At 38.1% G+C, this 273498-nt stretch overlaps 9 protein-coding genes and 3 pseudogenes across 11 annotated transcripts; 5 read left to right on the forward strand and 7 right to left on the reverse strand.

The window, feature by feature from the left end:
• Window positions 1–18204: 18204 nt before the first annotated feature.
• LOC118805368 lies at window positions 18205–22519 on the reverse strand. 2 transcript variants are annotated; one of them, XM_036566119.1, is made up of 2 exons: window positions 22403–22519; window positions 18205–20651 (listed from the first exon to the last, which is right to left on the reverse strand). In XM_036566119.1, exon 2 carries the CDS (start codon window positions 20636–20638, stop codon window positions 18569–18571), a length of 2070 nt encoding a protein of 689 aa, XP_036422012.1. In that variant the 5' UTR covers window positions 20639–20651; window positions 22403–22519; the 3' UTR covers window positions 18205–18568. The 2 variants fall into 2 exon arrangements, with proteins under 2 accessions (XP_036422012.1, XP_036422011.1); XM_036566118.1 differs by having other exon boundaries at window positions 18205–20654.
• A 59712-nt stretch (window positions 22520–82231) lies between these two features.
• On the forward strand, window positions 82232–89271 carry LOC118805369. The gene is made up of 4 exons (XM_036566120.1): window positions 82232–82329; window positions 86743–86771; window positions 87001–87485; window positions 87583–89271. The coding sequence occupies exons 2-4, from the start codon at window positions 86749–86751 to the stop codon at window positions 88113–88115; spliced, it is 1041 nt and encodes a 346-aa protein (XP_036422013.1). The 5' UTR covers window positions 82232–82329; window positions 86743–86748; the 3' UTR covers window positions 88116–89271.
• Window positions 89272–101501: 12230 nt separating this feature from the next.
• LOC118804876 lies at window positions 101502–103632 on the reverse strand (annotated as a pseudogene).
• Window positions 103633–117071: 13439 nt separating this feature from the next.
• Window positions 117072–123578, reverse strand: LOC118804877 (testis-expressed protein 33). Its single transcript, XM_036565492.1, has 4 exons — window positions 123344–123578; window positions 119585–119717; window positions 118267–118377; window positions 117072–117154 (listed from the first exon to the last, which is right to left on the reverse strand). The coding sequence occupies exons 1-4, from the start codon at window positions 123389–123391 to the stop codon at window positions 117072–117074; spliced, it is 375 nt and encodes a 124-aa protein (XP_036421385.1). The 5' UTR covers window positions 123392–123578.
• A 1314-nt stretch (window positions 123579–124892) lies between these two features.
• On the reverse strand, window positions 124893–132729 carry LOC118805371 (SUMO-conjugating enzyme UBC9-like). The gene is made up of 7 exons (XM_036566122.1): window positions 132080–132729; window positions 131774–131854; window positions 131238–131321; window positions 130455–130527; window positions 128935–129044; window positions 127912–127991; window positions 124893–125547 (listed from the first exon to the last, which is right to left on the reverse strand). Exons 2-7 carry the CDS (start codon window positions 131837–131839, stop codon window positions 125484–125486), a joined length of 477 nt encoding a protein of 158 aa, XP_036422015.1. The 5' UTR covers window positions 131840–131854; window positions 132080–132729; the 3' UTR covers window positions 124893–125483.
• A 1422-nt stretch (window positions 132730–134151) lies between these two features.
• Window positions 134152–139582, reverse strand: zgc:162544 (3-mercaptopyruvate sulfurtransferase). The gene is made up of 2 exons (XM_036566121.1): window positions 138945–139582; window positions 134152–136434 (listed from the first exon to the last, which is right to left on the reverse strand). The coding sequence occupies exons 1-2, from the start codon at window positions 139531–139533 to the stop codon at window positions 136136–136138; spliced, it is 888 nt and encodes a 295-aa protein (XP_036422014.1). The 5' UTR covers window positions 139534–139582; the 3' UTR covers window positions 134152–136135.
• Window positions 139583–142470: 2888 nt separating this feature from the next.
• Window positions 142471–152220, reverse strand: LOC118804878. The gene is made up of 4 exons (XM_036565493.1): window positions 152127–152220; window positions 148685–149132; window positions 147104–147502; window positions 142471–146765 (listed from the first exon to the last, which is right to left on the reverse strand). The coding sequence occupies exons 2-4, from the start codon at window positions 149129–149131 to the stop codon at window positions 142875–142877; spliced, it is 4737 nt and encodes a 1578-aa protein (XP_036421386.1). The 5' UTR covers window position 149132; window positions 152127–152220; the 3' UTR covers window positions 142471–142874.
• A 2590-nt stretch (window positions 152221–154810) lies between these two features.
• On the forward strand, window positions 154811–164581 carry mief1 (mitochondrial elongation factor 1). Of its 2 annotated transcripts, XM_036566124.1 has the most exons (6): window positions 154811–154904; window positions 157675–157997; window positions 159319–159480; window positions 159764–159944; window positions 160766–161025; window positions 161153–164581. In XM_036566124.1, exons 3-6 carry the CDS (start codon window positions 159334–159336, stop codon window positions 161969–161971), a joined length of 1407 nt encoding a protein of 468 aa, XP_036422017.1. In that variant the 5' UTR covers window positions 154811–154904; window positions 157675–157997; window positions 159319–159333; the 3' UTR covers window positions 161972–164581. The 2 variants fall into 2 exon arrangements, with proteins under 2 accessions (XP_036422017.1, XP_036422016.1); XM_036566123.1 differs by lacking the exons at window positions 154811–154904; window positions 157675–157997 and adding an exon at window positions 159054–159058.
• A 3402-nt stretch (window positions 164582–167983) lies between these two features.
• napsa (napsin A aspartic peptidase) lies at window positions 167984–178142 on the reverse strand. The gene is made up of 9 exons (XM_036566126.1): window positions 177937–178142; window positions 177336–177570; window positions 176203–176326; window positions 175662–175780; window positions 174028–174227; window positions 170580–170702; window positions 170067–170211; window positions 168983–169081; window positions 167984–168654 (listed from the first exon to the last, which is right to left on the reverse strand). Exons 1-9 carry the CDS (start codon window positions 178002–178004, stop codon window positions 168493–168495), a joined length of 1275 nt encoding a protein of 424 aa, XP_036422019.1. The 5' UTR covers window positions 178005–178142; the 3' UTR covers window positions 167984–168492.
• A 7565-nt stretch (window positions 178143–185707) lies between these two features.
• On the forward strand, window positions 185708–219033 carry LOC118805379 (NACHT, LRR and PYD domains-containing protein 12-like). The gene is made up of 13 exons (XM_036566134.1): window positions 185708–185832; window positions 192617–192729; window positions 193932–194048; window positions 195440–195556; window positions 198316–198432; window positions 203175–204971; window positions 206649–206822; window positions 210380–210553; window positions 210968–211141; window positions 213544–213717; window positions 214132–214305; window positions 217307–217480; window positions 217641–219033. Exons 2-13 carry the CDS (start codon window positions 192617–192619, stop codon window positions 217645–217647), a joined length of 3312 nt encoding a protein of 1103 aa, XP_036422027.1. The 5' UTR covers window positions 185708–185832; the 3' UTR covers window positions 217648–219033.
• Window positions 219034–230372: 11339 nt separating this feature from the next.
• LOC118804879 lies at window positions 230373–240820 on the forward strand (annotated as a pseudogene).
• Window positions 240821–249957: 9137 nt separating this feature from the next.
• Window positions 249958–273498, forward strand: part of LOC118805378 — a 26234-nt pseudogene continuing 2693 nt past the window's right edge.

Genomic DNA, 273498 nt, shown 5'->3' on the forward strand with positions numbered 1-273498 from the left:
TGCCATAGATGATGAAATCCCAAAGTTCTTTGCTATTTTACATTTAGAATCTTCATTCTTCAATTGTTGCATTATTTTCCCATTCAGTCTTTCAGAGAGTGGTGAACTCCTCATATTCTTTTCTTCTGAAAGACTCTTTCTGGGATGATCTTTTTTTTATACCCACTCATGTTGCCAATAAACCTAATTGTTGAGAGATGTTCCACTAGAGGCTTTTTAAAACATTTCACAAGTTTTCCAATCTTTTGTTGCCCTGTCCCAACTTTTCAAATTTCCAAATTCAAAATGGGCATATATTTTTCAAAAAATTATAAACTTTCTCAGTTTCCCCATATGTTGTATCTGTACTATTTTTTGATTAAATATAGGGTTTAAATTATTTGCACATCATTGCATTTAGTTTTTTATTTACATTGTGCATAGCATCCCAACTTTCTTGGTAACAGGTTTGTATGTTTGCAGGGATGACTAGCATGTTGATCTACATGACAAACAGATCACAGATCAGAGCAAAATCAAAGAAAACATCAGAAAAGAAGCTTTAATCAGCTGTTTTATCAGTTATTCAAATGCAGCTCTGGTTAATCAGCACATAGTAAGCATCACATGTGCGGTCAGACATAAAGCATAATTTATAGATCTAATCGCATGGATTTAATGGAATAAAATGATCAGTATAAATGATCATTTAGTGAATTTATCATGTTTGTAACAATTAACTAACTCTTCCCAAATGCGTCATGGAGAAAATAGTTCAATGAGAAATTAATAATAATAATAATAATAATAATAATAATAATATATAAAACAAAAAGTCCTTTCACTCATCAGTTACAGTTGTTGACCCAAAAAGACATGAAGAGAGACGGTTTCTTTACAACCAGAGAAAGACAGTACATCTGGTAGAGAAACCCATTATTATTTTTACGAAAACTGATTCTTGTACATTACTGTTTCCCCAAAATTATTAGTGTGTAGCACTTGTTGAAAGGGGGAATCTCATTTTAAACCAAAGGCATTTTACCATATACAACACTCCTGCTGTATTGTGCAGCTTATAGGCCTATAAACCAGGAGCATTATCAGGGCATGTAAAGATCCGGAGCTCAGCCCAGTTCACTGTAGAATCATTTTGGGATGTTATCTCCCAGAATTGGAGATCATTCTTCTACGGTAAACCCAGTGATGGACCATCAAGAATTACAATAATTCCTTTAGATTTTCAGGGCTAATGTCTTAGCCATGTGCCCATCTTTAAAACATTTGTTTGAATGTGAGATGCTATATAAAAATAATTAGATTAACTGATTTTCTGTTTTATCTGCTCTAACACACATAATTTATCTTGAATATTAATTGATGAGACCCAAAGTGATCATTTCTTATGAGGTTGAACTATTATTGTGATTACTGTGCATTAGAACAACAGAAATGGATGGAGTTAGCATGGAATTGACATTTGTAGAAATTTTCATAGACTTATAATTTTGGCATTATGAGGTTTTGCTTGTCTGTGACAAGCACTTGTCTATTAATTTTAAAGACTATATTGTATTGTAAATACATCAGGCATTCTGAATCCTGTCACATAAGCTGTGGCTGAACAGTGCAGAAGTGAAGCTGGAGATCTGATTTCCTAGAAACCAAAACGCTCTTGAATATCGCTGGAATTGTATCCATGGCAAATTGCTCCCTGCTCTCTACTGCTTCCTTTGCTCTCCATTAATTCCAGCTTAATGTTATTTAATTTCAGAACTCTTCTGAAGATATACAACTTGGATCCTTTAGTACTGTGTAACTTTAGACCAAAGGGGGCTCCACACCTTCCAGTGTTTTGAGGAAAACTGTTTAAAAAAAAGTCATACGCAAAATTTGGCGTGAAGCTAGTGTCATGACATCTCACAGTCTGTTTACAGCTTGCTGTGGTGCTCAAATGTTACACCATAAAGCAACAGTACAGATGACCTTTCCACATCCTGTGATGTGACCTTGCCGCTCATGCTACCAAGGCTGCAAACTCTCACGCATTGGTTGTGAGAATCACACATCTAGGTCTAATTTTATGCTTATGCCATTTAGAAGGCAGCATAAGGCAGTTGTCTTCTAACGTTCTTTATTTTGACCAAATCTGAAGTCAGCATCACATATAGCGAATATCAGCAAAGGCAATCCAATAATACTGTTTTCTGTCTTTTATTGTTTTGAATGACTTTCTTACTCGTGTAACATGTTTAACATATTCATGTTAGTAGATTGCTCTAAATCGGTCCTGTGGTTAAACTTAGGTAGTTCGCTTGTCTAACAAGACCCAACACTCATTAGATGAAGCTAACAGAAACTAAGGGATTATTCTTCGTCAACCAAAGTAATCCAAATATTGTTGAAAATTCAGAGGAGTCTAACATAGAAAAACTAATTGAATGAAGAGCACTAGTGTTCATTTTAACTGGCTTGGTGAAGTGATAAACGACTCCCTCTCCAACTGGGTCCCAATCCACTGCAGCCAATTTCAGTGTTGTCTTCAAGGGCTCCACTGGAATCTGCAACTGGCAAATCATCTGGGCATGGATGAAGTTCCCCTCGGGTCTGGAGTCAATCAAGGTGGGAAACACAGAAGCAGAACTGAGGCAGTACAGGGTCACAGGCAAAAGTAAATACTTCAAAATCAACCTCTTAGTGGGAATACTCACCACATCAGCTGACCACATTAGATATGCCCATTTTGAATTTGATGCGAACAACACATTCCTAAAAGTTGGGATGGGGCTACAAAAGGCTGGTAAAGTTGTGTAATGCCAAAAAAACACCTGGTGTTTGATTGGCAACAGGTCAGTAACATGATTGGGAATAAAAAAGCATCGCAGAGAGGCTGAGTGTTTCAGAAGTAAAGATGAGGAGGGGTTCACCACTCTCTGAAAGACTGCACAATAAATAGTGCAACAATTCAAGAATAACGTTTCAGTATTTGCTGGCCATGATCTTTGGGCCCTCAGTGGCACTGCATTAAAAACAGACATGATTCTGTAGAGGAAATCACTGCATGGCCTCAGAAACACTTCTGAAAACCACTATCTGTGAACACAGTTTGCCGCTGCACCCACAAATGCAAGTTAAAACTGTAAAACACAAAGAAGAAACCACATATAAACAGGATCCAGAAACACAGCTGCCTTCTCTGGGCCTGAGCTCATTTAAAATGACTGTGCAGAAGTGGAAAAGTGTCCTGTGGTCTGACAAATCAACACTTGAAATTCTTTTTGGAAATCATGGACTCTGTGTCCTCTTGGCTAAAGACCGCTCAGCTTGTTATCAGTGCACAGTTCAAAAGTCAGTGCTCATGATGTTATAGGGGTGCATTAGTGCACATGGTATGGGTGATGTGCACATCTGTGAAGGCACCATTAATGCTGAATGATATATACAGGTTTTGGCAAGATGTGTTGCCATTCAGATGACGTCTTTTTCAGGGAAGGCTTTGATTATTTCAGCAGGACAATGACAAACCACATTCTGCATGTATTACAACATAGCATTGCTCTGCATTAAAAGAGTCCTAATGCTAAACTGGCCTGCCTGCAGTCCAGACCTGTCACCGCTGAAAACATTTGGCTCATTACGAAATGAAAAATATGACAAAGGAGACCTGAACTGTTGAGCAGCTGAAATCCTATATCAAACAAGAATGGAACTTTTCACTTTCAAAACTACACCAATTCTCCTCAGTTCCCAATCACTTACAGTGACTACAAAAGAAGAGGTGATGAAACACAGTGATAAACATGCCCCCGTTTTTTTGGAACGTGTTGTTGGCATCAAATTCAAAAAGGGTATATAAAAAACAATAAAATTTCTCAGTTTCAACATTTGATATGTTGTCTTTGTAGTACTTTCCTTTAAACATTTACATGATTTGCATATCATTGCATTCTATTTTGCTTTATATTCTGCAAAGCGTCCCAACTTTTTGGGAATGGGAGTTGGACAAAAAAACGATAATGGCTTTGGCTAGAGTTCATGGGAAACAAAAATGGCAGAGGGGTCTGCAACTTTTGAGGAGTGGAGATGCACATTACTTCAAATTTCTTGTGCAAACTGTGTCCAGGCCAGAAACAACTACTCACCCCTGTGAACACAGCATCTCTGGAAGCATCTTCAAAGGCAACATGCTAACACAAAGCTAGTAGCGAAAAAACCAAGGGCCAGAGTGATGCTCAAGCTGTAAGTATGCAGAGCCAAACCAAGCAGCTCGATGTTCAACAAATAAGAAGAGCAGAGATGAATCTGCTCTCCTGGATGACAAAAGGTCTGCCTGATGCCATAGTGCAGGTAGACCTGTAGCTTCATTTGAAATCTTAAAGCCTAATACATGGTTTTTAATGCATTTTTTTAACCGCAGATTTGAATCACAATCCTTCACTACCTCACATGAACTTCGCGCTAATTAATTAGTCTACTAGCATCGCATTTGGTATTTGGTAGAAGCACTATCTCAACATTCTAAAGTTCACCTCACTGAAGTCATTGAATATTTGAAGTCCAGCTCAGAGATGGAGATCCCAAACCATTTCCATACAATAAAGACTATATTCATGAAATTCAACACAGTGACACCATCTAGTGCGCCCATAGCTGGTTCAGCTTGGGGAGTGTTGTGATGATTCCAAGCAGGAACAGGTCTGTTTCTGTCTGACCAATAATTTGAGAGACTCCTCCTCATGAGATATAATCAGAGGTGTAAGTACCGAATTACCTTTACTCTCGTTACTGTAATTGAGTACAGTTTTACCCTGTAATGGTCCTTTTTTGAGTAGAATTAAATCATAGCACTTTTACTCTTACTTGAGGTCTTTTTTAATGAAAAAGTTTTACTTCGCTACTTTAATTTTCATAATGTTACAGAGTAAAAATAAATGATAAGCGTATCAGCTCAGAAATCAATACGAACAACGCATAATCAAATCAAAATCAAAAAACAGCAGCTCCAGCAGGAAAAAAACTACAGAGATGTCCAGCACACATGAGGAACAGACTGCATCCAAATGGTCATCTGTATTTATTTTCACACAAATTCAAGAAAATGGCATTAATATCAGTGGCCAAATGGAAAACCTGCTGAGATCTCTACTTTAACAACTTGACTCCAGCTTGAGGCAGCATTAGCCAAGCTAGTTGATCAGAACTAAACAGGTTTTTCGTCTTTTATAAAGCTTCTGTTTATTAAATCTAAAATCTGCTGTGTATATTTTATTACAAGTGCCTGTCAGCTGCTTTAGTTAACAGGTGTCACCCACAGCCTGCAGTTTACCCCTTTATGCAGCCTAGTTTAGCTGCTGTTGTGGAGATAAATGGTCATGAACGGCTGAGATAGAAATTTAGTCTAATACAGGCTTTTCACCAACTCTTGACAGTGATTCTTCCACGCTGTCAACTCTGCCTGATCTGATCCTTCCCCACCTCCCCACCCTCTTTCCCTCTCTCTCTCTTCCTCTCTCTCTCTCTTTTCCTCCTTTCTCTCTCTCGCTCACTCTCTGTCTCTCTCTCTCTCTCTGTCTCGCTCTCTCTCTCTTTGCCTTGGCTAATTTTTTAGTGGGACAAGCTAAGTTATCAGTGTGGAAGTCCTTCAGGTTGATGTCTGAAGGGCAGGAGGTGGATGTTTTGAAACTGTTTCGAGCTCTTGTGGAATCACGCATTAGAGTTGAATTTGTCTTTTATCAAAGTACTCAGAACATTTCCTGTTTTGAGAAAAAGTGGTGCGCTGGTGAAAGTATTGTATCTGTCCGCGATCTGGGTGTGAGATCATTTCGGTGAATCTTTGTGGATGGGTGGATTTTCTTTGGGGATCCTCATTATTATTAATATAACTAGTAGCTCTAGTAGGATGTAACATCATTTAATTATTAATGCTTCAATAAAAGGGGGTTAAAAGTCTCTTTGCCTTGGTGTTTGTCTTTTACTGTGAGAGGCTGTGTATCTGTTTAACTGTGAAAGCTCTCAGACCTTTAGCTTTAGTGTGTTTCTGTAGAGATTATTTCCAGTGACGTAGCCAAATCAGCTCAGAAATATGTTCAGATTGTGACAGCGGAAATACAAAAAAAGTAACTCGGTACTTAAGTATTTTTTTTTTTAATGAACTACTCATTTACTGTTCCTTGAGTAATTTTATTTACTAATACTTTTACTTGTACTTTAAATTATCACTACAGTAACAGTACTTGTACTTGAGTAGGGATTTTCAGTACTCTTTACACCCCTGGGTATAATCTCTGCTTTAGTGATAAAAATGTCAAATAAGATAGATTAGTTTACTAAATCAATAGTTTGGTGAGTAAGCAACTCAAGTGAGTTTGTTTAAGTGTGTTTGGCCCATTAAATGCAGTTCATATGCCATTTAAACCTGTTTTTTTAGGTCTGACATCATTTAATGATGTTAGGAAGGCCAGTCTACTATATTACTTTATTGGTATATTAATTTGAGGCATTTATATTGTTTTTTATATTGATATAACTTTGTTTTGAAGCATAGAGCCTACTGCCAGGGCCGGTTTGATTGGCCTGCTTGAGTGTTTCAGCGTTATGTGGACATGCAATTGAACCTTTTTCCTCAGTTTTTTTCTGTGAAGTGCTGTTTTAGCTGATTTTCAGCAACTTTGCTGCTGACTTTGTATTACTTTATTAAAGAGCATAAAAGAAAGAACTTGTGTGCGTCCTCCTTCTTTTGGTAGGGATTTGTGCTGATATGTGGGCATATGTAAGTTTTACTGTTAAAAGCTTTGTTAGCTGGCAATTACACGACAATGCATCTCAGGTAATGTTGCAGAGTAACGCTAAAGTACTGTAGCGAGTGCTGTTACAAATTACTTTCCACAAGGAGTAAATAAGTAAGGTAAAGCATTACTTTTTAAAAAGTAATTACTTTTTTGGAGGAAAAATCCAAATACAGCTGATTTCCAAGTCATATGCAAAAGCTTGGTGCGAAGCTGGTGGCAACAGTCTGTTTACAGCCTGTTATGGTGCTCAAGTGTTACCACACATAGCAGCAGTGTACATGGCCCCTCACATCCTGTGAAAATAAGAGTGACCTTGAAAAGTCACTTTCTCATGCTCTCTCATGCTACCAGGGCTGCCAACTCTCATGCAATGGTCATGAGACCCACACTTTTAGGTCTAATTTTGCGCTCTCACACCACAAATATCTCACACATTTTTACTCTTCTCCTCAAAACAACCTACTGATTAACCTTAACACTCAAAGTTTACTAACTACTCCAGCTTTATTGACTATAAACTCTCGGGACCGGCAACAGGAGTTTATTTGAATTAAAAAGAGGCAGAGTAGGCTAGCTAAGTCACTACTGGTCCGCATGTGCTTTAGTTCAGTGGGGGTGAGATTGGTACCCTGGTATCCGTAGCAACAGTAAATCAATGACAGATGACTGTGTGTAAGACGGATCACTACTGCAATGTGCAAATATAACCTAATGCATTTGTGTGTTAGAGACACTGAATGCATGACAAATGGCCCCAACTAGTAAGAACTGAAGGAGAATTAAGGGATAAATAACTAAATATGATCAATAATAACAGTTCTTAAATAAAATGTCTAAGGCAGCATTCATGACTACACATTGCAGCACAGCTTATGCTGCACAATGATTGTGGTTCTGTCTTACAAGCTAACATTTTACAAGCTAAACAGTTTAAGTTGAACTATCTCACAAGCAAAACAATTTTAGCTAAACAACTAGAAGCAGGCTATTCTTACCCATTTTCACTGTGTAGCTGTTAGCTTTGAAATTGCAGCTAACGTTAGTGCTCATGTACATTCTTGACATAAATGAGCATGAACAGGCAATGAACTATTCACTTTTAACTTACATATTGATAATCCATTAGAATTCATTAGACTTCTAGAGACATTTGACTTGAAGCAGCACATTGGCAGCCCTACCCACAAGCTAGGTCACATCTTGTACCTGGAAATCACTAAAAGTTTTAAACACAAATGTGTCCCTTATCGCTGATATTTTCATATCAGATCACTTCTGTACCAATTTAGAAGTAAGGAAGAAAGTGCCTGAAATGTAAATAAAAACAATGCAATTATTTGCAAATTTCATAGACCCATATTTTATTCACAATAGAACATAGAACCCATATCAGATGTTGAAAGTGGGACATTTTACCATTTCAAGAAAAATACTAACTTATTTAGATCTTGATGACAGCAACGCGTTTCAAAAAGTTGGGACAGGGCCGTGTCTGCCTTTTCTTTTAACAACAGTCTGTAAATGTCTGGGAAGTGAGGAGACCAATTGCTGTAGTTTTAGGAGAGGAATATTGTCCCATTCTTTTCTGAAGTAGAATTCTAGCTGCTCAAAAGTCTTGGGTCATGACGCACCAAATGTTTTCTGTTGGTGAAACGTCTGGACTGCAGACAGGCCAGTTCAGCACCCAGACTCTTCTTCTGTGAATTCATGCTGTTGTGATGGATGCGGTATGTGATTTAGCATTGTCTTGCTGAAATATGCAAGACTTTCCAACAACCTGAATGGTCCCTCTCCTCTCCTCCAAGTCCACAGGACATGGTGTCTGTGGTTTCTTAAAGGAATTTCAAATTTTGATTCATCTGATCACAGAACAGTTTTCCATTTTGCCTCAGTCCATTTTAAATGAGGTCTGGCCCAGAGAAGATGGCAGTGCTTCTGGATCGTGTTGACATATGGCTTCTTCTTTGCATGATACAGCTTTATTTATGTATTGCATAGCAAACTGTGTTCACAGACAATACTTTCTGGTAGTGTTCCTGAGCCATGCAGTGATTTCCAGTACAGAATCATGCCTGTTTTTAATGCAGTGCCACCATCCAATATTGACCGTCGGCCTTGTCCCTTGCGTACAGGGAGTCTTTTGATGATATTATGTACTGCAGATGGTGGGATATCCAAAGTCTTAGCAATTTTACATTGAGGAACCTTTTTCTAAAATTGTTCCACAATTTTTAGACGCAGTTTTTTGCAGATTGTTGAACCTCTGCCCATCTTTGCTTCTTCAGCTGTTTTTATTAGTATCACTTACTTTTCCAGCCTTTTGTTGCCCCGGCCCAACTTTTTTGAGGTACGTTGCTGCCATCAAGTTCTAAATGAGTTGATGTTAATGAAACAAGCTTCCATAACCTTCCTGATAAGCTACCTACATCAGTAATGACATTTTTCTCTGCTTTCAATTATTGGGAGCTTACAACTGTTATACACACATCTCGACCCTGTTCCTACTTCTGTCCTTAATATGGCTTTTGATTATGTTCGAAGTGGTGTTTTAACTGTTTTGAATTGCATTTTCAGACACTTTTTAAAACTGTGCAGGTGAAGCCAAAAAAAGAGCAGCATGGATCCTTTCATATTAAATCACACACACACACACACACACACACACACACACACACATTTTTTAAACCGCTTATCCTTCTGGGTCCTTAGCATGTCCAGTTGGCCTAACTTCATGTCTGTGGGCGGAAACCGAAGCACCTGGAGGAAACCCATGCAGACAAGGGAGAACACACTCAACACAGAAAGGAAACCAGACATTTTTAAAAGTAAAGTCTGAGAAAAAATTATTTTCAAACAATTACATGCATGTCTAATATCAAACAAGTTAGATGAAAAGTTTCAGTCAGGTATTTGTTCTGGCCATAGTACTAATACAGCACTGGTCTGCGTTGTGAATGACCTCAGCCTCAGCGCTTATCCACAAAATCCTTTTAATCTGGTGTTATTAGATCTTAGCACACCTTCTTGAACACTGGGTAGGCCTCTCAGGAACAGAGAATGGTTTAAATCAGTTCATGACTGTACTGATCCTGAATAAACAGTTAATCCAGCTCATGAGTGTATTAAACTTGGATTATCAACTGAATCTGTTCATGTTGTGATCCTGGGCAGTCAACTGAACTGTTTCCTGTTCCTATCCTACATAGTTAAATAATCTGTTTCTTGATTTCGTTGATCCAATGACTGCGGTGATCTTGGACAGACCGACTGTTTCAATCTTGAATCTTGATCAGTTTGTCCTCTTCATGACTTCTGTTGATCCTAGATAGTCATCCTTTTTCATGTATTGATCCTGCATAGACAGTTAATCTTCCAGTCTTATTTATAACTGTACTGGCTCTGTATTACCATTTATTCCACTTCAAATCTGACCTCTTTACTTCTTAATGACAAATTAATTCTGATAGTAAATGTTCATAGTTACACTAGCTGTAGATAACTAGTTAATTTAATTAATAACTGTACATATTATGCATGGTCATGGTCAGTGGAAGCTTAATACTCCCATTGATCAAGCATAATCAGTTCAACTTAAGGATGAAAATTTGGAAGAGGTCCTATTTTAAAAGTGGTATATACAGTCTACATAAATTAACATATAAATTCAGGGCCATAAATATTTGGATTTTGACGGTTATTGTTATTTTACCTGCACCACAGCATATTGGAGTTAAAATTAAATATTGAGGTGCTCAAAGGATTTGCAACCAAGCATGAAAAATCAAAGCCCTTTAAAATGGGGGGCAGGACTATGTATAGATATAGTAATAAGATTGTAATTCATACCCTGTGCTTCTGATTTGGATGTAAATATCCTCAAATTAGAATTGAAAGTCTGCACTTTGATACATAATATCCATTATGTAATTTCAGCTTCAATGTGTTGTGGTTACAACAAATATAATAATAACTTTACAGACATCCAAACATGTATAGACCTGACACTATATCATATTGGAAACATACGTAAGTTTAATAGCTCTTTGATTTCAAAAAGGACAATGCTGTGCATTTGCCAGATTAAAAACCGTTAAATGTTAAATTACCATTAAAATTGTTATTAAATAAAGTATCTGTAGATCATCTATAAGGGATTATCAAAATAAACTGTGACCAAATTATTTTGGAGCTCTACTAAGAGCTTGTCCTGGAAATACTTACCACGAGTCATTGATAGGAATTTATATACTTATTATACATCATTTTATTCAAAACACTTACCTTGTACTTGCACTTACTGTCTCCTTCACCTACTTTATAGGCCCACCATATAGGTGTACACTTACATACATAGCCCACATGCTGTCATAAACAGTTTATCAGATGCCCTTAACCCGTCATCATTGATCAGTGACTAAAACTGCTGTTGACCAGATCATGGTGGATCAGTACAGTAGTGACACTTGCATTGTAGTGATATTAATTTAGTTAATAATTTGCACTTACACATCAGAACCATTGCTGGGTCAGGAATGGTCCACCAAACAATGTTTAAATTTTACTTAAACTGACCAGTTATATAAAGCTGGAGCATTTATGCATTCCATTTTGCATTGACAGGATATAATCTCTGAGGATAAACCAGTTGAGTGGCAATACCTCACACTGAGGAGAACAAACCAGGATCCTTTTAAAGTCTTAAAGCAAACGAACACAGGTGTGTCGTGTTAGTAATCAGGTTACTGTGAACGGGGCAGAGGTCTGTGATTGGCAGAAGGGGTGACGTCCTGATGATAGGCATTCTTCGAAATGGAGTCCTGGAGTGTGTCAGGCAAGGGAGAACCCAGAAGTGTGACATTATAATAACTATTCATTGACTGCTTGTGCTAATTTTATAACTAATCTCAATGGTTCAGTACTGTAAATGAATCTGTAACTACTATGAATTATTTTGTGATCTAAATGATCTAAAATTTTATTTCTTGTCACTAATCTCTGAAATATATTTCTCTTCCTCATATTGATTCTTCAGAATATGGATATCAATCTTTATGCCCTTTTCTCTCCTCTCCTCACTAGCAACAGCTTTTTCAAAAATAAATTCCTCCATTTCCTACTACTTGGGACAGAATTTCTAAAAATATAATAAAATTTATAAAGCATCATGTACAGAGCCAACTGTAGAAGTGCTGGGACAGTGGGTAAAATGCAAATAAAAACAGAAAGCAGTGATTTGTAAACCTACTTTGAGTTGTATCTGAACTAAAACAGTACAAAGACAAGACATGCAATGCTTTACCTCATTCACATTCTCTATTTTTGTTAACATACATTTATTCTGAAATTGATTCCCACAACACATTCCAAAAAGTTGAGTCAGGGCAGTTTAAGACTATGAACATTGTAAAATGTTCAAAACATAGTAAACAGGTGATGATGTCTTAATGCTTGAACATAAAATCAGCATCCAGAAAAGGCTTAGTCCTTTATGAGCCAGGATGGGTTAAGGCTTTGCCAAAAGCTAGTAGCTGTGGTGTCTACAATTTTTTGTGTAGCTATAGCAAAGATTTTCGCTACAATTTTGCTACAGGCTTCAGGTAATCCACGCAAAATTCGGTCATTAACTGGGCTGGTGGTGACTGTGCAATCCTGACTAAGCCGCGGACAGCTCGAGCAAACGGTCACACGTGCTTCCCACGCACTGTTCACCCCTTACCAGTAGGCTTAGATCAGGGGTCGCAACCGAAATGTTAAGAAGAGCCAATTTGTCCTTTCAGCAAAAATCAAACCACCTTGGGAGCCACAGCATTTTATGTGTTTACCATCTTTTACCCTGCAAGTATATCTCAGCATGTGCTGATAGTACAGGCTAAAAATATAATATAAAGAAAAGCACAGACTTACTTTGCTCTGCTTTTACTTTAGCTCAGCTATAGTTGCTTTTCTCGCATCTCAGGAAACTTCTCATCCTCCAGCTTCTCGTTCGAATTGTCCCGTTCCTCCTTAAATCTACTGATGCGCTATTTAAGGTAGAACGGGAAAATTCGAACGAGAAGATGGAGAATGAGAAGCGACTTCAGCTTCGCGAGTTGCTGCAGATTAAACATATGAGGAAACCTACTGAGTGATTATAAACATAAATAAGTCCATCCATCTCCAAATTATCGATGTTCGTCTCAAATCTCTCTCTTTGCTGTTTTGTTATCTGCATTGCTGTGTGACCAGCAGTCTGTGCGTTAGTCTTTAGCGTTAAAGATTGGTGAATTAGCAGTTCTACATAAACTCCAGCATTTAAGACCATTTATTGTGAAAATGGTGTTAGAACTGGGCGTTAGAACGATTTTACAGCAATGGAGGATTATTATTTTACCTAAAAATCTAGTTCTGCTGTGAAGCCGCAACAGCAACAGTGGAGAGTAGGTGTGGGAATCTTTAGGCACCTCACGATTTGATTCGATTACGATTCAGGGGGCTGTGATGCGATTATAAAAGGTACAGGATTTCTCTTTTCTCACTGTGTGAGGACTCGGTTTTAAAGCAAAGTATTTGTAATGATCCATAATGAATTTACTTCCATTATCTTTTATTAATCATTAATTACTCAAATGTTAGTGATCTAGAAGGCTCTCATTCACTGCTCTTGTTTGAGACGCTGCTGCCACTCATCTGCGATAAAATGCACTGTTAGGGTGAAATAAGATCCAGTGGTAGTGAATGTCCACGCAGCACATGTTACAGCCGTCCTACCCGTTTAATTCAGTTATTTTATAACTTCGGTTTTGGTCTCGTTGTAGAGAGTGTGGCGGGGGGGGGGACCCCCATGGACCCTCACAGAGCAGGTACTATTTGGATGGTGGATCATTCTCAGCACTGCAGTAACACTGTACAGTGCAACAGAATAAAAGGGGGCTAACAAAGTATGCAGAGAAACAGATGGACTACAGTCTGTAATTATAGTGCACCTATATAGTAAGTGGAGCTGATAAAATGGACAATGATTGTAGAAACAAGGAGGTGGTCATAATGTTATGCCTGATCGGTGTATCTTGCTGAAATGTTTAAATTGGAGCAGTTTTATTTCAACAGTTGAGAATGCTTTGCACAAAATTCTCTGGTTTGTATTTGGTTATTTTTGTTGATTTTTGTTAGGAAAAAGCTGGAATGATTGACTTTGCCTTTAGTCTAAATACTTGTTGGATATCATGCCTTTGGTTGTGTAAGATTGATTGTTGGTTACACTTAAACTCACTTTTTGGTGATATTTTTGTACATTTGCAGCTTTTCAATAGTATGTTTCTTTCTGGTGCATGATTAAATGCAGTATCTTGTTCACATTGTCAGTTGGGCTTGTTTGGTGTGACAGGTGGAGAATCACAAACATTCTGACAATCGTGCTCTTAAAGTAGCTAAAAAGTAGTGCAGTACTTTTCAAAAAGTAGCTAAAAAGAAGCCACTACTCTTTCTTGAAAAGTAGCTAAATTGTAGATAGCTACAAATTTTATGAAAGTAGCTACAAAGTAGCTAACTACTAATTTTTCAGTAGTTATCCCAATCCTAATAAAGGGCAAGGCCAAAAATCATAACTGACCATCAAACCCCCCGATGGCACTACATTAAAAACCAGCATGTTTCTGTAATGAATATCACCACAGGGGCTCAGGGAAGTAATAAGAAGTGAAGAAAAATAATTCACTAATAAAATGTAGAATTAAACTGTTTAATTAAACAGTTAATTATAGTATGAATTATGGTGTGATTATAATATAAAGAATGATAATTAAGTAATAATCATCCTCAACATACTTTCACCTTGAGAAGAAAAGTAAAAATGTGTGAAAAATGTAGTGTTTAAATATGAGAATGTAAAATTATACCTTAGCAGGATGGTAAGCAGAGACAATGTCACAGGATGTAAAAAGACCGTCTGTGCTGCTGGTTTCTGGTTTAACACTTGGGCGCCACAGCAAGCTGTAAACAGACTGTGAGAAATCAGGCTACCAGCCTTGCACGCACATTCTATATGCTCTATAGACTATATTTTTTTAGTTAGACTCTTCGTGGTGTAGTTGTCGTGTCAGTCACTCAGCCACAGTTCCACTAACACAGCTTTTTTTTTGTTTTGTTTTGTTCTCAAAACTTTTGGTAAGACTTTATAGTAAGGCTACATGATCAGACAGTAGGGCACTGATGAATAAATGCATGAATAATTAATCAGAAAATAATTTATCAGGAACAAATGATTGAGTTCTATATTACTCAGCATTAACTAATGCATATGCCAATATATGAAGATGAATTTACTCGCTTATCATCCAATATATGAATAAAGTCTTTCTTCAACATCTGAATTTATCAGTAATTAATGTGTTAATTAAGCACAAAAAGCAAGTTAATACACATCACCATACTTCTGGAAGTGTCATTCATTCTGTTCACGCAATGTATTCTATCCTACAAATCTTACTGCAGCGTCATACTGTGACCTATGTAGACTACGCAACATCACAACTGTGAATTGCTTATTTAGTTTATTTACTGAAATTATTTACTTTCTTTTCTGTGGGACCCATTTTCAATGTTTAGCAAAAGAAAAAATGATGCGATTTATTATTCTTTCAACCCCAGATTCCTTGGGTTTTGCTTATTTTCTGTGAAGAACATATAAAATAACACATTTTCAATGACTTCACACTGTACACCCCTACACATTTATATTACATATGTAGTGTTGGGGTGAACCTGTGGGGAATAAAAGTGTGGAGGTGCTGTGTCACTCTGCTCTCCTCCTACATGGCCTGCTGTTACTGTGTGTGTGTCTGTGTGTATGTGTTTGTATATGTGTGTGTGTGAGGGTGGACAACATGCAAAGGCTGCTGACTAGCTACAGCTGCTAAAGAAGAGCCCTATGATGGCCACTTGTGACATTTTAAACATCATTTTAAAAAACAATAATGCGATGGGTCCACCAGACCACTGAGTGACAAAAACAACAACAAAAGTGAATTGCCTTAATATGTACCATCTTTACTATGAATATATGCCACCTTTATTAAATAAATAATATATCCAAAATTAATATCCTTATTAATGGATACTCAGCATGTTGGAATAAAACTGTTTCCTCATCAGAAAATTACAGCTATTTTTCTACATCAGTAAGTGGCAGTAATTCTGGTAGTGCTTAAATGTCAAGAAGCCACAGAGATTTGAGTGGATATCGCCATGAAATCAATCAAGACAGGCAAATAATAGGCAATTAAAAAAAAAAAAAACATCGCTCTTACTTTTACTGGTGAGCTGAAGAAAATCATACATACGTGCACTGGATTGGACACACATTTTGCATCGCAGATCTAATGCTTACTTGTGGTATTGTCTAGTTGTCTGAGTGTTGTGAATGGTATGCTAGCGTTTATTTTTGGGCCTCAGGTCTTCTCAGAGTAACATGTAAAACATGCAGTTGTAGTCGTGGCAAAACAATGTTATTCAGAGGCTGTTATCTCTGAAATCATTGTAAAGTTTGGTTTGGCGCTTACTTATTTGTAGTAAAGGATTTTAGTTTTAAGAGTTTAAAGAGATGTTGTGGCGCTTCACATGTCTTGGTGGAAGTATGTGCTAGTCTTCACACTCCCAGCTCCCCTCCCACCCTCTTAGTGTGATGGCGAGACCTATTATTTAAAGGTGTCCTTTTTGACGCCACATATGCTGCTGTGCAAAACCTGCGTAAAACTTAAAATTGTCCTGGAGGGCAAGCAGTTTGGTTGCACCCATAATGAAAAAGTCTGATCATACTTGCACCTGAACTTTTTTGCCTGCTTTCATTTTATGGCATGTTTAAAACAAGCAGTAATATTAGCCTAAGTTTCACACCGTGGAAGACTGTGAAGTACATCACTCTTACTTGGAAAAAAATCATATGTCATAATGAAATGTTCACATTACAGAAGCAGTGTAGTTAGTAAAGGGTAAAAGGGTAGTAAAGGGATTTTAGAGTCTACATTAATTTGAAAAACAAGAAAGCTTCATGGCATTGTAACTTAGTGTCATATCCAAGTTTGACCAACATTGTTTGAGCTACCTGAATTTCTGCCTGGGTGTGTCAGAAACACACTTACCTCTGCCGTGACACAAGGCTGAAGTTGGTTTCAGCTTAAATGGTGCAGCAGTTATGATTCAGTGCCTGTACAGATGTCAGTTAACTACTGCACAAATGAATGTGAAAAAGAGTATGAACTATGCCAGAAAATAAATCCTTAAGAAATGTAAAGAAAACAGAAAAAGTTCGCTGGTGTGGGTTGTTGATGTTACCATGGTTACAATCACCAGGTGGCCTGAAATGATCACCAGACTGGCCTTTCACAAGCCAGCTGCAAAAAACAGACATAAATGTAACAAGGTAGAATGCATAGTTTTCTGTTTTATAATAACAATAACAACATCACACACACAAACACACATTTTCTAAGCCGCTTATCCTTCTGGGTTGTGGTGGGAGCTGGAGCCTATCCCAGCAGTCAGTGGGTGGAAAGCAGGAAACACCCTGGACAGGTCACCAGTCCATTGCAGGGCAACAACAACAACAATTTAGTAACAACAACAACAACAACAACAACAATAATAATAATAATAATAATAATAATAATAATAATAATAGTAATAATTAATTATAATAATAATAATAATTATTATTATTATTAGTAGTAGTAGTAGTATAACACAAGTGAAATATGATTATTGGTTAAATAAATTGTTCAAAAATTACATTGTAATTGTGTTTATTCAAAAGGACATTTTTTAGTATTTGGTCTGTTCTTATTATTGCAACAAGAAATACTGACTTGAATCTGCATTAAGTTTGTATAATTAAAATCACATTCTCATTCCTCTCATTTCATTGAGAATCACAGTGTAAAACATAATGCAAATTGTTGAAATAATTAAATTCATAAGTTGATAAGATTGGCAAATTCTAATTTCTTTTTAATATATGTTTAGTATCATTAAAACCCAACATACATATTAAAACAAGCTGCTATTTTTTATATGTTTGTTTGCATTTAAATCAGTTTTATGAACTGGTTCTGGAAAGTGATGTTACTGATGTCATTGTAGAGGTATGTTATGCTGCCATCTGGTGGATCTTCATTTCTTGTACACTATGCGCAGCCTGCCTTCTGCCCAGTGACTGCTGGGATGAGCTCCATCTCCCCCCGCAACCCAGAAAGATAAGTGGCTTAGAAAATGTGTATATGTGTGTGTGTGTGTGTGTGTGTATGCACAGCCTTCTGTGTGATATTTGCAGTAGTGGTAAAAAAAGTGAAGCCCAACCAATCAAGGCGCATAAAGAGTAAAATGCTTCTATTGATGGCAAAGATACATAAATGCATTCTCAAAATCTCAAAGTCATAACACTGGAATAAAGACAAGTTAAATCTCATTTGATCATATTACAAGAGTTTATTAATCATAATAAAATATTTACAGACTGATTCATTTGAATTCATAAAATCCACACATAATGTAAAGGGCAACAGGCACTTTCAAATTATGTCAAAAAATGAAAAGCAACAAAAATGGAGATACGAGGTTTTGTTCCAACAGCAGTGTTATAAATAACAATGGCATAACTCACACGTTCTATAAAGGAAAGAACCAAAATTCTGACATGCCAGGAGTGTACAAGTAGCACCTGTTTAACCCTTTAAACATAATTAACATGGGGAAAATCAAGGTGAATTAGTAATTACCATCAACATCAATGTAATTTTCAGATTAAATGAGAACAAGTTTTGGAAATACACTCAGAAGTATAACGCCTCCTCATCTTCTGTGAATCCACTTTCAACAGCTGCTTGAATGCTCTTCATCTCTTCTGGAGCAGCAGAGGGAAGAATGGCCAGCAACTCTTTATCAATCTTCTCCAGTCTTGAATCAGTCTTCCTTTCAAACTCATCCTTATTCTTGAGGACAAGGCGTAAAATGCCTTTCTGAGCTTCATCACAGGACTTCTGTAGCTTCAGACGCTCATTTAGAAACTCTGGTCTTGTCTTGTCCATGGCCATAAGTTTCCCCAGTGAACTGACACGATCCATGAGATACTTGTTAGACACATCAGTGTAGGTTGCTGAGATCATGTGGACGAGGCTGGCAATGTTAGTGGCCTGAAAAGCTTGACTGTAGAGCAGATCTTTGGAGAAGAGCTTTGAGTTGTAGGAAAGTGACTGAGTCTTTTCAGACGTGGAGACAAAATCTTTGAGAGTTCTGTTCAGGCTGGTTTTCACAATGTTGGACACCATCTGAAAGAAGCGCACCATCTTCTCCCACTGCTCCTTCACTCTCCCCATGGCATCCATCCCTTTGACCAGCATCTGTATGGTGGTGTTAAAGTCGATCTCTTTTAATTCACAATTTTGCAGGGAGATCAATATTTCAGTCAGTTCCTTTTGGTTTTTCTCCATGTTCTCAACACTCTTGTCATAGGTCTCTCTGGTGTTCTTCAGTTGAGCTCGGCTCTGCTCTATGCGGAACCTGGCGTTCTCTGATGCCCTTTCTGAAGCACTTTTCCTCTCTGATTTACTTTCTTCTTTTGACAACATAGGTGGTTTTGGAATCAAGGAAGGAGTTTTTGTGACGTCTTTGCTTTTGCAGTCAAAAGTGCGGGCAGAATCAATCAGTTCTCTGATTTTCTCAATCAACTCCTTTTTTTTCTCTTCCTCACATTTCCCTTCTGGTGCATATTTTGCCAGGTTTATACAGATGTTAACTGCCTCTTTGCATAATTTCTGAGCCTTCTTCTTTGGTTTGCATTCTGGGAATTTTTCTAAGCTGCAATTAATTCTTTGGAATTGATCTTTCACAAAATCTGTTTTTGTAGATTTGTTCTTCTGATCATACAGATTCTTCCAGTCAATGTCATTGTTCTGGACATACTGCTGAATAAGCTCTGTCCACGTCAGGATTTCTGTAGACTTGCTGTAGATGTTCATTTCATCAAATCCATCTGCAGAAGAGGTCATACCTTTTACATCTTTCACTGTCTCTGCAATTTTCTTTGAAGCATTACACATTTGGGCCACTGGCTGGGTCACTACAGCAGTCAGTCCAGTGACTAGAACTGTGACGCTGTCAGATATCATTCCAACAAGATCCATAGCCACCATGTTCCATCCACTGGGAAGAGAATCCATTGCATTTTTATAGGTGTCATTTGCTTCCTTCAGTTCTTTTTCCAAGATTTTAACTGCCTTCTCAGAGCGTTTAGCAGCTTCTTCTGATGACTGTTTCCTCATTTTATTCTCCTCCAGTTTCTTCTTGATTTCTTCCAGCTCTTCTCCATAAAAGTGCTCAGCATTTACACAGGCTTCCAGCAGCTCTTGGATAATATTGATGACTTCACTAAACCGCATTTCTGTTGATTTGGACAGAGCAAGACAGTCATCTGCAATAACACGAATGTTCTCCAGCTGGTCAGGAAGGTGAGCTTGAACAACTTCATCATTATCTTGGAACAGAATCTTCACTGCAGTCTTCATATAGTCTGGAACAGCCATGGTGTGAAGCCGAATCTGATCCATGTTCTTGTGGGCGTCATTGAAAGCCCACCAGCCAGAGTTACACACTTGCATGAGACAGGCACGGAATGAATCTGGGTATTTGATGTACTTGTAGCCGTCCTTTGGTGGGTTTTTGTTGATGGAGAAATCAGTTTTGGAAGAGATGAAGACCAGCTCTCCCAGGATGGCTATGGAAAGTGGTGCAGGAGTCAGGTACTCCTCCCAGTTGGCATAAGGCTGCATCACAAGCTTGGTTTGGTTTCTCATCTCCTCAGCTGAGGTGAGCTTTTGAAAAGTCTTAGCAATTTGGGACTCCATTGCCGGTTTTCTCCTGCTAAAATAAATAGTAAGAAGAAACATGTTTGTATAAAAGGAAATTATTATAGCTTTTAGTGTGTGTATCTATACAAGATTGACAAGTCTGTGTGCCCTTTAGTTTGCTGCCATTTGAACTTGTACTATTGTACTTGTACTATTTCAAGGAATAATTCTTGAAATAAATAAAATTAAAAATAGCAAGTAAAAATGCCTAGAAATGTTTAAAAAGTTCAATAATCTTTAAATCTCATAATGAGAAATATTAGGTATTGACTACATTTAAAAAATGTTTTACTTGCTAATATACATTTTTTTTTTTGCAATGAAGGGCTAGCTGTTCTTCTACAGTGTACTGTACAGACTATAATACATCATACATTAAACATTATTTCTATGCATGTCTGTTGATCTTGTGTTAGGAGGTTCTCCTGCTGAAATCGCTTTCTCTGGTAATTATTTAAATATATCTATATATATAGCAAACCAAAAGCAGAGTAATCACATTACAGAATTTTAATATAGTAATCCTTTGGATAATGCTAAAAATGACGTTTTATCAGGTAAACAGTAATCATGACCAAAAAATCATTATTAAATTAGGTCTCCAAACCTTTTTTATAGGTAACTTTTGTAAGTATCATACAGGGTCAGAAAACACATAAGGAAGTCTCTTTGTGATGATTGCAGCTTGTACAATGCAGCATGGTGAAGAAAAGCTTCCACTCGCTTATAGTAGCTACATTAGCAAACTTAAAAAAAAACATGTTTTTATTGAAGAAATATATTGGGGGACAAGGGGAAAATTTGAAAACTATTCCTTTAAGAAGAAGGTACATGGAAGTCATTCTTTTGTAGAAAAAAAGCATACTGTGCCTCGATTTACTAAATCAACAACTGCAGAAAACTGTATTTCTCTCACATCTTACTGGTTACTGCCAAACTGAATATATTTTGGAAACATCAAAGAAGACCTGATCAAAGAATAGATCTGAAAAACACAGTTTAATATCAATAAACAGTTTAATATTCAGATTCTATCAAGCCCTGTCTGAAGACTGACTTTAATGAAGAATGAAGACAGTTTAGAATGTAGATTATTCAGAACATTCATATTCCTAAACTGATTTAAATAAACATGTTTGGCAGACGGCTCACAACTCTAAATTAACATCAATTGTATTACAGTCAAAAATGAAATGAAAACCTTAGGCGTCAGGATATGCATTAGTCTGCTTCACCTGTCTCCACTTAAAGCAAAGAACAATCACACTGACAGCCAAGCCAGTATGATTTTAGAAAGATAACAAAGGACTACACACAGTTCACTGAACTCGTCTGAATGACCCTAAGCTACAGTAATGACCTATTTAAACTATCCCTTCATGCTTTTCCAAAACCTTTAACTAGGCTGCTTGACAATACTAGCTATACTTTCCCAAAAAAGGGGACTATCCCGGTGAGTCTTAGTCACCCCACAGTAGAAAATAAACAGAAATAATGGAAATTTTGAGTAAAAAACAGGGTGTATGGAGTCAATGCATCTATAACTGCAACAGAATGTGATACAATTATGTTCCTTAAAGGTGCTGAAGATGCACCCTTTTACCCCAGTGACAGTGTTTGGACCCCAAAAAGTACTTTTTTCTTGAGAGTGTACAGCAGCTAACAGTCCTGTGTCTGTCCAGTAAACTAGAATTTATATGAATGATAATAAAAAAAGGCATCCAGTAAATAATAATCTTTGGTTTAAGTCAGCTGCCTTACCTTGATAGTTTTTACTGAAGGTGTTGATGAAGTTCTTTCAGCTCTGCTGACCTGAACGGAAGAGAAGGAATGAAAAAATGAGAGAAAGTTAGAACTTGTAGTCCATGGGATCAAACAACCCAGCCCTCCCTCTGAGCTACGTTACTGAGCTTTAAGGAGGGGCTCAGTCTCATGTGGGCTGGTACTCTTGTGCTGAGCAATGAGATCAACTGCACAAGGTCTAACTGAATGAGTACATAAGCACAACACATTCTCATGTTTTGAGCTACGTGATTGTTACCTAGATTTTTTGTTTGTGCTCCTTTGTTGAGTTCTTTGTTGATGCTTGAAAATGGGGTCCAATGTGATGAAATTTTATTAAATTTTATTAAAGAAGTACAAATACCCCTTATTTTATTGTGATGCTCAGTTTAATTCTACTTTCTTGCTTTGTTGCTTTTGTAAGTGAAAACATAAAAAATGAAAACTTTAATATGGCATATATTTCTATTTATTTATTGAGTTTATATATATATTTGCGATGGATTGGCGACCTGTCCAGGGTGTATCCTGCCTTCTGCCCACCGTGATGTTGGATGGGAAGGCTCACAATCAATGTTTCCAAAGACGTTTAAGGGCTTTGTGCGCAGGAGCACAATCATGCTGCAACAGGAAAAGGGCCTTCCTCAAACTGCTCCCACAGAGTTGGAAGCATATTATTGTCTAAAATGTCTTTGTATGATGTAGCATCAACATCATTCTTCACTGGAACAAAGGGGTCTAGCCTAAACACTTAAAAACAACCGATGACCACCAACTGCGTGACCAGAGGCAAAAATGGAGCAGACCCAGAGCTGCTGTGGTGCTGGACTGAAGGGGTCCTCCCATGACGACGACCAGGATGGAAACTGGTAATGACCCTCCTGGGGGACCTCTGGGGCATGGAGCAGGCTTGTCTGGATGTCAGGTGTGGAAGTCTGTGATTAATCCTGGGTCCAGGACATCAAACACTGACACCCAACACTGTTCCTCCAGCCCGTACCTCTCCCAGTGCACCAGGTATTGAAGTTGACCTCCACGTCTTCAGGAGTTCAGCAACTGCCGAACAGCATAGACTGGGACTCCATCTACCACCTCTGGTAGGGAAGCGGTGTCATCATGTAGACCAAACTAAGGAGATGGTTGTTGACTTCCAGAGAGTGTGAGGTGACCACCGCCCACTTAACATCACTGGCTCTGCTGTGGAAATCATCAGGAGCACCAAGTTCCTTGGTATCCACATCACAGAGAACCTCACATCATCCTTACCATGCTCTACAGGGGGACTGTGGAGAGTGTCTTGAGCAGCTGCATCATCGCCTGGTTTAGGAATTGCACCACCTCTGACCGCAAGACCCTACAGCGTATAGTGAGGACAGCTTTGTTCCTCAAGCAATCAGGTTTTTAAACTCACAAGGACTGAACTAAACCCCCTAGACCATTATACTTGGGATTACATTTTTTCAATACCTGTGTCTCCTCCCAGACTCTTTCGCTGTGCTGCATCCAACCATCTACAGCAGAAACATCTAAGGAGATCAAAGGAGAACACATTGGAGTCCAGTAGTAAAGCTTAGAAAGGAGTCACTAACTTTTCCATCATGGGGTGATCGAATACAGTATGAAACTCCTTTACAAATTGTTCATACAATAAGGACTGTAACTTGAGCCAGATCGCGGTAGCCCACTCCAAAGCCCTATCAGCCAGCCGAGAAACAAGAAAAGAAATCTTGGTCAAATCTGAACTTGGTGGTGAGTTGTTAAAATAAAACAGGTTGGCATCAAACTTGTCAGGTTTGCTCACAGAAAAATTGGAACAGAGAACCTGTGGTTCACAGGGTTAGCGGTACTAGAAGGTCTATATATTCAGCCTTAAAGTCGGGGAGTATATTTTTGGCAGTTTTCATACATTGCAAAAACATATGTGACACATTTGTAATATTTTTTTTCCCTTATGGGAAATGAAATAGTTTGAAGGTTCTCTGGAGTTGGCCAGAAAAATATAAATTCAACAATAGACACACTTTAGAGAAAGAGAGGAAACATATTGCTAGTATTATGAGTGGTGTAGAAATGGGATTGTTTGCTTTGTCAGTGTTTGTTTTGGATTTCTGATAAGAATCACACGCAAATGTACCAAAGCTGAAGTTTTTACCAAGCTTAGATCTCATATCTGAGGTTTAATTTTAATTATGTAATTTATTTCTCCTGTTGTGCTGGGTGGATGATTGTTTGTGGAGTATAAATAACCAGAGACACTGATACAGCAGTGCGTGGTGCTGGTATGAGTGTATGAGGTGCAGCAGTGTTGCTGGTCTTTTCATACACTGTGTATCTCCCTGGCCACTTCATAAGAAATCCCTACATTGTAGCTCCACCTTGCTGGTGTAGAGTTGGAGACTGTAGCTCATTTGTTGATGCATAGTTTGTATTAATCATCATCAAGGCCTTAATCAGCGGTCAGCTTCTGACCACAGAGCCACTGTTGGCTGGATGGTTTTGATTCAAAACCAGGCACTGATCATTGTTTGTGGAGTATGAATAACCAGAGACACTGACATGGCAGTGTGTGGTGCTGGTATGAGTGTATGAGGTGCAGCGGTGTTGCTGGTCCTTTTATACACTGTGTGTCTCCCTGACCACTTCATAAGAAATCCCTACATTGTAGCTCCACCTTGCTGGTGTAGAGTTGGAGACTGTAGCTCATTTGTTGATGCATAGTTTGTTAGTCATTGTCTAGGCCTTCTTCAGCGGTCCATTTCTGACCACAGAGCCGCTGTTGGCTGGATGGTTTTGATTTAAAACCTAGCAGTGACACTGAGGTGTTTAAACACTTCATCAACACTGCTCTATCTGATGCTTGCATTTAACATACTTCAGACTGAAGGTGGTCTGCCACTCATTTAATATCTGCTCAGTGGTGGTCCCAGGGGTCTTTCTGGAATGCTGATTGTACTGGGGCCCACACACAGAATTAAGGGGAGCACAGGCCAGCCTCTTTACACAGAACGACCTGCATGAAAAACAGAAAACTGCATCTTTTTAAAATGAATACTCAAACCAGCAAAAGAAATGATATGCCAGTTCTATGAATTTGTTTTTGCATCATCAATTTAAACTAGATAGAAAATTCATGCTTATAAAATAAGCAGTTATAAACTTCATAATATAATTTCATGAAATTATTATTTAGCAGTCTAATAAGTATGTTTGCTACAATTGGTTTGTGTGAACATTAATGTTAGTATTACTTTGGCTGCTCTGTCATTGACTTGCTGTTTAATACTTTGCATGTATATGCTGACCTGTGTCGAGATCAGTATTGAAATTTGTTGTTGTACAGTCTAAATTTAAAAGAAAGTGTTGAGAACAGAGCAGACATCTAAGAAAAGCTCACTGAAAATGTCTGAAGATGCTCTGGAGCAGTCCAGAAGACATCTGAATTCTACAAGAGACACACTTCAGATACAGAAAGAGAGGAAATGTAATGCTGAGATTGTGACAGGTGTAGAAGCAGTGTGTCTTTATACCAGTTGCCGGATGGATTGCTGGTGAGAACTACACTTGTATTATAACCAGGGGTTGTGAACATTCCATGTGGGAATTGAAGGTGCTGAAGGGGCTGCAGCACCCCTAGATTTTAGGTTTCAATAGCAACTGCTAAAAAAAAAGTAAAAAATTCTAATTAAAAATAATTTTTCAATAATGAAATCATGAAAAAAACCCAGGTGTGCTTGTGGAGTTTATATTATTATTTTGTGTTATATTTATGTATTTATCAGAATCTGCTGTATGCTACTGAAGTAAACACTGTATTTTTATCACAGTGAGTCAAATCGCTTTAATTCTTTTCCCTTGTCAACTGTTTGCCACATTGAATGTAAATATATGCAGAGGGTTGTAGGCTAGTTCTGTGCAAAAAAGCAGCCAAAGCACAAAGCAAAGCAACATAGCAGCCTAATATGTTATTCTTTAAAATGAAAAATTACTGTCCAGTATTGTGAATATATTAGCTGTTATTTCAACTGTTTTGTCTCCAGCTCAATGGGCATTTGATTGTTAAACATCAGTACATGGCTACAAGTAACACAATCAGTTACCACACCACATAACAACTTGATCTGGTGTTGCCCAGCTCATTTGCATAATATGCTTTACATATTTGATGTAAACTATCAAAAAAATATCTAATATAAAAATGCATCATTTTGCATTGCAACACTTTAAATGTCATATTGTCATATGTTCCTTTTCTGTGGAGGTCTTGGCATGATGATTGGTGGTGGAGTAGAAATACATCAAACTTCACAAGCTGTAAGAGTAGCTGAAGAAGAGGTGAAAAATACAAAAATTAAAGATTTCCCAGACCAAGCGTGAAATCAAGCAGAAACATGATAAGGTAGAGCGAGATCCAGAAGGTGAAGGAGCAGAGAGAGGCTATAGCTGAAACAGAAAACTGGCAGCCATCTGTGTCTCAGCCAACAGTGCTTAAGATACAATGTTACACTCCGCTGTAAATGCACTGGGTGTTGTGCGTCTCTCTCTCTCTCTCTCTCTCTCTCTCTCTCTCTGCTGCACCAGAGACACAGTTTGCTTGTGTGTCCTGTGTTTGATTGTGTTACTCTGTTATTGCTGTTCCGTGTTTCGACCTTTGCTTCTACTCTGACTCTGAGATCAGTTTGCCCTTGTACAGTTTAAAGTTAGCTGTACAAAAGTACACCTTCTGTAATTACACACGTGTATCTATTTTAGTTTTGCCTCTGGTAATTACGCGAGTGTGTCTTGATAGTTGTAACATCAAATTATCTCTCATGTAATTACACATGGGTAATAACATAAGTGTAATTCATAATCATTCATAATCAGACTGGAACAGTGTTTTTTTTTTCTGGTCTTTTCCAGCACTGAAAGGAAGTATGTGATAACTTACATTAAGACATTACTTACACTGGATTTAGTTAATATTTATGTTGCTAATGCTGTGACATTGTAACCAGATTCAGCTTTAAACCATTCTATAATGTGACAGTACAGCAGATATCCACTTACCCTGACATGTAACTTTTAAAACATTAATTAAATGTGTTGCATTGGCAAGCAACTTCTATATTATCACTCCATTATTACACAGTACTTGCATAACACAGGAACTGTCCACTTATTTTAAAGTTTAACTTTTACATAAGTACCCCCGCAACAGCGACAGGATGGTTCACTGCAAAGCACTCTTGGGTTTTGAACGAAGAGCAGCGGAGATTCAGATGCAGCTTGAGAACAGCTGCAGTAGTTGTTTCGAGTGTGTCTGAGGGATGGATATTTCCTCAAGTATTATGTGGCACTACAAAAAAATAAGAGTGTAGCATAAGCTGTGTAATCTGATTAGCCATTTGTTTTGTCAAAAACAGTTGGGGTTAGTGTGTTACGCTCAGAATAATGCCACAAACGTGTCACAAAATGGTAAGAAGTACCAAGAAACAAACAACCCCTGGACCAGTGGAAATCAAGGACACAGGTAAATTATATATTTAGTAATACATAAGGCACTGACTTGTGCTGCATTCTTGTCAACTAGTAACTAGGATGTTTTTAACTCAGAGCTTCCTAGTTCCCACCGTTCACACCACCTCAACTGAAGTCAAAAAAATTTAATGATTTTAATAATGATTTTTTTAATTCTTTTACTGCATTACTTATTTAGAAAGTGGATATAGCTTATGACAATTCACCATTTATGTAGGACCAAAAATGACATGATAGCACCCAGTTCCCTGCTGAAAAAACAGCACAGACCAGCATAAATCTTGCAGAGAATGATTTTACATTTAGGTTCTACGAGTGTCCCTTTGTGTTTAGAACAGAGCCCCGCCAGTGACATTCCTTCATAATGAAAACAATGCATGGCTACAACAACATACGTAAGGTATGATGGCCACTACTTAACCTTTACAACTTCTACATGTGAAATTTTCCTTTATTGGGAAACTTAGAGCCTGTTTACACCTTACCTTAACATGTGCTCCATGTCTAGATCATTTCTGAATAAACTTTGGCTGGTTTCTGTTTGCATATGCAAAGTGTTGTAAGGCAAAAGTACCCAAAGACTGCCTCGTTTTATACTTTACTAAGTTCTGACCATGCAATATTTTTTATTAAAAAGTCATGTCAATAGCAGAGCTACTAAACATTGTGTATACTTCCAAAAATGACATATATCATATTTTTTAGAGAGAACTCTAAAGTAGTGATTCACCTATCTTGACACGAGTAGTTCTATATGATGGCAATTAAAATTTGTTTACAGCAAAATGTTCTCATATAAAACCTAATGCTATGTGCTATGTAAAATGCTTTTCAATAGAAATGTCTAATGAAGAGCCAGACAAGGACATGTATGTGGAACCTGGTAAGGTTAACAGTTAGAAAAAAAATGCAGCATTCACAGTTAATCTGTGAAGATCTCAACTTGTAAAAAGATCTCATGCACACTTCTTCCTCATGATTATGAATTAATTTTACTGGAGTGTGGTGCACAGTTTTGTTTATTGTGCTTGGACAGACCTATTTAAGAAATAGATTAATTTACATACTTTATACATTACTTTAATGGGTATATAATTAATACATATACTTATTTCAGTATTTGGATATCATGTGCACTTTTTATCTTAACTTTATCATCGACCATCCACTTCTGCATTAACTTACTGTTACTATTTTCTCTTTTAGTAAGGAAAAAAACATGAGCAATTGTAACGCTGAACAAGCACAGAAAGATGCTCGCGGATCTTTAAAAACAACAGTTGGTTTAATGGGAGAACCAAGTCAGGGCAAATCCAAAAACAGTATCCAAAAACAGGCAAAAGTCAAAACCAGAAAATGCAAAAACACAGGCAACCAGAGCAGAAAGGGCAAATCCAAAAGAGAAACAATCGAGAAACAATCAAGAAACAGGCAATGGGTTCGGTACACAAGTCATGAAAATAGAATACAACCGCTCAGTAAGCAGTAGTGTGGCAATACCTCGCAAAGAGGAGAACAAAGCAGGATCCTTTTAAAGTCTAAGGCAAACAGATACAGGTGTGTCGAATCAGTACTCAGGTGATTGAGAACGAGGCAGAGGCCTGTGATTGGTGCAAGGGGCGATGTCATGATGATTGGGATTCTGGGAAATGGAGTCCTGGAGCGTGTTAGGCAAAGGAGGAGAACCCGGAAGTGTGACAGCAATCAAATTAATTTTTCCTTTTTTATGTATCAAACACTGAATTATTGGGCATGCATTAAAATAATAATAAAAGTCAAGATAACTTAAAATCACAGGCCAGTTTGCTTAGTTTAATCAAAAGCTCCCCTTTACTAATTTTAGTACATTTGCATTTAGGTATTTGGCAGACCCTTTAATAGTAAGAGTGGCTTTCCATTTAATCATATTACGGAGGTAAGCAAATGTAGCGTTAGGACTTTTATGTAAAGTTCAAGGTATTTTTAGAATCTTTTTAACTTAGGGTGTGTTCAGACTTGGCAGGTTTGGTTGGATTAAAATGAACCCTGGTGCAATAGCTCTGTTACTGTGTTTCCTTAGAGCAAGTGAGAACACTGCCATCAGAACTCAAACCAAGACAATGGAACTATAAACGCACCAGTATAAGTATAAACTCACCCTTAAAAAAACAGTGAGCTGTGGTTGCCTCTTGATTCGCTAAAATTACTTAATTGGTCATTACCGTTTCCCACAGACTCAGGATTTGCAATCACCAGGATCCTAAAGCCTTCTCTTGATGTTGGACTGGTTAGATAGTGGCACTACTGACATGCCCCTGAAATTACTTACATCTCTATGTCTATCAAAGAATTAGCTCATTTTAAAATGTTTAAAAAGTTAAAAACTTTGAAAAATAGTTTTTCACTGTGTATATTTATTTAAGCACAGTTAACTTTTTTTATGTAAACATACTTATGTCTCAGGTAAATTTACAGTACATTTATCTATTCATTCTTTCTTGGACACAGAAATGTAAACTGACTGCTTACAAAATTCTGGGAAGTGACACCTCCTTTAATTACTGTTGCTTAATTTGTCAAACTTTAAGCTAAGGTCATCTGGTAGCATCTGTGTAGTATCTGAAAAGGAAATAATATAGACAAGTACCTTTGAAACATTTTTACTTTTAAGATGGCTTTAGATGACTTTTCAGCAACACACAAAAATGTGTAGAAGTGCTAAGAGTTAGATAAGAATCGCTAGCTTAGCTAATTGATCTTAACTATGTTCTACAACTTATTGGTAAACATTATATTTAAGTAAGTGTTCATTTGTTCTTTGCTTGACTGAAGAACTTGCATTAGAAACAATTATGCTTGGCTGATTATTTTGCAAATAATCAGGGTCACAAGTGGCATATGGTCTAAATACCCCATGATCAGGACGTTGCAAGTTAAAATCCCATTCCACAGCTAAGAGGAGAAAGCACTCAGCTCTCACCCTCTTAGTCTGGTGATATAATGCGTTATGAACATCCCAGTCTGTGGGTGTGGTTGGCAATCACTTTTAACAATTAAAATGATGTTATCAATAAGATGATTTGGGAAAACCAGGCAGCCCAGCTCTTTAACAACTGCTGACTGTTTGCAACGGTGAGATAAAGCAGTGAGAGCATTTAAATGTGCATGGCAGTGTTTCTCCTATAGTCCTGCAAGTGTCTCTAACATTGGTGGTTGTGACAGCAACAAGGTCTTCTAGTCAGTCAAGAATCACCTCCACACAAAACGCTAGCTTGTTAACAACGGTTGATTATTTCTAGTGGGTGTGTTAAGGCAAGGAAAGCATGAAATGTGCATGGCAGTGTTAATCCAGTACCAGTGTTCCTCCGACAGTCCTGTGAGCCTCTTCCCGTAGCCGGTCACAGTGTCACTAAGGTTGGTGCTTGTGCAGCCATGAACTCAAGTCAAGAATCACTTCCACATGAAAATTACTTTGGACAGAGTTAACCACGGCCTGGTTAGCAAGTATTAAAATGTCACTAGCAGCGGTTGCTAATGATCAGTGCCATCAAATTTCAGAAATTTTAGTTCTTCTCAAAACACGCCTGCATTAAAAAGCCCCTCCCAACACCGTGCCCATGGCTTGACTGTCAGGAAGCCTCGTTGACAGTGAAAGCGCAATTGCAAACAGGGCTGCAAATACATTTTAATTTTGGCAGAACTGGAACGCAACAATGAAGAAATGCAATTGCAAATGGCGGATTGTTATTCCATTTACTAAGTTTTACTCAGACCATTCAGACAATGAAAATAAATGTCAAAAACATTTTGCCTTTCCATATTAACATTTTCCAGCCATTATACACAGAAATCCAAATGCACATTTTGAATTTGAATTATGTCTTAAATAATGCACAGTCACATGGGAAATGCAATTGTAAATGCACAACTTACTTACTTACTTACTATATGGACACAAGTATTGGGACACACCTCTTAATCATTGAATTTAGGGGTTTCATTCAATCCCATTACTAGAGTGTATATTATCAAGCAACTAGCCATGCAGTCTGCCTTTACAAACATTTGTGAAAGAATGAGTCGTTTTAAAGAGCTCACTGAATTCAAGCGTGATTCTGTAATAGGATGCCACCATTCCAACAAGTCAGTTCTTCTCTCCTAAATATCACACGATCACCTGTGAGTGGTATTATTGAAAAGTGGTAGCGTTTAGGAACCACAGCAACTGAGACACAAAGTGTCAGTCCAGGCAAAATGTCAGAGCGGGTTGCCTAGTGCTGAGGCGCACTCTGCTCAAGTATCAAGCACAATGTCAATCGTTGGATTGAGTGGTGTAAAGCACGCTACCACTGGACTCTGGAGCAGTGGAAATGTATTGGTGACAAATCATCTTCTCTATATGGCAGTCTGATAGACGGGTCTGGGTTTGGTGAATGCCAGGGGAACATTACCTGCCTGACAGCATTGTGCCAACTGTAAAGTTTGGTGGAGGAGGGATCATGCTATGGGGTTGTTTTTCAGGGGTTGGCCTAGGCCCCTCAGTTCCAGTGAAGGGAAATCCTAATGCTTCAGCAATTTTGGACAACTGTATGCTTCCATCTTGTGGGAACAGTTTGGGGAAAGCCCTTTTCTTTTCCAGCATGACTGTGTCTCAATGGACAAAACAATATCCATAATGGCATGGCTGGGTGAGTTTGGTGCGGAAGAACTTGACTGGCCTGCACAGAGCCCTGACCTCAACCCCATCAAACACCTTTGGGATATAATAGAACAGAGATTGTGAGCCAGGCCCTTTTGTCCAACATCAGTGTCTGACCTCACAAATGCTCTTCTGGATGAATGGACAAAATTTCCCATAAACACTCTCCAAAATCTTGTAGAAAGCTTCCCAGAAGAGTGGAATAGAGTGGTGTTATAACTGCAAAGAGGGGCAACACCATATTAGTGCTTATGGATTGAGAAAGGGATGTCATAAAAGCTCATGTGGGGTAATGTGTAGGTGTCCCAATACGTTTGTAATTTTTTGTATTTTCCATTACTGTAATTAAGTGAATCTACATACATTTCTCAAAGCAATAACAACTAAACAATTGTTTACCTTTGTGATAGCAGCACAGGCTGAGCTAGTAAACTTGAGCATGAAACACCATTACGGTTAAAGCAAACACCTGTAAAACTCATAAACCTACCCTTTTACACAAAGAGAACATGTTATAACCCAAAATTAGCTTATAAAAATGTTTTAAAAAATAAGAGCTAATTAATATAAACAGAACCAGAATATCAGAACCACTAGATCCATCCTCATGCTAAACACCTGGCAAAGCATTCTTTTCATCAAAAGTTCCTCCTTTTTTCTTTAAAAATAGCTTTAGTGACTGTGGCCAGATGAACTAAAAAAATTACCTTTCTACAGGTCCTTTCCTGTCATATGGGTTTTTGCTTTGCCTTTCTGACCAGGACACGAGTAGTTCTATTTGAGTTTTGTTGGTCTTCCGGATCTTGTCTTGACTTCCACAGTTCTTCTTAACTGCCATTCCCTAATAACATTTCATACAGAGGAAATTGCAAGATTGGAATTGCTATGATTTTTTTATAGCCTTTCCTGCTTTTAAGGCATAAATTAACCTAGGTCACAGTTTTTAAGTGCCATTCATGACAATTCCTTCTTTTCATTTAAAAAAATCAACAAAGTATATCATTTGACCAGGCAGGTCCAAACCTTTGCATACAACTGTATATTGGCCACGTTTTAAGCTTTTTTACTTAATCCAATTAATGAATTTACAGTTTATGATTGATTATGATGTATGCCTAAAGAAACTAAATTGTTTACATAAATATAAATTAATAAGAAATCTAAATATAAATGAATTAGAAATTTCACTGTTGAGAACTGTTTGTTTATGGTTAATTACTGTAAAAAAATAGCACATATAGCAGCATATATAGCATCTGTATACAGCAAATTACATTAAAAACAACAGATCTACACTGTAAAAAATGTGTGAAATTTATGGTAAAATACCAGCAGCTGCAGTTGCCAGAATTTCAGCGTAAAAAATAAAGTGACGATGTATAAGACATTACAGTATGTTTTTTTGGCAACCATAAATTTCACTGTTGAGAGCTGTTTGTTTATGGTTAATTACTGTGAAAAATATTTTATATATAGCATATTTTGTAAATCTGTATACAGTAAATTCCATTAAAAACAACAGATATACTGTTAACATAATTGCAGTCTATCAGTGATAAACACAGTACAACCGTACGCCACATTACAGCATTTTATTGCAAAATTCAACTTTACAGTAAATTACCAGCAGCTGTGGTTGCCAGAATTTCACTGCAAAATATACAGTGCAACACATAAGGAATTATAATTAGTGGGCATAGATTTAAAAGGCAATAACTGCTAATGATAAATTACAAAGGAAACAACAAATAACACAAATTATATATAAATAACAAAGTTACAGACTGTTTTGACAAACCTTAAGAAAGTTTTCTTGCATGATCCAATAACTTGCCCAGGATTCTCATAAAGCAGTGTTGAGATGTTGAGAAAACAGCATGTGTCCATATATATACAGTACAATCCATGGAGGAATGAATAAACATAAAATAAATAAACATAAAAAAATAGCCACTTGCCCTGGTTGCTCAAGAATAACGAGTCCACACTTGACCGAAGAGGGGGCTCAACATGGGATAGAGTCTCACACGGACATGATGTTGGATTGGGACTTAAAGCGTGCACTGTCGCCAGTTCTGCATGAGGACTCACATGTTGACCATCAGGTGTTCACTACGGCCCGGCATGACCCTCTCTGTAGTCAGAAAACAGAAACAAAGCAAAAGTTAGACTGATGCAGTGCTGGAGCATGATACTTGCATATAAACACACAGATAAACACAAGGCCTTCTGTTGTAAAACTGAGCTCCAAAGTATATACAGGAGAAACTGGAATTCTGGAATACAGTGTTGTCGGTCACGTTTATAATTGATAAAGTTTGGGTGTGAAAGGTAGAAAAGGACGCATTTCAACACTAAGCCATCATCAGCATTTGTTTCACCTCTATCGACTTGTAGCTTAAATGTGCAGATGCCTCCAGTTGATCAGACACCTTAATAACCAACTAATCCACTCGAATGACCACCTGGCACTATCTGGTAACCATCTAGTTCACCATAGCAACAACCTAGAAACACCCCAGCAGCCCAATGTTACATCTTAGTATACATATATAGATTTCTCTTGTTCGCTCAACGTGCCCTACGATGGACTGGTGACCTGTCCAGGGTGTCTCCTGCCCTTTACCCAATGACTGCTGGGATAGGCTCCAGCTCCCCCCACAACCCACAAGGATAAGCGGCTTAGAAGATGTGTGTGTGAGTGTGTGTTCGCTCACAGGTAAGCATAAATGAATTGATCACACCACAAATCCTTAAGAAGCAATTGCATTAACTGCCTAAACAAAGTATGTAAATCTTGCGCACAATTCAGACAAATTGAGTGGAATAGCAGGCACTTCTGTAAATAAACAGCATCTACAAGGTGGACCAACAAAGTTGGAGTGTCTAATAGAGTGGACAGTAAGTGAACACAGTGTTTAAAAACTCCAGCAGCATTGCTGTGTCTGATCCACTCATACCAGCACAACACACACTACCACACCACCACCATGTCAGTGTTACAGCAGTGCTGAGAATGATCCATTAATAATACCTGCTCTGTGGTGGCCCTGCGGTAAAAAAGGGAAACAATATATACAGAGAGACAGATGGACTACAGTCTGTAAGTTAGGAGCACCGCAAAAATGACCAGTAAGCATATATGTACAGTATGTATGGAAAGGGAGAGAGAGCAAGTAAATGAACATTTGAATCCTACCTGCTAAATATACTCAGCTCTTAACAGATGTGGACTCTGGTCAATGTCTTTGTCACTTGCAGTTTGTGAAGATGGATTCCTCATGACTGCATCTAAAATGAAGAAATAAGTGAGCAAAATTAGTAACAAACACTCACCATACAAAACAGAATGCTAAAGAATCCTGAATAAATAGTAAATTGTATCAAAATAAATCTACAAAATGAAAAGAAAAAGCAAAGGAATATGCAAAACAGCACAAGAAAGAGCAGGTTATTGTGAATAACCATGTCTTTCACAATAGCACACAACCTTCAAAGTCCTATTGCTTTCATACAACATCCCATTGTAGTATCATACAAAGATACTATAAATTAAAGTACCTGGGACAATTCCTGATCAGTCAAGAACCATAAGCAACAGATGGACGACTGTAAAATGATAAACATTTGGTCAAGGTTTAAAAGACCAGCTTCAACAACTGAAATAGATACAAGCACATTAATGTTGACTTACTGCATTTGTATAAGCACTCAAGCCGCCTCTCAAATCTAGTAAACAGGTTACTTTCATACCTTAGAGATATTTTTTCTGGCTTCTTCTGGAGTAGGAGGTCAGCGAGGAGCAGGGTGGACAAAGTACACAACTTCTTAGCTGCTGTGTAATACAGGTGTTAGTAACTTGAATAAAAGAAGAAATGCTCTGGGTTGAATACAACTTCTGTAAAAGTATTCAGTCAACATTTGCACTTGAGTTGAGTACAGTATCAGAAGTATAAGCACTGTTAGCTACCATAGAAAATATGTCATTTTGATAAATTCTTTCTGTTAAGGAGACTCATGTGGCTACAGACATGAACAGTTAACGCTAATGTCTGACGACACACAGGACTCCTTTACAGAAAGTGTTCACCAAAATTATATAACTGCAATAACACTCTGTACTACTTTTACTTATGATACTTTGATAAAGTACATTTAAAGTCAACCTGAAATCAAAGTGGAACTTAGCCTTTGTTAATTCATGTTTATCTTTTTCACTTTGCTAGTTTATCTTGCTAATGTCCACAATTTCTTTTTGTGTGTATATGAGACAAAATTCACAAATAAATAACAAATTATTTTGCCACAATCTTGAAGTATAATGACTTTTGTAATTAAATAATAAAAAAATTAACCAATAGTATTGTTTTGATGCATTACAATTTCTGATTAAAGTTTCCTTTAAAAGCAAGAAGTTTTGTAAGTAAAGACAAATAGAATACTTTCATTTTTATACTTTTATATTTAATAAAGTAAATTTCTACTTTTCCTTAAGTCCAGAATTTTGTACTTTGTTTATTCCTGGTGAAAAGGCTCTTGAAGCTGCAAATGTGGGGAGTGGGTAGGGGGCCTAGAAGTAGAAGAAAAAGAGACCCTAAAATAGGACTTTTTTGTATTAAAAAAATAAGTTTGTTTGTATACAATGGAAGCAGATACATAAAAGTTGCTCCCATACCTGAGAAATGCTGGTGGTAGATGTAGGGAACGTGTAAGTATCTGCACGAAGAAACGATATGGTTAAGCCTGAAAATAGTGACATAAGAAGAAGAAAGAACAGATTTCACAATCTATAGCCTAATATAGGATAGTTAATTAGCAAGTAAAATCACTTGAGAGCTAGTTACCAGTTGACCTTATTAACCTAACGTGACTGCTTTAACTGTAGTAGTCACTCGACGTCTCTCCCTCCGATTGCTGCTTTTATTCTCCAAACTCCTGTGAGAGAAGCATTAAATCTGCTCTATGGTGTGTGAGCCCTTTAGCCTGCTGGCCACCAAGCTAACAGCCCCACACATTACAGAGCGTAGTTAGCTTCAGTCACTCCAACTCCAGTAACTCGACGTCTCCCGTTAAGATTTGAGCCCGTATTCATCATGGTCAGCACAGGTTAGCCGGAGTGAACCGGTCGCCCAGCAGAGATATTAACTTAGCCTAAGCTCGCACGTACGTAGCTATGCTAGGCTACTTAGCTAGCTAGCTAGCTAGCAACTCTAGCTAACAAGTGTACACACCAATTTATTACACCAGAAATTCGACACTGTCCCACTTTAAAATTGTAATTCAAAAAACGCACTTTTCTCAAATGTTTGAGAGAGCAAACAGTCATCTAAAAGAGGCTACCAACATTTTATATGATGGCTGGCTAGCATTAAGTTAGCTAACAATATCTAACTTAACTGTTAGCAAGTGGTGTTTATATTCGTTTTGACATATGGAAAGTTCAGCATTCACAAATTCTAGGTTTAGGTTTGAATAAATATCCGATTGAAAAACTACAGCTTCGTCAAATAAAACAATAATTTACTCACCAAACACGTTTTGAATCCTTCCGAGGTTTCCAGAAGCGGCTCTAGGCAGTTCCCGCCTCCGCGATGAAACGTTGGTGACGGCTGGGACCTCAATGCTGGTGTAATCTGCTCTCCTGAATACAGGTGGAATCTGCTCTCATCAATACGGGTGTAATCTCTCTCCTGATTACAGGCGGAAATTCCTGATTTTTTTGCCGACACATTAATTACAGAGCCCGTATCTGTACCCGCCTCGAGCTCGAGCCGTCATGTAGCGCCGTTTTATTAGAGAATCAGTTGCGCAAATGAGTTTGCCCAACAACAGCTGCCCCGCCCAAGTACTTGAGCGCGCATGCGTTTTATCGGCTTTAAATAGTTCAGGCATTTGCCTGCAATAAGATGGCATTAACACAGTAAAGGTTGATGAGTGAATTAAATCATCATGTTTTCCATTGCACATAGCACATTAAGTGTCAGATTTACAGGACATTGCATAAAACAACAGTAAATTATGGTATATTTAAACATATGTTTTTCCTTGAAATAAACATTATTTAACAAACATATACCATACCTTTAACATCTTGTTTCTGTAGAAATGACGGTATGATTTTGCTGAATAGTGAAAGGTTTTATACTGTAAATGTAAAAACAAATTCTGTAATTTAAACACAATTACAGCATCAATTTTAAGGTAATTACTTGCTTATGACATTATGGTATTTTCCTATTAATTTTACCAAAAAAAATTATTTTCATGGTTAAATTGTGTATTTTCTACACAATACAGCAATAAAAGTTAAAGTTATTTACCGTTTCTTGATTTAGGGTAATTCAATGTATCTATTACAGTGAAATACAATTTTGGATTTTATAGTCTTTTGCTGTTGCTATTTCATGTTTTTTTTACCGTACTTTCTACAAAAAAAATTTACAGTGTAACACACTGAGTGCAACACACACAGAAGTTATTTTGCTCAGTGTTACATGATATCATTTAATATGTAACTTTCCATGGTAAGTTCTAACCAAGCATATAGGCTGTAGGTCCAGCAATATCAAAAATTATTTAGACACATTTTCTTGGTAAAAAGTCTGTGGATTCACTCTGGAATTCAGCTATTAGGAGCATGTGGGAAACCATGAAATATTATATTTTCATCATTTTACAACTTTTCTGAACTATCAGGACTCTTCAGCTGTGCAGAAAATGCTGAATGCTGAGAATCTTCCTCAGACTGTATGTTGCGGTATGGGAAACCCCTAGCAGAGACAGTGGAAAATTTACTCTACTGTAGTTTAACACCTTATTAACACCCCTTAACAATCTAGTGTTTTAACAATGAAATGTAATAGGATATTACATGTACATATTATATAATATTAGTCAGCAAGCAGGTTACTGGCATTTCTCAGCAGTTTTTGTACCATCTGAAAGTGTCATGTCAGTAATTCTTCTGGACTGTCCGGCCCTGCATCAGGAAAAATTCTAGAACCTTTTTTAATCCTGTGCGAATTGACATAGTAGTAAATAAGCTACTATATTCTGTGGAAAATGAATTTCTTAAGTATGGAGGCTTGAAGAATCATTTGCTTGTGTGCTCTGTGGCTAAAGTCAAGCTGAAATATACTGTCCTCCTCAAACTCAGAACATTAAAGCATAAAAAAGTTAGATTATGTGGTGATGTTGACTACTGTGAGTTCCCAAACTAATGACAATGTTAACAACAATGCTAGTGACAGTGTATTCATTTAAGTTTTGGGTACAGAAAAACCCAGGTGAACTATATGATCAAAAGTATGTAGACACCCTTTATAATTAGTGGGTTTGACTGGACCCCTTAGCTCCATTGAGAGTAAATATAAATGCTACAGCATTTACAGAAGTATAGAGAACTGTGTGCTTTATGGAGTTGAGGGGAGGACCTCTTACTGTTTCAGCATGACAGTACCCCATGCACAATGTGTGGTCCATTAAGAAGTGGTTTGGTGACTTTGCTGTGGAGGCACATTACATTCACTTTGAATCGTATTGTAGAACCATTTTAACCTTTATTTTTAATTTATAGATAAAAGGGTCTCCAGTAAAGAGGTATGTCTGGAAGACACAGAGTCAAAATCTACAGATAGTGATGACTAACCATCTTCTTCCTCTACCTCATCTTCATCTGATGATGGCCATCCACAAAAAAGGAAGCATAGAAAAAGAAGAAAGAAAAGCCAGTTTCCAAAGAAAAGCCAGTTTCCAGAGAAAAGCCAGTTTCCAAAGAAAAGCCAGTTTCCAGAGAAAAGCGACTCCGGGTCCAGTCAGGAATACATGGTAATGGCTTCTATTTGCAAAATTGTCAGCAGGCCCTGGCTTCTGACTATTAGAAGATTCCAATATGTTAATTGTAGGTTATCCTATAATTGACTGTTCTAAGAAAGTCCTGCCTCCTTTAGAAAACAAAAAATGCATGTAGACCAAAAAAAGGACAACCAGAGAAATTGTTCAGTCGCTCAACGTAAAAGCAGCAGGCATTCATGTTTAATAAGGAGGAGATTTCAGTGAGGGAAGCTGCCCCTTCAGATGAGCCAATGACAAAGCTAACATTGTAGCTAGTAAAAGCAGCACCAGATACAAAAACTTGTGGTCTTGTACACAAAAGCAAGCTTTATTAAAATAATACAAAGAATGGCATGTGTACAAGTGAATCAATATATATCTTTAAACATAATGTTTTAATTACTAATATGAGTGTTGTACAGTTCTGTTTCATCTGATTTACTTATCAAGCTGTCAGCAGCTAGGTTAAGAAACTAGCCAGCTAATTGATCTGAACATTTTTTGTCATGTTATTTTTAGCAAGTACAGTAACTCAGATGAAGTTTATTTGACCAATTTAATTTGTGTTAGTATAATTCTGTCTGTTAACAGTTTTGACTCTAAGCTTTGAATATAGTCTTTCACACAGTTATTTGCCAAAATATATTTTATTTCTTTCTGTTTAGGAAGAACTCCAGAGGATGTCCTAAAATGGTACACGATGACTCTTAAAGCCTTCAAGAAGGAGGGGAGTATGAGGGGCCTTCAAGAAAGTTGGTGTCGACAAAACAGCTAAAGATGGTGGATTCAAAACTTTTCAAATCTATCCCTAAATTTTCACCTAGTGAGAAGCTGATTGATTTTAGTGGAAGATGTCAGGAAGCACTTACAGCGGATGTCCAGTCTGCCATACATGCACAAAAGAGTGCAGGTTTGTTGCTCCCAATTACTTACAAATTGAAATAAATCAATCATACTGGCCATTGTCAGTTTTTTTGTTTGTTTGGTTGTTTTTTTTTCCTTTGGATTGTTATCTGTGGATGGCTCCTTGCTTTGTTTTTTGCTTTGTATGTATTTATTAATTAATTAATTTATTTATTTATTTATTTTAAGGACAATAAAATATAAATGTAAAAAAAATTCTAGATGGGTTTTTAGTCAAGTCGGCTCCACCAAATTTTATAAATATTTCACGTGCCGGCAAGAAAGGTCAAGATACAGCTGCTCTATTTGATGATTCCTTACAGGTATCATTTGGTGACTTTACAGCCACTGAATGTCTCTGTGCATTTATGAAATACTAGTAATACTAGTACATGTACAAGGCTAATTTTATTGGTGAATTTACAGACATGTACAGGTATGTACCCTGTTTTTTAGTGGTTGGCGCCCTCACGGGACGACCACTCATTCTCAGCACTGCAGTGACACTGACAAGCCGGTGGTGTGTAAGAGCTCATAAAAGTGGATCAGATACAGCAGTGCTGTTGGAGTTTTTAAATGAGCATACCAGTGTTCCTCCTCAATCCTGATATTTGATGTATTGCATTCTTGCTTTAAAAACAAAGGTAAATGAACAATAAGAGGTGAGTGAAAACTGTGAGTTTGAGTCATTTGTCAGGTTGAGTCACACAACATGCTTTGCAAAGTGTCAGGGAATCGGGCTGAGTGGCATATCAACATCATATAGAGCAAAGGAGTGCAAAATACAGAAGACCTGACAGTGAAAAGATGAGCATTGGATGTTTCTGCATCTTTGCTGTACAAAATCTAAAATGAAAATGAACAGTGAAGCTCAAAATAAACACTATTGAAACAGAATTGTTTTTTCACCAGAGGAGGTTCTTTAACATTTATAAGTAATCCAACTGCCAAATTTGTACAGGATATTGCAACTCAGATGCTTATGGGTAAAAAGAGAATGAGAGGCTTTACTGTTGTAATCTCAATCCAGACTTGTCAGAAAACAGGCATAGATCAAATCCAAGAACACAAAACACAAGCATAACCAGGCAAACAATCCAAAAGGGGTCAGGCAAAAAGGCAAAGTCAAAAAACAGGAAGACAGCCCCATAGACCATGAGGAAGGAAGCTGGGAGGCCCTTTCCGTGGACGACCCCTTTATCAGGATGTTGACTGTGAAAGTCAGTAATTAAACCAGGATCCAGGACATCCCAACACTGCTCCTCGGGGCCGTATCCCTCCCAGTCCATGAGATTCTGGTGTGACAAAAGTGAAAATGTCCTGAGTGTTCTCTAGCACCCTTTTGATTTCTTCGTCTATCTCCCAACAGATAGAAGACACTGTCACGTTACAGTTTTGACTTGGTGCATTAGGGACAGGGCATCTGCTTTAGTGTTTCTAGAGAAAGGACGATACATAATACTAAACTTAAACCTCTAAAAGGACAGAGACCATGTCGAGCATTAAGGCAGGGTCAGGAGTCTTGTGAGTCCCGTGATCCCCTAGAGAGTTCTGGCAAATGGAGTCCAAGGAGACCGCAGTGCCAAAGGAAGAAGTACCTGAGTACAACCCCATTCCCAAAAAACTTGGGAATTTAATTAAAAACAAAAAGCAATGGTGTGAAAATTTATTAAAACCTTATATTTAATTGAAAATAGTACAAAGACAACATATCAAATGTTGAAACTGAGAAATTTTATTGCTTTTTGAAAATTATATGCCCATTTTGAATCTGATGCCATCAACACGTTCCAAAAAAATTTAAACGGGGGCAACAAAAGGCTGGTAAAGTTGTGTAATGCTAAAAAAAAACAAAACACCTGGTGGTTGATTGGCAACAGGTCAGTAACATAATTGGGTATTAAAACAGCATCCTAGAGAGGCTGAGTCTTTCAGATGTAAAGATAGGGACACCACTCTGTGAAAGACTGCGCAAGCAAATAGTGCAACAATTCAAGAATAACATTTCTCCATTTTAAATAGCAAAGAACTTTTGCTTTTCATCATCTGCAAGGGACAAGGCCAAAAACCAGTATTTGCTGACCATGATCTTTGGGCCCTCAGGGAGTACTGCATCAAAAACAGACATGATTCAGTAGTGGAAATCACTGCATGGGCCCAGGAACACTTCTGAAAACCACTGTCTGTGAAAACAGCTTGTCACTGCATCCACAAATGCAAGTTAAAACTCTAAAACGCAAAGAAGAAACCATATACAAACAGGATCCAGAAACGCTGCCACCTTCTCTGGGCCCAAGCTCATTTAAAATGGACTGGGGGGAAGTGGAAAAGTGTCCTGTGGTCCGACGAATCAACATTTGAAATTATTTTTTTAAATCGTGGACATCATCATTGTGATGAAACAAAGTGGTAAACATGCCCCCGTCCCAACTTTTTTGGAATGTGTTGTTGGCATTGTTGTTTATTAAATAGCGATGATGTGAAGATGATGGAGTTTCCGCTGACACCGTCTTGCTTGTATAAGATGTTTATTACAAAGTAAAACAGTATCATATCAAGCACTATAAAGTACCTGAGAGAGGATCCGTGCCAATTCTAAAGTGCCCCCTCTAGAACAGAATAATCCAGCTGCTTATATATGGTACTTGTTGAAAAAGGAGACAGAACATATGGTCCTTTTCAAAATGATCTCATCTATTTGGAACTAAGAGAGGCCCATTCCCTATGGGGGCCTTTGGACCAGGGGCCCCCTCACTTAAACATTCCAAACCTGCAAAAACAGAATACATGGAACTTCAGACATCAACTTATACTGAAAGTTAAGAGTGTTGTTGCCTTCTCCTATAAAGCCACCATTTTAAATATACCTCAGCATCAAATTCAAAATGGGCATATCATATCCATTTTCAAAAAGCAATACTGAAATACTAGTAATACTAGTACATGTACAAGGCTAATTTTATTGGTGAATTTACAGACATGTACAGGTATGTACCCTGCTTTTTAGTGGTTGGCGCCCTCACGGGACGACCACTCATTCTCAGCACTGCAGTGACACTGACAAGCCGGTGGTGTGTAAGAGCTCATAAAAGTGGATCAGATACAGCAGTGCTGTTGGAGTTTTTAAATGAGCATTGGATGTTTCTGCATCTTTGCTGTACAAAATCTAAAATGAAAATGAACAGTGAAGCTCAAAATAAACACTATTGAAACAGAATTGTTTTTTCACCAGAGGAGGTTCTTTAACATTTATAAGTAATCCAACTGCCAAATTTGTACAGGATATTGTAACTCAGATGCTTATGGGTAAAAAGAGAATGAGAGGCTTTACTGTTGTAATCTCAATCCAGACTTGTCAGAAAACAGGCATAGATCAAATCCAAGAACACAAAACACAAGCATAACCAGGCAAACAATCCAAAAGGGGTCAGGCAAAAAGGCAAAGTCAAAAAACAGGAAGACAGCCCCATAGACCATGAGGAAGGAAGCTGGGAGGCCCTTTCCGTGGACGACCCCTTTATCAGGATGTTGACTGTGAAAGTCAGTAATTAAACCAGGATCCAGGACATCCCAACACTGCTCCTCGGGGCCGTATCCCTCCCAGTCCATGAGATTCTGGTGTGACAAAAGTGAAAATGTCCTGAGTGTTCTCTAGCACCCTTTTGATTTCTTCGTCTATCTCCCAACAGATAGAAGACACTGTCACGTTACAGTTTTGACTTGGTGCATTAGGGACAGGGCATCTGCTTTAGTGTTTCTAGAGAAAGGACGATACATAATACTAAACTTAAACCTCTAAAAGGACAGAGACCATGTCGAGCATTAAGGCAGGGTCAGGAGTCTTGTGAGTCCCGTGATCCCCTAGAGAGTTCTGGGAAATGGAGTCCAAGGAGACCGCAGTGCCAAAGGAAGAAGTACCTGAGTACAACCCCATTCCCAAAAAACTTGGGAATTTAATTAAAAACAAAAAGCAATGGTGTGAAAATTTATTAAAACCTTATATTTAATTGAAAATAGTACAAAGACAACATATCAAATGTTGAAACTGAGAAATTTTATTGCTTTTTGAAAATTATATGCCCATTTTGAATCTGATGCCATCAACACGTTCCAAAAAAATTTAAACGGGGGCAACAAAAGGCTGGTAAAGTTGTGTAATGCTAAAAAAAAACAAAACACCTGGTGGTTGATTGGCAACAGGTCAGTAACATAATTGGGTATTAAAACAGCATCCTAGAGAGGCTGAGTCTTTCAGATGTAAAGATAGGGACACCACTCTGTGAAAGACTGCGCAAGCAAATAGTGCAACAATTCAAGAATAACATTTCTCCATTTTAAATAGCAAAGAACTTTTGCTTTTCATCATCTGCAAGGGACAAGGCCAAAAACCAGTATTTGCTGACCATGATCTTTGGGCCCTCAGGGAGTACTGCATCAAAAACAGACATGATTCAGTAGTGGAAATCACTGCATGGGCCCAGGAACACTTCTGAAAACCACTGTCTGTGAAAACAGCTTGTCACTGCATCCACAAATGCAAGTTAAAACTCTAAAACGCAAAGAAGAAACCATATACAAACAGGATCCAGAAATGCTGCCACCTTCTCTGGGCCCAAGCTCATTTAAAATGGACTGAGGGGAAGTGGAAAAGTGTCCTGTGGTCCGACGAATCAACGTTTGAAATTTTTTTTTGAAATCACGGACATCATCATTGTGATGAAACAAAGTGGTAAACATGCCCCCGTCCCAACTTTTTTGGAATGTGTTGTTGGCATTGTTGTTTATTAAATAGCGATGATGTGAAGATGATGGAGTTTCCGCTGACACCGTCTTGCTTGTATAAGATGTTTATTACAAAGTAAAACAGTATCATATCAAGCACTATAAAGTACCTGAGAGAGGATCCGTGCCAATTCTAAAGTGCCCCCTCTAGAACAGAATAATCCAGCTGCTTATATATGGTACTTGTTGAAAAAGGAGACAGAACATATGGTCCTTTTCAAAATGATCTCATCTATTTGGAACTAAGAGAGGCCCACTCCCTGTGGGGGCCTTTGGACCAGGGGCCCCCTCACTTAAACATTCCAAACCTGCAAAAACAGAATACATGGAACTTCAGACATCAACTTATACTGAAAGTTAAGAGTATTGTTGCCTTCTCCTATAAAGCCACCATTTTAAATATACCTCAGCATCAAATTCAAAATGGGCATATCATATCCATTTTCAAAAAGCAATACTGAAATACTAGTAATACTAGTACATGTACAAGGCTAATTTTATTGGTGAATTTACAGACATGTACAGGTATGTACCCTGTTTTTTAGTGGTTGGCGCCCTCACGGGACGACCACTCATTCTCAGCACTGCAGTGACACTGACAAGCCGGTGGTGTGTAAGAGCTCATAAAAGTGGATCAGATACAGCAGTGCTGTTGGAGTTTTTAAATGAGCATTGGATGTTTCTGCATCTTTGCTGTACAAAATCTAAAATGAAAATGAACAGTGAAGCTCAAAATAAACACTATTGAAACAGAATTGTTTTTTCACCAGAGGAGGTTCTTTAACATTTATAAGTAATCCAACTGCCAAATTTGTACAGGATATTGCAACTCAGATGCTTATGGGTAAAAAGAGAATGAGAGGCTTTACTGTTGTAATCTCAATCCAGACTTGTCAGAAAACAGGCATAGATCAAATCCAAGAACACAAAACACAAGCATAACCAGGCAAACAATCCAAAAGGGGTCAGGCAAAAAGGCAAAGTCAAAAAACAGGAAGACAGCCCCATAGACCATGAGGAAGGAAGCTGGGAGGCCCTTTCCGTGGACGACCCCTTTATCAGGATGTTGACTGTGAAAGTCAGTAATTAAACCAGGATCCAGGACATCCCAACACTGCTCCTCGGGGCCGTATCCCTCCCAGTCCATGAGATTCTGGTGTGACAAAAGTGTAAATGTCCTGAGTGTTCTCTAGCACCCTTTTGATTTCTTTGTCTATCTCCCAACAGATAGAAGACACTGTCACGTTACAGTTTTGACTTGGTGCATTAGGGACAGGGCATCTGCTTTAGTGTTTCTAGAGAAAGGACGATACATAATACTAAACTTAAACCTCTAAAAGGACAGAGACCATGTCGAGCATTAAGGCAGGGTCAGGAGTCTTGTGAGTCCCGTGATCCCCTAGAGAGTTCTGGGAAATGGAGTCCAAGGAGACCGCAGTGCCAAAGGAAGAAGTACCTGAGTACAACCCCATTCCCAAAAAACTTGGGAATTTAATTAAAAACAAAAAGCAATGGTGTGAAAATTTATTAAAACCTTATATTTAATTGAAAATAGTACAAAGACAACATATCAAATGTTGAAACTGAGAAATTTTATTGCTTTTTGAAAATTATATGCCCATTTTGAATCTGATGCCATCAACACGTTCCAAAAAAATTTAAACGGGGGCAACAAAAGGCTGAAAAGGCTGATAAAGCCCAAAAACCAGTATTTGCTGACCATGATCTTTGGGCCCTCAGGGAGTACTGCATCAAAAACAGGCATGATTCAGTAGTGGAAATCACTGCATGGGCCCAGGAACACTTCTGAAAACCACTGTCTGTGAAAACAGCTTGTCACTGCATCCACAAATTCAAGTTAAAACTCTAAAACGCAAAGAAGAAACCATATACAAACAGGATCCAGAAATGCTGCCACCTTCTCTGGGCCCAAGCTCATTTAAAATGGACTGAGGGGAAGTGGAAAAGTGTCCTGTGGTCCGACGAATCAACGTTTGAAATTTTTTTTTGAAATCACGGACATCATCATTGTGATGAAACAAAGTGGTAAACATGCCCCCGTCCCAACTTTTTTGGAATGTGTTGTTGGCATTGTTGTTTATTAAATAGCGATGATGTGAAGATGATGGAGTTTCCGCTGACACCGTCTTGCTTGTATAAGATGTTTATTACAAAGTAAAACAGTATCATATCAAGCACTATAAAGTACCTGAGAGAGGATCCGTGCCAATTCTAAAGTGCCCCCTCTAGAACAGAATAATCCAGCTGCTTATATATGGTACTTGTTGAAAAAGGAGACAGAACATATGGTCCTTTTCAAAATGATCTCATCTATTTGGAACTAAGAGAGGCCCACTCCCTGTGGGGGCCTTTGGACCAGGGGCCCCCTCACTTAAACATTCCAAACCTGCAAAAACAGAATACATGGAACTTCAGACATCAACTTATACTGAAAGTTAAGAGTGTTGTTGCCTTCTCCTATAAAGCCACCATTTTAAATATACCTCAGCATCAAATTCAAAATGGGCATATCATATCCATTTTCAAAAAGCAATACAATTTCTCAGTTTCAACATTTGATATGTTGTCTTTATATTATTTTCCTTTAAAATTATGGTTTAAATGATTTGCATATCATTGCATCCTATTTTTATTTAAATTCTGCACAGCGTCCCAACCTTTTTGGAAATGGGGTTGTAAATTCCCCAAATTCTCCCAGATACTTTTGGTAGTGATTGTTTTGGTCGTGACAATCTTAACTAATTTCGCACATAAATCAAAAACACTAGCCAGTGCATGACTAGCAGACACAGCTTTGAACAGTTTTACATGCAATAAATCATTATATTTTTATTAAAACACAATAAAGCTTACTTAACAGCAGAACATATGTGTTTTACTAGAGCTAATTCCTTAATGTTATACACTGATTGGGACACATTTACTTTAAAACAATGGAAAAATAAGGCTGCACCTGGACTAAATCCCTTTAGGTTTTGGTAGTGAAATGAAAACCTTTTTCTGAATAAATGTTTCATCTTTTTTTAAAAAAAAATGCCCTCATTACAAATCTAAATCTTTTAACTTGACTTTGAAAGAAATAAAAAGGACCCTTTCAAAAACAACATTGAAAGATATGTGAAAAAAAGAGTATTATTTTAAACCTCATATTTGGGATTAGGGTGGGAACCATTTTTGTCCATATATATGCCTACACACATTCACACACAAGCTGTAAGGCTGAGTTATGGCAGGACAGAGGTTTAGTAAACATTAGTCCTGATAAGATCAGAGGCAATTAGGCTATGCTGATTAGGGTGTGTCTCTCTCCCTTGCTTTTTCTCTCTCTCTCTCTATCTCTTCTGGAGCCACAGCAGCTTCTTTGGCTACATGCCATCAGCACAGGACATAAAGCTTGGGTTCAATCAGCATTGAGGAGGGAAAACATTCTTCCTGTGGTGCAGTGTTTAAAAGAGATGTGCAATAAAAGGCTGTGCAACATCTGCTTTACAAACACATGCTTCAAAATTATTAAAAACTTCATTCTTCACTCTAAAAAATAAGGCTAAGGTGAAAACAACTCATCCTGGGTTATTTGGCAACTCAGCACTGAGTAAATATTGGACAGAACACGCACTGGTTATTTTAATCCAACTGTTTGGTTTAAGCAATTTAAGAGAGTTGTTTTGTAACTGCTGAGTTGTTAAAATTACTCTGAAATCTTTAAGATTTGAAATAGACATAAACTGCCTTGAGGAGGGTCTGCTGTTCCAAAGCTGGCCTAGTCACAGCAACAAAATACTGACAACTCACAGTTCCAAGCTCCAAGACAAAGAAGAAGGTCTTTTTCTCTTCCTCTAAACACAGATACTACACCTTACTGTTCCCATACCAATGAAGAAAACAAAAATTGGGAACTTCTATTATACTATAGCTAAATATTGCAGAACAGCAAATAATCCGTACTGTTAGACACTGAGGTTCAGTTCAAAATGAAGAAGAAAAGTATTTCATACCCAGCCATTACCATGTCTTGGGATGTCTTAAGACATGTCTAAAGACACATTATAAAGACGTCTTAGGACATCTTGAGGCATGTCTTAAGAAATGAAGACGTGTCTTTAAGACATGTTTATAGACACGGATCTTAAGATGTCTTGGCAATAATAACATCCCAAGATGTCTCAAGATGTAGGATGCATAATACGTATTTTTAAATTTTACCTACATTTTTTTTTAAAATAAATCTTTTACTTTTAAATATTTTTAAGGGAATTTTAAAATGTAACATTATTTATAGCAAAAATTCTAGTAATTAATTTTTTTCATTATTTAATTTTTTTGTTCTATGTAGGATGCATAATGGTATCACTTATTTTAATATATTTATATTGTATATTACTTTATAAACATACAAACATTACATACATTAGTACATACTACATTTATACATTTCAGAACAAATTTAACAACAAAAGTAATAATAATAATAATAATAATAATAATAATAGGCACATGGTTCCCAGTCTGTAACTTTGTCTACAATAAGCCATTTTATATGACACCAGTAAATGACTTTGTTTACATCGCAATGACAGAATCAAGTGTACAAAAATGTGGAATTCGCCTTTAAATGTTTCTGTTGCATTAGAAAAGCTTATGGAATCAGTGATAATTTATTTGTGAGTTGAGACCATGCCTTCAACATGGTGGTAGTATGAGGGAAGACTCTTATGCAACTATTTTGTAATACAGTGTTGCTGCAAAATTTTAAACTCTAATTCAGTTCTTTTAAATAACTTTTTATAGTAATTAACCCTTGATGTTTTTAAAATGTGTTAAAAATATTTTTTTTTACAATTACTTTTTTACAGTTGCTTCATTTTTTAATGAAGGTATAATTTTATCAACTTTTAAAATAATAAGAAGGAGAACAAAGAACAATAATAAGTATGCATAAATTACAGTAATGTAATTTAAAGGGGTATGGAAAAATCACTATTTTACAGTTTTGTATTTCCTTGTTAATCTGTTAAATTAATTAATTAATTAATTCCTAATACTTCTACATTCAAATAATTTACTCTGCAATCCAAAGCATAGCCCATGAAAAAGCACCCACATAGCTTTCAAAAAATATAGATTACAGTTATTGTTTATTGTTTTTACAACTGTGTATATGCATAGTACAACAGCGTCATCACACTTGATATGTTCTACAGACGGAGAAAAACAAGTTAACTGACTTTGTGTAGAAATTTGAAATATACTGCAATAAATACACAGTTCCGACCAATGAATCTGATTTTAAGGTCTGCTGTTACTCCGTATATAAGTTATGCTAAAGTTATTAGCAATATAGTACTATGAACAATTATAAATGATGGGAAACAATTTTAAGTCAAATTCATATGGACTAAAAAGAAAAACTGACCAACATAATAGAGAGGTCTGAACCCCAGCAGCACTCATAACATACCTGAGCCAGATAATGATCAGCTGTCAAACAATTAATACCAGACTCAGATGTGCTGGGAGCTGGAATAGAGCCAAGCTGTGGACATTTTATGTGGACATATGTGGACACAGGAAACAGGACACAGATAACTCGATGTGCATATGTCCATGCCATAATGCCTGAACACTAACATTACTGATATCACACTGCTAATGCTGTTACCGATCTCTCCTTTTAGAGTTAAATCCGTGATGAGTGAGAGAACTGTCAGATTCACAGCCCATCGCTTCTTCCTCTGTTTTTTCTCAGTGTTGGTCTTCTTTGTCAGAGATATGAGGAAAATGCATCTGTTAAAAAATCAATTTTAAGACAATAAATTTGAAATTACTTCTGGATCTGCATACACAAGCAGGCTGAATTTAAAGGGGACCTATTATGCTAATTTCCAATGTTCATAAATTTATTTTTGGGGTCTACTATAATACATTTACATGCTTCAGTGTTCCAGAAACACATTATTTTTCTCATACTGTAAATCTTTACTCACCCTCTGTCTGAAACGCTCTGTTAGAGCTCCCGTGTCTTTAAGCCCCTCCTTCCTGATGAGCCCAGTATTCTCAGATTAGTTAGCTCGCTCATTTGGCTCTTGACTAATCAAGCGCCAGAGCGGTTCCGCCAATACACGGCCTCCGGTAGATGCGTTGCGTTGTGTGAGGGCGTGCCAAGCTTGCTGGTAGGTGGGCAATAAGGAATGTGTTATGGGATTACATCATCTTGTAACAAAGGAAAAGGGCTGGGGAACCCCAACCCTCAGGCAGCTGAGAAAAGTGGTTTCTGTGGGAGAAAGTTTCTCCCTCTGGCATATACTTTCAGCTTTGTATCTTACACGCACAAAAAGCTACATAACACACTAAATGAAAGGGAAAGCATTATATATTCCCTTTATAAGTAGAATATAATGTACAGTATACATAATTTTACTCATCTTAAATCAACTCAGGCATTTAGTACACACAGAAATGTGACAAGGCTTTAAATAATACCTATGCATCCAGCGTGGCACCCAGCTCACACGCATAGCTGATGTTCAGACAATAATGTTCAGTGTAATGAAAGAAGCATCAGGATGAGGCCACTTGGGTAAGAGCACAGTTGAGTGTTGAGAATGGTATGGACTGCCACCATACTGGATGAGGCCCAAAGAGAGGATGTTCCTTTGGAAGGATTGAAAGCAACAAAGTTGATTAGATAATTCACAATTCTATTGTTTTCATCCTCTAACATGCCAAAGTCAACACGTAACAGAAATGATCATTTGCAGCTGAGGCAGGTGTGAGCTTAGTACTGATATCTGTATCTGTTAAAAGCTGTGTCACAGGAGAATTACACAATTTTTAAGCACAATTTCATCATTAAGATGCAAAAAAGTAGTTTGATACAAAATGTTCCATTGTGGAAAAACTTACAGAGTCAGAGTTGTTCATAGTGGCAGTGACAAGAACCAGACGTTTGAAGAGTTCAATGCCTCTAATCTCTCTCACAGAGAATTATTACATGATATGATTATTAATAAGAGCTAAACTCTATTAGAGCATGTTTACCACATGCTGTATGCTATATATTGTAGCGCTCTGAGACTTGCAGTATTACACATTAAAGCACGGTGAAGAAGTAAATTCATAAATATTGATACAGTGTTGGCGATATTGCCATATCAATATTTTGAACACAGCTGTAGTGGCAAATAACATATTAATAAATTGAATGAACAAAGTGCAGATATTTAAATACTGTAACCCAGCTTTACCTAAACATTCTGCTCTTCTGTATTACAATAAATACTTCATGAAATATATTTGTTTGAAATACCCACCAAATCTTAACGTCTGTCTGACATTCATATAGTTTTATTTAAAAAATTAAAACTTGAGTCTCACCAGTTGCTCAGCTTCAAATGATTTCTGATGAGAAACATCTGAAACAAAACAGACACATGAGGTAAATGCGGCAAAACAATAACAGCAAAGCATAACAATGAAAAACACAAAACAAACTGGTCATTATATATTACTAATAAATGTAGCCGAGTAAAACATAGATTATTAATATAAAGCACAAATAATACATTTTAAAATACTCTAGAAAGTACAAATCCACCAAGACGTTACTAGAGTAAATGTAACTGAGCAAATTAAGATTATTACTACCCTCTCTGAGCTACACAGACTGACGGACTATGTTCAGTTTCATTGTTGTATTTTTCAGTGTGCTAACCCTCGCTGCACTGTGATCAATCTTAGATTTAATTCTGAGGCAGCCTTTCATTTGTTCCAGCTACCTAAATGCTTCAACTGACTGATTCTGCTGCACACTAGCATCTCACCTGTCTATACTCCAAACCTTATGAGCCTCTATGACTGCACTGCTGGGTGAGACAGCTGTACAGAGCTGAAGCTGGGCGGTATGTTTACAGTGCGCTGCTGGGAGCGGGTGCTAAGCGACATCTGACTAGCTACATAAGCTAACCTAACGCTGGTGTCTTCACTCGGCAGATCCACCCAGAAATATAGAAAAAAATGTTTAACGTTACTTCAGCTGACTGTTAGTGAGGCTGCTTATCTCATTTTGTCACTACTCACCTTTTAAAAGCAGACTCTGACCGCTGCAGCCGTAACTCCAGTCGCCACTCCACTCGATCCAGTCAGCTGGTTGGCTAACTACGCAGCTGAAAATCCTCGTTTGTGGAGCTGAAAGCGTCACCCGGCAGGCGGCGCTGTCTTAGTAAGGAGTGTAAGAGACTGTCTTATCCAGGTTTAACACTCGCTAAACAAACTCGATAAAACTGCCCGCGTTAGCGACGTGAGAGACTCGCTCACTGTAAACGGCTGTAACGGGCGCGCTTGGCTTTAAAAGGAGGAACGGCGGAGAGCGCTCGCGCTTCAAAACCGAACGTCCAAGCGGCGGAGTCTCGCGCTCTGATTGGTCTGAAACTCCCGCCAGTCTTTTGTTTGTCCTCCCATAGAGCTTTTTTTCCGGTTCGCGCCTCTCCGCTCTACTGAATGAACTGTGCTGTTTTATTTTTGTTTTTGTTTGTTTGTTTGTTTGTTTGTTTGTTTTAATCTAGACACAGAGTAGAAAACTGCAGACCCTTGAAATGCATAAGACTGCTGTACAGGATTATTTTACAAAGCATCACTGGAGGCCATGTCTTAAAATATTAAAGTCAAAGTATGAAGTTGGACATTTAAACAAAAATCTGTTTATTATGTAATTTTATGTGGTGAAACAATACAGGTCTTTATATTACTACTCAAATACATTTGTTTATTATTGTTCGTGTTTTTCAAATACCTGGAGATAATAATTTTGAAAGTTATACACAGTATATATATAAAAAAAAAATGTTTTCTTTTTCTGTTGGGCCAAATTAAAAGTCCTAATGGTCTAACTTTGGGCAGACCTGATCTGCTAAAGAAAATAAACAGAAGTGTAGATGTTGAAGAGAGTGAACCAAGTGCTTTTTCTGCATTAAGTTTTGGTGGTATGTGATCTCTAAAGTACCCAGGTTAGCTGTTAAGTACATTTACTTCCTATTAGTTCAAAGTTGTTTTATCTTGGTTCCTAGCTTGTTGTCTCTGGTTACAATTGTACATTTGAAAATAGATCAATGTTGTTTTAATCATAGCATGTTTTCTGCAAATGAGCAAAAGGCTGTGACTGACTGTGATTATCTCCATTGGTAAATGTTACAAATTAAAAGTTATTCTACCATGAACGTCAATGATATAAGGAAATGAGTTTAAACATTTTAAGGTAAGGTAAATGGTTTAAGGATTTTGTTGTTGTTGTTGTTGTTGTTTTGTTACTGTAAACACATTTCTGCAATAATCAAAAAAACAAAACATACAAAAAAAAAGAATCACAAAAGTACAGCAAGTAAAACCTTAGTGAATGTTCTTTTACTAAAATCACACAAAAACCATAAGATTACAGCAGGCTGTTTCTTGAGGACATACTTGTTATATTCTCGTTATATTTTACATTAGGCAGTGCTGTGGTAATCCTGGTAATCCTCTGTTGTAATTTTCAGTTTGGCAGTACCACAGGAATACCACATTCATACCACAGGACTTTTTGTAATGGACTACTCTTTGGACTCAACTGAACTGTCTTAAGACGCAACATCTCTATGTCTGAAGACAAAGTGATGTCTTAAGTCATGCCTCATCTTCAAGACATACAAAATAATTACTTCTTTGTCTTAAGACGTTAACTTTCATGTCTCAAGACAAAGATCATGTCTTAACTCATATGTCCTAAGACGTTCTTGAGATGACTTGGCATAAGAAAATGTCTCAAGAAATCTTATAAATACTGTCAAGACATCTTAAGACACAGTGACAGCTGGGTATGTTGGCCTACTTTGCTCTGCAGAGCTGCTTTAAATCACTCACACTGGACTTTCTAGCATGAACTGCCAATTTCAGGTCCAGCCACAGCAACCTAAAGGTTTCTAAGTCACTGCAAAACTTCACTTTTGTTTCTTTTGAGCCTTTTACAGGTGGACTTGCAGATTGAGGTCAAAGTATTAAGGCTATTAGAGAATGTCCATGTGAACAACCCCTCCAAATGTCTGTTAAAAGCTTATTGGTCAATGGCGACCATATTGTCCAATGACTGAGTTGCTCTTATCACCTTGCTTATACAGTAGCCCAAAGATACAGCATCTAAAGTTCTAGCTCAATTGGCCAAGCTGTTGCTGAGAAACAGAATTTTGGTTATTATAGCAACCCCTATTGAATAATTGGTGTCAAACTTTGTGTGCTTTCTCAAAGTTGTATGGGGTATAAGTCTCATGTCTCAAGTCTCATAAGTTTCATGAGAATTGGTAAAAACAATCCTGATCTGTAAGCATTTTTGTGATTTAAGCTCTACCAAGAAAGGTTTAGTTGGCACGTGGCAACCATTATTTATAAGTGTCAGTATTTTTAGATAAGTATTTAGGGTTATGATCTTGAAGATAATTTAACATCAGATTCATGAGGACAAGGTGAAAAAAGTAGGACAAGTTCACAAAAATAAGGTGTTTCAAAAAATGTAAAATATCTCAAAATCTTTCCAGGGCAGGGTCCCATTTTGAGTTTTTGATAAAGTTTGGTTTAGTATGAGTCAAGAAATCAGCATTATCAAGATTTATGTCTGTACCCGTCTTGGTTTACGAGTTACAGACGAAATCTTAAAACAGTATGCTGTAGCACCCACTTTAGGTCAGTCGGTCTCATTTCATGTGCTTGAGTAGCAGGAGGGCGTTGTAGACGATGGAGATGTATGCAAATTTTGTCACAAGCAGAGACGAGAAGGAATTTATTTTTATGCAAGACAAAATTAATAGGACTTATCCTTGTTTTTGTTGTTAATACTACAGTAATAAAGTAGTACAACAATACAACATGCAAAGTTTCAGCTCATATGATCAAGTGGTTACTGAGAAACAGTTTTTAGAAGTTATAGCGCCCCTTATTGAAGAATTAATGTCAATCTTGGTGGATTTCCTTAAATCAAGTCAATATTAGACTTCTATGTTTCACAAGAATTGGCCAAAGCAGTTGCGATCTGTAGCAGTTTTTGAATTAAAGTCCCAAAATTTTAAGGTTTTGGGTTAAATTCCAAAAGGTTTATTTGGCACATGGCAGCCATATTGTTTATAAATATAAAATTTTTTATTTAATAATTCTTGACCTGAAGACTTGAACCCTTGAAACCGTGAATAATTTGAGACAAATATAGTGTAGATATCTTGAAAAACCTCAGACTAGTCAAAAAATGTGGATGACACATATTTTGCCAATTAAGATGGAAAAAACATGGGTGAAGCCAAATAGAACAAGTGGAATAAACCAAGGATTATGTAGAAGCAAGAATTTTCAGGAGATATCGGATAAACATAAAATTAGCACTAAAAGCCTCCATTAACATCTTGGGTTTTTGATTATTATAATTAACATTCAGTGTCTTACAAAGCAATGTATATGTCTGTCTGTCTGCCCTGCGATGGACTGGCGACCTGTCCAGGGTGTCCTGCCTTCCGCCCAATAACAGCTGGGATAGGCTCCAGCACCCCACCGAGGATAAGCGGTTTGGATTATGTGTGTATGTGTGTGTGTCTTACAAAGCTCTTAAGATACAAATTCCTATTGTTTTAAGTTGACCTTTGCTTTGTCAAGGAAAGCTTAGTCAGGATTTGAATTGAGCACCTGCTGATTGAAAATGAGATGTTTTCATGGTGACACTGCATTTTTTGAGACAATTTATTGGTAGGGAGCAATATGGAACCAAGCACCATTTTAGAAGTTAGATCCCAACTTTCAATTATTAAGATTATTGAGTAATATAAAATCAATTTGCAATACACTCTCTGTTTGTCATTTTATACACATCTTTCAAATTCAGTTATAATCAGACAACTGCTTATGTATTTGTAGCATTTTGAGATAGAATAAGCCAGGTCACATTGATTTGTTCAGAAATTGCTGCCATTCTCTGGATCAAAGCTATGATGTTTTTAATAATTATTTATCTATAATTATTAATCCTAAGGCACTTCGAAGTTAAGTCTCATTAAGTCTCTTTTGGCAGATAGATATCTGCTGAAGCCAGCCATTAAGCTCCAAAATGACTATGCAGTAGTAGTATCCTCCCTCTGTGACTGATGAAGGATTGTGTATGTTCATGTTTGCTTCTAGAATAGTCTTAAAATGACAAGTGCTCAGCTTTTTTACAGTTAATTCCAAATGTCAACATCATCTGTAAAGATGAAGAGCATTTACTTATCCACAGTCCAATGCTCTGTGTACAAACCACTATTGTACCTTTGAGGGTACATTTACATTGTTTGTACCTTGATGAATGAAAAATGTACTTGCACAGTACCTTTATTTCTAACAGTGTAGGAGAATGTAGTGTTAGCCATTTTGCTCAGGTGAGGCCTGGATGGGGAATCAAGCCTTGGTCTCGCATGTGGTCGAAGGTGTTATCTAATACACTAGCCAATGCCAGCTCTGCCTAATAAGTGACATAAGGAGCTGCTTAGGGGCCCACAGGGGTTATTCCTGTACCAATTTACTGTCTAAGTTGCTTGAATGATAAAAATAAATAAAAAAAATTGTTAATCATGTCATTAAAAAGAATGAACACACATTTATCCTAGACAGGGTAAATTTCAGGTTTACAAAAACAAGAGGGGCCACAGTTAACCTGGTTTATGACAGTGGTTTTCAGCACAACCTGATAACAGGTTTAAGTACACTGTGATTAATCTTAATGTGTGTGCACATAAAAGTTTTATGAAACATTTGTGATGAACAACCAATCACATGAAAAATGAGGACTCAAAAAAGGAAAAACATTAACTAAATGTCTAAAAAAGCAAAGCATTTACTTGTGTAGAAGGTAAAATCTTAACATCACATATGTGAGTATTTAAATCATGTTACTTTTAGTGCTGATGTAAAGGTGCATATCATCAGCATTAAAAACGAAAGCCCAAACCATATAATATGCCCAAGAAGTAACATATAATAACTAAACAATAATGGCCTAAGGATTGAACCCTGTGGGACACCCTGACAGACTTACACTGAACAGGTATAACATTATGACCACCTCCTTGTTTCTACGCTCATTGTCCATTTTATCAGCTCCACTTACTATATAGATGTAGTTTTACAATTACAGACTGTAGTCTATCTGTTTCTCTGCATACTTTATTAGCCCACTTTTACCCTGTTCTTCAGTGTTCAGGACCCCCATGGACCCTCACAGAGCAGATACTTTTTGGGTGGTGGATAATTCTCAGCACTGCAGTAACACTGATGTGTGTTGTGCTGGTCTGAGTGGATCAGACCCAGCAGTGCTGCTTGAGTGTTTAAACACTGTGTACACTCCCTGTCCACTCTATTAGACACTCCTACCTTGTCAGTCCACTTTGTAGATGTAAAGTCAGAGATGATAGCTCATCTCTTCTGCACAGTTTGTGTTGGTCATCCTCTAGTCTTTCATCAGTGGTCACAGGACGCTGCCCACAGGACGCTGTTGGCTGGATATTTTTGGTTGGTGGACTATTCTCAGTCCAGCAGTGACACTGAGGTGTTTAAAAACTCCATTCTCTGCTGAGAATGATCCACCACCCAAATAGTACCTGCTCTGTGAGGCTCCATGGGGGTCCTGACCACTGAAGACCAGGGTAAAAGGGGGCTAACACAGTACGCAGAGAAACAGATGAACTACAGTCTATAATTGTAGAACTACAAAGTGCACCTATATAGTAAGTTGAGCTGATAAAATGAACAATGACCATAGAAACAAGGAGGTGGTCATAATGTTATGCCTAATCGGTGTATACTGATCGGTGTATATTGTATATAGAGGGCACAATTTCAGCAACAGGTTATCTCCTAATCAGAGAGCATGAAGACATAGATCTAACACACCGAACAACCATGATGCTACCAAAGACGATCAGCAGCAAATTCAGCATGAACAACAAGAGGAACAAGGACTCACACCATGCTCTTAGTCACTCATTTAATGTGTATAACCAACTAAAACATTCTGTTTCTCTTTCTGTCTGGCGTATCACACCAGAGAACATAATTCTCTTCTAATGAGAGATGTTGACAATCTGACTCTTGACCAGCTCATAGAACTTTTCCCGATTTGTCACCAAATAAAATCTTGGCAGTGCATACAATTTAACTCATGTGAAGGAGGGCGACGAATGGAAAATGGCATTCATCACTACTATTTGCCAATTTCTACAGAAGGCTCATCCGTAACTTCAGCTCAATCACCCTAATAAGCTTTATGTACCCAATCAATTTTGTGATCTTCCTGGGCTGACTCATCTCTTAGCTCCACTCATCCTGGTGAGTTCCGTACACAGCAATTACTGTCAAAAACAGTCTCTCAAAGACTCTCAAACAAGACGTACACGGATTTGTTTCCACTTGCTCAGTTTGTGCACAAAGTAAAACACCCAAGGCTCTTCCTGCTGGTACCCTCTACCCGTGCCAGAACGCCCTTGGTCCCATATGGCTCTCGATTTCGTCACAGATTTACCACCTTCTGAAGGATTCACTACATTACTCATAGTTTTTAGAGGTGTAAAATTCATCCCATTCAAATCACTTTCCAATGCTTTTGACACAGCCCTACCCTTGTATGAACATGTTTTCCGCAATCTTGGCATTCCAGAGGATATAATTTCAGATAGAGGGTCACAATTTACATCCAGAGTCTGGTCCATTTTTGTGAACATTTAGGAATCAATGTTAGCCTCACTTCTGGGTATCACCAAAAGTCTAATGGACAATGTGAGAGGGTAAATCAAGAATTAGGCAAGTTCCTTCGTGCATTCTGTAGCGGTAACCCCACAAACAGGTCTGATGGTTGGTATAGTGTACTGGTTAACACCTCTGCCTTCTATGCTGTAGAATAGGGTTCAATCCCCCACTTGGGCAAACACCCTACACTATACCAATAAGATTCCTTGGGCAAGACTCCTAACACTACATTTGCCTACCTGTGTAAAATGATCAAATTGTAAGTCACTCTGAATAAGAGTGTCTGCCAAAGGTAAATGTCTAAATATCTTACTTGGCCCAAAGTAGCTCAGAACTCTCTAGTTTGTTCTGCCACTCGTATGACGCCTTTCCAGTGTGTCTTAGGTTATCAACCTCCGCTCGCCCCCTGGACTGCTATTCCTTCAGATATCCCAACTGTAGATGACTGGATGAAGTGCAGTGAGAAGGTCTGGGAACAGATGCACTGTGGTCCCAGCACTGCTGAAGGTGGGGGGCACTTTGTCTACGCTGTCCATTGGTGGTGGTCGTCGTGGGCGCCCTCGTGCCTCAGCCGTCCCGAACTCCTGGGGGGGGCCTGGCGGAGACTACTGTTAACGGGGGCCGCCCAGGATTCCAATTCCCAGAACTCCTTGCTGCATCACATGACTATGGACTCACCAATCCACCTATCAGCGCTCCTTATCTCCGGACTTCTGATTACACTCACACCTGTTCCTTATTTTCTTTGTCAGTTTAGTCTGGGCCTTTAGGAAAGGTCCTTTGCGGAGTATCATCACCTATGTGCATACCGAGCGTTTCTCCAGTGTTTCTGACTGCCTTCCTGTTTATGACCCGTTTACTGTTCTTGACCTTGATTCTTGCTGTACCCTTTTGTTCTGTGTTGGTGTTGTGTTTTTTAACTTTCTGCTTTAGTTTATGGACTGTGATTGTGGACAACCCCTTTGGCATTAAAGATCTTAACTCAAGCCTCTGCTGTGAGCGTCTGGTTCCGTCTACCACTGTTACATAAATAAGGAATGAATGATGCAAAAACCCTCACGTTACTATAATTAACAGCTTTATTAACTCCAGTACACATGGAATACAAAAACAAATAATCAGCTGCTAGTACGGCTATATGGCACAGAAAATCTTAAGACAAGTGGAAGCAAATGATTTTGTAATGCTAGCTCACGAGCTAATTACTACTAGAATGGTAGCTAGCTATCTCTGTTATTGCTAGATTATTTGCATGTGAGAAGAAAGAGAGTTAAAAAAGAGATTACTATACCTATATGTGCATTAACTGTTGCCCAGGTAGCTATTGTTAGAATTCTGTGTGTGAATTTAATATATATATATATATATATATATATATATATATATATATATATATATATATATAGTTTATCGTTATCAGAAGCAACTGAATGTAATACCAATCTAAAAGAAAATGTGTAATAAAACACTTCTGAATTGTTAGAAGAAGATCTTTCTGATAGGAAGATCTACAGAGCTACAGATTTTAACATCAGTTGTTCAGAGGATTTTAAAATCATTTATATTTCAGTTTTTAGTTTCAGAGATAAGAAGAACTGCTTCATTAAGAACCCAGTACAACCGCCTGCTAAAGCTCAAGCCGAGTGGGAGTGGTGAGACAACTTTAACATCAAAGCAGAATTGGATCTTGAAGAATTTGGAGATTTTAAACACCATACCATGCCAGATGAAGACTAGTGTAAGTTTCCTCTTCAAGTTTGTCAGATAGCAAGACCAAAATAATAATGAATTGCTTTAAAAGCTACATTCACTACTCATAGTTGGTTTGCTTGTGAGGCACTAATCATGTTCATGGTGACTCATGATGTACAGTCCTTCTCCCACTCCACCAGCGCCATCAAAAAACAAAAGCAGTCTGATGATGCCGAAGCTTACAGTGGTAAAACAAATGTCTGCTTTTGTCCAAAGTGCAGGTGTCAAGCCATCTGAAGAAGCCACATTTGGGCAACAGGTGCCCATTGAAGTAACATAAAAGACCATAAGAACAAGGGTAAAGAGGAAAATTATGAACACTGTTTATGAGGCCCAGGAGTCTGAGTAGTATGTTCCAGCACCTTTTCCATCAAACCCACAATTCTCATATCCACCACCCTCAACATATCAACCTCCTTTTCAGCCATCAGCTGTCTTTGTATCTCACCCTCCTTCACCACGACCTCCACTTGTACATCCACCACCATCCCTGCAGCCGTACCAAGCACAACTTGACCATGCTCAGCCACAGTCCTTTACAAAAATGCTCCAAGACTTTGAGGACTAATACCCGTTCAGGATCTTAACCATTTCTATGTAATATAGGTGAGCGGTGTGTCACCTTATAGCATAAGCATCTTGTTGTTAAGATACACCTAAGAATACCTTTCTTAACATTCAGACCTTTTGAAATGGCTATTACAGTAAAGACATGTATTTAATGTTTGTATTGTTAAGTTGCTGAGCGTATTGTTACTTTTTTTTTTACTGGATAAGATTGCTCTTTGTTTTCATTTTCAGAAAACAGAATGAAGACATATTTGTGTTTTTACATATTTTAGATACTTGAAAACTTTAGTAGTCAGTTATATAACCTTTGTAGTAGTTTAACTGTATTACACAGTCTATGTTTTATTTTTGAAACAGTTACTATAAGTCACGTTTTTTGAGGGTTGATTTATTGTTCCTATTTTAGAAATCTTGAAAGGGCACCCAGTGTTTCTCTTAATTTGCACTTGAATAAATACCTGAAATACTTGAAAGGCATTGAATCTTTAATCTGAATACTTGGGTCAAGTTTGACTGAGCTGATATTTAGAACAGCATTCAAAAACAGCTAACACTTAAAATAGTGATTGACCTTAACCACTGTTTTAAAGCCTCAAGTCTGGTAGCACATTAGTTAAGCAACAACATAATCCAAAAGATCACAGACTATATGCTTTTAAACATCAGCTTCCTGCCATAGCACAAGACCAGCAGGGGTGTCTCAAAGCTGCCTGGCTTGAAGACTGAAGTTTCGGGCTCTTCCTCCTTGCCACGATTGCAGTGCTCCTCCACTCTCCCTCCACAAGCCTGTGGTCATCATCCTCTTTGTCTGCTAATCCTGGTGGCACGTATGCCTTGGACTGGCGCTCACAAAGAAAATTGTGCTGGCAGACTGCAGCCATAGTGATCTTTGATAACTTGTCTGGGTGAAGACAGATTGTGGAATGAAACACCCTCTACCTGTTGGCTAGGATGCCAAAAGCATTTTCGACAATTCTGCATTCTTGTGACAAACAGTAATTAATGATCCTTTGCTGGTTATCCATTTGTGTGTGGGAGTAGAGGTTCATCAGGCCAGTGCAGAGTGGGTAAGCGTCATCTCCTACAAATAGGAAGGGTACCTCAGCATCTGAGTTTAGTAGGTGCTGTGGAGGTGGGATGTGCCGCAGTTCCCTCTCCAGTGTTCTTTTAAAATCTGAATGAGCAAAAAGGTCTGCGTCTGAGGCCCTGCCCTGTGTGCCTACACTAATATAAAGAAATTTATAAGAGGCATCTACAACTGCCATCATGAGAATGGAAAATCACACACATATATCATCTAAACCACTTATCCTTAGGGGTCGCGGTGGGGTGCTGGAGCCTATCCCAGCTGTAGAATGGAAAATCTTGATTTATAATTATGGAATGTGTTCCCGCTATGTCCCGGTGTTTGAATATAAATGTGTTTCCTATCTAGTGTGCCCAAGGCAGATGAGGGTGTTACGACCTGTCTAGGGGTTTGTGATGATCATAACATAAAGAAGGACAAAAGAGAGCCATATGACGTTTAAACAGATCAAGTTGTGTTATTTTCTTTTTATGCTGCTCTTTTGTATACACGACACAGGGCAGTGTCAGCATGGGCATGCACCAAAACAATAAACATAACCAGCCTAGCTAGAGATTTTAGAGAACTAACTTACCTATATAAACATAAAGAAACAAAAATATAGTCAGTCTTTCCTAACTCCCTAACTATACCAAAAACAGGAGAAAACAAGGTCAAAAGAAATGGCACCCACTCCTACAACCTGGTTGGCATAAGAATGAAGATTTACAGAGACAGATCATGAGCTTACAGTTTAACTGTAGAGATAACAGGGTAGGGAACAAGAGGTAAAGCTAAGCTATTTCATTTGGGAGGAGAATAGACAATACGCTAGCAATAAAACGAACAAGCTGAGCTGCGGTTCAAACCTAAAGACATCTAAAATCGCCCCAAGCCGCCATGGAGGAAAGCCTCGATGACATCCGGCGCAGCTGTCGAAGATATACTCCACACAATTTCAGCGAGCCAATCAGATGCAATTTCGTTACGGGACTCCAGCCAATCACACGCACAAGTGGGCGGGTTCCTAATAAGCGAGAGTATGAGAGAGAGTGAGAGAGAGAGAGAGAGAGAGAAAGAAAGAGAAGCAAGCAAGAGGGAACTGCCACTTTTGCTGAAATTCATTGGCAATTGCAATTCATTCTACCTCTATTTTTGGTGTCTACAATTAGCTGAAAAAAAAATTAAAAATAGTTATCTGTAAGTCATGCTGTACTATGGCAAACAAACTTGAATGTCTTGCTGCCTAGTTTCATTTGAAATATTCGTAATGGACCCAATGAGCAAACCATGTGTGTTTCCTAGATTGATGACATTCAGTACTCCCAGCCCATCCCACACTCATCAGCACTGGTGATTTAATAACTTTATTGTCAGTAGGACATACTGGTTGCATATCAGGTTAAAGAGAGCTCAGGAAAGACATCCATCCAGTGTGCAGGCTTTCTGCAAATGGCTGATTGGGATTTAAAACATAGTTGCTGTGTAATATCCTAACCTACCTTCAAAAAGTCATCTTTAAGCACCTGATACGAGGCCTCACAAATCTTAGACACTCTTGAAAATGGTACATGCACCCATTCTATATTGAAAGCTCAAGGACTTGTAGGTTTCACCTTTACGATAGAATAAAACCTGTCAGAAAACAAATATTCAGCTAAAAAAACAGTGAAAAAGCACCATTTCAATAAAGAACAATATAACTTAGCAGCTATAGACGTGTTGCCAAAAATCAAAGGGTCAAAGACAACCTCTCCCATGCAGTGATGGCCAGTCTCATCTTGGTGTGTTGTCTGGTGATCAGAGCTTCAACCTTACTGAGGAGGATATCGAATTCAGGCATCTGCCTGAAACTAGCTCTGTCTTCTGTCTATCAGCATTACACAACAAAACAGTCAAAACATGGATAACTACAAAACATTACATAGTGCTAGATGCACAAGTACCTAATGACCAGCATTATCTGCAGTCTGTAAAAGAAACAACATATTGGACCATATAACAAGCCAGTACAGCCTGGCTTGTTATATGTTATATATATAGTTTGTTATATATGTAGTTGAACAACAAACTGGGTCACCAGTGACTTAAAGTCTCTGCTGAACCAGAAGAAAAGAGCATTTATGGCAGGAGACAGGGAGGAAATGAAACCTCAATTAAGAAGGCCAAAAATGAGTACAAGTCCAAGCTGGAAAACAAACTTGAGCTGAATAACACTCGTGATGTCTGGTGAAAGACAAAAAGACATCACTGGCTAAAAAGACTGAAAGACATCACTGGCTTCAACAACGCAGCCCTATTCCAGCAGAGGGAAAGCGTGAATGGACAAATGAGTTAAACCAGTTCTTTGTGCGGTTTGACAACGGCTCCTCATCATCAGTAAGACTAAGGAGATGGTGCTGGACTTTAGGAAGTCCAAACCTGCCTTGTCACCAGTCACTATTGATGGAGTTGATGTGGAGGTGGTTGGGACCTACAAATATCTGGGTGTGCACTCGGACAACAAGCTGGACTGGAGCTGTAACACTCTCGTGGTGTACAAGAGAGGCTAAAGCCATCTCTACTTCCTGAGGAGGCTGAGGCCTTTTGGACCTCAGTCTGTTGTAGCTATTCTACGCTGTTGTGTGCTGGGGCAGCAGCTTTAACAAAAGTGCTCTGAACAAAATTACAAAGTTAAAATTAGGAAGGCTGGCTCTGTTGTAGGAGTCAAGCAGGACTCTTTGGGGGCTGTGGCAGAACAGAGCTCAACAAGCTGTTAGCCATCTTGGACAACACCTCACACCCTCTGCATGCTACACTGGATAAACAGAGAAGCACATTCAGTGGCCGTCTGTTACAGCTGCGCTGTGTTAAAGAGCGTCGTGTGAGATCTTTCTTACTCACTGCTATAAGGCTCTACAACCAGTCTCCTTAATGCAGAGATGGTACTGATCTCCTGCTGTCTGAACTGAGCTGAACCACATCACTGTATCACCTCTTTGATTAATACACACTGTGCAATATATCACAACTATTACTGTAATGACACTTTCACTATGAACTTTACACTGTAATATTGATGCAACTCAGAGTTAGTTATGTCTATAATATGTGCTTTTAGTTTACTTCATGCCACTCAGTGCCTGTATACTTATATACTTTTATTGTATTTCTCTTGTCCTTTAACATATGTCTAGATTTATTTGTATTTTCTATTTTTCTGCATAGTATATGTAAGTTTATGTGTAATTATAGGTGTTGCTACTGAAACACTGCAATTTCCCTCCGGGATCAATATAGATCAATAAAGATCTATCTATCTATCTATCTATCTATCTATCTATCTATCTATCTATCTATCGCTACTGTACAAACATCCCTGCTAGTAAAAAGACATAGAAGCCATTCAAATTTTCTGTTGGTTCCTGATGGTGTCCAATAGTCTCTAAATGTATTTTGTGTTTTCCTGATGGGTTGATTTCACTGTGCAAAGGATTCTGATGTTTTAACAGCCGTTCTGATTCCAGATGCATTTGATGGTTTCCTAATGGAATCTACAGGTGTCCGACAGGAAACTAGTGTTTTCTAATGGTAACCACTAAGCCAATTACCATTAAAAAGCAAAACCATCAGGTTTCAATCATAATAGTTCTAATAGACAGTATTCTGAAGGGACAGTTAATGTTAGATAAATAGCAAGCCAGCTTAAAACTTTTTAAACTGCCACTTTGCATACAAAGCTAAAGTTGGCTTCTTTTTAGCCATTATCTTTTTTTTCATTTTCCCTTCCACCTTAAATGATGCAGCTGCTGCACTCTGGCACTAGTGCATGTCCGATACTGCTGCACCATGTAAGGTGGAAAGGAAATTTGTATAAGAAGCCAACATTTGCCCCGTACATAGGGTGACTTCCAATATGTGCTATGGTACTCACCTCCAACTCCCTCTGCAGTCTGTACAGACCATGCTGACCATGTCTTCCCACCCATGACCTCACCCAAAGGTGTTTTTTCATGTTTCTGTTTGCTCAGCACGAATGGTGGCACAAACAATGACAGCAGCAAGCTGTTGCACTTCCCTGTATAACCTTGGTGTCCTTGGTAACGCGAGACAGGCATGTTCAGGGGCCTGTTCGGTTCAGTTCAGCAACAGGTTGAAGTTGTGTAGTGTGGGGAAGTGTGTGATCTTTTTATAATATGACACAACTTTAAAAGTAGTGTAGTGTGGCCAAGGCTTTAGCAGATTGACTACATCTCGGTTAAGGGGAAAATTGTGTATATTTGGTTCCTGGTTCCTATGAACCCAAAATCAGAATGCCTGTTAACTGTAAAATGAATGTGTGCAAACCCATCTGTCATCAAATCACATACATATACAGAAACACATATAGATACAATGCAAATATATACAGAAAATGTCTTTGTTTTTGTGTTTTACTGCATTTATTTATTTATTTATTTATTTATTTATTTATTGTGTAATCAGCATTTAGTTGTACTTAAAAGTACAATAGTACTTCTTTGTCTCTGATTTGTTTTTTACTGGTCTTGTAGTATTTTCACCTTCTAATTCCTGAATGACATGATTGAGTGTCTGGATCTTCAAGCATTTGTCACAATTAAAATCAACTGAGTGTAAGTCCACATAAAGAGCAGGATCCACTAAAGAAACATTTTACAAGCTGCACGCTTAGGCCAGTGTAACTGTTTTCCCTTTCCTGTTTACTTGCAGTTTGCATGGTCACAAATCTGTTTATTGAATTTATTATGTTTTCACACGCATCTGGTGAGCATTTTATGTGTTAACGTTTTTTTTTTTTACATTCTAGTACTGGTTGTGTTACAATTGCTTGTACATCATGGCATGAATTCTAGGTGACATATCTGTGTATTTATCTGTGTATAATGTCCATCTCTCATTTTATGCTATTTTAATAATTCCTTTCTGTTTACAACTTTTGTTTTTTATATTTTGTTGATTTAATGTGATTTACTGCAATGGCTGAGGTTGGATCCTACCCTTAGTAAGTAGCAGGAAATGTGCAAGCGCCTGTCTGGCACTGGCTTGTACGTCATCGACAAAGCAAAATAAACCCAAAAGATGTAGATTAGTAAGACATTAGCAACAGTGACATTTTTCCCATGCAGTTATGCAGATAAGCACACAGCCCTTGATTTTAATCATAGCTATTTGCCACAGTAATAATCAAACAATTTGGTTACCAAAGATGAAAGAAACAGCTTAAACAAACTTGCTAAAGTGGCAATGAAGTATTGAGAATGCTATAAATTATAATGCATTAATGGTGAATTAAAGTTGGCTTTAACAAAAAATGGTGTGTGCAGTCATTACTAGTGGTATAAAGTAACTTCATGAAGAAAATGCAACAGAATCTTTCAGGTTTATGCAAAATACAGTTAGTAAGTACTGTTCAGCAGACTTGTTTGTGGCACCAAAGTGTTCCTCCTACAAATTGTATTTATTTAATTTTATGGATAACATCAAGCATCAGAAGTACATGGAGTGCATCTAATAATAAGCATGTGTTATATGCTAAAAATGAATTTAATGAAATTAATATTAAGGTACTTCAAAGTCTCTTTAAGTCTCTTTTGGTAGAAAGTTACTGTCTTCCCTCTTTGACTGAAGAAGGCCTGTGTATGTTCACGTTTGCTTCCAAAATATCTTCTATAGGATATATGACAACCACATGACAAGATATGCGACAACCACATGAGAGTTTTTTTTACAGTTGATTCCAAATGTCATCATCAGATGTAAAGATGAAGAATGTTTACTTTTATAACCCACACCTGGTGATTTAAGCAAAGTCAAAACCTTATATATATTCATCTCAAATGGACACTGAGTACTGCAAAATGTAATAAACACATACTCTAGCGTAATTTGTTGCAGAGTGAGAATAAGAAATGAGACAAGAAGTAAAGGCTGTCTGCAAATCAGGGACGTTCGCTGGGCATGCCAAGATCTGGGGCTCAGCCTAATTCACTGTAGAATTGTTTTGTTTTTTCTATTTCAAAAAACACAGTGATTCAGAAATGTGGATCGGTATGTCTTATGAACAAAACCATGAAACAAGACAAAAGAAGCGAGAAAACATTGTTTGTAACAGAAAAACTGTAATATTTCCCCAGTAATGCCACTGTTAAAGTCCTCTGCACATTTCTTCCCATATCAATCATCTCTTCTACACTTATACTCTCAAATGTCCTGATAACACCCAAACATTTTATCTATAATTTTTATATTGTAGGGTCACGCTACTGGCAGCACCTGAGGCTCTCAGGAGCACCACGCTCATGGTAGGAGAGACTTTATGTTGTAAATAAGTTGTTGTTCTTAGTCTAAAGTGTGTGTATGTGTTTTTTGTGCTTTAGGGTTTTGGGCTGTGGGGCAATTAGTGTTGGTCTTAGTGTCTCCCATGGAGTGACAGTATATATGGTTAGAGGTGACTCAGCAGCAGCGCTTGAGTGATGGTTCTTGTTGCCTCTTCAGAAAAAGAGCATTGGCCGTTAAGGCAAAATATTTCCCATGTCTTATTCTACACCATAATATATCTTAAAATGCTGAATATTAGGTAAAACTCTCCTTGAGTACCTTTATGGAAAAAAAAATATTCCAAATGTACTTATCAAATATATTTTTGCAATGTATGAAAAGGGTCAAAAAATATATATTTTAAATATATATTTAATTGACTTATTTGTATTTGTTATTAGATTATTTCAATTGTATGCAGAGATAACAAAGGTTTCAGATATCACTAAATATACATGAACTGAATGAATGATACTGACTGTGTTTTGTATTCTACATTGCAGTAACCATGTACATATGCAATAAGACAGTGTTCACATGAAATATATTTCAAATAAATAAGACATCAAACTGCATTTTGACAGTGTATCAATACCTAAATAACTTGCTTTTGCCATATTAAAAGGTTCATTTGCTGATACTAAAAATTAAGATACTGGAATTCAAATTCATTTCAAAAGATACTCCAAACAGTAAAGTGCATTAGACAAGTATTTTAGCTATTTTAATATATTTTCAAATGGGTTTTTGATAAATACATTTACATTTAGATTTATTTTTGTAGGATACATCTTTATGTGTAATATTTCTGCATCCATTTTAAAATAAATGTATTTTAAAATATATTTGATTAATATGGCAATTTATTCTGAAATACATTTTAGCGTAACATAGCCGTCCCAGACACTTGTGGTAAAAAGTGAAAAATGAGGCTTTATTATAAAGGGGTTTGGCAAACTCAGTGTTGTTGAACAGGCAAGGGTCAAATCCAGAAAGGCCAAAAAACACAGAAAGACAAACATAACAAAACCAGGCAACCAAATCCAAAGGGCAAAAGGTGAAAAGCAAACAAAACACTCAGTAGCTCTTAGAAGCAATAGAAGCAATACCTTGCAAAGTACCTAAAAAATAGCCCAGGCTTTATACCAACTCTGATAGATCACATGACAAGGGAAACAGGTGAAATAGATTGATATTCAGGTGACTGTAAGTGATGAGTGGAGCACAGTGGGGTGTCAGTCATATGATCTCCCAGAGGATTCTAGGAGATGGAGTTCCTGCATGCTTCAGAGCTGGAGGGATGCATGACACCCCCCCCCACACACACTTACAAGGAGTCCGGGAGGGCCCACAGGATGAGGCCCACCACGACGACCACCAACCACGCAACCAAAGGCATGACGGTGCTCTACGATGACTATCAGGCAGTTAACTGGGAAGGACCCTCCTTGGGCAGCCTCTGGGACAAGGAGCAGGTTTATCTGGATGCCAAGTGTGAAAATCAGCAATCAACCCTGGGTCCTAGATTTCTCCAGCCAGGACCCAGCACTGCTCCTCCAGGCTGGTAGGAGGACCACAATGACGTCAGCCTGTTGTTTGCAGCACCTCCGAACTGCTTCTATCAAGACACACATTTTTTTTTTTTTACCATTTAATGCATGCTAGGGTATAGTACAATACAGCACATCAGCGTATGAGAGAAAAAAGCATAGATTGATGTGAAGCAGCAAGGCAATAAAGCTAGCGTGATTTGGTCTACATGGTCTGACATGGTCTAGACAAATCTCCAACTGGCGTGACAAAGCTAATGAAGATACCTACAAAACTACACGAGCAAAAGAGAGTACAAAGCTTATGTGTCTGCATCTATAACAACGAAGACCAGGAGCACACTAAACAGCTTGGAGCACAAGGAGAATGCAGGCCTCTAAACTATCTTTGCCGGGCTGCTTTTAAAGTTCAGGTCCCTCCTCCAGTACCAGAACTCTGCATGATGATAGGTCATCGAATGGTAGATGTCAAGCCTCTCATGATGACTGACACCACAACCAACCTATAGCAAACGAGGGAGGAGATATACAGGACAAACAGAGGGAAAGAGAGAGAATGAGCAAGCATGAGAGAGAGAGAGAGAGAGAGAGAGAAATACCGGCCAGACACCCCTTTATCCAGCCCAGACATGTAACAGGACACATTGGAAAGGGATGATTCCTGTCACTGAGCTGGCCAATGAATTATATCTCTGCCCATATTAAGTAATGTGACCAGTTGCTTGGGTTGTTATGGCAGAATAATCTAAGAAATTTACACAGTTCTTGATTAGCTCGCTCACACTGACCATTCGACTGGGGGTGGTAGCCTGACGTTAGACTAATAGAAACCCCAGTATGCTCAAAAAAGGCAGACCACACTTGAGAGGTAAATTGAGGGCCTCTGTCAGATAAAATGTCCTCAGGGATACCAAAATAATGAAAAACCTCATTTACTAACATCTGAGTCTGAAAAGTGGTGGGCAATGAAGGAAAAGGAATTAATCTAACACTCCGTGAAAATCTGTCAACCATAGTAAGTATGGTAGAAAATTGGGATATAGGAAGATCTGTGACAAAGTCAAGAGCTATATGGGACCAGGGTCTGCTGGGGACTGGTAATGGCATGAGTGTGCCAGCAGGGAGTGTCTAAGGTGTCTTACATTGAGAACACAAAGAACAAGATGATACGAAGGTGTGAATGTCACCATGCATAGTCTCCCACCAGTATCTCCTGGCTATTAACTGCTGAGTTCTAGTTTCACCTGGGAGGCCTGAAGTAAGCAAAGAGTGAGCCCAGGTGTTAAGATGATCTCTGAATTGAGATGGTACATATAGCTTGTCAACAGGGCACTGATCAAGGACATCTTAACCTTCTAATGCCTTCTCTATTTCCTCTTCTATTTTCCATCAAATGGAGGAAATTGTAACATGTGATGGCAGAATGTTTTCGAGTTCTTGAGAGCTATCTAGCTCCTCCTGGATCTGGTAAACTCGAGACGATGCATCGGCTTTAGTATTACGTGAGCCAGAGCGATAGGATATTTGAAAATTTACATTTAAAGCATATAGCAGACGTTCTTATCCAGAGCGACTTACAAAAAGTGCTTTGCTGTCTACCAAGAGAAAGTATTTTTGCTAGTTACAAATAGCTTGGAGAGAAGGCTGATCCTGAGCTCTGATATTGCTAGAAACAAAAGCCCATGTTGATACCTAGAGAAAGAGGAACAGAAGTAAACACAGTGCAGTGCAATACATTTCAATAAGTGTGCAGTACAATACATATCAATAAATACTTAACTCAGTGCTCTCTTAAGTGCTCTAAAAAGATATGTGTCTTCAGTCTGCGTTTGAAGACCACAAGAGAGTCAGATAGCCAGTGGGAGTTCATTCCACCACCTGGGTGCCAGGACAGAGAAAAGTCTTGATGCTTGTCTTCCATGAATCTTGAAGGATGGCGAGTCAAGCTGAGCTGTACTCGAAGCTCAAAGAGCTTTGCCATTAGGTAGGGAGGGGCTGGTCCGTTTTTGGTTTTGTAGGCAAGCATCAGGGTCTTAAATCTGATGTGTGCAGCTACAGGAAGCCAGTGAAGGGAGCGAAGTAGTGGAGTGACATGACTGAACTTAGGAAGATTGAAGACAAGCCGTGCTGCTGCATTCTGGATGAGTTGCAGAGGCTTGATGGCCTGCATAGGAAGACCAGCCAAGGCCAAGTTGCAGTAGTCAAGCCTTGAGATAACAAGAGACTGTACTAGCACCTGGGTGGCCTCTTCAGCCGACCCAGTCAGACGCGGTAAAAAGTGAAAAATGAGGCGTAATTATAAAGGGGTTTGGCAAAACTCACATTGAACAGGCAAGGGTCAAATCCAGAAAGGCCAAAAAAACACAGAAAGACAAACATAACAAAACCAGGCAACCAGATCCAAAGGGCAAAAGGCAAAAAGCAAAGTCAAAGTGTCCAAGGCAAATTGTAACAGACAAAGGGCAATCAGACAAAATGCTCAGTAGCTCTCACAAGTAGAAGCAATACCTCACAAAGTACCTAAGCTAAAAGCCCAGGCTTTATACTAACTATGATAGATCACGTGACAAGAGAAACAGGTGAAAGAAATTAATATTCAGGTGATGATGAGGGATGATTGGAGCACTGTGGAGTGTCATCACTCAGGGAGTTCCCAGATGCTTCAGAGCTGAAGGGATACAAGACAGTTTGAAATGTATTTTGGCAATGTATTTAAAAGTGTATTTCAAATACATAAAAATATATGTCAGTAAATGTTTTCCCATATGGGTGAAACCAAACAAGAAAGAATATTCTAAATATAAAAGATCATGCTAAAATAAAGCATTCCTCCTGGGTAACTGACTTTCTTCTTCGCCGAGTTGAACAGCTGCCCATCCTGTGCGTTCTGATGCTGCTGCCTTTTCTGCCTCGATCAGGTGCCACTGCTCGCCAGCCCTCTGGAACGGCTTACCAACATTGAGCCTCCTGCTGTACAACGCCGTGCAAACCTCACCCTCACAGCCTGACCCCACTGATGCTGCTGCTGCTGCTGCATGAACTGAACTATTCAAATTAATTGTTTCCTTCACCTTTACCCTGTTTTTGTACTATAATACTTTATACTAACAATGTTTTACTATCCGGTGTCGACCAGAGGAGGATGGGTTCCCCTTCTGAGTCCTGGTTCCTCTCAAGGTTTCTTCCTGTTTCTCTTAGGGAGTTTTTCCTTGCCACTGTCGCCATTGGCTTGCTCATGGGGGCTTGGACCCGGATTTCTTTTTGTAATGCTCATTTCCTTGTAAAGCTGCTTTGTGACAACACCTGTTGTAAAAAGTGCTATATAAATAAACTTTACTTACTTACTTACTTACTAACTTTGTGAGTGTCCAGATAAGCATTGTCTGCAACTGAAAGGCCCTAAAAAAACCTGGAAGCCCAGACCAGTCGACGCCTCTGCTGCAAATCATGGTAAATATGAATTACATTGAATTACTTTGTTTACCTGTCTACAATTTAAATATGCAGATATTTTGAAAAAAAAAGTGCAGTTAATAGTACCTTATTGTGTATTTCCAGTTTCTTAACTCCCAATGTTACAAACGTGTTTGGAACCAATTCCTTTGTTCTTGCGCTTTATGCTGCTTTCAAGCAGTTTCAGTTGCATTGCAAGAGAAGAATCCCCGCAAGAGACACTACATGAGTCAGATTTTGTACATTGGGGTGGGGTACATTGAAATTTTCAATGCATCCCGAATTGAAGTGGTTGTGACATTAACACCAAGCAGTCCATCAACGGGAAGTAATAAATAATGATGAAAAAGAAATAATAATGAATGTTTCTTAGAATTAACCTTCATTTTATTTCTGTTCAAAAACACCCATAAATAAGCCTAAAACTGATAGATGCTCGCTGTTTGCTAGCAAATAAACTACAACAAACCTGAATCACATGAATACAATCAAGTTGGAAGAACCACTTCCTCTTCAGAGAAAACTACCACCCAATTTATACCTGAAAGCAGCATTTTCCCTGCATCTTCTTGCATTCCTTGTGTCCTCAGATGGAGGAGTGATGAGATGTAAAAAAAGAAGAAGAATGAACTTATGTAACGTCATATTGCATGGCTTATATTATAAGAGTAGGAACATAGATCAAATTTGGTACACGGTCTGGGCGCGCAAAACATACCGATCAACATTGTAGTTTGTATATCATAGAAATCATGATGTAGGAAATAAATTTAGCTGAGTAAGACTCAGTGTAACTGACTGAATCAAGGCCCAACTGTACTCTTCATCTCAATGTAAAACATCCAACGTCTGAGCAGATCCATTCTACTAGTTTTACAAGAGGGCGATCAAAGGCCATACTCCACTGTACTTGTTTAATGAGAACCCCTCTGTTTAGCAGGAGCTTCCAAGGACAGCTCACGCTATGATTTCTGCTGTAAATGCACAAATCACCCGAGCCAAGTACAACACACCCTCCTATCTCTCTGTCTCTCTTTTTTCCCTCTCTCATATTCACACATGTATTTTAGCAGTACTCCCTTTGTGATAACAAAGATAACCTGAGGTTTCCTGCATGTGACTGGCTGTAGGATATACACGTATACATGTAGCCCAGCTAGCGTCAATAGTCAACATACTGTAGCATTCACCACTATTAAAAGAGACACAGCTTTCGCCACAAGCCATGGTGCTTCATTAAACAGCTGCTGTTGTTTAGAGTTTCACTCTGAGCCCAAGCTATGCCTTATTCTCTTAGATGTCAGCTTTTGACTGACTCTCAGTTCTTCCTGGCCAGGTGTGGCTCTAGACAGTAGACACGGATAGGCCCCCTAGTGCACATTTTGGAATTAGTGAGACAACTGTCACTGAAAAAAATTTATCTTGGCAAGTGAATTCATCTTAAATCCAGTGTTTATATCTAATATTCCTCAATAAGAGATTCCTGTAAGAATACTATAAGATTACAATTATAGTAATTATAATTATATAATTATAATTACTTTGTTTCTAAACATTTATTCATATTAGGCAAAATTATCTTACTATATTGGCTCATCACTTTGCTTGTTTTAAGAAATCTTCATGAAACAAGCAAAAGTATCCACGAGTATAGTGAAATAATTTGGTACAGAGTAAGAAGTGAAGTCACAAGTAATGAGACTAATTACTTTTTACTGGAAGTAATAAGTACGGAGCCCTGGAGGGGACAGAAAATAAGAAATTAATTCAGGTGAACATTTTGCAGTTAGTACACACGTTTTCTTTAATTTGTCATCACGATTTCTTAATTAGTTCAAACAATTAACAATTTGTGCTCTTGTTTTCTTTTAATTGTGCGCACATTTTCTTTAATTTGTGGGTACGTTTTTTCAATTCATGATCACAATTTCTCAATTCATGCTCTTGTTTTCTTTTAATCATGCTCATGTTTTCTTTTTAATTGTGTGCATGTTTTCTTTATTCGTGCGTAAACAAAATGAATGTAGCTTACAGAGGCCAAGTTATTTGTTATGTGCACAAGTAGCTGACAGCTCCCTGAGACTGTCTGATGGGTTTTGATGTGTTAGATTGATTTGATGATGGACAGAGATGCTCATCAGGTCTGATTTGGGGCCACTGTAGCTTCTCTTCACAGCGGAGCTTCAGAATCATCTGAATCAGCAAGCAGCCGCAGATTCATCAGTGCAGCTGCAGTTTGATGGAGAAATGAAGGAAGACAATAAACCACAACCACAATCACTAAACTGCACTTTCTAATGATTATATTTAACAGAGATATAGAAGCAGCACGGCCGCTTAGCACTGTTTCTCCAGCTGAACTGCAGTGTTAGAGAGCATCACACAATTACATCAAGAAATGTGTCAACATTTCAACAAACTCACATTAAACACACAGAGAATCATTCATGTGGCTCACATTATTAATTTTAGCCATTTTCATGGTTTTATTTCCAGTTTTCATTACTATAGTTACACACTCTACTCTTTACAGCATATATGGTTAAATGACACATAATAATGTTCATTTAAACTTCATCATCATGGTGTCAAATCTTCTTGGAAATACACATTTAAATATTATTCCTTCCTTCTTTCTGTCATTTTTGAATATTTATTTTATATAAAAAAATAATAGAATAAATCTATAAACTCTCATTTTTTAGACCTCATAATTTCAAACCAACTTAGAAATACAGTTATTTATTCTCTATATACTACAAGACTTATTTTGATAAATAATGTGTATATTATATGATAATGATTTTAATAGTCCAATAAATCTATTAAACTCTCTCACCATTAGACCTCAAGCCACATAAATGATTACGTGTGTGTTTAATGTGTGTTTGTTGAAACATTGACGCTAGAATATAAATTGATACGTATAGCAACTGAATATTATATTGCATATTACATCTAACCAAAAGGAAAGCTGCTGGTACTATATTACAGTATATTATTCTATTACAGTGTGGTGGGGGTCCTGTAATGGACCTGATTCTCATGATTTTCCTACAGATACATTATGAGAGTTTGTAAACACTGTAAATATCCAAACAACGACTCTCCTGATTTTCCTACCGACACATTTTCAGAGTTTATAAACACTGTAATTATCCAAAAACTGTACAAGTGATAAGTTCCCCAGAGAGCCTGTAATGTTCTGTGGTACTAATTATCCTCTGATAGGGACCTGCATAAGGGAGCTTGTCTGCTCCAAGAAATTACAGTGTAAATGAAAATTAGTTCTTATATGGAAAAAATATATAAAAAATATATAACATATATTTTAATATGAAATACAATTAAAATGCATTGTAGTCCATGCAGAAATACACTCCAAATGCTAAAATATATTTCAGAATGTATTTTAAAATATATTTATTTTAAAATGTATGGAGAAATATTACATATAGAAATGTACTGTACAAAAATAAATGTATGTAAATATATTTATCAGATACATTTGAAAACGTATAAAAATAGGCAAAATACTTGTCTACTGCACTGTTTAGAACACCTTTTTTATTTCAGTATCTTTATTTTGATTATTAGCAAATGAACCTTCAACATGGCAGAAGCAAGTGTTGTAGGTATGGATACACTGTGAAATGCAATTTGATGATCAAATATCTTGTTTATTTGACATACAAAATCTCTTCGAAACAGGACAATATATCTCGCCTCCAAAGTGTGCAACACAGCGCAAAAGCCCTGGTTCTCAAAGACTGAGTACAGATGCAAATCCTTGGCAATAAAAGTTGCGATAGAGTTTGTAATTCACTTCATCCTTTCCGAGTTGTTTGGAAGTTTGACATTGCTTGATCAATGGTCCTCTGGTTGGCAGCAACTACAACCAGGTGGAAAATGGGTGGAAACATGAAATATGGTTTTCCCCCTCAACTCCATAGAAGCTAAATTGCTTCCATATGCTAGCTCAAGGGTCGGCAACCCGTGGCTCTTTTACTGGCCTGTTGTTGCTCCACACCAGAATTAGGTTTGTAGGTAAAAAAATAATCATCCTTTGCAGTAAAATAAAACTCTGCCAATCATTCAAACACAGTTTTAACAATAAATGATCTTAAACATTGGAATTGATGTAGCCTATAACTGCTAGTTCACCTAGCTAGTACCTAACAAAAAGGCAAAGAGAAAAATTTAAGACAAGCTTCAATAATTTGGAGATTAATGGACTTATTTGCATTTATAATCACTCAAGCTGGTTTCCTGATGCATTTATTTTGCAACAAGAAATTGTCAAACATTAAAAAAACACATGAAACTGAAGTCAGTTTCTCGTTCTCCAGCTTCATTTGAATTTTCCTGTTCCACAGACTGTCCATGCACTGCACTTCCACAAAGTTCCGCCTTTGGCATTATGTGAACATTACGTTACTAATTAAAACAAAGTGGAAGTGATTGGGAATGACAGCAACTCAGCCACGAAGTGGTAGGCCACCTCAAATGACAGTGCAGGGTCAGCGGATGCTGAGGCGCATAGTGCGCAGAGGTCGCCAACTTTCTGCAGAGTCAATCGCTACAGACCACCAAACTTCATGTAGCCTTCAGGTTAGCTCAAGAACAGCGTAGAGAGCTTCATGGAATGGGTTTCCATGGCCGAGCAGCTGCATCCAATCCTTACATCACCAAGCGCAATGCAAAGCGTTGAATGCAGTGGTGTAAAGTGCCGCCACTGGACTCTAGAGCAGTGGAGACGTGTTCTCTGGAGTGACCAATCACGCTTCTCCGTCAGACGAGTTTGGGTTTTGCGGTTGCCAGGGCAACGGTACTTCTCTGACTGCATTGTGCCAAGTGTAAAGTTCGGTGGAGGGGGGATTATGGTGTGGGGTTGTTTTTCAGGAGTTGGGCTCGGCCCCTTAGTTCCAGTGAAAGGAGCTCTTAATGCTTCAGCATACCATGAGATTTTGGTGCTCCCAAATTTGTGGAAACAGTTTGGGGACGGCCCCTTCCTGCGTACCAGTGCACAAAGCAAGGTCCATAAAGACATGGATGAGCGATTTTGGTGTGGAAGGACTTGACTGGCCTGCACAACCTCAACCTGACAGAACACCTTTGGGATGAATTAGAGCAGAGACTGCGAGCCAGGCCTTCTCGTCCAACATCAGTGTCTGAACTCACAAATGCGCTTCTGGAAAAATGGTCAAAAATTCCCAGAAGAGTTGAAGTTGTTACAGCTGCAAAGGGTGGGCCAACATCATATTAAACCCTATGGATTATGTGTGTGTGTGTTTCTATGTATTTTAATATATTTTAATTTTAAATATGTAATTAATGCCTATGACAGTGTGTGGTGCTGTTATGAGTGTATGAGGTGCAGCAGTGTTACTTGTTATATATATTGTGTACTGTGTATCTCCCTGGCCACTTTACAAGAAATACCTACATTGTAGCTCCACCTTGCTGGTGTAGAGTTGGAGACTGTAGCTCTTTTGTTGATAGTTTTAGAGTTTTTGTTGCACTGACAGGGCACACAGATTTAAGGGGAGCACAGGCCAGCCTCTTTGCACGCCAGTAATAAGTGACAGAACAACCTGCATGAAAAACGGAAAACTGTATTTTTTTAAATAAATCCTCAAACCAACAAAAGAAACTATATGCTAGTTCTATCGTTTTGTTTTTCATCATCAATTTAAACTAAATATAAAATTCATGCTTATAAAATGAGCAGTTATAAACTGCATCATGCCCCACTTTTTTAATGAAATTATATTTTCTTGTATCAAATTTAATTACACTTCATAACAGCAGATGCTATCTTTCTTTCTTATATTTAGCAGTCTAATACACATGTTTGCTAGGCTGCATGTAAAGCTACAAGTGGTTTATGTTAACATAAATGTTAGCATTACTTTGGCTGCTGTTTGACTTGCTTTTTAATACTTTGCATGTCCATGCTGACCTGCTTCTAGATCTGTATTGAAATTGTTTTAAAAAAAAAAAACCTGAAAAAGGTTATACTGTCTAATTTCATGGGAACTGAAAGCGTTTGAAGGAAATTTGATGGGAGACAGTGGGAAATGTAATACGTGTAGTGAAGTTGCATGGTCATAATGTTTGTGTTGTATTTAGGTTAAAATGGAAAACTTTATGGTTTACATATCGACATTTTCCAGTCATTCAATGGGGAACAGTGACATTTTACAGTTACATGTGCCTCAGTAAATTGTGTGTAGTGATGCTCCTTGGAGGTCCTGTGGTGGTCTCTTTGCTTTAATAAATGAGGTAGAGGGAGACTGATAAACAGAACAGCAAAACTCTGTAATTGTAATCTATAAAGTGCACCTATATCAGTAACATACATTTTTGCTGGCAGGAAGTCAATATGGCAAACATTCCTGTGTCTGTTTATTAAGCTGGCTTTTGTACTAATGAAAGGAAATGTTAAAATGCGTGCAGTAAATAAAAATCTTAGGTTTAAACCAGATGCCTGACTTTGATATCTCAATAATTGTCCATGAATGTGTTGAAGTTCTCTCAATTCCACTGACCTCGACTCAAAAAGCCCACCCCTTCAGCAGAGCTATAAGTCTCACTTTAAAAGGAGGAACTCTTTCAGTTTCATATAGACTAACCTTCTTTGGTGAGCTGAGATCAAGAATAGGTCTGAAAGGACTTACTGGAGGTAAGATTTCTTTTTTATACTGGTTGTCTGCAATCACAAAAACATTATACTGAAGCCAACAATAGCTTAATGTTAACATGTTAAATGACTATAACATTATTGATTGAGCATATGAACTTTAATGGGTTTTCTTAATTATTGCTTGTGACTAAAGATGTCTTCTGTTTGCTTGAAAATGCGGTTCAATGTGATGAAATGCAGTAGTTGGCAGTAGGCTTGGCTGGAGGCACTGTTTAGATACATAAACATGAATGCACACTTTATTTGGTATCATTAAAGTGAATTATAACATTTAAGAATTTGGACAGGTGAATGACCACCTTAACACAATGGATCAATGAATTTTCACATAGTTAGTCCTATGAAATGTTTGAGTAAATCATTTTGCCATTTGACAGCACCACTCAGAGGGGCTTTCCAGAGAAGAATGCATCAGTGCCTCAAGCCTGGCCTAATACAAACTGTATGATGAGAGTAGAAATTAGGAAAAAAGTAGGAAAAGATTGTCTCTCATCTGCCTGTTTGCTCTCAGTTTATGTTATGCTTCAAAACAAAACAAAAAAGCAGTAACATTAGCTTAAATTTCACAATGCACTAGAATGTGAGGTATGTCCATCCTATTTGGCAAAAAATGTCATAATGAAATGTTCACAACGTATGTTATGCTGCCATCTGGTGGATCTTATTTATTTCTATTCATTATTGATTTTGTTTCTTTTTTGTTTGTTTGTTTGTTTTCTTGGGGTATATAAATACATAAATATACCCTTCAAACTCAAGCCTTTCAACAGACTTTGACCAGAGAGCTGCTTTGGTCTTGAAATTCTCTTAATTTCTGACAAAAATCCTCTGAATGATTCTGTACTGAGTTAACTGATCCCCAGGAAAAAGATAAATAATAGTAAATAAACTAATAATAATTTTTAGCTCTTATCTTTCAATTTACAGTGATTTGAAGTTTAAGAAAAAAGTTACAAGGCCTGTCTTTCTGGCTATCAGAGTGTTAGCTTTCAGCATGGTTTCAAGAGGACAGAAAATCAATAAAATATGGATGTCTTAATAAATGCCAATTATTTATTTGTAGTCAGTAATAAGTAATAGAATAAATCACTATAAAATTCTTCAATCTTTAGATCACAGACCAAAATCCTTAAATACTATAGTGTTGAAGCCAGAAAAAAAGTTATGTAATGCAAAAGTTTGGGTGTTAACACATCCTCTACACACTTCTGCACATTTCTATTTATTGTTTATTTGCTGAATTTAACATTTTGGAACATTTCATCTGTTATATTTTATTTTTTCCAATATTTCAAACTGAGCAAAAAAGTATAAATACACTAGAATTTGCTGAAAAATGTCATAATGAAGCTTGTTCACTGTAGATGACGTGTAGTTTCACTTAGAACATCAACAAAGCAATGCACTTGTTTAAACTTTAGTAGATGGTGTGGCCTCAGAATTTGTTTAGAACAGTAAAATTATTTTTTCTAATTGATTGATATTCATCTGTATGCTGCTTAGGGCCCTGCAGCCACTAGGAGGCCCCAAAACAACTTCTGAGTTGTTATTGTACCATTATGTTGTCTGAGATGCTCGACTGAGGGGGAAAAGTAACTAGTTAATCATGACTCAAAAAAGAAAGTACACATCTGGAGTCGAAACACGGAGAAGAAAGAGAAGATGCGGAGAAAATGCTTAAAGATAAAGGGATGTTTTGTTTTGTTATGTTTTGTGTTCATGTTATGCCATTTGTTTTGATCAACAAGAAGTGATCAATTTAGGTGTGTCTAAGACGGGTTCAGCTTAGATAGGATTTCTGATCATGTTCCAGCTTCACAAAACCAAACAAACACAGACACGGTAAACACGGTGGATTTTGCTGCTAATCCAGGTTTAGATACTCAGACTTTGAGTAAATCTTGTGAACATGCACGTGACAAAATGCCATTTATGACAAACAGCCAATCATGTGAAACATAAGGAAGAGTCACCAAAGAAGGACAAAGAAATTATACTGCCTAAAAATGTTGAAATTAAGGCATTTACAAAAAATTATAAAAAAGCTACACTGTCACCACTCCCAACAGGGTGAGCTTAAAGTAAACTGTTTAAGCACAAAAAATACAAGAATGCTGATAAGGGTACCTGTAACAACTTATTAAAACCCCAAACGAGCATCTAATCATCAGTAACAAACAAATAATGGCCAGTTATAAATTTACATAGTTTAGGCAGTTTGTGCTAGTCATGTGGTAGATGAGGGGACCCCAAAAAATCCTGCTTAGGGCCCTCAAAAGACTAGAGCTGGCACCTGTCTACATGTTTTAGTTTTTTTTTTGCAAAATTGGAAAAGTGCCTAATCTAGTTAATAGACAGAGATGAATGAATCCATAAAGGACTGCAAAATATTAAAAAATAAAAAGGCATGCAGTCAATAATATATTTAATTCAGCTGTCCTACCTTGATATCTGAATAATTTTCATTGAAGGTATGGATGAAATTCTCTGAAAAATCAGATGTTGAAAGTGAGACATTTTACCATTTCATGAATAATATTAACTCATTTAGAACTTGATGGCAGCAACGCATCTCAAAAGAGTTGGGACAGGGCCACGTCTACCTTTGTGTAGCATTCCCTCTTCTTTTAACAACAGTCTGTAAACATCTGGGAGGTGAGGAGGCCAGTAGCTGGAGTTTTGGGAGAGGAATGTTGTTCCATTCTTATCTGAAGTAGAATTCTAGCTGCTCAGCAGTCCTGGGTCTTCTTTGCCAGATTTTTCATTTCATGATGCGTCAAATGTTTTCTGTTGGTGAAAGGTCTGGACTGCAGAAGGGCAAGTTCAGCACCCAGACTCTTCTTCTGCGAAGCCATGCTGTTGTGATGGATGCAGTATGTGGTTTAGCAATCCAAGATGGCGCCGAGCATGGCTGCCGTGTTGTGAGCTCCCTTAACTTGTTCGTTTTTTGTTAATTTTGTTTTTATTTGTAACTACTTTTGCATTAAATGTTGCCAGCACCTTTGTTTACGACAGAAAAACACGTTTGGAAATCAGATCGACGATCACTCACCAAAAACCAGACTTTGAGTTCCTGAACGCAGATCCATTGTTTGGGAACCTCAAAGAGGCCCCATTCATCGGGGCCGACCAGCCGAGGAAATGCCGCAGATGCCGGAAAAGGGGCAGGAGAGCCGGCGTTCTGGTCAGGCTGAGATGGCGTGCTAATCGCCCCCCACTCCCCAGCATACTACTAGCAAACGTGCAGTCACTGGACAACAATATCAGCAAACTCAGGGCACGAATCTCTTTCCAGCAGGAAACACTGGACCGCTGTATAATCTTCCTCACAGAGACCTGGCTATCAGCGAAGATTCCCAATGAGGCCATTGAGCCCACGGGCTTCTCTGTGCACCGCGCGGACAGAACAAAAGACCTCTCCGGGAAAAGCAAAGGGGGAAGTGTATGTTTTATGATCAACAATGCTTGGTGTGATCAGAGGAATGTACACTTCATCAAGTCTTTCTGCTCCCCGGACTTGGAATATCTAATCATCTTGTGCAGACCGATGTGGCTGCTAAGAGAGATATCAGGGCTCACTGTCACCGCCGCCGTTCCATTTTGCCTCATTTCATTCTATATGAGCTTCGACCCAGAGAAGACAGCAGTGTTTCTGGATCGTGTCAACATATGGCTTCTTCTTCGCATGATGCAGTTTTAACCTGCATTTATGGATTGCACAGCAAACTGTGTTCACAATGATTTTTGAAAGTGTTCCTGAGCTCATGCAGTGATTTCCAGAACAGCATCATGCTGTCCCAACTTTTTTGAGATGCATTGCTGCCAACAAGTTCTAAATAGGTTAATGTTTTCCATGACATGGTAAAATGTCTCATTTTCAACATTTGATATGTGTTCTATGTTCTATTGAGAATAACATACGGGTCTGTGAGATTTGCAAATCAGTGCATTCTGTTTTTATTTACATTTATTTTGATTTTATGCAGCATCCAGATTTTTTTGGAATTGGGATTATAATTTAATAATGTTGTATTTTATAATATATTTTGTAAATTATAACAAATAAAATATAGCATAAAAATTCCAGTTTTCAGTTTCCAGTTACTTCAGATGGAGACTTTGCACTCAGCTAGTCTTGAGAAGAATTTCCGAGTTTACCTTACCCCGAGACCAGACTCGAGCAGTGAAACACTAAAGAATGTATTATTTATGTCAAATTAGTTCTAGCTTTTGTTAGTTTTTTGTTTGTCAGTTTCCAAAAACATGTTATTAATCTAAATATAACAGAAATGTTACATTTTATAATGAGTATATCTTACTGTGGCCTCCAGACGGGCTCATTGTCTCTCTTTTTGATAACACATTTACTTTCTGTTCCTCTTTCTCTGTCAGATCAACATGATCAAACGCCGTTCTGCTAAGTAAGTTAAATAATAACATCCACACATACAAAGTAACAGAACATTAAATTAAACATTTTACGTTAAATAAATTATTAAATTATTTAATTAACATTAATTAGTTAATTTTTTAGAGTGACTTGCAAATGCAAATATATATAATTCTTTGATTTTACAGGAAATTGGTGTCACAAATGAAATTGCTCATATGTTTATGAGATTTTAGTTTTTCTGCTCTTTGTTTCTACAGTGTTGTGGTGAAGAACTCAAATGCAGCATTTATTGAGCCTCTAAAAGAAGGCCTCCACTCCATCAAGAAAGTCTGTGAGGCCCTCACTGAAGCAGATGTAGATCCCATTAGTGGGCAGAGCTCCAACTACAACTACATTAGAGAGCAGATTGTGCAGGCCAAGCAGAGCCTGGAGCAGTCAGAACAGGCAGCTGCAACAGTGCTGAGGAATCTAGATGAAAAAATTGAGATCCTTACATGTGATGAGGGAAAACTTGAACAAGAGATGACTGCTACAAAAGAAACCTTAGAAAACCTGAAAATACAACAGACATCTAATGAAAAATTGCTGAGCGAGTCTAAAGGTGCTCTGGAGCTGGCCAGAACAAACCTAAACACAGCACGAGAAGCGCTTCAGGCATTGGAAGAAAGGAGAGACAATGCTACGAGTGTGAGAGATGCTGGGTGGGGAGTGACATTAATACCAATTATCGGATGGATTGCCGGTGAGAATCTTGTTACTGATACAATTAAACAATCACTGAACTTGACCCGTTTTACATACAGCTTATTTAAAATTTTGTTTATTCTCTCTCCATGCAGGTCCCATTATGATAGCTGTTGGAGAAGCAGAAATAGCCCAAGCTACAGAAGCTATTGAAGTAGCTGAAACGGAAGTGACAGCATCAAAGAAAGAAAAGAAAAAATACAAAAGAAAAGTGTCAGACTACAAGTCTGAGATTTCTAAGACTGAGCGCAACATCAAACAGAAACGTGATAGGGCAGACCGGATCCATGAAGAGATTGGAAAAGTGAATCAGCAGAGAGACGCCATCGCTGAGTTCCAGGAGAAATTGAGAAGTGCCGTCCACATCCTGAGTGAAATGAGTGGGACATCCAGAGTGGCTGAGATTCAGACTCGCAGATTCGTCCTCCAGGAGCCAGTGATGAAGGTGATGGAGGATCTGGTAAAGGCAGCTGAAAGAATCACAGGGAACCTTCTTTGCTTAACTGACTGTGAAGATGAAAAGACGAACGCAGGCAGGGTCCGTGTACCTTTCTTGAATTGGCTTTTTCATTTATTTTCCCGCAATAAAAGAAAGAGGAGAACAACCCTATTTTCCAATTTTAAATGATGATATTATTTAATTACAGAAAGCAAGTTGTCTTCTACAACTAAACAAAATATGAAAAATGAATATGAACAAATACCAATTAAAATTTTTCCTTCCCCATTGTAACTAATTATGGATTGAAATGCAGATTTTTGCAAGAATCTGACATTTTTAACATGGTTATTGCCACACCACCATACATTTTCAAACAGAGGAAAGTAGTTAGTATTGCTAGGAGAGGAGTGCTAATATAATAGAGACATAGATTGGACAGCCACTTCCAGAGTCACCACAGTTGTGCCATTATGGAGACAAGTCTTTGGTGCCAGAAGGGTTCGCTAAAGCAGAATTTAGATAGATCTGACAGGATTTATTTCTGCAACCAAAAAAAATATTAATTTTCTGTAGATGGAAGAGCCCACAGAAACCAGAGGTCACAGAGTGGTACTATAAATGAAACAGTCTCAGTGGAAAGTATGATGGCTAATCTGAATAATTCTCGAAGACAATTTAACCAGATTCGGGATAAAAAATTTTTATGTATGTTAGAGGTTTAAATTAGGGAAAAGTGTAATTTTTCTGTTTGACAGGGAAGGCGTGGTGGGGTTTCTTGGGGTGCTGTGGTTTGTTTGTATGTTTTATCTCTCTCTTTTATTATTCCATCCTCTATATATTGTTTAAGGCCCTTTTTAGTGTGAAGGCTGGAAATAAGCTATTATAACATGGGAATACTGCATATGTCTATGTGTATGACTGATAACTAATAAAGTATCCTTGACCCACTTCATGAGTTAATTATAACTTTGGTCGAGGACGGGGAAACGTGCTGAGATTTCTATGCACACTGGGTCGCATTCTACTGAAGCTAATATAAGGAAGTTATAGGTTATGGCTCGAGAAGTCACAGGTTATGGCTAGAGAAAAAACATACAATGGCCAGCAATTTGGAGCTTGCCGTGGCCAATGCAATATGCCAAGTATTGTCAGCCAACTTCATAAAAAAAAATACTGTTGCTCTATTTAGCCTATACTTATGATTTTATGGAGTAATTTTAACCTTTAATCTAAGATCAATGCAGATAATCTGTTAATGTTTGTGTATGGAATTGTGATGTGAGTCTGTCCTAATTTGTCATGATTTCTGTTTCACTGCAATAAAGTTGGTTTTATATTGGCATATTCAGATTTCTTTCTTCAATAGCTTTCAAATGGTGCATGCAAAAGGGCTAATACTAATATAACAAATTATCATTGCTGACACTGCTGTGAGAGCTAAGGGACTGTCTACAAATTACATTACAGTAAAGACACACATGACCATAAGTGGAGTCCAAGCACTCCGCAATTTATTCTATTAAAATTGAGCCTTATGAGCCACAGTAGGTCTTTTAGCAGATCATAAATGATGAAACCAGAGGTTTTAGAAGTTTATTTATAATTATTGTTTTGTTAAAAAAAAATTAAAAATAAATAAATTAATGTTAATTTTTTAAAAACAGATTTAAACATAAACTTATGTTAACATTGTGAATAAAAATACATACTACATGACTGATAACTGAATTCTATTGCCATTTTTTTATTAAATAATTTCAATAGCTTTGTTGCCCCAAAACAAGTTTAATCTCAATAGCTTTTGAATGGTTGACCATGTTGCCCCAAAACAAGTTGTTCTTAATCAAGTGTGACCCACATGACATACCACACTTCTTTTATTAGTAAATATAACTTCTGCTGACATGTAGTAAAAGGGTTTTTGTGAATTAATTACAGTAACTTTTGCATGGTTGACCATATTGCACCAAAAATGGTATGTAATGAAGTGCTACATGTAAATACCGCACCTCTTATATTTGGGAACTTTCTGGTGATAGGTATTTTGTGAATTAATTTTAATAGGTTTGAATAGATTTAAATTTCTCCAACCCACGTGACATACTACACCTCTTATATTCGCAACTTGAACATGCATCAAATTGTGATTTTGTGAATTAATTTCAATAGCTTTTTAACAATAGAACAGAATGTTCAAGAACACAATGAACACTGGTGACAGGTTTGTATGGATTAATTTTAATAGGTTTTAAATGGTTGGCAATGTGGTTTTAAAACATGTTGTACTTAATCAAATGCAACCATGTGACACTATGCATGTAGTTTTGGCGAATTTAATCAGCTGGGGATAATTTTCAATTTTATTTCTTTTTTAAGTTAAAACTACATTTTGTAGATTGTGATCTTACTAATGTAGTGTGCATGTATGTAATTACTAAAAAGTAATCAGCCAATTATTAGGTGCTAATAATAAAAGTAGTTCAAAAGACTCTACTAAAGCTACTGAAATTACCCCAGCAGAATTCAACTGGTTTAATTTGCCAATACCATAGGCATAGCGTCATGTGGTTGCTGATTAAGTACTACAATTTGTTTTGGAGCAGTATGCTCACCCGCTCCTTCTTCTCCATTTCATACAGACAGTTATTCCTCAGTTCAAATAGCTCTTAAGGATCACGAAGATCTTAAAGGACTGAGTCACACTTGTGAGCCAGTTCAGTTGAATAGAAATCCGGTTTGTCCATTTTATCAAACTTAAGCAATTATATTCCCCCAGTTAAAGTTGTGGCCGACTAGCCTAAACATGCAAACAGTTCCAATGAGCTGATTTAATTAAAAAAAAAAGGTTTTGTTTTAGGTTTGTTCAGCCCGCTGCCCCATAGATGCCACATTGGGTTCAGCCTGACACATCAAAGCTGCTGCTGGAATAGGAATATAGGAATATATAACGAAGAGAACACAGCAATGTGTATGAGTAAATATGACAGTGTCATTGGTGAAGCCCAAAGAACTCTTAGAGTGATTGTTTTCCTCTGGCTTTATATGACATTTATTTCATTTAATAGCCTATACAGAGAATCTTAACTGATGTAGTAGTTATATTTATTTATTTATTTCTTAATGCTGAGTAAACGTTGTAGGCAACGTACAGCATTATTTAATCCATATAGAAATTCACATTAGCACCTTCTAAGCCTCATTCTTATTATTGTGTTTTGGGGAGTTTATTTCATATTTATGTGCATGAAGATTAGAAGTGATTTACACATGGATGGATTTGCTGATTGTGTGTGAGATTGTGTTTCTACCGGAGGTCACGATACATTCGGTTTTTTACGCCAGTTGCAGAATGAATACTGCCCTGCTGCTCCGGGCAGCTAGCCAGCACAATCACAGTTATTAAACAGAAATAAAAGCTACCGAGAGCAGTCTGTGCAGCCTAGATTAATCTGTGTCTGAGGATTATAACAAAACAAATTTGGTGAACATCAGTTGAGTAGTAAGGAATTATGGTTGATAAATCATGAAAAGTCATCATCTCTCAGTATATGTGCATTGGTTAACAAGTGGATCCTGACCGCTCCAACATGACGGACGCGCAAACGCATCGCCTTAGATTGAGAACAACAGACAAAGTAGCATCAGCGTGTATATATCTATGCACCACCCAGTCTTTCAGCAAAGGCTGCAGCTGTTGCACTGGGAGATGGGGGCAGGGCGATGCAATTAACACCAGATTTAAAGGGGAACTCCACCAATTTCTCCAAAATTCTGCATAATCAAACGGTTAAGATGGTAAGTCAGAGTGGTTTGGTTTTGAATGGTCTGTTCAAGAAATATTACTGAGTCAGAATTGTTCACAGTAGTGGTGATCAGAAATAGACGTCCACTTCTAAAAGCCCCCTCACAGAAAATTACATCATATAAGTACATAATTACATGATAAGTTTATGAATACACTTCCTGATATATGAGACATTGTCTTATAATAGTTTTATGATAAAGGTTTTGGTCTAAAACACATTTTAATCAAATTATTTTAATCCATTCATAGTGAAAAGACAAAAAGGTGTTCTAATGCAAAATAGACCCCAAAGAAAACTTATTGTTTCAGATTTTCCAGTATTTTACCATAATTAACATTATACAGAAATATTGAAAAATTGGTGGAATTCCCCTTTAGGCAGACAGGAGCTGAACCCCTTTTCATCAATGTTTTTGTAGTTTAGTGAATCAGTTTGTAGTGAACTACAATACTTCTGTTATGAGCTGTGATTCTGGCAGCCCATGTATACAAGAATGAACCAAATTCTGTCAAAATTAAAGTCTCTTTAATAAATAAATACAATTATTTTTTGACTCTGTGACTTAAAATGATAAACTTGTTTAAGAGAACAGAGCATTTAAAACACTTTAAAATGTAATTAAAACGGACACATTTTCATTTGAATAATTACGAACTGATGAAAAACTTAGTAATCAACAGAAAGGAGCATATTGTTCTTGACGTACTGTTGGTAGAAAATACAGTTTTGCACTGACACTTTATTAATGATTAATCTTACTCAGGGCACACAAATCTTCTAGAAAAGTAGCATTATGAAGGAAAATATAGGTCTTGATTTTGACTGAAATACCTTTATGAAAGCCAGTACTGCTGAGAAACAGTTTTGCACTGATATAATCTTACTCATGAATCTTTTAGAAGAGTAGCATTATTACTAATCTTTCTGGGGAATACAATTTTCTCCTAGCACTTTATGGATATAATCTTATTCAGAACAAATGAAGCTTTATGAAAAGTCAATTTTGATGTTAAATATAGGTCTTTGAACCACTGGCACAATATTTTATACAAGGTGAATAGACACTGCCTATATGGCAGTGCCATGGGAGATGTGGGAGATGGCGGGGAGGCCCTTGGTGGCATAGGCCCCTGTGGCAGAAACTGGCTCTTGGTATGTGGAATGAAACCTCACTGGGGAAGAACTGAGGTACCAACTAGATATAGCTCACCTCCACCCACAATGTCATCTCTGGAACTAAACTCCTGGATAGGGATCCCTCCCCTACTCAGGAGTTGCACAGGGTGAGAGGTGCCGGCCGGGTGTGGGGATACTCACGTGTCCCCGGCTGGCGGCCATGCAGTTGGAGTTTGTCCCGGTGGATGAGAGGGTCGCCTCAATGCGAATTAAAATAGAGAGAGGAAAACTGACTGTTGTGTGTGCTTATGCACCAAACAACAGGTCGGAGTATTCGGCCTTCTTGGAGCGAGTGGGCGGGGTTCTGGAAAGGGCCCCGCCTACAGACTCCACAGTCTCACTGGAAGACTTCAATGCTCATGTTGACAATGACTGGGAGACCTGGAGAGGCATGATTGGGAAGAACAGCCTGCCCGATCTAAATCCAAATGGTGAATTGTTATTGTGCCAGACATGGATTGTCCATAACAAACACCAAGTTCAAACACAAGGATGTTCCTAAGTGTACATGGTACCAGAGCTCCTTGGGTCAAAGGTCAATGATCGACTTTGTTGTCATTTCATCTGACTTGGGACCACATGTTGTGGACACTCCGGTGAAGAGAGGTGCTGAGCGATAAACTGATCGACATCTGGTGGTGAGTTGGATCAGATGGCAAGGAAGACTGATGGTCATACCCGGTAGGCTCAAGCAAATAGTGAGGGTGTGCTGGGAACGACTGTCAAAGGCCCCTGTTCTGAATGATTTTAATTCCCACCTCCGGGAGAGCTTTTCTCATGTCTCAGAGGAGGTAGGGGTCATGAATGGACTCTGTTCAAAACCTTGATTGTTGAAGCTGCCAGGCATAACTGTGGCCAAAAGCTTATGGGTGCCTGTCAGGGCAGTGATCCAAGAACCCCCTGGTGGACACCGGTGGTGAGGGAGGCCGTCAAGCCGAAGAAAGAGGCCTTTAGGGATTGGATGGCCTGGAGGACTCCCGACTCAGCAGATAGGTACCGACAGGCAAAAAAGGTGGCAGCGGCAACGGTGGTGAAAGCAAAATCCAGGGCGTGGGAGGAGTTTGGTGAAGCCATAGAAAAAGACTTTCGGTCGGCCTTGAGGAGGTTCTGGACAACTGTCCGGCAACTCAGAAGCAGTCGGGGTGGCTTTGCCCAAGCTGTATTCAGCAGGGGTGGAGAAACTCTGACTTCAAATGAAGATATTGTCGGTCAGTGGAAGGAGCACTTTGAGGAACTCCTTTATCTGGGAGACATGCCTCCCTCACAGGAGTCAGGGCCAGAGGCTTCTGTCATGTCAAGCTCCATTTCCCTGGTGGAGGTCACTGACGTGGTTGGCAAGCTCCTCAGTGGCAAGGCACAGGGGGTGGATGATCCAGAGGTATCCTACATAATGGTCCGGAGATGCTTAAGGCTCTGGATATTGTGAGGCTGTCGTGGCTGACGTACCTCTGCAATATTGCATGGAACATGAGAACAGTACCCTTGGACTGGCACACTGGGATGGTGGTCCCTATTTTTAAGAAAGGGAACTGGAGGGTGTGTGCTAAGTACTGGGGTATTACACTGCTCAGCCTCCCTGGGAAAGTCTAGGCCAAGGTGCTGGAAAGGAGACTTCGACCGATAGCTGAACCTCAGATTGAGGAGGAACATGCAGATTCCGTCCTGGCTGTGGAACAATGGACCAGCTTTTCACCCTCTCACAGATTGTTGAAGGGTGGCGTCTCTGCTATTCGCAGACCATGTTGTTCTTTTGGCTGGATCACATGGAGCGGTTTGCAGCTGAGTGTGAAGTGGTTGTTATGTGGATCAGCATCACCAAGTCTGAGTCCATGGTCCTAGCCCAGAAAAGAATGGCATGCCCACTCCAGGTAAGGGGAAAGGACTTGCCCCAAAATTTTGCTCCTAAAGAACAAGGCTTTTCCTGGGTGCTCTTTTTTTAAATCATCATTACAATCACCTGTTGGCATCACCTATTTCAAATCACACCATTATTTAATTATTTTACCTCATTACTAGCCCTAAATTGCCAATTCCTTTGGAATGTGTTGCAGGCCTGAATCACTGGAATAGATATTTATTTACAAATGAAATTAGGTTGACCACACAAAACATAAAATATCTTGTGTTAATACAGTCTGCATAGAAATTTTTTGCTTTGTTGCTTTGTTGCCGGCTTTGTTTTTGGCAGCATGGTGGTGCAGTGGGTAGCGCTGTCACCTCACAGCAAGAAGGGCCTGGGTTTGATTCCTGGCCGGGCGACCAGGGTCCTTTCTGTGTGGAGTTTGCATGTTCTCCCTGTGTCCGCGTGGGTTTCCTCCCACAGTCAAAAGACATGCAGCCAGGCTGATTGGACATGCTAAATTGCCTATAGGTGTGAATGTGTGTATGAATGTATATGTCTGCCCTGCGATGGACTGGCGACCTGTCCAGGGTGTATCCTGCCTTCTGCCCAATGACAGCTGGGATAGGCTCCAGCATCCCTCCGCGACCCAGAAGGGTAAGCGGTTTAGATGGTGTGTGTGCTTTCTTTTTTTATTTAGCATAACATCCCAACTTTTTCTGATTTAGGATTCTATTACTCTTGTGCAAAATATGGTGCCAGTTGTTGAAAACATTTCTTCAGAATTCCACTTTTCTTAAAGATTCATATGGGCCTGGAATAAGATCCTATATTCATAAAATCACAAATAAAAACTGCACTTTAGTCTTTGTCCAGTCTCTTTTTTATTGTTTGTAGTGAATGCCATAGTGATAAGTCTGATTGACTAAGCATGTGGTAAGCTGTATTTCTATTTGGTTCTGTTTTTTTATTGATTGTTGTTTTATTTCGCAAAGCATTGTAAGTGCTTCACAAATGGTAACCAGACTCCATTTTGTATGTGGTCTTCATGCTAAAATGGACCTATGCAAATACTCATTTGAATGTAAAAAGTTTTGAGTTGTTCAGAGACAGAAAATAACACTGTAGAGAGAATCTCTAGTTTTGCATTTTTGATATTTAACTGACATGTATATGTGCATATGTTGAAATGTGAATGCAACTAAACACCTCTCACTTTTGAGTGGTCCAAATGTGCATCTTGATACTATAAGCAAGTGAATTTTCAGAGAATCAGTGGATAGATAACTTACTCTTTGTTGATTGTCAAGAGAAATGCAATGTACACCATGTTGAGAGTCAACTGATCTGTGGATGATAATAAAAAAACAATGCTGCACTGTTAAGGTTGACTGTCCGTGTTGTGTATGTGACTGTCCAAATGACAATTAAAATGCACTTAAAAGTAGGGGGGGGGGTTGGATTCTTAGATGCATCGTGATGCAGATGTGGACAATTCTGAATCAATTCACAAATGTCAAAAATCGATTTTCTAAATTTTAATCAATAATAATATTCACGGAACGCAAAAGGCGGAACTTTGCAAAGTGCAGAAGTGCAGTGCCAGGACAGTCTATGGCGTGCATGCTACATTAAAAGCTAGTGCAGGGGTCGCAACCCAAATGTTAATAACATTTTGTACTTTTGGAGCCACAACATTTTGAGTCCATTTTACCATCTTGGCTCTACATGAGTCTCAGTATGTGCTAATGTTCTAGTATAGGCTAAAAATATTTGCTCTGTTTTAAGCTTTAGCTCATGACTTTACTTGCATCGCCAGCAGGAAACTTTTCCACAAAAGTAGAACAGTTTCTTGTAAAATGTCTCTCAATGTTCTACTTTTTACGAGGGTGAAGTCCATTCTTGTGCTCCAGCTTCTTGTTTGAATTTTCCCATTCCACCTTAAATGGTGCCTGAGGCACCAGAATGTAACTGCTGCACCATTTAAGGTGGAATGGGAAAATTCGAACAGGAAGCTGCAGAATGAGAAACTGACTTAGGCTTCATGTTTTTTAGTGTTTAATAGTTTCTCACTGCAGATTAAACATATCAGGAAACCAGTTGGAGCGATTATTCGTCTCCAAATTATCAATGTTCGTCTCAAATCTTTCTCTTTGCTTTTTCATTAGCTACTAGCTAGCTAGGTGAACTAGCAGTTATAGGCTACATTGATTCAATTTATTTTATTGCAAAAGAGGATTATTTTATTTTTACCTAGAAATCTAACTCTGATGTGGAGCCAAGGGTTGCTGACCCTTAAGCTAGCGTATGGAAGCACTTTGGCTTCTAAACAGTTGAGGGGGAAAACCATATTACGTGTTTCCACCCATTTTCCGCTCAGTTGTAGTTGCTGGCAACCAGAGGATCATCGATTAAACTATGTCAAAGCTTCCACCCAACTCAGAAAGAATGAAGCGAATTACAAACTCTATCGCAACTTTTATTGCCAAGGATTTGCATCTGTACTCAGTCTTTGAGAACCAGGGCTTTTGTGCTATGTTGCAAACTTTGGAGGCGAGATACAGGATCCTGACTCGAAGATATTTTTCTGACACAGCGACCCCCCCCCCACACACTCTCTACAACAAGACCATAACCGAAGTTATAAAATCACTGAAGAAAATGGGTGGTATGGCTGAAACATGTGCTGCGTGGACACCCATTACCACAGGATCTTTTTTCACCATGACTGCGCATTTTATCACAGATGAGTGGCAGCAGCTTCTCATGTGCTCCAAACAAGAGCAGTGAATGAGAGCCTTCCAGTTCACTTGCCACATCACTTCCGTTTGTTGTATTAATAAAAGATATTGGAAGTAAATTCATTACGGATCATTACAAATACATTACTTTAAAAGTTCGAAGTTGTCACACAGTGAAAAAAAAGAAATCCTGTATAGAAAAAAAGATGCATCAAAATGCATCGAATTGTGATGTGCGCAGAGATTCCCAGCCCTACTTAAAAGATGATCTTTTGAGTGTCAAAAAGCATGAGATATAGTGGAGATACATAAAGTTGAGAGTCAACTGACACGCAGGTGATCATATCAATTTTATGCCTCTAAATATTGTATGGAGGTTTAAAAGAAATATATAGATGTCTTATTACACTTAGTTAATAATCAATAGATAGAATGTTGCTATATGTAGCTGAGAACGTATTGATATACAGCTCACTTGCTATAGAAAAGATGTTGAGAGGTAGATGACAGTCATCTTACTGTCTGTATATTACAAATTGTTAACATTTAAGGCAGTATAAACTGATGGTTATAGAATAGCTCTTGACTTGATAGTTAATATACAGTCAGTTTAGGGTCAAAAATGGACCGTCCAAATAAAGTGTTACCCAAATTTGTCCAGAATGACAAAGCTGTAGATTGTAGACTTAATTTACATAATATCTTGAACAAAATTAATTAACTGAATTAATATTCAGAATGCCTGGTGTGTCAAGAGCAGTGGTCAAATCCCAACACAGTAAAATTTCTGAAAATAATTTTAAATAGATAATTTCACTAAACTGTTTACTTCTTATTGTTTCCTAATTTATTTAAACACTGAGTAAAACATCTGTTAATACACTTTGATGACTAATATGTGATATTTAAATCTACATTTTATCAGTTATTGTCTCCATACAGTCCTTACTCACCTGGATCAGAAAAATACATATGTAAGAATGCTGTTTGTGAATTTCAGCTCAGCTTTTAATACAGTTATCCCCCACAAACTAAGCAACCTGGACTTTACCTGGAGTTCACCGTGCATACAGATACTGGACTTCCTGAGCAACCGACTCCAGAATGTCAAGATGGGAGATTACCCACTCTCATCCTGCATAATGGCACACCACAGGGGTGTGTCCTCAGCCCCTCCTCTGCTTCTTCTTCACTTATGACTGCTCCCCTATTCACTCTACCAACACCATTGTCACATTTACAGATGATATCACCATAGTAGAACTGATATCGGACAATGATGAGGCAGCCTACATGGAGGAGGTTCAGCATCTGACAGAATGGTGCTGTTACAATAACCGAGACTTAAACCACAAAAATCAGGGAAATGATGGTGGATTTCTGTAATCAAAGTGCACTCTGCCCTCTGCATACATGGGCAGGAGGTGGAGAGGGTAAAGAGCTTTAAGTACCTTGGTGTGCGCATCTCAGCTGACCATAGCTGGACCACACACACCTCCCATCAGGTGGGGAAAGCCCAAAAGAGGCTTTACTTTCTCAGGAAGTTAAGGTGCATGCCTCCCTAATGACCTGCTGACCAACTTCTAATAGAGAGCCTTTTGACCAGCTGCACAGGAGAGAACAGAAAGGTCCTGCAGCAGCTGATGAGGGCGGCAAAGCGTGCCATTGATATGACACAACCCCACCTCAGAGACGTTTACAGTGGCCGACTCCAAAAGAAAGCCGGCAATATTTCAAAGGACCCAACCCACCCTGGATATAATCTGTTTCTCCCCTGCCCTCGGGAAAGAGATTCAGACCAATCAGAGCAAAAACAGATTAAAATAACAGCTTCTTCCCACAGGCAGTTAGATAAGACCCTCCTCCCCTCCCTAAGAAAAAGATATTTTCGTCTTGCACTGTATATCATTTTATTTTGCACTTGTATGTCTGTATATATTAAATCATTGTGTTTATCTTTACATCTTTTGCCTTATTTATCATTACTTCTTTTTCTATTTAGGTCCTTGCTGTCAATTGACAATAAAGTATTCCATTTTATATGGCTTCCCAACCTTTGAATGGTAGTTCATGGCTCTGTAGGTTTTTTGGTGTGATTATCATGAAAGCATTAAAGATTTCCCAATTATTGTTTAACCTGATCAAAAGTGACTGAATCATTTAGAGTTATTATTTGTGCTTTTGGGAGTGAAACATTTATTTCTAATGGGAAAATTCACACATCATGTGGAGTGTTCAAACACTGTGACAACTGGATTACCAAGCACATGTAGGTAAATATAATGCCCTATAATACCATATATTTAAAAAAATAAAAATAACAGACTGTGTGTTATTTCAACAAGAACTCTTTCAGTTTAGCACTATTCACATATCCACCAGCACAACTACACAGTTTGAGATCTCCTCTACAGACTCCTGCAGAGGTGGTTTAAAATGTGCTGCCCAACATGTTTTACATATATATTACATATTGAGTATTGTGTTCAACTGTGTTTAAGCAGATTAATCTTAATACATAAAAATGTCTTGAAACCCAACAGCAGGTGGTGTTCGGCATAGACGCTAAACAGTCTCAAACTAAATCAAAATTACTATATATTCAGCCGTGAGCGCGGCGTTTAATATGTTTTAATGTCAGCAGTTCCTTCTGCCAAATTATAGTTCCTTAACAAGCAGTTTGTTGCTAAGTCAGAGTAACGAGCTCCGCCCACTCGCTCCACAGCTGGCAGTTCATTCTCCAGCTCCACACAGACCAACTGACAGTTTGTTAATTTAGTGTAGTCTTATCTTCAGAGACTGACCAGCTGATCAGCTGTCGGTCAAATGTGATCTTAAAAGTGTCCATTTTCTGTTTGTGCAAAGTAAGAAGTGAAAACGTTCAAATGGCTTGAGCGTCTCCTACAGCTGTCAAAGTCACTGCTTAGTCTCAGCGGAGTGATACAGTGTTTGTGAAAAACCTGTGACGTTATGGCGAAATAACAGCACGGTTAGAACGCTTCTCAACCAATCAGCTTGCATGGCTGGAAGTAACTGTTGTATAAAATGAAATGTCCACATTACAGAAGCAATGTAGTGTGATACCATAATATCACCATGACACTCTTTTAGAGTCTAGGTATAAAACAACAAAGCTTCGTGCATTTTTAGTTAGTGTTATATCCAAGTTTGAACAACACTTTCCTGTTTGAGCTGCCTGAATTCTTACCTGGGTTAGTCAGAAACACACTTACCTCTGCCGTGACACAAGGCTACAGTTGTCTTCCTATTCACAAGTTTCTTATTTGAATTTTCCGTTACACATTAAAGGGCGCAGCTGTTACATTCTGGTGCCAGTACAGGTGCTACCTAATTACTGCATGCATTAGGATCAGAGGTGGAACAATAATAATAATAATAATACAAGTGAAATATGTTTATTGGTTAAATAAATTGTTCAATTTTTAAACAAATTGTTCAAATATTATGTGCATTACGTTTGTATAGTAAAATCATATTCTCATTCCATTGTGAATCACAATGTAAAGCATAATGCAATTTGTTAAAATATTTGTTTCAAAGGTATATAAGCTTGGCAAATTATAATTTCTTTTTAATATATGTTTAGTAGCATTAAAACCAATATCACAACATAATATTAAAACAAGATGCTATTTTTATATTTTTGTTCAAATCAGTTTTATGAAATGGTGCAGGAAAGTGATTCTACTGAAGTCATTGTACAGGTATATGTTCTGCCATCTGGTGGATCCATTTCTTGTAGACTATGCACAGCCCTGTTTCATACTGGCAAAGTAGTGAAAACATTGATTAGATGAAGCCCAACCAATCAAGGAGAATAAAGAGTAAGATGATTCTGTTCGTGGCAAAGATGAATAAAAAAGATAACTAGAATATAGAAATGTGCAAGGACATTTAGTTTAGTAGGAGACAATCAAGGTACATTAGTAGTTACTATTAACATCAATGTAATTTTGGGATCGAATGAGAACAACTTTTGCAAATACACTCAGAAGTATAACGCCTCCTCCTCCTCTGTGAATCCACTTTCGACAGCTGCTTGAATGCTCTTCATCTCTTCTGGAGCAGCAGAGGGAAGAATGGCCAGCAACTCTTTGTCAATCTTTTCCAGTCTTGAATCAGTCTTCCTTTCAAACTCAGCCTTGTTCTTGAGGACAAGGCGTAAAATACCTTTCTGAACTTCATCACAGTAGCTCTGTAACTGCAGACGCTCCTGTTCAAACTCTGGTTTTTCCTTGTCCATGGCCATAAGTTTCCCCAGTGAGCTGACACGATCCATGAGATACTTGTCAGACACTTCAGTGTAGGTCACTGAGATCATGTGGATTAGGCTGGCGATGTTAGTGGCCTGAAAAGCTTGACTGTAGAGCAGATCTTTAGAGAAGAGCTTTGAGTTGTAGGAAAGTGACTGAGTCTTCTCAGACGTGGAGACAAAATCTTTGAGAGTTCTTTTCAGGCTGATTTTCACAATGTTGGACACCATCTGAAAGAAGCGCACCATCTTCTCCCACTGCTCCTTCACTCTCCCCATGGCATCCATCCCTTTGACCAGCATTTGTATGGTGGTGTTAAAGTCGATCTCTTTTAATTCACAATTTTGCAGGGAGATCAATATTTCAGTCAGTTCCTTTTGGTTTTTCTCCATGTTCTCCACACTCTTCTCATAGATCTCTCTAGTGTTCTTCAGTTGAGCTCAGCTCTGCTCTATGCGGAACCTGGCATTCTCTGTTGCCCTTTCTGAAGCACTTTTCCTCTCTGATTTACTTTCTTCCTTAGACATCATCTTCACATAGATCTTGAGCCTGCTTCTTTGGTTTACATTCTGGGAAATTTTTCTAAGGTGCAATTGATTCTTTGGAATTGTTCTTTCACGAAATCTGTTTTTGTAGATTTGTTCTTCTGATCATACAGATTCTTCCAATCAATGTCATTGTTTTGGACATACTGCTGAAAATGCCCTGCACACATAAAGATTTCGGGAGACTTGCTGTAGATGTTCATTTCATCAACTCCATCTGCAGAAGATGTTTTACCTGTTACATCTTTCACTGTCCTTGCAATTTTCTTTGAAACATTACACATTTGAGCCACTGACTGAGTCACTATAGCCGTCAGTACATTGACTAGAACTGTGATACTCTCAGCTATTGTTCCAACAAGATCCATAGCCACCATGTTCCATCCACTGGGAAGGGAATCCATTGCTTCTTTGTAGGCATCATGTGCTGTTCCAAGGTTTTAACTGCCTTCTCAGAGCGTTTAGCAGCTTCTTCTGGTGACTGTTTCCTAATTTTATTCTCCTCCAGTTTCTTCTTGATTTCTTCCAGCTCTTCTCCATAAAAGTGGTCAGCATTTACACAGGCTTCCAGCAGCTCTTGGATAATATTGATGACATCAGTGAATTTATTTTCTGTTGATTTGGCCAGTTCAGTTGATTTGTTCCCTAGCTGGTCAGGAAGGTGAGCTTCAACAATCTACCTTGGAACAGAATCTTCACTGCAGTCTTCATGTAGTCTGGAACAGCCATGGTGTGAAGCCAAATCTGATCCATGTTCTTGTGGGCCTCATTGAAAGCCCACCAGCCAGAGTTACACACTTGCATGAGACAGGCACGAAATGAATCTGGGTATTTAATGTACTTGTAGCCGTCCTTTGGTGGGTTTTTGTTGATGGAGAAATCTGTTTTGGAAGAGATGAAGACCAGCTCTCCCAGGATGGCTATGGAGAGCGGTGCAGGAGTCAGATATTCCTCCCAGTTGGCAAAAGGCTGCATCACAAGCTTGGTTTGGTTTCTCATCTCCTCAGCTGTGGTGAGGCTTTGGCAGGCCTTAGTTCCTACTAAAACAAATATTAGGGAAGAGACTTGTATGAGTAAGTAGTTAAAATATATATATATATATATATATATGTATATATATATATATATATATATATATATATATATATATATATATATATATATAAGAATAACAACAGGTGCTTAATCCTAATTGGCTAGATGCTTTGCCAATAACCATGGCATTTGTATCTTTTTTGTTCTAAGCCCTTCAAAAAGCCTGACAGCTGTCGTTCAGCTCCTCTGAGATGTGAGAATGGTAAAAGACATCATAGTTTAACATTTTCACTTTGTAGCTGCCGAAATACATCAGCAGTTCCATTTGTTGCTAATAAACTACATCTCAAGATGTAGAATATTTATAGTTGCTATAGTAATTCACAGGGACACCTAGGGCCTGTCTTACAAACCACATTCAATTAGTTTCAATTAGCTTCACAAAACATAACAAATGCTGCCCTGTTAGCTTGTTTTATGATTGCATTGAACAACTCGTAACCCAGGTTAACTAAACTAGATTTTGTGCACATGCACATGAAAGCATTTTTATGACGACTTGCCATAAGTGAAACATGGAGTTTTGCTTCTTTTTTTTTTAAATATTTTATGTGATTTGATTTGGTTCTCCACTGAAAACCAGTAAGTGGTTGTTGTAGCAACTCCAGAGCAGGGTAGGTGCAGCATAAGTTGCCATGGAGATGTAACATCGTAAAGACGATCTACTAATGTGCTACAGAAAATCTAGGAGTAGACTGGCCTAACTTTAAAGTTGACTAAGTAAAATTCCTGCTTTGTAAAACAGTCTCCTGATTGAAAGACACACCACAACACTACATTTAACATCAGATTAACAGCAACATATCTACAGGTAGAATATCAGTGGTGTTCCACTTAATCTTTTCCAAAACCTTTAAATAATTTGGTGTTAAAGCCAAAATAAATGTTATACCAGGGGTCTTTATTTAAAATTCAATAAGGTCTAGTTAAAGAAAATTTCCTCAAGCAAGAGTCCAGAACATCATAATGCAACATTATTTGGTGCCAGATACTGTTTACTGAAGTAGCCTAGTAGGTATATCAACATCTTATACTTTCAACAACTGAATATCAAATCAAATAAAATACAATTCAGTAATATTTCAAGAACATTTATTGTCAGTTTTCTCTTTTCAGGTCCGCATAGGACAGTGTCCGGGTCCGGACTCGGACTGCAGTCTGCCTATTAGTGACCTCTGTGTTATACAGTCATATACAAAGGTTTGGGCCCCCTGGTTAAATTAGTTTTGTTAATTGAAAATAAGTTAACACATCCTCTACAGAGAGCACACTTCAGCACATTTTAATGCACAATTACTGTTTATTTGCTGAATTTAACATTTTGAAGAAAAAACAAAGTATAAAAGACATAAAGTCATCACATAAATAAAAAATTATGCACTACAATTAGCAGAAAATGCCATATTTGAGTTTGTTTCTGGTAGAGAACTTGTTTTCACGCATAAAATCATTTGACCAGGTGTGTTCAAACTTTTGCATGTGATGTGTAGCAATCTCAGCATTTGTCTAGCACAGTAAAAGTCTTTCTTCTAAATGATTAATAATTACCTGCATGCAGTGTCAACTCTAATATACAACATAACTTCTCTTTAGGGCCCTACAGCCACCAGTGGGCCCCCTAGCAACTTCTGGGTTATTACTATACTGCTAATCTAGTTAATGGGCAGAGATGAATGAGTCAATAAAAGTGCTGCAAAATGTGACAAAGTAAAAAAGCATCCAGTAAATACTAATCTTAGATTTAGATCAGCTGTCCTACCTTGATATCTGAATAGCTTTCAGTGAAGGTGTGGAAAAGGTTCTCTCAGCTCTACTGATATGAAGGGAAGAGACAGAATGAAGGAATAAATTAATGTCACTGAGTATTTATTACCTGTAGGATGTAAAAGCCCAGCCCACCAACAGAGCTGCTGCACTTTAAAAGGAGGGACTTATTCAGTCTCAGAGAAACATCTTGGGTGAGCGAGATCAATAAACAGTCTAAAAGGACTAATTGGAGGTAAGATTTCATTCTTTAAACTGACTCTTTGTGATAAAATGTGATAAGGCAATCACATAACTTAACATAACTGAAATTTAAATCTTTATAATGATGCGTGTATAGTAATTTTTGCCTGAAATGTTTGTATGCCATGTTGAACAGCATCCTTGATTTAGTGAAAGTATAAAATAACCATAAAGTTGAGAGCAGATTAATTTTGATACATTTCTTCCTTGAACATCCATCTAATTAGAAGAAAAGTCTTTGTTACTCTAAAACTCTAAAATCACCACCTAGAGTTAACTGAATATAAACCACATAAAAGGTGTCCTGTATTTTTTTTTCAAGTGTGAATTTTAATTACACTTATTTAAGTGCGTCTTTGTCAGTGCTTATTAGAAAGTCTTCTTCACCACAAACCACTACTACTACTGTTATTATTATTATTATTATTATTATTATAGTAGTAGTAGTAGTATAAATATATATAGAGAGTCTAATAAACATTTTCACATTCATTTGAATCGGACTCTTTGCACTCAGTTAGTCAAAGATTGAGAAAAGACAGAGATTGATAATGTACTGTCTTGACCAGACTTATTTACTGAGACTGGACTTCAGTATTACAGCACTAAAGAATGTGTAATGTATTTGTTTTTGTTAATCTACGTTTAACACCAATGTAATATTTTATAAAAAATTATGTCTTAATGTGACCTCTTGATGGGCTCATTGTCTCTCTTTTTGATAAAACATTTACTTTCTTTTCCTCTTTTTCTGTCAGATTAACATGAGCCAACTCTGTTCTTCTCGGTAAGTTGAATAATAACATCAACACATTAAAAGTAACACAACATAAAAATAAACATTTTACATCGTTTTAACGTTTCACCGATACCACATGCTAAGAGAAAATGTGTCAGGGAGGTGGAGTGTTGGAGAGTTGTTTCGTTGATCATGGATAGAAACTTGTTGTCAATGACCCTATGCCTTATTCATCTATTGTTCTTAAGAAGGAATTTCTTCTCAAAATCCGCTTACACAGTTTTTACAAAGATTCTGATATTCACCAATGTTTTTGGATTTGTTCTTAGGTAAGAACAGAATCTACGCACACTCAAGAGCACAAAACTGTGAACAGTTCTACGGTTTAGCTGATACAGTTTGTTGTCTTCTGTTAAGAGGCTATTGTATCTGGTTACTGGGCTGCCCACATCTATATTTGTTTTTCTTTTGTACAGTATTTTGTTTTCTCCTGCTTATTTGTCTACATTGTTCCCACTCATTGACTTTTAAGCACTTTGGTACTCGATCAGGAGAGTATATGAGGCCCTCATTGATGAAGATGTAGATCCCATTAGTGGGCAGAGCTCCAACTACAGCTACATCAGAGAGCAGATTGTGCAGGCCAAGAAGAACCTGGAGCGGTCAGAACAGGTGGCTAGAACAGGGCTGAAACATCTGGATAACAACATTGAGATCCTGACACGAGATGCAGGAAAACTTGAACAAGAGATGAGCAACACAAAACAAACCTTAGACAATCTGAAAACAAAACAGATGTCTAATAAAAAATTACTGAGTGATTCTGAAGGTGCTCTGAGGCAGGCCAGAACAAATCTGAGCTCAACAAGAGACACACTTCAGAGACAGGAAGAAAGGAAAGACAGCGCAGAGATTGTGAGGAATGTTGGACTGGGAGTGACATTAATACCCATTGTCGGATGGGTTGCTGGTGAGAATCACATTACTCACACAACTAATTTGAACCATTTTACAGACACTTTATTTGGGAAGGTAAATTTGAACATTTTGTTTTCTCTCTCCATGCAGGTCCTGTCATGATGATTGCTGGAGCACTAGAAATGTCCCAACCTTCAGGTGCTATCAGAGTGGCTGAAACAGAAGTGAGAGCATTTGAGAATGAAGTGAAAAACTACAAATGTAAAGTGTCAGACTACGAGGCCAAGATTTTCCAGACTGAGAGTGACATCAAGCAAAAACGTGATAAGGCAGAGCAGATCCATGAAGAGATCCGGAAGGTGAAGCAACAGAGAGAGGCTGTAGCTGAGCTCCAGATGAAAATGAGAAGAGCTGTCTGTATCCTGAGTGGTCTGAGTCGAAAAGCCAGAGTGGCTGAGAATCAGACTCGCAAATTCATCCTCCAGGAACCAGTAAAGAAGATGATGGAGGATCTTATGAAGGCAGCAGAAGAAATCACAGGGAAGCAGCTTAGCTTTAATGCATGCAGACCAAGACGGATTCATGCAAATAAGGAAAATCAAGAGCAGGATGCAGTGCTATCTGTTTGTTTTTTTGTTTTTTTAATGTGGATTATATATTATTTTTTTGCAGTAGTAGTAGTAGTATTCAATATATAGTAGTATTCATAGTATCATAATAATAATAATAATAACAATAATAATAATAATAATAATAATAATAATACCAGTCTGCCCACATATCTGCTCTGCAATAACTAACAGTCTTTGATGACAGTTGTTGTTTCTCTCCAACAACTGTCATCAAAGATAGTAATATCTATATATCTATATATCTGTGGTATATTTTAAATATGGCAATTTTTTTTCCACATTGTCACTGTTCAAAAACATGTACCTCCAAAACAGTAACTTTACAGGAGAAGGTAAAAACGTTTTTAACTTTTAATGTAAGATGACATAAAAAGGTTTTATTTCAGGTGATGTTGGAGCATTTCTATTGATCCATTCTTCAGGTAATTTTCACATAATGTGAAGGACATCTGTTGAATAAAGTGCTGTTTAAATTATATAAATGAATCTCTATTTTATTATTATTTTGATTGTAAGACACACCAATCAAAATTGCTGAATTCCTGCATGATTTGTTGATGTGTAAATTCTCATACTAAATTAAAAAGTAACAACCGCAGTTTATTTATTCTGGGTGATAATATCCTAAAACAGTTCTACAATTATTTTGGGCTGAGCCCTGGATCTTTACATGCCCAGCCAATGTCCCTAGTTTATAGGCCTATAAACTGCACAATGCAGCAGGAATGTTGTATATTGTTTCAAACCTCTGGTTGACAATGAGCCCCACCTCCTTCAGAAAGTGCAGTCCACCAACATTTTTTGGGAAAACACTGTCCAAGAGTCATTTTCAGTAAAAACAATAACTCTTACAGCATGTACTTTCTTTCTTTGTTTTTGTAAGAATAGCCACCCTTCATTTCAGTAATGACCCCAGTCTTGGCTACATCATTTTGATAAGGACTGTTTTCAGCGTTTTCTTCTTGGGTGTTATCTCACTCTGGCTCAAAACAAAATGCTGAACAACACAGATGTGTTTAGCTAACAAGCACTCGCTTAGTGGTCAACAGTGAAGGGTGGATTGCAGTGCAACCACTTGACATTATTACCCAGGGCATAAGAACAATTTATTTATTCACTTATGAGTAGCAGATTATTTTCATTTTTATAATAACTACAATATTTTTATATATTTTAATATGTTAAGGTATTTATGCTATATTCATTTCATATTGTCTACAAGCTGATGTTTACAAGGGGGTTTTCCACATGTTCCATCAAGATGCTAGCATGAGAGCCAATGTTCACTCTTCAAAGTTACTTTCACTTTAGAAAAGCATTAGAACAGTCCACATTTAGCTTTTATTAGTCAAGTCAAGTCAAATTTATTTATATGGCGCCTTTTACAACAGATGTTGTCACAAAGCAGCTTTACAAAGAATCCGGGTCCACGCCCCCAGTGTGCAAGCCTTGGCAACAGTGGCAAGGAAAAACTCCCTCAACAGGAGGAAGAAACCTTGAGAGGAACCAGACTCAAAAGGGGAACCCATCCTCCTCTGGTCAACACCGGGTAACAGCACAGACACAAATTACAGTTTTTTATTACAGTTTCCATTCTTTTCATACTTGCTTCAGTTTTTTTACAGAAATCCACAGCAATATTATTCCATTTTTCTGCTTCTCGTGATCCAAGTAATGCCTTTAGTAATAACTTTTGGGTTACTGTTGTGAATCAGTTGCTGAGGTATTTTGTTTACCCAGCATTTGGGTTATTGCACCCTGTTGCCACGGGTTACCTTTCGATGATGAGGAGTCAATTCCAAAACAATTCTTCAATACGTCTGGGAGTTGGAGTTAACTCTTGGCAAATGACTCTAAGAGTTGAAATGCTTGGAGTAACTAGCCAAGGGCAACAATAAAATAAATTAGATATACTGTTTGTGTTAATGTTACTCAACCTACTGTGAAATACATACACATAATGAAAATAGCTTTTCTCCTGATTGTAGCAGTTCTTTTTAGTCATTTCAATGCAGCTCCACCTCACGGTCATGGTTGTAATGGACTATCCCATATTGATGTTGACAGAATGGTATGAAAGAGACAATTAAGCAACAGTCTACATTATGGAGAGGCAGTCTTCGAGAAACGCAAAAAAGGTAAAAAGTAAAAAGTTTATCACTGCACTCACAAAGTTAACTAGCAGACTGTACATAAGGCTAGAATTAATGTTAGCATAGATATATCTGTGCTATTACAAGCCCAAAAAGTTGGGATGCTGTGCAGAATGTAAATAAAAACAGAATGCAATGATATGCAAATCATGTAAACCATTTTTATAGGAAAATACTACAAAGACAACATATCAAATGTTGAAACCGAGAAATTTTGTTGTTTTTTGAAAAATACATGCCAATTTTGAATTTGATGCCAACAACACATTCCAAAAAAGTTGGGACAGGGGCATGTTTACCACTTTGTTTCATCATCTCTTCTTTTAACAACTCTGTAAGCAGAAACTTTCTCAAGACCATGACATTTTTTCAAGACCATGCCACAGTTTTTTGTGATATTATATCCCTTTCCTTTGGTTTGGATGGTGAACTGCAAGGACTAAAGTGAACTAAATTACACACGTGGTTGTTTTGCAGCGATGCAGACACTGTGTTATTCTCACGTTCACCACCATGAAAACATCAAAACAGTGACAATTATCATGTTTGTGAATACCAATTTGAATTTAACCAATCAGGTCATGGATGCTTCACCAAAAATTGCTTTACGATGCATAGTCAAACGCATATTATTATTTTATGTTATTTTATTGCTTGTCTGTTGTTTTTCCAGCAGCTTAAAATGCAGGGACAAGATGAACGTTTGTAAAGAGTGAAATGTTAAGGCAGTGCAGACAGTGCAGCGAAAAAGTGCATTAAAAACATGCTCTGGTGTTGAATCCCCTTGTGAATTAGCATGGTTCAGTTGTTTGGTGCAGGCCTGAATATGGGCAGAGTGTTTAGGTGTCAAAACTGAACTAAAGAAAAAGTTTGACAGTCAGGATAACAGTGCTCTTTAGGTCCAAATGTGTACCTCAAATAATTTTTTTTTTTTCAAAGGAAATGTATGTATTTGTATATGTTGTAAAACAGGCCAATAAAATAGAAACCCTGGAGTCACAGCATGTATAGCATTATTTACTAGAATTTAGAAAAAAATAATTACAATAAAATATGTTAAAGTAGGTTCTGAGGACATAGCATTGAGGGCACCTCCCCAATGACAGTTTAGTATAGTCTAGGGCAGAGGTGCCCAATCTACCACCCTGGAGAGTTCACATTCAACATACCTGGCCTAACACACCTGGCATTTCAATTTTCTTTCAATGCACAATCAGAAACAAGAACTGTCCCAAAAAAAGAAGCAAAGCAATGTACAGTTGTGAATCTTATTCCTTTTGCACCTGTTTTAGAGGCAACTGGAGACCTCACTTTAAAATGTGTAAATTTGTTCATTAGCTATCTTGCTTGCATGTTACCTTATTGGGTGGCTTATAAAAAAATACTGTTCTGCACTCACACACTCGCAAAAATATCTTTGTCTACACAGACTCGTGTAGAGCCAAGCAAAACTTCTTTTTGAAGAGCACATTTAGTTCAACTGAGATGGTCTAAGCCTCTCATGCCCTCTGTTTTTTCTTTGTATTGGGTCCTTTCATTTTTCTAAATGTGTTTGTTTTTTTGGGGTGAGAGTTAACAAAATGTATGAAAAATAGCTGTATATTACTTGATTTATTTTTTATTTATTATTTAGTGGTGTTTTTTATTTTTTTTTATCTAACATATTATTTCTTGTTTTCTAGATTCTAGCACTAGTTTAATAATTAGTTTTCCATTCTTGTCATCATTCATATGATTGGGAGTGGACCATTTCTTGCATGTCAGAGTGACATCTGATATTTCATCTGATATTTCATTGGCTAAAAGTTTCTGCATTCATATTTTTATAGCTGGTATGAACAACAGACATCTTTGTGATTTTATAACTGTATATTTGATGAAATTCAAGTTTTAACACATCAAACGTCCTAAAACAGTTGTAACATTATTGATGGTACTACTTTTATCCTCCTTGGGACAATTGGAAAGTGTTAGTCTGGAGCCTTACTGAACTGTTCCCTCAGGATGGCAGTAATTTTACCCAACATTACTGAAACATTTGTCATTTCTGAGACATGTACTGCTTTCCAACATGTAGCCTGATATTACATCTACTGGGCTGTGCGTCATCCCCATGCTGCTGCAAAATGCCTCTCTTGCAGGTCTTGTTTTTATCTCCACTTGTGCCGCCGTCGCTTAAAGTTCTGTCTGTACCACAAACAGTTTCTTCCAATGATGCAATGAAATGACTCATTTGTTTAAAGTATTTAGAAAACTCTCTGAATGAACATTAATGCTTTTTAACTTAATGCATGTCTCCACTCCTGTTTGTGATATTCATGGACAGGGTTTTAAGGCATAGCCGTGGTCAGGAGGGCATTATGTGTAGAGGCCGAAGGGTGGCATCTCTGCTATTTGCAGATGATGTTGTTCTTTTGGCTGGATCACATGGATGCCTCCAGCGCGCACTGGAGCAGTTTGCAGCTGAATGTGAAGCGGTTGGTATGCGGATCAACACCTCCAAGTCTGAGTCCATGGTCTTAGCCCGGAAAAGGATGGCATGCCCACTCCAGGTAAGGGGAAAGGACTTGCCCCAGGTGGAGGAGTTTAAGTATCTCGGGGTCTTGTTCAGGAGTGATGGGAAGAGGGATCGTGAGATCGACCACAGGCTGGGACAGGCGGCAGCAGTAATGCAGTCAGTGTACCAGTGTAGTGGTGTAGTCTACATCCCGACCCTCACCTATGGTCATGAGCTATGGGTAATGACCGTAAGAATGAGATCACGAATACAAGCGGCGGAAATGAGCTTTCTTCGCAGGGTGGCGGGCTACACTCTATTTGATAGGGTGAGGAGCTCGGCCATCCGGGAGGAGCTCGAAGTAGAGCCGCTACTCCTCCGCATCGAGAGGAGCCAGCTGAGGTGGTTCGGGCATCTGATCCGGATGCCCCCTGGACGCCTCCCGGTGGGGGTGTACCAGGCACGGCCTACCGGGACAAGACCCCGGGGTCGTCCTAGGACGTGCTGGAGGGATTATATCTCCAGGTTGGCCTGGGAGCGGCTTGGGGTCCCCGGGAATGAGCTGGAGGAAGGTGCGGGGGACAGGGTCGTCTGGGATTCTCTGCTCTCCCAACTGCTACTGCGACTGGGCTAAGCGGTTAACGACGATGATGATGATGAACTTAATGCATCAACAATAAAAAATTAAACTCAACATTTTTTATAATTGATGTAGCCAACTATTTGTTACAGCCTAAATTGCATTAGCAAGAATCCTACCTTGCCAAAAACTGTCAAAAAGCAAACTGAAAGAGTGGCACAAAACATTGGGACGGAAACAAAATGTCAATTGCCACATGGGGTGCTGTAGAGTAACGTGAAATCTGTATCCTACACTGTTAATGTTATACTGAGGACTACACAAGAGAGATCACTAAAATATCTACTCAAACCTTTTGCTTTTCTTTGTCATATATTCTGTGTGTAAATGCTTTGACAGCAGCCTATACGTGAAGACATTTTTAGCAAATTTTCATCATCATCAGTGAGAGCTATAGTGGCAGCAAATCCTCCTTGACTGTAGCCTCTCACTCTCATACTTCTACATTACATTTTGTTTAAAAAAAAATGGAGTTTTCCACTTTACTACTGCTGCTGGTTTATCCACACTTCTCCTCTGGGAACATCTCTAACCAGAGCTACTGCGATATTTCAGTATGTTCTGAGATGTGATTCTTTGACCGCAGTTTTGGAAACCGCAGTTTTTTCACTTCTTTTATTTGAGTATTTATTTTCCTTTTTGTGAATTAAAGTGAATTATCTTCTTTCTAACCTGCTCAGAAATGTCTTCAGACATTTTTGTAAATGAGAAAGAAATGTGTGAGGCAATATGTATTTGGGTAATTGCTTGTGTGAATGTTAGTGTCTCTTTGAAAGGGAACATAATGTCAGCGAGTGTTAATGTCAGCAAATGTTAAGACAGGATGGATGTAGGAGTTAAAGGAGCAGTAGGTGCTCAAATGTAAAGACAAATTACACTTAGTGTTGGAGGCTATTGTGTAAATTTCTGTTAAAGATGTTTCCTGCTTCTCTCTGACACTGAAAATTGAAAACTTTTACTCAATGGCCGTTTTGACTTGAGATTGAATAAACGAGTGGTCTCCGACTTTAACACAGTACCGTAGGTCAAGATGACAGATTGCCATTACATTGTTAATGCCAAAACTGTAATGACACTTTACCTCTGTAGTATCCAGCAAGTTCAAAACACCTCAATCTTATTCAAGATATTTTAGGTTTTAAAGCGGAACAATGCCATCACATACTTCTTTTCTAACATTAAATTGGAAAATAGCATTATAAAGACATGATTTTGATGTCATCTTCAATGGATCTATGTTAACTAGTGCTCTTCTTGAGTGAAAAAAATGCTCTTATATTGGTGACATGCCCAACACTGCAGTTAGTGTAGTGTCATTGTGGTGCCTTGTGTAACCTGCTGTGAAATCATAAAAAATTCACTGACCAGGTTGTGGTCCACCAAATATTTGTGCCAAAGTTGCTGATCACTTGATGATTTTGTACCTGCCTAGGCCTGCCATCTCTGAGATATACACTTAGCAAAAATGGTTCTTTGGCATGTAATAACAGTGGAACCCTTTTCAGTAAAATACAGCACATTCTCCACCAATCTGAAGAAACATTTCATGATGCAAAGAACGCTTAATTCATGCAAAGGGTTCTTTGAGTGATCATGGCACCATTTTTTGACTAAAAAAACCGTTGAAGAACCATTTTTTTAAAAGTGTAGTTAAGGCCGGAAGTTTACATACATCTATGCTAAAGACATTCAACCTAAGTTTGTCACATTTCATTTTAAAACAACTGATTAGAGACACATTTATTTCTGCTTTAATTGACTATATCAAAAGTTTACATACACCAAATTTAATGTATCTTAAAGCAGTCAAGAAGTTTCCATAAATCGATGTAAGGACTTTAAGAAGCTTCTGATTGGCCAGATGTCATAATTCATAGTTGGGAGTGCCCACACCTTTAGAGCCAGTGCCTCTTTCCCCTTGATACCATGGGAAAATTGAAGCAACTCAGGTAAGACCCCAGGAAAAAACTTAGGACCTACAGAAGTCTAGTTCCTCATTAGGAGGACAAGTAAGAAGCCCCTAATCCAGCTTTAGAGGGGCTAATTGGAAGAGATGGGAAAATTTGTGGTGGTTGTTTTGCGCCTGTTACCTTTTTTGCACTAATATATAAAGCTGTATATATATATATATATATATATATATATATAATATATATATATATAAAACCTTTGCTAGATTTTGATTTATAATGAATATTGGACCACTAGGTTTTTTCTGACTAGAAATGACATAAGCGAGTGACAAAAGACTGTAAGACATTGTGTTAGAGATTTAAATGAAAAAGTAACTATTTCTGTTTATTTCTACATTTGTAAAAATTTGTTTCAAATTTTTGAACCCTTTCTTCATAATCAATGGCAAATCCTTTATTTGCCATCACACCAAACAAACAGATCTTATAATCACTAGCAAGGTCTTTGCATCCACTGGGATTTTGGATTGTTCATCTTTTGTTAAAATCTCCAGGTCTTTGAGATTGGAAGGCTTCCTTGCCATCACTCTAGTCTCTAGTTACCTCTACAGGTTTCTCGATGGGATTCAGGTCTGTTCTCTGGCTGGGCCACTCCAAAATGCTGCTAATGTTTTCTCTTAACAATTTCTTGATCACTTTGGCTACATGTTTAAGATCACAATCTTGTGGGAAGATCCAGTGCTGCCAAAGGCCAAGATTTTCTGCAGACTGCCTGATGTTTTCCTCCAGAATCATAATGTCGTCCTCTTTTCTCTTGATGCTGTTTACTTTGACAAGGCTGCCTGGTCCATTGACTGAAAAACACCCCCCAAAGCATTACATTCCTGCCACCATACTTGATCATGGGGATGGCATTCTTGGGGTTAAATGCCTCTCCTTTAATCCACCAAATGAAAGCCTGTTTGACATGCCTGTTTCCAAACAACGCATCCAACCACAGAATTGATAACCAAAAGCTTTAGTCTTTGTACAGGTGAGCTTTTCTGTGCCCGTCTTGGAGAAGTGGAGTCCTCCTTGGTCGGCGTCCATGGACCAGCTTTGTGAAGTGTCTGCTGGAGTGTCTGCCTTGAGATATTGGTACCAGAATTGTTCTGATTAATCAGGATGGCCTTGGTGGTGATCCTTGGATTCTTCTTGGTCTCTTGCACTACCATTCTTGCCAGTGGAGGTATCACTTTTGGCTTTCTACAACACCCTTTCATATTTTTCCCAATGTGGAACTCTTTGTACTTTTTGATCATGCTTTGCACTGTGGGACAACTGGAATCATCATAACCACTTTAAATTGTCTAATTTGGCTAATCAGCTATGTTGCTTGCATGTTAGCTTACTGGGTGATGTGAAACAATCCTGTTCTGCATTCATACACTCACTAAAATATCTATGCTTTACAGACTCATGTGCAGAGCTAAGCTAAGCTCTCGTAAGAGTATGAACTGATGCATAAGCTATGATGCTTACTATAGATGAACACCAACAATTAGTTTTTCTGACAGAAAATAATATTTTACACTTTTTGTACACTCACCACATGTCCATTGCAGAGAATCATGTGTAGATTTAAACAAAGCTTATATTTTTCCTCTGGTGAGTGAGAAAATATTTGCACAAACATTAATTCCTAACAAGTTTAAAACTGTGTCTGTGATAATCAATCTGTTAGTATGTGCAAGCAGGATCAGGTTAGGGTTTCAAATTTAGCAGCACGAGTTGTTCCTGGTTGGGTTGGGTAAGGGTGAGTTTCAGGCTTGAATTTCATGCCCGTGCTGACCGCCAGGCTACTCCACTGTATCAGACATAAGACAGGCAAAATGCTTTTCAGTCAATCCAACACAATACATCATTAAACAGGCATTAGTATTTATTACTGCACCCTTTGCTTTTGATTGGAGGACAGCAAGTGGACAGTGAGAGGTCAAATTGAGAGTGTGATTGCATAGTGGGAAGAGACTGCACAACTGACAAGCATGTGTACAAGCATATACTGTATAAACCAAAGCATGTTGCGTATTGTATCCATGTGTAGAAATGTAGTGTGAGAGATGTGTGTGTGTGTGTGTGTGTGTGTGTGTGTGTTGAACATGTAAAAGTGCAATAATGGCTGGGTCATTTAGGCATGTTCTTCTGCTCCATTTCCCTCAGAGCCTTTTGCAGCTTCTGGTTTATTATATTCCTCTCAGTCCATCTCACTGTAGAGGAAACAAGGAAAGAGGACAGTGAGGGCTTGTGTTCTTTAAATATCTGGTTATTCTTCTTCAAAGATGTGTTGCGTGAGGAACAAAATATAGTTACTCTAAGCATTCAAAACAAATAAGCAGCAGACAAAAGACAAACTATTCAAATACTATAGCAAAACAGTTCTAGACAATACACTATAGTTATGTAAATATCAAGCAAGGTACAGCAGAGACCAAAGAGTGGACAATGGAGTGGTCAGTCCATAGTAGGTATAGCAGCATGTATTATTATCAGCCTGCTGATAATTAGTAATAGTAATAGTCTTTACCACAATGAAACACATGATTTTGTGTAGTTATTCATGATTAATCACATTTGCCTTAGTTGCTTATATTTGTTTAAAAAAAAGTTTTTTTTAACTTTAAAAAGCACTACATTTTGCTATGAGTGGACCAAATCAGTTTTATCAGAATGTACTGCTTTCTATAATTCAATGACATTACTTCACATGAACCAGAACATGTAAATCATGTGAACAGAGGGCTAACAGGGTGAAAACAGGATGAGCACAGTTTCCAATTTTCATCACCATCCAGTGAGAGCTACAGGGGCAGTAAATCCTCCACAACTGTAGCCTCTCATTCTCATACCACTATATTACATTTTGCTTAGAAACGTATTACTTTTCCACTTTACAATTGCTGCTGGTTGATTTATCCATAGTTGCACCATGGGCACTGTCCACTGTAGCCTGCTAAAGCTATTCTTCAGTGCTAACATTAATGCATCAGCACTGCGTTTTGCTTATTTGCTTTGGTGTTATCAAGAGAGCCAACATTGGAACTTGCTATTTAAACACTGTATTTGAATGAGAGGGCTGCTTTTGGGTAGTCATAGCAACAAATCATGAGCAGCTGGGTTTCAGAGCAGAGCTATGGATTCTTCAAGGTGTCAAACCAGGAAAATGTGTTAATGGCATGAAACATAAATAAGGGCATTAATAATGTCAAAGTGCTATTATAGCATTAAAGTGTTAGTAATAACGTGTTAACGTTGAAACTGCAAACTTACATTTAAACACAAAAAACTGAGCTAGTGTTAGGTGAAAGTGTCGCTCACTCACTCATATCATCAGTTCTGCGGCCATACCAGCATTGTGGATCAGGGGGCGGAGACTGCAGAGAATAATTGATGTAAGAGTCTTTAATCAGGGAGGACCACGCTATAGGGGCTCCTACAATAGAGAAAATATAAGAGAAACTATTTTGTGCTGATTGGTGCCATTTTTAGATAAGATAAGATAGTCCTTTATTAGTCCCATAACATAGATATTTTAAGTGCTACAGCAGCAACTGGATAGCAAGACACTCAAAAAAAGAAGTAACAAGAACAGAATTAGAGAATTCTTTGTTAAGAAAGAGTCAAGAGTCACTGGAGAGTCATAAAATATCTCCGCTGTGCAGAAAGTGTAAAAACAAGTGCTTCAGTAAAGGAAGACATTATAATGCACTTAACAAACCAGTAGCTGATCATTAATTAGCTGTTTATTACTATATTATTAAGGAACAACTAGGGTGAATTAAGCATTTTCCAGAGCACTTATATAAAGCTCTGAATGAACCTCATGAGGTAAGGAGTTATGATGCCTATTTTGTAGTTTCTCATCATTTGCTTTGAAAAAAGCACAGTTGAACTAAGAGGTTGAAAAGCTAATATTATTTATAATTTTCTTAATATTCATTTTATTATGATATCTAGCATGAAAAACACATGAATTAAACTACAACAGAATTTGAAATCTTTATTTTAATTGATCTTGACTTGGTCTCACTCATTCCTGGTCTTGGTCTTGACTCTCAGTAATGCTTAATAAGAGCAGTACAAGTGCTCTGAAAAATACCTAAAGCTGCACTGTGTAGGATTGAAGGATTTGGAGGCCTCTTTGTTGGAAATGTGTAACTGCATGCAACGTGCTGAAGAACATTTTGTAACATCAGTTGTGGGCCTAGCAAATGAATCTGATCTTTACAAGGGCATTGAGAGAGTATCGAAAAAGATCTCTGCCTAAATGTAATGAAGGACATGTCTTCTGAGGACGCAAGTGAATTATCTACTATTGTTATTATATCTTAAATCAGTATAATGCTGATTTTACACTTTAGACCTAAACATCAAGCCGGACCTCCTATCTGAGTCTCTGCGTGTAACGTTAATGCATAAAGATTTTTGTGACAAAACTCCTGCGAAATCTGACACAATGCCTCTGACTTCTAAATAATTATTTCAGGCTTTATGAGGCTTTATGACAAGTACATGTGTCCCCTATATTTTAGCGTGTTTTTTTTCCTCTTGACTCTGTAATGCTAAGGCTAAATTAGAGAGATATATTAACATTATCACACTAATGCTTGGTATTTGGTGAAAATGTGCATTTATCTCACCAGGGAAGATGTCGGTGCGCAAGCAGTGGCCCAGCATGTGATAGTTTCTATGCTTATCAGTGAAGACTGAACTGGAGTCAGAGTAATGGGGAACACACAGCGGAGGAACCAGCGGAGCTTCCAACTTCTGCACCTTCATACACACACACACACATGCACACACACACACACACACACACACACACACACACAAACACACAGCAGAGCCATTTCATGAGATCGGTGCCAAATGGGCATTTTTTTTCATGTCAGGAATTAAAGTTTATACTCCATAGTTTAATTATATATTGCTCTACCCAAAAACAGATTTTTTCATTTTAGTAACCAATTTTATATTTTTGTGCAAAATAATAATGAGCATTATATCCCCATCACTGAACTCTGAAAGAGGGAACGTGACAGGATGGAACATTTCAGGCTAAACTAGCTACCATGCTAGCTGTTGTGTAACATCAGTTTTTCAACAGTTAATTACATGACTTTTCTGTGAATACTACAGAAAGCCATAAAAATATACTGCTTTCTCTGTTTTTTGTGTGATGAGGCAAACGTTATGCTTGATAGGAAAACAGTAATCAACAATAATTATAAATAGAGGCCATTCTAAAAGCTCTGACTGACCATGATTTGTGTTCTGTCAGACAGAAAGCCTAAATCTGCTCATAAAGCTTTATATTGTTGTGCCACGATTGGACATTGACGATCGCTGTTTGTGATCTTATTTGTAGATGCCCCCGGAGCTCTCCACGGTTTCAGCAGTCCTTTGAGTTTTAAAAGAAAGGTGCGAAATGCAGGTTGTCAGACATCCCTAACTCACCTCTTGGACCCTCTCTAAATGTCTCAAAAACCTGGGGAGAAGAATAGACTTAAATAGACTAAAAATAGACTCAAATACAAATCCAGGGAGAGGTCATTGTTTAACCTGCTTCATCCACAATCAATAAGCTTCTGTCATTAATATTCTTAACTAACTAGAGCTGCAGCACTGGTCTGATTCAGAGTGGTGATGTAGCAAACTGGTTCAGCCAGTTGGAACTTCATATCCTAGTAGCTGTAACTATGACCGGGATACCTCTGAAAACTTTACAATATGTCATAGAATATTTGCAAATCTAAATAATTGCCCAATTTTCCCAAAAGTCTGGTGAAACGAATTAACGGTTACTCATTTCTTAAACTGAATTTAATGTGTGGAGGAGAATATTATTAAACGAGAAAAGAGTATTTCCAAAAGAAGGACTGTTAAGTCATACATTTTGTTGCCATTTAAGCTGGCATTTGAGTACACAGCCAATATGGGACCACTCCAAATACTAGGGGGTATTTTGCACAATGTTTAAAAGGCATTCGTTGCACATTATTTCATGTGAAAACTAGGTGGAAGCTGATTGTTTTATTTACCTACAATCAGGGTTGGGAGGGTTACATTAAAAATGCATTCCATTATAGATTACTGATTACCTGTTAAAAAATGTAACTGTAACCTAATCCAAATGGTTACCATATTAAAGTTATGTAATCTGATTACTTTATTTTTGGATTACTTCACTTTTTTAAATTGTATAGTTAAATAAAGACAAGAGAAAATCATTAAACCTAATTTTAACAAATGTTGTGCCTCACACCGGTCAATGATCTCATGTCAAGTGAAATGGTCAAATCTATGTGGAGAAATATATGGAAATATTTCAAATATAAGGATAAAACATTTGTTCATGTACACTAATAAGCAGTGAAAAAGGCGCAAAGTTCAGAAATCAAGGCAAAAACTGAGTGACAAGAAAATGAAGGAAGACTAAAAGGGAACACAACAAGTAATCACTGAAGAATGATCCAGTTCATTGAGTTCAACATACAAATGCAATACAGTTAAAAACTATATTGATCCCCTAAAGATTTACCTTATTTGTTAAAAATCTGTTGTTTATCATGCCAAAGTCAAAAGATCAGTCTGGTAAATCTTTGTTTGAGACTCCTCATCAACAATAATTATAAATACAGACAATGTGTTCTGTCTCTTTAAAGACCTGCAATGTCTCATAAGGTTTACTGTTCATGCGCTGTGCTGTAGTTTAATGCATTCATTTTACAGGAAAGCGGAAGCTGATCATCTTAGTTACAAATAATTACAATTTATACATATTAACATTTTGCACCCATTATTCAAAACCTACCAGAGAAATACACTGTTAATGTGAAAACAAAATAAAGTTCACAGATCAGGAGACTTCACTCTCTTTTCATATTTTGGAACTGTTGGTTAATGTTAGATCACTTCAGCATTAAAATCTAGCAGGTTAGCATTCACAAAAGCTCAATTTATAACTAGTCAAACTGTAGAATTTCATGGAGAATAAAATAGTTTACTCCCACATCAGATTAGTTTGCTGATGCAGAATCAGGTGATATGTAATATATATAGGAAAATGCTGAAGATCTTAGTTCCGACACTAAAAATAAAATACTTGCTAAAAGTTCTGCTGACCAGCTGAACAAAAGACATTAACTACTGCTGGGGAAGAGGATTCTTCAGAAATCTCTACTGGCAGCAGAGGCCTACTCCCCTCCTCTCCTCTTCCCCCAGTTAAAAAACTCTTCAAATCTACACAGTTCACAGGACACATTTATCATTAAAATGGCAAATTTCGACAAAAGGCGATAAGTCTGCATGTATGTCGTAAGAATGCCTTTACATGTATTCTGCGACTACCCAACCCTGCCTATAATGATCATTTACACATACTAGAAGTTTTGTACCCATCGTTCTCAAACTGCTGAAGAAAGAAATGCATAACTAAAACCGATAACTACACCGCTCATGAGACTCCTTTCCAGTTTTGTGGCTCTGTTCCATTTTATTCTTCTTAGCTCACGTTAGCTAACTTTAGGATATTAGCAAAGGTTTAATTTATAGCTACTCAAAACTATAATAGCAACAAACAAGAATAAATGACTTTGCTGCTATAAAATCAGGTGTTGTGTAAAAAAAAGGTTTTTATAGATTGGTAGAAGAAAATACCAGTAACTAGTGCTTCTAAGGGAAATTTTTCTTCAGAATTACCTTACCAAAATGAAAAACTCTTCAAATCTCACTTTCAAATGTGACGTTTATCATTTAAAATGGCAAATTTCAACAAAAGGCAACAAGTTTGTGTGATTTCAATGTAGTCCTTCTAGTAATCACCCTGTTTTTATAATGTACCTGTACTCTAATAACTGTCTTTTTTGCTGTATTGTTACAGTTACAATTGAGTTTTTATATGCTGATTACATAATTTATTTCGTTACTACCCAACCCTACATCTCACGTCAAACCACAGCATCTGCTGCCCAGCCCTGAATAGTAAGATATTAACAAAATGCTGTGTGCATATGGTAATATAATTGATCATTATGGTCATTTTATGGTAATGACTTCTAGCTGACTACTTTGGATGACTAGTGGACTAGCAAAAAGTTTAGTTGTGCAATCTTTAGACTGAACTGATCTGAAACATTAACTTTGTAAAAATACAATGCCAAGAATAATATTTCACTTTTTTTATCAACTGTTTTCATGTTAATCAATGTCAATCACTGGCTCAAAGTACATCCTCACAGGATGTACTTCCTTTTAGAATGCAACTTTCGACCCTATATTTTTTTAAACTCTGTATTACCTTCAAACAAAAATAAGGACATTTATATCTAGCATTTTGTAATTTTTCACATAAACTACTTAGACTTGGATTATCAGAGTTCCAGGTTTAAAGAAGTTACCAAAGCCTCCTTTTGTGTCACAGGCTCTGGTTCATCAGTAGATGTCATCCTGATGCAGCTGAACTCCAACCCTTTAGTTCAGATTTTCCGCAGATTCTCTAGTGGGAGGGCTGAATCCGCTGTGGTGGGTCTACATTGGGTATACCTTGAAATTGAGCAGCATCATGTTATATGACAGTTAATAAAGCTCCCTCTTGAGGCAACACAGCACACCTACACCGCACGACTCCTCACAACTCAGTCTGAAACCATGAAATCAAAACAAGCAACACAAAAGTATAAAACTTTCTCAAATTATAAATTCTGTAGCTAGCAGTAGACTAGCTGTTCCAGAGAGGAGTTCAAAACCAACATTTCTGCACAAAAAAGAATTCACAGATCCACCAAGCAATAGCCAGCAATATCCTTTATTTTTCTTCATTAGAAAGTTTAAAATCAAGTTTGGGGCAGTGGAATTGTGGTTACATTCTGCAACGTTTTGCTCAAAATTCACCTCTTAATGCAAACTTGCTATTAAAAATTCTCAGGGCTGCGACCCCATAGCCAGGGCCTAGCCATGCCCCTGATTATGAGTTGAACTGCAAGAAAACATAGCTAAAAAAAGTTTAATCTGAAACCGAATATATAAACAAATAACTTAAGAAGGAATTACTCACCCCAGTGTCTAGAGAGCTGGCAGCAGTTTGTGTTTGTCTGCTGAAACTTTACCTGCAGATGAGCTCCACATGAATAAATGATAGGATTTCTAAAGAGGACCCCACAAACAATCAGCGCCTAAAGCACGCTCACGTTGAGTGATGTCCTAATGGCAGAACAATGTAATAATAGATAGTGTACAGGTACACAGAATGATGTCACAATAGGTGGATGATGACTTTTTGTTCTTTAAACTCACAATGGATTGCAATGTTTTACAAGTCAATATGTTTATCATATTTATTCAGGTCACACAATTTATATTTATGGCACAAATTATATTCATGGCAAACACACTTTAAAATTAAAACATTAAAAATAAATACATTTAGTGTTTTGAGATCAAAAAAGCTCAAAACAATGCATTTATTATGTCTAGGGTTGATTTGCCAGACCCAGATTAAGCCTAAACCAGGATTAAATGAGATTTTAGTGATAAAACTAGGGCTGAACGATTTGGGGTAAACATCTGACTACAGTCTTTCTGACTAATATTGTGAGAGCAATTAAACATGCAATTATTTTTCTACAAATGAAGGTACAGGCTTGTTTTTTTTGCCAAGAGGTCCAGCAAGTCACACGCTCACAGATCACAAGCTCAGTATTTTTAAGTACAATTTCCCCAACTGTAACTTGTCAAGGCAACACTGATGATAATGTATGCTACAATGAAGATTGCACTCTTTTTAAATTGTGATTTCAACATAAAGACAATTAATATTTCACACCCCAGATGATGCCATTGACATCACAGTTTAATCCAAGACTAGGCTTAATCCATGACCACAAAATCAGCATCATTCATTGATACTGTTTCCCTTTAAAAGAAGATTTCAATACATTTTACAACTCATACATTTGTCATATTTATTGTGGTCACACATAATGTATATTCATGTCATTTAATATATCTTTAGAGTAAACAAATCTCAATATTTATATATTTACACACGAACTCCTCCTATGATATCTCTTCCGCTGGTGGCCCACTGACAGCTGATCTCAAACCTCTCTGAAATTAAATCCTGATGTCAACCATCAAATAAAAAAACCATAGCAATTATATACAAGACCAGCTGCCTACAGCAACTCCTTCCACGTTTGTTGGTGTTATCCATTCAAGATATGATCCACTGGCAACTTTACTAGTGGCTGTTGAACAAAATAATAAAACCGTTGCTGCCCACGTTGTAGGAGACACTGCTTATTTAAACAGCTTCAAAGTCTGTATTGTGTACTGACTTCAGTTCATATTCAGGCTTGTCCTCAAGCCAGACTGAAGAAATCCAAATGCAACTCAGAATGTAAAACCAGATCATAAATTTAAGAAGTTCTCAAACCTTTTGTGAACAGAATGGGGATTGATGCTCCAATTCTATAAGCAGAACACAGATTTGCTGCATCTTACTGCAGAGTCCAAGTTGTACCCCGTGGATGCAAAGCTCTATGTTGGGGCAAATCTTTTGGCTTGAGCCCTCACTCGCTTCTCATAGTCCATCCTATTCTGACTGTTAGGCAAAAAGAGAGAAAAAAAAGACATTAAGCAAATAGCTGTCCAGCTCAGAACACAGCACATAACCATTTATGCCATTGATGTACAAAGACATGGACACAATTCAATGAAATTACCAGAAAACCTCCAAAACAGGTGGTTTTCATGCAAAATCTGGCTCCTACCACCATCTACAAAGCACAAAGACTGTTGTTTACATAAGGACAAAATAGTGAAAAAACCCGACGCCAGACTATCTCATGTCCTGTTATTCCGTCCTCCCTTTGGCAAACATTTCCGAAGCATAACAGCGTGCACCACCCACCTCAGGAAATAGCTTCTTCTCCCTGGCCATCAGAGCTCTGAAAAGCTAAAAACTGACCGACTCTGTCTCCCAATTTATATTGTATATTTTGCACCCTGCAAAACCTTTTACTACTGCACTAGTACATATCGTAGCATAGTCTAGCTACCTAGTAAATTGTATATGTTGTGCCATACTCTAGTGAATCGTAAATATTACAGCATTACACTGTACTATTAAATAGTTTACTGTATACCATTTATTGTTATTACTGCCTACCTCATTACTTACTGCCACTCAGCTGTACTGTTGGTGCCATTTCTTTATTTGTTACTGGCGTACTTGTCTAGTATGTGCAATGCCTACCTCCCTGTTGTAATACATGAAGAATGTGGTTTGACACTGTCTTGCTGAAATAAGCAAGGCCTTCCCTGAAAAAGACTGTATAGTCTATATGGCAGCATATGTTGCCAAAACATGTATATATCGTTCAGCATTAATGGTGCCTTCACAGATGCACCAGTCACCCATGCCATGTGCACTAATGCACCCCTATACCATCATGAATACCGACTTTTGAACTGTGCACTGATAACAAGCTGAGTGGTCTTTAACCTGGAGGACAGAGTGTCCATGATTTCCAAAAAGAATTCCAAATGTTGATTTGTTGGACCACAGAGTAGTTTTCCACTTCCCCTCAGTCCATTTTAAATGAGCTCAGGCCCAGAGAAGGTGGCAGCATTCTTGGATCCTGTTTATGTAGTTTCTTCTTAGCATTTTAGAGTTTTAACTTGCATTTGTGGATGCAGCAACAAACTGTTTTCACAGACAGTGGTTTTCAGAAGTGTTTCTGAGCCCATGCAGTGATTTCCACTAGAGAATCATGTCTGTTTTTAATGCAGTACCGCCTGAGGGCCCAAAGATCACGGCCTGCAAATACTGGTTTTTGGCCTTGTTCCTTGCATACAGAGATTTCTCCAGATTCTCAGAATCTTTTAATGTTACTATGTACCGTGGATGATGAAAAGGAAAAGTTCTTTGCTATTTTATGATGAGAAATGTTATTCTTGAATTGTTGCACTATTTGCTCATGCAGTCTTTCACAGAGTGGTGAACCCCTCCTCATCTTTACTTCTGAAAAGCCTCTCTGGGATGCTTTTTTAATACCCAATAATATTATTGACCTGTTGTCAGTCAACCACCAGGTGTTTTTTTTTTTAACCAAGACGCAACTTTACCAGCCTTTTGTTGCCCCCATCCCAACTTTTTTGGAACATGTTGTTGGCATCAAATTTCTCAGTTTCAACATTTGATATGTTGTCTTTGTACAGTTTCAATTAAATATAGGGTTTAAATGATTTGCACATCATTGCATTTTGTTTTTATTCACACTTTGCACAGCGTCCCAACTTTTTTGGAAATGGGGTTGTAGGTCGGAGCTTAAGAATTTCATTGTATTTTGCCCTGTATTCTTAATACATATGACAATAAACCATTCTCTCTTAAAGCTCAGGCTCACTTGAAGCTGCTCCATAACATCCCATTCTATTGGTGACAGCATTTCTATGGAGATTATACAAGCTGGGTATACAGAACTAACAACTTGCGTCAGCATTTGGTGCATGTTAAAATAGCAATACTCACTTATTACAACAGCTGTCTGGATATTTTTGGAAATATAGTGTTTATGGCATGATCGGGGCTAGCTTGACACTCATATGTACAGTTTAAACAACAATCAACATGAAGTCAATAACCTGCAGCTTTTAAGCTTTTTTTGTGTTATAGCACTAGCTGTTAGGTAATAAACACATTCACAGGCTATAACTTAAGGCTACACTTAACAGAAGTAACATGAAAACTCAGTTGTGGCCTACCTTGCAATCTATTCAAATACCAATCGTTTATTGGAAATTGAATGAACTTTTTAACTGACAGCAATGGTTGAACATTTATGTCATTAACATCTTTAGTACTCAGCCAACTCTACTTTTTCTGCATATATGCAAGAAGGCTTGTGTAATGTGTTCCTGTTATCTCGCCTTCAGACAGTGTAAATGAACAGAATCTTCTCACCAGTAGATGGTGTAAGCTTCAGCCTGTGCTGGGTCCTGTATGTTGGGTTCATTCAGCAGCTCCTGGATGCCCAGCAAAATCTGCCAAAACAAACACATACAGATACTGAGCTGTTCTGCACAAACTGATAATGTTATTGTATAAACCATTTATTAAAAATAAAAAACAGTATCATCTACAGTTTCATCCAATTAAAAGGGGAATTCCAAAATTTCCCCACTTGTTTTGCATTATTCTAAATAAATAAATAAAGCCATTCACAGTGATTTGATGTGAAATGATGTTGAAACCAGATGTCTGAAGAGTTTAATGCCTCTAAAATCTACACTACATAAAGTTATTACATGAAATGGGTACGAATACACTGCCTGATGCCTTAGATGATAGTTCATGATGATTTAGTGATTTAGTAGAAAAAAAAAAGAATTAATGCATTCAAACCGAAATGGTACATACAAGGCATAAAAGGCAAAATAGCAATTTTTGGTCAAAAAATTTTAAGAAAAATAACAGAAAAAAAGAAATATAGTCAGCACACCGCAATTTTTCAAATGTTGACATCAATAATCTTTGAAGTATTTATACAGCCTTTAAAAAAAAAGAAAAATAATGCAATAACTGCTAATGGTGATTTTTTTTGTTGTTGTTTATGAGGCTATAGATACATTTTAATCTATGGCTCTTCAATTAATATAATCAAGCAGAACATAATTCAATGGACATGAGAGACCCATAAGTCATGCCATCTGCCAATAAATATCAACTGTGTTTTCAAGTAGTATAGATTACCAGCAAAAATCTAGCTGAAGCAGCTAGTGTTTTAGGAGAATAGTGATGTCATATTTGTATCAACGATCATTCATTTTGACAGCTTAAATAGGAAAAAACATTATGCTTTTCAATTGGCTTAAAATGAAAAGGAACAATAAAACTCATTTTAGCTCTAATCTCTAGAGAATGCAGTTCACCTCCTGCTCTTCCCAAACACAAGAACTGAATGAGAGAATGTGTATTTGCTCTTGCCTGTTTGATGGTGATGGCTGGTCTCCAGTCCTTCTCCTCCTCCAGTATGGACAGACAGACTGTGCCTGATGGGTAGACATTCGGATGGAAAATCGGAGGCTCAAACTTACCTGAAGGAAAAAAAGACATGAGCTTATATGAATTCTGAAACACTATTGTCACATATCAGCTGAGAAAATAATTTTGAATAGCAGTCCTAACAGTGTCAGTGCCTTAGGAACAACACAAAATTTGGGGAAACTCAAACCTGATATGTACGGATGTACTATAATATTGGAATCATTCCATTCAGCAGATAATTGCTTTTAACAAAGGAATTATCAGCATCAGACAGATGTGTAGATTTGACGGATATTTCAAACTGCCATTTGATTATTGCACTCTGGAAGAGCAGCATTTTACACTATTCTATGCTAAAATGTCTGCATTTTATTCATCTTACTGCATTTGTAACCCTCTACAAATAAATGATGTTTCTTAGCAATGCTAATCTAGATAAACGTTCTCTCAATTTCTACATTTTTATAAACATTTATGCTTCAAAAATAGTAGACAGGTACATGAAAATAAGTCGATATCAGCATTGGCCCGCAATTTCTATATCATAAATATTAGCCTGCACTTTTGACTAAATGACCACAAGGCCAGTCACGATTATGAAATTTTAGCTTATAATTAATAGCCATAAAAAATAACTGCAATTTACAACAGTTCTTTTTTGTTTACTGTACGTAAGTATTAAATTACAAGCCAAAAGCATCCAAATTGGCTGATTAGTTGTCTGGCTTCCACACTGTTGATACTTAGGAGCTCCCAACTGTCAGAAACACTTAAGCTCCAATAAATTAACATTATTCATTGCTGCCATAAGATATATACAGCACTTTTGTTGTTGTTATATGACACTTTGGTTTCGGTTATTCATATGCATTATCTTCAGCTCAACTGATCATAAGAGAAGCACCTAAATCACATTCTGCCTGTTGCAACATACAATCCCATTCAACATGAAATGATTTTTCGTTGAAGTGATAATAAGTACACATCGTCTACAGAGTGCACATTTTAATGCACAATTACTGGATTTTTTTTAACACACTGGAAAAAAGCATGTGATGTGGCCTGTGTAAAAGTTATGAAACATTTTATTTTTACCAATATATTAAGCAAATAAACAGAAACTGCACATCAAAATTTGCCATTAAATGCCATAGCCATGTTCTCTGTTCACGATGTGAACACTTATTTTCAATTCGAAAACCGAATAACCATGTCATTTGACTGGGGTGTTCAAAATTTTGCATATGATTGTGAAAAACAGGCCTAACACTGGTCAGCTCAAATAATAGTGATCAAGCAACTACGTAATAATTGTGAGAGGCCAGATTACTGCTTTAACACAGACACTGTCAGAAATCAGATTTTTTTTCACATACAAATGTAGGCATCAGACAACATGGTTTACATCTGGAGAACTTCTTACAGCATGTGCAAAGTGTATTCTGAATGTACACACTTACATTTAGGAGGGGATGATGGGTAGTCATCCTTGAAGAGCATTCTCAGTTTGTACAAGCCTCCTTCCCAAAGGGTCTACAACAAAAATACAGTGCCGTGATATATGTGGAACAAATAACCAAATCATTAAATTTAGCTCAATTTTATACAGAGCATTTAAAATGATTTTTCCATGTGAATTTTGAATATGCATGTGTACTGACTCCATACATACACATTATCTGGCTACATTCACATTACCAGGTTGAAGTGGCGCAAATCTGATCTTTTCAAATCTGACAAGAGCCACTTTCATATGTGGTCCTAGATCGGCTATGTATCCGATTCACGGTCGTGCAACCTTATTGTGAACGCTCATATCAGAAGTCATGTGCTTTTTTTCCCCCCACTGTGTGTGCGTCATCATTCAGCGTTACCATCGCGGCAGCGCCGAACAGAAGTTAAAGCACGTGAACAGTGAAAAGCAGCACATTTCACTCTTTTCGCCTTTGTCTTGCTCTAATAATGTACAGCTGAGAGCTGTTCAGAGTTATCTTAGCAGCTAAGGCTTATTCTGCTCGTTGGTGTGTTTGCTGTTCATAAGGCTGGTTCAATCACATTAATGACAGATTTAAGTCACTTACCTAAATGAGTATGAACCATCATGTCAAAGAGATAGGATCTGAGCAATGAGGCTTGTAACGTGACCTGTATGTGCCTTGTAATGTGTAACGTAGCCCTAGTGTTGTGATGTAACTGCCTTTACCAGAGAGCAGACATGTTGTTCTCACTGCTTCACTGCTTACCCCTTTCTTTCCCGGGATGGCACACTCCCAGTTCATCAGATTCATAGTGCCATCTGGGTTCTTGGTTGGTACAGCAACAAAGCCCTATGGAAATGAATAATCACACTTGGAAACAACATACATTCAATTCATACCGAGTCTAAACAAACAGATAAATGAGTCGATAAATTAATGTGAAATTTTTAAATTATTAATATTACTATATTATTACAGATATGGATTTTTTTTGAAATATGGAAAATAAATATACGTGAAATGTATTTATCAAACACATTCGAAAATGTGTGAAAATGGGCTTTTTTTGCTCAGTGCACTTCAGTGCTTGGGATAAAATTTCAATGAAAATGTTTTTAAAATATATTTCAAATAAAAAATACATGCCTATAGTACAGTACATGAGTTTACAGCTACAGTCTTAATATAATAGTGATGATGCAAAAGTAACCAAAAAAACTTGTTTCGGAGTCATATACTACCACAAAACCTCTACACTTTTTCAACATTTAATTAATAATCTGATATTAAATGTGTCTCACAAACGGGTGATCTTTCCTCCAGGCTTTGCGCTCCTGAGACAGCCTACTCAGAGCAATGCCGGACATGACTCATTGGCGCCTCTATGTGGACACACAAAGAAATACAACAACAACCATCATCAAAGACGCACATCTGAAACGCAGACATATTACAGGCGGTAAAAACAGTTTTATCAGTTTAATGAGGAACCCATAACTACACGTCTGTACTATTACAACCATCTCCTAGATAAAATGATGTAGATTAGTTAGCTATCTAGCTGTATAACATGGTGAGTCTTCATTACAGGCGTTGGCTTAACTTACCTAGTAACAGCAAATGGACTACAAAAATGACTCCCACCAGCCAGCTGATAACAAACTGCTTCGTTTTTTTAAATCACCAGCAAATTAAAATGACTTTAAATGCCCGGAGAATACACAAGAACATCTGTAGCTGCGACTGGATAGCAGTTATAGCAGTTAGCTTTAGCCAGGAAGAAAGCGTCTGCCTCAAACCGCGTGGATGTTCACAATCTTCTGATTGAGGCAGTCGAAGATTTTAAAGCTGGACGAATATGTTTAAATCGCTGTATTTTAAATAACTTGAGAGAATATATAACTGCTCGTTTGATGAGGAAGCCAGGAGAGCGCTGCCTGCCCGTCGGTTTCAGGGCCTTCAGGCATAATATGGGACAACTAACTAACACCGTCCACCGTATTCTGCCATTAAAAGTGTGGCAAACTCACTCACAGCCTCACCGTGTTAAAGGGGAATTCCACCAATCGCCAACTTCTCAAAATTTTGGCATAATTTGTCGTTCAGACATAAATATATTGACTCAGAGTGGTTTGGAATGGTGCACTGTGAAGAAACTGACCAATTCAGATTTTATTTACTGTGGTAATGGTAGGAACCAGGGGTCCCAGGTGATCTTATTTACTATGCAAACGACCCGTAAACCTGCACGTCTTCTGAGTTTTCACTGGGGACAATTTTTTCTCACAATGCTCTGATTGTACATCTCCTCCATGAAGGCCTATACTTCAGGCCTTAAGCTTACTTTAAAACTATTGTAAAACATCACACATTTTTATGTCATGGGAAAGCAGAATTTCCCCTCACTTTTTCTTAACAAAGAAGTTCAAAGTAATAAGTAAAAAAAAACAGCTTGTTTTGAACTCATTGATTCTGTGATGTCATAAGAACCAACTCATTTACATATGTCCACCTATTTAGCCTATAGCAGTTTAGCTCTAGCCATCCATACTGAAGTTCTAAGGAGTGTTCTAAGGAGATGTTTCAGCTCTGAGTGCTTTTTGAACAAGTCACAATGCAGGTCAACCAATTAAAAGAGAGCTTATTTACATATATACATCTCAAAAAATGGCTTGTTTAGTTCTAAGTGATATGGAAAGGTTGAAAAATGGTAATCTAAAAATAAATTCTAAAAGAATAAAACAATAATTAAAACAATTTTGGTGCAATATTATAGCTGGACCTCAACAGTCAATTAAAACACAAGAAAAGGATAAAATATTGTCCCTTTAAATATATTGGACATCTGGTTTCTATCATTACCTCTGAAAAATTCAGGCTTGTAAGTTTCTAGAGAACAAAGCATTTGACATCAAACCACTCTGAATGCATTTGTTTATACCTAGATGATTTAATTATGCAAATTGATGGAATTCCCCTTTAATCGTGTTTCCTGCAGAAGTGAATTTACTTTGCTACTCCACTTAGATTTTTCCTCAATTAAATTTCTAAGAAAAATAAAATACTTTTTTTTCTTTCATTTAGGTCTTTAAAGGGCTCATTACAAATCTCAAAGAGTAGAGGATTTTCTCTTGCCGGTCATTTGAGTTCTCATTCATTGTTTCAGTTATAACCATTATAAATGTAAAATGAAACTTTTTTTCTAAATTTTCCTTGTGTGAGGACTACTACTACCCATTAGTCACCAAACTACACACCAAAGATTTTCAGAAAGTACTCCTTCTACCACTTAACTATGCTAATAACGCTGTACTTTTTCCAACTCTGATAAAAACAAGGCAAACATGAACCTGTATAGTGCAGGTGACCTTGTGCACAGGACTTGGGAAAGTTAACATTGCTTTGAAAAAACCTAATGCAGATTATGAATTTCTTTTTTCTGCTAGGTTTTATCATCAGTGAAAGAATTTAAAGTTGCCAGTCCTCCCTGAAATACAAAAAATCAAATCCTGAAGTTTTAATTCATTTGATTAAGTTTTAAGAAGAGCAAAATCTATGTATGTAGTGGCAGTAAAGCTCCCCAACCCCCACAAAAATCTCCCAGATTGCTGTTATATGGAGTTGGCAAACCTAGTCAAGATGCAAAACCTCTAATTTTGAACACAAAGACGACACTACAATTTTTGTGTGCCACTTATAATTTATTTAAATGAATATGAATGAAGTAAACAGCAACATCAGATCTTTCTGATGATTTAAACCGTTAACACTGCAGACAGCGACAAATGCTATAATGGTACTCTAACCGTTTAATGTGCAGAAGATTATGAAAGGCACTTAGCAAAACAAGTTAATCTTCCATACATTATAATCTATTCTTTGAAAAGCTCTTTTAATACCTTGCTCATATCACTTCTGATACCTGCAGTGGTCATAAACATCACTGAGAAGTACATACAATACAAGTGAGGTGAGTTAGCCTGGACACTACTATAATGTAGCAGACTGCTGTTACTTTCATACATACAAAATACTAGAGAACATAACCGCTATGCAATAAGTAACCATTCATCTTTCAATATTGTTTCAAGTGACAGTGACTGAGGTCCCGTTGATCACTGTTGACCCCTGGGGTCAAACAGGTGATGACTCTTGCACCCTTATTATGGTCTTATTGTCTTTTTTAATGATCATAAATGGACATGTAAAAGTAAAATGAGAAGCACCTTTATAACCATTTAGAACACAGCCTTCAGAATCTGAATGTAGCACAATCACGCATCACTTTTTCCCCTTAGCGCAGTTTTCAGGACTAGTTCCTCTGAGGCAGGGTTGGGCAACATCCACTTGTTTCACACCTTCAGACCGTCTTCAAATATTACCGTAGTATACAGTGTTACCAGTGGGGTAATATGTCTTGTCCTGCACTCTTTCAAAATTGAAAAGAATTAAAACGTTTAGTTTGCTTACAGGGTAAACACGTGTGTGATTTTCAAGCCATCATTCAATAAACATCAAGCCATCTATCAAACAATTACCAAATGTTAAACAGTGCTGCTAACTAGGAGAGAGGAGCTAGTTAGCATTAGCTTAGCTAGTATGACAACAACTCTGCTCCCCACAGAACATGCTGGAATCTGTGGTGAGCAGAGTGGTTAGCATTAGCTTAGTTGGTATTATAACAACTCTGCTCCCCATAGAACATACTGGATTCTCTGGCAAGCAGAGTGGTTAGCATTAGCTAAACTCAATATGATAAGAACTCTGCTCACCACAGAACATGTTGGATTCTGTGGCAAGCAGAATGGTTAGCATTAGCTTAGCTGGTATTATAACAACTCTGCTCACCACAGAACTGATTCTGGCTAACTAAAGCACCTACACAAAATTAGATGATAATGATTCAAATCTGAGGGAGTGAAGCCTCGAGCAACTGGAGCTGAATGGACAGAAAGGTGAAAAATGAACTTGTCAGGTGTTGTTTAAATCTGTAGCCTGATTGGCTAATTTAAAGTTCGCTTACTGACCAGGCCAAACAGGGCCACATACCACAGTACTGAGTTGATTCTGACTAACTGGTGTCAGAGAGAGCAAATGTCAAGTGACTGATGTTGGAGTGACAGAAAACCAAACCTGTTCCATGATGTTTGGGACTGCAGTGTTTTGGCTAAGCTAACAATAGCTTAGTTAGCAGGCCAAACGTGTTACACGCCATAGCACAGGTTTGGATCCAGCTAACTGATGCTAAAATTACACCCGTTTAGAAGACATCCGAGAGCACGAAGTCGAGTAACCGGTGTTAAAGTAAAGCCGAAATCGAACGTGTTCTGTGGTGTGTGAAGCTCTTGGCTGTCGCTGATCTACTATCATGCTCAGTCTTTTCTGAGGTTTTCCTGGCTCTAATATTTCTCCTCTTTCTATCACCACTACCTATCAGTGAGCTTCCACAACACCAATCAATGAGCCTCTATAAAAACATATAAGGGTGGAATATTTGGCCGTTCAGACGCGGAACAGAAATTTGACATCATAATTTTTAAAAGTCTATAGTATCGTTATACATCATTATTGTTATACTGCCTAACCCTACTCAAATTATTTTAAAAGTAATCCTTTAACTGTCAAAGCCTAGAAGAAGCTGTTTCCATCCAAAACAGGCACTCTCACACCTGTTTGCCTTTACCCTCAGAGATAACATGTTCAGGTGCAGCCTTGGCAAACCACTCGGACCACGACCCATCATACAGACAGACATCTTGGTGCCCACAAAGGTAGGCCGCAAGGGTGATGTGGCAGGCGGTCACACCTGAGCCACAGGTGACCCAGAAGGGTTTCTGCAGGTCAACTCCTGCCTGCTTGAACAGCTTGGTTAGCTCCTCTACTGGTAGTTCAAGTCCAGACGAGTCCATGAAGGAGGGGAACGGCATGTTAATGGCACCAGGAATATGACCAGGTTCAGTATCTGAGAGGGAGAATGAAGGGAAGGTTAAGAATTCCTTTAACATCATATTATACTCTTAATATCAAAATTGCAATTTGAGTATAACTTTCAAATTGTTGAAAGTTAAAAAAACAGGCCTGGAGCTTAATATACAGAAAATAATCACATCTAATCACAACTGTTGGTCACAAAAATCGCAATTAGCTATATTCCACAAATCGTTTAGCCCTACTGATAAAATTCAATATTTTTCCAATATATTACAGTATCATGTGATAGAAGTTTGCACTAATAAATTCATAAATCACTCTATTGTTCCTGAGTATTGCTATTCTATGCTAAAAGAATTAAACCTCTGAAATGGTGTTCTCAAAATTTACCTATGTTATGCTTTGTGTAAACAAGGTTCTAAAGTCAAATCATTTTATCCTAAATACATTTTTCCTCCAAATATCACTGGTTCCCCTGAATTATGAAGTCATTAAGCAGTCAAAATATGAATATTGCTGCAGGCAAGCTAACACAGCCGCTCTAATACTCCATGTAAACAAGTAAGGTTAGCCAAATGTTGTAGTTTTACCAAATGTGGCAGTAGCAGGTTACTGTGAGTATCAAGTGTTATTCTATAATAGAGTTGAAACACAGTATTATTGTACATTAAAGACAGAGGTGAGCCATACAACTAGGGAGTATCACAACTGTTGTTTAGCAACAGTGAGTAACAGACTTACTGATACAGTGATACTTAACATTCACAGTAAGTAAGCCTGTGCTAATCACTTTGCATAATTGCGATAGTTCAGTAGAACAGGTTGTGTATGTAAGTGCAAAGATCACTGGAAATAGGTTACATTAGGCCAATGTTTCCCTCTTCTGTTCCTGGAGCCACCCTGCACTGGACAATTAGTCTTTTCCCTAGTGTAGCACGCCCTGTGCACTGAAACACACACAAAACTTGTCTACAGAGAAAAATGAGGGCCTGATGATAATGATCCATGAACTTCAGACTGTATAGATTATTCTATAGAGTCAATCAATTCAGGTTGTTCAATGTAAAAACATTTTCGGCACGCAAAAGTTCAATGTCCCCCATGTTCATTCACCTTCCCTGCTCTACACCACACAAAACACATACATATGCGGTACAGAGGGTATTTCACAATTTTACAAAGCTGGATTTTGCAGGTAACTAAAGTTGAGTATGTGTCAGTAGGAATGGCTCTGAGCTTGTTTCCTATTGGACAGGCTTGCAGCGTCTTCCAAATGTCAACACAATTTAATCGGTGAGATGTTAACAAAGTCATTCAGTGTTAAATGTGAAACCAAGGACTGTGCTATGTACTACGCAAATATGGCCATTTTATTTGCCATCTAAAGTGACCAATGAACCTTCATGTGTCTTCTGAACCTTCACATATAATGTTCATGATGGTAAAATAGTGGTAAATCAGTAAAGACAGTTAAGCTTATAGGGTACTATTTTGCATGTATATTTCCACCATATTTTAAGAAAGATGTTTTTATCTCAAATCTATCATAAAACTGTCTCGGGCATCGGCTCTTGATACCAAATTGACACTTCTGGTAACATACTAAATTAAATGTTTTCACCAAAAATGACTGAATATTAGAGTTGACTTTTAAGAAACAGGGTTGAACAGATCATATTCACCCATTAAGCTGATATTAATATAAAAAAATGTTTTAAAAAGGTATACAACATTGAGCAGAAGGGAAAGCTGAAACATATTTTTAATCAAAACCTTTTCATTACAGTCTTCTGTTTCAAGCCATTTTCATTTCATTTTCATTTAAAATAACTGAAGATTAAAAACAGGTAACAGGGTTTAAAGTAACAGGGCTGTGCACTTAGCCTAAAATAAGCAGCATTCGGAGGTGGTGAGTCTGACAGGCCGCATATGATGCACGCAAACTACAAATAACCATACAGTTTACATGAATTAAAAAAACATAAGTGTGTATATATATATATTATTTTTGGTAATTTTTTGGGCTTTTAAATGCCATTTGCACATCTAGCAAATGCTAATTTGAATCCTTTTATTTTAAGTTAAAGTACAGATCCCTTCACGTTTTACAAAAATAATAAAAAAAACAGTCACTTCATTGCTTTAAAAAATGGTAATGGGACATAAACTGAGCTCTATTAGTGGAAAGTGCCAAATGCTTTAGATGCTTTACATGTTTGGTTCCTATCACCTGCAATATCTGCAACAGAGAATGGAATTATACTGACATTTAGGATAATCTTATTCCAGTTTAAGTTATGTGGCTAACTTTGTGAAAAATACCCAACATGTGAACTAACGGGTCAGATAACCTACTGAACTGTCGACTATCAAAAATGTCTGCACTGAAAACATGAACTCCTGAATTAGTTGACAGTCCGTTAAAATAAAAAAAAACGTTGTTTTGCAGTCGGTGTTCGTAGCTAAGAGGTTACGGCGCTGTGATTTGTTCTACAGATAAACCGTTTTTGGAATCTGCTGTAAGTTACTTCACTTATTTACCTTCTCTCGGTTCCGGTTCGAGCCCGCGAAAACGCCCCTCAACTCTGGCGTCCACGAGCTGAACCTTCTTGCTAGTCATGTTCTCCAGAACGTCTTCATATGTTTTCACCCAGGAGGAGTTTATCTCTGCCTTAAACTCGCTCCTCTCCGGTTTGGTGTACCGGTCGGCGGTGGGGTGACCCTCCCGCAGCCAGGTTTTGAGCCCACCGTTCAAGACGGATACGGAGTTATGACCGAACAGCCTGAACATCCACCAGACCCGGGGCGCCGCGAACGAGCCGAAGTCGCTGCCATCGTAAACTACGACGTGAGTCTGGTTCCCGATCCCCAGATCCCCTACATAGTCCGCGAACTCGCTCGCGGTGGGCAGCATGTGGTCAAACGGAGACGATTTATCGCAGCACTCGTCGATGTCGAAGAACGAGGCTCCGGGAATGTGGAGGTGCTTGAACTCTTCTTGTGCATTGCGGTTCAGTTTAGGCAGGTACCAGGAGGCGTCCAGAATCCGCAGGCTTGGCCCTACTTTGTTGTTTTTGACTGCTTCGGCTAACCACTTCGCAGCTACAAGAGCCTTAACTTGTCCAGCCATGACAGCAGCTGATCTGAGGGTACAGCTGTCTGCACCGGACGCCCTCTAACGGAGGACTCAGTGTACTGCAAGCTTTCTCACTAACAGTTTGTATGGAAGCCTCTTTCAGCGATTTGAAAAAAAAAAAGCCACATAGTATGGCATGACAATGACTTAGGATCTCATAATAAAGAGAACATTGCTCATATTTATTACTTAATATCTAATAAAAATAACTTACTATCTCATAATAATGTTTTCTCATAAGTATGAGGTAGTAAGTCATTATTATAAGTCATAATTATGCGACACTCAGTCATAATTATAGGCTCTTAAAGGGGAATTCCACTGATTTTTCAAAATGTCTGCCTAATTAGGTGGTTGAGATGTAAACAGAGTAATTTAGAGTGGTTTGATCAAAAATGCCTCATTTGTAGAGAAACTTTTAGACTCAGATTTCTTTACAGTGGTGGTGATGGGAACCAGGGGTCACCATGTCTAAAACACAAATATAGCCTGTTTATTTACCGCTTAAAACCAACAGTGAACATACATGTGTCTTCCGAATTTTTATATGTAATGTTGATGATGGTAAAATAGTGGTTAGCCTCAAAAATAAGATGTCTTTGGGAAAAATTTTGCCTTCAGTAAGCCTCAGTAAGTTTCTCTGAAATGAAGCATTTCACATCAAACCACTCTGAATGGCTTTGTTTACATCTTAACCATTACATTATATAGAAATCTTGAAAAAAAAACTGGAGTTATCCTTTATGAGATACTACATCATAATTATGAGAAAGTAAGTCATCATTATGATGTAGTCATTATCATGAGATTCTAAGTCATAATTATGAGACACAAAGTTATTAACTATGAGACAGAAGTCATAATTATGTCATAATTATAAAAAAATGTAATAAATATGGGATAGCGAGTCATAATTTGAATATAGTAAGTCATAATTATGAGATACTGAGTCAATACCTCACCAATCTTGACAAGATCTTAGCTGAAGAATCAACTCTTATTCACTTCAGGAAGTTTGTGAACAAATCTTCAGCAAACCAAGACCTTTTCAGCAAGTGGTCTCAGGTTATTATCAGCGGGTTTATAATTATGCAATGATAAGTCATAATTATGAGAAACTATGTTGTGGTGTGCGATAAACTGATAAACTGATAGGGCACTGTAGCTCTCACAGGGGCACCACAGGAAATTAATCTGGCCCTGAATATAGTAATGTGTTTTTCTTCTCATAAAAGCTTTATAAAATTATGAGGAGCCTGATCTGCTTTTTGTAATCAACACATCATATTAAGCAGGGCATTGCTTTATTTACCTGTTGCAATGGTACACATATACAATATCTCCCTTGTAAGTTTGAAGATTTAAGTTAATTTTATGTATTCAGTGGATTTGCATTACTTTCTTTGACATAGATGGGAGCAACAGACCAGTGAAATAGAGATATCACTGTTCCTTGTAGAGAAAGAAATAGACCAAACACACCACAAATTACCATTTGATAAGCATTTAGATGTATGAGGAACATGTTAGCTGTTGTCTTTTTAATCACCCTTCATAAAGAGTTTGCAAAGGAGGATTTTGTTCCCAAAATCTATTCATTGAGCTTTGAATACAAAACCCAATGACAAGAATATAATAATGCATATAACAATGCACAATGTCTGGAAAGAAACCAACTAAATGAAAGCAGAGAGTAAAAGATTAAAAGTAAAACTTACACCAATAAATAAAGTCAGTCCAATGTATAATTACACATTACAGTACTCAGTGTGCTAGTGTATATATTAGTAGATAGTAGATAGCGGGGTGGAAAATACTTGAGTAATTATACTAATTTTATTTTTGGTAAATTTACACAAGTATTATTGAAATTGAATACTTCCACTTTTGTTTCAGTAACATCGACCCAGTACCATACTTTCATACAGCTTCTCTGTACTTTCTATAACCCTGGTAGATAGCAAATAGCCCATCAAAGAAGTTTTAGGGAGGACAATTTTCTGCGTTTGTAAAGAAATGCTCTTTGTGTTATCATAGATATTAAAGACTTTAGTGTGATGCGAGCAATGTCTTACACTGCAGCAGACCATGCTTAGCACACACAGAAGATTTATGCACTCTCTCAAGTACGCATCCCAAAGTACTTCTCCTCTCCTAGTGCTGGGCAGCTCTTGAACTGAGGTGAAACAGAGTGATGAAGTCTGTTTTCTCACCAACCTGCTTTATCCTTCTGCCAGCTTGTGAGTGATTTCTGCTACATTGTCACGAGGTTTCGTTCTGTGTCGTGGTCATGTGAACATGATAAGGCCACTTTGAAACTCTGTGTTAATGTTGTCTGTGTGCCTTATTTAAGTCTGGACATCAGCAATTAATCACAAGGGACCTGATGCCTCTTTGTGTTTTTATAAGGTGGATTAAACTGATGATGTTCTTTTTCATATTATCTGTGACGCCAGTTCCAGTCTATCAAAGACTTTTAAATAACTTTTAAGATAATAATGAAGGCAAATAAAACCTATTCTTGTACTGCTAAAACCTTCTGGCAAACTAAAAATCTCTAATGCTCTTTGCCTTTTAGACTCTTTTTAAATGGCTTTTTGAGTACAATCCACTATCCTGTGCCTGGTTTGATGAGTGGCCACTACTTTGAGTGACTCTGATTAGAGCCGCACCCATGTAATTGCTACCACCAAGTCCTAATTTGCACTGAATTCTTACATAAAAGAGAGAGAAACACATTTTAAGGTTACAATATGTAGTTTTTATTGTAGCCTTTATTTTCCATTATTCAAAGAATGGATATTAGAAAAAAAATGAAAAGGTCAAGCAGAAAAAAACTTGCCAAGAAATAAGTATATGTATATATGAAATTTGCATAATATCAGAAATGTTCATACATCTGTCAGCCGATTTACTTATGAAAACCCAGGCTACAGACAAAATGCCACATTGTCTTATTTGTTGATCAGAGTATAAGATGACATGCAGTATATTTATAGAAGGGTAACAGAAAACAATTTATTAATGCTTAAGAAACAAGAAAACAAGTATGTCATGATTTGGTAGACAACTGCATTATAAGTCTAAAATATATTCCATGTTCTCATAATTTCCGCTTATCTGAATATTACTGTATTGAATCAAGTCAGTAAAACCCTTTCAGTAAGATTTAATGTAAAAACAATCATAATCAAGATCATAATCATAATTTACTGAATCATAAGTTTAAAACGTGATCCTCAGAATGTTTTATATTCCCCCTAATGTTGCCTTTGGCTTTCAAGACAGTCTCAAGTTTTCAAAACTCATAAGTTGCTTTGATTAAAGTCTGTATTTTAAGGCATGTATTTCTTTGCCTTCAACCTGGGAATGATCTGCATATCTCTGACATCATTGTGCTGTAGCAGCCAGCATAGGTATCTTTCTGTGCCCATACCCCATCCACTTGTAGACAGAGGTATGATTTGCCTCATGTTCATGTACCATTTGTATGACTCTTCTGGTACAGCATGGTGTCGTAAGGCCTCTTGTACCATCTCAGGGGTAGAGTGTCTTTCCCCGAGCCCCACCGTCTCCCCCAACCCCAAGAGCAGATCAGCTGCCTTTGCTTTCTTTCTGCCAGAGCCTTCAACATAAGCTTGGTAGAAGGGCACGCCAAGGTGATCCATTTCAGTCAACCAAACAGCGCCACCATACTTTTCAATCAGAACTCTTTCTCCTTTACGGGTTAGCTTTCTTCCAAACTGTGGCTGCCCCTCTTGTACCCATTCAAGACAGTCAGCAGAGGGCAACATTGTAATGGCTTGGTCCAGAGTAACTCTCGGAAGTGGTTCCTCCAGCTGCTTCAGCATGGCTTGTACATGGAACAGTGTTCCTGCTGAACTCTCGATGATCTTGGAGTGGTTCCTTAACATTGCCTGAGTCAAGTGAGCCACAAAACCTTCTGCTATATTGATAGCATCATCCATATCACCAAGTAGCTCACACTCAATATGGTAGAACTGATTCAGATGAGTAGCATCAGGATCCTCTCCTCGGAAACTGGGAGACACATAGTATGTCCCTGGAAGTCCTTCCTGGAAACGCAAGAAATATTCCAGCACAAATTGCATGGAGTCTGCCAAGTACACATCTTGACCTAGCATATTAACGAACACAGGCTCTGAGTCTGACCCCAGGCCCATTGGTGATGAAATGGTATCAGTTGTGATGGGCGTAAGAGCATATGCATACTTGCATTTGTTACTAAAGTACTCAACTGTGCTGTGGAACAGTGTATTTTGGATCTGAAAGAGATTGCGGTACCACTGGCTCTTGATGGCTAATGTGGAGTGGCTTTGGGGTTGTTCCCAGGTGCGAGGCGGTGTGGTCTTTGTGATCTTGGTGTGAATGTCTTTCAGAACCTCTGCAGATGCTGGAGGACCATCTGCTGAAGTTACATATCCAGGGTAGGTGGGACAGAACTCAAGAGGCACTGCAGGCAGCATTTCTCCAGGCTTTGTGACAAGTGGAATCAGCTTGGCATGGGCATAGTCAATTTCAAACCCCTCAGATATTAGAGCCACTCCTCGAGCACCCATCCCTTCTTGTAGAAGTTGAGCCACCTTCTGTGTTGCCAAGACCAGTGCTGTGTAATCACTCCTGGCTAGACGGAAGATGTCACTTGTTAGTGGCCTTCGTGGCACCAAAACTGTAAGGCCAGGTGTATTAGGGAAGGGGGTCAGAAAAGCTACATGTTCATTGTCTTCCCACACACGCCACTGTTGCTCCTCCCCTCTTACAATGCGTGAAAAAAGGCCATGATTTGATGGATCTCCATAGAAATCATAGCAGGATGGAGCATTGGGTGTTGGGAGGCAAGCCCTTATCTTTGACTGGACCTGGTCGAGGTATGCATCCTCACAGCGTGGGCCACTCTTGGAACTGCAGTAACCAGGATCATGTATGTGGAATTCCTCTTCCTCAGCAAGATGAGGCTTCCAGTTGGGTTCTAGTCCATGGATAGGCAAGATTTTAATATGAGCAGGTTTGTCTGGCTTGGGCATGGACACAAGGGCACAGCGGTACACACGAAGTTTCTCACAAAGCAAATTAGCAACTGTTTGCGCCCCTAGTAACATTGCCATATAGTCAGGCATCGGTAACTGAAAGATGCTATTTGGTCCATTTAAAGCCTTTCGAGTGAGAATTGTGGTTCCTGGAGTCCAGGGTTCAGGATGCAAGTGTGCTATTAATTCATCAGTTTCCCAGATCACATACGCAAAGCTCATAACAGGTCTGAAGACTTCAGCTCGAGCAACCCCATCGACCATGGAAGCAACAAACATCACTCCAGCATTAGTTTCGACTGCAGCTTCACCTTTATGGTCAACTGCAATGATTCCAGCACATTTTGCCCCTACATCCTCATAAATCACTTCGCGACAGGCCTGTGCTAGAGTGTAGCCTTTGAGGTTGTATAGACTTGCCACTTTATGAGCAACTGTCTCACGTAAGAATGCATCGCCATCTCCTGAGCATGTCACAGCAAGTTTCTTGTCAGCATATATTCCAGCTCCAACAATTGCAGTGTCACCAACTCTTCCTTTCCACTTGCCTACTAACCCCCCAGTTGATGTGGCTGCTGCTAGTTTGCCCCAGCTGTCCAGAGCAACTGCACCTACAGTTTGAGGATGGTTGTTTTTACTGCCGCTTAGTTTCATAGCAAGCTCCTTGTATCTGATATCAGTGTGAAAGTACTCTGCTGTCATTGTTTTTTCTCTTTCCTGGAGACTCTCTAGAAACTCCTCAGCTCCATCTCCTGTCAGTAATGAGTGTACACTTTTTTCCATCACATGTCGAGCTGCTTTGACTGGGTTTTTCACACAATGCACGCAAGCCACTGATCCAGAATTCTTTCCATGTCCATCGACAATGGTGGCCTCCATCTCGTGTTGGCCATTTCGGTTGTATACAGATCCCTTTCCTGCATTGAATAAGAAACAATCTTCCAAGGCAGACACACTTCTCTGTACAGCATCCAGACTGCTGCCTCCATGGCTTAGCACTTGTGCTCCCAGAGTTAGTGCTGTTTGAAGGGCAAATTCAATGACCTCAACCACCTTATGACTCAGCATCATTTCCTCACCAGCTCCACCGTGAATTACTAAGGTGAAAGATGGCTTTTCTGCAGGCTCAGACTCCAAGCATCCTTTTTGCTTGACATTCTTTCCTCCTTTTGGATCTACATCTTTGGTGTCCACTGCAGTGTTATTGATTGATCTTTCCTCTTCTTGCAAGAGGCACTCAATGGCTCCCATCTGCCCTGCAATTGCATACCTTACTGCCAGAAGCATCACCAGCTTAAGGTTTAGTTCAAGACTCTTTGCAAGTTTTCCTAAGATGCTGGCAAAGGTACCCTTTCCATTCAGCACAAGACGGACCTTGTCCTTCTTTCCCAGGTAAGTGACAGCTAGCTGGTTAGTAGCATACACATTACCCACAGCACACTCCACACCTTCCATTAGATCTGAGCCAGTGAGGTAGATGGATGGGCATCCAAAAAGATCCAGATATTTCTTGAGTGGGTTGTCTTGAGACATACTCCTGCGCAAGACAGCTAAATGAGGTCCTACACCATGACCACTTTTTGTCATTTTGATAAGATTTTTGTGCTCCAGGAATGCCAGGTGGAACTGGCGGAAGAGCTCCTTGGTGTACCGAGGAACATTGTCTGGCCCAACGCAGGATTCCAAGGCTGTTACAAGTTTACGAGACTGCATCGTGACAGAATAAGTTGGATCACAGCGGCCATGTTTGTAGTGTCGCATATGAGTGGGAGTCACCATGATGTGGCTGGCAGCTGTTTCTCCAAAGATTTGCTTTAGAGAGAGCTGCAGAGTGAAATTGATCCATGCATCATACAAACCTCTGTGACCCCTTAGGGTGGTGAAAACATCTGGAAAAGATGAAACCTCAAATGTGATGACAGGGTTACTCACTTGTAGATGGCTATTAAGCCATCTTGGCATGTTTACACCATCTAGCGGAAATTTTAGAGCTTTTGGATGTGAGGATGCAACATCTGACCCATTTATCAGTGTCTGAGTTTTCATATGCTCTATGTTTTGGGACTCTGAAAGGTGCCACATTCTTTCGACTACAAGGCCAGCCACCATGCCATCCAGGGCACTGTGTTCAAACACCATGCCAGCGATGCTGTCTTTGAACACCACCATGTTTACCACCTGTGGAGTGAAAAATTGTAGTAATAGTTTAGTATCTGGGTATCAATGAATTTGAACAATTCAAAGGCTCTGAACATAAGAGACTGACGCTTGTGCTTTAGAACCAGTAAGGTAGCCTTATAGGTGCATTGAGCGATATTTCAGAATTTTATTTGCAAAATTGGCAAAAGTGCTTCAGTATACATGTAAGAACAAACTTGTACATGTAAGAACAAACTAGGGGGATTTAGTAAACAACTTAAGAAGACATCCTTTCTGAAATAAGTCAATAAATGTTTACATTTCGTTCTACACTAATCCCATATCCTAGTTAATTACCAAGTCTTTTTTTAACATACCTTGTCATAGTACCTCAGGCATTGTCCGTCATCCCCTCCCAAACGGACAGCATTAAGAATATCAGCCAGATTGGTTGGTGCAGGGCAGTCTTCCAGTGAAAGAGCCAGAATGGCACTCTCTATCACTTCTAGAGATTCTGCTGCCTCACCGCCACCGTTCAGTATCTCCTTTCTGATAGCATGCCAAGTTTGGCGATGGAGAGCAGATAATCCACAGATCGTGGATGGATCCTGCATAGCTTGTGCAGCTGGCAGACACATCACATGAGCTAGCTGGGTGTAGATATCAAGAAGGGGCAAGGCGGTTACTGCGCCTTCTGCACCTGGGCTCCTTAAGATTTCAATGGGAAATATACCTCCTTTGCAGGTCACAATGGCATGGAGGCTTTCTGGATACACCTGAAAAAAAAAACAGACAAGCTAGAGGAAACAATGAAACCCATGCTAGCAGGCTAACATTAATGACCAATAGTGAAAGCCAGAGGCCAGCTCTATGTGGAACATCATGCTATTTGTTGCCTAATAAATTTGCTTCTTATTAGCCATCTTAGCATTTTTTGGAATTGCTTTTTCAGGAGTAAAATGAATACAGTTGTATGCAAAAGTTTGAACACTCCCTGTCAAATGACATATTTTGTTGATTTTCTAAGTGAAAATAAGCTAAGACATCCTCTACACTGAACAAATTTAAATATGCCATTTTTTCTTAAAGTTTTCTTGCACAAAGTTTTTCTTTGCTAATTGTAACATAATGGAACAAAAATATTAAATAACATTTGCACAAGCCAAATTTGATGTTTTCCAGTCTGTTTTCAGATTGGAATTCAGCAAACAAACAGGAATTGTGCATTAAAATGTGCAGATCTGTGTTCTCTGTAGAGAACATGTTAACTCATTTTTTACTTAGAAAATCAACAGAACATTATTTGGCCAGGGGCTTCCAACCTTTTGCACATGGCTGTACTTAAAGGGGAATTACAGTCATTAGGTTATTCAGAGTGGACTGATGTGAAATGCAGCCTTCTAAAGAAACTGACCAAGTCAGAATTGCTCACAGACATCTAAAGAGTTTAATGCCTCTTAAAGCTACTTTACACAAAATTATTACATGAAATGATTAGGAATATGCAGCCCAATCTCTGAAACATTGTTTTATGATTATTTTGAGAGGGTTTGGTCTGAAACTATATTCATGTAGTTTTGTAAACTAGCAGGGCATTCAAAGGCAAAATAGTCTCTAAAAGAAAACTTTTTCAGATTTATTACTATTTTATTATTATCAGCATTACATACAAACTCAGAAGACCTGTCTATGCTACTTGTAGTTTTAAATTGTAAATAAAATGCCTACATTTTTGTTGTTGATGTTACAAGCCCTGGTTCCTTTCACCACCACTGTACAGAAATCTGTAAGTTTCTTTAAAGTTGACCATTTCATACAAAACCATTCTGAATGACTTTACATTTTGAAGACTGAATCATGCATTTTGAAATCATGCAATTTTGAAAAGATGGTGGAATTCTCCTTTAAGGTACATATTTAAACACTGTGGGTGTATGTTTGCGAAGTCTCTGACGTACTTTTAATTGATCCTGGTTCTCTCCTGGTAGGCGACTGGAAGCAAAGACCTCTGACTGTTGTGTGCGCTCTGTTGGTACATCACCCTCAATAAGCCAGGGCTCACTATACAGCTTGGCTGCAGCCCATAGCAGAGCTGAAGCCCTCTCTAGCTGTGCACTCTCTCCCTTGGCCTTGGATGGAGGCAAGACAGAGGGGATGGCTGTAGAGGTGGGCAGAGGGTCACAGCAGGAGAGGAGTCGCTTTTTGAACTGCTCGGTCACCCAGTTCTCCTTGCCGCTGGCGCTGGCTTTCAGCTTCTCCTGGGCCTCCTGAAGTGCCTCTGTCTGCTGGGAGAGGGCATGTTTATACTGGACATACTCCTCAGGGCACAGAATGAGCTGAAGCACACGGCTTGCTTCTTTTATGGTGGTGTCCAACTCTGGAATGGGGTAATCGAGTAGTGCCATCCTGAAGAGGAGATAAGAATTTGATTTATCGCCCACACATGGGATTTTCTAAGGAGGCTCATTATCACCAGGCACATAGTAAAACATAGTAATTTCACTAACTTCATTTTTTTTGGTTTACTTTACTGTTTTGTTAAAATTACTATTGCTATGTTAAATGTGAAGTTTGGATGCATTTTACATTCTGTTGTTATTCTCACCATGATCGTGTTTTGTGTTTAGGTTTACCAGTTCAGGCTATCACTATAAATGCTTACAGAATGGTAAATATGCATTAAGCTGTCAGAGTCCCCAGAAATGAGTGACTCTAGTCTTATTTCAGCCATTTATTTATCACTGTACAAAACAGTCCATTTAATATAACAAAGTTGTTTTAACTGATGGTAATACGTAATACAAAGAAGAATACCAATTCAAGATGATCTAGCTAATTAAAGGATAAGCAGAACTTGTTAAGTTATTTATGTTTTTTTTTTTTGAGGCAAAAAGTTTGCATGATTTTTAAAGTCAATGTAAGAGTAATAAAAAAATGATTGTTTTCTCAAAATTTTGATCTATGTTCGAATAATGACTTATTAGCTCCAACTAATTAATTGAATTAGTATTTTAAAGTTATTTAAAGTACTTTTTTTCTTAAAATTGTGACTTTATATCCTGAAATAATGACTTATTTTCTCTAAATATTGATTATCTCAAAATAATGACTTATTTTCTCTAAATATTGACTTAGTATCTTGATATAATGACATATCGACAGTAAATTCAATATTTGAGAACAAAGTACTTTAAATAACTTTAAAATATTAATTCATTAATTAATTAGTTGGACATAATAAGTAAAAATAATGCAAACTTATTGCCTCAAAAAAAAAACATAAATAACTTAAATAAATAATAAGTAATAAACATAAATAAATAAGTTCTGCTTATCCTTGAATTAGCTAGATCATCTTGAATCAGTATTCCTCTTTGTGTTATGTATTACCATCAGTTAAAACAACTTTGTTATATTAAATGGACTGTTTTGTACAGTGATTATTTCAAGATATAAAGTCACAATTTTAAGAGAATAAGTCTTTAGTTTAAGATATTAAATCAATATTTTAAGAAAATAAGTCATTATTTCAAGACACTGAGTCAAACTTTGACATACTGCTGCCAGAAACAAAGAAGCCCTAGTGGTAATGGGCCGCCATCGTTCTCTATGTCCTACCAGAATCTATTTTTCTGTCAATTCAAATACAGCATACACATTAAAAGAGAAAAAGAGCTTAAAAGTCAAAAATACAAAGAACATCAAATAAGATGCACCTAATAAATGTTAGTTTGTGACATCCATTAATTCACCATCCTTTCTATACGTATATGTATTTGTCAGAATGTAATACAGTGAAAAGGTCATGTGCTACAACTGACAACAGCAGAAAATGACTATGTACTGTAGGTTAATCGAGGTTGAACATACTGTGTAATGGAGGAAAATGTGACTGAATTATAAAGCATGTGTAAATTATTAGAGCTGTATTTTCAGAGCACATGTGACCTGCTGCGTCTTCATTGTTCAGGCTGTAATTCAATCAGTTCATTACTGTCTCCAAAGCAGTTACCTTGTTTTCCCAACAAAAGGATCATTTTAAGACAGGAATGCACCCTGAATTTTGCAAAGTGGGATAGAATACCTCTGTGGTCACTAACTATAAAGATAGTCTATGGCTGTTCTCCTCACGTGCTTAGAAAGAGGCTCTAAATTTTCCTAACTTTTTTTCTTTTTAAAGCAATTCATTATAATGAATTTAACATGGTGTTTGTGTTGCCAGTTGTCATGGGAACAGGTCTCATGCTTCATGACCCAAGTAGTGTAATGTGATTTTGTCTGATTGACTGTAACAGCCCTCTGTATGATACTTATAGTGATACCTTCCACCCCCCCCCCATTATTTTAGCTATGCATTCAAAAGTTCATAAGCAAGTTCAGCCTAGGTTATGACTGTAATCAGGTGAGGTTAGTGATTGTTACTGAATATAATCTTCATTGTGTTCTTAGCCTTACCTCAATTTCTCACAGCATACCATTTTGTTAAGAAACACCATTTGAAACTAACTCCATTTAAAATTAATAGCAAAGTTTTCAAAGAAATAACCAAGAAATCTCTCAGACTTCTGGAGCTGTCAATGCAATTTCTCTGATTTAATCAAATGTACTTTATAGCATAAAAGAACATTCTCGCATATCACAATGTATGTTGTTGCTGTCGGAACAACACCGTGTGTCTCTGGTAACTTTTCAGGAGGAGGATTTAACATTATTTAATGTACATTGATAAAAAACAATAAAAAAATATAATGCACACAAATGCAGCTAGAGTAATTTTGTACTCTTTCTATTTGCTTATTAGTTGTGAAATTTTCACGCATTGTAAAATACAGCTGGGACTTTCAAATGATGAAAAAAAGTGCAAAAAATTAAGATAAAAGATTTTATTCCAAAAGCGACAATATAATAAATTACGTCTTAATACATATTGTTTCATTTTTAAACCATTTTACAATAATAAACTTCAGTTTTGTGGCTGTTGAAGAGACCAAACTCACATATACCTATGCAGTGAGTAGACAGTACTGAACTTTAAGCTTCCAAAACATGCAGTAAGTACACATTTTTTTTAACATAACCCAAATTTGACAGTATTTCTTCAGCATGAACCTTTACTATCATAGACAGCACTCTTTAACCCATGCTACCGTTCACTGTCACAAACTATTATTAATATTGCTCAATTACTGATGGATTTCATACAGTGCAAAACTACATACAGTTGTGGTTCCCATATCCTACATACATTTTAATCTTTATTCACTGATTTCCCATGTTACAACAGAAAAAGATCACTTTAACCAACAATGCGGTCATATTGTTGATAAGTATGGGTAGAAGGAATATTGAAATATCACTTATGCAGCATTATACAGCATTAAAGTGTAAATTTCCACTCACCTCAGATCAGAAGCGACTCGCAGAAGCGTATGGTGTGCTGAAAGAAACTCAGTGCGCGACAAGTTTTCTTGTGGCGAACAAACAAGAAGAGGGCTGTAATACAGAACCAGTGATTCCAATCAAGGAATTCAATTTCCCTTCTCCTGATAGAGGCTCGCTGTGTCATTGGCCAGGCTGTCACACTGGCATTCTTCTCTCCTACCAGAAGCTACTTTAGAGAACAAGTCTGGAATTTAGTAAAGCAAAGCTGGGCTCACTAGTTACTAACATTCACAGTTCTATCTGCACTACATTGTTTTATCAGTGCATCTCTAATGGAAACCTTAGATGAACCTCTATAAGAGTGAAACACTAAGCTGGAACATATCCAGGCAGAATTATTTCATAATTGATGTGGTCCAGTGTTATTAATAAAGAATGAATATTACTTCATACTTCCTGTAACGTATGTTTTGTTTTTGTCAGTACAATACAGGCTATGATGCTTTGAAGCCATGAGCTGTGGATCTGAACCTCATTATTCATACATTAGGAAATCCTCTAGGTCATCTCAATTTTAGCCTAACAATTTAATGCAATATAGGCTATTTGCCCTTTTTGGTGCACTCTGTAATCAGGTTTCCGGTAAAGTTCGCTTAAGTATCATTATTCCACTAAACGTGTAAGCTGTTAGAAGCCAGAATTTGTTGGGGAGCTATGAAAACCTCATGTGACTAACTGCAGGGCTGTTAGTCTGCTCTTTCACTGTCATCATGTGATCCAGTGCCTGGGAACTGGCTACGGTTTTCCATGACTGACTCAAGATTCAGCCTCCTTGTATCTTATATTGTAGTGGCAGTTGGCTTGTAGCCTGCTGTGCGAGGCCTAGATGTACTTCTGACTCTTTGTGTGAGGCTATTCTGACTTTTCTATGCTGTAAATTAAGATGCAAGATAGTAACTATTTAGTTGGCTGGATTTGGTTTGTGTAAGGAAAGGTGTAGATGGTTTTGGATGGACTGTTAATTTAATTTCTCTATTTAGTATTTACTCCCAATAGCCTTACTTTATGATAACCTTACGTATTATGTGATTGTAAAGCTGTATATATGATCTGTTTTCGTAGAACTCGCCACCACTTGATACGCTCAGAATGTATACCCCTCTAGTTAACTCGTTTGGCATGGTGACCTTAGGCACATGTGCAGCTGCTCTAGAGCCTCCCATTCTATTGGCAGCACTTTCATTATTATTATTTTTTTTCATTTCTGACCTTGTTAGTTCATGTCACGATCCATGTTAGGCACAATTTATCATATCATACCAATTGAACAACATAAATAACTGAAGTGACTTTTCCTGCCTCAAAAACATATTCACAGTTTAAGTTTCATCACTGTCCAGGCACACAGCTGGAACTATGCTCCACAGCTATAGGCCTCCCAGGCAGAGAGGGATTTTACCCTCTCATTCCTGGCTTCCTGGGCCAGCCGCTTGAGCTGTGCTACACCACAGAAACGTGGCTGCCTGGGCTGGCTGCCTGTGTGACACTACACTGTAGTTACAAGGCCTCCCAGCCAGAAAAGGACATTCGCCTCTTTCTGGACCAGCTAAGTGACTGTGTACTGTGGTCTGAGGAGTCAGCAGGGGAAATGTGTGTGTTGTGGGTTGTTTTGTTTACAGTTGGTTGTGCATTTTGTTACTATTGTAAAGCATCTTTGGGTTTGATAAAGATATAGATATATATATTGCTATATAAATTAAACATATTATTATTATTATTATTATTATTATTATTATTATCATCAAATGAAAATTGCTCAGGTAGCTTAAAGACCCTTCCTGATATTGTGATTCACTTGGAAATAAGCCCTGGATAAGAAGGAAAATGTGTTATACTTTATGATTCTCAATGACTAACCAGCAATGGCTTTGTAGCCTGACTGTGTGGCCAGGATATGCAGCCAAATGACTTCTGGTATTAGACTATTTTGATTTTTCTAGATCATAAATGTAGGAACATTAAAATGATAAGTGCTACTTTTATATGGAAAGGTGTAAATTCATTCCATGAAAAGAGCAAAAGAGCAAAGAGGCATTTGTACATGTCTTTATAGACATCCACTTTACATCAAACATTTGCTGTAGTGAGGGGAAACATTTATTCAGACACTTTTGTTTTTTCTTATTTATCCTAATATTCTTCCAGTCCATATATCCCCTTAAAACTGACATACATAATGTCCATCCATCCATCCATCCATCATCTAAACCGCTTATCCTTCTGGGTCGCGGTTGGGTGCTGGAGCCTATCCCAGCTGTACATAATGTCTAATGATAAAACTTTATTCATGTTGGGTATCTTATTCTGTTATTATTATTATTATTATTATTATTATCATCATCATCATCATCACCTGCACTTATACCAGTAATAGTCTGTTTTTATAATCAATGCTTAAAAGTCTCCTAAGCCCAATCTCAATTGACTCCCTGCTCCCTACGTAGTGCACTAAATACCGACTTCTACACTCAAATAGTGCATTATTTATCTACAGAAAGCCTTTTGGGATTCAACCATAAGCTTCTCCTCGTTTAAGCTTTAGTGCACTAGTTTAGTGTAGAAGCCATAGTTAATGACGTACCTAGTGCACTACGTAGGGAGTAAGGTGCCATCTGTACGCCCCGGAAGTAAATATCTGTTTCCGACGAGAAGGCGTTCACGTTCCTGTGTGCTCAGTAACGACCCCGCGGCTAAAGCGGTGAAAGTCGCTGCTTTAAAAACACCGATTTATCAAACGTAAGTTTTCAGACAACATTATTTAAAACGCGTACGTTTCCTACATTTATAATGTAGCTGCGGTTTGTTAAACGCCCCGGCTTCTTTACGCGTTAGAGGTCATTTGAACGCGCTGCTGTCTGGTTAGCCGGTTAGCGGTTTGAGGCATGATCAAGCTGCAGTGGGTTTATAAAGACTCAGTGTGATTAGAGGGTTAAGTAGATGTTTTATTGTATAAATAATTAGTCGGAAAGCTACTTTATGTAGATCCGTTAGTGTAGGTTAAGATAAGTCCTCTTTGTGGAGGGTTTTTGCTTTGTAGAAAACAAAACCCTTTAGCAGAGGTGAATGCATGTTCATGAGCTTTTTAAGGAGATGAATTCGTGCCAGATTGAACAGCCATCTCTACAGTGGAAAACGTGAAATGCAGAGCACACATGATGCTTTTCCACAGTGACACTGTTTTCACGTAGTTTGAACTCTTGCCTTTAAAAAACTGCATGATGATTTGCATATTGAAACAAAATGCTAAATTCTTGTCTGATTCGTATACAGTCGACTTCACAAATGTAATAAAGCCATGACTATATTACTTTTCACGTTAGGCACGTTTTCCGCATGTTACTCTTGTGCATTGCATTTCACTATTTTGGTGCATTTAAATTCTGTAACTTATGTAAACATTTGAAGTACTAAAAAGAGGCCAGGCTGTGTGAAAACAGTGTGGTAGAGGTTTTGCTTTTCAGTTTGGCACGAATTCCGCTCCGTAGCTGTCGTGTATCATCGGATATTTTTATTCTTCTTATAAATATTATGAGATATGTAGTGTGAAGATTTCAGTGTTCCTTTACTAACATGTAATTTAGTTGTGTTGACTGCTGTTCATCTGCACATTGTCATGAATAAATCATGAGAGAAGAGGTTTGTTGAGTTGTGAGGACTGGAACACGGTTAACTATCTGGTGAATTTCAGTGGGTCTAAATACAGGATCTGATCAAATATAAAATCTTTCAAGCAACTTTCACTTGCGCCCTGAACAGCTTAGCTGTCCATAAACCTAAAAGTGAGGTGTTGCTAATGCTGCTGCTGAGTAAGAGCCTTAAAGGAACCAGAGGTTGTGTTGTCTACAACACAAGCATAGCCATTTTATATGTAATGTTGATAAACAGTGGTGAATCTGAAATAATGTTTTTTGGGTACTATTTTGGTTTCCCTGCATGTATGCCATGCGTTCTAAAGTGGCAGTATATGCATGTTTAGTACACTAAAGGGCCAAAAGTATGTGGACACACTCATAATTCATGTGTATATGTATAAAGGTACTGTACATGTGTGTGTATATATAATGGTATGAACTTCATGCCTAGCTGTATGGATTGTCATTCAGATTTATTCATTACATGGCTCTGATATGTATGTGAATGGCAAAGAAGATCCATTCTACTAAGTGAAAGGACTAAGTGTAAATCCAGCTTCATGTTGTTAGAGACTTTGATGCTTTCTATCTGGTACTTTTAGGGCTGGCCTGAATAATACTTGAGTATTTGTCCAGTATGTTGGTGTTTATGTTAGCTTTGTCTTGAGTTCTGAGTATTGAGAAGGATTATTCAAGTGCTTTTTCAGAAATGTATAGTATTCAAAGACCGTAAAATGCTGTTGGACCATTGGACTGCATTCGGTCAAACAGAGGCCATCTTAACACTGACATTTTCATTAAAGGGGTAAAAATATCCAGTCACTGATAAATATAAATGTATAGGCATAGTCTGAATCATAATCTGCATCCGTATGAAGAAATGTTTAGTGTGAATATACAATAAAAAGTATAAGAGAGAAATTTTTGAAAATCTCTGTAAACAAGACCATTGGTAACCCCATTACTTTGTTATGTAACCTTTGGATTTCTTGATGCGGTTGAACTTTAAACTGTCTACACATTTGAAGGGCCCATAGTCTATATTTAAGAAAGAGGTTATTAATACCAGTCCTGCCAGCCCCATGCTGTGTACATTTTATTATGTTTTCGCTACTCTATGTACCTGACCCAGCTAATGAGGATCTTAGATAATGTGTTGAATCAGGTGTGGCAGATCCAGACTGAGACCACCTGTTTTGGTCCTTTGGTCTGGACTGTGGTCCGAGGCACCTTATATGCCTGCTATTTTGGTTCGGACCAAACAAGGCAGGTGTGAATGTAAACCAAGTCAGTTAAAGTGGCTTGATGTGAGACAAATGTTCTTTACTAGAGAAAATTCCAGAGTCAGAATTGTTCACAGTGGTGGTGATAAGAACCAGAAAGGTTTCTCGTAAAACATTTTTTTTAAGTGAATGGTGGAGAGGTAAATGCATGGCATTGTATGGAAAAATAATACCCAAAAAAAACTGAATTTACTGCTACTTTACTACATTTGAATTTCTAGTTTTTTCAGTTGTAGAGAAAATGCATGACTTTGTTTACTCTCAGTGATTGGATTATACAGAACTTAGTAAAATCCCAGTGTGAATGGGCTGGGCTAGACTTATGTCATCTGAGAAGACGTATATTTGTAAATCTGTTGGTTTTTGAGACAGCACAAAAATGATAAATTCAAAATGGGCTGTTTGTGTGCAAAGTGGTTATAGAATGGTTTTGAAACATTAGCAATGGTTACATACTATATCACAACTCTTATTAAAAAAAGTGAAAAATGCAGTTTGTTGCGATATGAGCCCTTTAACTTCTCTCAGCAACACTATACTAAATTCACATGCTTCATTTTTCTGATCCGTACTGTGTCATAAATCCTACAGGTGTGTGAGTGAGACGCTTGTCTCTGCCCTGTGTGAGCTCTCCCTGATGGGCGGCTGGTCTCGCAGTGCCGTGCTGGAGCTGTACAGAGCGCTGCTCCGTGCAGGGCGCCACCTACAGTACACTGACCGCAACTACTACCAGCGTGCTGTGACCCAGGAGTTCAGGCGCTGCCAGGCCCTCAGCGCTCCGGGAGAGAAGGAGGACGCCCTGAAGAGAGGCCAGTTCTTTCTCAGCAGTCGCCTGGGGGGGCTGGTGTAGCAGTGGAGGGAGGAACACAAAACCCAGCCAGCACCACCATACTCCAGTGTCTAAACAGCAGAAGGTATGCTGGATTATACTGTAAAGCTCTTGTCCATGAAACGTGGACATGAACCAAATATGCCCCCTGAGGCAATGTTGGGTGATATTTATTCTCCCAAGAGGTCTTTAAATAACTTGGTAGACAATATTATCTTTTACACAAGTAAAAAATAAGACACTCTCTACAAAGAATCTAGTGATTGCTTTTTTTTTTTCATTTCTGACATTTGTAGGCTCTTTGGATCTTTCGATAGTGGCTGTTGGTATCTAAACATGTTCATAGTTGTACGGCAGCAAAGGTTTCTGATGGCGTAAAAATAAGGGCTTTGGTCAAGACTGGTGACATTTGTGGTGATATTATCAAGTTGCTCAAGCCTACCCTTGAACTTAAAATTTCTCTGTAGAGTAGTAACTACACTGACAAGCCAGAACATAATGACCACCTGCCTAATGTGCTGTTGGTCCTCCACGACCTGCTTAGGCATGAACTCTGTAAGATCTCTGAAGGTGCCCTGTGGTATCTGGCATCAAGACATTAGCTGTGGAGCCACCGCTGATCAGAGCTGTTCCAGCACATCCCACCAATGCTCGATTGAATTGAGTTCTGGGGAATTTGGAAGCCAACAAATTGAGCTCTTTGTCATGTTCCTCAAACCATTCCCAAACAATGAGTGCGTATACATGCACTTAGTAATCCAGTCATAATTGGATTTCTGCAGTTATCCGATTATTCAAATTGTCATGTAAACACCATACTCCGATCTAGAAATCCGATTAAGAAATCCGATAAAGAGAGCTGGATTTTAGCTCAATAATCAGACTTCTTAATGCATGTATACTCATACTTCGATTTCGCGGTCTGTGCATGCGCGAGAACAGACGGTGGATGTCGTGAGACATTAATCTTCTAGATTTTTCATTTTTTCAAGTAGTCATGTAATGCTGATGTGGGGAAAAAAAACACCTGACAAAGTATGTTATTGTTTATTGTGATCATGCCATCATCTCACTTTCATTTCAGCTTCAGCTTGTACAGTGTAAAAAGTGGAACGGAGCAGAAGTTGATTTGAAGTCTTCGAAATGGTAAATATTAGTTTTGTTCATGTGAAATAAAAAATTGGAATTGCAATGTTTCAAAGTATTTGAGTTGAATAAGTCTAGATAAATTGCTTGTTCATGCAGGAAGCTTTTTTTAAGGTTGAACAGACAACCCATGTTTTTGTCACTTTTTTTTGTCACAAAATAAAATCATGTTATGCACGTGCAGGACAATGGCATAAATATCTGACAATATCAGTCACATTTATGGGAGGGGAAAAATTTTAGTTCTTTCATTTTTTCAGAAAGGTGTGAATAGGATGGCTGGAGTCAATGGGGATCGGAAGGGGAAGAAAGACGACAATGGCATCGGCTCGGCCATCGATTTTGTGCTGTCCAATGCTAAGCTAGTGCTGGGGGTTGGAGGAGCAGCCATGCTGGGCATTGCCACACTGGCAGTTAAGAGAGTGAGTAACTCACATTAGCCTTGTTTTATCACCAATGCTACTTGTTGATGTTTACTTTTTTTACTCTTGTTCCGAAATTACATGTAAAGTACTGTTAATGAATGGGCCTAATGTTAATTTATAATAGGCAATATATACTTTTGTCATTTATGACTGTTAAGCCTTCTATTTACCAACGGGCTGAGAACTACTGTACCACAGGTAAATAGTATGTCCAGTATGCTCACTCTTGTGTTTGAATTCCTCTCATGTGGTTTCCTTTTTTTTTTATCATTTCTCTCAGATGTACGATCGAGCCCTCAGTGCTCCCTCCAGCCCCACTAAAGCCACACAGTCGGGTAAGAGGAGCTGGGAGGAGCCAAGCTGGCTGGGGTCGTCACCACGGACACTAAACCGCGACATGAAACAGAATGTCAGCCGCTCTCTCCAAACACTCCCCACCTCCTCCAACTCGTTTAAGCCAGGTAACCATTCTACCTACATGATGATGTATTTGAAGCTGCTGTTTAAGTGTGAGAATTATGCTATGAAACAGAACTATTTGATTAGTGAACTAGCTTGAGATTTGATCTAAGGTGGATACCATTGCAGTGCCAAATTAGTGACAATAGATTCTCCTTCTAGCATCTTGCGTGACGTGAATGGCATGGTTTTGTCAGTGTTATGTAGCAGCGTTCAAGTAAAGTGTTGCAGATGCTTCTAATGTATGTCTATATTTACTGCTAGGTTTGAAAACAATGGAATGGCTGTTCTTCATTTACAGTGGGTATTTAAACCCATATGTTGTTTGGTTTATAGTATAGCACTCTGTAGCCACCCTGTATCAGTCACTAAAAGGCTTTTGTGTTTTTGTGCATCGTGGTAGTCATTTTGTGAGTTTTGTCTATATTTAGATGGTTGAACTGACTTCCCTGATTTTGCCCTGGTTGCATAGTTTTTATGTTGGTACAAAACACTACTTTTTCATCTTTCTAATTACTGTAGTTATACTGTATATAGGTTTAGCAAGTTATACCTTCAATACGTGTGATTTATCGTCTATGCTTAAGTATAATAGTATGTTCTGCACAATTTTGCTGGTTTCTACAGCTCTAAAATGCTTGATTCTGCCTTTTGCTACCTTGCTTATGAGCTAAATTAGGCATATTTAATAAGCGAAAGCACAGATTACAGGTTTAAAATGAGAACCACTGGGATAGAAATTCTCTAGCTGTTTAAACTTGTGCTGCAGACCTCATATTTCAAGCACAGTCTATGTGTCATGCTGTGTGTATTGTATCCTCAGATTATTTGCGGCGGGCTGTCGGTCGTGAAGGCAGCACCAGTAAAGCTGACCTGCAGAGGGCGCGATTGCGCCTGTCATTGCAGGAGCACCTCTGGGCCTTTTTTCATGAACGCGTGGCCATTCCTGCTGAGGAGCAGGCAATGGCCAAACGGGCCGCCCTGGACATTTGTGCTGAGCTCCGTGTCTTCCTCCACGCCAAGCTTCCTGACATGCCCCTCCGGGAGATGTACCTCAGTGGCAGCCTGTATGATGACCTACAGGTGAGGAAGGGAGAAGACAAACTTTTTTTTGGTCGTTTTGGTTGTTATTATTATTATTATTATTATTATTATTATTATTATGGTAATCTGTGTTAGCATATATAATGGGCCACTTGTTCCTTTGTAGGTGGTAACAGCGGATCATGCTCAGCTCATGGTTCCCATGATCCTGGAAAAGAACCTGTGGTCATCCATCCCTGGCGAAGACACTATCATGAATATTCCTGGTTTCTGGCTCGTCCGCCGGGAAAACCTGGAGTACTTCCCCCGGGGCAGCAGCTACTGGGATCGTTGCATGGTGGGTGGGTACCTTTCCCCCAAAAGTGTTTTGGAGGTCTTTGAGAAACTTGTTGCTGGTTCCATTAATTGGCCAGCTATCGGCAGTGTTCTGGATTACATCATTCGACCCGTGGTTCCCTCAGAAACACTAACGCTGGAAGTGCAGTATGAGACGGACCGGCGGTTGTACGTGGACTTCCTTCCGTTGCTTGTCATGGAGGACGGTGTTTCGTTGATTGCCAAACCACACCGGCTGGCTGCTGAGCGGCACGAAAACCTGTGGCGGCAGAGTTTTCGTGTGGCAGAAACAGCAAAGCTTCGCGCTCTCGATCAGGAGGACAGTGGGTGTCGCTCTGCATGTCTGAAAGTCGTTAAAGCCGTTTGTAAGCTAAATCCAGCACTAACACGGCTGAACGCCAGTCAGCTTACCAACGCAATCCTCCTCCTCAGTGAGCGAGAGGGTGACTGGACTCAGGAAGCACTGGCAGATCGTTTTACACAGCTGCTGCGTACGCTAGTGGGACACCTAGAGGCTGGAACGCTGCCCTCTGCCCTCAACCAAAAAGTGAACCTGTTCTGTGAGCTAACCCCACATGAAATAGACGAACTCGGATACACGCTCTACTGTGCTCTTTCAGACCCGGAGAGCTTGCTGAGCACTGTATAACATGCACTCACACGTTACTTTAGCCCCTCACTGCTAAAGTAAGATGCTGCTTGCCTCATCAGTGTTGAACAGCTTTGCACATTCATTGTTTCTTGTTTTTCTGTATAAACATGGCTGTTCATAAACCAGTGGAAACAATAGACCAGGGTTGCCCAGTTCTGATTTTGGAAGGCCAGTGTTTAGCACATTTTGGTGATTGCCCTCCTCAAGTGTGTACTAAGGCTCAAAACTACCTGCTTAGTTGAATCAGATATGGAGGAGCAGGGAAATCAGCAAGCTGTGCCAGAACTGGAACTGGACTCCCCTGCCATAAACACTTACCTCGTCTGTGGTAGCATGTCTGTCAGGTCTGCTTAAAGGAATTGTTTGGCGAAAAATCAAATTTACTATTTACTATTTAATTTTTTTCCACTTACTCCAGATGTAGTTGATCGGCCAAGTTTTGTGTCTGAAGCTTGCTTGATTAGTTTAGTGCTGGATCTACAACGCTAATATTGTTAATAATCACCCAAATTCTATAAGTCACCCAAATCTTTTCTGTAATTAAATCCTCAAAACCTCTCTCACCCCACCCAAACTGCTTTAAAGTAGCCTTTTCTGTGTGGTCTAAGACTTACAGTAAGCAATGAAAATGAACAAAACTTGACAATGTAGCCAAATGCTGTAGTCAGCCATTTTAGATAACTGAGTGCATTTACAATTTCTGTTGTTTCTTTATAAAAAAAAATCCATTCATCTTTAAGTTTCTAACGGAACATAAGTTTATAAATAGAAACATCAGATGACAACAAACGTGTGTGTGTGTGGGTTGTAAGTGAATGCAAATGCGAACAGGATCAGTGCTGTTCTCTTGTCTAACATGGTTGACCTCACCATTCAGCTACACTGAAATACGTTTTTATAGTTCACAGTAAGCTGTACTGTGGTCTAAACCACATTGTCAGGTCTGTGCTACATTAATGAAAACCTGGACGTGGTTTGAGTGGGTTGAGAGAAGTTTTGGGGATGTATTTACAGAAAAGATTTGAGTGACTATTGACTTTGTGTTTTTTAGCAACTTTAGTCTTGATGCAAGATTTGGACACCAAACATGTCTTGGTTGATTGACTACATCTGAAGTAAGAAAATGTGTACGTTTGATTTTAAACCATACAATACAGGCAATTTCCATAGATAATTTTAAAGTATTCAGACAAGATCAGAAACACACTGACCCAAAACGCCTGTCCATCGACTATTCTGTGTCTTTTGGGTGAGTAGGCTTTCTGTTCTTTTACTAAATTACAGAGAATAGCATCAGAATTATGGTGCGTTGTAGTGGACCACGTTACCAATGTGGAAGTTAGTGATTAGGTTAAAAACACCAAAGTATGACTTCAACCCCTTGAGACTTGGCTCAGTCCAACCCATTTCAAGCCTTGCTGTCATTGTTGACATTGTTTGCTCCATTGCTCACAAATGTTGCTTCTCTGCTCATGTCAATTGTCAAAGCCTTTAGGTAATGTCCGCATGGCAGAAACTCACCCGTGAGGCTCGTAATTATAAACTGTTGATTGTGCTTTGTTTTAAAATGGGTTTTGCTTCACTGTTTAGGTGATGTGGTCTCTGAAGTATTTATTTTGCTTGTCTGAGAGATTTTAGCCCACATAACCACTCAGGAGAGGCTTGTGTGTCTCTGTTTATTAATTTTACATAGCTTTATTTTCTACATGGAGCACATGTAGCAGAGATGCAGTCATCTTGGATAGCTTTTGTTTGGGGGTTAGAAAATGGCCTTAGTTTTAGAAGGAATGGAAAGAGCCCTAATTTACCAGGATGTTGACCAGGGTGTTGTAGCACAACAGTCATCATTATGCAAATGTCACTTTCCATATTCTGTCCTCCTTATTGCAGTGCTGTAATGCTTTTGGTGAACCCCAACCCAGAAACAGCTGCCATAGTCCTGCAGTTCTTTTTGGAATGATATTGAAGGGACTTTTAGGATTAAAATTTGCCCCGTTGTTGCCAAAAATGTCTTGAATGAATAAAACAATCACACTGGATTCTTGTGTAAACATCTCATTGTCACCAAAAGTCTGTGAAGAACATTGAATCTCGTAGGGTTGTATGCATAGGCTGTTTGCGTGTAATAGTATGCCTTGGTGTTCAAATAGCTCTTTATAAAATGATTAAACTATATATCTAAATTTGGATAAGCTTATGGGACTGTTTTTGAAATAATAAAATCATGCATTTTTCAACATGAAAATCATCAAACTCAGGCAGATCCAAGATTTTGCATTAGAGGTCTGCTACATGACCTGAGGCCAGTGGCAAAGTCTTGGGTTTCGGGCCAGGATTCGGCTGGTTTTTCCATCTACAAAATTGTGATCAGATCACGTTCGGATCTCTAATTTACAAGCCCTTACCTAGGAGTGGGGGCAGGGTGAGGAAGGGGATGGGGGCGGGGGGACTGATTGCCTCAAATATTTAATCTAGACTTGTGTATGTTAAATTCTGAGTAAAAATGTCCAAAGCTGAATCAAAACTTTTGTACTTATCTGGACATTTTTTTATGAAAGTGTGTGATTGAAAAGAAACAAACAGCTAATAAACAGTGTTTGAAAATCATGATAACCATTTGTTTTTTAGTTACGAGTAAATCAAATGTAAATTCAGTCATGTTGCTGTTAAATCTGTCAGGCTATACATGCGTGTCTTGTGGTTGTACTTTACAGCAATTTGGCTCTACTAAAATTAGAAATGCTCAGGGGGCCCCTCTAGAGCACCAATTTGTAATAGAAAAGTCATTATGTAATAAAGTGTGTTTGAACTCTATACTATAGTGGTCACCAACTCTTCTTCCTGGGAGCTGCTTTCCTGCATAATTTAATTCCAACCTGCATCTTACATGCAGCCCCCTTTTTACCTAATACTAATGCATTTAATCCAGCCAGTCAAGGACTTCTGAAATTCATTAAGCTGGAGCAGGTGTGGCAGATTGCAGTTTGAGCTAGACACAGCAGGAAGGAGCGTATCTAGGACCAGAGTTTGTGACCAGTGCTGTACTACACAAGAGCAACTATTGTGCTAGAAAAGATTCAATCTCAGCATGATGATACTCCAGGATGATGTAGCGTGATTGGCTGCAATGCTTTTGAAACTGTTGCAGTACCTCATGATGGCGGTACAGTGCGCAGTTTGAGGAAGCTAAAGCCGTTGAGGTTTTCAAGCCAAGGAAGTGCAAGGCTTTTTCTGATTGGCTTGTGGTGTTCAAAGTGTTTTTTCCCCCTCAATACATACACTAAAGCAAGAGTCATCAGCTCCAGCTTCTGGAGGGCAGCAATCCCACATAGTTTGGTGATTTCCCCTCTCGAACTAAACCAGGCAACTAACTGCTGAGTTAAATCTGGTACACACTTTTTTGAGCAATGCCATTGAGCAATGAAACATAGAACAACAACTGTCTATTGAAAGGTTCTTCAGGGAAGCAAAAGAGGTTTTTTTATGGCATCATGTAAGGAACACTTTTTGACATCTTTATTTTTGAGTATGTTTATTTTTGAGAATGTTTGTAAATCACCAAACTATGCTGGTCTCCAACCCTCCAGGATGACCTTCTCATTAAAGCTTGTAGGGAAAACTCAAATCTCTGCAGTTTTATTTTTTATTATATAGCTTAATGACTGAAGGTCAGACTTTCTAGCTGCATGATTAATCTACTGCCAACTATTTTTTTTTCAACCAAAAAGTATGACAGGAATGTTGGCTGGAAATCCCCTGTGCATTTCTACATTTTGTTGGGACTGTTCCCCTAGGCTTGCAAGATATGGAATGGCTCTGCAGAAGCGGCTGTTATCTTCAGCGCGTGAAAGAGAGAGGAAGTGCTAAAGGTTTCTTTCCTGTCTCTGTTGACCACAGGCTTTGGTCTGCTTTCACACGGTTTCATGAAGTGCACCACTTCTGCATGGAGCAGAGCAGATTTTGACTCATTCAGTGTATGAAATGAGACACACTAAAATGAATAAACCTGCAGTGTGCCACTTAACATAGCCTTAGTTTTCCAAATGTTTTGCAAGGATGAAATGTGAAATGTGTGGTTAAACAGCAACTTGATGTACAGATCAGTACAGAAAAAATGGAAATGTAACAGACTTTTTAGTATTTTTATATGTACAGGTAACCTAAACGATACAGTATTCTCTGTACAGTTACTGTATCACACCTTCTTTGTCTGAAATGTCTTTTGTTAAGAAAAAATACGACTCTATCCTCTGCCAACAGGGCCATTTCTGAATATCTGAGGCTCCTTATGGCTCTCACCCACTCCAATCGTATTAATCTTTATAAAAAAATGGAAAACATAGTAAAATGTTTAAAAACACCACATACTCGTGGAGTCCTCTGGTGCCTCGGGGGTCCCTAGCAACTCCTTTCAGCGTCAATAGCAAGAAACAGCCCTGTCTGCAATGGTAGCACAGTGACTTTGTACTGGAGCCTTGTTTTTTTTTTTTCTTTGCTTGCAGTTTAAAACCTGACCACCACTGTCTACCTACGCTGTTCTGCCAACAGTTGTTGTTGTACAAATGCCATTTCACACGATCAAAGACTTCTACCTCCACCCTGTACTCTGCCGTGTGCTTGCATGCGAAGTGTGTGCACATTTAATTTTTTTCCTTCAGTGGTTTCTTGATATAAAATAGTACACAAAGCACTTTGTATATCCAGTCTCTGTGGTGGAGTTGTTTTCCAGTGAGGCACTGTGCAATACAGCAGGTAGAAATAAAACAGATTGAGCATCAGTGTGGATTTGGTGTTTCATAATGGTCTATATAAGAGCTCGGGGTAGTACCAGTGTTAGAGCTCCATTAATCTTTTAAGCTTCCCGAAAGCGACATTTCTCCCGAAGGGCTTCGGTGGAAAGTTCAACACTTTCCACCAAATCAAATCAAGTTTACCGAGGCCTGAAATTCTTGGCTGGGGAGTCCCTGCTAATGCAGGAAATCATGCTCTTAAACCAGCACTAGAGAAAATGCTATATTGATGTTCATTACAGAAATTTGAATACATAGACAAACATGGATGTGTGACTTTTCCTCATTAGTTGACTCCTGACCTTTTTTGACCATGGCAGTCTAATGCTTGAGGGGAAACATGTATCTGTGAGTGGCCTTTAGTTATGGTTCAAATTGAATTAGTGTCATGTTGGATGTCATGTGATGGACTCTGCGTCTCAGAGAAGACTAAAATAATTTGGAGATGGAAAACGTGACTGATCGGGACATGTGAGGGAGAGAGTTCAAAAAGCCATCACTTTACCATCACACCATTGGCCACAATGACCCCTGTTAAAGTCAGACTGAAATCCTGCAAATTACCCTTTTTTTACTTTGTTAGTTCATTGCCATGTTATCCGTGGTTCATCTGATCATTTAAAGGACACTGGGCCTTATTCACCAATAACTACCCAAGTTTTTTCTTATATTTGTTCCTGAGAAAGGTCCTAAGAAGAAGTCTACACCAAATTCATGACATGTTAACTGCAAAATAGTTCACACAATTTTGCTCCTGAGTGTGTGTAATTCTGTTCTTACCTAAGAACAAATCCCATATAAGAAAACACTGGTGAATATCAGAATCTCCGTGAAAACTGCGCAAGTTGATTTTTAATAAGAAATTTCTTCTTAAGATTGGTCAGTGATCAAGGCCCAATATTCTTGTTTTCCTGTAATCTTCTATTAAATGTAATGACTCTCGCCACCTCTAAAATATCTAATGATTGTCTGACTCATCATGCACCAGTGGACATGAAAAAAAAATAATAAAGAAGAATGTTTTCCTGCAGGCCCGCCACAAACAGAAGCCAGTAGATCCCACCATCTAGCATCTGTCCCCTATGTTTTCACTCCTTTAGCAAGCAAATTAGCTATATTAGCTAAGTGCTAATTTTACAGCTAAAGCTTTCAAAGCCAAGCTGTCTGAAACAAATACTGATGTAGTCATATAGGGGTTTTACAAAAAGGCCACAAAGAGTTTGAAAACTAACTCTTTATTTCAATTTCACAGCTGAAAGCCATTACAGTGAAAATCCTGGTCCCAGTGTTCAAAAATTAGCAAAATGTACAAATGTAATGGTTTTGACATTGATAACAAAGCCTGCAGGATTAGAACAGTAATCAGTAATTCTGTAAACTTCTGATCAAATTTAAAACCGAAACAGCACAGAAACATGTAGACTTCATTAATAAACTTTTTCCAGAGTTTGTAACATGAAACTAATACTTCATTTGAGATCTAAATTCCAAAAAAAGTGCAAACAATAAAGAACAGCTCATTAAAAAAATGCATAGTTTAATAAGAAAAATGTACACAATAAGCTTTAGTATAAATTGATCACTGTAGATCAGTTTCTCTTTCCCTAAAGTTTAGTTCTGGCTTCTTTCTGCTTTCTCAATCAGTCTATAATCCAACAGCTCTGTAACCCTGCTCTCCCTTCATGTTTCTTTTAGGCTTTGGTAATGCAAACGACAATATTCCTCTGTTTATTTGGAAGGAGCGAATCCTACTTGGTCGTTGTCTCTGTCAAAGACTGTGTAATAGCGGCCAATGAAGACATCTCCCAGGATCCAAAGGGGACCAGCAGGGGGTGGCACATCCATCGCCATGAAACCAGACAGGCAGATGCTCACACCCATCTGGGTAGACTGAGAGAGAAATTAAAGAATGAGTGTTTGTTGGGTGAGGTGTTGATTTACAACACCTAAATGGACAAATGAAGACCTAAAAATATACACCTCAGAGCTAAAAACATGACCAGCCATCTTGAAGCCTGAATTTTGGCTCTAGCTTTGTCTATTTTTTCTAGATACAGTACATCATACAGTGTCAGAAACCGAAACATCAATCCCACTGATATTCTAATGATCTTTATCCTGTAATATACATGTATCCTGAGAACATCACCATTCTCTCATATTGTACCATCCATTTTAGAGGACTGCAAAGGGCAGTGGAGCTAACAGAGCATGTTACCTTCACAACATAGTCTTTTCCTGTCAGGTTGAACATCTTTCCTCCCAGACTGAGTGAAACAGTGGGGAGAGAGGGAATTTTTTTGCAATCAATCCAGTACTGCAGAAAGGAAGTAGAGACAAAAAATTAATTACTCATGCAACCATAATATCTACCAACTGTTCATGAACACTTCTTTAAAAAGCCAGATGCTGATGATGAATACAGTAAGAGAATGAAACAGTAGACATGTAAGTTTAAGCAGTATATTTGGTAGACTTTGACTATTCAAGTCTCTGTATTTGCAGGCTCAAAGTGAATGGGTGAGCAAAAGAGGTTCTTCTATTGGTACAAGCTTGTAATAATAGCAGAACCTTTTTGGTGCTATAACCCTGTTCAAAAACATTCTATATAGAACCATATAAAACACATTTCTCCATCAATATGAAGAACCCTTTCATTATGCAAAGAACCTTTTGATCATGCAAAGGGTGCTTTGAGTGTTCATAGTTCTATATAGAACCATTTTCTGTACCAAAAAACCTATGAAAGAATATTTTTAAGTGTGTACTCTTAGATCATGTAAACAATATATGGATTTTTCCCCCACAAACTATATTTATGACAGTATATTGTTACCAATGGAACCAGTGAAGTGAAAGAAGATCCCCTACTTCAGAAAATCTAGCAAAGAAAAGTAAATATTTAGTGTATATGCACCGGTGCTGCCACAATTAAATGGCATTAAAAGTATGTATAAAGTACAATGATTTCCTTTATTCAAGGTTTTACATACTGTGCTGCACTGCATCCACTTCTGCAGAGCTAATAATGCTCCTGACATTTGAAACACAAAATCTTCAGAGAAAACCATAAACAAATAAACCTACTGTGAGCCTCCTTTATTAAAAGATTACTGAGAGACACTTTTTTTTGATATCATGTTATATATCACTTCTACAACCATGCTAACATCCTGTAGTTATCCACCATCTCTAATTAAGAGAATGTGACCAACTCTCAACCAGCTGCCCAAGTGCACTTGAACCATGCAAGTATGGAGACGATATAACAGGCTGTTTGTATGTGTGGGTGTTCCACTCACCTCCCCCATCAGCAGAGGGATGGCTCCGATGACTCTGTGCAGTGCTCGAATCTCCTGAACTGGCCCCACAATCATCGACGTTCCTGTGTCAACGATGGCCTGGCAACCCCCCTTGCAGAGCGTCAGGGTGCCTCCTACCTGAACTCTGCAGGCCAGATAGCACAGTTATCAGTGTGAATCAGCATAGCTGTGTCTGAACATGCAAAGCATGCACTAAACTCTGACATCAATAATAAAACAAGGGCCTGAAACAAATATATTTAGGCTTATGCAGTGCTTCATATGCAAATGTACATCAAAGGCTTAATATGATTTGTTTGAGCAAGAAAAGATAAACATGGAACTCTCAAAGGTGATTTTTCCTTTTCAAACACTTCAGAGTTCTTAATTAGCAAATTCTTATTTGACACTGAATAATGAATTAACTAGCAAGATTAAACCGTATTAAAAAAAGTCATGTGTTGCACTCTCAACTGCAATGAATTAAAAGCAGTCGTGAACAAAACTACATACTTATCCATCTGGATCTGCCAGTAGGCTTTACGAGTGACTTTAACAAAGTGAAGGTCTCCATCAAAGTACTGCTGATCAAAACCACCCAGCATCAGTTCACCCCCGATCTCCGCTGCAGTGTCCCTAAACAAACACAGAACACAAAAGTGCAGTGTGAAGTGGGGCTGCATAATATATTGCGATACTGGCCAGAACTGATTGCACATGGTGCTGCAATATGCAAATGAGCCTTATAAAAAAAAATTACCCATTTTTTTTGTGCTATGTGAGCATTTTGACCAATCACAAATAGGTTTCTGTGGGTGTTTTGGTGCATCGAGGCATTCACATTATTCAAAAAAGAAAACATTTTGCTCAAAATAACAAGGATTAATCTTTAACTACATCAAAAATTAACCGTGTTAGGGCTGTCAAACAATTAAGACAGGACTTCTTAAACTGGGGTTTAGGACCACTTGTGGGGGGTTACGAGAGTGTTGCTACAAGTCCTTATCTTATACCTGATCAAAACACAGAAAACAATTTCACTAAGGGCATACAAGCTCTGCTGAATGGCTCCACCTATAGACCATGAAAGACTTGATTGACCATTTTACCATGTCATCCAGCTCTACTTTCAATTCAATTACATTATTTCGATCATGTGAGCACAAGGTTTTTTTCATCACCAACATCCAGTGAGTGCAACAGTGTCTGCATCTTCCAACAAATGTGTACATGAAATATACTCTCACATGCACACTGATTTGTTCATGAGTATATTTGTTCATGTACACTCACATGCAAAACTGAGCCATGCCCAACTTGGCAAAATACTGAGCTTTTAAGGGTCTTAACAACAAATCATTAGTCAGTAAACTAGAAAGACTGAAACAAACAGATAAAGTAACTTAGTATGGGATGGCTTTTCCCTTTGATTTCTTAACTGCGTAAACATGCAGACAGCCTTTTACAGAAAGAAGCATCTGTATTTTCCCACTTAGCATTGATAGCTTCAAACAATTGAAAAACACTGCCAAGCTAGTTTGTGTTTAATACAAGAACAGATATTCTTTACAGGGTTTAAATCTGGACTTCGACCAGGCCGAAACCATCAGTAAAAACTATTAGTATTTTAGGCTCGGTCCATTTTTTGGATGGGAGTGTACATCATACACTGTACAGAGTCAAAAGTTCAAACTACTATGTGGCCTCTTAGTCTTACAGCTAAAGCTGATGCATTCTTGTTACACTGGAGGCTCTCAAGAGGAACTCTAGTTTTCCACCTTGCTATTGCTTTTGTTAGGACTGATTTGTTCATAGGTCTCCCGCAAGCACTGCTGAAGGTGCTTAAGGTATCGCTTTAAAAGGTATTTAAACGAGAGGGCTTCACTCACAAATTCTATCATAAGGCAACACAGCTCACAAGGTACACTGTGATCACAATTTGTAATAATGTAATGTGATATTTTTGCAATATCCTGCACCCAAGTATGAAGTAACTATTCAGTATGATGAAATAATAGGCCACACTTCAACCAGTGTAAACACTAACACACAATGGGATGTGAGCATCTGCCAAAAAGTTTTGCTCATATTAGGTACTTGGTATTTGTATGGGTACTCGAGTACTGTTGACTGTTAGAGGTGCCAATAGTCAAAAAACTGAAATCACTATTAATTTTACATTAACTTTTACGTTTTGATGGAACTGTAAAATGTTATTCGTTTTGTCACCACGTAAGTATATTAAACTTTGGCACTGCGAATCAACTGCCTTAACGTGAGCACATTGCCAAGGTGTTAAGGTCATGATTAAGAAGACTGAGGCAGCACGGCATTGTTACTAACTAGACCAACCAGACTAGTTAATGTTAGCTCCAGAAAACAGTGAAAACATGTTGGCATATTGTACACTGAGGAGAAAAGATGTAAGTGTAAGAAAAAACGAGTCCTCATTAGCATCCACTGTTGTACCTGGCACCTGTAGTTTTTGCTCACATCTGAACAGGCAGCCTCCGTTACTCTCCAAAAAACACCAAAACTACAGATTTCCCTCAGCTTTTTTAAATATACAACATATTTTCTAATGTCTTCCTCTGCTTTCTTCTAAATTTTTGACCTACCCATATTTGTCCACTTATTTTTATTGCTATCACTTGAAAAAGTAAGTATCTAGCCTTATGTTAATTCCAGCTGACGCTGTTTTTACCTTCCCCACAGACAACTAGATATGCATTCATTAACTTTTGCAGATACTCAAATATAAAAATTAGTCAGAATGTGCATCCCTAGATCATACAATACAGGTCAAGCAGTCTATACTCCAGCACAGTGATCCCATTCCTTGAATAGCAAGGGTTAAATAACTGCGTGGTTACTAAAATTGCCATTTCTGCACATATTTCCACTATTTTCCCATTAATTTCATCAGCTAGTCAAGAGACAGACATGCCCCCTATTATAAACTGGCAGCAGCCATTGTACTCAAAAAGCTGTACTATCAGTCAGTCACACGTCTTTCTCTCCTTCTCTCTCACAAGACCAAAGTCACATGTCCAAGGCATAACAACATTCTTTCTACACTTGTCCCTCAGAAAATGCAATAGCAAACAGCTTGAGAGGAGACAGGAGGAACCACACATAAGGGAAACAACAAGGGTTACAAAACAGTATTTCACCTTCACTTTAAGGAAGAAAGATGTCAAATCAAACTGTCAGAAGTGAAAGCACAGTGTACGGTCATGTTAAAATGAGGCTGGAGGATGGTCAACCACAAGCCATCTTTATCTAAACCTTAAATGACCTATTTCTGAACAACCGTGTTTTCTAATAAATAAAACCTACCGATATGGCATAGGTTATTCAAACCGTGGGATGCACAACAATACGAACTGCAGCAGGGTGTGGGTGAGAGATGAGATGAAAAATAGCTAAAAATATTACTACTACTACTACTATTACTACTATTACTACTACTACTACTACTACTACTAATAATAATAATAATAATAATAATAATAATAAATCTTTTATGCATATTTAAATGGCTATATTGAAAGACTGTTTCCCCCTTGCAATTGGGAATCTATTAATTTCTGCAGTCTAATTAAAGTATCTTTTAATTAGAGTTAACAATAAAGAGTCAAATTTGGGGCACGTTAGATGTCAAATGGCATTTAACCAGCTTTCCAAAATGGACTGCTATATTTCTAAAAGAACACATGGATATGGATTTGAAAGCCTTTGATATACAGTATAGAATTTGAATAATAAATCTCAAAAAGGAACATAAAATAGGCACAAAAAGGAAGAATTCCATACATTTAATAAGCCTACCCTAGGACTAAATTAAGAGTTTAGTCCAGTCAGATATTTCCAAAGGATATCATTTGGAATGGCTGGTTTAATTCTGTGTGACATTAGGGTTAGGCAGCTTGTGCTTACAATATGTTGGTTAAGAACAGACCTGTTTATGTAGAAAGAGAAGATGTTCCGTGGAAGGAGTTTGGCAGCCATGGCAGAGTCAAACACTGGTGTGACACTGTCCACAGAGATGGCGGGGTAGGCCATGCCGAGAACCCCGTCAAACCGTGCCACAGCGAACACAATGCCAGGCTGCTTCACCGCCTCAGCAAACTGCTGCCCAGTAACGTCCAACCCTGCCAGCTAAATAAACACAAACATACGTTAGAGCAGATGTGTCACAACCATGAAATTTTAGGTGACGATTAATTGCCACATAATCACTTGCAATTAATGACAATCATCTTTTTTATGTATTGTATGCAACTATTAAAGTATCTACCTAAAGTGAACAAATAATATTATTTATACATTTTTCTATGTAAAATGTATAAATGGCCAATGGTCAGATGGCCAAAACAAAGTGAAACTGAAGTCTTTGCGTGCTGCTGCTCATTGCCGCTCACATCCGATATTGATTAACAAAGGAGAGTTTGCATTTTCTTTAGAGACACGCTGTATGTTGTAAGAAGATAAATCAGCAGATTTCCTAAACAAGTAGACCCTTGATGATTTGTTTAATGAATTTGAATAAAACTGTTCAAATTTGTTGATTTGTACAATGAATCACAAACTCGCTTGTTGATTTGATGAAGTGTGCAGTGCCGGATCTACCGTATTTTCTTTGGCTTTCTTTCTGATTCCTACTTGATTCAACCGCACCACTTTGAACCTGACTGAACCTGCACCACATGAAGTCCGAAACTGACCCTGACTTTTAAACAACACTGCAAACATTTTTAGTCTGGATAAACTTTCCATAATGCACTGTTCTCACAGTGTGCATAACCCTTCACCTGTTTAATCCTAAACCTTTTGGGAGGAAGAATAAAATAAGAAGAAAAATTAAAGCAGGGGGAAATGCTGGGTAAAATCTGTCAACACTGGGGTGTTAGGACCCTCCCGACCCAATCCAGACAACATTAGGAAATGGCACTCCAGCCCGAGGTTAGCAATGGGGTCTACACCCGGTTTGGGCAAATGTTTCAAGCTCTAGTGTACATACATACAGAAGGGTTAGATATAAAAACATATTTACAGGCATGCTCAGCAAACAGTAGCATTAGACTTTTCTTTTTTAAATAGGCTGCTGACGTTGTGATATACACAACCCCTTTAGTGCTTTTTATAATACATTCCCTGCATCTGTTTGATCCAAATGAAGCATCAATTTCAACAGTTCAAACCCTTAAACTCCAGAAATATTATTCAATTTTCACCCTTAAAGCTTATTAGAAACTACTTTAAATAATTTGATCACTACTACAAAACATATGGATGAAAGTTCAAAACTCAAGTGTTGTTACACAGCAGACCTTTAGTGTAAGAGGTAAATGATGCATTTAACATCTGTACACTGAAATTAGTCAATTTACAAGTTATGCCCTGAAACAGGATGTGCTGGATGCTACTTGTTTCTACATTGTTCCTTGAGTGTCACTACAATAAATCAGGGCATGTATAGAGTGATTTAAGTGGAAAGGCGATGTGTTTAGTGCGATTTGATCATATATGAGATGTTTGGAGTTTTGTTATTTATAGGATTTACTAAACATCGCTAGGCTCTAGGTGACTTACATTGACTGTGTCTTGACTGATGAAGCCAGACAGACTCCCTCTACCATACCGGATGGAGAACGCGGTCCCATTCTTCACATACGTGCTAGACTTCTTCGAGTTATAACGATGGTGTAACCCTGAGAGAAGGAAGAGAGAGAAAATGTGAGAAAGATAAAAAAAAGAGGGAAAAAGATGGAATATGGTTAGGCATGGGGTAGTCTCAGCTCACAGACGTACAGAGTCTGATATCTATGGTATGCCAAGCCGGCCATAAGTACTGGGATTTTGTTAGCTGCAATCTGATTGACTATCACACACTATCACTGTTTGCTCCCATGTCCGCTTCAGTGCCAGGGACTGTCTTAAAATTATTCATGTCTACTATAACTGTTTGTTAGTTCAAGGACTAGGAAACAGGTTGAAATTACTATCTATGGTAATCAATCATTCAATACAGATGCAGCTGATAGAGATTAGGTTGAACAACACTGGAGTATTTCTTTAAGCTGTCTACCAGCAGAGAAAATGAAACATTTCATTAGAGCCAAATCTTACTCACAGCAGGCCAGATCGAAGAAGGAGCAATGAATGGAGGGCACCCACAGGTTAGAGGAGCCCGTATCAAAAAGCACAGTGAACTCCTGGGGAGGTGTGCCAATGCTGATCTTGCCAAAGTACTGAGCCTGGCAAAGCAAAGCAAAAATCCATCTTAGGAACAAGCCATGAAGACAGGGGTAAGCAATCGTATCCCTGAAATGCTAAAATAAATAAGACAAATAAGGAGTTGCATAGAAACCAGCACTGGTCTGTAGCTTACACTTAATGCCCACATAAATGGGTGGTATGTGGATTAGATTTTAAGAATAAACTCAAAGAAGGAATAAACCAAACCCTGGGTTTAGATACACCATGATCTTGGACATCATACACCCAGACATGTCATCTGAAGTATCACAATATTAGGCCGGGCCCATTTTTTCAAAAGCATCTTAATTTTAAGATCATCTTAACTAGTAGAGGGAATGTACAGTGCGATACTCACCCTACCTGTTAAGAATTGTCTAAATGCATTTGGGAACTCCAGCCCAGAAGAGTCAGTTTAGAAAAATAAATCTCAACATTTCTATTATTTAATTATTTAAGAGTCATTCAGTGTGGTTTAATGTGAAATGCTCTGGTCTAGGGAAACCTACCAAGGCACTATTGTTTTCAGTGGTGGTGAAAGGAACCAGATGTTTGAAGCATTTAATGCCTATTAAAGTTAAACCAATGAAACAAATCACATGAAATGGTTATGATTATACCGTCTGATGGATGAGATATTGTTTTACGATAGTCTGGACATAAGGTTGTGGCTTAAAACGAAAAGCCCAAAATTGCCATTGTGAGGCAACATTGTTTCCAAAGAACTATGCTATACTGCTATTGTCAACATTACATATGAAAACTCAGAAGACAAAAAGAGGTTCATCTGTCAATTAGTATGGCAAATAAAATGGTTATATTTGTGCTGTAGTCATTGTGACTCCTGGTTCCCATCACCATCACTGCAGAAAGATTAAGTAAGTTTCTCTACAATACACCATTTTACATGAAGCCACTGTGAATCATTGTTTACATCTCAACGATTTCCCTTTAGTGGCTGCGGTTTGAGGACGTTGCTTGCATGGGTCTGTCTGAACTGCAGCTTACATCCATGAAGTTGGTGAGTTTCTCCACAGGGGACGGTGCGGTGGGGGCAGGAGTTTTAGTAGGGGCGGCAGTGGTGGCGTTTGAACGGGCGGTAGTGGCGTCTGGATGGACGATGGTGGTCCCAAACTGCCGGGAAGCCTCTCCAGTTTCTCTGGCCCTTGCCTTCAGCTCTTCAATAGTCAGACCGTTGTCAGCCAGCAGGCGGCGCACTGTCCGCGCTTTGTGCAGGGGGATTCTAGCGGCGGGGCAGAATAAAAAGGGAAATTACAGCTCACTGCAGCCTCAGCAAGCGAAACCAGTCACACATTAACCACTTTTTCAAAACTGACATCTTAACAGGCTTCGTCACTGAAATGTCCGCTGAACAGCGAGTCACTTTTCAACTGCAAGACAGCGAAAAGTGCTGTGGAGTCTCTAAATCTTATACAAACTGGATTTGCCGCCATCTAACCATATCAATCTTTAATCAGATTTCATCAAAGCACATGAAACAAAATGAACATTTGGTGCAAAGCAGCATGCAATGTTTAAATGTAAACTGCTAAATGGCAGCCGCTACTAGCAACACGCTTTGACCAAATACAGGAAAACATAACGTTACCTGATGTCTGCATCGCTGTTCGCAGTAAACAGCAACATTAAACCCAGGAGCAGACGGAGTTTAGTCATGTTTCTAACGTGGACTAAAGAAAAGTGGAGGCTTCTTCTGTGAATTCTACCAAAACTGAAGGAAGCTGGCTTCTAACCACCACCTCCTCTCTTGACGCCCTGTTGCGTACAAGCAAATGCGTCAGTTGATCCGCTACAGCCTCTCGGACAACTTCGTCTGTTCTCGGCTTTCTTCGTTCGCCTCAAACCTGATTGGCTTGTAATGTGTATGTCGTCTACGATTGGCTCAGGGAAAAGTCAATTAAATGTCAACCACACATCAACAAATGTCACGAGACACTGGCCGCGTCCCAACAGTTGAAACGTTGTTTCCGGTTTACTTTGTTTTGCTTTTTTCCTGATCTGCAGCCCAAGGCGGCATTATATATTGGCAGAGCTCACTAGCAGGTGGATCCCCACGGCTACCAGATGACCACTTTATGAGCTCCACCTATCATATAGGTCGACTGGACTATATAGGTGTACAATAACGGACTGTAGCCCACCTGTTGACCACCCCTTATATTATTGGCAGCAGTGTAACCACTGGTTACATAGAGGCGGGCAATATGGCACTAATATTATATCAATAGGCATCACAATATTTACTTTTCCTGAGATTTAATGAATTGTAACAGACAAAATAGCACCAATAGAGCCACATGTAATAATAATAATAATAATAATAAGAAGAAGAAGAAGAAGAAGAAGAATAAAAACACAAACTACAGTAATTTGTATTCAATGTTCAATCAAATGAAACAGGCCTAATTATCCTCACTTTGTAATGAAACATGTAGTTAATGTTTTTAAGTACTGACAATATCCACAATATGATTAGAACAGTGTTTTGTGTCAGAAGTTATCTCAGTAACAACAGAATATCATTATATTTCTCTCCCCTACTGGCGCCCATGATGGAGAGGGCCCATTGTGACCGAACCCCCAACATCTTTATTAGGCTGATACAATTATGTGTCCATTATACGTCTAACAGAAAGATCCAATTTCTTAGAAACACAGACAGACTTCTATTTATCTGCCTCTTATTTATAATGCATCCAATTTAACTATATTCAAATGGATCTTTCACCACCTGCAACATGGTGTATATATATATATATATATATATATATATATATATATATATATATATATATATATATATATATATGTGTGTGTGTGTGTGTGTGTGTGTATGTAGCCCTGCGATGGACTGGCGACCTGTCCAGGGTGTATCCTGCCTTCCGCCCAATGACAGCTGGGATAGGCTCAACACCCCACCGCGACCCAGAAGGATAAGCGGTTTAGATTATGTATGTATGTATATGTGTATGTATGTGTGTGTGTGTGTATACATTAATTACATAAGTTAGAACCTTACATACCCAGTCTAACCTAAACATTCAGGTAAATATTACATGCTATTGGGCAGAGTGGCATGCACTGAGAGCATGAACATAAAAATAGGAATTAAGCAATCAAATTACAGTGTAATTGTTTATTTGTCAACAGCAGGAGTGGATTTAGGAATTCTTGATGGGTGTTTTATTAAATTACTAAAAAGAATTGCTACAATCACAAATAAAAGCTATTTTTAAAATGTGTGTATGTATATTTCGGAATAGGTTATTTAACATCAACACATGCAGTATATCTGACTTGTAATTCATGGCGCCCTTCGCTTATGGGGGCCCTAGGCGGCTGCCTATATTTGCATAGTGTAAAGACCTTCCCTAGTTTTTGTATGTTAATTTATTTTGTTTATTTCTATTTTTTATTTTTATTACTATTATTTTTTGCACTAGGGCCCATAAGATCCTGATTTATGGCACTGATTATTGAGAAGATATTATTTGGATAGTGGATCAATATCAGCACAGCAGTGACACTGGCATAGTAGTTCATGGCAGTTTACAGGTATTTTTATTTTTAACTCTGTAGAATTATCTACTGTTACGTTTCACTCACAAAACTAAACTAAAAAAACAAAATAAAAAAGGCCTCACAGAAACGTTCAGCTTTGCAGACTGTAATCTAGACATCACTGTATTTCCCGGTAACATCTCAATGTCTGTTCACACATGAGTTTCCTGGGTGTTATACTGGCAGCGACATTATAAAAGAGGATACTGGTCACTGGTTGAAATATGCTCAACACTCAACATGGTGTCTGCTTGCAGAGAAAGGCAAGAAAAGGAGCCAATCAACTTGCTAGTTATGCTAAGCCCCCCCTATTTACAAGGTCTGCACAAGCCAGACCGACCTGATTGTGTGTTACTGAGCCAAAAGCTACAATATATTTAAGAGGTTTCTGTCATTTTTTATTAGTGATTTCAAATATGTTTTTGAAATGTAATTTGACCTTTAGTTTCAAATAGTTAGGTCTCTTCTCATTCAAAGAGAGAGGAATCTGGTCTTGTATGGCTGGAAATAACTGCCTAGCAGTGTTGCAAAAATGGCCGCCGAGTGATTCACCCATGTGTTCATGCTTAACCCCTTCCCATGTAATTACCATTAAGTTCTAAGGTAACGATTGCATTTGTGTAAACACTGTTTATGAATAGATTTATTGGTATATTGTGACACATTGTTCTATTATAACCATGATATTTGCTATATGTCCTACAGAAAAGGCTAGTTTTAGTTATACTGTCAGTGGTTTAGTTGCTGTGCACTGTTAGAAATAAAGATACTGTACAGATAAATTTTTCATTCATCAATTGTATACCTTAAAGAAGTTTTTCCCAGGTGAAAAGTATATATTTGTACTTTTTCATGACCTAATGTTTTAAAACAGAACAATAAAATAAAAAGACGAGACGAGTTGGGGTGTGTGGAATACAACTTAGAAAATATCATTTCAGTGGATTACGGTACAATTATGTTCCTTGTGCAAAGGTACTGAGATGTACCCTTGAGAGTACCAATCCAGTGACAAAAGGGGTACTGCCCCAGTGACGGTTTTGTACCTTTATTTCTGAGAGTGTAGGTGCATTAAGCTACCATATGGTGCATTAAGCTACCAAGGGGAGCATGACTGCAAAATGCCAGAGAGCACATGCGAACATGTCTTGTGGTGTGAATGGAGCTAAATGGCTGAAAGCGAAAAATGCTCCTACCCACTTGTGCTGTAAGCAAGTATAAAGGTGTATCAGCTTAAAAATTCTTACAAACCCAGAAAACATTAGGCTTGTTTGACTGATCGCTGTCTGTCTCGCTTCTGTGCATGCTGGTTTGTTATTCGTCTGACTTGTATCGGCATCATGCTGACATACATTGTTATAATCTCATGAGAGAGAGGCAGCTGAACTTTCTAGAGCCAGTCAGCGCAGTTGCTCACCACAAAACTGAGAGACAGCTTGATAACAACAGAGTTTATCCTCATTGGCTAGAAGCCCAGTGGACAACCATGTGGACACAAACTGTATGGAATACAGTACACAGCCTATTAACATATGTAGTGTTGTGTTTTTTTTTTACGTGGAAAGTTTGAATTCATATTTTTAAAGAAATGTTATGTCTAATATGTGAATGCTGCGAGAGCTGCTGGCTCACATGAGGTGCTGCCAGTAAAACCTTCCAGCTTGACACCTCTCTTCTCAGCTCCTCCCTCATCTGAAACTGGCTACTCTCGCTGACTGCCAAGGCCAGGCGCAGTTGATCTCAAACAAGCCTACTACTGAAAGGCAATTTTCCTCACTACACATTCACTGGTTTTACCACCACTTACTGAGTGAGACTTCAGAAGAGCATGAGAACCTGTTTGTGCACCCTAGCCATCCCTGACCCACATGCAAATAAATCCCTTCAGTGAGGAGTCCTTGTGAACATGTGACTTTAGTGAATCTACTAAAAGTTCCCTTTGTGTAGAATGCTTCTCACAAAGAAGCAGAACATGTTCATCCAGTTCTCTATTTTGAGTGTCGGCAACGCCCCATTTCATGTTTCTGTATTAACTGTAATGAGGAATTCAAGATAGTATGCCCTATACGAAGTCGTTTAAGAACTTTTTTTTTTGCCTGCAGTCATACCCCCTGACTACAGCTAAACCAACCCATTGTTAAAATGTATACAGATGGCTAGCAGAAGCGGCTGAAGTGGCTATTGCTTATTAAACATTTATTTTATATTTGTAATAGTAAATATTTGCTAATATCTTTGGCATGTTATAGAAGCAGAAAAATAATTAAAGGGGAACACACTTTCATTTTTTTCATCTTACTCTCTGGAGCTTCCATAGTCTGCTAGAAAAAAAGGAGGCTTTCAATAGCTGAAATTGTACAAGTGATGCTAGAATGTTTTTCAACTGTTTTTGGTGGTTGTTGAGTGTACTGGACTTCTTAATTACTGTAAGACATGGGAATTCAACAGTTCAGGACAGAAAACATCTGAAGTGGGTGGCACACACAGCTGCTGAAATAACTGGCAGCCTTTCTTCAGTTACAGCACTGAATTCAGTCTGAGGTTTTTGTTAAAGACCATTTATGTACTTTTAGATACTATTTCTATATGGGACAAAATTGTATGTTGTATATTGTTTTAGTCGAATGTAATTGTGTGTATGGGTTGTCGTTATGTGTTTATTGTACTGTCCTTCTGCACCGCACTCATTTACAATCAACTTGGTTGACATGGCAATATAGCACTTTGAATTTCGACCACTGCTTTCTGTCACCACCATCATAAAAACAAATCTTACCCAGCAAGTTTCTCAGCAATGCAACATTTCCCACTCACTCACTCACTCACTCACTCACTCACTCGCTTACTCACCCACTCACCCACTCAGTCTCTCACGTTTAACAAGACTGTCCACAAGGGGGAGCTACTGGCACTATAGTAACTGCAGTGAAAACAACCTTGTGTTAGCTGAAATGGTGGAGTCTTTTGAACATTGTGGACATGTGAGACATGCATGCTTTCTAGGACTTTTGGGATACTACATGCTGGTGCTTCACATCAATAACACTTTGTGTCCTTGTTAAAGCAATTACACAACTGTCTACACTGCAAAAAAGACGTCTTGGCAAGTGAAACCATCTTAAATCTAGTTGTTGTATGTAATATTTCTCATTTGGAGATCATTGTAAGCATTATACTACATTATAAAACTTACTTCTAGACATTTGTAGTAACTTTATTAAGTTAAATCTCACAATTTTGGCAAATCAATTGGATTTTTTTAAGAAATAATGCTTGAAACAAAAAATTATCTGCTAATATAGTGAGGTAATTTGGTACAGTCAAACATAGAAGTAATGATTAATGAGATTTTGTCAGAAAATTATACGTAACATAATCTTTTTACATTTTTAGAGAAGTAATTATTCACTGGTAATGGATTATGTTTTTAAGTAATTGCCCCAACATTAGAGTTATCTATACTAACATTAATGCTAGCGTTATGTACTGCTAAACCTGTGCAGCTCTCTGTTCTGAATGAAAAAATGAAGTTAGTTAGTTAGTTATAACATTTTTTAGGGTTTCCTTTTCAATTTCCAGAAAATCACACCAAAAAATAGTGCAGATTATCATTTAACCCCCTTGTTCATATGCAGTTGTGTCATCATGTGACAACATTGAATAGTCCAGTATAACCATGGCTGTGCTGTATTGGAATATTCAATGTTGTTACACGATGATGTTGTTACATCTTTGTTTTTTTTTTAATGTGGATGTACTCTGGAATATTTCACATCAACACATACAGTATATCTAATTTGTATTTTCATGGGCCCTTGGCTCATGGGGGCCTTATGCAGCTACTTATGTTTGCCTAGTGCATAGATCACCCCTGTGTTTCAGTAGATACACACCCCAAATTGTGCAAGACGTCTTCCGTCCTGGAGTTTGCCACCCCTGCTGTATAACTCTGTATAAGTAAGGAAAAGCAGCTCCTAACTGACTGGGTGCCCCAGCACTTTAGCTGATTGTTTTGTTCTCCCAAACTGGCTGCTGTTGACTGACACTTTAAACTTGTATCCACTGCGCTCTGATGTGCTGCAAAAATATAACACTTGTGCCACCTGGTGGAGGAGAACAAGTCCAACAATTGCAGCATTTCCTCAAAGTCTTCTGACCAAAGTTCAGGTCAAAAGCAACAGAGTACTTCTCTCAAAATGCTGATGTTCTATGTAACAAATGAAAGCGTATGAATCCCACCATCCAGCCCAAAGGAGAATAACTTCTTCTTCTGAGTCTTGGTTTCTCTCAGTGGGTCTCATTCACTAATCTTTGCTCAGCACCCATTATATCACATGCACAGTGAACTGGGCAGTATTATTAGAAATAACAATGACACCCTCACAGACAGATGTCATAATGTTTGATGTCACGACAACTTGCACATGCACATTTTTCAGCACTGTGGCCGTCTTGACATCTTTCTCTTAATAAAGCTCCTAGCAGGATAAACAACCTATGAATTAACCAGTAAGATATATGTCTTATTTAATCATTCAAGTAAAATTTTAAGGCCAAAGTCCAAAAATTTCCCCGCATATACAGTCGTATGCAAAAGTTTGAGCACTGGTGCTATAAGTCTCTTGTTGACTTTCTAAGTGAAAATAAGATCACATCCTCCTCTACGGAGAACACACTTCTGCACATTTTAATGCACAACTACTGCTTATGTACTAAATTTAATATAGTGGAGAAAAATAAAACAGAAAATGTGCCCTGTACAAAATTTAAAGTACAGAGAAAAAGCACTATGTTAACTAATCTTGATCAGAGACAGGGCGGCCAAGAATGATGCATTCTTAGCCACTCCAGGTAGTGAAAGTGAGACAGTTAGCCATCATCAGTCAACCATCACCCACAAAGCATCACTTTCGCTTTATGGTGAAAATCTGCCAACAGGATACCAATCAGTTGTAAAACTATGATGTTGCTCCACAGGCTAATTTCCTGAGCAAACAAATGGGTCAATGTGCATTGGGTCCCATCAGCAATGCAGCTCATAATGTATCATAGCTACTTTGTGAAGCTATTTGATGGTAAGATTGATCAACTATCAAAAAGTAGTCAGCTGTAATTATTTATCATGCTAATTACTTTTTACAGTTAAATACATACATATTGTTGCTGACAACAACAGCAAATTTTTTGTCGTTTTTCATTTTTTGACATAATTTTAAAGCGTAAGTTGCCTTTTATGACGTGTCAAAATTTAATGACCAGACAGACCAACAGAAATGATCCAAAATTACTTTGAAAAAATATTTTCCATTAAAAGCTAAGAAAATTTTTCCTTGTCCTGTAAAGTTACCTTTTTGGAGATAAGGGGTTTTGGTCTGATAGCAGTGATATGTCGTAGCTTACCTTACAAAGTGCTGTCTGGCTAGCTTTCTAATAATGAGACTTATGTAAAAATGTAGCAAGGGCCAACTAAAAAAAACAACACATCACTTTTATGTCATATTAATATAGTAATGCTTTTTTTCTGGCAGTGTGCCACCCCGGTAAAATCTCTGGAGCATCCTTGGCCACCCCATTCTAAACATTCTTGCTATGTCCTTGATCTTTTGCATTTGTAAAGCTTATGTAGTTCTGACACATTTCTCTGCTGATCTCTGGGAGTGTGTCTAATCTCCTGCTTGGTCAGATTTTTCTGGTCAGAGTAACAAAGCCCTTCCCATGTCATCACCACAGAAAATAACTGAAATGAAAATAAAAAGCACATCTCCTTTTCTTGTGACTATTAGGGAAAAACAGGAAGAACAACTAGCAAGCTAAAACTGAAAGCATTTCCCCTAAACGATTCGGTTGAATTACAAAGATATTATTATTTTTGACACCATGGGGACACAGCAGGACTTCTACTACACAAAAGAGATCTTTGAAGGTGAGAAATCTTTTTCTCAGGTCGATTCAGTAGATATAAGAGCTATAAGCTCTACAAGATTATAAGATTAATAAGATTATTAAGATTAAGATATAAACTGAATAAGATTATTATTTTGACCATGCACCAAACCAGGAGACAGATCTTTTCGATTCAGCAGTTGCTAAATACAATCTTAATCTAGTCTTTATTAAAATGCCTTTTTTCTTTAGTAAAAGACTCTTTTGAGTCAAATATAAATATATAGTTTACACTAATCTGTTGTGTGTAATCATATATATATATATATATATATATATATATATATATATATATATATATATATATATATCACACAACAGACTAGAGTAAATTATATTTTGCTATATATACAAGGGCAGTTGTGGGCTGGAGGTTAGGGAACTGGCCCTGTTACTGAAAGATTGCCAGTTAGATCCCCAGAGACAGCACATGACTGAGGTGCCCTTGAGCAATGCACCCAACCCCCACCTGCTCCCTGGGCGCTGCAGATAGGGCTGCCCACCACTCCGGGCAAATGTGCTCACTGCCCCCCAGTGTGTGTGCTCACTAGTGTGTATGTGCTGTTTCACTGCCTGGATGGGTTAAATGCAGAGGTGAAATTTCCCTGTTGTGGGACTAATAAGGGTCTCTTAATCTAATCTAATTAATTTAAATAGTCTACTTGTTAAACTAGTAAGCTTGTGCAAAGTCCAACTAAAAAAAAATGTAATGTGTAATATGTGTGTATGTATATACACATAAAGAACACAGCATTTAAGATTATGCCATGAATCTGATGTAGACTTTTTCTTAAGACCTTTCTCAAGAACACAATGTCCAATGTCCGAAACGTCTTTGACATGTCTTTGACAAGCTTTCTCTCCAACGCAACTTTTTACATAAATAATAGTAGATAAAGAGTGAATCCTAACTATTACAGCACATGTTAACCACACTTTAAAATATCACCCTCTCAGGCTTGGATGTAGCCAGTTTTAGTTAGGCATATACATTTCTATGTATGTACAGGTGGAAAGAGTACTGAAAATCCCTACATTGTAGAAAGTACTGTGACTGTAGTGATCATTTACCCCATAATAAAGGTATTAATAAAGGAAATTAGTTATGTAAGAGTAGATAAGTAGAAAGAAGACTACTTGAGGAAATAATCTGCACCAACAAAACGAACACAAAAGCTATTACTTGAGAAGAAAAGTTTCTGTTCCGTTCTGAGTCCTGAGACTGACCACAGTATGTTCCGCTAGTGCACATTTCCACAAGACTTGCATTAAGCTACATGCATTTCATGCTTATATAAGTACATATGGCTTCCTAGTTTAACTGTTTTCAATAAAGTAGTTTAGAATCCCTGAAAGGCTGTGCTGAGTTCATTACTGTTTTGGTTTACCCTTAAAAAAGAAGAAAAAAAACAGACTACTTGATAAAAAGTCAGAATAGCAGTTAGATTACTCAATTAATAATGTTATTTTTAGTGACAGCCTACTGCCTATTAGCTAGTAGTTAAACAGCTTAAAAAGCCCTTCACACAGTTAAAGACACATACAAACACAAGGGCATTCAGAGAAAGAGATAAAGAGAGAAAGAGCAGAGTTGTATGATGAAGTGACAGAGTATCTGATGATGAAGTATTATCTGTAAGGTGAGACTGACTAATTGTATCTCTGCAAATGCATTTTTATGTAGGTGACAGTCCAGATTCAGTGACTAACATATTTTGTACAGTCAGACCAAATGGTGATCTGAATATTATAGCACAACACAGGGGTGTTGCTGAAAGGTTACAGTATTTTAACTGGTTGCAAAGGTGTTGAAAAGTGGTTGCTATGGTGTCTCAGGTGGTTGCTGGGTCGTCGTTAGGTCTTTGCCATGGTATCCCAGGTGGTTGCTAGGGCGTTGCTAGATGGTTGCCAAGGTTCCCCACATGGTTAATAGGGTATAACTAATAGACTTGGGTCAATGTGACATAGATTGGGTGCACAAATCTTTGCACCCCCTTCATTTCTATGGGAAAAAAAATTGCCATTTACTGTATGCCTGATCAAAAAGCTGTATACAAAGCATGACCTAGAACTGGAAAACTGATTGCAAACCTTTCCAAAAAAATGTCAGTTTTATGAGCCCAGAAATGCAAAACAAGTCATCTGAGTGTGTGGTCTCACTGTTACTTAAAAAAGAAAGCTGAGCTGCACAAATTTGCCCTAACATATCATGCTATTTTGGCCAATGAACACAAGAATAATTCGAAACTCTAGCATGTTTGAGTGTGTATGTGCTACTAAGAAAGGGCAATTGTTTTTTCTGCTGATTCAACCACAAAGGAAATATCAGGGATGATTCCACAACTGTTGGAGCTCCTTGTTCTAGACCATCTTCTGCATGTTGGACTATGCTTTAATGTTTAATTGTCAAATAAAATAAAAATTAATTTCTGATTTTGTATGAAGCAGTGTCAGAGGTGGCAGAAGTACACATTTCCCTTATCTAAGTTAGTACTAGTAATCCAGTAAAAAAAATAATCAAGTAAATGTTGAAGTATGACTAACTAGCATAAACGTACATGCTTATAAATGAGCTTAAAGAAAAAAAGGAAAATATATTTTTTTAAAATCATCTCTAATTCAATTTTCTTAAACAGGATATCTTTCTACCGAGAGTTAGAGGTACACATCCATCCAACTGAAAGTATCTAACGGTTTATACTAGAACTATAGAACTACATCATTTAAAGTGGATCTAGTCTCTATTCACTGTAGGAGTTTTATTTACAGTCCCAGGGTTGTATCACTTGAGATAGGAGCTGCCTACATTGCTACAGATAAACATTTGGGTGTAACATTTACAGTCTGAGTGTTCTTGTGCTGTGAGTTTATTCATTAGCTCACGGTAACCAACCCGAAACTCTACTGGCTTACAGGGAATTGTTCCAACTTGTACTTTGTTACTTACAACCTCTGAGTAGTGTGATTACCAGAGGAATAAAAGTGAAGAAAATCAAAACTGGATAAACTGCTGTTGTTTGTAATAATTTTGATAATAGAAATGCTCTATACAGGTGTCACTAAATTTATACAGTTTGAGAGCTGTGAATATAATGTTTAGGTTGTTAATGTTGACACCTGTTAATGTAAGCTAATGTTCAGAGAGCTAATAGGCAGTAGGCTGTCACCCTGTGTTTGACTGTGCTTTAACTTTTAAATGTCAAATAAAGTAAAAATAAACTTCTGATTCTGTATGAAGGAATTATGAGAAATATATATGAATCTCTATAGGTATAATCAATTCAGGCAGTATTATTAAATTGTCTGAATAAAAAACAGAAGTAGTAGTTAATGAAAGATGGCAAAAAACAACCTTGTTTATGAGTTTACACCAAATTGAGTTCTAAAGTGTTACAGCATCTTGAGATATAGCATTATGCCAACACTAAAGGAAAGCAGAGAAAAGCTTTATAGTTACATTCAAAAGTGCATTCAATGACTTACGCTCAACCTACACTGTCAGTATGTGCTCTGTTCTCCCCAGGAAAAGTGGGAGAAGACCCAGTGCACCTTTGCAGTCAAGAGGTTTGCATGTGTTGTCTTCCCCTTTGATAAGTAGTAATTGTAGTTCAAAATTGGTCAGCCAAAAGGTTAGAGCCGAAGATACTACTCAGAAGTTGGTGATTGGAAATCTGCAGATCATCAATTCACAACTGAAACAGAAAAATGAGGTGGTGCAACTGTGTGTCCAGGTCCCTGTCCAGTCAATGCTGATTTTTTCTCCTACCACAATGGGGGGGTGTTCAAGGTAATATTCCTTCCAGGCTGGTCCTCTGATAACTGGACATATTGTTCATATCATGTCCAAACTATGCATCTGGTGTGTAAAACAATTTTGAATCGCTATATCAGAATCAGATTATCATTATATTCAATTCCAAAACCTAGTGCCTCCAACTTTAATTAAACATGCATCAAAGGCAGGCCTAGTGGGTTCTTGTCAAATAAAGAAACTGCTGGTGTTGTTAGGACTGACCACCACAGACATCATTAAATGTGTTTGTGGACCAAGAGAAGCAAAGCAGAAAACACAACCAACTTCTAAACTTAACTTTGGAGGTGTTTACAGGGACAAAGGAAAAATGTCCCTGTAGATTTATTTGAAAAACATTTTTTATTTTATTTTATTTATTTATTTATTTTTAGCACAATAAGAAAGTGGCAAAGGCCTCTCCCCTGTGAACTTCTTGTGGATAAATTACACCAGTAGCTGCAATGAATACTGTATAATAGACATTTTTATTTTGAAAAGTTGAATTTTGCTCCACATTATCCTAATAATGCAGAGTCTTATGATTTATTTGTGTCTAATGAAACTTTGAATTAGAAATGTAAATAAAAACCAAATGCATTGATGCGCAAATCATTTAAACCCTATATTTCATTGAAAATTGTAGAAAGACAGCAATTCAAATGTTGAAACTGAGAAATTTTGAATTTGATGTCAACAACACATTCCAAAAAAGTTGGGACAGGGGCATGTTTACCACTGTGTTTCATCATCTCTTCTTTTAACAACACTCTGTAAGTGTTTGGGAACTGAGGAGACCGACTGCTGTAGTTTTGAAAGTGAAATTCTCATTCTTGTTTGATAAAGGATTTCAGCTGCTTAACAGTACTGGATCACATTTGTCATATTTTTAATTTCATAATGCACCAAACCTTTTCAGTGGGTGGCAGATCTGGACTGCAGGCAGGTCAGTTTAGCACCTGGACTCTTTTAATACCGAGCAATGCTGCTGTAATACATGCAGAATGTGGTGTGACATTATCTTGCTGAAATAAGCAAGGCCTTCCCTGAAAAAGACGTCGTCTGGATGGCAGCATATGTTGCCAAAATGTATATATCATTCAGCATTAATGGTGCCTTCACAGATGTGCAAGTCAGCCATGCCATGTGCACTAATGCACCCCTATACCATCATGAATACTGGCCTTTTAACTATGCACTCATAACAAGCTGAGCGGTCTTTAGCCCGGAGGACACAGTGTCAATGGTTTCCAAAAAGAATTTCAAATTTTGATTCATCGGACCACAGGACACTTTTCCACTTCACCTCAGTCCATTTTTCAGTTCAGGCGGTGACAGCATTTCAGGATTCTGTTTACAAATGGTTTCTCCTTAGCATTTTAGAGTTTTAACTTGCATTTGTGGATGCAGCAATGAACTGTTTTCACAGGCAGTGGTATTCAGAAGTGTTTCTGAGCCCATGCAGTGATTTCCACTACAGAACCATGTCTATTTTTAATGCAGTGCCACCCGAGGGCCCAAAGATCACGGCCAGCAGATACTATTTTTTGGCCTTGTCCCTTGCATACAGAAATTTCTCCAGATTCTCTGAGTCTTCTAATGTTGTTTTGTACCATAGATGATGAAAAGCAAAAGTTCTTTGCTATTTTATGTTAAGAAACATTATTCTTGAATTGTTGCATTATTTCCCTCTGCAGTCTTTCACAGAGTAGTGAACCCCTCCCCATCTTTACTTCTGATAGACTCAGCCTCTCTGAGATGCTCTTTTTATACTCAATCATGTTACTGACCTGTTACCAATTAACCACCAGGTGTTTTTTTTAGCATTACACAACTGTACCAGCCTTTTGTTGACCCTTTCCCAACTTTTTTGGAATGTGTTGTTTGCATCCAAATCCAAAAATACAATTTCTTAGTTTCAACATTTGATTTGTTGTCTTTCTACTATTTTCAATTTAATATAGAGTTTAAATTATTTGCACATCCTTGCATTTTGTTTTGATTTACAGTTTGTACAGCATCCCAACTTTTTTGGAAATGGGGTTGTAGAACATTTCAGTTTTGCTAAAGTGAAATTCAATTTTGTCCATCATCTCTAAACTCTGTTAATGTTATAAATGTAATGAGGCGGTGTTTATGCCTGTCAATATGCCTTTATATAAATAACTGAAGAAACGTCTAAATAAGAATCCAGATGAAGAGATCAGACTCACCAGAACCCAGCTGTGTGGCTGTGAAGGGTGACTGGTTAATGGATCATTCGCTAAAATTTGAAGACCCCTCATCTGTGAACAGGTAACGGCTACTTGCAAATCAGCCACTGAGTTTTTAAGCCAAAAGGTAAACCACTGCAGGAGAACTAGCTCTTTCTGTCAGTGTATTTTAGTCTCAGTTGGTCATCGTAATGAATCAGCATGGAAAAAAAGCTTATGACCAGTTGTTTGATTGTTGTGAGGTTTTTCAGCTCTGGTCTCCTGGAGCTCTCAGCTCTTTGCATAAATATGTGCAAAAACAGCAAACAAACTGCATCTTTCTTCAACCAGTGAACACTTAGTTTGTGATCATTTAGTTTGTGTGATGGGCCACTCCTGAAGCATATGGCTCTAGATTGTTACAGTATTTGTTAATCTTTCACTTTTCCATTAAATGTATTTGTTTTCCTTCCTATTCTTAGATACAATATTGATAAAGCATAATTGATTATTCATTTCAGATAATTGCTATATTCATTCATGATTTGTCTGTGCATATTTACTAGGTTACTAAGGAACCATATTGTAAAGTGCTACCAATGTATTTAAAAAAAAAAAGTACTTCTCAAAAAAATCAGTGGAATTCTTCTCTAAAAATCACCTGACTATTTGATATATATTTTTATGCGTATATTTTGCTCTCCTGTTCCTGAGTATGTTGATTAAAATATAAAGACTGTAAATAAATTAGTGGAGCAATGTCTGTGCTTTTGAAAATTCAGATGAAGAGATCAGACTCTCCAGAACCCAGCTGTGCATCCCTGAAGCGTGATGTGTCTATGGATCCTCTAGTACATCCTCTAGCACAAGATGGAGCCTCCTCATCTGCACACAGGTAATGACTTTTCACAGTTAAAGCACTGTGATAATAATAATAATAATAATAATAATAATAATAATAATAATAATAATAATAATAATCTCTCAATACTGTCACTGCATCATTGTAAAGCTTTAGTCTCAATTTGCTGATATATCAGGCATAATATTACTCTATGTTTAATATACCAGTACCACAGAGACAGACTGTAATCAGCATCTAACCAGAGCAGATGCTCTGTGTAGCACTTTTTGCCAGTAGTTGGTATTCATGAGTCAGTTTTATATGTAATATAATGTATGTAATAATTGTAGAACAACATTGAAAAAACGTCATACACCACTTGCACTAAAATATTACTTAGAAACTTTTATTTCATAGGTTGAACAAGTTTACATTTTTACATGCCCCTTTAAAAAATGATTTAATACTCATAATCATTGTATCAATTATAAGAATAAGGTAATATAAGATTAGAATAATGTAATACATTAGAATAATGTAATACATTAGAATAATGTAATAAATTGATTTCAGACTGGCTGAGAGTAATCATAATTACTGAACTTTCGCTAAGAGAGAATGAAGTAATTACAGGCAGTGAATTTTGAAGCAGATTTGACGCTATACTACTCCCGCCCTCTCTCGCAGACGTTGTTGGTGGTCAAGGGTCGGGCGACTGGTACACTCTCGTTGCATGGCGAGAACCGAGGCCTGCTGTCTTATGATTACCATTAACAACAAATAATACATGCCGTTCCACTGAAACAGTCAATAACACAGTTTAGTTATGATATTCACTTATGTTTTTTGATAAGATCTCGTGTTGTTAGTGAATATATCATCTTCGAGCATACTTTCAAATAGTGCAGAGTACTTGCTACACCAAGCAAAGACTTTTTTGTATCACCAAAATTCAACTGAGCTACGTTTTGATTTTCCACACATGTACCCTAATAGACATGAGGTGTCTCGCAGCATAGTGCAAGTTTAATTTCAGTCTGATTCCTTATGCCTTAAACAATCACAATCAAGGAAGAAATTCACAGCCACTTATTGTATCATGTAAAACTTCATTTGAATTTTATTCAAGCGAAATCGTACTTTGTCCGTTAACTCCTAAATGTATAAATGTTATGATTGTGGTTGGGCTGGTGTTGGTGCCTGTCAATATGACTTTGTATAAATCATTGAAGAAATGTCTCATTCCTGTAAAGACAAACTCAGATGAAGAGATCAGACTCACCAGAATCCAGCTGTGTGTCCATGAAGAGTGACCAATCTATGGATCGCTCAATAACATTTAAAGATGGAGACCCCTCATCTGCACACAGGTAACGGCTACTCACAGATCAGCCACTGAATTTTTAAGCCAAAAGTTAAACTACTGCAGTAGTTGTAGCCCTATCTGTCAGTGGATTTTAGTCTCATCAGCTGTTTGTCAATGTGCATTAATGTATATGTTCTAAATACTACTTTCAGAAATGCACATTGCCAGTTAAGGCACACACTGTAGAATAGTTTTGTCATTTCCTTATAACAACGGAGCTATAGTTCAGGTCCAAGTGGGCAAAAATGATACTAGCAATATGTCATTTTATTAAAAATATCATTATCATTTATGCCTTAAATGAAAACTCCATCTGGTTTTCAACATTCCTGCATAATTCAATCATTAACATGTACATAAAGTCATTAAGAGTGGTTTGATATTAAATGGTACATTGTTGAGAAACGTAGTGACTCAGATTTCTTTAGGCAACAGGAATCAGGAGTTGTGATGTCAACAACAGAATATAGACATTTTATTTAGATTAGATTAGATTAAATTAGATTACATTAGATTAGATTCAACTTTAGTGTCATTGTGCAGAGTACAGGTAAAGAGCCAATGAAATGCAGTTAGCATCTATCCAGAAGTGCAAAATACATGCCCCTTTAAAAAATGATTTAATACTCATAATCATTGTATCAATTATAAGAATAAGGTAATATAAGATTAGAATAATGTAATACATTAGAATAATGTAATAAATTGATTTCAGACTGGCTGAGAGTAATCATAATTACTGAACTTTCGCTAAGAGAGAATGAAGTAATTACAGGCAGTGAATTTTGAAGCGGATTTGACGCCATACTCCTCCCGCCCTCTCTCGCAGACGTCGTTGGTGGTCAAGGGTCGGGCGACTGGTACACTCTTGTTGCATGGCGAGAACCGAGGCCTGCTGTCTTATGATCACCATTAACAACAAATAATACATGCCGTTCCACTGAAACAGTCAACAACACAGTTTAGTTATGATATTCACTTATGTTTTTTGATAAGATCTCGTGTTGTTAGTGAATATATCATCTTCGAGCATACTTTCAAATAGTGCAGAGTACTTGCTACACCAAGCAAAGACTTTTTTGTATCACCAAAATTCAACTGAGCTACGTTTTGATTTTCCACACATGTACCCTAATAGACATGAGGTGTCTCGCAGCATACTGCAAGTTTAATTTCAGTCTGATTCCTTATGTCTTAAACAATCACAATCAAGGAAGAAATTCACAGCCACTTATTGTATCATGTAAAACTTCATTTGAATTTTATTCAAGCGAAATCGTACTTTGTCCGTTAACTCCTAAATGTATAAATGTTATGATTGTGGTTGGGCTGGTGTTGGTGCCTGTCAATATGACTTTGTATAAATCATTGAAGAAATGTCTCATTCCTGTAAAGACAAACTCAGATGAAGAGATCAGACTCACCAGAATCCAGCTGTGTGTCCATGAAGAGTGACCAATCTATGGATCGCTCAATAACATTTAAAGATGGAGACCCCTCATCTGCACACAGGTAACGGCTGCTCACAGATCAGCCACTGAATTTTTAAGCCAAAAGTTAAACTACTGCAGTAGTTGTAGCCCTATCTGTCAGTGGATTTTAGTCTCATCAGCTGTTTGTCAATGTGCATTAATGTATATGTTCTAATTACTACTTTCAGAAATGCACATTGCCAGTTAAGGCACACACTGTAGAATAGTTTTGTCATTTCCTTATAACAACAGAGCTATAGTTCAGGTCCAAGTGGGCAAAAATGATACTAGCAATATGTAATTTTATTAAAAATATCATTATCATGTATGCCTTAAATGAAAACTCCATCTGTTTTTCAACATTCCTGCATAATTCAATCATTAACATGTACATAAAGTCATTAAGAGTGGTTTGATGTTAAATGGTACATAGTTGAGAAACTTAGTGACACAGATTTCTTTAGGCAACAGGAATCAGGAGTTGTGATGTCAACAACAGAATATAGACATTTTATTTAGATTAGATTAGATTAAATTAGATTACATTAGATTACATTAGATTAGATTCAACTTTATTGTCATTGTGCAGAGTACAGGTAAAGAGCCAATGAAATGCAGTTAGCATCTATCCAGAAGTGCAAAATACAGTATTATTTACATATAAAGTGCAAGTATAAATTAAATATTCATATATACAGAGTGAGTGGAGAGCGTACGTATGTAGGTGTATGTACAGTGAGAGCAGTATATGTAAAGATAAGTATACAGAGAAAACATGTACAGTGATTGTTGGTGCAAATATGAATAGTGCAGTAATACTAGGAAAACATAAAGTACAATAACAGTGCAGTGAGTGCAAAGATGCGGTTAAAGTGGCAGTGTGGAGTTCAGCAGGGTCACAGCCTCAGGGAAGAAGCTCTTCCTGAGCCTGCTGGTGCAGGAAGCCTGCCAGACGGGAGGAGGGTAAAAAGTCCATGGTTAGGATGAGAAACGTCTTTGAGGATGTTTCTCGCACTGCCCAGGCAGCACTTATGGTAAATGTTCTTAATGGAGGGTAACTGGGCATCTGTGATGCTCTGGGCAGTTTTCACCACCCACTGGAGTGCTTTGTGGTCAGATGCGGAGCAGTTGCCATACCACCCCGAGATGCAGTTTGTGAGGAAGCTCTCAATATTGCAGCAATAAAAGTTCACCAGCATCCCAGGACACAAGTGAGCATTCTTGAGGCTACGTAGGAAGTAAAGACGCTGTTGCGCCTTTTTGACCATGATGGAGGAGTTTAGGGACATGGTGAGATATTCCAAGATGTGGATACCAAGGAACTTGAAGTCAGACACACGCTCTACCTTAGCTCTGCTGATGTAGATGGGGGAGTATACTTGGCTCCTACCCTTCCTAAAGTCCACTATGATCTCCTTGTTTTCTGGGTGTTGAGCAGCAGGTTGTTGTCCTCACACCATGCCACCAGGCGCTGCACCTCATCCCTGTAGGCCATCTCATCATCACCTCTGATCAGACCTGTCACCGTGGTATCATCCGCAAACTTGATTATGGAATTAGAGCCATAAACAGGAGCACAGTCTTGGGTGAACAGGGAGTACAGAAGAGGGCTGAGCACAAAGCCTGGTGGCACGCTGGTGTTCAGGGTGATGGGGGAGGAGAAGAGTTTGTCCAGCTTAACAGACTGAGGTCTGTCGGTCAGGAAGTTCAGAATTCAATTGTGCAGAGATGTGCTGATACCAAGCTGACTAAGCTTTAAGATCAGTTTGGGGGGGGGATCACTGTGTTAAATGCTGAACTGAAGTCAATAAATAGCATTCTGATATATGAGTTTTGAAAGTCCAGGTGGGTCAGTACAGTGTGAAGTGCTGTAGAAATGGCGTCCTCCGTTGACCTGTTGCGGTGGTAGGCAAACTGGTGTGGGTTCAGTGTAACAGGCAGGCAGGACCTCAAATGAGAAAGAACTAGTCTTTCAAAGCACTTGGAGATGATGGAGGTGAGTGTGACAGGGTGGCACTGGCACAATGGTGGTGGTCTTGAAGCTAGTTGGGACAACTGCCTGGGCCAGCAACAGACAGAAAATGCCCATGAAGACCCCAGCTAGCTGCTTAGCACATGCTCTAAGCACACGGCCAGGTATTCCATCAGGGCCAGCTGCCATTCGTGCATTCCCCTTGCTTAGAGTGTAACAGCTCATCTGGTGGTAGATCTGTTTTGGAGAATACCACCTCATTCCCCTGTCGAAGCAAGCAAAGAAGTGGTTGAGTTCATCAGGGAGTGAGGCACAGTTGGTAGGGGGCAGAGTGCATTGTGGTTTGAAGTCAGTAATTGACTATATGCTTTGCCACATACGCCGGGGGTCAGAGGAGTTGAAGTGCTCTTCAATCCGCTGTTTGCAATAGAGTTTAGCCTTTGAGATATCTCTTCTATCCAAACATGTCTTTAGAATTTTATATGTGATGGTAATAATGGTAATAAAGCAGTTAATTCTTGGAACTATTTTGCTTCACTATGCCCTGTATGAGCCTCTCTGCTATGAATGTATGTAAAAAAAACACTTCTTAGCCCCGAAAGCTTATCTCAGTACTGTTGTAAAACAATGTGAGGCAGAATATTTGTAATCATTTCATATAATAATTTTCTCTGGGGAAGCTTCAAGAGGCATTAAACTCTTTAGATGTCTGGTTCCTATCGTCACTGCTGTGAACAATTCTGATGTGGTAACTCTAGAAGGGTGAATTTCACACAAAACCCCTCTGAATGATGTTGTTTACATTACATGTCTGTGTTTTTGGAAAGTCAAATTCAGGCAAAGAGATCAGACTCTCCAGAACCCAGCTGTGCGTCCATGAAGAGTGATGTGTCTGTGGATCCTCTAGTACATTTTAAAGATGGAGCCTCCTCATCTGCACACAGGTAATTATTTTTCACAGGTAAAACACTGTGATTGTAGTGCACATAATAATCTCTCAATACTGTCACTGCATCATTATAAAACTTTAGTCCCAGTTTGCTGATATGTCAGGCATAATATTACTCATGAAAGACAGAGACTCTTCATCTGCACACACAGCTACTCAACAATAAATCACTGCGACTGTAGAGCACAGAACACACTGTCACTACAACTTAAACTTTGTCAATGTAAAACTCGAGTGTAGGCATATGCCAATTGAAACATTTCATATTACAATGATTTTTTTACATTGCTATATTATCACTTATACATGTACAGTTTTGTAAAACAAAGAGAGAAGAAAACACACATTTTGTGTTTTTATCACAATAATTGGGGGTCATACATTCCATGATGGCCCTTGGTATAATCGCAAGCAGTCTTTATTGATGTCTGGAATCTGATTTTTCATCTGTCTTGAAGGACATTATGTCTTTGGTTTCCAGTAGATTTGTTTTTAGGCCAGTTGGTAGATCTGGTATTCTAGCTTGCACAATAAGTATGAGAGGATAGCACTTTGAACTTTACATAGAGCTGTGAGAGTACTCAGGCTATTAACACTAATGGAATATTCCAATTGTTTCATGAATTTTTCAATCATGAACTTGTTGTGTATATCATTATACAGCAGAGCTTAATATGGAAACCTGTGTTTGTTTATTAAAATACCACTATTATAACAATGCTAATTTCCACTATGGTCCAACCGGTATTTGCAATGTTTTGTTGGGGTACATTCATTGTCTTATACCTAGGTTTTTTACTTATTGGCAGGGACATGAGATGGTGTTTTTAATGGGTAGTGCTTATATGCACGAATGATGGCGTATATCATGCACAATGACAAGGCCACTTACCATGAAACACAGCTGCTTAGGTTAATCTCAGGTTAAAAGGTTGCCTGTGGATAGTGATCTATAGATCAAATTGTGATAATTACATACATAGAACCACAAGTGATAACTTTAACACATGATGATTTATTGATCAAGGTATATAGACACTAAATGTTAGATTAACAGGTATGCATTGAAACCAGAGATATGAAATTCACCGGGTAAACATACGGTAATCAGACTTGAAAAGGTCATTTTATGGCATTTGCACAGTACACAGAACAGAATATTAATGCTAGCATAAAACTGGATAACTGGATAAAAGGGTGCTGGATAAAAGGGTGCACAGGGTAAAACAGCAAGACTGAATCACAGCCTTGATGCTTCAAAAAGAGAGCCATGATGACGCACATGCCGTTGAGGAGGAGCCGCAGCCTGCAAGCATTGGCTGGAGAGAGGTCTGTGGGTCAAATGCGATGACACTGAAGAGGTGAACTTCAGGAATGTTACATCTGACTGGACCTGGATGGTGAGGTGGGCTTCCAACTGGCTTGTGTTGGCCTCCAGTGAGGAAGTGCTTGCAGTGGTTGGCTGGTGAAGTCAGGCCGCAGCCTTTTGCTGGGGCCACTGAACTCCTGGGATGGCTTGCACTCAGTGCTGGTTCACTTATGTCTCTAATTCTTAAACTATGTTCATAGATTTCGCATTGATGCATCGATGCCAATCAAACTTTTGAGATAAACTGACAAAACTTAAGAAAGATGTAGTAAGCCTAACAGTAACCAACACTTCTTCAATATTATTGAGTGAATACAAAGAAAACAAACTGAACAAAGAAATGATGAACAGAGACCCAAAACAAAAATAAAACTAAGATCTAAAATATGCAGATTTAAAGAACTATTTTGGGAGAAGGCTTCTTGTCATTTCTTCGGCATTAAATGGTGATTCTCTCTCTAAGACAGGGAAAAGTGTTTTTGCATTCAATTTTTAATAAATATGCAATTTCCTAGAACAGATAATTATATCTATAACTGTTCTACTTTCACACTATGGTTACTTGAAGGAAAGAAAATGAGTTTTCCAAAAAAAAAAACATAATTCCATACATAGTATTAATCAACACTAAAATTTCTAAAAAGAATATATGACTTCTGTTTGCCCCAAAGGGGGTTATGTGAGGTTTCATTAAGTTGGACTGGTTATCTGGTGAAATCTGTTCTTTGACCCAGGTGTCTCTCCCAGAGTATGGGTGAAATGTGTGTGGGGGGGGATTTCCAAAAGTCATACACTTAGTTGACTTAGTCTTCAAACTCCTCATCTGCACACAGGTAAGGCACACAGGTGGCTAGTCACAGATCAGTTAAGTCCACCACTACTAGGGTTGATGACAGCAGCAACAGCTCTCCTCTCAGATGTCTTCCATTCTCTCCATTGTCCATTGTGTTGTTGGCCCTTGGGGACCCATCCACTAGGGCTGGCGATGCGTGTTCAGCCCCTCCAGCATTGCCAACTGGCTCTGATGCTGGTGTTCATCTTCCCAGCTGGCTTCTGTTTCCCCACCAGCTCAGGTTTGTGACATTGTCTGGCACAGTGTCCCATCTTCCTACATCACCAGCATAACAATCTTTCCGGCACCACTCGCTTGGAGGTCGCTCAGCACGCCGTCTCCTCCTCAAGCTCCACCGCTTAGCGATGTGTTGCTCGCTGAGGTGTTTGCATGCTGAGGATAAGTTCTGCCCTCTCTGCTCTCTGTGGCAGCTTAAAGGCTGGCTGGTGCAGCAAGCTGCACATGCTGTCTCAGCTCCTCCAGCAGCAACACATTCCGGAAGTGTTCCAGCATTAACTCTTCCTGTGCAGCATTCTCGAGTGCTGGATATGCCTGCTGAACCATCATGCTCAGCTCTGCCGCCAGCATGCTCTCCCTTTAGCATCCTTGTCTCCAGGAGCAGCTCTCTGGCCAACCATGAAATCACGCCTGCCTAAAGCATCACTGGAGGGCTGTGGTCAATGCCGCTAGGTCATCATATTGTTCTGGTGGGAGATCCACAAGCACCTGCAGCGCTTTTCCCTCCAGCACTAGACAATCACTTGCAGTTGCATGGAGTACATCACCCAGATGCCTTCACTGTTGAAGCATGGTAAGTGGATGTGTGCCGTCTCCCTTTTGCTGAGCTCCAGCTGGGCTCTAGGCTGTTTCCTTCACCATCTTAACTCAGCCAGCTGTCTTGCTCTTGGATGGCTGAACTGCTTGGTACCCTCTCCTGCAAACGTCGGTCTTCTTTGCCATCCACTTCATGTGCCACTCAACTTCTCGCTGCTTGGTGGCACTGTCCCACTTCTGACACCACTGTGGCACCAGCATAGAAGTAGATGTGAAAAACAGTGCATATAGGCAAATGGTCTTTTATTAAACAGGCACTTCAAGGAACTGCCCAGCCCACTACTTTGTCAATTCCACTTACCATATACGTGCACTTTGCAGTTCTTAGCATAATTTTTTACCTCACATTCACCCCATTTTGCAATGGTCAGGACCTCCACAGGACTACCACAGAACAGGTATTAATTGGGAGGTGGATCGTTCTCAGCACTGCAGTGACGTGGTGGTGGCCTGTCAATGTCCGTTTTCCTGGTATGAGTGGATCAGTTACAGTGGTTTTGCAGGAGTTTTTAAATACTGTGTCACTGTTCACTCTAATAGATACATCTACCTTGTTGGTCCACTTTGTAGATGTAAAGATACTGACAACAGCTCATATGTTGCTAAAAGTTGGTGTTGGTCATCCTCTATTATTACATTACATTAAACAGTTATTACATTGGTTATCTAGCATATATTTGTTCAAGTATGTTGGTTTATTATTATAATTATTGGATTATCACTATATACATTAGTTATTTAGCATATTTATGGGTTAATGCATATATTTATTATACATACAGTGTCGAGATCTCTTTTTGTGATATTACATGCAAGTTTGAACTCCATCATGTTTAGAGTGGTCAGATCAAGAAATTCTACCAAATGAGCTGCACTCTTCTGCTGCTTATTGTATGTACCTGTGTGTTCTCAGGTTTCCAGCCTGTGAATTATCTACTGTTGTCAACATATATTCATCAGAATAATGTTAAATCTTTGCATTTGAGAGCTAAACATCTAGTCAGACCTTCTTTCTGAGCCTGTGTGTGTGACCTTAATACATAAAGGTGTATCATGTGGTCTGAAAAACTCCTTCAAAATCTGAATCAGTACCTCTGACTTTTAAATTATTCTAGCAGTCTTTACAGGGAGGCCTACGGACACTATCATTTTTTCTTCATCTGAAACAGTAATGCCAATGTTCAATTTTAACAAAGAGTCTTACATAGCTTTAATTTCATTCAATAAAATTCAGATCATCAAAACATTTTTCTGCAAGAGAAACACTGGAAAACTTTTACTAAATATAAACCCAATTCCAAAAAGTTGGTACAGTAGATAAAATGCAAATAAAAACAGAAAACAGTGATTTGCAAACTGTCTTTCATAAGTATTCAGTTGAAAACTGCACAAAAAGAAGATATTTCATATTTTACCTTATATATGCAAAATCCAAGTTTGATGCCTGCAACACATTTGAAAAAAATTGTAACAAGAGCCAATATAAAACTGGGACTGTTGAATTATCAAAACTACCAATTTTGGAACTTCCACAGGTAAACAGACGAATAGGTAACACTTGATGCTATCTTGATTGGGTATGAAAGGAGCATTCACAAAGGTCTTGGATTTTGCAAAAAAATATGTAAGCAAACAGTCCATTTGATCTTGGAAATTAAGTTAAAAATGCTAAAAATGTCTTTATTATTTCACTATTTTTTAGGTCTGACCCTGTATCTGTTGGAACTGAATTTCAAGAGTGCTTCAAATTAAATCTGAAAAAGAAATTTCAATGTTTGAACGAGGTGATAACAAACCAGGAAAACCCAACACTTCTCAGTGAGATCTACACAGAGCTCTACATCACAGAGGGAGACAGTAGTGAGGTCAGTAATGAACATGAGGTCAGACAAATCGAGGCAGCATCCAGGAGAACAGCAACAGAGGAAACACCAATCAAATGCAATGAGATCTTTAAGCCCTTTTCTGAACAAGACAAACACATCAGAACTGTGCTGACAAAGGGAGTCGCTGGCATTGGAAAAACGGTCTCTGTTCAAAAGTTTATTCTGGACTGGGCTGAATATAAAGCAAATCAGGATGTCCAGTTCATATTTCCACTTCCTTTCAGAGAACTGAATTTGATAAAGGACAAAGAACTCAGTCTACTGGACCTTCTTCATAAATATGTTAAGGAAACAAAAGAGTTGGAAATATCAATGTCACACAGAGCTCTGTTCATTTTTGATGGTTTGGATGAGTGTCGTTTACCTCTAGATTTTCAGAGCAGTGTGAGTTTGTGTGATGTAACTGAATCAGCATCAGTGGATGTGCTGCTGACAAACCTGATCAAGGGGAATCTGCTTCCCTCTGCTCTCATCTGGATAACCTCCCGACCTGCAGCAGCTGATCAAATCCCCTCTGAGTGTGTGGATCGAGTGACCGAAGTAAGAGGGTTTACTGACCCACAGAAGGAGGAGTACTTCAGGAAGAGAATCAGTGATCAGAGTCTGGCCAATAGAATTATCTCACACTTGAAGGCATCAAGAAGCCTCTACATCATGTGTCACATACCTGTGTTCTGCTGGATTTCATCCACTGTTCTAGAGAGAATGCTGGGTAAAGCAAAGAGTGGAGAGACCCCCAAAACTCTGACTCAAATGTACACACACTTCCTCATCATTCAGACAAAAATCAAAAGAGAAAAATACACAAAGAACCAGAAGACAGATGAAGACATGCTTCTCAAACTGGCACAACTGGCTTTTCAGCAGCTGATGAAAGGAAACCTGATCTTCTATGAAGAAGATCTGAGAGGGTGTGGCATCGATGTTGAAGAAGCATCAGTGTACTCGAGTGTGTGTACACAGATCTTCAGAGAGGAATCTGGGCTGCTCCAGAGTAAAGTGTACTGCTTTGTTCATCTGAGCATTCAGGAACATCTTGCAGCTCTATATGTGCACCTGACCTGCATTAACCAGAAGAGAAATGTGTTTAAACAGAGTTCGTTCTTTAAAATGAACAGTTTCAAGAAAAAAAAATCTGTAATCTCAGATGTACACAGGAGTGCTGTGGATCAGGCCTTACAGAGTAAGAATGGACATCTGGATCTTTTCCTTCGCTTTCTTCTGGGTCTCTCACTGGAGACCAATCAGACCCTCTTACAAGGCTTAGTGACACAGACAGGAAGCAGCTCCCACAACAGAGAGGAAACAGTTCAATACATCAAGAAGAAGATCAGAGAGAACCTCTCTGCAGAGAAATTTCTCAATCTGTTCCACTGTCTGAATGAACTGGGTGACCATTCTCTAGTTGAAGAAGTTCAACAGTACCTGCAATCTGGAGATCTACTAACAGTTAATCTCTCATCTTCACAGTGGTCAGCTGTGGTCTTTGTATTATTGACATCATCAGAGGAGATGGATGTATTTGATTTGAGCAAATACACTAAAACATACAGCAGATCAGATGAGGTTCTTATAAAACTGCTGCCTGTGGTTGAAGCATCCAGAAGAGCTCTGTAAGTTTACAACTACACTGAAAACAACCGTGACACTGACACATACAAAACATGGAGAAGCTGAAAGCACTACTTTAAAAGTGACACAGAGTAAAGTTTAACAAATTTGTCAGTAAACAATGAGGTCTTGGAACATCAAGTAGTGATGTCTCAAAGATGCTGGAACCAAAAATTGATCATAAAGACTGTGATGATCATTGTGAGGTTTACCATATGCTAAAATATGTAAAGACAACAGTCGATGTTAACAAGAAGTCAACACTTATTAACTACTAAACCTTATTTTATAAATGGGTTTTCCAAAACTAAATATTTAATAAAATTAATTAACATTTCCATAATGAATTAATTTCACAAGCCAGTGGTTTCACTCAATGTACAGCTATAGTGGGTGTATTTGCTAGTGGCAGTGTTGGTGTTTTTATTGTCTTTTCTACATTTTGTTATATTGAGTTTTTTGTATTATCATAAAATCATATTTTTTTTTACATATCTTTACAGATGGTTGCATGAATGTATTTAATATGTGAACTGGCTGGCTGGATCTGGCTTGTTCTGGCACAGATTAGCCCTCTGGGGTCCACAAACTCTCCCCATGCGTCAAATGTTTCCATTTATGTTGCTTTATTTTTGTGATAATACAGCACAGAAATATGGTTCAAATATTTGCTCAATCTATAGAGTTGCCCTTTCGATTCAATCTCACCACAATATCATATGTAGCTCATGTCTGGAGTTATGAGGCTATGAAGAGGGGTTGTGTAATTGGTGAATCCATGTGTCTACATTTTGTGTAAAACAGACCAACGCTCATTCAGGCAATCACTAAGGACTTACTTATCACATTGGAAACCTTTCATTCCTCATTTAGTTGACATTGGAAACACATGTGAAATGGTGTGCAAACAGTTTACAGCCACTGAATTTGCTGCTGCGGTAGGAGTCATGCAAGTAGCTTAAGGAGAATTCAACACAATATGCAAAAATTGAGAAAATGCCCTTAGAACTCAGAGGGTTAAGCACTGATTATGCAAAATACTGTGACATATTTTAACAGCTTTGCTGGACAGTGTATTTGTGCATTTATATAACATTTGAACAAATTAGGGTGATTGCTGTAACAGTGGCAGATGGAACCAGACACTCGCAGCAGAGGCTTGAATTAAGATCTTTAAAAACAAAGGGGTTGTCCAAAATCACAGTCATAAATCCAGAGCAGAAAGTCAAAAACCAGAGCCCCAAAACAGAACAAAGGGTACAGCCAAAATCAAAATCGTAAACAGAAAACAGGTCATACATGGATAAGCAATCAGATACACAAGAGAAACGCTCAGTACACACATGGGTGACGATACTTCGGAACCTAACCTAAAACCCGGGCTTAAATACTAAACTAAATGATGAAGGAACAGGTGCGAGTGTAATCAGAGGTCTGGAGATAAGGAGCGCTGATAGGTGGATCTGTGAAAGTCTGTAGTCATATGAGAGTCTGTAGTCATGTGAGAGTCTGTAGTTATGTGATGCAGCAAGGAGTTCTGGTAATTGGAGTCCTGGGAAGCCCCGTTGGCAAAGTTCCAACCAGGCCAGAGGGAGGCATGATAATTGCTTTTAGAAAGATAGCTTTAGACAGATCTTGTTGCCATTGTTCCTTACTTAAAAATATGTTTCTTTCCTTAGATTTAATCATTCTATTCTGACAGAGAAAAATTGTGAACATCTGGCCTCAGTGATCAGCTCAGAATCCTCCAGACTGAGAGAGCTGGATCTGTCTTGGAATGAACTAGGAGACTCAGGAGTGAAGCTGCTCTCTGTTGGACTGAAGAATCCTCTCTGTAAACTGAAGATACTAAAGTAATGCCATTCTTCACACACACACAAACTTTTGCATGGTGAATAGGTTCTTCAGATTGATGAAGAATGTGTTGTACATGGTTCTATATAGAACCTTCCTAATCACTGTTCACACCTGCTGTCACGGATTCCTTCTTTTCTCCCTCTGAGTGTCTGTTTCTTCCCCTCTGTTGTAGCCATGTGTCTTTTGTTTTCTTGTACCATGTGCTTTTGTTGTTGCTCTGTGTCTCCTCCCTTGTCCTACCCCCTTGTTATCTGTTCCACCTGCTTGTAGCTCCGCCCCTCATTAGTCCCAGGTGTGTCTCATTTCCCCTCTGTGTATTTATACCCCTGTGTTTGTTCAGTCTTCGTCTTGCATTGTGAATGTAATCTTGTCTCTTGTTTGCTTGTTGCGCTTGTAGTTTGGTTTTCGTTATGGACTCTCATTTCAATAAAAGCTCGCATTTGCATCCCGCCTCCATGCCTCAAACGTTACAGAATGCAAGACCACACAGGGAAGCAGTGAGTTTGCAGGACCTTATCAAGGAGAATGAGGTCAGACTTCAGGAGAGCTACCATCTGCTCTGTCAGCTTCAGCTGTTGCTCCCTAGTAAGGAGAAAGCCTCAGCCATGGACGTCACAGCAGGCCCGCCAGCCTCAGCCATGGACGTCACAGCAGGCCCGCCAGCCTCAGCCATGGACGTCACAGCAGGCCCGCCAGCCTCAGCCAGGGCCGCCTGCCTCCGAGGACGTCGCAGCAGGGCCGCCTGCCTCCGAGGACGTCGCAGCAGGGCCGCCTGCCTCCGAGGACGTCGCTGCGTCCCAGCCTGCCTCCGAGGACGTCGCTGCGTCCCAGCCTGCCTCCGTGGACGTCGCAGCATCCCAGCCTGCCTCCGTGGACGTCGCAGCATCCCAGCCTGCCTCCGTGGACGTCGCAGCGTCCCAGCCTGCCTCCGTGGACGTCGCAGCGTCCCAGCCTGCCTCGGAGGACGTCGCAGCAGGCCCGCCTGCCTCCGAGGACGTCGCTGCGGCCCAGCCTGCCGCCGAGATCGTCGCAGCAGGCCCGCCTGCCTCCGAGGACGTCGCTGCGGTCCAGCCTGCCTCCGAGGACGTCGCAGCAGGCCCGCCTGCCTCCGTGGACGTCGCTACGGCCCAGTCTGCTGCTGAGGACGTTGCTTCCGAGTTCCCTGACCTGCTGGTAGCCTCTACATCCCCAGACCTGCCCATTGCCTCAGCGTCACCAGTCCCAGTTCCTGCTCCCTGGGCCACTCCTTTTCTCCTTTCCTGTCCTGGTTCGGTGCTGGCCTCTCAGCATTATGCTCCGCCGCCAACCTCCCAGCGACCCCCTCCTATGCCAATCTTTCAGCGTCCAGTGACGGCCTTCCAGTGTCCTGCTTCAGTGCCGACTTTCCAGTTCCCTGCTCAGTCTGCCACCCAGTTCCTTCGCCTGCATGAACTTCATTCTGTGTTTTCCCCCAAGTCTCTAGTCCATAGTTTTGTTTTTGTCCCTATAACCATGTATATATCTGTACCCGTCTCAATCAGTGTTCCTGTTTCTGTGTTTGGTCTTATTGTACCCATTCCTGTCCATATTTCTGTCCCTGTTCCAGCAACCATGTCTGTTCCTGTTCCCATGTCTATGTTAACTCCGTCTCCTGTTCTCACTCCACTTTGGTTTCCAGTCTCATCACTGTCTGGTCCTATCCAGTTGCGTGTTCCATCTCTTGTCCAGCCCTTTGTTCCGTCTCTTTCCGCTCATGTCTCATCTGTCTCGTCCTTTATCTCATCACCGGTCCAGTCCCATGTTCAGTCTACTGTCCATTCTCGTGTCTTGTCATTTCAGGAGTTTCCTGTCCATTCCCCTATCCAATTTCCTGTGTACTCCTCTGTCTGGTTTCCTGTCTGTTTCGTCATTGTCCCTTGTCCAGCTCCTTGCACGGTTTAGTGTATTACCCCGGTCTGGTGTCCTGTCCCCTGTATAGTTTCTTGTTTATGTTCATATGTTCTCCCGGTCCCTCCTCCTACCCGGCTCCCACTTTGGATAGCTTTCGTTTTTCGCGCCTCGGGAGCTGCACGTTAGGAGGGGGGTTCTGTCACGGATTCCTTCTTTTCTCCCTCTGAGTGTCTGTTTCTTCCCCTCTGTTGTAGCCATGTGTCTTTTGTTTTCTTGTACCATGTGCTATTGTTGTTGCTCTGTGTCTCCTCCCTGGTCCTGCCCCCTTGTTATCTGTTCCACCTGCTTGTAGCTCCGCCCCTCATTAGTCCCAGGTGTGTCTCATTTCCCCTCTGTGTATTTATACCCCTGTGTTTGTTCAGTCTTCGTCTTGCATTGTGAATGTAATCTTGTCTCTTGTTTGCTTGTTGCGCTTGTAGTTTGGTTTTGTTTTGTTTTCGTTATGGACTCTCATTTCAATAAACTCGCATTTGCATCCCGCCTCCATGCCTCAAACGTTACACCTGCAAGTGATTTTGCTTATTTGTTTATTTGATTTACTGGACACATGGGTATGTGCAAAGTTTTGATTGTACCCATGTGCTTGCGTCTTTGCCCTGCTCTTGCCATATCCTTTAGTTTTTTTGGGTTTTGTTTATGAGTTGGCCTTTTAATGTTTTGTTTTTTATGTTTAGGCAATTGCTTATTGTATCTTCAAGTTTATTTTTGAGAAGCAAGGTTGTATGAAGCTTTGAACCAACTGAACCAATCTGATCAAATTTGTGCACATGCATCAGGGGAACCCAAATTAATTAGCATATTTTTAAATTGTTATAACTTTTATTATTATCATATAGAGTTTGTCTATAGGATGTAGGTCCCAATATGCAAATATTGCTTTTTGGTTTTTATTTTAATAATACTTTTCTTGTTTTATATATTATGTGTTTGTGTGACAGTAATACAAATATTACTGACATAATATTTCTGCATGAAATAAACATTTGTATATGTACAGTTGTATGCAGTAGTTTGGGTTCCCCTGGCCAAATTTTACATAGTTTTAGTGAAAAGCAACTTTACAGCATTTTTTTCTGCAAATGTTTATGCACCCCCCCCCCAATGGCAGATATCAAATACTTTTTGTAGCCAGCAAAGAGTCTTTCTAGTCTTGTTGATTTTCATCCACTTTCACCCATCTTAAAATATTCTAGATGTTCAAGACCTACCCACAGATTTTAAATGATGTCCAGGTCAGGGGACTGAAGGCCATTCCAAAAGCTACAGCTTGTGGTTTTTAAGTAGTTCATGGTGGATTATGAAGTATAAGTAGTGTAGCCGCATGTCTAAGTTAAACATTATCATGTAGTTACAATGTCATTAAAGCGGTCCTCTCTTCCATGATGAAGCAGCAGTTTCTCCTCTAATCTTGCTTGGCTGCCAGACTTTCTGCTGCAGCTGTAAACAGTGGGGTGACAAGCAAACTACCCAGTATGCAATGCATCCTTTAAAATGCAGAATTTACAGTGAAATATAGAAACAGAAAAAGTCTGCTTAAATTATATGAACTAATAGCCTGTAAAAAGATGCATAGTGAAGTAAAGTGACTATAGTGACTCTTTAATGATCACTGTTTGCTCTGCAGATTGTGGGATTGTAAAATCACAGATTATGGCTGTTCTGCTCTCGCTTCAGCTCTGAAATCAAACCCCTCACACCTGAGAGAGCTGGATCTAACTGGGAATAAACTAGGAGATTCAGGAGTGAAGCTGCTCTCTACTGGACTGGAGAATCCTCTCTGTGAACTGGAGACTCTGACGTAAGATCATCTCTCTAAGTGTCACACGACCTGATCCTGAGTAAGGCATAGTCTTGATTGAGGCAGAAGTTGTGTTTGGCATAATTTTTCATATGTTTTACCGCAGACTGATGGAGCCTCTCTAGCTTGATAGCTTAGTTCCTCATTTATCATATATAATAGTATAAAAGTCTGTTTTTTGCCTCTCTGTCTAGCTTTTTTCTTTCCCTCTCTCTCTAACTCACACACATGTAGATAAATAAATTTATTTTTATCATTATTTTAGTTGTTGGTTTGATAAATTCTACACATCACTCCATACATAACGAATACTTCATAGTGATAAAAGATTGACTCCTTGATAAAGTTGCTGCTGAACTGATCTGTGTGTTCTGAACTGAGAGAGTGAAGAGTGTGTCATTGTTCTCTCTGAAGGCTGCATGGTTGTAATATCTCAGATGAAGGCTGTGGTGCTCTGGCTTCAGCTCTGAAGTCAAACCCCTTACACCTGAGAGTGCTTGATCTTTCTGTGAATAATCTAAGAGATTCAGGAGTGAAGCTGCTCTCTGCTGGACTAAAGAATCCTCTCTGTAAACTGGAAATACTGAGGTAAGATCATCTCTCTGAGACTCACACATGACCCAGTCCTCAGTAAGGCACACCCAAGTTATTAAAGGTCCAAGAATTACCTACTAAAATGCATAGTGCCAACATTAAAGTTTGGAGGAGGAGGAATGATGGTCTGGGGCTGTTTTCAGTGTTTGACCTTGGCCACTTAGATCCAGTAAAGAATAATGTAAATGCTACAGCACACAAAAACATTTTATACAATGCTTCCAACTTTGCGGCAACAGTTTGGGGAAGGCCCTTTCCTGTTCCAGCATGACTCTGTTCCTTTCCTGTTCTAGCATTTCCCTATGCACAAAGTCCATAAAGACATGGTTTGACAAGTCAAGGTATGCGTGGAGCCCTGACCTTAACCCAATTGAACACCTTTTGGATGTATTGGAACACCAATTGTGAGCCAGGCCTTCTCATCCAACTTCAGTGCCTGACCTCACAAATGCCCTTTTGACAGAAAGGACACAATGCACATTCCAAAATATGGAGATGGTGTTGCCAATCCTGATAGATTGAGGTTTCCCAGTCAGGATCCAGTTGCAAAGGGAGGTATTCAGGCCCAACAAGTTCAGCTTTTCAGTAAGCTTTTCAACATCTCACACAATTGTGCATTCTGTCCAGGTGGGTCACTGAAAGGCGATTGGCAGAGGATATGCTATTCTCTCTAAACCGGTTAGTGATTTATGAACTTAAATGACTCCAGTGTTCAAGAAAGACTGCTCTTTATGTGCTTCATGACCCTCACTTCATGATGACTGGAGTAGGTGTTACAAGTTAAGAGTGACGCAAGACCCAGATGAGCTCTTCAGCGCAAGGATGACTGTAGTAGTTTTCAAGCACTCCGGGACAGATGCTTTGCTCAGGAAAATGTTTAATTTAATGTAATATTTTGATTTGTTTCTGTTAGGAAATCTACAAGCTTGTCAACACATCCCCTGAGCACCCAGCCATGTACATCATTATGGCCAGAAGCCTTCCATCTCTGCTGTATACACATGTGTCTCTGGTGTTTAGTGTCCATGTGAATAGCCTCTCTGGCAGTTTGGAACAAGTTGGCTCTTGATGTCCTGAGGGCTGCCTTGTCGTCTGACGTAAAGGCAGCATTCAGCTGCATATGTTCCGTAGTCAGAACGGCTTCGCATGTATGGTGTTGGTCTTGAAGGAAATCACATCAGCTATGTTTGTTAATGCAGCCAGTCACAGATGCTATATTTTCCTCCAGTTGTTCTTTTATGTAGCAGCATCCCTGAACATGTTATATGTGCTCAAATTTATCTGCTGAGATGGCCCTCAGACTAGCTTCTCACCTGTTTCAGTGTTTGAGCAGAGATTTGTATGCTGGTGTTCTCATGAGTTCAGGCCTCACACATGCTTAATATACTGTATGATCATTATATGATCTACAGAGTGTAGACATCAACAAGCAACTGCAACATGATAAATTAAACACACAAACAAAAAGAGCTGTAAGTGATCAAAGTCCTTTTAGGAAAGCCTGTCCACTCGATGGCCACCTTGGCAACACCTTTAGGCAGCTATTTCCAGTTTTACCAGCTACAAAATTGCTTTAACGAGGAGAGATCTATAAATCTAAACATGAAGGCCATATTAACACTTCAAAAACATGTTGCAAATCATGTTGGAAATCTGACAATACCAGTGCAACAGTGCAGTCTTATGAACTTTCCCATTAATATGTCATCTAGTAAGCTCTTTATTTATTTATAACATCTCTGATGTGATTGTAGGCATGCTAATGTATAAGTCATACTACTCTGCATAATATATAGATTAAATCCTAGAAAAAAATGATTTTTTCCACAATTTCTGTGAAATATGTATAGCTCCGCTTGTGGCTGTTTTACTTAATATGAGAGGCATATAATAGTTGGTTGTGTTTTGACGTTCTATGTTGCAAAGTAAGTAAAAACATCTCCAGATAATTATTATATAGATAAGATCATTGTTTTTTACCCACAGATTTTAAATGATGTCCAGGTCAGGGGACTGAAGGCCATTCCAAAAGCTACAGCTTGTGGTTTTTAAGTAGTTCATGGTGGATTATGAAGTATAAGTAGTGTAGCCGCATGTCTAAGTTAAACATTATCATGTAGTTACAATGTCATTAAAGCGGTCCTCTCTTCCATGATGAAGCAGCAGTTTCTCCTCTAATCTTGCTTGGCTGCCAGACTTTCTGCTGCAGCTGTAAACAGTGGGGTGACAAGCAAACTACCCAGTATGCAATGCATCCTTTAAAATGCAGAATTTACAGTGAAATATAGAAACAGAAAAAGTCTGCTTAAATTATATGAACTAATAGCCTGTAAAAAGATGCATAGTGAAGTAAAGTGACTATAGTGACTCTTTAATGATCACTGTTTGCTCTGCAGATTGTGGGATTGTAAAATCACAGATTATGGCTGTTCTGCTCTCGCTTCAGCTCTGAAATCAAACCCCTCACACCTGAGAGAGCTGGATCTAACTGGGAATAAACTAGGAGATTCAGGAGTGAAGCTGCTCTCTACTGGACTGGAGAATCCTCTCTGTGAACTGGAGACTCTGACGTAAGATCATCTCTCTAAGTGTCACACGACCTGATCCTGAGTAAGGCATAGTCTTGATTGAGGCAGAAGTTGTGTTTGGCATAATTTTTCATATGTTTTACCGCAGACTGATGGAGCCTCTCTAGCTTGATAGCTTAGTTCCTCATTTATCATATATAATAGTATAAAAGTCTGTTTTTTGCCTCTCTGTCTAGCTTTTTTCTTTCCCTCTCTCTCTAACTCACACACATGTAGATAAATAAATTTATTTTTATCATTATTTTAGTTGTTGGTTTGATAAATTCTACACATCACTCCATACATAACGAATACTTCATAGTGATAAAAGATTGACTCCTTGATAAAGTTGCTGCTGAACTGATCTGTGTGTTCTGAACTGAGAGAGTGAAGAGTGTGTCATTGTTCTCTCTGAAGGCTGCATGGTTGTAATATCTCAGATGAAGGCTGTGGTGCTCTGGCTTCAGCTCTGAAGTCAAACCCCTTACACCTGAGAGTGCTTGATCTTTCTGTGAATAATCTAAGAGATTCAGGAGTGAAGCTGCTCTCTGCTGGACTAAAGAATCCTCTCTGTAAACTGGAAATACTGAGGTAAGATCATCTCTCTGAGACTCACACATGACCCAGTCCTCAGTAAGGCACACCCAAGTTATTAAAGGTCCAAGAATTACCTACTAAAATGCATAGTGCCAACATTAAAGTTTGGAGGAGGAGGAATGATGGTCTGGGGCTGTTTTCAGTGTTTGACCTTGGCCACTTAGATCCAGTAAAGAATAATGTAAATGCTACAGCACACAAAAACATTTTATACAATGCTTCCAACTTTGCGGCAACAGTTTGGGGAAGGCCCTTTCCTGTTCCAGCATGACTCTGTTCCTTTCCTGTTCTAGCATTTCCCTATGCACAAAGTCCATAAAGACATGGTTTGACAAGTCAAGGTATGCGTGGAGCCCTGACCTTAACCCAATTGAACACCTTTTGGATGTATTGGAACACCAATTGTGAGCCAGGCCTTCTCATCCAACTTCAGTGCCTGACCTCACAAATGCCCTTTTGACAGAAAGGACACAATGCACATTCCAAAATATGGAGATGGTGTTGCCAATCCTGATAGATTGAGGTTTCCCAGTCAGGATCCAGTTGCAAAGGGAGGTATTCAGGCCCAACAAGTTCAGCTTTTCAGTAAGCTTTTCAACATCTCACACAATTGTGCATTCTGTCCAGGTGGGTCACTGAAAGGCGATTGGCAGAGGATATGCTATTCTCTCTAAACCGGTTAGTGATTTATGAACTTAAATGACTCCAGTGTTCAAGAAAGACTGCTCTTTATGTGCTTCATGACCCTCACTTCATGATGACTGGAGTAGGTGTTACAAGTTAAGAGTGACGCAAGACCCAGATGAGCTCTTCAGCGCAAGGATGACTGTAGTAGTTTTCAAGCACTCCGGGACAGATGCTTTGCTCAGGAAAATGTTTAATTTAATGTAATATTTTGATTTGTTTCTGTTAGGAAATCTACAAGCTTGTCAACACATCCCCTGAGCACCCAGCCATGTACATCATTATGGCCAGAAGCCTTCCATCTCTGCTGTATACACATGTGTCTCTGGTGTTTAGTGTCCATGTGAATAGCCTCTCTGGCAGTTTGGAACAAGTTGGCTCTTGATGTCCTGAGGGCTGCCTTGTCGTCTGACGTAAAGGCAGCATTCAGCTGCATATGTTCCGTAGTCAGAACGGCTTCGCATGTATGGTGTTGGTCTTGAAGGAAATCACATCAGCTATGTTTGTTAATGCAGCCAGTCACAGATGCTATATTTTCCTCCAGTTGTTCTTTTATGTAGCAGCATCCCTGAACATGTTATATGTGCTCAAATTTATCTGCTGAGATGGCCCTCAGACTAGCTTCTCACCTGTTTCAGTGTTTGAGCAGAGATTTGTATGCTGGTGTTCTCATGAGTTCAGGCCTCACACATGCTTAATATACTGTATGATCATTATATGATCTACAGAGTGTAGACATCAACAAGCAACTGCAACATGATAAATTAAACACACAAACAAAAAGAGCTGTAAGTGATCAAAGTCCTTTTAGGAAAGCCTGTCCACTCGATGGCCACCTTGGCAACACCTTTAGGCAGCTATTTCCAGTTTTACCAGCTACAAAATTGCTTTAACGAGGAGAGATCTATAAATCTAAACATGAAGGCCATATTAACACTTCAAAAACATGTTGCAAATCATGTTGGAAATCTGACAATACCAGTGCAACAGTGCAGTCTTATGAACTTTCCCATTAATATGTCATCTAGTAAGCTCTTTATTTATTTATAACATCTCTGATGTGATTGTAGGCATGCTAATGTATAAGTCATACTACTCTGCATAATATATAGATTAAATCCTAGAAAAAAATGATTTTTTCCACAATTTCTGTGAAATATGTATAGCTCCGCTTGTGGCTGTTTTACTTAATATGAGAGGCATATAATAGTTGGTTGTGTTTTGACGTTCTATGTTGCAAAGTAAGTAAAAACATCTCCAGATAATTATTATATAGATAAGATCATTGTTTTTTCATGTCATATTTTAATTATTGATTAAGTGAACAAATATTTTGATGAATTAGGATCTCCTGGGGGAAGGGGGGCACTAAGGTAAAATTTTACTTAGGGCCTCCCATAGTCTAGAACCAGCCCTCCTCCTGAGATGTCATTGAAATTGATGATTAATTGATTAACTGATGAATAATTACTGTGCTTTTGATGATGTATCAAAAACATGGTAATTTGATGATGAAATATATTTCATTGAATATATTTAATTGATTCCTGAATGAGCTGCACATGCTATTTGCACTATGAGATGCAAAAAAGGGCCAAGCTCAAACTGGTAGGTAAAACTAATACTGATAAGAACTAATAGGTTGACCTATGTAAAGCATATTTGGTCTCACATTAAACTTAGTATGGGATAGTGAAAAGCTATCCCATACTATGATACTTTATCTATTTGTTATTGCATGCTGTTTTCTTTACTTTTACCTTTTATCCCACACTGTAGTGTTCATTTTTACTCCATCTATTATGTCTTTCTGTGAAGCATTCTGAACTGCATTTCATGTAGAAAAGGTTATTAGGCTAAATCCCAAATTCAGAGGGGATTAGTTTTCCATGGAGAAGTGGGGTAATGCTATTTTACCTCAGGACATCTGTAATGTTTATGTCCAATTTGCACAGGACAAGAAATCTCGGGCTAAATGACAGATATTAGAGTGGCTACTCAATTTATGTCTCTACACTGGAAAAGAGCAGAAAACATTTAATTTACCCATTATTTTGTTTACCTTAGGCCACAAAAATTTTACTAACGTGGGAGTGCAAAGTTGGTAAATATGACTGACATGGCATGTTCAGTCAAGAATAAAATAACTGAGAATTGTGGGTAAATTATCTTACCTCACCTCCTCATGTAAACTAATCCTGTCTGATAAGGCTTAAGATGTTTTTTGTGACTTTTTGTTGATAATGTTTCTGCTGAACAGATCTGTGTGTTCTGAACAGAGAGAGTGAAGAGTTTGTCTTTGTTCTTTCAGGTTATTGCAGTGTAATATCACAGATGACGGCTGTGCTTCTCTGGCCTTAGCTCTGAAATCAAACCCCTCACACCTGGGAGAGCTGGATCTGTTTAGGAATAAATTAGGAAACTCAGGAGTGAAGGTGCTCTCTGATCTTAAAGATAATAAACATTACCAACTACAGCAACTGAGGTAAGTGATTAACTGTAATAAAATGCTGTGCATCTAAAAATTATGCATTTATTTGCTTCACAATTTTACATGTATCAACTGTCAAACTACTGGTTCACTATCACTGATGATGTGGCCATAGAAAACTGTTGTATTAAATACTTTTTTCATTTGCTTTCAGGTTCTGATGTATATCTGTCTGGGGAAGACTCGGGTGAGGACAGTCGCTAAACAGCCTTGATTACCAGGGAGTGATATTACCTGGACATGGTGCTGCTCTGATATGGGATCAGCCCTGCTTTGGGGAATAATTCATAAATGTGATGTTTTAAAAATCATTTTTAGTGATGTATCCATTGGTGAATCATGAAAATTGCATTATATTTAGACATCACTGAACTCATGGCAGCTGGAAAAAGATGCCACTTTGGTTCCCATAAGAAACTTTAAATTCATATTTCTTTAAAGTACCATATTTGTTAATGAAATGTGTGAGTAAGGATTCTTTTTAAAGTTAAATGACATATTCAGGACCTCATTTACTCAGACCAGTAGATAGATTGTCTGATTTTAATTTTGGAACTGTTTTCAGTTTTCAATATATTTACTTTCCATATTTTTAATAAAGCTTTGGGCATTTTTATGATGGACATATTATAGTATCAACAGGCCCACTTTAATAAATCAAGCTCTTATTGGTTAGTCATTATAAAGGCATATAGGACCCAACGAACTACATAAAATCTTTTGTGCCAGTTTCTGGGGCCAAACGGATTCTGCCCATGTGTTACGTCCAAAATTGCCTAAACTAACAGCTGTTTTTTTCATGTATGTAAAATATTTCCAATTATTTGTTACAAACTAAAGGACCATAATGAACTTTTTATATGGGTAGTTGAGCTTTCAGAGGACTGGGGCAGTTGTTGTAGTGTGGCAACTGCTTCCTGTCTCAGAAGTCTGAGCATGATAAGCCTCATTAGCAAAATGGCAACCTCAAGTGATAATGAGAGAGGTATCGAGAGACACAAGAGTGCCTAAATAGCATGGATTCACATCAAACCACCGTTATCGTAAAACTGTTCATTTTTTAAAATCTATTTGACAAAAATTGGTTTACCTCCAAACCTGCATGATCTGTTGTAGCTGCATAGTCCACATTCTGGTTCTTCTGAATAAAAAATACTCAAATGACTCTTTTAAGCCATCTCAGTCAGAATACATGAATTTTGAGATGTATTTGTATAGCCAAAAACCTGAAAAATTATTGTTTATAACATATGATGTAGCCCTATGGTGAACTAAGAGAAACTGAATCTGTTGATCTGTTTATTAATAGAAACTATTTTAGTATATGTTGAAGTGCAAAATAGCAGCCACTTTTTTAAGGAAGTGAATTACTGTATAATGTATTTTTATGGTCTATTGTAACATTAGGAGTCCAGGAGATGAAGCAGGATGCATGTGCGAGTGGGTTTTATTTGAGTCCATGGCCATGACAAAAGAAACATGAACAGAACTAAGAGCAAACTAAAACAAGAACATAAAGCTACAACTAATCTATGAACAATCCAGAACAAGAACACACACACACAGATTCACATTCAGATTCACATTCAATGCCAAGCAAAGAGAACACTAGAATGAATATATATATATATATATATATATATATATATATATACAAACACTCAAAATGAAAGACAGCTGAGAAAAATGACAGGGGGAGCTAAGGACAAGAAAGAGGTGTGGTCTGAACACGTAACAAAATGGGAGGAGCTAAAACAACAAAAAACAAACACATGGACTAGAAAACAAAGACATGTCAGATGTAAACAAAAGCACATGACAGAGAAAAACAAGAAAACCAAGGCTAAAACAGAGAAAGACAATGACAAGGCACGACAGGACGTTACATCTATATACTGAGATCTCAACTTACAGAATGATGTGCAATTAACATGTTTGATTAATTTAATGATTGTGTTGCCAGTAATGTATTTAACCATCTTTCAAATGTGCAAAATAGAAGAAGATTTTTTTTAATAATATATATATATATATATATATATTGGGGGGGATTTTAACCCAATTATCTCCCCAATTTAGTCGTCGCCAATTCCACCCGCTAGTTAGGACTCCCCCAGTCACACGATACTATCAACGCTAGGAGGGCGAAGGCTAACACAGGCTTCCTCTGAGACCTGTGAAGCCAGCCACCACTTCTTTTCGAACTGCCGCTCACGCAATGTCATTGGACAGCTGAACGAGCTCGGAGGAAAGCGCCAACCGCCAGATCTTTTACGTCAGCTAACAGATGCCTGCGCTGACTAGCATTAAGTGATGGGGGAGAAGGAGGGGCCATCCTACCCACCCAGAGAGAGCGAGGCCAATTGTGCTCTCTTGGACTCCCGGCTACGGATGGCTGTAGCATCACCAGGGATCGAACTCGCAATCTCCTGATGACAGGGCCAACGCTTAGACGGTTGCACCACTCGGGAGCCCAAGAACATTTTGATTAATGTTCTAATCCAGAGGTGCTCATTCCTGGTCCTGGAGATCTACCAGCCTGCAGAGTTTAGCCCCAACCCTAATCTAACACACCTGATCCTGACAATGAAGGCCTTCAGGAGAATTTGAATATCATAGCCTGGTATGTTGGATCTGAACTCTCCAGGGTGGTAGATCTCCAGGGCCAGGATTGAGCACCCCTGCCCTATCATGTCCTAACCATGAACCAACTGGCCCTCCACTCACTACCATCTCAAAGGTTTATGTATCTATCAATATACAACTAATTGGTACAATGTTAATGCGCAATAAGTTTCACTATATGCAATAATGATGTGTGGATGCATGTCTGCACAGAATAGGAATTTTGGAATCGTTAGTATGTATGGTGGCTGAATGCTTTTGTGTGAATAGTGTTTATATGTGTCATTAATTTTATTTTATGATGTATTTTTGTAAATTTACTCATCTAGCACCATCAGGTCCTGCAATGTACATTTTGTTGTACTGCGGTGCAATGACAATAAAAACACATGCTATTCTACCATTCTATTCTAAAAAAGCTACACATATCTATCCCTAACTATTAATTTATCAAAAGAAAATAAGCAAGAGTCTGATAAAAATTTTACTTACCTTAAGATAAGAAACTTTACCAAGTTGGTTAGCTCAGCTCCTTCTTTTAAATTTCTTTTTTACATTGATGGTGTCATAGACTATATGATACTTTGATTGGCTGGTGTGTCATTAGTCGTTACCCTCAGGACAATCACAACTTGGCAAAATAGCAAATAGAATTGTTTTTCATGACATTACTAAAACAAATATTTAATAACAGGCTGTTTCCATATATGGACTATATAGAGAGGACTATATAGAGAGGAAAAAATATGTCCCTTTTACATGGAATAGTGAATGTAGTGTACCTTGGGCCTAAAGACGACTACTGTATGTTTGAGGGTATATTTACTTACAGAGAACAGATCACACATATCACAGTAACATCATCCGCTCAGCTTTTAACAGTGCTACAAACATGTAAACAAAATGCTAAATGCTGCGTGTAGTTAGTATGTTCTAAGACAGTGGTTCCCAAACTGGGTTTGGAGCCGCTAAACTAGGGACTCACTAAAACCACAAACCAAACCACGTCTGTGAAAGTGACACTCAAGCACACAACTAACATGCTTTTACTTTGCTGTGTTAAAAAGCGCATAGATCTAATAGGAGCATATCGTTTTTTTCACATTCACTGCAAATTTGGCATTTTTTATTTGTATAAAAGGTGAAAGGTCGCCGAATACATCACATCTTTAGTTGGGGAACAAAATTGTACCATATTCCATTGAAATTATATTTTTTTAAAGTTGTAGTGATCCCACACACCCTGTAGTCTAAAAAATGCTGGGATATTTTTTCTACCCAGGTGCAGGGTTCAGGCAGCTGGGTAGTTTTGCTGGGTTATTTGCCTTTTTTCCTCATTCTATTACAACTTTTGGGTTCATGGTGTGAAACAGTAGCTGAGTTTTTTACCCAACAGTTGGGTTACTGCACCCTGTCGCCACTAGTTACCTTTCCAAACAGACACAAGTTTGAATTTCTAAAGGCAGAAGGCAGTGGACACATGGGAGATTTGGTGTCGAGGATTTAAAGGGGAACTCCACCAAATTTTCAGAAATTCTACATAATTAAATGGGTGAAATGTAAATAAAGTCATTCAGAGTGGTTTGGTGTGAAATGCTCCTCTAACAGAAAGTTACTACATGAAATGATTGTGAATATGGTGCTTATTGCCAGAAACATTGTTTTATGGCATATTTCTGACAAAAAAGTTTTGGTCTAAATGGTATTTTAATAAATTTGTTTTAATCCAACTACATGAAGGGTGTTCTAAGGCAAAAGCCCCAAAGAAAATGTATTGTTTCAGGTTTCTGACTATTTTACAATCATCAACATTACATATAATAACTCAGAAGACACATGTAGGTTCACTGGTGGTTTTGGATAGTAAATTAAATCTTGCAATGAATCTGTTAAGTAACTTCACTTAATTTTTTTGAGGCAATAAATTTGCTTTTTTTTCAGTAAAGTCAATTAATTTAACAGTGTATATGCCTGACAGGAACAGTGGCATCATGCTTGCCTTTTTTTCATGTTCTCTATCTGAGGCGATGTGTCTGCATATCTGCCATGTTGGAGCCTGGTGAATGCTTGGTGAATGAGAAGCTTCTGCTTCATGTAAGAAGGTGCTAATCTATTATGATATGTACACAGATTTTACCCAGCTACAAAGCTTTAACAATTAGTGTAAATAAACAACTTCTACATCAAGTTATGATCCCAAGTTTAAGCTATTAAATGAAACAAGCTTAATATAAAACCAGAGGAAAAACAATACCATTAACAGATTCTCTGTGCTTCACCAATGTGGATATTGAGTGCAATATTTTTAAATAGTATAATTATGGACAGTATCTTCCTTAAATTGCTGCTCTGTAATGGTACTGAATGCAGTCCAACAGCAATGCTGACTGCCCCAAAATGGCTGCACTGTTGACATGCCTGGCTGGTGCCAATGTGGCATCTAGGTATGTATATCTATGTTCCAGATGAACTTTATGCAAATCAGTTGAGTGATGTCCAATCAGATTGTTGATGTGAGGCGCAGTACTGTCACGGCCACAGTCACACACTGGAACACGCTCCCGGTGGAGAAAAAAGAGTTCATGAAAAAAGAATGTATCCAAAGCGCAGAGCATCATTACATTTTTTTTTTTCTTTGAAGTTTAAAAAATAATATTAGGCAGCTTTTGGGCCCTGCACACACTTCCCTATTTGCACCTCAACCTGCCTGTGTTTTAGTGAAGCGTTCAGCAGTGGGCGAGGGGAGCGATTGTGCTCACTGTATTGAAAATACACTGTTAATGTAAACAAGACAAGGGCTACTACATAAAAATACAAATTAAAATAACTTTCAGCAGTTGCAGTTAGCCAACCCTAAGCCAACCCAAACTTTCTTGCACTGTCACTGTCAATGAAAGTACACCAATAAATAATAATAAATATGTATGTTTGCATATAATGTAAATCTCGCACACACAGCTGAACACATCATGAGTGTGTGCGAGTAGTATGCATATGTAAAGGTGTTTCAGTGTATTTCACCCTAAACAGCCCTGTCATAGACTAGGGCCCAATCCCATTCCTTTTTTTACCCCTACCCCTCATTTTTGAGTGTCACCTGGCCCTTGGAACTGGGTTACAAGGGGTAGTGGTTAAAATCTTCCTCTTCGAAATGGAACCAGGCTCAAATATAAAGAACATTACTTCATTAGCAGGCTACTAGCGCTGCTCTGTAGGCGACCCTGCCAGTCTGCAATGATAGCAGAGGAGGGTAAAAGTCAGCAACCTCACTGAGAATGGTCGTTGCAATGCTCATTGCAGTAGAGATATCGGCAAGCTCATGGCCTCGTTGGCCCACAACCCCTGGTTGCCGCTGAATCTCCTCTGCCAGCATCTAACTACCTGGCGACCCAGGACGATGTCCTCTCTCTCGCAGCACTGACTCACCAACTGCTTTGACTCACCTACTGCCCCAACACATAATAACACAATAAACACAAATACACAGATTGCCAACTACCAACCTAAAAACAACAATATTTAGTCCCTTTGTTGGAGGGCAAGTGCTACCATGAGCCTTTGCTTGTGGTCATCTGCCTAGCCACATCTCCAGGGTTTCTTGGTACAAGCACCAGCCAGTAGCACAACACTACAATATTATTCAGCCAGATTAGCTAATATTATCAACTACGAGTGTTATGAAAATGAAATGACTCGTAAACAGGAAGACAGATGTGTTTGGAAACCACACAGGTTTACCACACAGATGAACCCAAAGCTGACATTTTTAAGTCTATTTTTGGCTTTGGAGACGGGTGGAAAACAACATTCTGCCGTCTTTCATGGTATGAAGTGTATTTTAAAAGCCACACAGGCATATCTCTTGACTAAAATAGAAACATATATGCTGAAAAGTGGCTAGCAACTGTTGCTAAGCAGTGATTGGAGGGCTGGGAAAAACTGGGCAGGTCTTGAGATGGTCTGATTGGCTCTCTCATTGAGATTGTATTTTCCCCTGTACTGTAATACTGCACACAGCTTAATCACTGATAAGTGATCGTGTTTGCATAGACACCAACAATATGACTAATAAATCAAAGTGAATCAGTCTCTTAATATTTTTATGTCTGTATTCCATTAGTTTTCAAGAGGAACTGATAGGGTAACTTATATGACCACATGTGAAGATCTGGCACAGGTGAGTGTTACACCCTGTTGTGTTAAATGTTAATCTGCATGGCAGTTTACTATCTGATGCTAACATACTTGCAACTTTTTCTATTAAAGGGGAACTCCACTGATTTTTTTGGTAGTTTTTTTAGATTAAAGGGGAACTCCACTGATTTTTTTCGTATTTTGGCAAATGCTCATCCCTGAAGTCATCACCCCTACTCAATTTAGCTTCTTACCAACTTTCATACTTTTCAGAAGGTCTAAATAAACCTGAAGTTTTTTGGTTTCAATGGTGTCTGGGGAGAGAGCCCACTCTCATTTTCTGTTACATCCTGACCCTAGACCGGGTCATAACAACATGTAAATGGTTCAGGATGATTTGGTATGATTGCACAGAAATTTGAGAACTTAGATTTCTTTACAGTAATGGTGATAGGAACCAGTCACCTTGTCCACAACATAAATATAGACATTTTACCTTCACATGCATTCCGTTTTTTACATGTAGTATAGATAATGGTAAAATTTTTGTAAATATGAAATTTTCTTTCATTACTGTTTTGGCTTAGGACATACTGCACACGCCATCCCACCATGTATGTTATTTAAATATACAGATTAGTTCAAAAGCTTATCTCAAAACCAGTGAATCAGGCATTACAGTGTATTTGCAATCATTCCTTGAAATAGTTTTCTGTGAGCTTTTTGAGGGTCATTAAATACTTGTTCGATTTCTATTACTCTGACTCATTAAGTTTCTAGAACAGAGCATTTCATGTCAAACAACCCTTAATAATGTTGTTTACATCTAAACAATTATACAGAATTTTTTGAAGAAATTGTAGGTATTTTAAAGCTAGGTTATTTGTATTCTTATTTGCAGCTTAAAGTGTGGAAAAGCTGATTATTAAAGCCTTGCTGCAAGACTCTTTGGCTTCCTACATCTGGACTTGAGTTGAACATTTATCACTTGTTTTTCTATTTTAAGTTGACGCTTTCATGTGCACATTTCCTGTTTTAAGGGCTTTATTTAGACACATAAGACTCAGACTTTGACATATATAGGTATATAGACTGCATATTAGTAGTAAAGCAACATCAAAAAGTATACATTAAATAGAGAAGTGTTCATACATTTCCTTCCTGATAGTTCACATGTCTAAGAATTTCTCCTTTATCACACCAATATACAGTGTTTACATTTGCATATTTACATATTGTTCAAAGTAAAAATCTTGCTAAAATCACATAATAGTTGCAAGTAAAACGGCCCATAAAAGCAGGTGCACTCCAATTGGTGTATTTTTAAGACAATTCTGGCCCTGGAGTGCTACAGCCCAGGATAGTTTGGTGATTTCTCTGCTCAAACATACCTACTGAACCTGGTGATGAGTTGAACCAGGGTGTATGAACAGGGTCATCACAAAGCTCTGCTAGATAAAGGCCTCCCAAAGGCCTCCCACAAGGTAGCTAGTTAGCTAATGTTAATGATGTGTTGCCTATAAGCAAGAGGATGAAAAGAGAGTGAACTCTATGTGCAAAACACACTGAAAAAATGACATTTTCTTTTTCCTATAAGAAGAGCTTAGTCAACATTAAGATAAAGTTAGCTAACTAAGCTATACATTTATCTGCATAGTAAAAGAAAATGAAGAAAGCTCTTCTGTCTTTGCTCCTCATTAACTCTCTAAGGAATCTCTATTCTCTTTTGAGCCTAAATAGTCTGTGGCTTTATCATCCCAAGCATGAATAGTTTTGCAAATTTACCTGAAAAACCTCACCTGCTGCAATTGTGATGGGCAGCAGATAATCTGTCCCTGCTCTGTAAGGCTTGAGCTGATTGGTTGAGCACACACTTGCTGTAATTCTTCAAAGTAATGTAGGAAAGACTTGTCTAATATTCAGTTTGTCAGGAGATAACCCAGTGGAAACACATTTGTGGATTGAAGTGCTTGAAGTTGGTGTGAGAAATGTTTCAGGAAGCCACACATGAATGCAGGCAGTTTGAACACATGCTGTGTGATGTGTAAATGCACTTGGAGCAATCCAGAAATGAGCACAACCAGTACCAATACATGAGTAGGAAAAAGTGTTTGTGAAACCCAAACACATTTGTGAAGTGATCATTTATTTGTGAAATACAAAAAATATTTGTGCATCTCGTATTATTTATTTGTGAGTCCTGTATTATTTGTTTGTGGATCCTGTGTTATTTATTTTCAAATTTAAAAAAAAAATATCACCCCATAGTGTGTCATCAGTCAATTTACTAATCATAATACAATTCTCCAACATCTTTACGGTTTTAGTATTTTCATCATTCTTCATAAGGGTAGATAGAATTTTGAGCATTCCATTAAATAAAAGAGAATTTGCACAGTCTTGGGTTACATGTACTTGGGTTACAAGAACATGTACTTTAGGCAGTGAAACACTGCTATTAATACCACATTTACCATAATTTACCATATTTACCATTAATACCATATCTAGCATTTCTAGAATATTTCTTACCAAATCCCAAGTCAAACACAACTGACAAGCCATGGTACAAAAAAAAAAAACTTGACACCCATCAGTAAATCAGTGAGTGGTGCAACTTACTGTTAAAATATTTTCACAAGAACTCTGATATGATCCCACTAGGCAATTTTTAATATCTACTGAAACCTTTTCAATATAAATGCATATAAATCACTGAAATAATGTCTTGTTCATCTAAAGGCAAATCCAGATGAAGAGGTCAGACTCTCCAGAGCCAAGCTGTGTGTCCATGGAGAGTGACTGGTCTTTGGAACGTCCAATAAATTTAAAAGATGGAGACCCCTCATCTGCACACAGGTAATGGCTTCTCACAGATCAGCCACTGAATTTTTAAGCTAAAAGTTAAACTACTGCAGGAGAAGTCTGTGGTGAGTTGTAGCTCTTTCTGTCAGTGAATTTTAGTTTCAGCTGCTCATCAGCTGCATGTCAATGTGCATTAATGTATATTATTCTGATGACTACTTTCAAATATGCACATGAGGTAAGGCAAACACTGTAGAATGTTTTTTGTCATTTCATGATAACAGTGGAGCCTTAGTTCAGGTCCAAGTAGGCAAAAATTATGCTACCAATGTGTCATCTTATTCATCATCTTATTTGTCCCCTAAAGTGCAACTGCACTTATTTTTCCACATTACTGCATCATTCAATCATTAACATATACATACAGTTATTCAGAGTGGCTTGATGTGAAATGGTGCATTGTTGAGAAATGTACTGATTTCTTTTGGTGATAGGAATCAGGAGTTGTGATGTCAACTACAGAATTTAGCCATTTTATTTACTATCCAAAAGACCAGTAAAGCTGCACATGTCTGTTTTTTGCATGTAATGCTTGCAAAGACAAAATAGTGGACAGTCTGGAAAAAAGCTTTGCTTTGAACAACTTTGCCTTAATATGTTTAGCAGGAACCTCTCTGCCAAGAATGTATTTAAAAAATACTTTTTAGGCTCAAAACCTTCTCTTAGCACTATTATAAAGCAATGTGAGACATTAGACCATGTATTCATTACCATTTTGTGTATTAATCTTCAGTGAGAAAGTTTTAACAGACATTAAACTCTTCAGACATCTGGTTCCTATCAGCAATGGTGCGAACAATTCTAGTGTGGCAAGTATCTCTAGAACGCCACATTTCACACCAAACCACTGTGAATGAGATTGTTTACATTTTAACCATTTAATTATGTACATATTAAAGAAAATGAAATTCCCCTTTAAGGAAGGCTTCATGAATCATTCTGTGGAGTTTTTGACATTATTATTTCCTTCAAGCTCTATGATTGTTTTGTCGAGAGCAGAAACTAGTGTGAAATTACCTGGACTTATCAGACCTCTTGTAAAACAGCACTTCAGAATGATATAACATGCAGAGCACTGATGTACTTTATAATTCATAAGCATATGTCACAAATACTTAAAAATCCATATTAAAATTCCATGGAAGCTCACACACGTGCAGAAACAATCTCACTCACGCATGAGCATTTTTTGCTAATTTCTGCATAATTCAGTCATTGACATGTGACTCAGAGTGGTTTGATGTGAAATGGTATGTGGCTGAGAAACTTACTAACTGACTTATTTCTTAAGGTGATAGGAACCAGGAATTGTGATGTCTACAACAAAATTTAGCTATTTTATTTACTATCCAAAAGACCAGTGAACCTGCATGTGTCTCCTGAGTTGTACATGTAAAGTTGATAATGATAAAATAGTGATTAATTTGAAAAAAATATTATTAACCACTTTGGTTAAACACTTTTGGGACTATTAACCTTTTTTGGAACTACTTTACCTGACAGTATTCTGCACCTTTCTGCACCTTACAGTGTTCTAAACCTCTCTGAAGTCATATTTAAAAAAAACCAAACAAAACCTTATCTCAAAACTGAGGTAAAAGAAAATGTGAGGCATGCCACAGCATGTTTGTAACTATTTTGTGTATTAATATTCTGTGAGGAAGCTTTTAGATACATTGAACTCTTGAGATGTCTGGTTCCTATCAGCACTGCTGTGAACAATTCTGATGTGGTATGTTTCTCTAAAATGGCACAATCACATCAAACCACTCTGAATGATTTATATAGAAGAAATCAGACTCAACAGAAACCAGCTGTGTGTCCATGAAGAGTGACTGGTCTCTGTGTCTTTCCAGTTTTATAATATATGTAATGTTTCTAATGATAAAAAAGTGGTTAATCTGAAAAAAAGCTTTCTTTGGGAATATTTTATCTTACAATGTTCTGCAGGAATCTGTCACATCAATGGTTTGTTCAGCATGTTTACATACACTTGGGCAATCAAATAATGGGAAAACTCTGGGTCTACATGAGTCAGGCAATAATCTGCTTTCCAACCTGCTAAAAAAACCTGCATAACTGGAGGTGATGTAAACTTAAAACTCAAACGTCATGCCGGTGCTTAAAAAAAAAAAAAAATTGAGTCACTTTACCAAATAATATAAATATACATCATCTAGAAAATGAAGAATATTCTAATTCTTCATTTTATCAAGCAAGTAGCTAGTTTTAGCATCACTCCAAAAGGGTTTTATGGGGCTCTTATGGGTGCTGTGTTAAACACTACTTGCTGTTATCAAGACAGCGCTCTGTTTTCACACATGCGACTGAGAAAATCGAAAGAAATCAGAATGAGGGAACACATTCACCCAATTACTGAGATAAAATCAAGGTCTCTTAATGGGATTTTTAGAAATCCAATAATTGCCTTAATCCGATCTGAGAAATTGGAGTATGCTGTTTACATGAACACTTGTTTACATTTCTGAAGTCAAATGCAGGTAAATAGTTCAGACTCTCCAGAACCCAGCTATGTGTCCATGAAAAGTGACTGGTCTCTGGAATGTCCAATATATTTTAAAGATGGAAACTCCTCCTCTACAGACAGGTAATGACTTTTCACAGTTAAATCACTGTGACTGTAGAGCACAGAATAATCTCTCTACTGTCACTGCATAGTTTTTAAACTTGAGTCTCAGTTTGCAGATATATCAGACATGGTATTACTCTATGGTTAATATACCAGTAGAGTAGGTAAAGACTGTAATTAACATCTGACCACAGCTAAGTTGGTCAGCTAAGGCCTGCTGTCTTATGAACACAATTAACAGCAAATAATACATGCTTTTCCACTGAAATTTTCACATCTGCACAGTATAGTTATGCCATTTAGTTATGTTTTTGATAAGATCTTGTGTCGTCAGTGAGTGTATCAGCTTTGAGCATATTTTAGAAGAGTAGAATAGTGCAGAGTACTTAACCCCATACACAACAGACTTTTTTGTTTTACCCAAACTCAACTGAGCTACATTTTGATTTTCCACATATATATCCTAATGTGAGATATGAGGTGCCTTGCATCATACTGCTGTCACATGCAACAATCTCCTACTTCATGTATTTTACGAGCATGATTGGAGAGATGTTGGTTCCTGTAAATATGAAGAGTGACTATGTCTAAATGACTGAAAAAAACATTTTGTTCTTTTAAAGGCTAATCCAGATAATAAGATCACAGTCACCAGAACCCAGCTGTGTATCCATGAAGAGTGACTGGTCTGCTGATCGTCCAATAGATTTTAAAGATGGAGACCCCTCATCTGCACACAGGTAACAGCTACTCACAAATCAGCCATATTTATGGCAAAAGTTAAACCACTGCAGGAGAAGTCTGTGATAAGTTGTAGCCCTTTCTATCAGTAGTGTTTAGAATTGGCTACTCATCAGTTGTATTTCCATGTACATTGATTAATGTATATTGTTCTAATAACTATCTAAGGATATGCACACTGCTAGTTAAGGCAAACACTGGAGAATGTTTTGTGATTTCATCCTAACAGTGGAGCCTTAGTTCAGGTCAAAGTGGGCAAAATTATAGCGATATACATGGTGATATGTCATCTTTTTCATCATATCATTGATGCCTTAAATGAGAACAGTTCAATTAGTAACATGTACATAAAGTCATTCAGAATGGTTTGGTGTGAAATGGTACATTAATCAGAAACATTAATCATAATGATTTTCTAAGTGATAGGAGCCAGGGGTTGTGATGTCTACAAAAGAATTTAGCCATTTTATTTACTATCCATAATGTGGAGGCTGTCATAGCAGAAGAAGAGGTGGGGTACAAGTGTGAGTGTTTATTACAATCTTTACCAGGAATCTCAAAATAACAAGTAGACAGTGTAAGGGTATGGGGATCCATGAAAACTAGATATACAAAAACAAGAACAAACTAAGAGCTAAGAAAAACAAACAGACTATGAAAACTATGAAACTTCAAGGCTAGACTCATACAAAGAAACCACGAGCAGGGAAACAAAAACACAAACCTCCACAAATGAACAACGCCGGCTGGGGAACAAAGGTAACCAAGTGGTATATTATACAATATACAAACAATGAAGACAAGAAACACTTGAAAGCATTAAACGAGGGCAGGCTAAGAGCAAGGAACACCAAGAGTCCTTATTAATGCCGTTTTAGAGAAGCAGGATGCACAGCGATGGAGGACATGGCAGCAACAAAGGACATCAAGTTTACAAGTTTACAGCAAATGTCCTTCATTGCAAAATGTAAAAAAGAGAATATGAAACCTGTGTGAACAAAAAGAAGGCTAATTTTGTCCTGATGACTTAGGGGTGCCAGTAAGGTTTGCTATATAGGCCCTTGTTGAGGGAATGATGTGCATGATAGTGGTGATGTACATTCACGTCCTCGGGTAGAGGAACGATGCTTCATGGCTGTATTACGTAAAATGGAACAGGCTAGAATTATCTGCCAGACGTTTGTAGGATGATAAAGTAATGTGACTGCAGCTGTGTCGAGGCACATCCAGTGACCCTTTAGCACACCAATAGTGCACTCTTACACTCTGTGTCCATCAGTGCATTCCATTGTAGCCAATATTAAAAGTTGATGTGGAAAACTGCACACTACTGATTCATCAGAGAGAATCATCACCACTTCACGGCAGTTTCGAGGAGGAATTATCTGCTGTGGAAAACGATGTAGCTGGTGCCAAAAGTGAATAGAGCTTAATAGATGCGAGTTGAGTTGAGCTGTACTGTGCGGTGGAAAAGCAGCTTAAATACGCATTCCCTTCTAAGTGTGGCATGCACTAAATCTTCTATTAGTTCCATTTCAGCCATTGCAGTACCATAGTCAGAGACTGACCCTTCCCCCTAGAGTTATGTTTTTAATTACTAGCATCTATTTAATTGCTTTAGCCTAATTTATGGATCGTTTTTCTTTAATACATTTTCTTCATTAATAGTCACTAATATGTCATTAATATGAAATGACTTGCACAGAATATTCAGTAATATGGGCACAGTTGAAAGAAGCTGTTTACACATAACAGTGTTCTCCTTAAAAAAAGCACCACGTCTCTGCACTGTCATCAAACAACTTGGGACAACAGATAGTGTATTCCTAACCATTACATGTAATAATATTTTGTGAGGAAGCCTTTTATTCATACATCTGGTTCCTACTGCCACCACTATGAACAATTCTGATGTGGTAAGTAGCTCTAGACTGGCACATTTCATGTCAAACCACTGTCAAACCCCCTAACATTCCAGATGACATAACTGTCAAACCCCCTAACATTCCAGATTTACACAAAGGCATATTATTCAGTAACTACAGGGACTTAAATGAAAATAATGGAGCTATCATTAGATTAAAGAAGTGTGCAATAAAACTTGGGCCCACCGGGGGCCCCATGGCTTGTTAAGGGGTTAATTATGTAGACATTGGTGGAATTCCCCATTAAGAATTACATGACTATTTGACATTTGTGTAAATATTTTTTGCTGTCCTGTTTTTGTGTATGCTGATTAAAATGTAAAGACTGTACATAAATCAGTGGAGCAGTGTCTGTGTTTTGTAAAGTCATATCCAGATAAAGAGATCAGACTTTCCAGAAAGTCTGTGTATGCATCTGTATGCAAGAGTGATGCATCTATGGATCCTCTACTAAAGTTTAAATATGAAGACTCCTCATGTGAACTCAGGTAACAGATACTCACAATCAAACCACTTTGATTGTGGATTCCACGTTCCCCACAGTCTACTGCAATCTTATTTTGACTAACATCTTGTAACTTTATGTATTGTGAAGATATTTTCAGTTTTATTTAAATCTTATTCATTATTTCTTAAACAAATCACATTCAAGAAAGAAATTCAAGTAAACCTTTTTCTTCTGTAAATTTAATTGACCTTTGATGTGAAATACTTTTTGACCATTTCTTAGCTTTTCTTTTTAGCTTTTTACCGGACATGGTGCCTTTCAATATAAATTCATAAAACTCTATGAAGTGCAAGTGATAGATAAACCTGAATAATTGGCCAGTGAGTTTAGATACATGGTAAATAATAAACTGGCAACTCCATGTAGTTTGAATTATAGTTATACCATATTTTTTATAAACATGTTTTATGTAGGGAAAAAGCAAAAAGTACTTGACATAACTTTTAAATCAGACACTTTCTTATTTTGTTGTTTGCTTTGTTGTTATTGCACAATTGCTTCAAAACTAATTTAATAGAAAGACACAAAATTACAACATTTAAAAAAGAAAATAAGGCAACACCTGGGTGTGTTGAACAAGTCTAAAGCTTCAAATCTGTGAAAAAGATTCTAATTTTAAATTATTTACAATGGAAATGTAACACTTATATCTATGAGATGTGCATGTTCACAGATTGTGAACACTCTGCAGACACTTTGGAGGGGCACATGAAGGTAACCTGTCCATCGGATACATCTGCATGCTACTGTCCCAGTTTAGCTCATTTTCTCTGATGAATCAAAACTTTTGATCTTGACTTGATTTAAAACAAAAAATACTTTGAACAGTCCAACAAGGATTCAGGTCTATGTCATAGCCACAGTGGACAGTCCTTTCCTTTTATTAACCTGTCAGGGGCAATCACACCTAAATTTAGTGCTTAAACAATTATTGTAGTAGAATGACATAATCTAGTTATCTCAGTCAAAAGTTCACATCGCTATAAAATTAGCACAGCAAATAATCAGAGTAGGTACATTTCACACATCACTAGGGCACCTTCATATCAGCACATTTCAGCACAGCAAACCATAGCTGTTTGCCATTAAGCTTGTGTTAAATTTTCAAAAACGAAATAAAGAGAGAAAAGACAGAAAAAAGAAAGCAGAAACCACAACACAACATTCTTCTGTGACAACGATGGTTTAATTCACCCTAATTAACTGCACTGTGCCCAGAGTTGATGCATCCCACCCCCACCTACCAATAAAATAGTTGGACACACAAACAAGCAGGCAAACTACTAAACCAATGATTTTTAACGTGTGGGCTGCAAAATGCTGCACAATATAAAATACTGCACACATAAATTGCACTTGGTGTGTAAAGGACTTTAGGCTTTGCATGTCCAAGAACAGAAAACTGTTGACTGCCATCCTATGCTGTAGCTCAGAGATCTTTTTTAAAATAAAGCTTTGAAGCCAAACAAATTATGCCATCAATTTTAAGCTAAACAAATAAACCTGTTGAACTGAGCGAGACCTCCTTTTGCAACTTTTATTTCTTCAGCATGTCTTCCAGCACATGGTAGATGCCAAACAACATCAACTAACTTGTTAGTTAGAAAATGTTCAGTTATTTTTTATTGTTTATTATGTTGCATTATATTGTAAAATCTAGCAACAGGCCACACTGATTGTTTGCACATTAAATAATTTGGTTGGTAAAATTTTATGGGCCGTGGAAACTTTTGTGGTTGGTAGTGTGGGCAGCGTGTTAGAAAAGGATGTGAACCTCTGCTCTAGAGAGAACATTAAAGAGAATGGTGAAATGAACATAGTAGGAAGGTATCTTCTTTGCCTGAAGTGTAAGACCAGTCAGCAGTCTTCTGATCTTGAAAATTTAGTTACAATGCTACAAATTATTGGACCTATATATCACCACTTTGGTTGCTCTTATCATCTTTTCTCAGGCCTGACTCTGCATCTGCTGAAACTAAACTCCAGAAGAGCTTCAAATTAAATCTGAAAAAGAAATTTTTGAATGAGGTGATCACAGAACATAGAAACCCAACACTTCTCAGTGAGATCTACACAGAGCTCTACATCACAGAGGGAGACAGTGGAGAGGTCAATAATGAACAAGAGGTCAGACAGATCAAGGCAGCATCCAGGAGAACAGCAACAGAGGACACATCAATCTAATGCAATGAGCTCTTTAAGCCCTTATCTGAACAAGACAAACCCATCAGAACTGTGATGACAAAGGGAGTCGCTGGCATTGGAAAAACAGTCTCTGTTCAGAAGTTCATTCTGGACTGGGCTGCAGATAAAGCCACTCAGGATGTCCAGTTCATATTTCCACTTCCTTTCAGAGAACTGAATTTGATGAAGGACCAAAACTCAACTGGACTGATCTTATTCATAAATATTTTAAGGAAACAAAAGACATGGAAATATCCACCTGGCACAAAGGTCTGTTCATTTTTGATGGTTTAGATGAGTGTCGTTTAGATCCACAGAAGGCGGAGTACTTCAGGAAGAGAATCAGTGATCAAAGTCTGGCCAATAGAATGATCTCACACCTGAAGGCTTCAAGAAGCCTTTACATCATGTGCCACATACCTGTGTTCTGTTGGATTTCAGTCACTGTTCTAGAGAGAATGCTGGGTGAAGCAGAGAGTGGAGAGATCCCCAAAACTCTGACTCAAATGTACACACATTTCCTCATCATTCAGAAAAAAATCATAAGAGAAAAATACACAAAGAACCAGAAGACAGATGAAGACATCCTTCTCAAAATGGGACAACTGGCTTTTCAGCAGCTGAGGAAAGGACACCTGATCTTCTATGAGGAAGATCTGAGAGAGTGTAGCATCAATGTTGAAGAAGCTTCAGTGTACTCAGGTGTGTGTACACAGATCTTCAGAGAGGAATCTGGGCTGCTCCAGAGTAAAGTGCACTGCTTTGTTCATCTGAGTGTTCAGGAACATCTTGCAGCTCTTTATGTGCACCTGACCTTCATGAACCAGAAGAGAAATGTTCTTAAACAGAGTTTGTTCTCTAAACTTAACACCCTGATGAATAAGGAAATTACAGTCACAGATGTTCACAGGAGTGCTGTGGATCAGGCTTTACAGAGTGAGAATGGACATCTAGATCTTTTCCTTCGCTTTCTTGTGGGTCTCTCACTGGAGTCCAGTCAGACTCTCTTACAAGACTTAGTGACACAGACAGGAAGTGGCTTCCACAGCAAAGAGGAAACAGTTCAGTATATCAAGAAGAATATGAGTGAGAACCTCTCTGCAGAAAAATCCATCAGTTTGTTCCACTGCCTTTATGAACTGGATGATCATTCTGTAGTTGAGGAAGTTCAACAGTACCTGCAATCTGAAAATGTCCAAACAAGAAATCTCTCTGTTACACAGTGGTCAGCTGTGGTCTTTGTGTTACTGACATCATCACAGGACATGGATGTATTCAAACTGAGTAAATACACCAGATTACACAGCAGATCAGAGGATGTTCTTATGAAGCTGTTGCCTGTGGTTCCAGCATCTAGAAGAGCTGAGTATGTAATGCTAAATACAACTGTTTCACTGCCACAACATTAGAAAATATGTTGTAAACAGATAAAAACAGAAAGAACATGGTTAAACACTAAAGCAAATTTGAATGTCAATTGAATGTCTACTTTATGTATGGGGACCTCATCAAGTAGTTAATCATTGTTAAAGTCTAATAAATTAACCCTAGATGCCCTGATTTAATATCACTGACCCTGGTGCGAAGAGAAATTGACTTGTATAAACATGAGGCACACAGAAAAAGACTGAGGTTGATACACCACGGAAGTTTTATTAGCCGAACCAGCAGGTCTCTAAAACAAGATCAATCATTAAGGAGAAATTCAAGCGATTTATTATTACCTATATTTTCTGAAGCTCAAATTATAAACACTATTTAAAAGGCCAATGCAATGACCACTAGAAGATGACATCCATTCAACACAAGGGCCTTCTAACGTGGCTAAAGCTAAATATCATAGGACAATGCAATAATAGGTAAATTAGGCTCCAGTTCCTTAAAAGGTTCTCACAACCCAGCTTAAGACATACAGTGTACAGGGAGACATGAACCATGCTTATGAGTAATGCCATCCCACTATAAACCAGTTACACAAAGTCAAGCTCACAAATGCATACAGCAAGAATTAAATTATAATGCTATGAGCAAATTTTTAAACCAAAGAAAACTGTGTCATAGCAAAATAGTATTAGCCAGTAGTGCAAGCCTAATTGAGTGTTACAAAGGCCTAGTCTAGCCTGATAATTGCCTGTGGCTTGGGACACAGGAGCTCAGCCCTACTGCTCAAGATTAAGGGGCTTAATCATCTATAGCATTGCTATACACTTAAGGTAATATGTACAACCAGTATATAATTAGGAAAAGGATAAAAGAAAAACAGTGGCTATTACCACTACAGGTACAGTTGACTATGCATTTATGATTACAAAGACACAATTGATGAACATTAACCTTAACCCTCACTTAAAAATAAACTATTGTATCCTGTGCAGTAAAGCAACAGTGTTAGATTGCTCAACACTGAAGTCTCAAACTCGCTCTATACAACTGAATTGTCACTATGGGTGCAGCTTACACTGTGATATATATATATATATATATATATATATATATATATATGTGTGTGTGTGTGTGTGTGTGTGTGTGTGTGTATGTGTGTATTATTTAACCCAGCTTGGCTTCGTATTGGCAAAAGACATAAAATAACCTTAATAAGCTCATAATTGCCTGGTAACTGCCACAACACTAAAAGGCTTCATGCTGGAATCCCAAAGCTTGCTTTATAATATATAGTTTAAAATCTGAAAAAAACTCTGAGTGTTTAATATGCAAAATGCTTTTAATATTAAAAAAATAACATACCATATCACTTGTACATAATACAGCACATCCCATCCGAGAATGCACTCTCTGTAAATCATAGCTATTTGATCACTAAAGTTTTGATAAGCTAGTAAAATTACTTTTAAATGTCTGCCCTGAGTATAACACACAATTACAGCATATAGAGACCAAACACAGACACTGCCAGCACTGCATGGGAGATTCAGTCCTTAAAGTGTGAGTAGAGTTTAAAGTGGCATACAATTAGCCTATACTGTGCTTGCCCCAGCATCACAACTCTCCTCCTGGACAAGTCAGGATATCCTCCGTTTTAAACTTGAGCAAAGGAAAAATCCTCTCAAAACAACTTCCACAAGGGCTTACCGCTGCAGTGCCAGCAGATACCAAACAAGACCAAATGATACTTTAACATTGTAACATTATTATATGCATTCTGATAATGGCTGCTTTAGAGGCACTGCCATCAAAGTGTACCTTAGCTTTTCAATCCTGCCAACTACATATAGATTATACATCCTGGATCTGCATGTGATACAATTATGCAGCATATTATTGCCACATAATGTAGCAGCTTTAGTTGGTTTTTACAACAGTGGGACTGATAAACTGATTGATGTAAAAAAAAAATCCTTGCCATTGTTCCTTCATATAATAATGTTTTTTGTTCAGATTAAATAATTGTGGTCTGAAAAAGTATAGCTGTGCAGCTCTGGCCTCAGTGCTCAGCTCAGAAACCTCCAGTCTGAGAGATCTGGATGTGTCTAAGAATAATCTAGGAGATTCAGGTGTGAAGCTGCTCTCTGCTGGACTAGAAAATCCTCTCTGTAAACTGGAGACATTGAGGTAAGATGACTTCAAACACTTTGTATTTTCCTGTCAATCTGTTATATGTTTTATCTGCTCACCACAAATTTGACCCACACACACACTTACACACACTCTTTAAGCAAGTAATAATAAATAGCTATAGAACTTTTCATACCACACCTTAAAGTGCTTTACACACAGGTGATAAAATTGTACAATAATAGAAGAAATTATAGTTGAGTTTGATTCTTCTAATATAGTTATTGTTTGGTAACAGCAATGTAAGAACACTTAAAGTATTAATTTAAATCATATGACGTAATAACACATAATACTTGTGCAGCCTCACTTTTTCAAAGATAATAGCTCTGAGATTGAATTTGTTGATCCTTGACAGCAGTTACATAGTGAATAAATATTATTTTGACTGATGAATTTTCTGCTGATCTAATCTATGTATTCTGAACTGAAAGTGATGAGTGTGTCATTGTTCTCTGTGCAGGTTGAGGGATTGTACTATCACAGATAAAGGCTGTGTTGCTCTGGCTTCAGCTCTGAAATCAAACCCCTCACACCTTAGAGAGCTGGATCTGACTTGGAATAATCTAGGAGCTTCAGGAGTGAAGCTGCTCTCTGCTGTTCTGGAGAATCCTCTCTGCGAACTGGAATCACTGTGGTAAGATCATCTCTCTGAGCATCACACATGACCTAGCCTTCAGTAAGGAATATTCTCTAATAGTGAGATTGAAGCAGATGTTTGTAGAAAGATTATTTATTAACACAGTAACATTATTTAAACTCTCAGGATCAGGTGATTGTTTCATTAAAGCAATATGTTAAGATTTTGTCTCACAGTTTGTAAATATCATGTCTGTTTTGTTGAAAAAGGAAGGAAGAAGTATCTTGTTACTCATAGAGAGCTGAGCATAACACATTCTGACTTTTGGCAAATTATTTAAAAATATCTTTGCAAGATTAGTAATGTTAATACAAGAAACCTAGACATTTCACCTATAAACTGAAGATATTATTATTATTATTATTATTATTATTATTATTACTATTATTATTATTTGTATTGTTTCTTTATTTACAAATATTTTTATTCATTTATTTTTTCTACAGTATTATGACTGTTCCATTACATTAAAAAAGTTTACACTGTTCAACATGAATATTTGACCATATATTTTATCAAATGTTATCAATTAAATGTTATTAAATAGTCCAACATCTTTGTGCATAAGGACAATTATAGCTTATTAATACATGTAATACATATATTACTATGTTATGTTTTAACACATTTTTTAAATTTAAGTGTTTAACTAATACACACAATATAAAAAAAGAATAAAACAGTAATTAGAAAAACACCTGACTTATGAATAGTGAATAGGATTCACCCCAAATCTAACCTTAAATTAACAATGTTGCACTGAACTTGACTCTTCTAATGTTTTTAGCTACTGACAAAAAATCTAAAGCCCTAAATAATCTATAGAAAACTCTTAGTAAGTAATGTGTATTTTAAATATAGGACATTTGTATTTTGCCTGGTATTGTGATCTCTATGTGCTCAAAAAAAGAAAAAGAGAAAAAGAAAATCATGGCATCTCACAGACCTCTGTGTGCATGTGGCAAAATTTGTGAAACAACCCTCAGAAGAAAGGCCACTAAATCACTGCCTCTGGGTACCTGTGTACCTGAGATATGTCCCCACCTTTTCCTCAGGGCTTAAGTTAGCTAATTGTATGTGTGTTTTATTGTGTTTTATTAAATGTATTTGTATTTTGTAGTTTTACTTGATTTCATTTTTTTACACTTGCATGTGCTTGTTTGTGTGATGCTCTTATGTTTGTTTCACAACATACTGAATGTTTTTGAATAAAAAAAGAAACTGCATTTCTGAAAAGTGTTGTGTAAATAAAGTTTACTATGTTCATTGTAGCTAAGACACTGCACTTTATTGACTGAAGATTTTTTTTGACTGTGTTTTGATGGACCTTCTGAGGGAGTGAAGATTGTGTCATTGTTCTCTCTGCAGGTTGAAAGACTGTAATATTACAGATGAAGGCTGTGTTGCTCTGGCTTCAGCTCTGAAATCAAACCCCTCACACCTGATAAAGCTGGATCTGTCTGCGAATAAATTTGGAGATTCAGGAGTGAAGCTGCTCTCTGCTTTCAAAGATGATAAACATTATGGCATTTTGCACATTTACTTTTAAATCTCAATTCCTGCTTATGCTGTGAAGTCTAGATATGATGCAGTCTCAATGATGGATAAATCCCAAAGGATGACTGACACATTTATGAAACATCTTCCCCGTTCCCCAAACCAGAATGCTGATTCCATATCACAGGAGCAACATATCCAGTCAATATCACTACCAGGAAATTCAGGCTATTTAAGAACTGTCTTGAACCTTCCCCAGACAAACATTCATCAGAACCTGAAAATAAATGAAAGAAGCAAATAAACCCACAGTTAAAATCAATGGCCACATCATCGGTGATAGTGAACCAGTTTCAGTAACAACAATAAAAGCCCAAGACTCCACCATATTTCACCCATGGAATTTTTTGCCTTTAATCATGTTTTTATTTGTTTCCATCTCTCAGGTATAAATTAATCTGTATCTCATCTCTCTGTAAGATACTGCTCCAACAACAGAATCCAAAATCTAACTGCCCAAATAGTTTTGCTGCGCTGAAATTTGCTGTCTGTATGTAAAAACTGTGATAAACATGAAGGCTTTATGTTGGGCATTTGTTGAAATGTTGTGACCCCTTCTCGTCTCACATGTCTTTGCATGATAAGTTTCACTAGCAAAATGGTGAAATGTTAATGGAACAGGTATTGAAATATAAACAGAGGAAGATAAATTCCATAAGGAACATAGATTCACAAAAAAACACTATTATTGCAAAAGTGATTTTTAATATCTATTTGGCAATAATGGATTCAAATCTCCAAATCTGCATGCACTGTTGCATGGAGTAAATGCTACATATTTTCAGTTCTGCTTATTCCGAATAAAAAATTACTGTTTAAGCCATTTCATGCAGCATGAATATCGAGATGTATTTTTTTATTGCCAAAAGGCAATATCCTGTTGTAATGTGTTTTAAGCATGTCACTTAACCCTATAGTATCTGTGGATCTAAACTGAATCTTTGGAACTGTTTATTTTCAGAAACCAATAAAGTATTTTTTAAAAAAACACAGATTTTTCCTTTAGAAAATGAATTATTGTGTAATGTTTCTAGATGGTCTACATATTGTCATGTAACTTTCCATTGTATATTGTTGTGTGGTTAAAAATGAATTAAAGATACCTTTTTGTTATTTGTGTGTTTGAATATATGCGTGTATGTTTTTTTTGGGGGGGGTACACTTGACTAAATCATATACACATTCACTAGATTACACTCAAAAGGAAGTTTAAATGTAACATTTTCCTCATTTCTCTTGAGAAACTAGCAAGATATTATAACTCAAATGCACACATCATCTGACCTGCTTTTTGTTATTAACAATGCAGGAGAAGAGGCAGAATGCACCTGTTACTTGCAGTTCAAAGTTCACAGGAAAAAAAAAAAGGTATTACCACTAGGCAGAAAAGATAATGAGCACTAACTAGAAACTAACAGAGAAGACAACAGAAAACAACACGACAGAGTAACAGTGTGAGCAAAGAGCTATAAATATTTATAATAGAACAACAGACGCAACTGGAACAGATAACACACAGGAGGGGTAATGAACAAGACATAGGTGAGGGGAGTGAAAAGGAAAGAGATAGATTGAGGAAATCCTGATATTTATTATAAATTAAAAATGAATACCTTTTATAATTTTAACTTTATTTAAATTTGTAGCATTTCAGGCAGATATTAACTGTACTCCTATAACAATGGCAATATATAAATACATATGGCAACATGATAGATTTTAATTATGCAGTAAATATTTAAAGCAGAGGAAAACTAATATCACATCAAAATGAATTGCAAAATAAAGTCAATAAATACCAGTAAGTATAAAGTGAAAATGCCTGACCTCAATTATGCAAATTTGAAGTGAGTGCTACCTTATATTCTACCAGCATGGTGATTCCGTGACACATGGAGTGGGCCATCTCAGCACTTCAAAACCGTTTTGAGCACACAGAGAGGCGGCTTATATGAAGCTTCAACGGATTTGAATATACAGCATCTGATTGGTGTAGCGAACACTGGCTGAAACTTCACTTCAAGTGTTTACCCAAAAGTTAAGGGCCTTTTGGCTCCAGCGAGTCTGGAGTTGAAGGTGTAAATCTGTCGACTTAACACCCCCAACCCCAAACTCAGTCAAATTTACAGCTGAATCAAGAACCAGCACCCCTCTCCCTTGACCCAGAGGGCAACAGGACACACCCCTCTGGAATGTGGCATATGGCTCTCCAAAGTCCTGTGGACAACTTTATCTTTAAGTAACAGAAAGTACATTTCTAAGGTATATATCCACTCCAAACTGCAACCATTCATTAGGACTCATTTTAACTATACTAGACATACCAAGAACGGAACTGCTACGACAATCGGAACTGAAAATTTAAGACTTTCTAAATCCCCTGAGGACCTCAAACATGGACCCACAACACCCCAAGGTGTGAAAACAAGAATTACCACATCACCACCGTAAGGATTGTTGCTCACAAAGGACCCCAGAAACACTCACTGAAATGCCTGTTTGACTATCAATCAAAGAGCAAGCTGGACTGGATCTGATGCTGGACTGCTCCCTGCACAGCCTTCTGTCTTCGTACAAATGTTAAATCTGCAGCCGTCGCCAGTGTCCTGCCCGAGAGAGGGCCTTTCTGTTCTCTAATTTGCAAGAGATGATGCTTGTGTTTGTGTACCCAGTTACTTAAAGTGTATATTCTCCTTTCTTTTACCAGACGTTAGGAATGTGTAGGATAACTGTCTGAAAGTTACTGAAATAACCATTTGAAGTAGTGATTTTAGAACACTAAGCATGCACCTAGGTTTTCTTTTCACTTATCATATCTAGCCTTCTATTTTACTCTTCTCGTTTACTTGATTTTATTCTTTGAATTGATGATTTTACTGTGTTAAATATCCTGCCATGAAAAGACATCCAAAAGGGTTGCCTGTAAGACTATTTCTGCCTTTACAATAGTTGTTTTCAGGTAATGTGGATAAAACTGTAGGTTGACTTACAAATGTTAATTCTCTGTGTTGTCAATGTTGGAACTTAATTCAATGATCTGAAACTGTTTTGATTTATTCTAACTAAACTTTTCAAATCTAGAGGGAACAAAGAAGGGAGTTCCCTGGAAAGGCGTTCACAGAGAAACCACCCCCAATCAGAATCGAGACCTAAGAATAGCTAATTACCTGCTAGGTATGAGAACCTATCACCACCTTCGCTCCACCCTCGAAGGGAGGGGCCAACAGCCAGGTAAAACCGGCACGCATGCCAGTTCCAGTTAGTTCGAGCTCGTGTTCCAGAGAACAAGGAGAAACTTCCACAAGTCTGTGCCAACCGCGGTTAGAAAGAAAGTTTAGAACACTTAGATCAGATCTGGATTTTGTTGTTCGTGTAGTTTGTCTTTTGTGTATACCTTTAAGTTTAACCCAACCTTAGAGAAGAAATTGAAGATTTCTTTACATGGCCAAGTAAGGAATTTCTTCAAGTTTCAGCTCTGACGAAGATAGGTAGTGATTCAGGTTATCAGCCTCTGACTGCACTCCCCAGCCCTAAGAAGAAGCCCAGAGATTCTGAAGCCCAGCCAGAGCCGCGCCTTGACCAGTGAACTGAATCATCGCCAGAAGACTGCCCTGGTTCCAAGCTTCGTCCTCGGGCAGGCGAGACGTCAGAGTTGGTCATCAACTGCAGCACGTCGCCTGTGCGAAGTCCCACCAAGACTCCAGGGCCAGCAAAGAAATGCCCAGCATGCAAGCTACGGCCGGTCCTCAAGCAACCCATCTCAGAGGACCCGCAGTCCTGTCTCCCGACTTCAAAGTAAGGCTGGCTATCTTTCATTTGTGCAGTCAAGGTTCGATGCTATTTTATTCAAAAAGAATTCTCTTTTAGATATAGCTATATGGCTAGTTTAGGTTAAGTTGCCCTATAGATCCTTTGTCCTTAAGGCCCGAGTCGCTTTCCCAAGGAACGCCCTCAGCCACCTTTGCATACCATTTTACACTGTGAAATAAGTTACATTACCTGAGCCATTCCCTTGTTTTTTATATCTTTTCTTTTGTTTATTAACCAAGTTATCCAACTGTAGTGTCATATTTAGCCAATAAAGTTACTTTTGATTGAAGCATCCTCGGCACGAGTGTCTGTCTCTTCCCTGCATTGGTCTGTAGACTTTAAACAAAATCCAAGTTACCCTGACCTCCTCTTTAGTTTAAGCAATAATAATCATATTTATAATCAGATTAAAATTGCAATAACCGTTACATTGGCTAAATGAGCAAGCACATAGATGATGTGACTTGCTTCAAGACCATCACCATATGAGCTGTGGATGACTGCAGAGGTGCGTGCGCTGCTGAAAACCCAGAATGCTGCCTTCGAGTCAAATTACAAGGCAGCTTTTAGCACAGCAGGAGCCAACCTGTCCCGGGCTGTCAGAAAGGCAAAGCGTAACTATACACAGACATACCAAAAACACTTTCAGGACACCAGAGACACATGGGATATGTGGCAGGGCATTCAGGCCATTTCTGACCACAAAGTGACGCCTGTAATGGTGACTAATCTTTAACATGGAGAAAGAAGAACACAGATCAGGAGCTAAGAGAGAGAAAAGGTTTCTTCACCTTATAAAATTGTTAAAACATTAAAGCAGCAGTTAAATTAATGTGTTACAAAGTCCATTGTTGTTATTACATTTTGTGAGAAAACTGAAATGTTTGAGTATGTATAGAAGCCAGTTATGGTACATTTGAATTTAAACAGACTCTCCAAGCTGTGGAATTGACATATTTTCTGATGTCTACTTTTCCAATATTCTCAAACTAGAAAGGATCAGAATAGCTTCATCCTATTATTTTCACTATTGGCTATGGCTTATGTTTTGTTCAGCATGTTTCAAGTTTTACTTCGTAGGAAGACACTAATATTTATCATTGATGTATGCATCTGATATTTAGTCAATAACATGAAACGTTTTATAGTTAATGTTATTTAAAATGTATTATTGTTTCTCCAAGGATGAATTTTATTTATATTTTATTTGCAATTTTTTAATTCATACACATGAAAGAACACGCAGTCATTGGTAAGATGATGAATGGCAATGTGCAGATGCTGTGCACTCGCATACTAAAAGTACATACTTCTTTATGGCTGAGTATGTGAATTCAGTACATACTATTTAAGTATATATATATGGTTGACTGTTAAATTAGTCAAAATGACCACTTAATGAGTTCTACATAGAAGTAGTACTTACTCTTGTTACTGTACTTGAGTACATTTTTGATAGTACTTTTTTAAAAGTAGAATTAAATCATACTTTTATTTGAGTTAATTTCTAAAAGGTACATTTACTTTGCTACTACTTTTATTTGTGCAGTTTTACCATCTAACAAAGTTAAAATAAATGTGCATTTTAGCTCATAAAACAACTAGAAAAAAATTATTAATTTAATTTTCTAAAAACAAAATCTGAAAACCAATTTAAAAACCAATTAAACTACACCAACTCCCTGTTGTAAAAAACACTTTAGCTCTTAAGAGTTCAGACACGGCCAGTTTAGAGGAGAAAGAGGGGGGATAATGTTACCAGCACATATGAGGGAAATACCCAAACGGTCATCCTCATTCTTTTTTAATTAACTGCACAAAAACAGCATTATTATCAGCTCCCAAACATGCCTCCTGAAACTTGCCAACATTTTCGCTTTTCACAGCTCAACTTCCATCCTGAGGAGCCAGCCATTAGCTGCCTGGGTAATCCTAGCTAAGCAGATACTGTGTCATGTTCTTCTCACTTTGTAGTTTTAAAATGACAGTTGTTGTGTATGTTGCTTTTGTTTTACTGCAAGTGTCTTGTCAGCTAGCTATTTTATTTAACGTAGGTATCCACCTGTACAGTTTACTGGTATATATATATAGTTTTGCCTCAGGTTTGGAGGAAAATGGACACATAAGCCTGAGATGCAGGAAACTGCATTTTTCCATATCCCTTCACTTTTTTTAAAGGCCACATGAAAAAGAGACTCAATTAACCACTAATAAACTCTGCACAGCCTTTCAAGGATTCTAAACTACTTTGTCAGAAACAGATTAACTAGAAAGCCTTATATAAGTATCTAATCAAGAAATGCATGTAGTTTAATAAGGATTTTTATACCTTAGATGGTCAAAGAAAGATAATGTAAATGTGCACTAGTGGAGCAGCACTCAAAACTTTTTTCTCACATACTTTGATGTTTTGCTTTAGTTTTGTCTGTACAGATTACTACCAATTATGCAACCAAGTCAACTCAGAAATATTTTCAGATTGTGATCACAGATATACAAAAACATAATAATTTAAAGTTATTACTCAAGAAGTTTTTCAATAAATACTTTATTACTCTTGTGTGAGTAATTTCCTTTATCAAAGCTTTTACTTATACTCAAATAAATTATCACTAGAGTAGCAATACTCTTACTCAAGTAGAGATTGTGAGTACCATCTCTTATGGGTGCTTATAGGTCCTCTATATAGATGTAAAATAACTGTCTGTAGCACATCTCAAAATTTTTCAGCCTCAACACTGTCAATGTTGGTGGCAGGGTAACTAGAGGGGGGGCAGCAGGGGGGTTAATCACACAGCCCCTTACATTTGTACATGTTGACAGTAAGTATGCCATGACTCAGAGTAAGGTCCAGTTTCTTAGTATCACCAGTACAGTTTCTTAACATGAGCACTACAAAGCCAGCCCTGACGTCTGTTTATCCAAGATGTCCAACCAAGCTTGTAAGTTTGAGATCAGTTCCATGAGCAAGTTCCTTCTCAACAGCAAAGAAAGACACAGTAAAAACACCTCTCAAATAGAAGCATTTTTTTGTTCTAGAGTGGCTGACAGACCTGTTTTCACACCCTGTAGAACAGAGTCAGCATTCATGTATGTAGTCTTGTAGTGTTATGAGAGGAGGGCTGATGTACCTGAAGCCAAAAAAGAGCTGCATACTGTAAAATCTGTGTATGAATAAATATCATCCCTTAAGTGACAGTGTTAGACTGGCTGCTGTGACCCTTCTCCCTTTGAGCTTGGTTTCCTTTTCTGTTGGTGCTGAAATCTAAAGAAATGCAGCACTGGCACCACCCTTGTGGAGGAGAACAGTTCCAGCAAATACAGAATTTCTTCAAGGTCAGCTGAGTGATTTTTACACTTCAACTTAGCTCACATTTTAAAGAAGTATTTCTCCAAAAATGCTAATATGTTCAGCAACAAATTAAAGCTTATGAGGAACAAGAATTCAACCATCTGGTGTGGCCCAGAAGAGGAGTGGTTCTTTTTAGACGGAGGGACGGATGGACAGATGGACAGATAGATAGATAGATAGATAGATAGATAGATGGTATTTACAGTGTATCTATTTGCATATTTACATAGTATATAAGACAGATTTATTATATTTACATGAGAGCAGGCACTAAGTGGTATGAGGTAGTCTAAAAGCACAATGAGTGTAGACAACTAGGATTTGCAGCAATATTACAGTGTAAAGTGCACAGTGAAAGTGTCATTAGAGCAGCAGGTTATAATATATTGCACAGTGTGTGTTAACAGGAGAGGAGATGTTGTGATGTGGTTCAGCACAGTTCAGACAGCAGGAGATCAGTACCATCTCTGCAGTAAGGAGACTCGTTGTAGAGCCTTATAGCAGTTGGTAAGAAAGATCTCACACGGCGCTCTTTAACACAGCGCACAGTCGGCAACTGAATGTGCTTCTCTGTTTATCCATTGTAGCATGCACGGGGTGTAAGGTGTTGTCCAACATGGCTAACAGCTTGTTGAGCATATTTTGTTCTGCCACAACCTCCAAAGAGTCCAGCTTGACTCCTACAACAGAGACAGCACAGAATAAAGCACTCGCTACAACAGACTGGTAGAATGTCCATAGGAGCTTAGTGCACACACCAAAAGACCTCAGCCTCCTCCTTTTTGGTTGAGTCTTGGTTCCTCTTAGTGATTCCTCTTCATGCTCTTAAGAGTTTTTTCTAACATTCTTTCTTGGTGATGCTCATTAAGGGGCAGGACCTGCATTTCTGGAAAGCATTGGGACTGTAGCTGTTCAGTTTGATCAATTAGCCCAATTTTAGTTGCATAAAGCCCACTGGCTCTTGGAGCTTAATACATTACTATCCAAAATAGTATTAAGTGCTGTGTCTGATCCACTCGTACCAGTGCAACACACACTAACACACCACCACCACATCAGTGTTGCTGCAGTGCTGAGAATGATCCACCACCCAAATAGTACCTGCTCTGTGAGGGTCCATGAGGGACCTCACCTGAAGAACAGGGCAAAAGAGGGCCAACAAAGTATGCAGAAAACAGATGGACTACAGTCTGTAATTGTAGTACTACAAAGTGAAACTATATGGTAAGTGGAGCTGAAAAAATGGACAATGAGCGTAGAAACAAGGCGGTTATCATAATGTTATGCCTGATCGGTGTATCTTCACAAAGAAAGACCATAGCTGGTTTCCTGCACTGGTCTCTGGGTTAGTTCCTGAGCCCTTTCTTGGTTTCCTGGTTAGTTTGTTTATGCAAAAGCTGATTGTCAAATGACTGAAACTGTGAAGTAAATGATCCATCAGTGGCATCAGGAGGTTGCTGAACCAGTTTTGTACAGGGAAAAACTCCAGCAAAACTGAAAGTGTTTTTCTGACAATGATTTGCTGGTGTTACGGAGACAAGTTCATTCTTTCTTCACCAAGAAGATAGTAGAATTTCTGCTTCACAGAAAGGATAACTGAGAAAAGGTGAGAAATCTTTTTATACACCCCCTATAATAGAAGTAAGAGGTTTATGTGCGACTCTTTAGGGCTTTTTACAAAAGAAAAAAACTTGACCCCAACGAGGAAACAAATCTCTGTAAATCAGCGATTACATAAATCAGTACACTAGTCTTGTGACCTTGCTTTAATCTAAAGTTTTAAAGTTTAAAGTTTACTAAAAATATTTGCCACAGGTCATTCAGTTTGTAAGGACAATAATAAACCACAACCAGCTTACTTGTATCATCCAAACACAATAACAAGTTGTGATAGGGGTAGATATGAGTGTTAATGATATTTCAGTTGTGAGCATTTATTCATTCATTCATTCATGCGTTCATTCATTCCTTCCAAATTGTTTCGCAAGTTTTGCTGGACCACATCAGCAGCATGAATCACTCTAATGAATGTGATGAAGACCTTTCCACCACCATGAAACACTTGTGGTAAGAGCTTTGGCCCTCAGCCAAACAGACCACCTAATAATGCGTATCCTCTCTGATATAATAACATTTGATTGCATATATCATACTGATGCTGACATGGATATATGAACTCAGAGTAAATAAAACAAATGAAAAACTAAATAACAATTATAAAACTAAAAAGACAACCAATCAAAAAACTTACATATCCAGTATGGTTGACCAGTAATATTATGAGGCAGTATATAGTATATATTATCAGGTTGTATATAGCTTTGTCTTATATACAATAGACATGTATTCTTATGTTTTTTTTTCTTCTCAGCAAGTTCATTATGGGTCCACCATGGCTTAAAACACAAGTGTTTCTTCATTATTAATCACCTAGCAATCTCACATATATTTTACGTGAAAATATTTTGCTCTATACTGCCTAATTATGTTAGTGAGAACATTGTAATCAATAATAAATAAATCAATTGGGTAATGTTTCTGTTCTGGAAAAGTCAAATACAGGCAAAGAGATCAGACTCTCCAGAACCCAGCTGTGTCTCCATGAAGAGTGATCAATCTATAGATGTTCCAATAAACTTCAAAAACAGAGACCCCTCATCTGAACACAGGTAACAGCAAGTTTTTCTTCTCTACATTAATGTATTGTGAGAGTTTCTGTTGGTCTTCACACATAGGGGCTTGTGGAGGAATGTGCATTCCAGAACTTTTAGGGGGAAGAGAAGAGTTGACAGTCTACATAAATCTTAAGAGGGAGGAAAGCAAGTGTTTTTAGGCACTGTGACTTCACTACTCCAGCTTTCATTAAAATAGTAGAGTCAGAGACCTTTTTAAATCATCAGAAAAAAATAGTATATTACAATAAAAAAAAGAATATATACATTTTTTTTCATGATACATGATATGCATCATGGTATTTTACACATAGACAAAGTATGGTAGGCACATTTAAAACTGCTATCACAAACTAAATACAATGAATCTCATTAAACCTTTCACATACTGCATTAACATCAATTAAACATGACATATTATGCTCTCTAGTCAAAACATTCGGCTATGAAAAGGTAAGATATGCATATTTTCCCTGGGAAAAACTTATTTAAGCTTCACAGTTGGACCTTAAAACCACTGTTGTACTTTTGAGGGTACATGTTTCCTGATAGTTTACCTATGACTGAATGATTTAATTCATTCTGAAATCTAATACCAATTCTAAAAGTGTTTAGGTAAAAAGTCACTGCAGCCTTTAAAATTAACATACAGCCACGAGAAGAAGAGCAATGTTTAAACTAACATGAGGGTTATAACAATATGTTTATGCTGAATATTTAGTTCTTAATAACAAAACAAACAAACCTATATCAATAAAGGAATTTTGCCATTTTATTTGTTTCAAAAGACCTGTTTTTTATTACAGTTTCAAAAATGTGTTGTAAATGAATTTACCGTGATTTAACATTCATCTCACTGTGTCACGAATGTCACGAGCGAAGCGGAAGAAACAGACTTGATCTCCCAGAATCCTCTGGGAGATCACATGACTTTGACGCTTCCTACAAAACCCAATACACACACGGACTCCATCTCCTAGAATACACAGGGAGATCAGCTGACTTTGATCTCCCCAGACGCTCCTATCAGCGTTCTCGATTGCCCGAATGGGCCCTTTTCACAGAGAGTGTGATTACTTCCGGTTTACGCGTTAGCAGGGTAAAACTAACTTCCGCTACATACAACTACTGCAGAAGCGATGACAAAATGTTATTGTAGTGTACCATAATGCTCAAATACTGAGCTACAACAGACATATGTTAGTTTTTGTGCACTAGCATCACAAAAAGTGAGAATAGGAAGTGAATGGAAGCGCCAATTTAACTTTAAACAGAGCTAAAATGTGTATCTGTATGTGTGGTGTAGCCCTGTTTCCTGCTGCTGCAGGTGCTCACATCTCTGTCTTTGTACAACATGCCAGTGATTTCTGTAATATTTGTGTTTTCTAAAGAAAGAAGAACTTTTATATGTAGCATGAATTTGGTAGACACTGTTTAGCTGTAGTTTGCTAGCTACACTAGAAGATATTGCTAACTGTAGCTGTGTTTCCAAACAAGGAAGCTAGTTTTCATTAGCTGCTGGCACCAGCTGGCTAACGCTTAGAAGGTTCTGTGACACATTTACAGCAGCAATTTCTCTAATATTATAAACGCAAACCAAAACTTTTTTATATTTAAAGTCTATTTCATAGACATAGTTTAAACTCTCTTTTAGCTTACGGTAGCTAGCCTACCATTAGCAGTTTAAGGAACACTAACTTCATATCAGTAGCATACTTTAAAGCTAGCTGGCTAGCTATGTTAGCGATCTTTATTTTAGTTTCATGGCAATTTTTAAAGAAGCACTTCGGAAAACATCCGTCTTTCACTGCTCAATCAAAAACGCGACTCCTAGCTAACTCATATCTTAGCATCGCGGTTATGCAGTGACATTTTGATTTCCATTTCCTGACATAAGCTAGCTAGGTTAGCTAGTATGTGATCTGGGAAGAACCACGTAAGGTTTCTGACATAATCTGCCAGCTAGCTGTTCGTACCAAGCTGATCATGTAAGAATTATTTCGTTGACGGTTTATTGCTTGCATTAGCTTTTTAAAGATGAGTGCAGAATGAACTGGTGATGCTGCTTTATGTTAGCCAGGTAATCTAGCGTTAGTTTGGGATAATAGCTAACATTACTGTTAGCAGTAGCTTCAGGCCAGCATAGCTAGCTTAATATAAACATCCATCAAATTCATGCCACATATAGAAGTTCTTCTTTCTTTTGAAAACAGAAATATTAGCAAAATCACTGGCATGTTGTAGAAAGACACAGAGGCTGCTTGCTGTGAAGCAGCTGCAGCAAAAACAAGGCTGTCCCACATATACAGTATTTTAGCTCTGTTTACAGTTAAATCAGAGCTTCCATCCACTTCTTATTCTCACTGTCATGACAGTGCAGGAAAACTAACATATAGCTGTTGTACCTCAGTATTGGAGTATTATAGTTCACTACTATAACATTTTGTCATCGCTTCTGCTGTAGTTATATGAAACAGAAGCGAGTTTACCCTGCTAACGCTTAAGCCGGAAGTAATCGTGACTCTTTGTGAAAAGGGCCCATTCTAATGTGTTACACCTGTGTGTTTTGATCATGTGACTTCCTCAGTTTAGCTTATAAGCCCGGGCTTTAGCGTTAGTCAGTTGCAAGGTATTGTTTCATTTTGCAAACTACTGAGCCTTCTATCTGTGATCCTGATTTTGTGTATGACCTGTATTACCCGTTCTTTTCAACTGTTTTTTGGATTTGCCCTTTGGATTGATTGCCCTGGATATCTGTTCTATGTGTTTTGACGTTTTTGCCTGTTTTTGACGACAACTTTGGATTCTGACTTCAACACTAAAGCTTACTTCTCTTTCTTTATCCGTGAGTGTCTGAATTCTGTGAAACCATGACACACTGGTCTTATAGAATTAATCACTAATTGATGTATTGAGTTATACATAGATAGAAATCTTTGAATTGTAAGTTATGTTCATTGTACAAAAACAATGTTCAGAGTGAATCTCAAGAAATGTGTATCAGTATACAATGGGGTCCAAAAGTCTAACACATCTGGTGAAAATGCTTCTATTTTGCATTCTCTTCTAATTAATTAAAAGTTTTTCATTCTAAATTATATTAACATAAAAATCTGAATGAAATATTTGCATGAATTTTAGAATTTCTTTGTAGTTGTCCCCCATTTGCTTTAATGACAGTGTGCACTCAAGCTGGCACATATTCTGATCACTAATAGTGACAGAAGTCTCTGATCAGTAGATCAAATCCACCTGAGAGTCATCTGAACATGAGTTTCCGTGGAAGAGATGGTACCTTTTTGTACAAAGGTCTTAACATGGTTACACACAGACATGCATTGCTCATCCTCCTGGGTCGTGGGGGGTGCTGGAACCTATCCCAGTGGTCATTGGGCGAAGGCAGAAAACACCCTTGACAGGCTTCCAGTCCATCACAGGGCAGACATACAGACATACACGTTCACACCTAGGGGCAATTCAGCATCTCCAATTTACCTGAATGCATGTCTTTGGACTGTGGGAGGAAACCCACACAGACACAGGGAGAATGTGCAAACTCCACACAGAAAGGACCCTGGTCACCCAGCCAGAGAATCGAACCCAGGCCCTTCTTGCTGTGAGACGACAGCACAGAATTTCAATGTGATCTCAGACTCTTGGACCCCACTATAGCTGCCAAGAATATGACAAAATCATGTTCTGCTAAAACATCTGTATTGCAGTTTACCTCTTGTGTGCTTTGCATGATTAATAGTAGATAAGCTATTACCAAGCTACTTTCTTAATAAAGTAGTTAGCTTCACTACAAGATATGGAGAAAAAAGCTACATTAACGCTACATTAAACATGTAAGAGGTAACAATGGGTATTAAACGTACGTGTGTTTTACTCATGAAGCAAATTAAGAAGTGTTGAAATTAAATGAAAACCTCTATTTCAATTTGCAGTGAATTTGGACGACAGTAAATTTATTCAGACAACAATGAATTAATTAAAGCGTGTGTATAACTGATGATATCTGGCCACCAAACACAATTTTGGGTGCCAAAAATGCAACATTATTTTGTTTGCCTTCTGGCTGATGTTTGCAAGCTTTCACTGGTGACCTGAACTCTGACTAATCTCAGTCATAGCATTGGCATGGACACAACCAAGATGGCAGATCGTCTGTGTAGCAGCAACTGGAACATTTATAAATTAAGTGCCAGATCTATTAAATAATTTTACTACAAAAGTTTGTGACATTGTCAAATGTTTGTCAAATGTTTTCTTACTTTCTGTTCAATTCTTCTGTGGTTATTGTACAGTAAAATAGAGGTTATCAGAGGTGTATGCATTTGATGCAGTAAGAGAATAAGGGGAAACAATAAACACTTAGTTAAAAACTATGAAAATGCATTAACAAATACAACTGTGATAAAGCATTCAGGTATTAAGGAGTTACTTAAGTGTAGCTGAATGAATTTAAAGTGAAATTGGCTTGGAGTATTGCATTTTTTTACACTTTAGTGTTTAACAAATTCATGACCCATATCTTGATCTGCACTGGGTGTTGGGATTGTTGTCAGAATTCTAATATACGCAAGAACTGACACAGAGCAAGACCACATTTGAAGCATTGGAATGAAAGACATTCAGGATGTACAATCTTGGCATTTCCACAGTGTCCTGCAAGAGGAAGTAGACAGAGTGAACAGGAGGACAAGAAGACCAAAACAGGAGACTGGCACTGCAGACAGAAGGTAAAATTTTAGCAATTTTTTAAATATTACTTTTATTTTAATCTTAATTCATCAAAATCTTATGAGATTTTGCTGTGGAGGATGGATTCCCCTTCTGAGTCTTGGTTTCTTTCAGTGGTTCTTCTTCATGCTCTTAGGGGAGTTTCTTCTTTTGAGTTTTGTTTCCTCTTTGTGGTTTGTCCTCATACTCCTAAGAAATTATTTCTTTCTATTATTCCCTAGAATTTCTCCTTAGTGGTGTTTGTCTAATTTTGTGTAGCTATGTTATAAAATTACTTGTAAAAAGCACTATACAAATTTTAATTTTAATTAAACTGATTATAATTAATTAGAATATGTATACACTCAGCTCTATAATTGTTGGTACATTGGGTTAAGATGGGTAAAAATCAAACCCTTTGATGTATTTGGGGTTATTTAGCTTGATCTCACACAAATATGAAAAAATAACCTTTAGTTGAATTAAATTTACTCTAAGAAGGCAAAAAAATCATATCAACAAATATTATTAAAACAAAAGCACATCACAATTGGCACCCACAGAAATTCTTATGAACCAAATGTAACTGAAGCATATTGCTATTTAATTTTTTTAAATACACCTGAGTGCTTAGAAAGTCTCAAGCAGTCATCTTAATCATTCATTGACATGGTGAAAATCAGAGAATGCACAATTAAAATAAGACAAAGGTGTGTTGACCTTCATAAAGTTACATATGCACTGCGTAGATAATTAAAAAGTTTACACTAATTAAGCTGTTTAAAACAGCCAGAAACGTAGTGAAGTCTCAAAAAATAAAATAATAATAATAATAGATATAGCCGCAAGTGGCAATGAGCGGGTCCAAGCACACATAAGCCCAAGAAGCTCTCATGCACTTTGAGCCAAACAGGCCCAATCAGGCCTTATGCAGTTTGGGCCTTCGAGGCAGAGAGGCTGAAAAGAAGTCTGAGTTAATCTAAAGGCCTTCATTTGCCATGAACAATGCAGGGGGCTTTAAACCTAACATATGTTTACATTTCAATTTACTGATCTACAAAGGTTTGTAGAAATACATGAGTAATGGTAAAATTTCTGTCTTTGTTGCGTTTGCAAAGTATTTTGTTTCTTCATGTTAAAGGCTTTGATAAGCAGGACATAAACAGACCCAATGGACCCATAAGGGCCCTTGAAGCATAAAGGACCTCAGTGAAAGTGGGTCAGAATTGGTCCAAAGGTCTCCACATGTTAAGACAATTGATCAGGGACATTCATCAAAGATGTTCACTGAGTTTTATTCAGATTGACCTCTTGACCTTAGTATAATAAGCTGTAGTCTTTAAATTAATAATTCAAAATACCAATTTATGACATAACATGTAATTACAAAGTTATTCAGATCAGTGAACTGAATCAAATGACACCTATTATTTATCTGTAGACTTTGTGGTATTGTTGTAAAAACATTTTTAAAGATTTTAGGTGTTAATGAGTGCTAAAGCGCCCCCTATTGGCCAATCAGGATAAAATTTTGCATGCCACATCATAGTCTCAATTTATAAACATACTTACAATTTTGAGATGATCGGACCAAGGACTGATGAGTTATAGCAATTAAAGCTAGCAATGCTATGGCCACAATGGTTTAGTGAGGAGGGAGACCACAATGAGCAAAAAATTGAAAATGTGTTGGATAATTATTTACCTAGAGAGGCTACAGAGTATTTCTAGACCAGTTTTAAGAAGGTAGCTTCAAATTCCACGGACTAGTTCAAAAAGTGCTAATTTCAAACAGTTAACGATTGAAAAAAAACTATGCAAATATTTAATAGACTACAAATGACAAAATGGTTTGAAACACTGCACTGTATGAGGTTATCTAAGTTATTTGACCAAAAATGACAATCTGTACAAGATATAATTGATTTTCAGTAATAGTGCCCCCCAGTGGCCAAATATTTTGAAACTTTGCAGGTTGTTAGAGGATGGTGAGATAGAAATAGTTATCAAGTATCATGAGGATTGGCCAATGCTTAGCCTGTCAAATGGCTGCTGAAAGCTTATTGGCCGATGGTGGACATAAATTTAAATATTTCGAAGTGTCCTGAAAGTTTCACTTATAGTTTTTGTAATAGATGGTACATGCAAAGTTTCAACTTGATCGGATGTACGGATGCTGAGAAACAGCTATACAGCATTTACAGCGCCCCCTAATGACCTATGCGCACAAAAATTGATATGCTACCTCAGAGTCTCTTTAGGAATAAGCCTGTCAAGTTTCAAATTTTTTGGGTGAAGGATTCTCGAGTTACAGATTTTTTAATTAAATAATAATTATTTTGATTTTTCCAGAAGGATTAATTTGCATATGGCAGCCATTTTGGTGACAAAATTAAAAATGTGCTGGATAATTATTGATGTTCAGACTGTCCTGAATTTTTTGACACCAAAAACATGGATAGGATGAAAACTGTAGGACTAGTTCGCAAAAGTAGGTTTTGCATATTATGCAAATTAGCTCAAAATCTAAGTAGGCGGAGCTTAGTGGTCCAAATTACAAAGTTGTTTTGTTGGACCCAAGGAATCAGGAAAAAAATGTGTCTTGTCTGTCAAAAATCTGGGGAAGGAGTTAAAGGGCCAAATGCGTTGTGTTGCGCAATAGCGCCACCTTTAGGCCGATTGGGCTCATTTCGCGAACCTGAGTAGCGGGAGGGACTACTACCTATTGACCAAGTTTCATGTCTCTAGGACTTACGGTTTGGTCTGGGCGATTCATTTTATCGGAGAAAAAGAATAAATATAGCCGCAAGCGGCAATGAGCGGGTTCAAGCATGCAACAGCAGTACGGGTCCTACTGCAGGTTTAGCTCATTAGGCCTAAAAAGGCCTCAAGCTGTCGGTCTTATTCATAAGCTGTCACGCATGTAATGAACACTCAGGGAGAATCGGACTCCATTTCCCAGAATACTCTGGGAGATCACGTGACTTCGGACAATGTCTCACGCACCTGTCAACGATCAAAGTCTCCTGAGTATTGACCTGTTTCACCTGTGCTTTATCATGTGATCTGTTAGCTTAGTATTTAAGCCCGGGCTGTAGGTAGAATCTGTGCGAGGTATTGTTTCCCAGCAAACTTACTGAGCGTTTATTCTATATGTGTGTTTCTGATTATCCTACCTTTGCTTCGTCCTTTGATTTGCCTCTTTGCCTGCCCCCTTTGTACCGTTGCCCTGTCTTTTTGATCTGTGTTTTTGGAACTTGCTTGCCTGTTTTTTCGACCACGTCTTTTGCCTTGTCCCTTTGGTTCTGTTCGCCTGGTGTTATGATCACCGTTGTGATCCTACTCCGCTATTTGGTTTTGACCCCTGCATATGTATTGACAACGAGCCTGCCTAGCAATAATAAAACCTTTTTCACTCCTTCAATCCGCACGCGTCTGGATACTGCTGTTTGGTTACATAAGCAGAGTGAATAGAACTGAAAGGAACTCAGTTCATCAAAAGATCTTAAGTTGCCTTAAACAATAAGCAGAGGTCTTTAAACACATTATAGGTTTACATTCATATGTACTGATCTACACTGGTTTGTAGAACATCCAAGAGGTTGTCAACATAGATGTCAAAACTACATGACTAATGGCAGCATTTCTCACATAGTAGCACTTGCACAGTGGATTGGTTCTATATTTACCGTTTGATTTGATGTAGGCCACAGTGAGGCCTAATGCACTCATAAGGCGCAGTAATGGTGTGAGGAGCTCAGTGAAAGTGGGTCAGAATTTGTCAAAATCTTTCAATATGGTATGATTATTGATCAGGGACCATATACGAGGCTGTAAACTAAGTTTTGAGTAGACTGACCTTTTGACCTTTATATAATAAGTCTTTGTATAATGTAGACTTTGAATGAATAAACCAAAATAAAAGACAAGAAGTACAAATTTTCAAATAACATGTAATTAGAAAGTTGTTCGTGTGAGTGAACTGAGTCAAATGGCCCCAATTATTTGTTTGCAGACCTTGTAATAACATTGTAATAGCATTTTAATTGATTTTCAAGTGTTTTTGAGTGCTGAAGCGCCCCCTAAAGGCCAATCTGGACCAAACTTGGCATCCTCCATTATAGTCTTCAGTTGTACAAATCAACAAAGAATGGACATGATCTGACCAATGGCTGTTGAGTTATAGCAAATCAAGCTAGCAATACAATGGCCGCAGCAATTAATTGATTGTTGCACACCATGCTGAGTAAAAAACTCAAAATGTTTTTGATAATTATTTACCTAGAGATGCCACAGAATTGTTAAATTTTTCAAACAGTTAACGATCACAAAAAAACTATAGTTTTGTGATAAAGATGCATTTGCAAAATTGTTTGGCATAATGTACTACAATGGATTCATATGGGTTTTTCATCCAAACTGTAATAATATAGTAATGACATGTAATAATAGGTTTATTTTTATGAATAGCGCCCCCCAGTGGTCAAATCTTTTGAAACTTGACTGGTTCTTAGGAAGTGGCTATATATAGACACCAATCAAGTTTGGTCATGATTGGTCAATGATAAGCCTGTCAAAAGGCCTGCTGAATGCTTATTGGCCGATGGCGACCAAAAATATCAACATATCCAATTATCCTTATAGGGGCACTTGTAATCTGGCCAAATGATGCTGCTTGCCAAGTTTCAGCTTGATTGGATGTACGGCTGCAGAGAAAATGCCATGTTTCTGTTGCTCCACCCCCTAATTACATATGCGCACAAAAATCGAATGGCTACCTCAGAATGGGCTACTGAGTTTGAAATTTTTCAGATTTTTCAATTAATTCTGAATTATTTTGAATTTATTCGGAAGGGTTCATTTGCATATGGCAGCCATGTTGTATGGAAAACTCAAAATGTTTTTGATAATCATTGACCAGCAGGCTCTTCTGAATTTTTTGACACCAAATTGATGAGGATTGGGTGAAAATTGTAGGACTAGTTCGCATTTGGCAATATTGCGAAAAATCTAAGTGGGTGCAACTAAATGGCAAAGTTGTTTGTTTTGACCCAAGGAACCAGGAAAAAAATATGGCTTAGCTGGCAAAAATCTGGTTTAGGAGTTATGAGGCAAACTGATTTTCCTGCGCTATAGCGCCCCTTTGCGGCCGACTGGGCTGAGTCTTTGCGCTTGAGTAGCGGGAGGGACTACTACCTATTGACCAAGTTTGGTGTCTCTAGGACTTACGGTTTGGGCTGTGCCTTCCGTTTCAGGGAAGAAAAAGAATAATAAGAAAAATCTTGACAATTCCAATAGATCCTACCATGACACCATTTTAGCTTTTTGCCTAAAAACAGACACCACCTCCATGCCTCCCGTATTTAGGAAGGTGTTCTTTCATCCAACCACAAGTGAGTATTCTGGATGCTACTGGAACAAACTGTAACCAGATTCTGCCTCAGGCAAAAAGCTAAAATGGTGTCATGGTAGGATCTAGAGGTGGGTAATATGGCAAAATATAACACTATGATGCTTGAAATTTTTTTTACAATAAACAATGTCACAATATTTAGAGGCAGTAGTGCTACATTTTAAAAAATGTTATCAAAACTGTAAATACAATGATTCAGTATTTGGCACACTGTGTCATTTTGCTGTCTTTATTATGAAATATGCAGTTGCTCAGTGTTCTACATGTACTGACATGTACATCCACAATATGTTCAGAAAAGTGTATTGTATTGTGACATAATTTATCTGGATAACATATTGCCCAGCCCTACACTGTCAGAAAAAGAGGTTCTGTGCACAGATGTTTTTCATTCATCAAGGTACAAACAATGTTAATGTACCTCAAAGGTAAAACCGTGGTTTTAAGGTTCAATTGTCTACCTTAAATAAGCTTTTTCAAGTGAAAAGTACATATTTGTACCTTTTCATAACCTAATGTTTTAAAACAGAACAATAAAATAAAAAGCCTGGAGATGAGACGGGGTGTGTGGAGTCAATACATTTGGATTATGGTGTAATTATGTTCCCTGACTAAAGGTACTGAGATTTATCCTTGAAGGTCCCATCCCAGTGACAAGAGGGGTACTGCACCAGTGGGAGTTTCATACCTTTTTTTTCCCGAGAGCGTAGTTGAATCTTTTAGTAGTACAAAGATTCAAAACATATGTCCAAATCCTCACAAATAGGACATAGGACCCTGGAGGCTCTGGAGAGATTCTGTATTGAGGAGAGGTCTTAGACTGCCTGATCTGTATTCTCCAATCACATCAAGAATTGTAGGTGAAGACACATTGCTTTTATGCTGGCAAACAGAGGTTGCACAAATCTAAATGCAAAGGTGCCAATAATTGCAAAACATGGTTACGTTAAACATACTTTTTCGTAAAGGTTTTTTTTTTTTTAGATTAAACTTTAATTAATGGTTATATGTTTTTCAAATTTTTTGAGTGTGCTATTGAGTTAATTAACTTCAAATACATTTTTTTATTACTTTTCCCCCATTATTAACAACCAACATTTGTGGAGCTGACTGTACTGGAATTAAGCAGAGTAGGAAGGACTGTTTATTTGCAGGATGTATGAGGTATACTCAGTTTGCAAATTTGGTCATGGAAAGGCTGGACATATATTAAATCTCAACACATTTCTCGCTCTGATTATTTTATAGATTTGAGTCTTTATCTCATGAAGCTCAAATACAGATGGACTTAAGATTAACTCTTAAAAAGAAGTTTCAGCGTTTGAATGAGGTGATAACAAACCAGGAAAGCCCAGCACTTCTCAGTGAGATCTACACAGAGCTCTACACCACAGAGGGAGACTGTGGAGGGGTCAATAATGAACATGAGGCAAGACAGACTAACGAATCCTTCACAAGAAAAGCAACAGAGAACACACCAATTAAATGCAATGACATCTTTAAGCCCTTATCTGAGCAAGACAAACCCATCAGAACTGTGATGACAAAGGGAGTCGCTGGCATTGGAAAAATTGTGCAGAAATTCATTCTGGACTGGGCTAAAGATAAAGCAAATCAGGATGTCCAGTTCATATTTCCACTTCCTTTCAGAGAAATGAATTTGATGAAGCATCAATAACTCAGTCTGATAGATGTACTTCATAAATGTGTTAAGGAGACAAAAGAAATGGAAATTTCCAGCTTGCACAAATTTCTGGTCATATTTGATGGTTTCGATGAGTGTTCTTTCCCTCTAGATTTTCAGAGCTCTCTGAATTTGTTTGATGAAAATAAATCAGCATCAGTGGAAGTGCTGCTGATAAACCTGATCAAGGGAAATCTGCTTCCCTCTGCTCTCATCTGGATAACCTCCCGACCTGCAGCAGCTGATCAAATCCCCTCTGAGTGTCTGGATCGAGTGACAGAGGTACGAGGATTCAGTGACCCACAGAAGGAGGAGTACTTCGGGAAGAAAATCAGTGATCAGAGTCTGTCCAACAGAGTCATCAAACACCTGAAGACATCAAGAAGCCTTTACATCATGTGTTACATACCTGTGTTCTGCTGGATTTCAGCCACTGTTCTAGAGAGAATGTTGGGGGAAGCAGAGAGTGGAGAGATCCCCAAAACTCTGACTCAGATGTACACACACTTCCTCACCATTCAGACAAAAATCATAAGAGAAAAATACACAAACAACCAGAAGACAGATGAAGAAATACTTCTCAAACTGGCACAAATGGCTTTTCAGCAGCTGATGAAAGGAAACTTGATCTTCTATGAGGAAGATCTGAGAGAGTGTGGCATCGATGTTGAAGAAGTATCAGTGTACTCAGGTGTGTGTACACAGATCTTCAGAGAGGAATCTGGGCTGCTCCAGAGTAAAGTGTACTGCTTTGTTCATTTGAGTGTTCAGGAACATCTTGCAGCTCTATATGTGCACCTGACCTTCATGAACCAGAAGACAAATGTGCTCAAAAAGTCTTCTAAATTGGGGATTCCAGTGAGAAAAGAAATTACAATCTCAGATGTCCACAAAAGTGCTGTGAATCAGGCCTTACAGAGTAAGAATGGACATCTGGATCTTTTTCTTCGCTTTCTTCTGGGTCTCTCACTGGAGTCCAATCAGACTCTCTTACAGGACTTAATGATGCAGACAGGAATTAGCTCCCACAGCAAAGAGGAAACAGTTCAGTACATCAAGAAGAAGATCAGAGAGAATCCTTCTGCAGAGAAATCCATCAATCTGTTTCAATGTCTGAATGAACTCGATGATCATTCTCTAGTTGAGGAAGTTCAGCTTTACCTGCAATCTGGAGATCTACAAAGCAGCACACTCTCTCATTCACAGTGGTCAGCTGTGGTCTTTGTGTTACTGACATCGTCACAGGAGATGGATGTATTTGACCTCAATAAATACATCAAATCAAACAGCAGATCAGAAGAAGTACTTCTAAAGCTGCTACCTGTGGTTGCAGCATCCAGAAAAGCTCAGTACGTAATGCTGAATACTTTTACTCAGATGCATAAGAAACAGATAGATGCAGAAAGCTTTTTTTAATGTCAAGTGGTCCACTTCTCTTGGTTACTTGCCCATTTTTAAAGCCTGGGGCAGCCACATTTTTATTAATTTATTTTTTATTCTGGGCTTATATTTTATTAAGAACTGCCATAATTTGAGGAAGATTTCTGTTTTCTAGAATGATTATAGTGAGTGATTAGTTATTACAAAGTGCTTTGACTTTAAAAAAGATGGCAACACCTTTACATCAAATATGTGATGTATTTAGATTCTATGTATTGTCCAGGGCTCAGTGCACGCGTGAATGCATGATACAGCACATTGTAGTATATCTTAACAGGTTCAGTTAAATTATGCATTTGTTTTAGAATTAGTTTGTCATTATTGTTCTATGTTTTTCAGTTTTCATTACTGTAGTCTGAATAACAAAAGCTGTGCAGTTCTGGCCTCAGTGCTCAGCTCAGAATCCTCCAATTTGAGAGAGCTGGATCTATCTGAGAATGAACTAGGAGATTCAGGAGTGAAACTGCTCTCTGCTGGTCTGGAGAATCCTCACTGTAAACTGGAGACACTGAGGTAAGCTATACTGTTTCTTGTTTTGGTTTTGTTTTGTGAATTATGTGTGTAAATGTTTCACACCACACACACAGAGAACAAAATACACAGAATAACTTATATTAGTCAAGTTGTTTTATCTTTTTAATTTTTTAGCTCTTGAAAATTTCTAAATATCACATCAGACAGGGGTATCGCCTGGCCTGGCTTCTGTAGCTATAGCCACAAATGTTTTTAATTAGCCCCAAACCTTATAACATTTACATATCACACATATTTCACCCTGACTCATTTACACATCACTTTCATCATTTATAGTTTCAGTCAGAGGTGCATTCACCCCTCAAACTCAGAAAGAGAGAGAGAGAGAGAGAGAGAGAGAGAGAGAGAGAGAGAGAGAGAGAGAGAGAAAGGGAGAAAGAGAGAGACCGAGAAAGAGAGTGCATACACCAGAGACAGTGTGCAAGGGAGAAAATGAGTGGCTGACATTTATTTTACAAAGGCAAGTTTACCATGCTATGATACAAATGCTTATAAATGTCAAGGCAGCCAGCTTACTTAATTTAAAGTTAAAATTCCAAATTAAAGTGTAAACTGTACACTCAAGTTCAACCCAAGCCCAATCTTGTATGTGAAACTGTTTACTCAATATTTTGTCAGGACCTGTCTAAAATGTTTATCAGGACACTCACAATTTATGAAGACGGAATTCTTTGTTTAGCCTCTTTTATTTCAAATATTTAAGACAAAAAAGTCTTATTTGATGACAATTTAGCTTTCTAATTATGGAAAATCTACAGATAAAATGTCTCTGTTTTAGCAGGACATTTGAGAGGAGACATGTAGATGGTTGATGTCAAGAGAGTAGAAATGTACAGAGAATTTTGATGTCATTATTGGGGAAACATCTCTGTTTGTGATGTATTTAGTTTTGTTTTCTGTTACAAACACTCTTTTAACCTTTCATTTGCTTTTCTATGATTTTGTTTATAAGACATGCCATTTAGTGAATTGCTGCATAAGTAATTGATCTTTAGATTCTTACACAAATAAACAAAGGAAAAGCATATTTTACTGGTTAATTAAATGAATATCAGAAATAATTCTACAATGAACTGGGCTGAGCCCTGGATTTTAACATGCCCAGTCAACACCCCTGCTAATACTATATTTACAGTGGACACTGTGGTATGGTACAACACTGTTACTAATCTAAATCCACTGTCCATACACTGATCCCAGTACCTGTGTCCATTTCCCAACAGTACTTGTGAAAGTAGTTCTGCCAAACTCCACTGAACAATCTCACCATTTGTAACTCCACCATTAACATAGTGTGCATAAGTTTTAGGCAGCCAAAAAGTAAACAATACATGTGTCTGTGCCTTTTCTCAATATTATATACCAATATAATAAATACAAATAAACAAAAATATGGTAAAAGCAAGAACAATGTTCAGTAAAGTTATTGATATGTTGATTAGAAGAATACACTACAATCTGTCAGCCATCCCATGGATTTGTTCAATTCCATCAGCAGCACACCTGATTTAATTTAATAAAGGATTGATTAGCCAAAGTAGGTATTGTACAGTACTTTTAGTATTCTGGCAACAAGTTTACAGGTACTTGATGGCTCACTTGGCAAGGTAAATAACATCAAAAATGAGAGAAAACCTCACTCTTTGACATTCAACTATCTTCAGGATTTATTAATCATAATAGAAAAAGAAGGATCATTTGGGAAAGCTCATAAAAGATGGGTATTTAGACCATTTGTATAAGCTAATGTTTGTACTTCTACTTTACCACAATGGAAATTACAGCAAAATGTGGAAAACAGATTTGTTACCAATGTTGTCGTTCTTTCTATAGGTTGTATAATTGTAATATCAGAGATGAAGGCAGTACTGCTCTGACTTCAGCTCTGAAATCAAATCCCTCACACCTGAGGGAGCTGGGTCTGAATTGGAATGGGCTTAAAGATTCAGGAGTGGAGCTCCTCTCTGCTGTACTGGAAAATCCTCACTGTAAACTGGAGACACTCAGGTAAGATCATCTGTCTGAGAGTCACACATGATCTGTCCCTCAGTAGGGCATATTCTCTAAATTGAGATTGAGGCAGAGTCTACTATTATTCAGTATTATTATCCTGAGAAGTTAGAATTTCTTTTTCTTAACAATCGGTTTATTACTTATGTATCATTTCGGTTTTGTGAAGACAACTGAGTTCTACTTCATTTCTAGTACTACTGATCTTACATTTTGGTAGGACATGAAGGATGTTTTTTAAAATATACGGTCTTTGAATCCTAATGGCAATTTTCACACCTGAAAAATACTGTAATCATAGAAATGCACTTAATAATGATTATTATATTCAACATATTGGAATTGTATTGGAAAATAAATGTAATACTATATGTAACTGCTGTAAGAAAGTTTTCAGTGATTCTTTAATGAGAAAGCTCCAGCTGAACCAAATTGCATGTTATTGTTCTCTCTGCAGGTTGTGGGATTGTAAGATCACAGATGAAGGTTGTGTGGCTCTGGCTTCAGCTTTGAATTCAAACCCCTCACACCTGAGTGAAATAAATTTGTCTAAGAATAAACTAGGAGATTCAGGAGTTAAACTGCTCTCACCTGCACTGGAGAATCCTAACTGTAAACTGCAGAAACTGAGGTATGATCATTTAACATCACACATGACCTGGTCTCCTTGATGCTCTTCTCATAGTGAGCTTGGAGGAGAAACTTTAGTTGAAGTATACATATTCTGAGGAGGTTTTTAAGACACTGCAGACTAATAATTTTTGAGAGACTACCTCAGGAATGCCCAAGAAGCACAGGCGAATGAAAAAAAGGAAAAAGAAAAAGGGACATTTTCTGAAATATTTATTTTTGACAGAAATCATTTGTGCTGGGTCTTGAATGATCTATTTTGCAAAACCCTATATGTTACAACATGCAAAATTAAGTGTTTTTAGTGATGCATAGAGACTGAAATTTGTACTGTTTTTTTTTTTTAAGAAATTTCCTGTTGAACTGAGCTGTGTGAAAACAGACAATGAAGGGTGTGTCGTTGTCTCTGCAGGTTGTCGGATTGTAATATCTTGGATGAAAGCTGTGCTGTGCTTTTTTAAATGAAGAGGAAGCATAATAAAAGATGCTTCTCCACGTTTTCTGTATTTCATGATCACGTGTTGGAACATAAGCAGACAGACATCCTGTGATGTAAGCAGGTGCTTTAAGGATCTCCTTTATATAAACTCTCATTTTTGTTTTTGTTTTGTACATGTACAAGTACAAGGCCCAGTAAGAAGAGCATTATAGTAATCAATTCTGCTTGTAACAAATACATTAACAGGTTTCTCTGCATCGCTCAAAAAAAGACTGAAATTGTCTGCATAAATACCTTGGTTTTGGCATAGAAAGACATGCAGGAAAATCTATTACTTCTGGCATGAGAACTGCTCTTTTATTTACACCAGCAGAAAGGCACATCCAGGCATAGCATGAAAGGGTCAGTACTAGCCATAACTCTTCATTCAACCCACAACCCACTCCTACTAAACCCATAGCCCGATACAAAATAACACAATCAGCACTGAACACATAAACAACAACATTTACCATCCCTTTTATGGAGGGGGCGGCACGTGCAGCACAGCTCTGCATATCATGCTTCCAAAGCCCCTTCTGAAGCAAGTGGCAGCTGCTGTAATACTTTAAGGGCAATACTTTAAGGATATTTACTCATTTTATTGTAGGCTATTTTATCTATTAAAAATTTTGTGATTCATGTGATTAGAGTTCCACTGTTCCACTGGAGAATCCTCATTGCAAACTACAATAAGATCACTTCACCAATAATCAAACGACATGCACATTTGTGCTCTTGAGTGTGTGAAGATTCTGCTCTTACCTAGGAACAAATCCCAAATAAGAAAACACTGATGAATGTCAGAATCTTCATGAAAACTGTGTTTTAAGAAGAAATTTCTTCTCATGAAGAGTTAATGAGGCCCATTGTTATTATGTCAACCTAAAATCAAAACTGAGCATTCTTACCTTACTAGTTAATGTCCCTAGCAAATATTAGCCACAATTTATCACATATTCAAATTGAATCACAAAATTATCTTTGAGTATTTCAGTGTAAAACTGTTCTTATTTATTATTACCATAGCATGAATAGCACTTTATTTTATGCTTATACTTACAATATTTAGTAGACACTCTTATCCATGGTGACTCACAAAAGCTGAAAATATCATTTTAAGCTTATGGTTCTTTCCACAGGAATTCACCTACTACCGTTTTGGTCATAGCAATAACAATAACGCAAAATATCTTCATTGCACTAAACTGCAGCTGCAATTAGGTTTATACTAATTTCTTTTACAGTTTTCCTGTCATTAAGGCATATATTTTGAACAGAATATTTAACAGATGCCCCCAAAATGCATGAGTTAAGCTAAAGGTTTTGCTTTAATTTTTTATGGAATGTGATTGATGTGCCTGGACAGGCCCTAGGTGAGTTGGCATGGAATTATCCTTTTGCTTAAAGGCCAAAAGATATCCTTAAGCTAAGACTTTGCCTGAAACAGGGTTCTGTACTGATACTTAGATACAAAGATAAACATGGCACAGAGAAGACAATGAAACATTTTTTCAGTGCAAGTTTAAATGCTTTTAAACGAGATCTTTAAATCTGAATATTAAGGGACTGTTTGAACAACCAAGAGAAGTTTAGTCCACCACCTGGGCATGAATACAGAGTCTTGATGCTGTTTTTTCATTAATTTTGAGAAATGACAGGTCAAGCAAAGCTGTACGAAGTATGGAGCGGGATTTATTTAGTGCCATTATGTGGGAAGGAACAGGTGCTTTGTAGTCAGAGTTTTAAATCTAATATGGGCATCTTCAGGAACCCAGTGAATGGAATGCAGCAGAGCACACACAGGAAGCCTAGCTAAGCGTAAGATGCAGAATCCAAGTCTCAAAGTGACAAGAGACTGAATAAGTACCTGGGTAGACTCCCTGGAGAGAAAGGGTCAGATCTAACCCTGTATAACCTTCTGTAAGAAAGTGAATGAACAGCACCATTAGCTTGATGCTAACATAACAGCGGTAATATTATATAGTGTCATTGTTCTCTTTAAAGGTTGTACAATTGTAAAATCAAAGATGGGGGCTGTGCTGCTCTGGCTTCAGCTCTGAAATCAAACCCCTTACACCTGAGAGAGTTGGATCTAACTTGGAATGAGCTTAAAGATTCAGGTGTGAAGCTGCTCTCTACTGCGCTGGAGAATCCTCTCTGTAAACTGGAGACACAAGATCACTTCTCTGAGAATCACACATGACCCTCACACACATGGTCCTCAGTAAGGCATAACCTCTAATAGAGAGGCAGAGTTCTCTAATAGTGAAGAAGCTGTAAGTTCAGTGTAAATATTCTGAGAAGGATTTTTTCATTTCACTGCTTATTGATGAATCTTTACAGACTCTGTCTTCTTGTTGTTCTGTGTGTACATTTTCTACTTTAAATTTGATATCTTAATTTTTTTAATGTGATACATAGTGATATCTTTAATTTTTATCAGAATTTGATCTAATTATTATTTTACATTTTGTACCTATAAACATTGTGTGATAAACAATCATCACCACCTTTATGAACCTCATACTCACCTCATCTTAGATTTAGAGATGCAGTTCAAGTTTGAGACTTTAGTCAAGAACTTCAACATCAAGTCTACCAAGGTCTGTCACCTTTCAACACCATAGAAAATCTTTTTGACAGAAAATATTTCTCCAGTCTGTCAATTTCTGACCCCTTGACCATGTTCAAGACATTACAATAAAATGCAAGTCTAAATTCACTCCCCATTCAACTATTTTCCATTTATTTTAATTATTTTCTCTCAAGTGTGCAAAAGGTGTTACTTTGAGAGTACTGCTTAAAATGAAGTTGCAGAGATACACTATCCTCATGGCATATTCTTTCTTGTGTGCATTTGCTATGTTTAATTTGACTGATTTTTCTATTTTAAATTGATTTTGTAAAGTTTTTGACCTTATTTTGTATACTTCATTTGATTCTTCTTTTCTATTATTGCAATTTACGGAGTTTTCACAGGATTACAATTAAGACTGTGTGATTAGACATAAAATGTGAGTTATAGAATATTGTAGTCATAACTATACATGATATCTTAGGGATTATACAGTTTTAGAGTGCCTCTGGCTAGACCTGCATGTTTCTGCTTTAAGTCAATTCAAGTCAAGTCAAGAGGCTTTTACTGTACACAGTGAAGTGAAATTACGTTCCTCCAGGAACAAGGTGCAACAAGGAACAAAAATACAAAAGTACAAAATTATAAAGTGCGAACGTGCAGACAGTGTGCAAACAAAAATTTAGCTAGAAACAATACAATAAATTAAAGACATTAGACACAGTAAACAGACAGGACAGTGTAGCACCGACACAGCACAGATTTCTGGACATGACATAGTGGAATAAGGTGCAGACATATTTAACATGCTGTGATCTGTAAGTTACATCAGATAACATACATAAACACAGCAGTTACTGAGGTAGTAAAATAGTGTAAACACAGTATTATCACCAATGTTCCAGATAATGCAAGTCGAGCATCAAAAGAAGTGTGTGTGTTTGTGTTGGCGGGGGTTAGTTCAGTCCTTGTGAGTTTAAAAAGCTGACTGCTTGAGGGACAAAACTGTTGCAGAGTCTGGCAGTGATGGCACGGATGCTCCGGTACCTTCTGCCAGACGGCAGCAGTGAAAAAAGTCTGTGTGAGGGATGGATGGGGTTGTTCACAATGCTGGTGGCTTTCCGGATGCAGCGTGTGGTGTAGATGTCCGTGATGGAGGGGAGAGAGACCCCAATGATCTTCTCAGCTGTCCTCACTATACACTGTAGGGTCTTGCGGTTGGAGGCAGTGCAGTTCCCAAAGCAGGCAATGATGCAGCTGCTCAGGATGCTCTCCGCAGTCCCCCTGTAGAACATGGTGAGGATGGGAGGGCGGAGATGAGCTTTCTTCAGTCTCTGAAGGAAGTAGAGGCGCTGCTGGGCTCTCTTGGCTATGGAGTTGGTGTTGAGGGACCAGGTGAGGTTCTCTGTGATGTGGATACCAAGGAACTTGGTGCTCCTGATGATTTCCACAGCAGAGCCAGTGATGTTAAGTGAGGGGTTGGTCACCTTGCACTCTTCGGAAGTCAACAACCATCTCCTTAGTTTTGTCTACATTCAGAGACAGGTTGTTGGTTCCGCACCAGTCTGTTAGCCGCTGCACCTCCACTCTGTATGCTGACTCATCATTCTTGCTGATCAGACCCACCACAGTCGTGTCATTAGCAAACTTGATGTGATTTGAGCTGTACTTTGCAGTACAGTCATGAGTCAGCAGGGTAAACAGCAGCAGACTGAGCATACAGCCCTGAGGGGTGCTGGTGCTGAGTATGGTGGTGCTGAGGTCTCTTAGTCAGGAAATCCAGGACCCAGTTACAGTGGGAGGTGTTCAGGCCGAGCAGGCTCAGTTTTCCAATCAGCTGCTGAGGGATGATGGTATTGAATGCTGAGCTGAAGTTTATGAACAGCATTGTGACATAAGTGTCTTTATTGTCCAGGTGGGTGAGATCCAGGTGGAGTGTGGTGGAGATGGCGTCATCTATTGAGCAGTTGGGGCGATATGCAAATTGCAGTGGGTCCGGTGAAGGAGGAAGCTGGTCTTTAATGTGCCTCATGACAAGCCTCTCAAAGCACTTCATGATGACTGGAATGAGTGCAATGGGATGGTAGTCATTGAGGCAGGACACTGGAGACTTCTTCGGCACAGGTATGATGATGGAACGACTGCAGTGCTCAGAGAGAAGTTGAATATGTCCGTGAGAACATCAGCCAGCTGTTTGGCGCATTCTCTGAGCACTCTGCCCGGTATGCTGTCGGATCCTGGAGCTTTTCGTGGGTTGACTCTGTGTAGACTTCTCTGCACATCAGCTGTGGACAGACACAGTACCTGGGAAAGCTTGGCTCTTGCTATCCTGAGGCTTGCTCTGTCCCTTGACTTGACAGCCTTGTCACGGGTTCTCAGCAGCATGCACACCTCTGCAGTCATCCATGGTTTCTGGTTGGGGTGAGTTGTGACAAGTTTGGAGACAGTATCATCATCAATGCACTTGCTGATGTAGCCAGTCACTGAATCTGTGTACTCCTCTAGATTGATGGAGTCGCCGGAGGTTGCTGCTTCTCTGAACATCTCCCAGTCAGTGTGTTCAAAACAGTCCTGAAGAGCAGAGATAGCTCCTGGCAGCCAGGTTCTCACTTGCTTCTGGTCCGGTTTGGCACGTCTGATGAGCGGTCTGTATGCTTTTTACGGATGTCTCCGTAAAAACTGAAACACAGCAGTCTCTGAACTCATGCTGGGTAGCCCACTGAATCCAGAGATTCTCCAAGGAACAAACGTTTGATAGAAGAAGCGATGGAACGGCTGGTCGTTTGGAATTAGCCATTAGCCTAGCGCGCACCCCGCCTCACTTGCCTCACTTTCGCCTTCTCGCGCATCGCTTTTGGCCAGCAGGCTCACGCAGTGCCGTGGCTCTTAGATATATAGTTTTGGTCGGGTTACACAACAGATAGTAGACAAAAAAGCAGCAAAAAAGGCACCGTTTTGCTGTGCCCAAAGTGGCTGCTGCAGCTACCCACCGTGCCACCGGAACGGAACGGCTGTTAGGTAATCGGTCAGCAATCCATGAGCAGCTTTATCAAAATATGCCTCAAAAAGTAAATAGAAAAAAGTAAATAATCAATGAATACTTATAATGACAATATAGCTTGTTGTGATTTTACACACAACACTGGGATTAAGAAAATTCAGTACATTTAAGTAAGTAGTACTTAAGGACCGAGTAGTAAGTGGCCTCATAGTGGAGACCTTTCATTTAAAGTTATTGTCAACGCTGCATTTAGTGTTTTGTGCAATTTCCCTTTGCCAACATAGTAGCAATGAGTTTCCTACAGTGCTTGATAAGATTGAGGAATACACATTGAGTATTCTGAGAC

The sequence above is a fragment of the Colossoma macropomum genome, unplaced genomic scaffold, assembly GCF_904425465.1.
Source record: "Colossoma macropomum unplaced genomic scaffold, Colossoma_macropomum, whole genome shotgun sequence".
NCBI classification, from domain to species: domain Eukaryota; kingdom Metazoa; phylum Chordata; class Actinopteri; order Characiformes; family Serrasalmidae; genus Colossoma; species Colossoma macropomum.

Coding starts and splice junctions, on each gene's coding strand:
- napsa (XM_036566126.1), bottom strand. CDS start 178,004: ATGACTAAACTCCGTCTGCTCCTGGGTTTAATGTTGCTGTTTACTGCG. Junction 177,571..177,936: donor AACAGCGATGCAGACATCAG/GTAACGTTATGT, acceptor CCCCGCCGCTAG/AATCCCCCTGCACAAAGCGC. Junction 168,655..168,982: donor GAAAAGACTATGTTGTGAAG/GTAACATGCTCT, acceptor TTTCTCTCTCAG/TCTACCCAGATGGGTGTGAG.
- mief1 (XM_036566123.1), top strand. Junction 159,481..159,763: donor CCACACTGGCAGTTAAGAGA/GTGAGTAACTCA, acceptor CATTTCTCTCAG/ATGTACGATCGAGCCCTCAG. Junction 161,026..161,152: donor GCCTGTATGATGACCTACAG/GTGAGGAAGGGA, acceptor GTTCCTTTGTAG/GTGGTAACAGCGGATCATGC.
- LOC118804878 (XM_036565493.1), bottom strand. CDS start 149,131: ATGGCACTACTCGATTACCCCATTCCAGAGTTGGACACCACCATAAAA. Junction 147,503..148,684: donor AGAACCAGGATCAATTAAAA/GTACGTCAGAGA, acceptor TTTTTTTTTCAG/GTGTATCCAGAAAGCCTCCA. Junction 146,766..147,103: donor GCCTGAGGTACTATGACAAG/GTATGTTAAAAA, acceptor TTCACTCCACAG/GTGGTAAACATGGTGGTGTT.
- LOC118804877 (XM_036565492.1), bottom strand. CDS start 123,391: ATGACATCTACTGATGAACCAGAGCCTGTGACACAAAAGGAGGCTTTG. Junction 118,378..119,584: donor GCGCACCGACATCTTCCCTG/GTGAGATAAATG, acceptor TCTCTATTGTAG/GAGCCCCTATAGCGTGGTCC. Junction 117,155..118,266: donor CCGCAGAACTGATGATATGA/GTGAGTGAGCGA, acceptor TTTCCTCTACAG/TGAGATGGACTGAGAGGAAT.
- LOC118805369 (XM_036566120.1), top strand. CDS start 86,749: ATGATCAAACGCCGTTCTGCTAA. Junction 86,772..87,000: donor ATCAAACGCCGTTCTGCTAA/GTAAGTTAAATA, acceptor TTGTTTCTACAG/TGTTGTGGTGAAGAACTCAA. Junction 87,486..87,582: donor AATTATCGGATGGATTGCCG/GTGAGAATCTTG, acceptor CTCTCCATGCAG/GTCCCATTATGATAGCTGTT.
- LOC118805371 (XM_036566122.1), bottom strand. CDS start 131,839: ATGTCCGGCATTGCTCTGAGTAGGCTGTCTCAGGAGCGCAAAGCCTGG. Junction 131,322..131,773: donor GGAGGAAAGATCACCCGTTT/GTGAGACACATT, acceptor TCATTTCCATAG/GGCTTTGTTGCTGTACCAAC. Junction 129,045..130,454: donor CCCATCATCCCCTCCTAAAT/GTAAGTGTGTAC, acceptor TTTTTCCTTCAG/GTAAGTTTGAGCCTCCGATT.
- LOC118805368 (XM_036566119.1), bottom strand. CDS start 20,638: ATGGAGTCCCAAATTGCTAAGACTTTTCAAAAGCTCACCTCAGCTGAG.
- zgc:162544 (XM_036566121.1), bottom strand. CDS start 139,533: ATGGCTGGACAAGTTAAGGCTCTTGTAGCTGCGAAGTGGTTAGCCGAA. Junction 136,435..138,944: donor CGAACCGGAACCGAGAGAAG/GTAAATAAGTGA, acceptor TCTCCCTCTCAG/ATACTGAACCTGGTCATATT.
- LOC118805379 (XM_036566134.1), top strand. CDS start 192,617: ATGAAGAGATCAGACTCTCCAGAACCCAGCTGTGCATCCCTGAAGCGT. Junction 210,554..210,967: donor TGTGAACTGGAGACTCTGAC/GTAAGATCATCT, acceptor TTCTCTCTGAAG/GCTGCATGGTTGTAATATCT. Junction 214,306..217,306: donor TGTAAACTGGAAATACTGAG/GTAAGATCATCT, acceptor TTGTTCTTTCAG/GTTATTGCAGTGTAATATCA.